The 288,358-nt window shown below is 44.9% G+C and overlaps 4 protein-coding genes, 2 non-coding genes and 1 pseudogene across 13 annotated transcripts; 3 read left to right on the top strand and 4 right to left on the bottom strand.

Annotated features, from left to right (window-relative positions):
- Positions 1 to 35,531: 35,531 nt before the first annotated feature.
- Positions 35,532 to 35,627, bottom strand: LOC147913126 (U6 spliceosomal RNA; annotated as a pseudogene).
- Positions 35,628 to 43,061: 7,434 nt separating this feature from the next.
- On the top strand, positions 43,062 to 52,268 carry GINS3 (GINS complex subunit 3). Its single transcript, XM_004431664.3, has 3 exons — positions 43,062 to 43,397; positions 49,011 to 49,244; positions 50,758 to 52,268. Exons 1-3 carry the CDS (start codon positions 43,212 to 43,214, stop codon positions 50,986 to 50,988), a joined length of 651 nt encoding a protein of 216 aa, XP_004431721.1. The 5' UTR covers positions 43,062 to 43,211; the 3' UTR covers positions 50,989 to 52,268.
- A 53,845-nt stretch (positions 52,269 to 106,113) lies between these two features.
- On the top strand, positions 106,114 to 147,605 carry NDRG4 (NDRG family member 4). Of its 2 annotated transcripts, XM_087420167.1 has the most exons (16): positions 106,114 to 106,149; positions 124,547 to 124,641; positions 129,083 to 129,127; positions 137,899 to 138,004; positions 138,251 to 138,371; positions 138,456 to 138,518; positions 138,703 to 138,763; positions 139,926 to 140,012; positions 140,085 to 140,141; positions 140,534 to 140,637; positions 141,561 to 141,617; positions 141,699 to 141,750; positions 142,736 to 142,783; positions 142,976 to 143,011; positions 143,124 to 143,175; positions 145,448 to 147,605. In XM_087420167.1, exons 2-16 carry the CDS (start codon positions 124,570 to 124,572, stop codon positions 145,600 to 145,602), a joined length of 1,116 nt encoding a protein of 371 aa, XP_087276293.1. In that variant the 5' UTR covers positions 106,114 to 106,149; positions 124,547 to 124,569; the 3' UTR covers positions 145,603 to 147,605. The 2 variants fall into 2 exon arrangements, with proteins under 2 accessions (XP_087276293.1, XP_004431725.1); XM_004431668.3 differs by lacking the exons at positions 106,114 to 106,149; positions 124,547 to 124,641; positions 129,083 to 129,127 and adding an exon at positions 133,209 to 133,329.
- Positions 147,606 to 148,477: 872 nt separating this feature from the next.
- On the top strand, positions 148,478 to 152,035 carry SETD6 (SET domain containing 6, protein lysine methyltransferase). The gene is made up of 9 exons (XM_004431670.3): positions 148,478 to 148,705; positions 148,905 to 149,000; positions 149,073 to 149,217; positions 149,299 to 149,440; positions 149,576 to 149,770; positions 149,887 to 150,007; positions 150,805 to 150,985; positions 151,157 to 151,299; positions 151,488 to 152,035. Exons 1-9 carry the CDS (start codon positions 148,493 to 148,495, stop codon positions 151,791 to 151,793), a joined length of 1,542 nt encoding a protein of 513 aa, XP_004431727.2. The 5' UTR covers positions 148,478 to 148,492; the 3' UTR covers positions 151,794 to 152,035.
- A 1,401-nt stretch (positions 152,036 to 153,436) lies between these two features.
- On the bottom strand, positions 153,437 to 257,025 carry CNOT1 (CCR4-NOT transcription complex subunit 1). 7 transcript variants are annotated; one of them, XM_014788433.2, is made up of 49 exons: positions 256,880 to 257,025; positions 231,956 to 232,231; positions 217,011 to 217,118; positions 216,331 to 216,429; positions 215,895 to 215,963; positions 215,753 to 215,807; positions 215,024 to 215,227; positions 213,917 to 214,085; positions 212,434 to 212,560; positions 212,176 to 212,286; positions 208,843 to 209,013; positions 208,419 to 208,546; positions 205,740 to 205,980; positions 203,595 to 203,714; positions 202,690 to 202,812; positions 202,072 to 202,223; positions 190,020 to 190,170; positions 188,639 to 188,840; positions 187,509 to 187,655; positions 186,256 to 186,380; positions 185,718 to 186,004; positions 184,686 to 184,764; positions 182,629 to 182,859; positions 182,160 to 182,300; positions 181,575 to 181,754; positions 179,278 to 179,394; positions 178,823 to 178,933; positions 178,410 to 178,487; positions 178,053 to 178,230; positions 177,087 to 177,217; positions 174,618 to 174,914; positions 173,589 to 173,729; positions 173,391 to 173,495; positions 172,608 to 172,727; positions 171,230 to 171,421; positions 170,523 to 170,665; positions 169,461 to 169,569; positions 169,191 to 169,360; positions 168,294 to 168,546; positions 165,799 to 166,047; positions 164,640 to 164,803; positions 164,321 to 164,438; positions 163,051 to 163,152; positions 160,468 to 160,641; positions 159,207 to 159,356; positions 158,338 to 158,518; positions 155,509 to 155,641; positions 153,947 to 154,081; positions 153,437 to 153,784 (listed from the first exon to the last, which is right to left on the bottom strand). In XM_014788433.2, the coding sequence occupies exons 2-49, from the start codon at positions 232,055 to 232,057 to the stop codon at positions 153,706 to 153,708; spliced, it is 7,152 nt and encodes a 2,383-aa protein (XP_014643919.1). In that variant the 5' UTR covers positions 232,058 to 232,231; positions 256,880 to 257,025; the 3' UTR covers positions 153,437 to 153,705. The 7 variants fall into 7 exon arrangements, with proteins under 7 accessions (XP_014643919.1, XP_004431728.1, XP_014643921.1 ...); XM_004431671.3 differs by having other exon boundaries at positions 168,315 to 168,546; XM_014788435.2 differs by having other exon boundaries at positions 187,524 to 187,655.
- LOC147913125 (small nucleolar RNA SNORA46) lies at positions 180,520 to 180,657 on the bottom strand. The gene has a single exon (XR_015549195.1). It is a non-coding gene; the product is annotated as a small nucleolar RNA SNORA46 (small nucleolar RNA).
- Positions 189,580 to 189,715, bottom strand: LOC147913124 (small nucleolar RNA SNORA50). The gene has a single exon (XR_015549196.1). It is a non-coding gene; the product is annotated as a small nucleolar RNA SNORA50 (small nucleolar RNA).
- Positions 257,026 to 288,358: the final 31,333 nt, after the last annotated feature.

The raw sequence follows: 288,358 nt of genomic DNA, 5'->3' as shown, positions 1-288,358 counted from the left end.
GCCCAACACACTCCCTCCTCAATATGATTCTGAGGCCTAGTCCTGGTTGAGAACACAGCTGACAGCTTCTTTCCTGCTTGAAGGCAATGTTCCCTGAGTACTGCTCCAGGATCTGCCAAGTGAGGGAGCAGGAAGGCTTCACAGGTTCTGGGCCTTGTCCTCATGTAGCCCTCTCTCTAGGGGAGTCAGACATACAGGAGTGAGACTTGTAAAGGAAAAGACAACATAGGCGACATACGGAAAAGTGTTTATTTGCATAGTAATTGCAAAGCACTTCAAACAGAGATCAAGAAGTCATGCGGGAAAGTGTCAAGGAGGTAGCAAGACCAGACTACACGGAATCAGAGATCAAGAGAGGTGCAGATGACACTGAATGTCTGTGGCATTGCCATCTTCTTCCCCCATCAAAAATTTCAGGTCAGGCAAGCTGGAGGGAACATGATCCCAAGAGCCTTCCTTGAAGAACTGGATCGCTGTGCAGCACAATGAAGGGGACACCCAGGCAGCTGAGGCCAGTCTTGGTTCTAGGCAGGTGGGGGCAGCAGAGAACTAGGTTGCAAGAAGCAGTGGAGGAGGCCTTTCTCTCAGACACCGGCTGAGGCAGGCCCTTCCAGAAGACATCAGAAGCTAGGCTGACAGGCAGGTAGACAGATCATGGGCAAGACAGGACCTGCTGGCCCAGGCACAAATGCCAGGGACTGGCAGGAAGGAACAATCCCCAGGTGCTGCCCCAGGAGGCAGAATGCGTCTCAGGTCCTAGGGTCACTCTGGCAGGCCTTAAAGGGGCACCTACCCTTTAAGGGGGAGACAGCCAGATCCACGGAGATGCACAATTAAAATTCTCACTCTAGTCCTATCCCTCAGGCTGACAGTACCGTCTCTGGAAGGTTCCTTTGCAAGTGCTGACAGAATCCTCTGATGTTTGGTGATTTAAGCAATGTCAGCTGGTTTGATCCAATTCTCTGTTTAGCAGAACTTCCTTTTGGTGTATTTTATCCAAGTAGCTCTAAGCACTTTCTTCAGTATTTCTGTTCATTTCATGTGTGTGTTCCGGACCAGGAAGGAAACTGGTAGTCAAAAGCACCAGCCCCTTGCAAGAGTCACACTGAGGGGAAAAGGTAGTTAGAGTCTGTCCTCTGGCCAGGATCTAGCATGAAACTCCTCTGGACCCAACTCTCGTAGATCCTAGTCACACCATATGTCTCTGTGGTGTGAAAGTCTGTAGGGGAAAAGGATCTGAGACTGGCCCATATCTGAGCAGATAACAGCACATCACCCACAGGCAGGTTCTCTCACCAGATCCACTGGCTGACTCAGGAAAAGTAGACCCTTAGCTGCCCTGCTTGTTGCAGAGGGGGTAGGGAGGAGGATGAGAGAGCATAGGTTTGCGAATCAGTGAGAAGTGAGTTCAAGACCAGGCCCTGCCAATTGTTAGCAATGGCCCAAGGGCAGTGTGCAGAGGGGGATGCCCTGGGAAGCTTGGGGGGCCCAAGGAATCTTGGGCAGGGGTGAGAGACAGGATATTACTGAGTTGGAGTCTAAAACTGAAGTTCTCAATCAGGGAGGGTACACCAGAGTTACCTAGGAAGCTTTTTCAAGACTGCTAACCCCTCCCTGCCCTTATCTGCTCCAAGAGTATACAGAATTCTCAACAGATAGCAACTCTTTTTTTTTTTTATTGTGGTAAAATATATATAACACAAAATTTTCCATTTTAACCATTTTTAAGTATATAATTCAGTAGCATTAATTACATTCACAATGTTGTGCAACCATTACCACTATCTACCTCCCAAATTTTTCATCACCCCAAACAGACATCCTTATTTTGAAAAATTCTGCAGGTGGTCCTGAGATGCTCCCAGAGATAACCATGGGCCTAAAACACCGAGCCTGGAAGAAACCACAAAGCTCTCAACCAGGTCACCCAGTTTGCCAGCAAAGTTTGAACCTGAATCTAACCCAGCCCACTCTTCCTGGATCCACTCTGGCTTTGTTGTGGAAGCCACAATCTCCCCTCTGTAAGGCAAACTGCATCTACTAGTCCGACCTGGCCCATCTGACCACCCCACCAAACAGAGAAGGAACAGCATGAACTGAGCTTCTGAGGTGCAGTGTACCTCTGCTGCCTCACATGTGAAATGTGAAATGTGCCTCATCCAAAGAGGCGCAGTGGAGAGGACAGAGCCAATAGCAGGGGCGGGAGAAGCCAGGAGGCTGGAGGAGAACAAAAATGCCTGTGTGCATATGTTGTGAAGCACACCACCCCCTACCACGGCCCCCGCCCCTAAGCGTGGTGATGAATTTGACATGCACAGCTGTCCACATCCACTCCATCCTGCACAGAAGTGTCTGACTGGAGGTTCCTAAGTTCACGTGTCCACTGACCTGTGGCCAGACACTTATAAACTATACCCAGGCACCTTTAACCTGAGATGCCATCGAGAGGCGGCCCTGACATTGGGGTAGGGGTCACAAGACCACAGCTCTAGACTCAGCTCCACCTGCTACCTATTGGCTCCAAGATCTTGAGCAAACCATTTTTATCTCTCTGTGCTTTGGTTTTATTATTCTTGATCAAATGGAGATTAAAAAATGCCTGCCCGTCTACTTCAAGGGGTTTGGGGAACAAATGGAATTAGTGCTAGAATATACTTTGCAAAGGAAATTACCCTACAAATGGTAAGGCTAGATTACAGGCACACTATAGATACACTACCTGTACCTATCTGCATATGGGAAAAATGAGAAGGCACCTAGCCCATCAACACACTGGTTTTCCTATGTCCCAGAGACAGTGGGCTGAAGGAATACACAGGGGTGAGCTGCTGACACAGCAGCCAGCACACATAATGGCGGCTCTTATTGATGGTGCCTTATCCCAAGTCGCTCTAGCCTGTGGGAGGCACTAGGGGGCTTAAAACTCAGACAGGGAAGTGAAGATGGAGAATGAAAAGGACTCAAAGGAGCTAAGAGGAGCAAGAAGGAGAGGCTGGTGGACTGAGAGAGGGAAGTAAAAGGTGTACATGGTGTGGAAGAAAATGTCACCCCCACACGCCCTGGCAGCTCACAACACTGGGTGGCAAATGCCAGCCTGTCCCCAGGGCCTCATAAACCTGGCCTACAGAATCACCAAGGGAAGGGGACCAGAGGAGATAACTTCAGCTTGCCTCTTGAGACCGTGGCCTGGCCAGCTCTCAAAGGCTGGTGGTGAACTCTATTCGTACGCAGGAGACACACTGCTGCTCTCATCAAGGCCCCTGGGAGAGGCCAATCACCCCTCTCACCCCACCCACCCCACGGCCTCTTAGCTTGTCCACAACCAACAGGTAGCCTGGCCTACGCTCTCACGATCGTCTCAGAATGGAGAGAGGAGTACACAGGAGGCTCTAAAGGAGTCCTCAGGCCTCCTGGCTCTCATGTCCCTAGCCTTGGGCTTTTAAGGAACTCTAAGGCTGCTGTAGGCTGCCTCAGGGGTTCCCAAACCTGGCTGCATGTCAGAATCACTGGGAAGCCTTTTAAACATTTTCCAGACTCCAAATGGAGCGACTGCTTCACTAAATCGGCGGGGCGGGGCCGGGGGCGGGGAAGGAAGGGCTTTCCAGGCAACTCTAGTTCATTGGCACGTTTAAGGACCTCTGGTTTCACTCATGCAGGACTTACTTTCTCAGTCTTGTCAGGGTCTGATAGCAGAGCGGCTCCCACTCCTCCCTAAGGAAAAGCATAGAGAGAGTCTTCCTACAGTGGGGGAGGGTGGCCCCTCCCGGTGGTATGGCAGCATGGCGTGGCAACCTGGCACCACCCCAGCACTCGCTGCCAAGGGACCAAATCAGCACTTCTCCTAAGCAAGGAGAAAAGCAGCAGCATCTGTGCCCACAATATCAGGTATCAGAGTTTGATGAATTCTAAAAGTCATCCCTCTAATCCCCATAGCAAAACCCATGGATCTATCTAGAAGCGGGTTCTACAAAAATCATTTTTCAGGACTGCCCATTTCCCGCCCAGGGTCTTAGTGTTTTAATAAACTCAACCCTACCATCTGCCAAACCCATAAAAAAACAATGCATCATTCTTCCTTTGAAATGAGATCAAATGCACTTTCTTCCTGTCCTACTATCACTTGCTTTGATACCACCACTGCTGGCAAAGCCACTCAGAAGCACACAATCTGCAAATCTTGTCCAGGCCTTTCTCCCCTGCCAGCAACAACGGCCCAGTCCTGAGCACCCAGACCAATGTCAAACTCTGACAAAAGGCCCAGCTAATGGAAACTGACAACCTGTGAAGCCACTAAAATCTCAACGTTAACATCAGCGGTTGTCTCTTGATGGTGGGATCACTGGTGAATTTCCTGCTCTTTTTTGTACTTTTCTATATTTATCCAAGTTCTGAACAATGGTATAAATTACTTCAATAATTGTGGGGGGTGGTGGTTAAAAATCTGAACCTATTAAGAGTGAAGTGAAGGAGAGAAAAACAAATCCAATAAATATATGCTGTCAGTATACAGACTGCATACTAACGAATGTTCACCAGAATGCTCAGAAGGTTTAAATTCAGTTATTACAGTTTAACTTCATGTTTAAGGAGGACAGACTAGAATCAGGGAGAACACGGAACCACGACAGACTCGGCCAGCCTGAGCCTGCATTTAGGAGGACAGTGGGAAGGGCAGAGGGGCTACTAGCCCCGGCCCACCTTGGCCACAGATACAAACCTTAGAGGCCTTTAAGAAGCCTTGGCCACTCACCCCGGCTCTGTCTGTCCACCTTCCCTGTAGAATCACAGGATCTAAAATCCAGTCTCACTGCCCCTTCCACAACAATGGCTTTCTCAATTGGTATTTCCTTCCTTCCTTCCTTCCTTCCTTTCTTCCTTTCTATTTACCTTATTTGCTTTTTTGAAGAGGTAACACATCAAAAATTTTAAAGGTTCAAAAGGGTAAAAAGTAAGAACTCTCCCTCCCAGAGGAATAGAAAACTTTTCAATTTATATTTGTCATACAGCTTCACTTTTTGAACAATAAGAAGAGAGTGGATGTTCAGGTGGTATGTATGTATGGCACACTGAGAGGTATCTATCTGTTCTGAGTGGTCGGTGCCCGTGCTATGCCAGTTGTGAATTATTTCAAGTAGCATCCTGCAACAGCAATTTATTCCCTATGCAAAACCAAAGAAAAACTTAGTTTCTTTCCCCAGGAGAAACCAGTGTTACTAGTTTCTTGAGTCTTTCCAAATATGTTCTATGAAGAGAAAAGTAAATATATGTAAATATTCATTCCCCAACCTCCATATACGAATGGTGGTGTACCGTATAGAATTTTGCTCCTTGCTTTTTTCACTCCACAATCTCAGGGAGGTTATTCCATTAATTTCAACTCTGCTCCTTACATGACTCAGGAGCACCAAGGAGGAATTAGAAGACTGCAAAACAGAGTCCGATGAGTTTTCAACTCATCATAGACAGTTTCAAATCTCCATAATTCCTTGAAGCAGCTGTGCACAAGTCCCTCTGGTTTTAGAGCATTTTGAGGGCCTTACCCTCAGGCAGTCTTCAGCCTCCTGGCCTAAAGCAAAGGTCTCCAGGCTGCATACTCCTGACAGCAGAGTGGCTGACGCTGGGCAGTAGGCCCAGGAGGACATCTGCTATGTCTACACTGAAGACCGTGACTGCACTCCCTGCGATAAGGTTCCCAGGGGCAGCCCTGCAGGAGTCCCTCTGTGCCTCACACTCAGCCAACCCCAAGCTGTACTTGTCATCTGCTCCAAACCTGCTTTTCCTCTAGCAGTCCTGATGGTGTTGAAGATCAACCATTCTCCTGGTTACCAGTCTTTCCTCTGTCCACCCCCACCACTCACCCCACCTCCCCACACCCAGTCTAATCATTCGCTGCCAAATCCTGTCAAATTCTGCTCCAGTTTGGCTTCTCCTCTCTCCCGCCCTGGTCTCTCCTGTGGACCCAGGACACTCATCTCTTCTATCTGTGTCCCCACCTCTAGCCTCTTTCCACTGGAATCTACCAGACACATGGCTTCCAGATGAGTATTTCTAAGTATTTCTCTTCATAGAATATATTTGGATAACAAACTGGTAACACTGGTTTCCCCTGAGGAAGGAAACTAAGTTTCTGATCACACACCTTCTCTGTTCAGAAAAGGTCGGAAGGGCCAGCCTGGTGGCGCAAGCGGTTAAGTGCGCCTGCTCCGCTGCGGCGGCCCGGGGTTCACCGGTTCTGATCCCAGGCGCACACTGACGCACTGTCAGGCCATGCTGTGGCAGCATCCCATATAAAGTGGAGGAAGATGGGCATGGATGTTAGCCCAGGGCCAGTCTCCCTCAGCAAAAAGAGGACGATTGGCAGATGTTAGCTCAGGGCCAATCTTCCTCACAAAAAAGAAAAAAGAAAGAAAAGGTCGGAAATATCTAAAGTCCAAGTCCAGCTAATCTGGTCCCAACCAAGATTTTCAACCCTGTGCTCTTCTGCTTCCTCTTTGTCTCCCACTCCCCAACCCTCTGGTCAAATCGAGGTTCCCTGCCTCTACTTCATGTGGGCCTCCAAGCCCCTGCTTGTGCCACTCCCTCTGCCTGCAGGGTCCCAGACCTCCTCATCAAGGACCACACTTCCTACAGGATCCTGAGTTTAAGGGCTGCCTTTCTGCTCCTTTCTCTCTGCTACCACAGCACTCTGGTCTGATCTCTTCCGACATGACAATGGGGACACATGTATTACATCCTCTTTTTCCTTTTTTAATGTATGTCTTGGTTTTATTCATGAAAAGACAAAGCCCTGTTCACATTATTTCTTCTTTTAACATTTACACAATTTGTTTTATTACTTGGGCACAAATGCTCTGTGTGTGTGTATGTGTGTATTTATTCATGTGTGTGTGTATGTATATATGTATATGTGTGTGTGCATATAAAATTTTTCCCGAACCATTTGAGGGTAAGTAACATATACCATAGCCCTTGACCCCTAAATATTTCAGTCTGGTTTTTTTTTCCCCAGTGAAATTGAGTAATACCCACTCTGTAATACTTATAGTGAAGTGTTTAAAGAACTTCTTATAAAGAGTGTTCTAACAAGCTACTTGCCGGATGTGTTCTTCAGTGTGTATTTTCCGAGATAGGAATATTCTTACACAACCACAGAAGAGTTATCAACTTCATAAACTTACATTGATAAAATATTTTTAGCTAATCCACCATGGTCTATATTCCAATTTTGCCAGTTGATCTAATAACATCCTTTTGAGCATTTTCCTCATCTAGTACAGAATCTAGTCAAGTCAGGTACTATACTTAGTTGCCACGTCTCATTAGTCTCCTTTAATCTGCACCCTATATTTGTGAAGAGTATAAAAAATCAGTTTCCCTTGGTGGAATACTCTTTTGGACAGCCCATGTTGATGTCAATACCAGCCACATCATTTTCTCTGGAGAAACATGAAGGAGAAAAGGTAATAAATATTCAACTCGAGGGTAGAACATAGAGACAAAGGAATGGGTCTGTGCTCATGAACCCCAGCCCTGTGAAACACACCAACCCTCAGTGACAGAAAGTGAAAACTCTCTCTAAAATGTGCCGCTCCTCCGCTGAGCAGAGCTCAAGAGGAAGAACATGATGCACTCACACACGCATAAAGGGCTAGTTGTAGAGGACTGTGCTAGTTTGGAGTTATATTGGATAACTCAAATAGCAGGTGACAGCCATGCTGAACTCCATCCCAGAGCTCCAGTTCTGACTGGGGTACTGAAAGCCATTGGTCATTGCAGAAAAGGGACATGAGCATGAGAGCTCTTTCCCAGAGCACTGGTTCTGATGGAAGTTACAGGACTGCCTTTGTTTGCTGGGCTGCCTGGTGGCTTACTCCAAGCAATTCTCAGATACAGAAAGGACGCTTACCTTACCTTCTGGAATGTACACAGTTAACAGTCTGTGATAAGCAGCAACTACTGCCTGAGTTCCTTCTCACTCTCACTGTAATTAATAACCACAGCTAACACTTACTAAACACTCACTCCGTGCCACATACTGCAAAGACATTTACATGCATTGTTTAGTTTACCCTTCCGTATAATGCCAGAAGGAGGTAGTACTATGTGTCTCATTTTATAGATGAGGAAACTAGGTTCTCAGTCAGGTTAAGTAATTTACCTAAAGTCACACAGTTAGCAAGTAGCAAAGCCAGAATTCCAACCCAGGTCTGTCTAATCTATAGCCCATCTCCTTAACCTCAGTACTCTCCTGCCCTCATTAATTTAGGAAGCAATAAATCTTACTTACACTTTCTGAGATTTACAGCCTCAGGGTTCATAGTCAGGAGAGTCCCTAGACAGGGAACTTCATGAATAAACACTAAAAAAAAAGGCTCCCACACACAGGTTATCTGGGATCTGAGCACAGTGGATACACGTGAGTCCCAGGCCAGCCCTCAGACGCCACAAATAGAGAAGGAAACCAGACACTCTTAACCTGGGAAGTGAAGGTAGTGAACTAGGAGGCAGAGAGTGGTCACCTCTAAGGTCTCCAGGCCTCACGGCCCACAGCAGAGGCGAAGGCAGTCCCAAAGAGGGAAGAACTTTCACAAGCCTGGCCACAGCAAGGGCTCGCTCTGCGTCTGAAGTCCCCTGGGAACACAAGAGGCTGCATCAACCACTGCCCTGACACAGGTACACATGCACAGACAAACACACCTTTACACGCTATGCACACACACATGTCAGCAAGTGGGGTCTGGCTGGTGTTCTCTTAAACAGCGAGCCCACTGGACTAGCTCACTGTCAGAGGCAGAAAGCAGAACTAGTGGGCCTAGAAAATGTCATCAATGCTGAGATTCCTTTCAAACATACAAAAAAGTGGAAAAAATTTTACAGTGAACATTTATATACCCACCACTTAGATTCTACAATTAATGTTTTTCTATATTTGCTCTATCATATGTCTATCCATTGTTATCAATTTTTTAAAAACCTAAACATCATTCAGAAACTATTTGTGAAAAAGCAGCAAGAAATGCCCAAAGTGAGAGAAGAGAGCTACAGAGTCATTACAACCATAACATAAAGCTGAACCACTTTTGAGGAAACCTAATTTCTTTCCATGGGAAATACACACAGACTACACAAAAACAAAGACCGTGATCTGAATAACCAATGCTAGGGATCAAAATTATATAAGTCGGGCCAGCCCCAGTGGCCTAGTAGTTAAGCTCAGTGCACTCCGCTTTGGCAGCCCAGGTTCGGTCCCTGGGCACAGATCTACATTACTCGTCAGTGGCCGTGCTGTAGTGGCAACTCACATACGAAATACAGGAAGACTGGCAACAGTTGTTAGCTCAGGGTGAATCTTCCTCAGCAAAAAAAAATGTCTACATATGTGTATATATATATATATACGTGTGTGTATATATATGTCATGCCAAACAGATAATTCCTAAAATTACGGAAATTCAATTTGAGCCTGGTGGCATGTAACAGATTGCTGTAGCTTGATTTCCATAAACTGTCTCCAACAGTGTAATCTCTCATGAGCAGATCTTTGGAAAATATTAAAGCAGAGTCTTCAGGAAGCCACCACTGTGCAGTGGAGCCCAGGCCATTTAACACTGGCCTGGCACAGGGCATGAGATTGGAAATCCAGGGAATGGGTGCGCCTTGGGAGGGCACTCAGCCCTGGGATCTCGTACCATCTGGAAGATAACCCTGCTCTGTTCTCTTTCACAGGTGCAGAAGACCACTTGGTTGTCAGGGGCGACGAAGTCCACTGAGCTGAGCACCTCTGCAAGAAAACACAAACACACGGGGCCACCCAATGAAGAAGCAAGGTCAACCGAGCCTAATGGCTACAAGAAAACACAGCAAAAGTACCACCTTGAAGGGAAAAAGGGGACGCTTGAGGTATACCACTCTTAAGAGAAATCAAGGGGCAGGTCCCATGGCATGTGATTAAGTTCGGCACGCTCTATTTCGATGGCCCAGGTTTGGTTCCCGGGCGCAGACCTACACCACTCAGTGGTGGCCACGCTGTGGTAGTGACCCAAATACAAAATAGAGGAAGATTGGCACAGATATTAGCTCAGGGTGAATCTTCCTCAAGCAAAAAAAGGAAGATTGGCAACGGATGTTAGCTCAGGGCCAATCTTCCTCAGCGACAAAAAAAAAAGAGAGCGAGAGAAATCAGTGTGCACGTAGGAGGCTTCTGAGGTGCTGATGATGGTCTGTTTCCTGACCGAGGTGATGGTTGATTACACGGTTGTTTGCTTTACAGTTATTTGTTAAACTGCATGCTTGTTTTTTAAGCACTTTCTCTGTATGATGTTTACATGTTGCAATTTTTAAAATGTTGGGGAAAAAACGTACATACAAGGAATCTTGTCTATGTTTCAGATTTTGCCCACATTTTCGCAGAAGATGTCACTCTCAAGTTCAGCAAAGTTGCAGTTTCTTAATTACTTATCATGTGCCAGGTACTGTGAGAGGAGATTTACTACATTACAGTCAATCCTCGTTATTTGCAGCTGTGTATTTGCAAATTTGCCTGCTTGCTAAAATGTATTTGTAACCTCCAAATCAAGACTTGTGGCATTTTCGTGATCATTCACAGACATGCCCAGAACTGCAAAAAATTTCAGTTACTCGATGCACACGTTCCCAGCCGAGGTCAAACAAGGCAACGCTCTGCCTTCTGGTTTCAGCTCTCATGCTGTAAACCGTCATCCTCGTGAGTGTGAAGTGGTCTCTCATTGTGGTTTTGATTTGCATTTCCCTAATGATTAGTGATGTAGGGCATCTTTTCATGTACTAAATAGCCATTTTTATATCTTTTTGGAGAAACGTCTATTCAAGTCCTTTGCCCATTTTTTCAATCGAGTTATTTGTTTTTGTCGTTGTTGAGTTGTAGAAGTTCTTTAAATAATCTGGATATTAACTGCTTATCAGATATATGATTTGCAAATATTTTCTCCCATTTCATGAGTTGCCTTTTCACTCTGTTGATAGTGCCCTCTGACACACAAAAGTTTTAATTTTTATGTAGTCCGATTTATCTATTTTTTTTTGTTGCCTGTGCTTTTGGTGTCAGAGTCAAGAACAACCTAAGAATTTAATAGTGCAATACAGTCCCCCAACATGGTCTCTAGCCCTAAAATATTAGAAATTCTACATAATCTTCAAGCAGGAATGTCACTATTTCATTTTAAAAATCACAGGTGAATTGAATTGGTAGGTGTGGTTTTGATTAGGAATTGTGTTGCCATTATTGGGAATGTTGGAGTATTATCTTCGTGTTGTGCCCTGATGGGTAATAAGATAACCTGAGCCGGCCAGTTATAAGGTTTTCCTGGAAGATGTAAAAGTCTATGTCCTCGCTCTCTCACTCAGCAGGCGTGACCTGCAGGATCAATGCAACATGTTTCATTACTGAGTGAACCTCTGTCCTCAGAATACCTTGCGAGAGGCAGAAGGGTGCAGACATGGTCCTACAGAAACAATTAATGAAGAAAAAACTGTCAGGCAAGGCCATCTCAGAAAAGATTGTTACTCTTGGAATTTTAACAGGCCAAATAGTATTATAAATTTTATCTGAAAGGCATATACATGACAACTATGTAGATTAAAAGTTATACCTCAGAAAACAAAGGCAAATTAAATGAACATGTAATTCTCATACAGGAGACGGAGGAAGGCTTGAAATATGCACTGATGGCAACTTTGTGTTTATCCTGATATCAGAGCTATCAAAAGCTTCAAGTACAGTTTCTAGAACATTTCGCTTAACCCCCAAAATATTTTTGTCACTCATTTATGGTATCCATAACGTTACCTATGTCTACTCCATATGGTTTAAAGAAGTTTCTCTTACATTCTCCCCACATTTGAAAGCAGCTCTTTTCTTTTTTGTGGGCTCACATGAAAATGTCGAGCTCACATGGACAGGAGAACTTAAAATATAGACACATTCTCAAGTCACCAAAAACATTTGAAGTATCAAAAATACATTTCTTATTATATTCCTATTTGGGATTTTCAAACTTTTAAAAGTCGTGAGTCTTTTTCTTAAAATCTAAGTTGACCTTTTTCAAGGTTGTTTTTTGTTTATAGAAGAGAGATTGTAATACAATTGATGTGAATTGTACCTATAAATTCAGATTAATGGAGAGTTCTGAGAAAATAACAATGTCAATAACATTTTAGAGTTAGTACTTACTAGGTTGGAGATGAAGATTATAATAAATTTTTCCTATCTTTTTGATGTTGCAACCTATCCAAGTCCAAGAAAAACAGGTGTAATATATTTTCCACCAATAGGTGGCAATATTTGCACTATCAGCGTCATCTTTATGAAAGGGAGATCGTTAGAAATAATCTTTTAACAAAAATTTTTAAAAGTTTTTTATTTTGGAAAGTTTCAAGCATACACAAAAGTGGAGAGAGTAGTATAATGAACCACCGTGTTCTCACCACCCTCTTCAACAATTACCACAGCCAGTCTTGTACAATTAACCCTTTATCCTCTTCCCCTCCATCTGGATTATTTTGAAGCAAATCTCAGACAGTGCAGAATTAAAACAGAAAAATAAAGTTGTGATACCACCTGTGAAACACCTGCAAAGAATTCTAGTAGCACCCATGGAATCCTAAAAAATAAATAAACAGACAAATAAGAAACAAACAAAAAGCAAACCTCTTGTTACGAAGATGAAAAGCATTGAATGCTGTATCTTGTGAAACATAGTGTGATAAAACTTTCTACCAAATAATATAAGAATGTTTATATTCTATTCAGAATATATGCAGGTGAAATTAAAGGTGATACTTTATGTCTGAAGGAGAGAAGCTTTGTTTTTTTTTTCTGTGAGGAAGATCAGCCCTGAGCTAACATCTGTTGCCAATCTTCCTCTTTTTCCTGAGGAAGATTTCCTGAGCTAACATCTGTGGCCATCTTCTTCTATTTTGTGTATGGGACGCCACCACTGCATGGCTTGATGAGCAGTGTGTAGGTCCACACCGGGGATCCAAACCTTCGAACCCTGGGCTGCCGAAGCAGAGCGTGCAAACTTAACCACTACGCCACCAGGCTGGCCCCAGAAACTTTTAATTTTTTTAAAGCAATGACTAAGTTACAGAAATACAAAATACTAAATGATAGAATACATGACACGCACATCCTTCCTTGAGTTTAAAAAAGCCATAAGACCAAGGAAGAAGTTTTTGCGGAGTGAGTGATTAGATATATAAAGAAAGGACGAGTAAGCGAGGGGAATGGAAAAGTACTGACTTGTTAGAACAAAGCAGTGACAGCTGCTAGCTCTAAAATTAGGAGTAGACGAGAAATTTTCAGAGCACCACCAAACAAATCACAAAGGCTCGATCCACCCGGCACCTTTTGGAGAGATTTTAACCTTAAAAGAATACAAGGCAAACAGCCACTGCCAGAGGATCCCTTGGCAGCTGTTCACTTCCCAAAACCTTGATGCTCACTGAGTCCAGCGCCATTTCTCTACAGAGGGCTGCCTTTGAACGACAGCTCAAATCAAAACCAAGGGCAGAGAGTGTGTGTGTCTTTAAAGACTTTTGTGTTTTCTATGACTTTCTGAGACTTTCATGATTTCATAGACAATCTGCAAGTCCAGCACATATTACTTATGTCTTCATCATGCTCTTTGAGCTCTTCCAGCGAAGACTCTGGAAATAAAACGATTCCCCGAAGCACTCTAGTTGCATCGTGAGGACCATGAACACTTCTAGGCATCTGGATGGTAGATTCTTTCACCCACCTAAAGTGGAAACTTAACCAAGGCTACTAAGATTTTTTTTTAATTAAAAAAAGTCCCACATAATGATCTGTAAACAGAGCACCTCAGGATGAATAGAAAGCAATTTTAGGAGCCCAAGACGTGATTTCTAGTTAGGCCACTGCCCCAGAGTGACTAAGGACATCACACAAGCCATGTGGGGCTTTAGTTTCCTCCCCCAAGAAGAGGGAGGAGCTGTACTTGCTGCCTTGACTAAGTCACGGAAACATCGCTATGGACGACCAAGTAAACTATCATAAACACACTTTGGAAAATTTTAAATCTAAAAAGTTAGCTGGTCCAAGGGTTTCTTTTGCGTTGTGTCATTATTGGTTACGTGGTTTTCTTTGCACTAGTGGTGGGCATTTGCTATTTTGATGGTCCAGCATCAATTTCCTGTTCTGCTGGGGACAGTCAGCAAATTTGCCCCTAGGCCAGCCCCTCCCTACAGTCAGTCCTGTGCTTGGGTGCATTTGACCCCAACCTCCCCACCAGGGATGGCATATGACCCAGTGAGGGGCCCTGTGGCTTTGGAAGGGGTTCTAGGGGGGTGATGAGTGTCCTTTCTTCTCTTTTCTTGCTGGACTTGAACCTGGAAGGATGGGAGGGTGGTGCTGCGGCCACCTTGCCTCCATGTGAAGCCTGAGAAGTTCCTCCCATGGGGGAACAGAGCCAATAGACCAAGAGATGGAGGCCTAAGCGCATGGCTTTAACGTCCGGAATCCAACTCCCCCTGGGACTGCTCAATTATGTCAGTACATTCCCGTTTTGTTTAAACCAGTTGGGGTTGGGTCTTCTGAAACTTACAATAACAAGGATCCTAACTGACAAGGCACTCACTCAGTAACTTAGTATAAGGTACCTAACAGCATTATACTGGGAAGTTAACTACATCACATCTAACTTAAACTTGGATTCATTTAGTCACTGACTAGCCCATAGATTCTGGGGCTAGTCTTGATTACTTTTAAATTAGAACTCTTAAATCATGTCTAAAGTGCCTAGTTTCACTTCCTCTTGTGCTCTCAAGAAATCAGGGAAAATACCATTACTTGGTATTTTGAGGATTTCTATCATAAGATGTTGGCTACCAAGTGGAGAGAATTATCTGGGTCCTATATATTTCAGATTAATTGCTACATGGTAGTACTAATGTGGAAATATTTGCTGCAAGGAAATAAATTTGTGGACTACAAATTGGTGTGAAAGCCAGGAATTTGAAAGGGCTCTTGCTTAGTAACTAAACGGAATCCTGACCATCGTCTCTCCAAAAAGGTGGAATACTGGTACAATTTATAGTTTCCACTCTAAAATGCCAAAAATGTAAAGTAAGATGTAGGAAGAGGTTATAAAAGCACATGTGAGGTCAAGTTTTGGAATCACTAAGCAGGGGAAACTTCTTTTTAACACAACTTACTGTTCAGAAATATTTTTCTTGGTAGTAGACTGAAGCTGTTAGAACCTCCCAAGCCTCCTTTCAGGGAAAGGAGGCGCTTTTCCATTATGTTCCCTATGAGTCCTTGATTGGAAAATTGTCGTCAGTGTGGAGCACTGGGATTTCTCGACTCCAATATTATGGACATTTTGGGCCAGATAACTGCTTGCTGTGGGGGAGCTGTCCTGTGCTTCAGAGGATGGTTAGCAGCATTCATGGACTCTACTCACCAGATACCAGGGGCATTCACCCCCCAGTTGTGACAACCAAAAATGTCTCCAGATATTGCCAAATGTCCCCGGGGGGGCAAATTGTCCCCAGTGAAGGACCACTGGTGTACTGGTTCAGCCACTGAAGCAGAACTATCACCGCGTTGGAACTGAGCTGGTTCCATACACACAAGCCTTGGGATACCATCTGGTATGGTCTTTACGAAGCTTAATGAAGAAGTTGTTTACAGAGGCTCATTTGGGAAGTTCCAAAAAGTAAAATATGGGCTGATAATCCTGCAGTGGTTCAATAACCAGGCTATAATATATTTAGGGTATTTATAAACCATAGGCAATTTCAGTCCAGTAAAGTTCCTTTTCTTTAAATAATTTTAGTATAAACAACAACTACAAAACTATAGTGTTCGTATGATTCCACTTACATGAGGTACGTAGAGTAGTCAAGTTCATAAAGACAGAAAGTAGAAGGGTGGTTGCCAGGGATTGAGGGAAGGGGGATATAGGGAGTTTTTGTTTAATGGGTACAGAGGTTCCATTTTGCAAGATGAGGAGAATTCTGGAGATTGGTTACACAACAATATGTACTTAACACTACCGAATTATACACTTAAAACGGTTAAGACGGTAAATTTTATGTTATGTGTATTTTACCACCATAAAAAAAATTATAGAGTTCACCTCATTTGTAGTGGAGAGAAAGTGAACATTCTCCACACATTTAAACATCCCTCTGAGTTTATCCCTGGTTGATACACCCAGAGAAGGGCTCTGATTGGCCTGGATTTGAAAATGCCCATGTGTGGACCAATCAAAGTGGACACGGTGGGCACGATGGTTATTATTAATCCCTGACTCAGTCACCTCTGGCTAGAGGTGTGTAATCTGTCATGGCAGCTTTCATCCAAACCTCATGGCTGGAGTGGGCAAAGAAGCAAGTTCCAGAAAATGGTGGTGAAGGAGGTTCAGGGCAGACAAAATACCAACTGAATAGTTCAATATCCAACCACCATAATTATGATCTAGTGTTTTCTTTCCTAGTTCTCTCCCTGTTGTCACCGTCACCAGGTTGAAACTGAGCTGGTTACATACACACAGGGCTTGGGATACCACCTGGTACAGTCATTATGAAGATTAATGAAGAGTTGCAGGGCCGGCCCCATGGCTTAGTGGTTAAGTGCGTGCGCTCCGCTACTGGCGGCCCGGGTTCGGATCCCGGGCGCGCACAGACACACCGCTTCTCAGGCCATGCTGAGGCCGCGTCCCACATACAGCAACTAGAAGGATGTGCGACTATGACATACAACTATCTACTGGGGGGCTTTGGGGGAAAAAAAGGAGGAGGATTAGGCAGTGGATGTTAGCTCAGAGCTGGTCTTCCTCAGCAAAAAAGAGGAGGATTAGCACGGATGTTAGCTCAGGGCTGATCTTCCTCAAAAAAAAAAAAAAAAAGAGTTGCAGGCTTCTGCAAAGGTAAACATATGATTTATAAAAATTAAGCCTATGTTGAATAAAAGCCTGCACTGCATCGCCTGGCAAGAGACAGGAGTTGACACAGTTAGCTTTATTCATTGCCTTATCAATTAAGGCATTAGATGTTAGAATGCGCTGGACAGGACCGCACCTCCATGGGCTTTGGAGTCGATGAACCTGAGTTCACAGCCCAGCTCCACCACTCTGGGGGGTGGGAGGCGCTTCGTCTCTGGGAGCCTCCATGTTCTTGTGAAAGTTAACTCAGGCAGCAATGTAGAGCATCCATATCAGGCAAGCTTTGGAAGAACAAAGATGCAGGCAAGTAACTGGGGCATATAATGAAGGCATCAGCAGCAGGGAAGATCGGACTCTCACCCAGGCACTGCCCTGCTGCAGGACCTCACAGAAACAGCCACCAGCAGGCCTGAGAGACCAATGTAGCTTGTGGTAGGAAGACTGCGGCCGGCTCCGAGGACCAGATTATTTTGCCACCCTCTGCTATGTGTGTCCCTTCATCCTCAGCATCACTCGCTCCTCCCTCTCAGTGCCCTAGCTCAAGTCACCCCACTGCTCCCAGCCAACCACCCCGCCCTCCACTCTGCACTTCTCTACCTGATTGCTTTTCTTTATTCCTGACAATCAGAGCCTGATGGTCACTTGCCACACATCTTTTCAGCTTCTGCCTTTGCTACTAACTGAGTCTTCTGCTGTATTTTTCTGCTGAAATTCCCAGGAGAGAATCTGATGGACACAGCTAATTGCCATCACCCTGATTGGGTGGAGGTTTTTCAGTTGGGTCCTTCACAGGCTGTTGATCCTCTATGGGTGGGCTATTCTGAGCCAGCTCCTCATTTCTGGTTTGGGCACCTGTCGTCCAGGAGTGAGGTTTCATTGTATAGAAAGTGGCCACCTATGACTGCTCCCTCTGCACAGAACCAGGACAGAGCTGTTTTTCAGGAGAGGAGGACTGAGATTATGACAGGTACCACCTTGACCTAGTTCAAAACCCACATATAGAGTAGGCACTCAACACGTGTTAGCTGTTATCCTCAGAACATCCATGTACTGTGTTCCAGCCACTGTGTTGGGCACTGAGGAGATGCAGATTGGAAAGATGAAATCCCTGAGCTCACCATTGAGTGAGGGAGGCACGTAAGTTAAGTTCCATATGGGTGATACAGAAGGTGGGAGGAGATTCTCTGGGAGCCTGCCAGAATGGCAGCATGGTCTAAAGAAAAGTTAAATGGAGAGAGGCAAGCTCAAGGAGGGCCTTGAACGTCATGTCTGTTTTCCTGTGGCCACTGGAGGGCTTTAAAGCAGGGAGCAATATTTTGGTATAACCAGGACAATGTTAATGTAGGAATGTTCCCAGCTCTTTTTCCATTCCCTCACCCCATTCCTGGACTGATGCTCCAGATCAGAGTATTAGAGTGGTGAGATTTACAGACGTGTAATTTACTTATAAAGGCCAAAAGAATAGAGGTAGAAGAAGGAGGAGACGGAGGAAGAGCTCCTACCAGTGGGATTCAGGGAGGAATTTTTGGTGGAGAACAATACAAATGGTACACAGGGAATTTTTTAATTTGTTTTTTTAAAACAGTTTTAGGTTCACAGCAAAACTGAATGGAAGGTACACACATTTGCCATATCATCTTCCCCCCATATGCACAGCTTCCCCCACTATCAAATTCCTGCACCAGGTGGTATGTTTGTTACAACTGATGAAACTACACTGACACATCATAATCGCCCAAAGTCCATAGTTTACATCAGGCTTCTTTCTTGGTGTTGTACATTTAAAGGGTTTGGACAAATGTATCCACTATTATAGAATCATATAAAGTAGTTTCACTGCCCTAAAAATCCTCTGTGCTTTGCCTGTTCATCCTTCCCTCCCTTGAACCCCTGGCAACCACTGATCCTTTTACTGTCTCCATGGTTTTGCCTTTTCCAGAATGTCAGTAACTGGAATCATACAGTATGTGGCCTCTTCAGATGGGCCTTTTTCACTTAGTAACATGCACTTAAGTTTCCTCTACAGCTTCACAGCTCATTTCTTTTTAGCACTGAATAATATTCCATTGTCTGGATCCACTATCGCCTTGCCCTGACGTCACCACCTATTAATAGTTTTGTGCATTTCATGCTGAACTTTCCTATATATACTTACATATTTTTGAAAAACACAAAAGGAATTGTGGTATACCTCTTTGTCTGCAACTTGTGTTTTTTTACTTAGGAGTATACTAATCATTTTAGCTTTCCAGGCCAGTGCATATATATTTACCTTATTCTTTAAATGACTGCATAATAGGGAAAGAGGATTTGGGGAAGCCGTGGCTAGGATTAAGAATAGGACCTCTTTTGATGTTCTTTAAGATGTAGAAGTGAGCATAGGAAGTATTTTTAATTATCTTTGGTCACTGGAGTGTGCTTCTTTGAATGTCACACCAAGCTGAGATGGGCACTGAGGACCCCAAGATTTATTCAAGTTACATTAGAGAGATCCCCAAGGCAGTGGGGTGGAGGACAGACTCACAGAAGATGGTGTTTAGACTACAAAGGGAAAGGGGAATAAGGACAGAATATCTCCATGGAAAGAGAGGGAGATAAAATTGCAGCCAGCAAGAGAGACTAAAAATTAGTGCCGAAAAGCAAGAGAAGTACCAGGGGAAAACGCTATCCTGAAATGCAAGAGGAGAGAAAATATCAGGAAGGATGGAGTGGCCAACAGTGCGCTGCAGAGAAGCCAAGCCAGGTAAGATCTGAAAAGGGTCCATCGGATCTAGGAGACTGTGGGTAAGTTCAGTGACGTGGAGGGAGCGGAAGCCAGAGTGCCAGGCTGCAGCGGGTGAAGCAAGGATGGAGCAAATGTGGGCACAGCAAGGGCAGGCTACACTTTTGAGAAGTTTCACTCAAGATGAAAGGAGAGCAGTTAAGCAATGACTAAAACAATGTCACGTGAGGCTATAGGGATCATTTTGAACTCATATCATTGCTATATAGAGAGATTTAAAGAAATCAAAGTTCAGAGAGTCCTCTTCCATTTTATAAAATCAAACTCTGTCAGGTTAATGGAGCTTACACTATGAGTCAGACCCCATTAGCGCATATGTCACTTGGCTGTTATAGGTACCTGGCCGTGACTCAGAAATGCTGACACAGTGCCACGTGGCGCCATATATTAATAAGCATTGCCTATGCATTGTCAAACAGTGATGTAAAAGCCTGCATTGTGATATACAGCTGGCAGACCAGCCCAGAACTATGGAAGTTACATCTCCTTTTGTGGAACCTTTGGGAACCTGTATTTGATTAGAAAATGCCTTGCGATTATGAAAGCCAATCGGGAGATACAGAAAAGTTGCAGCTTTCTTCATATCTAAGGCTCTGTAGGAAAAAATGACTCAGAAATGTGTTGAATACAATTCTGGCTCAAGTAATCAATCTTTCTAAAAAAATAGATGTCAGTGTTGTATAGTGGTTAAGAACACAGGCAATGGAACCAAACTGACTTGAGTTTGAATCCAAGGTCAACCTCTCCTGAGCTGTGAGACTTTGCACAAATTCCTAACTTGTGAAATGTGAAGAATAATAGTACCTAACACAGAGGGTGTTATGCAGGTCAGATGAGGCCATGCATGTGCAGTGCTTGGCACAGTGTATGGCACCTAGTAGATGCTCAGTAAGCACGAGCCAACACTTGGTTCACTGGCCTGGCAGGTAGACACTGGTGTGAAGGGAGCTGCAGGCACTAAGGGCTGAAGGCAATAATGATGGCGACTCAGCCAGGAGAGGAGAGGAGGTGGGGAGGAAATGAACAGGGACAACAGTAGGTAGGTGGGGGCAAGATGTAAGGGTCTTCTGTTGAGAAAAACAATAAAGCAGACTCTAAATAGTATCAATAATATATATATTATGTATATGCATATATACATGTACATATACACTACGTGCTTTGCTAAACCTATGACAGAGATATTATCTGAGCTACTCTCTGTTTCAGTTTTAAGTGACAGAAACCCAACTTTAAGTGACTTAAGTCAAAATTGGAATGTACCAGCTCATGTCACTGAAAACTCATGACGGGTGGCTCTGGCATGGCTAGATCCAATGCCTTAAAGAGGACCCAGCCTCACTCATCCCACCTCTCAGCTCACTTGTTTCTGTGGGCTCCCAGGTTAGGCAGGTGCTCCCCTCCAGGTGGCCAGCAGTTCAGTGCTACCTTCACAGCACCCGCTCTGGAAGAGCACGCTCCAGGTGCCAGGATTGGTCTGGGTTGGTCACATACCCGTCTCTTTACCCTGATCGCTACTGAGGATGATGGGGGTGTTGATATTCTGATTCGCCAGCCTGAGTCTTGTGACCACCCAGGTCAACCTCGCAGAAACCACATGGAGTGAGAGTGGGGAAGGTGGTTCCCTAAGGACAAATCAACAGTGAACAGATCCTGAACAAGCAAAAATAACTCATCCTCCATCACCTCTGCTTCAGAGACTTTTAAATGTTTTCAATTTAGGAAATAAAGTGTCTCAATAAATTCTCTTGCATATTTTTAAAAGGCTCCAATCATCTACAGGAGAGTTTTTCAAACTCGTCACTACTGATATTTTGACGCAGATAATTCCTTGTTGTGGAGACTGTCCTGTGCATTGTAGGATCTTGAGCAGCATCCCTGGCCTCTCCCCACTGGAAGCCAGTGCACCTACCTACCGTCTCCCTCCTGTTCTGACAACCAGAAATGTCTCAAGGTCAGCAAATACCCCTTGGGAAGCAAAATCACCCCCTGCTGAGAACCACTGCTCTAGGCAATGTGGTTTCCCTGGGTTTATTTTTATTATAATTATGCAGATAAAATCCAATTTTATCTAGTGATTCTAACCACAGAAGCTTTCTCAGTGAACTGGCTTTGGGGGAGTTGAGGGGAGAAATCCTGTCCAAGTAGTTCAAGTGAAAGGAAGGTATCACGAGAAAAGAGTCTTCATGCAATCCAAAGAAGGCTGAATCGGCAAGCCTCAAGGGAGGGTCCCTCTCAGCCCCTTCTCCACCTCGCTGATTCTCTCTTTCTCCACTCCAGCGCCCAGTGTCCACGGCAGCTGCCCTTCCTGTCAGTTAGTGCGAATAGTCAAGGGAGGAATCTGATTGGTCTCATCCTTTCAAGCCACGCCCATGGGTAGTGCTCTGCTTGAATCAGGGGTCCGCCCATCCAACCAGCTGATTCCAGGGCTGGAGGGAAAGTGGAATCCGGTGCCTCAGAACCCGGCCTTTCCAGCGACAGGAGCTGAGAATAGGGAATCCTCCCCATTCTGGGCCTTGGTTTAAGCGAGCAAGCAAATCAAAATACATCTGCTAGATGTTGGAGGGATGGGGGAGAGAGGCACAAAGATATAAGATATGGTTTGCCTGGCACTAACGGTTTTATTTTTAAATTAAAAAAAATTTATAGTAGTGAAATGTACATAACAAAATTTACCATTTTAACCAATTTAAGTGTACAGTGGTATTAAGTACATTCTGTATACAGTACTACATTAAATACGTACTGTGTAAAGTATCACGTTAAGTACATACTGTGGCATTAAGTACATTCACATTGTTGTGCAACCATCTCCAGCATCCATCCGTCTCCAGAACGTTTTCATGTTGCCCAGGTGAAACTCTGTACCCATTAAACAACTCCCCAGGCCCCCAGCCCCTGGCGATCACCATTCTACTTTCTGTCTCTATAAATCTGACTACTCTAGGTACTGCATATAAATGGATTGTACAGCACTTGTCCTTTTGTGACTGGGTTTATTTCACTCGGCATAATGTCCTCGAGACTCATCCATGTTGTGGCATGTGTCAGAATTTCCTTCCTTCTGAAGGCTGAATAATATTCCATTGTACAGATATACCACATTTTGTTTATCCATTTATTTGCCAGTGGAAACTTGGGTTGCTTCCACCTTTTAGCTTTTGTGAATGGGACTCACTCAGTCATATTGTTAATTATAGGCACTATGTCATACAGTAGATTTCTAGAACTTATTCATCTTGTATAACTGTAACTTTCTTTATACCCATTGAACAACTCCTTATATACCCCCTGGCAACCACCATTCTATTTTCTGCTTCTGTAAGTTTGAGTATTTTAGATACCTCATGTAAGTGGAATCATGCAGTATTTGTCCTTCTGTGACTGACTTATTTCACTTAGCATTATGTCTCCCAGGTCCATCCATATTGTCACAAATGGTAGGATTTCCCTCTTTTTTTAAGGCTGAATAATATTCCATTGTTTGTATATACCATATTTTCTTTGTCCATTCATCTGTCCATGGACATTTGAGTTGTTTCCAAATCTTGGCTCTTGTGAATAACGCTGCAATGAACATGAGGGTGCAGATCATCTCTTCAAGATCCTGATTTCAATTCTTTTGGATATATACCCAGGAATGGGATTGCTGGATCACCTGGTAGTTCTATTTTTAATTTTTTGAGGAACCTCCATGATGTTGCTTCCATAGTGGCTGCACCATTTTGCTTTCCCTACCAACAGTGTACACGGGTTCCAATTTCTCCACATCCTTGCCAATACTTGTTATCTTTTGATTTTTTGATAATAGCCATCCTAACAGGTGTGAGGTGATATCTCATTGATTTGCATTTCCTTGATAATTAGTGATGTTACGCACTTTTTCGTGTGCTTTTGGCCATTTGTATGTCTTCATTGGAGAAATGTCTATTCAAGTCCTTTGCCCATTTTTTAATCAAGTTATTAGTTCTTTTGCTATTTAGTTGTATGAGTTCCTTATATATTTTGGAAATTAACCCCTTATCAGATATATGGTTTGCAAATATTTTCTCTTATTCCAGAGGTTACCATCTCATTCTGTTGATTGTTTACTTTGCTGTGCAGAAGCTTTTCAGTTTACTGTAGTCCCACTTGTCTACTTTTGCTTTTGTTGCCTGAGTTTTTGGTGTCATATCCATGAAATCATTGCCAAGCCCTATGTCATGAAGCTTTTCTTCTAGGAGTTTTATGGTTTCAGGTCTTACATTTAAGTCTTTAATCTGGGACTGACTCAGTTTTAACACTAAAAGTCCTATGTCACACGAAACCCCTCAGTCCCCCACAAAGAGACAGTTGATCACCCCAGATGTGAACCCAGCTAACTCACCAGAAGCCAGGACACCAGCACAAGCAGGCAAGGGCATCACCACCAGTGGAGCTCTGCCTGCTCAGACCATGATTTTGGTGTTCCAGGGAAGGCAACCCTTCCCACCCAGCCTCTGAGGACTGAGCAGGCTAAAGAGAGGTGGCTCTCAGAGGTCCCCAATGGAGTGCCCAATTAAGTGACAGAAGCCATGCCCAAAGGGGACACTGAAGAGAACTCTCTCACACACACTTCACAGGATTTGGTTTTGCCTAAGCCTGGCCTTTTGTAAATACCAAAACGCATACAAGATCTAACTCCTACAAGGCCAAGAGGGTTTTCCATTAACAAGAAACTTTATAAAAATCATGCATTTTCTGTGGTATATATGTACAATGGAATACTACTCAGCCATAAAAAAAAGACAAAATCGTCCCATTTGCAACAACATGGATGGGCCTGGAGTGTATTATGTTAAGTGAAATAAGCCAGAAAGAGAAAGACAAACACTGTATGATCTCACTCATATGTGGAATATAAACCAAGACATGGACAGAGAAAACTGTACTGTGGTTACCAGGAGCAGTGGGGGTGGGAGGTGGGGGGTGGGCACACGGGGTGAAGGGAGTCATATATATGGTGATGGGCAAACAAAAATGTACAACCCAAAATTTCACAATGTTAAAAACCATTAAATCATCAATAAAAAAAATCATGCATTTTCAGTAAATCTGAGATCTATTTCTTTCTTTGTGTTTTTGTGCATTATTTCTTGAACGTGCTAGCTGCCAAAGGTGTCCCTTTTCTGTATATTTTTTTCACACTGCATTGCTTGCAAGAAAACTGCTCAGTTTCTGGCATTAAACACATTTTCTGGTATTAATATCCATATAACCGACAAGGTTTGTTTTTCACGGTCTGTAACATGGCTTGTTGTGGGGTAAGAACAGGAACAGTAGGTTTTGGGGAGGTGTAATGTTCTATTCCCACTGGTTTCCCAACTGCTAATTGCTGACAGATTTGAGCATCTTTCAGGTCTAAAATATTCTAGATCTTTGGTTGGAGATGGGGGGAGGGAAAGAGAATTTTTAAAAAAAAAATAAGTACTTCATCTGTTTATCATGGAATCAAGCCATTCTTTTTGTAGTTTAAATCTCACATTTTAAATTTCAGCTGTGTGATGCTGTCTTTTGTCTACTGATAGTGTGGGATGCAGGATTTTTTTAAAGTGTATTTTTATAGATGCTTCAGTTAATTTGTCTATTTTTGTTAAATAAAAATCTTTCTCTCCTAAAAAGAGGTTTCGCCAAGAAATATTAGGTGAACATGGTCAACTGTAAGAAAGTTAGATGAACTTGGTAATGATGAAATGATACCGGTCTTGTTAAACTGAGTAAACAGCCGACTGGGTCCATTTCTAACGATCCAGCAGCCACAACAGCCTCACTCCCGGGATCAGAACCGCCGAGGGCTGTTCCTGGATCTGCGGGAAGCGTGGGCCTCCTTACCTTCAGCACACCCTCCAACTCAACATGTTAATACATAAGAACACCCACGTGGCTGGGACTGATGATTGATTTTAAATTTTAAATTGTGTGTAATGATATTTCAGATGATAAAATCATCCCCTGGGGCTTGAGCCATGTGGCTTGAAGTAGAGTCACGGGGCTGTCTACACAGCCAGCAGCAGAATGTTGGCAAATGGTGCCTTTGTCAGTCCGTGGGGTGCCGTGACACCCTTCCCCACCCAGCACTTATAAATTAGGAGACACCAGTGGCCTTCTAAGGGGGTGCATGCTGCTGGCACTTGCCCAGGATCGATCTCCTCCCAGTAAAAGTCCTGATTTCCCCCATTAAAAGGGGCATAGGATCTTTACAGTACATAAAGTGATGGTTTAGAAGGGCTTATCTTTACTTTCACTACAAAAATATGTATTTATTTAAATTTCACATTTGCTTTATTTTTAAATTTATTGGAGTTTTTAATGTAAAAGTAATACATGCAAGGGTTTAAAAGGTCAAACCGTGCAAAAGATTAGACAGTGAAAAATAAGTCTCCCTCCTCCCCTTGACCCTCGATCTCCTAGTTCTCCTTCCTAGAGGAAAACAGTTACCATTTTTGTTAATATCTTTCTAAAAATATTCTGTGCAAAGACAAGCATGTCTATAAATAGATAGCCCCCATGTTTACAAAAATGGTAGCATGCTATGTACATTGTTCTGCATCTTGCTTTTTTTTAATTAAAGTTTTTTAGATAATTATAGGTTCACATGCAATTATAAGAAGTGATGCAGGGCCGGCCTCGTGGCTTAGCGGTTAAGTGCGCGTGCTCCGCTGTTGGCGGCCCGGGTTCGGATCCCGGGCGCGCACCGACACACCGCTTCTCCGGCCATGCTGAGGCCGCGTCCCACATACAGCAACTAGAATGGATGTGCAACTACGACATACAACTATCTGCTGGGGCTTTGGGGGAAAAATAAATAAATAAAATCTTTAAAAAAAAAAAAGAAGTGATGCAGAGAGATCCATGTATCCAGTACCCAGTTTCCCAACCCCCCCATGGCAGAAACTGTTACACAATATCACAACTAGGATATTGACATTGATAAATTCATCCACCTTATTCAGATTTCTCCACTTTTACTTGTACTCCTTTATGTGATATAACTTCATACAATTTTACCACGTGTAGGTTTATGTATCCAACACCATGGTCAAGATACAGAACAGCTCCATCACCGCAAGGATCTCTCATGTTGCCCTTTTATAATCATACCCAACTCCCTTCTATCCCCTCTCCAATCCTGAACCCCTGGCAAGCACCAATCTATTCTTCATGTCCAGAATTTTGTCTTTTCAAAAGTGTTATATAAATGCAAACATATAGTAAGTGACCTTTTGGTATTGGCTTTTTTCTCTGAGCATAATTTCCTGGAGACTCATCCAAGTTGCTACATGTATCAGATAGTTCATTCCTTTTTTATTGCTGAGCAGTATTCCATCGTATGGATGCACCACAGTTTGTTTAGCCCTTCACCGTTGGAGGACACCTGGGTTGTTTCCAGGTTGGGGCTATTATTAATAAAGCTGCTATGAACATTCGTGTACAAGTTTTTGTGTCAATGTAAGTTTTCATTTCTCTTGGATAAAAGCCCAAGAGTACAATTGCTGGGTCATATGATAACGGTACGTTTAATTTTATAAGAAACTGCCAAAGATTTTTTTTTAATTACCATTTTACATTCCCACCAGCAATCCAGTTTCTCTGCATCTTCACCAGCATTTGGTGTTTTTTCAGCAAATAGGGAGAGTTTTACTTCTTCCTTTCCAAGCTGTATGTCTTTTATATCTTTTTCTTGCCTTATTGGAGTGGATTTTTTTCCCTTAAGACTATAACTTTCTGATCATGAGATTTTTAGTTGAAGATCTTCTTTTTCCTTGTTATTTTTTGAACGGTGGAAAAGTTTGGTGTCAAAATCAAGAGAGTCTGCAATTTGTTTAGCATCAGTGACAGATGTTTAAGAATCATAATCATTGGTTTTCTTCAAAGAATTTAATTCCTTTGATTCTGTCAAGAGCATTATGCACATTGAATTTGATTCCTGTATCATTTGGCTTGCATCACTAATTTTACTTTATCACCTAAAATTAGTACTGAATAAATAAAATTTAAAGTTGATATTTTCAGAAGTGTACCTTTGGCTTGCAGTCTTTATCAATTATCATTATATTTATTAATAAAATCATCAACAGTTTTAAAGAAGAAAAAATATAACTTGAATATCATATCAGATCAGTAATATGGATCCACCTCATTCTTTTTAATGGCTTTGTAGTGTTTCAAAGTAAAATTGCCTTAATTTATTCTACCAGTGTCCTATTGATAGGTCTTTAGTTGATTCTAATCTTTTGTTATTAGGAACAATGTTTCAACAAATGTCCTTGTACATATCTTTTCACACACGTGCAGGATACTGTAGAAAAAATTCTAGAAATAGAATTACTGCAACAAAAAATATGTTCACTCTATATTTTGATAATAGCTGAATTGCCCTCCAAAGAGATTGAACCAATTTACAGTCTTATCCAACGTAGTGTCTTCTCAAATTTGTTAAATATTTGTCAATCTGATAGGTGAAAAAAGGATATCTTTTTGTTATAGTTGCTGAATTTTAAGATGAAGAGTTTAAACTCTTCTTAAAATGAAATCAAATTTATGAAACTAAAAGTGACTTTCTGAAAATAGAAGAGTACTACATTATCTTTTCATATATCAAAGTAGATAATGTTACTATTTTTTATTTAATCCGATTCTCCAGACTGTATTTTTAAAACAATGTAGGGCTTGTTACACATTTCTTTCTTATATATCGGGGCAGCTTTAGTTCAGGCTTTAGCAAACAGTCACCAAATACCGGTATAAGCCAATAGACAAAGCTACTGTCTTCAAGGAGCTTGTGATCCCTTGGGGAGTCTAAATAATTTCATTGTAATAGTAAGTATTAGTATAACCGTCTCGAGTGGATGTTATCACTATAGTACAGACAAAAAGGAAACTTAAGGGGACAGCTTGGTGGCATAGTGGTTAAGTTTGCATACTTCAGCAGCCTGGGATTCATGGGTTCAGATCTGGCTGCGGACTTACACACCGCTCATCAAGCCATGCTGTGGCAGCATCCCACATACAAAATAGAGGAAGATCGGCATGGATGTTAGCTCAGGGACAATCTTCCTCACCAAAAAAAAAAAAAAAAAAAAGGAACTTAGTTGAATCCGGAGGTTAGGGAAGGCTTTGTGGAGGAGAGAGAGAACATCTGAGCTGAGAAGTAGGGGCTAGCCAGGTGAAGAGAGGAGGAAAAGGCAATCCAAGCAGAGGGAACAGCATGGAAAAAGACATTAAGGCCTGAGCGAACTTCAGGAATGAGAATACCAGAAATTCAGCATTTCCAGAGGGACAGGCAGAGGATGAGGCCAAAGCTGCAAGCAGGAGCCCAGAAAGAAGCAAAGATTTGGGCTCTCTCCTGCAAGCTATAGGAACCGCTGATGGTTTTAAGGAGAAAATGATCAGATTTGCATGTTAATTGCTTACTCTTTCCGTGTTGTGCAGGCCTGGATATATAAGTAATCAGATAATTGTGCCTTTTTGGTGTGCCTGAAATAGTTCATAGTAATAAAAACTGAATGTGGTTATACATTAAAATTTTTTCTAATCATGTCATTGCTATTTGTATTCATTTCCTATTACTGCTGTAACAAATTACCACCAAATTAGTAGCTTACAACTACATAAATTTATTATCTAACAGTTCTGGAGGCCAGAAGCCTGAAATGGGTCTCACTGGGCTAAAATCAAGATGTCAGCAAGTCCTCGTTACTTCTGAAGGCTCTAGGGGAGAATCCATTTCCTTGCCTTTTCCAGCTTCTGCATTCTTTGACTCATCACCCCTTCCTCCATCTTCAAAGCCATCAGTGCAGCATCTTCAAATCTCTCTCTGACTCCATCTTTTGGCTCCCTCTTTCCCTTGTAAAGACTCATGTGATTACATTGGGCTAACCCAAATAATCCAGCATAATCTCCCCCTCTCAAGGTCAGCTGATTAGCAAACTTAATTCCATCTGCAACCTTAATTCTCCCTTTCCATGTAACATAACATATTTCCAGGTTCAAGGAATTAAGGTTTGGACATCTTTGTGGGGCAATTATTCTGGTTACCATGCTATTCATCCAACATTAAAATTTTTTTTTTCAAATTGTAGTAAACGATATATAACATAAAATTTACCATTTTAACCTGTGTGTGTGTGTGTGTGTGTGTGTGTGAGGAAGATTGTCCCTGAGCTAACATCTATGCCAATCTTCCTCTACTTTGTATATGGGATGCTGCCACAGCATGGCTTGATGAGTGGTGTGTAGGTCCACGCCTGAGATCCAAACCTGCAAACCCTGGGCCACCAAAGTGGAGCATGTGAACTTAACCACTATGCCACAGGGCCGGCCCCCCATTTATCCATTTTTAAGAGTACAGTTTAGTGGCATTAAGTACATTCACATTGTTGTGCAACCATTACCACCATCCATCTCCAGAACTTTTGCATCTTCTCAAACTGAAACTCTGCACCCGTTAAATAATAAATCCCCATTCTTCCCCTCCCCCTAGCCTTTGGGAATCATGATTTTATTTTCTGTCTCTATGATTTGACTACTCTAAGTATTTCAGCCAACATTTATTGAACATTTACTAATTATCCTGTCATGAACTGGGGAATCAAAGATGAAAAAAGACATGGTTCCTAGTCAAAAAATTCTATCAAGGCTGGAAAAAATAGGTAGACTTAAAAACGTAGTGTCTCCGCTTTGCCTACAGATCTCAGCCCCAGCTCCTTGCATACCAGCACAGTCCTGCACAGTCCGGACTTGAGACCATCTCTCCAGCTGTTGTGGGCTTATTGTGTGTGTCAAGTACTGTTTTGGGTCTTAGAATAGAAAGGTGAATAACTCATAGTTTTGGCTTCATTATTTGTACCCTGGATCTTCCTCTTTCTTAGATTCATTTTATTTATTTATTTATCTTTTGAGGAAGATCAGCCCTGAGCTAACATCCGTGCCAATCCTCCTCTTTTGTTGCTGAGGAAGACTGGCCCTGGGCTAACATCTGTGCCCATCTTCCTCCACTTTATATGGGATGCCACCACAGCATGGCCTGACAAGCGGTGCATCGGTGTGCGCCCGGGGTCTGAACCCAGGCCACCAGCAGCAGAGGGCACGCACTTAACCACTACACCATGGGGCCGGCCCCTCTTGGGTTCATTTTAATTATGCTTTTTGATAAAGTACATCCTTAGGCAATTATTCGTAGAGAGTCAATGGGTAGCAAAATCTGTGAGTCCTGGACTATCTGAATATATCTGTATTTTGGCCTCACATTTGAGTGCTATTTTGACCAGGTATAGTATTCTAAATTCAGAATAATTTTCCCTCAGAACTTTGAACATAGTGCTCTATCTTCTAACATCCAGTTCCTGGTGAAAAGTCGGATATCAGTCCAATTCTAAAGAGTTCCTTTGTCAGTAACCTATTTGTCCTCTCTGGAAATGTTTAGGGTTTTCTTTTTATCCTCAGGTTTATAAACTGTCAGCTCACAATCTGGGTGTTGATAATCTTATCGTTTATCCTGCTTAGAGCTGAGTGATACCTTTTAATCTAAGGGTTCAATTCTTCAGTCAAGGGAAATTTTCTTTTATTACTTATTTTCTTACTTCTCCATTCTCTCTGATCTCTTTCTAGAATTCCTATTAGTTGGGTGTTGATACTTCTAGATCTAGCCTACATGTCTCAGCTTTTCTTTCATAGGTTCCATCTTCTATACCTTGACGCAGCACTCTGGAAGAATCTCTCAATTTTTCTTCCAGCTCATTAACACCTGAGTCTATTCTGCTATACAGCCTACCTATTAAATTTTGTGTGTGTGTGGTAATAATATTTTTAATTTCCAAAAACTGAGTGTTTTTTTCCTTAGCAGCTGCTTCTCTCTGGGAATATTTATTATAATTATTTTAAAGTCTTCTGATTGCTTCATTAATTCCGTTTCTTTGGGTATTCATTTTTCTGTTTGTTGAGTTGGGTGCTTTTTTTTTTATCATTTTTTTCTAACTCTTGGTGATTCTTAGCTATCTGTCCATACTTATAATTAGGAGCCAGGATTGAATCTCTCTCTCTCTCTCTCTCTCTCTCTCTCTCTCTCTCTCTATCATCTACCTATCTATCTACCTATCTATCTATCTATCTATCTATCTGTCTGCCTACCTACCTACCTACCTATCTATCTACCTACCTACCTATCTACTACCTACCTACCTACCTATCTTCCAACCTACCTACCTATCTATCTATATCTACCTATCTATCTATCTGTCTGTCTGTCTATCTATCTATCTATCTGTCTATCTATCCATCCATCCATCTATTTTTGCAGCTCAGAAGTAAATCTTGGGGCTCCTAATCACACAGACCATCATGTGGGGAAAGGCGAGGGTGATAGGCAGCAGCTTGTCTTCTGAGTGAGAGGGGTAGTCAGGGTCGTAACTTCCTTGGAACACTTCGCACCTTCCTTAGTCTCAGTTTCAGAAGTCTTACTTCAGAGAGCTCTAGTCAAGGCTTTATCCTGGGGACAAATGACATAGCGGCTAAGTGTTCAATATTTGTGGGATAAGAGGGATGGCTGGCCTGGCTCTTTTTTCTTTTTCTTCCTTCCTTCCTTCCTCCCTTTCTTCCTTCCTTTCTCCCTCCCTCCCTCCCTGCCTTTCTTTCTCTCTCTCTTTCTCTCTCTCTCTTTCCCTCTCTCTCCCCCTCCCTCCATCCCTTCCTTCCTTCCTTCCATTAAAATGGAAAATATATCTAGAAAATTGCTCAAATTTAACAATCTTTGTAACCAGCACCCAGATCAAGAAAGAGAACATTACCAACACCTAGGAGTCTTGGGTGCCCTTCTGGTCACTACACCTCCAAGGGTATTGCTATCCTGACTTCTATCATTTTAGATTTCTGTTATCTTTATTAAAGTCTTATATCAATGGAATCATACAACACATACTTTTTTGTGTCTGCCTTCTTTCACTTAGCAAGTTAGCGAGATTCATCCACATTGCCCTTTGTGGTTGTGGTTTGTTCATTCTTGTTGATGTATAACACTCCATCTGATGAATATATATTTATTTATTCATTCTCCTGTTGATCTATATTTGGGCAGTTTTCAGTTTGAGGCTATGATCAATAGTGCATGTACATATCTTTTGGTGAACAGGTGTATAGATTTCTTTTGAATTGCTAAGTCATGGGGTAGACATATGTTGGCTTTAGTAGATACTACCAATGGTTTTCCAAAGTGGTTGTACCATGTTCCTCTTCCACCAGTGGTCTGTTAGGGAGTTCCACTTGCTTCACAGCCTTGCCAACACTTTTCTGTTCTTTTCATTTTAGCCATTCTGGTGGGTGGTATTGCATTTTGGTTTCAATTTGCATTTCCTTGATGACTAATAAAGTTGGGAATGTTTTCATAAGCTAATTTTCTCTGATCTTTTTTTTCTCAGCTTTTTGTTACAAAATTTTCACATATAGAAAAGTTAAAAAAATTGTATAATGAACAGCCATATACATAGTACCTAGATTCAAACAACTGTTAATTTTTTGCTATTTGCTTCGTGTGTGTGCACGAAGCATGTGTGTGTATGATTGTTTTGCTGATCCATTGTATAATAAGTTGCAATCATGACACTTGATCCATAATTACTCTAGCACATATTTCCTAGAAATACATTTTCTATATAACCACAATACCATGATCATATCTAACAAAATTAACAATAATTTCCTAAAAACGTTAGAAAATTAGTCTGTGTTTAAGTCTCCCCAGTTGTCCCCAAAGTATTTGTAATCTAGTTTTTTGAACGAGAAGTCAATCAAGGCTGACTCTTTGCATTTGGTTGCTATAGCCCTTTCAACAGACCCACCATCTTTTCCCCTCCCTATGACATTGACTTTTTGAAGAGCCAAATTCTGTTCTGGTTGTCTATATGAAGAAATTTTAAAATACTCCAAAACATTAATAGCTTAAAACAACTTTTATTATATCTCACAATTTTGTAGATCACAAATTCAGGCAGGGCTCAGTCAAGTGATCATTCTGTTTCACATGACATTGACAAAAGTCACTTGGTGGTATTCAGTTGGCAAATGGACCGGTCTGGAGGGTTCAAGATGGCATCACTCTCATGTCTGGCACTTTGGTTGGAATAGCTGGAAGGCTGGGCACAGCTGGGACTGCCCACCAGAGCATGTCCACGCAGCTTCTCCAGCACGGGGTCCTCAGAGTAGTCGGTTTGTAAGTGAACAGAAGTGAGCCCATATTGTTACACTAAATGGCCCCAGCCCCTCCTCTGTGTGACTACTCACCGCTCTGCACCTACTCCAAAAAAATTCACATGCTCTCCTGATTTATGGCCTCTGCTTACACATGTACTCCCCTATAGCATGATAAATTAAAACTTTGTTCCATGAGTTTCTCTCCAGGAACAGGCTGACCACAGGCGGGAAACACACCTACAGGATATTCATCATCACTGACAGAAGAAAAGAATAATGAAAGACCCTGCAGTCCATCATGCCTGAAGGCCGACATTTCTAAGCCCCCTCCTTACTGCCCACTTGCCCTATATAACTACCTCAAGATTCTGTAATTCTTGAAGATGGTTTTTTTGAGACATTAGTCTGCTGTCTTCCAAATTATGCCAGCTAATCAAATTAAAGCTTCCTTTTCCGATCCCTAATTCGTTGTGATTAATTGGCTCAGATCATAGTGAGCAGAGTGAGCTCATTGCTCGGTATCAAGTTTTCTTATATAATTGCTGATGGATCCGACTACGAACGTTTTGGTGAATAGGACAGAAGCTGCCCTACATTTTGTGACCTAGCTTCAGAAGTCACATAGCTTCACTTCTATCATGCTCTACTGTTTGAAGTAGTCACAAAGCCCACCAGATTCAAAGAATTTGAAGCTATGTTTTAAAAACTGCCATGGTCCGCCCTCTGGCCACAAATTATTTGCCTTTCTCTCACATGCAAAATACACACACCCTTTTCCAAGACTCCTCCAAAGTCTCATCCCATTATGACATCAGGATCAGACTCTTGGAGATACGCCTTTCTTAATCTTGTGTTCCCTGTGAAACTGCTGTTGGACCACATCCTTAAGAACATTAGAAGCACTACTCTCTAGCTGAGAGGAGCTATGAGGCATGCCCTTAAGATTCTTAGAGACCTTTTTGTATACCTGAGAGGGTTATGAAGCACCATCTTAAGTTTTTCTGGGGTCATAAACATATATCTTAGAGTCATGCACCGGATTCCCTGAGACAATATTTTACCAGCTCTGCCCTTGTAGAATGTTCCACATTCTTATTTATTGATTTATTTATTTTGAGGAAGATCTGCCCTGAGCTAACACCTGTCCCAATCTTCCTCTATTTTGTATGTGGGTCACTGCCACAGCACTGGCTGACAAGTGGTGTAGGTCCGTGCCCGGGATCCAAACCCAGGCTGCCAAAGCAGAGCATGTGAAACTTAACCACTAGGCCATGGGGCCAGCCATTCCACATACTGATTTTGTCCACTTGTTTCCTCCTGGTGTCATTCAACTTTTTCTCAAACCTCCCTCCCTCACTCCCATATTTCCTGTAAAGTTAAGTCTAGAGGCTTGATTGGATTTACATATTTTGAAGAACACTTCATAGGTGATTCAGCACACATATACTGTACGATATCTACAGGCACATAATACCAGCTTGTCCCACCATTAGTGTGTTAGGTTTGATCACTTCTGTAGGGTAGTGACCACCATGTCTCTCCATTGCAAAAGTACGTTTTCTTTTTTGTGATTAGCATGTAATCTGTGGGGTGATACTATGAAAAATATGGAACGCTTCACAAATTCACTTCATTCTTGTGCAGGGGCCATGCTGATCTTTCTGACATGCTCTCACTTTTCTCTGTGCTATGGAAGCGATCCCTGACCTGGTTCTCACGAATCTCTTACATCTCTTGCCCCAGCACCTCCTCCTGCTCCAGGTATCTGTTGACTGAGCTTAGACCATCCCTGAACTGCTCGACTTTCCTTAGTAGTAGTTTTTTCCGTTCTGTGTTTAAACTGTTTTTCTTGGCTCCAGTTTTTCTATGAATCTGATCCTATCTGCTTTCTATCTGACAGGAATTCCTGTGTACTTCTCGTCTTGGGTGGCACTCTTCGTTGTTTTCCTGTGTTTTTATGAGTTTCATGTATACATATGAAATACCCACAAAGAGACAGAATGGGTAGTTTCAGGAGATTTGAGGCAGGAAGTGGGAAGGTGAGTGTGTGTGGTTGTGTTCTGTCAGACATCTTTAGCCAATCTTTGATCTTGGGAAACTATTATAGGGTAACAATGTGTAAGTGTCAGAGGATGAAGATGGAAACCAGGTTATTATGGACTGGATTGTGTCCCCCCCAAATTCATATGTTGAAACCCTAACCCCCAATGTGACTGTATCTGGAAATAGGGCCTTTCAAAATGTAATTAAGGTTAAAAGAGTTCATAAGGGTGGGCCCTAATCCAATACAACTGGTGTCCTTGCACAAAGAGAGAGAAACACCAGGGATGTGCATGCACAGAGGGACGGCCATGTGAGGACACAGCAAGAAGGTGGCCATCTGGAAGCCAAAGAGAGAGACTTCAGGAGAAACCAACCCTGCCAACACCTTAATCCTAGCCTTTCAGCCTCCAGAACTGTGAGAAAATTTCTGTTGTTCAAGGCACCCGGTCTGTGGCATTTTGTTATGGTGGCCCCAGAAAACTAATACACAAAACTTGGGAGACACGTATGACTTACCAAGGAGTTCGGAATTTATTCTGTAACTAATGGGGAGCCATTTGGGTTGTAAGCAGGGGAGTAACAGGATCAGGTCTTTTGGGAGGATCACTACGAGAGAAGCACAAAGGAAATTCGGAGCAAGGAGAGAGTAGAGGCAGAGAAAACCAGTCAGAAGGCATTTTAAGAGTATGGAGAGAAATGATGAGGGTTTGAACAAAGATAATTGGACAGATAAAAGAATGATTAGAAGGTAGAATCAGCAGAATTTATTGACCAGTTGGATATGGGGAGGTGAGAGAGGAAGCAATACTGAAGTCTTCCCAGGTTCCTGCATTGGGTAGTGGTTGTAGTGGACATTTATTTGTTTTCTACCCAGCTTCCCACTTCCTAAAAGCATCTAGATGGTTGCTCAAGAATTGACCCCTCATCTTCCCTGTTGTGCAGCTCATGCACTTTGGGGAAGCTGACCCCTACCCCAGCTTAAAAGGTAGGTCTTGACTAACTTACACTAATTAGCACATTCCATTGCTCTGGCTATAGTTTTTGGTTCACGAGTGAGTATGTGATCTAAACCCGCCAACGAGGGTGAATGCCAGAACTCTAGATTGGAATGCTGGGCCTGAATGCTCTCCCGCACTGGACAAGACCAAGGAAGCTCGTCGACTTGACTTAATTGGCAAACATCTTGTGATCCCAGGGGAAGGAACCATAGACTGGTGCTGACCGTGTGCAGAGCAAAGCAAAGATAGATCCCCAGTTACATCCTTGGGCTGCTGGGTCAACTGACCATGAAGTCCTGAACTCTCCAGCTATGGAGTCCAGAAATCCTCTTGTCACTTAAGCGGTTTGAATTGGATTTTCCTGTTACTTGCCATATAAAGATACAGGTAATCAGGTGGATGGTGAGCCATTAGCCTGCATATGCAAGGCAAAAGGAGGGGCTAGTTTGAAATGTTTCATCCCGAACTGTCACAGTGCCACATCTTTACTTGAAGTTGATCCTTGGGTCTGGAATGATGCCTCCTCACCTTTGCGGGCCTGCTGAAAAAGTCCACCTCACACTCAAAGGGCCCATTCTGATGCCTTGTCCTCTGTAAAGCCTTTGCAAACACCTCTTCCATCCAGGTCAGAATTCACCACTCCTTCTGAGTTTCCCTCACATTTTGGACTTGGCTTTATCGTATCTCATGTTACTCTTTCCTCCACTGGGCGCCAACCACCTGAACAGTCCAGACAAGTCATCTTCTTCGAGTCCGTGTCTGCAGCCCCAGGGCATCTAATAGGCATCTGAACATCTTGATGAGTAAATGACAGCTATTCTTTCCCCATATTCTCTCAAACTCATGAATTTATTTGTTACTCCTCCCCCTTTGGACTGAGAGAAACTCTGGTTGTCAGATGATGGATTTAATTATATTATAAAGTACCAGAAAAAGATGAAAATATAGAATGAGTGGAAAGGGTCTTTTTATGGATCTGGGAACACAAAAAAAGAAAAGTCGGATTATACATTATCCATTATAATGATGCGATAGCTGCTCCTTTGCCAAGTTCTGAGGGTGACACACACACATACAAAATCTCTCTGAATATATAAGATGGGTTTACAATTTCTGTTCATACTGCTGAAGACTGTGGGAAGAATCTAAAATCAGCACTGCCCACACAGAAGGTCGCATCATGCCCATCAATTTATTTTGATCTCATTGAAGGCGTTGGGAGCAGTGCTCAAGAAATAGCTCAACCAAAAGAACATTTAAATTATGTAAAAATGAACTCCAGTGATTTGAATCCATTAACCTTACATAATAAGATTTCAAACACTGTACTGTCATTTCAAAATACAAAAAAAAAAATACCTTTAATAATTTGAATCATAGGAGATAAATTCTATCTGAACTTTCGCAGGAAAAAGTTGAATTGAGGAATAATAACTCATTACCTTCAAGTACAGTTAGGAAATCGAATCGTGGGGAAGGCAAGTGTAGCCAAGCCTGGACCAGTGATGATGGTAATGAATGATGAGAGTTATGTAACAAATGTTCATTGAGCGCTTGCTATGTGCGAGGTTTTGTTTGAGGTGCTGAGAATACAGCAGTGAACAAACACACGTGAACAATGATGATAAGAAGGACATCTATTGAGCCCTACTGTGGGCGAGGCCCTGAGCTAAGTATCCTACGTATATTGACTCGTTCATTCCACTCTCACCACAACTCTTCAGCTGCTATCATATTCTCCCCATTTTACAGATGCAGAAACTAACTTTCCAAGAGGTAACTCACCCAAGATCGCAAAGCCAATTAAAGTGGTAGATGTTGGATTCTACCCAGGCCTTTTGGATTCCAGAAGTAACACAGAAACAGAGTATAAATGGCTGCTGGAAACATTTCATGGGTAGGGGACTAAGCCATTTTCAATCCTGTTCACTCTTTTTGCTTAAGCATTCCATTTTTACAGTTGGTGTAAAGGTAAAATTCAGTATAGTTCTACCAAAACTTCGGCAAATCTAAATTAGCGGAGCATAATCAATGAGCTTTCATCACGGCATTATTAGTGACTTAAGCTCATGGATCTAGAAAATTATGTGTGACCTAATCTGTACCTTGGAAAACTATTTTTAACCACTTAAATTCAATGTTTTCAACATTTCAACTGCTACCTTTTGTGACTGTTGTAATATCTGCACATCACTTGTACTATGTACTCAAAACTGACTCATTGTTTTTACTTAATGTTTTAAAGGAAAATAATTTCACTACTATAAATAAAGAGCCACCAATTCATTCAACAAATGTTTATGAAGGCCTAACGAGCACTAGGCAGTGAGGATACAGCAGTGAAAAATACACCAAAAAGAATCCCCACCCTCCTGGAACTAATGTTCTAGGAGGGGTGACAGACAATAAACAAGACAAATAAGTCAAATACATAGTACATTGGAGAGAGTGGTCAGTGCCGAGGGAAAAAAGAGGAGAGGGATATCATGCGTCAGTGGGAGAGGGTTAAAATTTTAGATAAGGTGGCTAGGGAAGGCCTCATTGAGAAGGTGACTTTTGAGTAAAGACCTGAAAGGGACGAGCCATGCGGAAATCCAAGAGAGAGGCGATGGGAACAGTTAGTGGGACAGACAGTGAGAAGCCCTCAGGAACGAGTGTGCCTGGGTGTTGGAGGAACAATGAAGAGGTCATGGGCAGAAGCAAGACTAGACAGCAAGCTACTACAAAAATCCAAGCAAGAGACAATGGTGGCCTGGACCACAGCGATGAGAGATGGCCAGATTCTGGAACTATGATAAAGGCAGAGCCAACACTTGCTGATGGACCAGTTATAGGGTGTAAGGGCAGAGGTATCAAGGAAAATTCTAAAACTTTTGGCTAATCAAGTAACTGGAAGGATAGGGTCCAATACATTTCTTTTTATTCTTTCTTTCTCCCCCGTAGGTCCACCTCCTCCCCTCGGATTTGGATTTCTGTCACTTGCGTCACAGCCGCCCCACTCGATGAAGAAATTTAGAAAGCACTGGTCTTCAAAAGAACAGATTTAAAGCTGCTTGTGGTTTTGCTTATCTGAAGTCTGTGTCTGTGCTGCACAGTTCTATGATTCTGCAATCTTGAAATGATTATGGTGGGAAAATTACTCTATTTTTCAGGGAGCCAGCAGACACTTTTCAGAATACTGAAATTCTGTACATTGTAAATATATTGAATGTACTCTGAATATCATAAATATAGTGAAATTCTGTTTAGTGTAATTCTGGTACATAGATTGATTGGCTGGGTACTAAGGGACACATGCTTTTTCAGAGAAAAGCAGCATTTCTGGCTCTTAAAAATTAGGCTATAAACAGATCTATACTTGATAAACTACGTGCCACTTTTGTCAAGTGAATTAATGCAATTGTTTAGCCTGATAAGCTCAAACTTTAATTAGACTTTTTCTGGCTTATTCATCTATTAGTTCAAGGAGAGGACAGATTAAATAGAGTAAAAATATACAAGCAGTGAATAATAGTTTCATGGCAAGCCAAGACATTAAATAAGAAAAACAAGGTAATCTGATTTTATCTTAAACACTGACCTGTTACTTTAGTATTAAAATAACTGTGGTATTTGAGATGAGAGCCAATATTCTGATCTCTGTTAAAAAATAATGCCTTTCTTTGGCACTGATAAGTCATTAAGCATTCATCTTAATTGTTTCAACATAAAAAACAGCTTACTATGCTTGTCAGTAGATAAACTGCATTGCCTTCAATTAGACAAATTAACTTATATTTCTATTGCAAACTATATCCACTACCCTACATTCATTTCATCAGAGAAATTATAAATTTTGGCTATGAATTATGCTTACTTTTGTACGGATAGTATAGCAAACTGAACATTTACAATATGATAAAGGAGGGGCTGGCCCGGTGGTGTAGCAGTTAAGTTCATGCACTCCGCTTCAGGGGCCCGGGATTCACAGGTTTGGATCCCAGGAGCGGACCTACACACTGCTCATCAAGCCATGCTGTGGCAGCGTCCCACATACAAAGTAGAGGAAGATGGGCATGGATGTTAGCTCAAGGACAATCATCCTCAAGCAAAAAGAGGAAGACTGGCAACAGATGTTAGCTCAAGGACAATCTTCCTCGAAAAAAAAAGATAAAGGAGAAGACTCTCGTGTAACTACAGAGGCCTAAGTAAAGGTTCAAAGTTGGTGTCTCCACTGGGCGGCAGATTGGCCTTTCTAGTGGCTCTTGGATTCCATAGGCGCCAAACCAAACTCACCTTTTGCTTCAAATTTCCCATATTCCTGTGCTCTGTACATCTGCTAGTGACATCTCCATCCTCCTGGTCAACCAGGTTAAAAACTTAAATCATCTCTATTCCTCACTTCCTATGTCTAGTTAGTTGCCAGGTACTGCCCACTGCACAGCTTCCTAACTGGCTTCCCTGCATCTCATCTCTCTCTTCTCCACCCCACTGCCAGAATTCTCTTCTTAACACTCAGATTTGTTATTAGTTGTTCAAAAACCTTACACTTTTTCTCCCATTTCCTATGGAATAGCCTAAACTCCTTAGACTAGCACCCAAGGCTTTCCACAATTTGGCCCCGATTCCCCCACTGCCTCTTGTTTTGATTATACCCACGATTTAATTTATATAGGTGACTGAGTGATGACACACAGTGGTCAGTGCCATTGGAAGAAGTTTTATTGCTCACAGTTCCCAAGAGATAGAGGCACATCATGGCATGCAGGGCCACATGGGGAAGTACCAGGGTCAGCAGGAGTGGGAGGAGAACATGTCCCAGAGCCTTTACTGTGGTTTCTGTGGGAAGGAAGGGGCAAGGCAGAGTAAACAAGTTTGACCAAGCTTAGGATTGGATAGTTTGAATAATGCTGGTGGGCTCTGGGCTATAAGAGTGGTCTCTAATTGTCCAATACTTGGCCCTGGAGTGATTCAGGGCAGAACCATTGGCTTGGTGTGTGAGAGTTACATAAAGGAAGTGGTTGGGAATATGGGCTTTGGATTGGTTGATTTGTATATGGAAAGCGTGTTCGCAGGCAAGCTGTTCATTATCTCCAGCAATTAGCTCTCCTGGGAGGGACAGTTCCTCCCTGGGGCTCCTAGGCCCCAAGATGTCAAAGTATCATAAAACACAGCAAATAAAAAACATGACTAATGTACATCTCCCTTCCCATGAACCCTTTGCTCACAGCTCTAGTAGCCACCGATAATGCCCTTTTATATGGAAAAAAAGTTCTGTAGTGCATCTCTCAACACTCTGCCACCACCCATAGCCCTGACTGAGTAGCACCCCCAAGTCTGGTACCATGTAACCAGGATCACTTCTTTCTCCCCCTCCCTGCCAGACCACTGATGGCATCTGACACAGGCACCCAATCTATAGGGTGGCTGGCAACCTACGACCCTTGTGGCCTGCCTCAAAAGATGAACTGGACCAATCAGATTTCCTCTTCTAAGGATTTAAATTAAGAGCCACAAAAGGAGACTGCCAGTTGATGGTAAAGTGAACTGGGAGTTCCCGAATTAGACTCAGGACTTTTGCAAGCCCTGTGTAGTCTAACGCTCCACGCTTTGTCCCATTCCAACCCATACCTCCTCCGAAATCCTACAAACAGTTCATAATAACTATCTGCGGCTAGTGCTGGAGTAGTTTTTGGTTTGTTTCTTTTGTTTTTATGTTTCCTTCAAGTACCAAGATTAACAGAGATGCACAGTGACAAAACTGTAGTAAATAGGTCTGACTTGATCAGGCCTGGGATGGAGGGCACGAAGATGCCTTTTCTTAAGCCCCCAAACGTGTTGCAAAGTTTTTAATTTCACATGAACATTTAAAGGACCACATAAACACAATCTAGTGCAAATGCACCCTGCAGCTTCAATGGGCATTCCTAGCCTCTTTTTAAGGTTCCCACACTGGGTTACACTCTTCGGGAGGAAAACTTCCCGCGGACACATCTACTGCTCCCCCGCCCCAGACTGCGCCTGACCCAGTCCGCAGACTTTATCGATTGCTTCTGCCTGGGCAGACCCGCCTGGATCGACTGCTCCTGTCTGGCCCGTCCCCCGGCGCGGGAAAAGCGTTTCAATCCAGCCGCGCGGCCGCAGCGACTCCAACAACCCTCACAATCCTGACCAGCCTCCGCCGCCGCCTCCTTTTATTTCCCTGACTCCTGAGGTTCCCCCGATTACAAGAGTGGATGCGGAGAAGCTCAAGCCGCCGCTATGTCCGAGGCTTATTTCCGAGTGGAGTCGGGTGCGCTGGGGCCTGAGGAGAACTTCCTTTCCTTGGACGACATCCTGATGTCCCACGAGAAGCTCCCCGTGCGCACCGAGACCCCCATACCTCGCCTCGGCACTTTCTTCCTGGAGCGGAGCGGAGGGGCCGAGACTGACAACGCGATCCCTCAGGTGAGCCTTTTGGCGCGGATTCCCGCCGGAAAGACTACAACTCCCGGTGGGCCCCGCGGCCCTGGAGCGCCGCGTCACCGGCGTCACCGGGCGCGCTGTCCTCTGCGATTGGTCGTTTTCGGGGAGGCGGGGCCGTGTGCGCTGATGAGTTCTACCCGCGGGTCTCAGCGCGCGGAAGTGGTCTCCCCGCCCAGCCTTCGCCACCTGTACGGAAGCTAAATTTGTTCTGGGTCCTCAGGGTCCTGATCACGTTTACCATCAAACAGAACAACAGCTTTTGTTCTGTAAGAGCATGTGATAAGCCTGGGAACTGCAGATTGCTAGATTCACTCCTGCCTAATGAAACGGTATCAGCAACCATTTACTGAGGGTTTAGTGCCAGCAGGGATGGGGTGGGGGGAGTAAACATTTCCATCGATTACCCCTTTTATCCTTCAACAACCGGATAGTTAGGTGTTGTGACATTCAAGGGCACTGAAGCCCAGAAAGGTTGTGTAACTTGACATGTCCCACTATAAGTGGTGCCCCGGGATTCGAACCTAGGACGGTATGGCTTCAAATACAAGTTTGTCGCAGGAACATGGCTTGTAACGGTTATTTTTTATTTCCTATTTAGCCTGAATTTTATTTGGAAGGATGTTTTTGTTTGGTCTAACTTAATTTTTATCAAAGTAATACGTATACAGAGTTTTAAACGTCAAATAGTACCAAAAAGATTTATGACAAAAATAGCAGGCCTGTCTTGCCCTTCGCCACGTCCCTTTCCAGCTCCACAGGGGCTGTCTACCTTTTTAGTAGTTTCTTCAAGATTCACCTCCATTATTTCTAAATAATAGTCTTAAACTTTTCTTGATCTTTTACAAATTTAGACATTATTTATTAACTTTCCGTTATAGTGGATAAGGATTTAGTTCTCTTACACACTGGTAAACAGAGACCTGTTGCCCATACTTTAAATTAATTTCTTTCCTTTTTTTCTAATATCCTTTTTCTGTTTCAGGATCCCATCGAAAATACCATATTGCATTTAGCTGTCATGTCTCCCTAGGCTTCTCTTGCCTGTGACGGTTTCTCAGATTTTCCTTGCTTTTAATGACTGTGACGGTATTGTGGAGTGCTGCTCCGATGTTTTGTAGAATGTTCCTCAATGGGGGTCTGTCTGATGTTTTTCTCGTGATTAGACTGCAGCTGTGAGTTTGGGGGGAGGAAGGCCACAGAGGGAAAGTGTCTTTTTCATCACGGCATATCCAGGGTACTTAGTATCAACACAACTTATTGCTTTGACATGAACCTTGATCTCCTGGCTGAGGTAGTGTTTGTCAGGATTCTTCCTTATAAGGTTACTCATTTTTCCACCCTTCCACACTGTACTCTTTGGAAGAAAGTCATCATACACAGCCACACTTAAGGAGCGCAGAGTTATACTCCAGGTCTTTGAGGGCAGAGCTTCTACCTGAATTATTTGGAATTCTTCTGCATGGGAGATTTGTGTAGGAAGGTTTTTAGTGACATATTTAATTTCATTCATAGATATAGGACTTTTCAGATTTTCTGTTTCTTCTTGTGTTACACATGGTAGATTGGTTTTCTTCCCCTAGGAATTTGACTATTTCATCTAAATTTTCAAATGTAGTGGTATAATGTTCAAAATATCCTTTTACTGTCTTTTTAACATCTGTGGGATTATAGCAGTGTCCTGATTTTTATTCTTTTTTTTTTTGTGAGGAAGATCAGCCCTGAGCTAACATCCATGCAAATCCTCCTCTTTTTGCTGAGGAAGACCGGCTCTGAGCTAACATCTATTGCCAATCCTCCTCCTTTTTTTTCCCCAAAGCCCCAGTAGATAGTTGTATGTCATAGTTGCACATCCTTCTAGTTGCTGTTTGTGGGACACGGCCTCAGCATGGCCAGAGAAGCGGTGCGTTGGTGCACCCCCGGGATCCAAACCCCGGGCCACCACTATCGGAGCGCGTGCACTCAACCGCCAAGCCACAGGGCCAGCCCCTGATTTTTATTCTTGATATTAAGAAATTATGCTCTCTTTTTTTAATTAGTCCTGCTAGGAATTTATCAATCTTATTAATCTTTTAAAAGAACTAACTTGTGGCTCTGTCAATTTTCTCTTTTGTGCCTTTGTTTTCTAGGTCACTTAAGTTCTTAATTAGTTCTTTCCTTCTACTTTCTTGGGACTTAATTTTCTCTTGTTCTTTCTTCTCTTCCATTTTGAGATGGGTACCTAGGTCATTGATTTTTCAACCTTCCTTTATGCATTTTTACCTGTACATTTCCTCTAAGCTTTAATTGCATTTCACAAGTTTTCATTATCAATGGGTTTAAAATATTTTCTAATTTCCATTGTGATTTCTTCTTGACTTATGGATTATTTAGAAGATTAGTGCTTAAGTCCAACCATTTTGGGATTTTGCTATTTATCTTTTTTTGTTTTTGATTTCTAGCTTAATTCCACTGTGGCCAAAGAACATAGTCTGAATGATTTCAGTCTTCCCAAGTTAACACTTGCTTTAAGCCCCAGCATAAGATCAATTTAACCATTTATTATGCACCTGAAATGATGTGGATTGTGAAGTCATGGTGTGCAGTAAATAATCTGTATCTGTAAATTAGGTCAAGTTTGTTATTTGTTTTGTTGAGATCTTCTGTATTCTTACTGATTTTTTTGTTTGCTACCTCTCATTTATCTAAAGAGATATGTTACAGTCTCCCACCATGCTTATAGATGTCTGTTTCTCCTTTTACTTCGGTCAATTTAGACAGATATTTATATTTTTCTGGTGGATATAATGACTTTTATTATTGTCAAATGTCCCTCTTTATCTCTAGTAATGCTTCTTTCTTTTGATTACTGTTTACATAACATTTTTCCATCCTTCTATTTTCAACCTTTCTATATCTTTATATTTAAGGTATGTCTCTTTTAAGCAGCATATGGTTGGGTTTTATTTTTATTCAGTTTGACAATTTTTTAATTGTTATATTTTAATCCGTTTACATTTAATGTAATTATTGATATATTTATATTTGTTTTTGCCTTCCTAAATTTTCTTTGTATACCATCTGCTTTAGGTTCTGTTTGTTTTCTTGACTTCCTTTGGATTAATCGAATTTTTTGTTGTCCATTTACCTTTTCATTAGCTTATTTAGTTATTTATTCTTCTGTTATTTTAGTGGCTACCTTAAATATTACACAATCATTTTTGATTGTTATATTAATGTTATATGAGTTACTTTCTCCACTTCACAGAGAGTAGAATCTTAGAACACTTTAACTCCATTTTCTCCCTCCTTTCTTTTGTGTCATTGTTGTTATGTATTCTAATTTGACCCACTGTAAACCCTCTGAAACATTATTGTTATTATTACTATTTATTATTACGTTATTGTTAATGTTATATTTACTCACTTATTTACTCTTTCCATTACTCTTTTTTTTCTTCCTGCATTTCCATATTTCTTTCTGGGATCATTTTCATTCTCCCCTCAAGATTTCTTTACTCTGGGTCTTTTGGTGATAAATTCTCCGTTTCCGTCTCTGTAAGGGGTCCCCAAGACCAACCCCAGGTTTGAGGATTCACTAAGAGGACTCCCAGGACTTGGCATTTAGTCATATTTATAGTTAAGATTTATTACAATGAAAGGGTACAGAGCACAATCAGCAAAGGGAAAGAGTGCGTGAGACGAAGTTTGGAGGAAACCAGACACAAGCGTCCAAGAGTCCTCTCCCAGCGGAGTCACACAGGATGCACTTAATTTCTCCAATTTTGAATTGTGACAACATGTGTGAAATGTTGTCTATCAGGAAGCTCATTAGAGACTCAGTGCCCAAGGTTTTATTGGGGGCTGGTTACATAGGCCCTCTCTACCTAGCACATACCAAAATTCCAGACTCCCAGAAGGGAAGCTGGTGTTCCGCATAAACCACATTGTTTGTATAAACGGTGTAGAAACAGTGAGGCACTCTGATCAGTTCTGAGAGTGGCAAGAACCCTCCTGAAATCCAAGTTCCCAGACACCAACCAAGGGTCTACCTTGCAAGCAGGCCTTTCTAAAGATACGCTGTGTTAACTCTTTTCTGTACGTTTTCTGTATGGAAATGCCTTTATTTCACCTTTGCTTTTAAAGCATATTTTCACTGGGTATAGAGTATTAGATTAGCAATTATTTTCTTTTGGCACTTTTTAAAAAATGTCATTCCATTTCCATTGTCTCCTGGTTTCCATCGTTTCTGTTGAGAAGTTGGCTTTAACTCTTATTGTTTCTTCCTTAAAGGCAGTGTGTTCCTCTCCCCCACCAATACCTGCTTTCTCTATGTCTTTGTTTATCAGCAATTTGAATAAGATGTGCCTAGTGGTGGTTTTATTAATATTTATCCTACTTAGTGTTCGTAATGTTCCTTGCATAGATGATTTGATACCTCTTTTTAATTTTGGAAAATTCATGGTCATTATCTCTTCAGATATTTCTTTTTCCTCAGTCTATCCCTCCTCCCCTTCTGGGATTTAAATTACATCCGTGTTAGACCTTTCTTTTCTTTTTAACCATATTCCATATGTCTCTTAGGCTCTTTTCTGAGTTTCTCTCCATGCTTTAGTCTGGGTATTTTCTACTGACCTTTTTTCCAATTCATGATCCTCTCTTCATCTATGTCAAATCTGGTAAACCTGTTAAATTTGACTTAATCTATTGAGTTCTTAAGTTTGATTATTGTATTTTTCAATTCTGGAATTTCCATTTGATTTTTTTTTTTTTATTTTAGAGTTGGTCCCTAATTACTATTGCTATTTGGTGCCAAATATTGGACTGACTTCTCTCTTCTTTCTCAGATCTTGGTCCCTCATGTCCTGGCTGTTTTGGCAGCTTTGAAATCAACTTTCATCTCCCCAGTCCTGTGACTTTTCCCAAAAGCTCTGCTCACACACACCCCAAAGCCATTCCCACCCTTTGTAGCAGTTCTCCCCTGTGAGAGTTTTATGCTTTTGTTCTCTCCTTCAACCCAGTTATGTTGACCTTTTATTTTTTTGTGTACTTCTCTGAATTTCTGGTCGGTCTGTCATGACCATGTCATCTTATTTTCCAATTCTGAAAATACAGAGAGACATTTCTCTTTTCTGTCATCTTTGAAGCTGTGAAGGGGGATGGGGAGGGGCTGCAGCCTGGGCACAGGCTGATCCTACTTTGCTTTGTATCCCCCCAGCACCCAGGGTGGTGCTTAGCATGTAGTAGGCACTCAGTAAGTGTATACGTGGAATAGATATTGAATAGTCAAAGAAAGTAGAAATGTTTATTATACCTCTGAAGTATCTGCAATTTGGACAATTTTTATTTATATTACTTAGAAAACTTTCCCTTTATACTACATTTTTGTTCCCTGCTATGTTTTTGTTGTACAAATCTGTTTTCTCTCTTCACTCCATCATGACATAAACGTTTGGCCCACGCTATTCATTTCTTCAAGTCGCAACCAGATCTTCTGCATTTGACAGTCAGTCTCCCAAAGAGAACAGGCAGTATTGCTCAGGCGATGTGTATTTCCTTTTTGGTACACATGTTTACTACGTTATTTGTGTTTAAAATATACATTCTTGTCCGATGCAGGGCTCCAAGCTTGAACTCCCCTTGTGGCTGGCAAAAGGACTCTTTGACAACAAGCGGCGGATCCTTTCTGTGGAACTTCCCAAGATCTACCAGGAGGGTTGGCGGACCGTGTTCAGTGCAGACGCCAATGTGGTGGACCTCCACAAAATGGGGCCACATTTCTACGGCTTTGGCTCCCAACTCCTACATTTTGACAGCCCGGAGAATGCAGACATTTCCCAGTCTCTCCTGCAGGCAAGTAACTGATGTGAAAACCTGTGGCACTGCACGTGTCTAAGGTTCCAGCTATGGCAGCCACCAGGGTCATTCTTACCCAGGGAAGTGTGTAATTTTTACAATTAGTTTATGATTATTCGAGGTCAGTCTACAGTTAGACTATATTTTCCAATTATGTATGTACTTAAATATGACTTGTCTTCTGCTCTTCATATTTTTTTGCTAAGAGTTGGGACCAGCAGGAAGGTTTGAAAATAAGAAAGGGGGGATGGTTGATTATAGGTGACGGGTACTTAAACACACAGGCCCATCCCTGCCCGAGGAATGGTCTGAGGGTTCCTGTTGGAAATACGTGTGTTGTTTGTTCCCTTCCCTTGCTCCAGGGTTGAGACCTGGCTCTGCCATGTAGACCCTGTGTGACTTGCTCAAGCTGCTTGACCTCGCTAGGCGTCAGTTCTTCACCTGTAAAATGGAGATAATAATAGTGCCAAAATTATAGAGTTGTCATGAGATTATGTAGTGCCATTTAATAAATGGTAACTATTACTGTTATTTTCCATGGACAAAACAGTGTTATACATTTTTACCATCCTTTACAGTTTACCTTTATTTTAACTTTTCGTAATTATTTTTTATTCTGTTAATATTAGAAGAAACCATCCTTTCTACCTCTTGTTTTACGTCCTCATTTTTAGCTTTTTAAGAACTGTTGGCTCAAGACCCATTTGCTCCCTGGACCTTGCAGTCACCCTCCATCAGGCTCCAGGGTTGTTTGAACTAACATGTGCTCCTGCTGTTTTTAATGTAGACAGTAAAGGAAAACTTCGTTGTGTCCATTCAGGAAAAGAAGTCAGTACATAGACTGCAGGCGGTTTGAGCTTATGAAACTCTTTTTGAGCAGAAAGCTGGAAACGAGGAAAATCCATTTGTCTTATAATATTGCCAGGACATGTTCTTGAATTGGAATACTGCCCTTTTTTATTGAGTAATATGTTTCCTTTTTTCATTACTGTTTTGAAGTGCTGTAGACTGAGGTTGCTTTATGTATAAGGTGATGTTGCCATGAGACAGTTAAAGGACTGAAGCAGGGGCTTGTGGCTCGGGCTCAGAGCCCTGTGCTAAAATAGCCCTGGATCCTATGTGCCACCATCCTTCTCTCAGACTGAAAAAAATAGAGACTGCATTCAATTCAGTCAGGAGTCTTCTGGTTGAAACCTGTCTGCATGTGACCTCGGTACATTATTATGGCCTTTGTTACTAGCAACAATAATGCGTAATGCTTTTCGAGGAGCTTACTGTTGCCAGCCATTTGCTAGGTGATCTACACATATTACTTCCTCAGATTTTCACAACAGTCCATTTCACGGACAAGGAAATCGAGGCTTGGCAGTGTGAAATAACTTATTCGAGTGGTAGAGGAGACTCAAATCTCCTTCTGCCTGAGTCCTGAGACCAAATTCTTTGTTTTCGTGCCATTTAAATGTTCAGGAATAAGAATCGATCTGATTTCTCTCACTCACTTCTTCTTCAGACGTTTATTGGACGTTTTCGCCGCATCATGGACTCCTCCCAGAATGCTTACAATGAAGACACTTCGGCACTGGTGGCCAGGCTAGACGAGATGGAGAGGGGCTTGTTTCAAACAGGGCAGAAAGGACTGAATGACTTTCAGTGCTGGGAGAAGGGGCAGGCTTCTCAGATCACAGCTTCCAACCTCATTCAGAACTACAAGAAGAGAAAATTTACCAACATGGAAGACTGAAGGCCAGAAGAACACAGAATTGCTCCTCGTAGACCTGTCCCTGTGTGTCCTTGATGAGAGCCTGGTTGACCTCATAAAGGGCCAGAATCATGTCCCATCTCAAGGCTTCTTTCCTGCAGCAGCCTCAGGCGTCGTACCATCTGGTGGGAAAGAACGTGCTGGAAGATGTCCCTGGCCCTGTAAGTCTTCTAGGACTGACCCACAGCCCAGGCCTACTTAACCCAAGAAGACATAGCAGAGGATAAATCAGAGTCCCTCCTAGATAAGGATCATTAATCCATATGTCACAATAGAGTGGGACCGGAATGCCTTGTGCCTGGGAGTTTGGACAGCCAAACTGTCCACTAGCTCCAAAGGGACAAATTGGGCCATCTGAGCGTGTTCACAGAATGTTCTCTCGAGCTTAACTGCCTCATCTTCCTTGTGGCTGCACAAAGGACAGCCAGCACTGCCAGGATGCTGGTCTTGTTTGTAAAGATCTCCTGCCACCTGCCTGTGGGGAGTTACCCCAGTTTCCAGAAACAACCCAAGAATGAGGAAGGAACAGGGAAAGGCAGATGAATGTGGCTTTTACTAAAGAGAAGACGTTGCTTTCCTCGTCTGTAATCCTGGGCTTTGTGAACTGGAATTCATGTAACTCTACAGTTAACCTAGACGGGAGGTGGTTCAACTCAGCTTGTTATTGTCTCCAAGATCCTCAGCGCACCTGCACAGTTATTCCATTCCCTCCCTAGAAAAGCTGTCAGGGAGTCGTTTGGAATTGCAAAGTAGTTATTAAAGAGCGTGAACCAGCCCCTACTACATCTGGAAATCAGGGCTTCGGGTTGCTGGTTATGAAGAGGCCTGTTTGAGAAGCTTAACATGACAAATATAAGTGGGCAAGAGACCTTGATTATGTTTTCTTTCTCTTCAGTAAATTTTGCAACATTATTACGTAGAGGATGCCTGACCGTGTACTGAGAATCTGTTGAGGCAAGCACAAATCTCTTCCCCTGGAGATAAGGCGGAAGCCTCAGGCTGAGGAGGAAACCCCCCCCCCCAACCCACTGGACTGTGTGAAGGGCAGTTGTCTCCACACCCTCTGCTCTCCTTCTACCTTCCCACAACAGGGAAAATTGCCTTTGTTGTTGGAAATTATAGAGGGATTTGGGTATCCAGATTGTACAGATGTCTTGATGCAAACTCAGAATGTCAGAAACGCTTTTAAAATGCCTAAGATGGAATTGATGTTTTTATAATTTGATTTTGGTGCTAAATAAATGGTCCACTTTGCACATGAATGCATTCTGTACAAGTACTGTTTCTGTAACTCGAGTACTACAGATGATCAGGCAGAGCTATCAGAGAATTTTGTCTTTGACCAAATTTGACAATAATGCCCAAATCCATGTTTTAGCAACTGCTCTTTTGTTTGCACAATACTCATAAAGATGGGGTACATTCTCTGTGGGAATGTGCGGTGTCCCAGAAAGGTGAGACTTCCATTGCTACCCCAGCATTTACATATGGCCCCGGGCCCCCGGAGACAATTCATAGAGTGAGAAAAGCATATCATTTAATTTTTGGAGTCATTGTTTTCACAGATAGCTTTGTATGTAAAGTCAATTCTAAGGCTGCTGCCATTTTTTTCTCTTATTAAAAAAAAAAAATTTGCTCAGGGGCCACATGCCCAGGATATGGAAGTAGGCGCATGCAAAATTTATTCCCTGTTTTAAATTTTGAACAGATTGTATTACAAGTAGCTTTTGAAACCCATTCCAATTACAAATTTGCCTTCAAACCTGTCAGTTACTACCCCTCTCCCCCACAGCCCTCCCCCAAATCAGTCTTTTGGATTATTTGGTCCCTTCAAAGAGGTGAATTTTTTAAAATGAGTCAACAAATTGACCCAAATACCAAATTCCTCTTAAAATCAGGGAGGGAAATGTGTGCCTTTCCCCTTAAAGGCTCTGTTACCAGGTAACTCTGGCCTTAATCACATACAAAAGACCTCACTGTATTCAGGTTGTTCCCTGGGACTCTCTGGGCTGCCGAAGGAGTGGGGCAAGGCATGGTCTCCTGGGCTGGTTCCCCCTACTCTCCCCAACCTCTGAACTTTGGACGGCTCCAGGCTCAGTCCTTGGATCTCTTCTAGGCATTCTCACTCCCTGGGGGATCTTGACCAGTCTTAAGCATTAAATACCATCTATATACTGATGACTCTCAAACTCCATCTCTAGCTCAGACCTCTAGCTCCAACGCCAGGCTTGTATCCAACCGCCTGCTTGACATTTCCACTTCGACCTCTACCCTTCCATGCCTAAAATTGAGCTCCTAATCTCCCCCTCACAGTCTGCTCCTCCTACAGTCTTTTCAGTTTTTGACAACTCCATCCTTACCTATTGCTCAGGACAAAAACCTGGTGTCCTCTTTGGCCCTCCTTCTCTTACTCTCCATATCTTTGGTGTCTACCTTTAAATCATTTGCAGAATCTGGCCACCTCTATCCCACCTCCACTTTTGTCCTGGATGGTTGTGGTCATCTCCCAGCTGCCCCCCTGCATTCACCCTCCACCCCCGCTGCAGACTCACCATAGCATCCAGAGTGGTCTTGTTCAAAAATAAATCAGGTCTTGTTAATTCTCTGCTCAAAAGCCTCCCATGTCAGAAAAAGGCTACTGCATCATAACAACACCAGTTGTTAACAAGTCCATCTTTACCCCAGTGGTTTGGTGTGGAATTTTCTTACTGCTTCTATAGAAGAAGTAATTTGTTTCTTATTTTAAATAAAAATTTCACCTTCTGCCTAAGAGATTTCTGAGCATCTTACAGAGGTTCTCATTAATCTCTCAGCACCACTGGACGTAAGAAGTTTTTGGAATACTGTGTCTGAAGTAAAACAGGAATGCAGAAGTATTGAGTGGCTCACTCAAGTCATATGGAAGTCAATCTTGCTCTGAGTCTGTCTGTCCTCTTGTTCCTCCATCCTTCAAGAAATCCCAGGAAAGCTTTTCATCTTTATGCTTGGGACAATTGTTTTTAAGTGAAAATATATTATTTTCCACAAACCTTAGCAAAAGAAGATAACTGCAGAGGCTGTATGTGTGTTTCTGAAAGTAGATATCTTTGTGTTCAAGAGAAAAATCTATACTTGAAGCAACTTGTTGAACAAAATCTAGAATAGATGAGAATTACTCCAAGAACCTTAATTTCAACAATCCCTATCTAGTATAGGTAAACTGAAAATTTTAGTATTGAATACACATAGAAACAATCTTTTTTTTACCCCCCCACACCAAATTCCTGGTACATAGTTGTATATTTTAGTTGTAAGTCCTTCTAGTTCTTCTATGTGAGCCGCCGCCACAGCATGGCTACTGACAAGACAAGTGGTGTGGTTCTGTGCCCAGGAACCAAACCCAGGCCGCTGAAGTGGAGAGCCCTGAACTTTAACCACTAGGCCATCTGGGCTGGTTCCACATAGAAACAATTTTTAAAAGACAATTAAATGCCCTGAACCTAAAAAGTGTCAAATTTGGAATTCTGTCACTAACTCTTGATATTGCCATTTTGAATGAGGGATAAATCTCCATCCATAATGAATGAATAAAATGTTTAGTGAATCAAGGTCCAGCCTGAGAAAATGTATAGTCACCTTGTTACTGAGAGCAAATGAGTCACACAGGTGACAGGCCTGAACTCATTTTGTTGATTTTTCCAGGCATCTGCATTTCTGCCTAGCTAGTCAAAGGAGACATGGTGCAACCAGGCACAGCTCACTTGCCAAGCAACGTCCCTCTAGGACACAAGCGTGCTCTCCTTCCTGGGTGCACCTGCGTTGTGGTCTAAAGGAAGGCACAAATGAGGCCGCCCCCGGAAACCAGAGGTCTCCCTTCTGTGTCTGCTTCTCAGAGATCAGAGTCAAGTCAACTAAAGGGGTATCATTTCATTAAACTTCTTATTTGGAAATAATTTTAGACTTCTAGAACAATTGTAAGGATAGTACAGAGAGTTCCCATGTAGCCATCACCCGGCTTTCCCCGACACTTTACATCATCATGGTACCTTTATCAGACACTATTTACCAAGCCACAGGCTTTATTCAGATTTCACCAGATTTTCCACTACTGTCCTTTTCCTGTTCCAGAATCCAATCCAATCCTACGTTGCATTTAGGGGGCAATCATTTTTTAAAGCAAAACAGAGCATCAGATTCTTTCCTACATTAATTTCAGAAGTTAAGCTTACTGGAATGACTTGATTGCATTGAGGTGGGTAACTGGGGCCAACTAGGGGCCTCTCCGGCCTTGCCCAGAAGCAGGCTGCTGGTAGCTCATCAAGGAGGGAGAGTATTTGCTTTTCACCTGAAAATTAAACTTTTTCCCCAGCACTGGCATCTGATGTAAAAAGGCCTCTGATTTTCCTTAAAACTTGCAGCATCTGTAATCACAGTAACTTGATTTTTCCCCTTGCCCTTTTGGCACATACTAGCTAATTTTCTTTGTGTCTAAACGACTTTTAAATGAGCACAGCTTTACCCACCGACGTTATTAAGTGTCAGCACAGCTCTGAAAATAGTGCCTGGGAACTGCTCGTGCTTCAGAATCCGTAAGGGGAGCGCACAGAACCAGCTAATCCTTGTAAACATCTCTCACCTATGGCCAATTCAAAAAAGAAAAAGCCCAGAGTTTTAAATCTTGAAGACATTTTCTGCTCCTGTATCACCCTTGAGAGAGAAGTTTCTTTGATTCCTACATGATTTGCACGGCTCCCTTTGGGCAACTAAAATTCTTCCCTGAGGACAGTGTCTTTTCTTTGGATGCAGAAAAGCAAATGAATAGCTAAGGTGTAGATTCAAGTAACAAATGAGACAAGGGAGAGAAGAATGGTGTGATTTATTGAAGGAAAAATGCGGTGAGAATGCATTTTGGTGCTTGAAGAAAGACTGAAGACAGAAACCAGTATTAAAAGCCAGCATTGCCAGAGTCATCAGATGGAGAGGTGATAACAGTTGTTCCCAGAATGTGGCCTTCTCTTAATGGAAACAAGAGGGCTTGGCACCTGGCTATCTCTTAGGTTCAGGAGCAAAACATTTAAAAAACTTTTTCAAAAGACAGTGTCATTTTCTAATTTAGCATTTCATGTTCACTCGTTTATCTAAGATTCCAGATAAATATTAAGTAATGTGCTTCTTTTCAAGTAATTGGGCAGTCCAGGAAGTATTTTCCCAGGTTTTGAGCCAGCTCAGACCTTGATCAATGTTTCAGAGGGTTCTACTGGCTGAATTTCTAGATCATTTCCAAGATTTTTAGGGGAAGCTCCCATATAACATGATATATCATGTTCATGTATGGCCAGCAGCGAAAATCAAGGTCTCCAATTTTTAAGGCATTTTTAAAAGAAATCAATAAAAATTGAAAACCTCATTCCATTTTGAAAGACTGTTATTTCCGTAGACCATTGTGATTTTATAAGGCTTTTCTGTCACTGCAAATAAAACAAAGAAACTATAGGAAAAAAATGTCTCAGGTTACTGTATATGGATCTGTCCTGAGAACAGTGTTTGCTGAGTTAAACGGAGATGAATGTGTTCCCTTGTTTAATTACAGTCAGGCATACCCGCCTCCCTCGATGTCATCCACGTGATGTGGCAAGGTCTTTCAGGGACCCACATTGCAGAATAAATCTCTCAGGAAAGAGGTTATGTCTTCGGGCCCCCAAGATGGTCATTAACTCTGGGAAGTCAAAGCAAGTGACTTCTTGATAGTCTTCTCTGTGAGACTCCTTTGTTTAGTGATACCACTTCTGAACCCCTCTAGAAATCTAATGGATGGTCAATGTCTGCCTGACCAGTCATTCTCTGCCTGACTTGGGCCATAGTGCAGGAAGGGGCAGGCCACACCGTTTTCCCAGTCCTGGGAGCTGGGTCAGCCACAGGTCACCCATCCGAGTTCTCTCCTCCTGTCCACTAGATGTTTCCTTGTGCCTCCTCCCACCGACCTCCAGCCTCTACTCTGGGTTATGTGCCCAGAATTTCTTTTGCAGGCCTCAAAGGCAGTGGCATGTCTGCTCCTTCCAAATTCTTCCCCAAATAAGCAGACGATGAGTAATGGAGAGCTTCTTACAAGTTTCCATAAACTGGTAGCTGCTACCTAATAGCTTAGAGCTGAAGGGGCCCAAAAGGATTAACTAGTACAGTCTGTTAAAAAAACGTTGTTTTTTTTTGAGGAAGATTAGCCCTGAGCTAACATCTATTGCCAATCCTCCTCTTTTTTGTTGAGGATGATTGGCCCTGGGCTAACATCCGTGCCCATCTTCCTCTACTTTGTATGGGATGCTGCCACGGCATGGCCTGATGAGTGGTGTGTAGGTCCATGCCCAGGATCCGAACCTGCAAACCCTGGGCCACCGAAGTGGAGCACTTGAACTTAACCGCTATACCACAGGGCCGGCCTCAAAAAAACTTTTTATCATGTTACATTTAATACACGTAAAAGAATATATGTGACGTATCTTTAGATTATGAAGTGTTATAATAACATGAATGCCCATGAACTTCCACTCAAGTTCTAGAACATAATCAATGCTTCTGTGTTGCTTCTCCATAGTTCCCCTGCTGCCCCCACCCCCGGAGTAACCACTATCCTGGATTTTATGTTAATTATCCCCTTGTTTTATATATCTAGTGAGTATATTATTTTGATTTGGTTTTGAACTTTGTAAAAATAATACCATGCTGCACGCAGTCAGCTGCACCACGCTTCTTTCCCTCAATTTTGTGTTTTAACCTTTAACCATATTATTGCAGTTCATTTTTACTGCTGAGTGAGTCTACTGTGGGCACATGCCACAATTTCTATCAGTATTCTCTTATCACTGGACGTTTGGTTTGTTTCTAGTCTTTTTTTCTATTATAGACACTGTCACTGTGCACGTTCTTACACACATCTGAACCATTTATTGAAGAGTTTCTCTGGGGTGAATTTCACTCAAGAGTGAAATTACTGGCTTGCAGGGTCTGTGAGCGCTCAACTGCACAAGACAGTGCCGACATGTACCAATTTACTCTCCCATCAGCTATGTATAAGAGTCCTTGTTATTAGATTTCTTAATTGTTGCCCGTTTAATGGGTATAAAATGATACCTCATGGAAATGCTGATTTGCATTTTCCTGAGCACTAATGAGATTATTTTTTTATATGTTCATTGGCCATTCATGCTTCCTGTTCTGTTAAATGCCTGTTTATGTGTCTTGCCCATTTTTCTACTAGGTCATTTGTCTTTTTCTTACTGATCTATAGGAGTATTCGGGATACTAATCTTTTGTCAGTTATCTGTGTTGCAAAAAAATCTCCCAGGGGCTGGCCCAGTAGTGTAGTGGTTAAGTTCAGGGTGCTCCACTTCAGCGGCCCGGGTTCGTGGGTTCGGATCCTGGGCATGGACCTACACCACTCTTGGAGCCATGCTGTCGCAGCATACCACATATAAAACAGAGGAAGACGGGTACAGATCTTAGCTCAGGGCCACTCTTCCTCACCAAAAAAACAAAAAAAAAAAAACAAAAAGAACTCCCAGTTTGTGGCTTGTCTCTTAATTATCTTTGTAGTATCTTTTGATGAATAGAAAAGTTCTTACCCTACTTTTTTTTAAAAAAGAAGAGAAAATAGGCACAAAGAGGTAATAGAAATTCCTCAATATAAAAGTGTTACTACAGGGGCTGGCCGGGTGGCATAGCGGTTAAGTTCGTGTGCTCTGCTGTGGGGGCCTGGGGTTCATGGGTTTGGATCCCAGGCACCAACCGATGCACCACTTGTCAAGCCATGCTATGGCGGCATCCCATATAAAGTAGAGGAAGATGGGCACGGATGTTAGCCCAGGGCCAATCTTCCTCGGCAAAAAACGGAGGATTGGCAACAGATGTTAGCTCAGGGCTAATCTTCTTCCCCCTGCCCCCAAAAAACTGTTACTACAAAAGAATGAAGTTGGTCCCTTACCCAACACCATATACAAAGATTAACTCAAAATGGATTACAAATCTAAATGTAAGACCTAAAACTGTAAACCTCCTAGAAAAAAACATAAGGGAAAAGCTTCGTGACTTTGGATTTGGTAATGATTTCTTGGATATGACACCAAAAGCACAGGCAACAAAAGCAAAAATAGACAAATGGGAGTATATCAAATGTAAAAACTTCTGTGCATGAAAGGAAAGAATCAACAGAGTAAAAAGGCAAAGTACAGGATGGGAGAAAATATTTGCAAATCATTTATTTGATATTGGGTTAATATTCAGAATATATAAAGAACTCCTAAAACTCAACAACAAAAAAAACAAATAACCCAATTAAAAAATGGGCAAAAGACTACACAGATATTTCTCCAAAGATGACATACAAATGGCCAAGAAACACATGAAAAGATGCTCAACATAACTAATCATTAGGGGAAATGCAGATCAAAACCACAATTAGATATTACCTCACACCCATTAGGATGGTCACTATCAAAAAAAGAAAATAACAGATGTTGGCAAGGATGTGGAGAAATTGGAAACCTGTGGACTGTTGGTGGGAATATAAAGTGGTACAGCTGCTACAGAAAACAGTATGAAGGCTCCTCAAAAAATTAAAAATAGAATTATCATATGGATCCAGCAATTTTGCTTCTGGGTATACATCCAAAAGAATTGAAAGCAGGATTTCAAAGAGATATTTGCATATCCATGTTCATTGCAGCATTATTCACAATAGCCAAGAGATGGAAGCAACCCAAGTGTCCATCAATGGGTGAGTGGATAATGGATGAGTGGATGAGTGGTATATACATACAATGGAATATTATTCAGCCTCAAAAAAGAAGGAAATTCTGACACATGCTACAACATGGATGAACCTGGAGGACATTATGGTAAGTGAAATAAGTCAGCCACAAAAAGACAAATACTTTATGATTCCACTTATATGAGGTATACAAAGTAGTCCAACTCTTAGAAACAGAGAGCAGAATGGTGGTTGCCAGAGGCTGCGGGGAGGAGGAATGGGGAATTGTTGTTCAAAGTTGTTCCACAGAGGGCCGGCCCCGTGGCTTCGCGGTTAAGTGCGCGCGCTCCGCTTCTGGTGGCCCGGGCTCGGATCCCGGCGTGCACCGACGCACCGCTTCTCCGGCCATGCTGAGGCCGCGTCCCACATACAGCAACTAGAAGGATGTGCAGCTATGACATACAACTATCTACTGGGGCTTTGGGGGGAAAGTAAATAAATAAAAATTACAAAGTTGTTCCACAGAGTTTCAGTTTTGCAAGATGAAAAAGGTCTAGAGATCTGTTGCCCAACTACTGAACTGTACCCTTAAAAGTGGCTAAGACGGTAAATTTTATGTTCTATGTTTTTTACCACAACTAAAAGAATTTTTTTTTAATTTTTAAGTGTGATAGCTAATAATAGCTATCGTTTATGAGCGAACCAGGGCTGGAACCCAGGTCCGGCTGATTCTGAAGGTCAAGCTCTTCACAGCTCTGCTGTCCTGTCCAGGCGCCCCACGCAGCCCTCTTCCCCCCACGCTACCGGGCGTCTCTCGCTTCACTTTTGGCCCTTCCTGCACAGCTTCTACGGGCGTCCCCATACCATCACTCCTCAGCGAATCCTCTGGGAAAACTGGCCGCAGCTCTGCCTGTGTCACATACCCGTCATCTGCAGTATAAATAGGACTCCTCTTGCCGCTTCAAAACGCTGCTCATGTCATTGACCATTCATGGTCCCTCCTGAGATTGCAAGTTGCTATTTTGGAAAAGATGCTTCGCATGGCATCTTGCCCCAGGGCCCTTGGCCTGCTCCTCCCGGGTATCTCAGTTGACAGAACACAGTGCAGCCCTCTGGATTTGATTATATGTGTCCGATCTGCAACTCTGGCTCTTCCAAAAACTCCCCTGCCTCCCTCCATCCCCACTCCACCTCCTTGCTCAAAACAAAGTGCCGGATGCTGGGCGGCTGATGGCTGGCCTGATGGAAGGGAGGTTTGCCGAAATAAGAGCCTGGCTGGTTTCTGGCTTCCTCCACTGTGGATGTCACTGAGAACAGGAACAAATCCCATCCATTCACTCCTCAGATGAGGGTCTACTCTGTGCCAGTGCTGGGCGTGGGGTCTATGGTGGGGAGCGGAATGGTCATCCCTTCCTGCCCTTGTGGAGCTTACATTCTAAGGGGGGATTATATCTGACCGTGACAAGATCTGTGACTTGAATTAAAGGGCTTGGGAAGGGGAACAGCTGGGGGGACCTTCTTTAATAGCATGTTCAGGAAAGACCTCTCTGAATTAGGATGTAGAGCTGGCTGGATGAAAAGCCCAGGGAAGAATGTTCCAGGCAGTGAGGGTAGCAAGTGCCAAGGCCCTGGGGCAGGAAAGGGCGAGGTCTGTGGCTTGGCCTGTGCTGAGGAAGGAAAGCAGGCCTGGGTGGCAGGAGAGCACAGGGCAGGGATGAGAGTGACAGAAGATGAGGTGGGGGGAAGGAAGCAGGGGCCAGATCCTTTGAGGGGTGAATAATATAGACCTCGGCCCTGTGTATGGAGCTGATGGTGGAGGCACATTATTAAATCACCATAGGCAAGATCCCAGGAGGGGCCATACAGATTGCCTGAGAGCCTACGGCTGGAGCACCTTCCCAAGTCAGGGTGAGTGTGTGTCTGTCGGGGAAGGCCTCCGGGGGGGTGATATTTAAGCAAAATCCTACAGCAGTGGTTCTCAAAGTGTGTTTCCCAGACCAGCAGCAGCAGCAGCACCTGTGAATTTGTTAGAAATGCAAATCCCCAGGCCCCACCCCAGACTTCCTGAATCCCCAGAGCACAAAGCATGGAGCCTCGTACCCAGGAGATGCTCTGCTATTGAATGGTTGAATTGCAAACTGTCCAGTTCCAGAATGTGCCCCAGCATTAAGATGCAGAGTCCTGTGGTGGGGGCACACCACAGCCAGCAGATGGCGCCCACCCTGGTGTGGTATGATGACAGGGCCCAGCTCACGTGGGTTTGGCTGATTTCAAGGTGCCAAGGTGGAGACAGAAATGCATCTCTACAGCTCTGCCAAGTGAAACTTCACACCTGGCCTCCGTGCGCCCTGGGGCGGTGCTTAAACTTTTGCAAGGCGTGAAAGGAATTAACATTTGCTGCAGCAGGTGGGAAGCCTTTAAGCTGGTTTCAAGTTACAAAAATCAGGCAAAAAAAAAAAGTAGAAGGGAAATTATGTTATCTTCAACCTCAGTTAACTCAAGACCAGCTGCAGAGGATGCTGACATATCATCTGCTAAGAAAACCCACCTTGGGGCTGAGAACAAGCCTGAGACTTCAACCCCCGGGGTCCTTTTGAAAAGAAAATTCTCTGCCGGTGAACAGCCGCTCACTTGAGAAGAGCATCTCCTCCACAGCCCTGCAGAGCTTCAGGCCTCGACACTTTAATTGCTCTGATAGAAACAAGTTAATGGGGTTTTAATAAAAATAGAACCCAAATAGGCGTTCAGTCCCCTAGTTTTTGCAACCAGAGGCACTGCCAGAGTTTCAATTCCACAAGTGTTAGGGTTGGTCCCCTTATGCAGCAGACCCTGTTAAGAATTACATAAGGGAAATGAGCTCATGGATCCACTATTTCGCAAGTCAACAAAAAGCAGAACTCTATCAGTTAGGCCTGTTCTATGACAGATGCAGGAAAAAACAGATCGAATCACATCCCCAAGTTGCCACCGAGAGTAAAAGCTTGGGGGTGGGGGTGTCCTATGGGTTCGGTCTGCTGTCCAGCATCCATGTGACCAACAAAGTCCACTGGCTGCTCCTCGAGCCGATTCAAATCTTCCGAAAGTCAATAAGGCAAGGGTTTTCATCTCATTAGTGGTTTGGGGCAGGATCCTTTAGTACGGAAGGGTCCAGGCTCTGGGCTGAGGCCACCTGCATTCGAACCCCAGTGTTGCCACTTTAGAGTTGCCTGACTTGGGGACAAGTTGCTCACCTCTGTGCCTCACTTTCCTCATCTGTAAAATGGGGGTCACAATCGTACTTATCTTGTAGGGTTTGGGGGATCACTGAATGGGTTGTACGTAAAGTGTTTCGAGTAGCACCCAGCACATGGTAAGCCCTCAAATAATGCTGGCCAGTGGGGGAGACTGGGAATAAATGAGTAGAAATGAAGCATAGAACCGTGAAGAAGGTCAACAGGCTGATGTGATAGACTGCGGGGGAGAGGGGTGGGGGCGCTTCCGGTGGGCCCTGGTGAGTCGAGGGAGCAGCCAGGCACAGGGGGGGACTGTGGGGGACAGGGGATGGAGTGCAGAGTCCCTGGGTGGGAAACAGAACAGAAACAGAAACAGGTGTGGGTGGAACACAGTAAGGGACCAAGAGAAGGAAGCTAGAAGCGGTTGTAGAGATGGGCTAGGGCCGGATCATTCATGGCTTGGGGATCTGGGCAAGGGAATTCTTATCAAAGAAACGGGGAAACAGGGAAGTGACACCATCTGAGTGACCTTTTTAAGAGGGGGCTACTGGATAGTGGAGGTGGGAGACGCAGGTCCCTGGGACCAGGGGAGCAGCAGTGGGGACAAAGAGAAGTGAAGAGAGCCAAGAGGAGGTGGTCACACTGAATTCGGGGAGTGCGAGCCCAGAAGACATGCGGGTCTGTGGCTCCAGAACTGCGATGAGCAAGTCCCAAGGAGAAACACGTTTGGTCAAGATAATATAATCCCACCTGGCTGTGGCCCTGCCCCCTTTTCCCTGGGCAGCGCCGTTCCCCCCCGGTTGTAAACCCAGCAGCGCACGTGCAGTTTCCCACTTGACTTTTGTCACTCAATTTCCTCACTGCCCCAACATCCTCCCGACGATGGTTCTTGCTCAGGGCATAAGGGTGTGATGTAGGGCTGCACCAGTCTGTACATCACCATTCACCCCTTGTGGGACGGAGCCTGTTTCTAATCCTGACAGTAACTGAGATCCCTGGCCCTTCCCGAGACTGCCTGTCAGCTTGGACACGGAGCCCTGAGCAGCCCAAGCGGGGAAGAGGGGTGGGTGGCATAGGGTGGGAGGAAAACATTTTGGAGTTTGGAGGCTTTTTTCCTTTTAAAACTCTTTCATATTTTTACTGTGTACTTTTAAATTGATTACATAAATAATACTGTGTTCACGCATATACAGCTTGTAAAACATTCAAATAATCCAGAACCAAACATCAAGTCCCACCCCATCACTTCCCAGGCCGCCCGCCCAGCTCCCAGTGCCTTCCCTGGAGGTAACGCCATCAACACCCGTGGCCTCCCTCCAGTCCTCTTCCAGTGTCTGTACAATCCTACTGGAGGCCTTTCTGTACAGTGGACCTTATTATTCATTCTGTTCTGTAACTTTCCTTTTTTATCTAACAATATATCTTCTCAGAGATCTGCCTACCTTGGTTTTTTTTCTTTTTAATAGCCACATATTTTTTATAAAATGGAGATATATTTAATGACTCACCTTCTCTGAAGGGTTTGGGCTGTTTACAGGTTTTCGCAGTGCTAGGTGAACGTCCCTGGGTTTACATTCTGGCTCACACGCAAGGATTTCTGTAGAACACGTTCCTGGAAATGGAACTGATGGATCAAAGGATACGTTCCCTTAAAATTTTGACGACTGCTACCAAATTGTCTTCCCAAAGCTACCTTTTTCTTTAAGAAAAACTTTCTTTAATTACAAAAGTAATTCATGTTCTTGCAAAAAAAGTAAAGAATACAAACAAGACCAGAAAAGAAATTTTAAAACGCTCGTAATTCCATTACTTGGAAATGACAACTGTTAACATAATCTGAGTCCTCTTACCGTGCATATGTGTACATATGAATTTTTTATGAAAATGTGCCCATAATGTATATATTTTTTAGAAACCTGCTTTTTGCTGTTAACTATATGTCGCGAAGATCTTGCCAAGTCGTTAAAGATTCTTCCATGGTGACATTCTAGGTTGTTAACATGGTTTGGGGGGAAGAAGAGGGAAGCTTAGGTGGAAGGTGGGAAGCTAAAAAGAATTTTTGTAGAAGTCTGTGCTGAAAACAACATTGACAACCCACGTGTAGGATACATTCACACGAATTTATTTATGTGGAAGAAATATTCTACCCTGGTTCCTGAATGTCTCTGAGCATCTGATAAAATGTCTTCTTCCCCGCAGTGTTTACGAACACACAATTTGTGTATAATTTCAGGGCTCCATATCCCCCATCTCCCCACCAAAAAAATCCCTTGTCTACACCATCATTTTAAATGGTTGCATTGAATGTCTCAATATGGTCGGAGCATAGATTATTTGACCCATAGAGTAGTTAAGAATATGGGCTCTTGGGCCGGCCCTGTGGCTTAGCGGTTAAGTGCGTGCACTCCGCTGCTGGCGGCCCGGGTTCGGATCCCGGGCGCGCACCAACGCACCGCTTCTCCGGCCATGCTGAGGCTGCGTCCCACGTACAGCAACTAGAAGGATGTGCAGCTATGACATACAACTGTCTACTGGGGCTTTGGGGGGAACATAAATAAATAAATAAAATCTTTAAAAAAAAAAAAAAGAATATGGGCTCTTGAGCCAGACACACCAAGTCGCATCCCGGCTATGTTACGTACTCTTCAGTCCCTCTGCCTGTTTCCTTGGTGGTAAAATCCAGACAATAACAGGTGGGTTATAGAGGTGTTATGAGGTTTAAAGCGTTCATATGCGTAAAATGTTCAGAAGAGGGTCTGGCACACGGGAGGTGCTAATTAAATGTCAGCTCTTATTATTTCCAGTGTTTTGCTTTTGTAACATTTCTAACTGTCTTTGCACACATCTGTGATTACTTCCCAGGGACAAATTCCTAGATGTGGAATAGCTGGGTGGAATCATTAGCATATTCATGAGATTTTGGATTCATAATACAAAACTCCTCTATAAAGTTTCAGATTCAATATTTATTCTAGGACTGGGTTTACAACGTTAAAAAATGGACAAAAATCCCTGCCCTTGTGGGGTTTACATTAAAAAAGAGGTAGACAGGGGCCGGCCCCAGGGCTGAGTGGTTCAAGTTCCGTGCACTCCGCTTTGGTGGCCCAGGTTGGCGGGTTCAGATCCCGGGCACAGACCCGCTCCACTCATCAGCCATGCAGTGGAGGCATCCCACATACAAAGTGGAGGAACACTGGTGCAGACGTTAGCTCAGGGCTAGTCTTACTCAAGAGAAGAAAGAAAAGAGGAAGATTGCCAGCAAATGTTAGCTCAAGACGAATCTTCCTCACCAAAAAAAAAAAAAAAAGGAGTAGACAGTAAACAAAATAAAGAAATGATCTATTTGAAAGTGACGTGGTATGGAGAAAAATAAAATGGGGATGGGGGTTGGGAGGGCTGGGACAGGGTAGGGGTTGCAATTCTAAAGAAGGTGGTCAGGGAAGCTCCCTGAGAAGGTGACACTGGAGCAGAGACCTGAAGGAGGGAGGGAAACCTGAGGACACCATGGGGAGGAGTGTTCCGGGCAGAGGGAGTAGCAGGTACAAAGGGCCTGGGGCAGACACATGCCAGAGTGTGTGTGAGGGGGACCTCACGGGAGAGGAGGACAGAGCGGTAATGGGCAGGGAGAGGTCACAGGCCTGGCAGGCTTATCAGGGAGCAGTTTTCATTTTGTCCAACTATAGGTCTAGGAAGGATGAAGTAGGTGTTCAAAGAGACCATTAGCACAACCAGAAATTATGTTTTCCTTGTTTCAATCTATGCTTGAGAGTGACAACTCTCACTGTTCCCCAAGAAAATCAGAGGTTCCTTGTTTTCTGAGTAAAACGTTTCAGATACACCAGTCTAGTCTTTTTTTCCTAGAACAGTAAGAACCAAGAGTAAAATGAAAAGATACAAGCTTGTTCTGTTTGTTCCTGGGCTGTGTTCCCGGACAGCCTGTTTGCCAGGTGTGTGATTTTGAGACAGTATTTATCAGGGGAATTTAGGTCTACAAGTCTCAGATGACATTGTGTGGGCTTGAGGGTCCCCAGGCCTCACCCCCTGTGCACCCCACCACCCTAAAACATCCTCAGAGACACACGCAGAGGGCAGAAAGTCCAGCTCGGAGGTTGCAATTCAGGGCAAAGAAGCAGCGAACCACACATTCATCTCGGGGGCCACCATGGCTGAAATAAGTGACTTGGAATTTCCACCCACTTCCTCCACCTGCAGAACCCATGCTTCAAATAAACTGGGAAGTTCCAGGGGCTTGGGAAGGACCAGACTGTGAGCTGCAATGGTTAAAATGAGGGGAGACGAATCTTGGTGTAGAATTGAGGCTCGTGGGTGTGCCTGTTGCCATATGACATCAGAGATGACCCCTGGCCCAATGCTGCTTCTGTTTAGGCAGCGTCTACACCTTTCCCAGCGCTCCCGTCTGTGGCTTGGCTTGTTGACAATATATCGCTGATCACCTCCCATGGATGGGCACGGGGCCGGGTGCCAGAGGAGAGGATATAGAGAATTGTATCTGGAGGAGCTGCCAGTTCCCGCCGCGGGCGGGAGGGACACTTTGCTCCACGACAGGCTTGGCTAAGCGCCCCACGAGCCTTGCCTCCTCCGAGTTAACACGAATCAGCTGTTCTTTCTTTTTCTCTTGCTTTCCTACCCTTCTTCCTTTTTTCCCATTCTCTCTCCTTCCTTCCTTCCCTCTTTTCTTCCTTCCTTCTTTCTGTTTTGCAAATGGTATGGTTTTATCATTATGAAATGGGATTAGACATAACAGATAATTTGTCCTGATAACTGTAACTTGGTTCATTTTAATTTTTTAACAGAAATAGTAAACGCTTCTTGAAAAAGATAAAGCAATGTGAAAACATCCAAAGGGTGAATCTTCACCACTTTCCCTCTCTGCTCGTCCTCTCCCGAGGTACTCACTGTTAACATATTTGTGTTTACTTTCCAGATAAGACATTTTTTTCCGTGCACACACGTATTTCTGTATATAGTTTTTATACAGAAAGGGAATATAAACTCCTATTTAATTCGCTGCTGTGTTCCCAGCTCCTGGGACATGGTAGACACTGAAAATATTTGTTGAATATGTGAATTATGAATTTCTGAAATTTGTCTCTCATTCAGAAATACACCATGACATCCATCCATGTCATCTAGCTCATTCTTTTTATGACTGGGTGGTATTCTATAGAATGTCTACATTGTTGTTTAACTCTAACCCTATCGTCAGACGTTAGGCTGTCTCCTTGTTTTCAACATTTGAAGTGCTTGCACCCACATCCTTGCACACTCATGTGAGTATTTCTGTACACAACTGTGGTAGACAGGATAATGGCTTTCCAAAGATGCTCACATCCTAATCCTCAGAAGCTGTGAATCTGTTTCCTTACATGGCAGAAGGACTTGCAGGTGTGATTAAATTAAGGCTCTTGAGATGGAGAGTCTTCTGGATTATCAGGTGGGCCCAATATTGTCATAAGGCTCCTTATAAGAGGGAGGCAGGAGGCTCACACTCAGTGCAGGCAATGTGGAGAGGAAGCGGAGGGGAGGAAGGAGATGCACTGACAGCGGGGCAGAGGTTGGCGTGATGCCGTCACTAGAAGGGGACCACAAGCCGAAGAATGCTGACACCCTCTGAAGCTGGAAAAAGCAAGGAAGTGGATTCTTCCCTGGAGCCTCCAGAAGGAATGCGGCCTTGCTTGCCTATTTTGGAATTCTGACCTCCAGATCTGTAAGGTAATCAATTTGTGGATTTTGAAAAAGATTGAAAAAAATTTTTATTGTGGTAAAATACACATAAAATTTATCTTAACCATTTTTAAGTATACTGTTTAGTAACATTAAATACAGTAATCATGTTGTGCAATCATCAACACCATCTATCTCCATAATTCTTCATCTTGTAAAACTGAAACTCTATGCCTGTTAAACAATAACTCCCTATTCCCTGCTCCCCTAGCCCCTGGCAACCAACATTCTACTTTCTGTCTCTATGATTTTGAGTATTCTAAGTATCTCATGTAGTGGAATCACACAATATTTGTCTTTGTATGGCTGGCTTATTTCACCTAGTATAATGTCCTTAAGGTTCATCCATGTTGTAGTATATGTCAGAATATCCTTCTTTTTTAAGGCTGAATAATATTCCATTGTATGGTGGTGGATTTCCGGGTGGAACTGAGACCAGCGTTCTCAGCTGAGGATACCAAGAGGTTGTTAAAGCAGTATTGGAACATGGAGGGAGCTGATTCTAAGTGGAAAAACCAGCTGACAATGTAGCTATGTATTTGAATCAGCTGACAATGGAATAAAGCTATTATCTATGGGGGAGGGAATCTCAGTGACAGTTTTATATAACTTGTGATGTTTAAATTTAACAAAAGGGTTTATGTAACAGATTTCAGAAGGAAATCAAGTCTGGTTTTAGTTGTTCTATTTTTTGAAAATATAAATGGGCTAAATCAAAGCTGATTTGATTAGATGTAGAATACTAAAAAAGTGTGTAAATATATGTCAAGGGCTATACTAGCCATTGGAGATACAAATGTGCAGGAGAAATTCTGTGCTCTTGGTTCAAAAACGAGTGTGTAAAATCCTGTAGAAGCTGTAATTAAGAATCCTTTCCACAAAAGTTTTCAGACTTTGGTAGTTGTAGATTCTTTTCATTGCTGCGCTGTAAAAATAAAAATAACTAATTTTAATACTGAATTTTGCTATCCATTCATCTGTCAATGGACACTTGTGTTTCTTCTGTGTTTTAGCTCTTGTGAATAATGCTGCTATGAACACTGGTGTACAAATATTTCTTTGAGATCCTGGTTTCAATTCTTTTGGGTATATATCCAGAAGTAGAATTGCTGGATCATATGGTAATTCTATTTTAAACTTTTTGAGGAACCTTCATACGGTTTTCAAAAGCAGCTATACAATCTTACATTCTCACCAACAGTGCTCATGGTTTCAATTTCTCCGCATCCTCGCCAACACGTTTTCTGTTTTTGTGATAGTAGCCATCCTAATGAATGTGAGGTGGTAGCTCATTGTAGTTTTGAATAGCATTTTCCTAATGATTAGTGATGCTGAGCATCTCTCATGTGCTTCTTGGCTATATGTATATCATCTTGAAAGAAATGTCTATTCAAGTCCTTCGCCCATTTTTTAAATCAGGTTGTTTGTTTTTTTTGTTGAGTTTTAGAAGTTATCTACATATTCTGGATATTAAACCCTTATCAGATAGATGACTTGCAAACATTTTCTCCCATTCTGTGGGTTGCCTTTTTACTCTGTTGACATTGTGTGATGCACAAAACTTTTAAAGTTTCATGAAGTCCAATTTATTTTTTTCTTTTGTTGCCTATCCTTTTGGTGTCATATCCAAGAAATCATTGCCAAATCCAATGTCATGAAGCTTTTGTCTTATGTTTTCTTCTTGAGTTTTATAGTCTTAGGTCTTACATTTAGATGCTTGCTCCATTTTGAGTTTTTGTGTATGGTGTTAGTAAGAATCCAATTTCATTCTTTTCATGTGGATATCCAGTTTTCCCAGCACCATTTGTTGAAAAGGCTGTGGTTTCCTCATTGAATGGTCTTGGCACACTTGTCAAAAATCATTTGTATATATACATTTTATTTCTGGGCTTCCTATTCTGTTTCATTGGTCTATATGTTTGTCTTTATGCCAGTACTGCACTGTTTTAATTACTGTAGCTTTGTAGTAAGTTTTGAAATCAGAAAGTGTGAGCCCTCTAGCTTTGTTGTTCTTTTTCAAGATTGTTTTGGCTGTTTGGGGTCCCTTGAGATTCCATATGAATTTTAGGGTGGGATTTTCTATTTCTATTAAAAAAAAAAATTCCAATGTTTTTTGATAGAGATTGCAGGGAATCTGCAGATCATGTCGGGTAGTATTGACTGACATCTTAACAATATTAAGTCTTCTAAACCATGAACGTGGGGTGTGTTTCCATTTATTTATGCCTCCTTTAATTTCTTTCAGCAGTGTTTTGTAGTTTTCATCATGCAAGTCTTTCACCTCCTTGGTTAATTCCTAAGTATTATATTCTTTTTGATGCTATGGTAAATGGAATTTTCAAAGTTTCCTTTTCAGATTGTTCATTGTTAGTGTATAAAAATGCAACTGATTTTTGTGTGTTGACTTTGTATCCTGCTGCTATGCTAAATTTATTAACTCGAACGGTTTTATTTATGTGTGTATTTTGTGGAATCTTTAGGGTTTTCTACATATAAGATCATATCATCTGGAACAGAGGTAATTTTACTTCTTTTCCAATTTGGATGCCCTTTATCTCTTTTTCTTGCCTAATAACGCTGGCTAGAACTTCAGTACTATGTTGAATAGAAGTAGTGGAAGTGGGCATCCTTGTCTTGTTCCTAACCTTAGAGGAAAAGCTTTCAGTCTTCTGCCATTGAGTATGATATTTGCTGTGGGTTTTGCATGTATGGCTTTTATTATGTTGAGGTAGTTTGCTTCTATTCCTGGTCTGTTGAGTGTTTTTATCATGAAAAAAAATGCTGTATTTTGTCAATGCTGCTTCAGCAGCAACTGCAGATGATCATGTGTTGGGTTTTTTTTTTCCTCTTTACTTTGTTAATGTGGTGTATTACATTGATTAATGTTCATATGTTGAACCATCCTTGCATTCCAGGAATAAATCCCACTTGTTCATGGTGTATAATGCTTTTAATATGCTGCTGAATACAGTTTGCTAGTATTTTGTAAAGGATTTTTCTGCCAATGTTCATAAGGGAAATTGGTAGTTTTTGTTTTTTGGCTTCTTTTTTTTTTTTGGTTGGGGGGGTTGCTTGTAGTGTCTTTGGCTTTGGTATCATGGTAATGCTGGCCTCATAGAATGACCTGGGAAGTGTTCCCTCCCACTCAATTTTTTGGAAAAGTTTGAGGAGAGGAAGACTGATATTAGTTCTTTAAACGTTGGGTAGAATTCAACAGTGAAGCCATCAGATCTAGGTGATGGCTTTTATTTGTTGGGAGATTTTCATTACTGATTCAGTCTCCTTATTAGTTATAGGTCAATTCATATTTTCTACTTTGATTTAGTCATGGTAGGTTTTGTGTTTCTCAGAATTTGTTCATTTCATCTACGTTATCCAATTTGGTGTACAATTGTTCATAGTACTCTCTTATAATCCTTTATTTTTGGAGAATCAGTAGTATTGTCCCTACTTTCATTTCTGATTTTAGTAAATTGATTCTTCTCTCTTTTTTTCTTAGTCCATCTAGTTAAAAGTTTGTCAATTTTGTTAGTCTTTTCAGAAAACCAACTTTTGGTTTCATTGATTTTTTTTTTTTTTTTCCTTCTATTCTCTATTTCATTTATCTCTGCTCTAATCTGTGTTATTTCCTTCCTTCTGCTAGCTTTGGATTTAGCTTGTTCTTTTTCTAGTTCTTCAAGTCATAAAGTTAAGTTCTTGATTTGAGATCTTTCTTGTTTTTTACAGTATTTATAGCTATAAATTTCCCTTTTAAGACTGCTTCCTCTGCATTATAGTTTTGGTATGTTGTGTGTTTGTTTTCATTCATATCTAAGTATTTTCTGATTTCCCATGTGATTTCTTCTTTGATCCATTGGTTGTTTGAGTGTGTTGTTTTAATTTTTATATATCTCTGAATTTTCAAGTTTTCCTTCTGTTATCGGTTTCTTTTTTTTTTATAATTTTTGTTTGTTTTTCCCCCAAAGCCCCAGTAGATAGCTGCATGTCACAGTTGCACATCCCTCCAGTTACTGTATGTGGGACGCGGCCTCAGCATGGCTGGAGAAGCAGTGCGTCAGTGTGCACCTGTGATCCGAACCCAGGCCGCCAGCAGCGGAGGGCACGCACTTAACCACTAAGCCACAGGGCCGGCCCCTGTTATCGGTTTCTAACTTCGACCCATTGTGGTGAGAGAAAATACTTTATATGATATCTCTTTTAATCTAATGAGACTTAATTTGTGGCCTAACATATGGTCTATCCTGGAAAATGTCTCATGTGCACTTAAGAATGTGTATGCTGTTGGTGGTAGGTAGAGTGTTCTGTCTATGTTAGACCTAGTTGGTTTATTATATCTATTTCCTTCCTTATCTTCTGTCTGGTTGCCCTATCCATTATTGAGATTGGGCTATTGAAGTCTCCAACTATTATTGTAAAATTGTCTTTCTCTCCAATTCTGTCAGTTTTTTCTTCATATATTTTGGTTGTCTGTCATTAGATATGTAAATGTTTATAAATTGTCATATCTTATTGCTGTATTGAACTTTTTGTGTTTTTTTTTTGTTTGTTTGTTTTTGTTTTTTTTTTTTTGCTGAGGAAGATTCGCCCTGAACTAACGTCTGTGCCAGTCTTCCTCTATTTTGTATGTAGGTCACCACCATAGCATGGCTGATGAATGGTGTAGGTCCGCACTCAGGATCTGAACCCATGAACCCGGGCCACTGAAGTGGAGCACGTGAACTTAACCACTAGGCCGTGGGGCTGGCCCCTGAACTTTCTATTAATGTCCTTCTTTGCCTCTTGTAATCTTTTTTAAGATTTTTTTTGTGTGTAAGGAAGATTAGCCCTGAGCTAACATCTGTGCCCGTCTTCCTCTATTTTATGTAGGATGCCTGCCACAGCATAGCTTGATAAGTGGCACGTTGGTCTGTGCCCGGGATCTGAACCTGTGAACCCCAGGCTGCTGAAGCGAAGTGTGTGAACTTAACCACTATGCCACTGGGCTGGCCTTCTTGTGATCTTTTTTGGTTTAAAGCCATTTTGTCTGATATTAGTATAGCCATCCCTGCTCTCTTTTGGTTACTATTTGCATGGAATATCTTTTTCCATTCTTTCAATCTAAAGTGCATCTTTGGATCTAAAGTGAATATCTTGTAGACAGCACATAATTGAATTGTATTTTTATCCATTTTGCCAATCTCTGTCTTTTGATTGAAGAGTTTAATCCACTTACATTTAAAAGTAATTACTGGTAAGGAGGGATTTACTTCTGTCATTTTGCTATTTTGTATACACCTTATACCTTTGTTTTTGTCCCTCATTTCCTTTATTACTCTGTCATTATGTTGATTTTTGTTTTTGTAGCACAATGTTTAAATTGCTTTCTCATTTCTTTTTGTGTATATTCTATAGCTATTTTCTTTGTTGCTACCATGGGGATTACATTTAACATCTTAAAGTTATAATACTCTAATTTGATTTTATACCACTTTAACTTCAATAACATACCAAAATTCTGCTCCTTTACAGCTCCATCCCCACCTCTTTCAGTTGATGTCACAGTTACATCTTTATACATTGTGTGCCCAAAAATGTAAACTATAATTCTTTGTAATACATCAGTCTATTAAATCATGTAGAAAACAAAAAGTAGAGTTATAAGCCATTGTTACAATAATTTAGCTTTTTTTTTTTTTTTTTTTGCTGAGGAAGATTGGCCCTGGGCTAACATTTATGCCTGTCTTCCTCCACTTTATATGGAACGCTGCCACAGCATGGCTTGACAAGTGATGCATCAGTCTGCGCCCAGGATCTGAACCTGAGAACCCTGGGCCACCGAAGTGGAGCATGCAAAGTTAACCACTACACCATCGGGCCACCTCCACAATAATTTAGCTTTTATAGTTACCCATGTATTTACTGAGATCTTCGTTTCTTCATATGGCTTCAAGTTACTGTCTAGTGTCATTTCATTTCACTGTGTAGGACTGCCTTGAGCATTTCTCACAGGGCAGGTCTAGTGGTAATGAACTCCCTCTACTTTTGTTTATTGGGAATGTCTTACTTTCTCCCTTACTTTTTTTTTTTTTTTTTTTTTTTTTTTGTGAGGAAGATTCGCCCTGAGCTAATGTCTGTTAACCGATCTTCCTCTTTTCACTTGAGGAAGATTGTCCCTGAGCTGACATCCATGACAATCTTCCTCTATTTTTAATGTGGGATGCTGCCACAGCATGGCTTGATGGGCGGTGTGTAGGTCCATGCCTGGGATCCAAACCCATGAACCCAGGCCGCCGGAGCAGAGTGTGCGAACTTAACCACTATGCCACCAGGACAGCCCCTCTCCCTTACCTTTGAAGGATAGTTTTGCTGGATGTAGGATGCTTGGTTGACAAGTTTTTTTTTTTTTCCTTTTAGCACCTTGAATATATCAGTCCACTGCCTTGTGGTCTCCAAAGTTTCTGATGAGAAATCTGCTAGTAATCTTATTGAGGATCCCTTGTATGTGACAGGTAGCTTCTCTCTTGCTGCTTTCAAGATTCTCTTTGTCACTGGCTTTTGATGTTTTGATTATTTGTCTTGGTGTGGGTCTCTTTGAGTTCATTTTACTTGGAGTTCATTGAGCTTCTTGGATGTTGATATTCATGTCTTACATTTAAATTCGGGAATTTTCGTCCCTTATTTCTGCCCTTGCCCCCACCCTCATTTTTCTTTCTCTCTCTTCCTTCTGGGACTTCCACAATGTGTATTTTGATCCACTTGATGGTATCCCACAGGTCCCTTAAGCTCCATTTGCTTTGCTTCAGTCTTTTTTCTTTTCTTCAGATTTGATAATTTCCATTGTCCTATTTTCAAGTTCACTGATTCTTCTGCCTATTCAAATCTGCCTTTGAATCCCTCTAGTGAAATTTTCATTTCAATTATTGTACTTTCAGCTCCAGAATTTTTTTAATTTCCTTTTAGCTTTTCTATCTCTTTATTGATGTTTCAATTTTCTTCACATGTCATTTTCCTAACTTTCTCTGTATCTTTCTTTTGTTGTTTGAGCATCTTTAAGGTAGTTCTTTTAAAGTGTTCTAAGACAGTTGTTTTGCCTAGTATATCTGCCATCAGGTCTTTTTCAGGGACAGTTTCTGTTGATTTATTTTTTTCCTTTGAACAGGCCATACTTTTTTATTTCATTGAAGGCCTTGTAACTTTTTTAGTTTGGACATTTGAATTTAATAACTTGGTAACTGTAGAGATTCTTCCCCAGGGTTTGCTGGGATTGTTTTTGTTACTGTTTTATTTATAGTTTTTTTTTTACTGTTATAGGCTATTCCTGTGCCAAGGATCAGTTGGAGCTATAAATTTAAGGTCCTGAGTCTTTTCTGAGCCTTTCCCTGGGCATGTGCGGTCACTTTCTAATTTTTCCCATATATGCAGTTGTTTTTGAATGTCTATGATAATTAATTTTATGTGTCAGCTTGACTAAGGGATGCCCAGATAGCTGGTAAAACATGATTTCTGAGTGTGTGTGTGAGAGTGTTTCTAGAAGAGATTAGCAAAGAGGTTAGAAGAGAATCACTAGACTGAGTAAAGAAGATCTGCCTTCAGCCATGAGGGTGGACATCATTCAGTCCATTGAGGGTCTGAATAGAACAAAAAGGCAGAGGAAGGGCAAATTCTCTCTTTTTGAGCTTGGACATCCATCTTTTCCTGCCCTCAGATGTCAGAGCTCCTAGTATTTGGGCCTTCAGACTCTAGGACTTAGACCAGTTGCCCACCCCACAACCCCTCGTTCTCAGATCTTTAACCTCAGACCAATTTATACCAGTGGCTTTCCTGATTCTCCAACTTGCAGACAGCAGATCATGGGACTTCTGGTCTCCCTAACATGAGCCAATTCCTATAATAAATCTCAGAGCACATGCATGTGAGATCATATTGCTTCTTTCTCTGGAGAGCCCTGACTAATACAACGTCCTAGTCTTTAATGTCTGACTCCCAAAAAGGGGAAAAAGAAGAAAAATGAAGGGGGGAAGAAAGGGTGCCAGCCCTTTAAATCCTCTGGAAATGACTTCAGCTGGAGGGGGAGGGGCTTCCAACAACAGGGGAGGTGCAGCAGCAGTGGCTGCCTGCCTCTTTGTCTGTACCTGTGCGATCAAAAGCAGTAATCAGCGATAAGAGCACAGATCTCTGATATTTGGAGGACAGGGTCCTTTTATGCCCACGCTGGCTCCCGCGAACTGTGTGTAAGCTGTTCTCGAAATACATACACAGCTGCCCACCATGGGAATGGGGGATGGGTAACTGCTATGCTCAGAGCTGAAATTGACCAAAATTAACCCAATTTACTATCCAAGCCTTCCCCTGGAAGTTGCAAGCCTTCAACGGACTCTAGAGTTCTAAAGTTGTATCAGACAGACTCTGCCAGTGCAAGTGTGGTCTAGGTGGGGAGACAGATTCCTCATGCTTCCTACTCTTCCATTTTCCCAGAATCCTCTCAGTTTGTGGTGTTTTAAGCCACCCAGTTTATAGTAATTTGTTAGAGCAGCAATAGGAATTAGTAGGCAACAAGAGACCTAGAAATGAAATTGCTGATTCAAATGTAAATTCATTTTCTCAGTTCATTTATTGTCTCTCATATACACGTGGTTTCTATCCTGGTCACTGCCCTCCAGAGAGTTTCTAAGGTACCTGTGTCCCTCTCAAATGTCAATCCCGGAATGACTCACCTCACTAGACCCTGCTGACTCGTGCAGCGTAAGTGTTTTCTTAGACTTGATCAGTATGTTTGGGAATCTTACATTAAGCTATGCTCATTAAGCTAGAAATGAATGGAACACCTAAATCTTCTAGCAAATCTCTTCTGTCCTGTTCTTGTGACATTGGTGTGTTTTTGACCTTGGGAAGCACTTGACTTTTCTCCCTCCTAAACTTCATGTTGTCTAAACAAACAGTGAAATAATAGAATCTCCACCATCAAGCTACTGACTTTGTTGTCATTTCAATTCCACGTGATTTCAGAAAATGGAAAGAGAAGATAGATTTGGCCCCTTAAATCTCAGAGAGAGAAAGGCAGCTAATAGAGGCAACATCATAAATAATAGAGGAGGCAAAAGCTTCATATCAGAATGGCTCAACGTCAGGGCTTTTAATGCCTAAGATGTGATTCATATGGGAAAACTTCGCAGGAGACTCCAGCTCAGAGCAGGGATTGGATTTATGTTGGGAATTTATTATGTCATTAGTGCCAGAATGGCCAGGCCATCCAAATGTCAGCCTGGGAGGCTGCAGGCCTCATCCAATGCTGGCAGAGAGGAGGTGCCCCTGGGAGCCCACAGGCCGCACACCATGGGACAAACACCTCCGGTCAGTCCCCTGGGACTGTGCCCAGTATGTAGCCAAGCAAGGTCTCAAGGATTGACAATTCCTTGACTTTTATTTTCTGACTGGGGGTGGGGGTGATTTTACAAATCCGAGGCAAGTTCGAGTTTAAAGAGAGCCAATTTCATCCTGGCCCCTCTTTTAAACAGGTAGAGAACCAAGGCTAGTTTGTATAGACCTCAGAGTTCTTTTAAGTTCTGCTTTGTGGAATTTCCTCATGGAAAGGCTCTGAGGGCATTTTCTACTCCAGCCGACGGCAGATGTGCTGGGCCAGACAGGGAAAAACGCTTCCAGACAAGGTTGGCACGCACTCGTATCAGCAGCACTACGTTAGCGTCCCATGACTGCCATGACAAAGGGCCACAAACTGGGTGGCTTAACACAATAGAAATTGATTGCCTCACAGTTCTGGAGGCTACAGGTCTGAAATCAAAGTGTCGACAGGGCCACGTTCTCTCTACAGGCTCTAGGGAAGATCCTTCCTTGCCCCTTGCAGCATCTGGTGGCTGCTGGCAATCCTTGGCATTCCTTAGCTTGTAGATACATCACTCCAATCTCTGCCTCCATCATCGCATGGCATTCTCACTGTGTGTCTCTGCGTCGTCTTCCCTCTGCATGTGTCTATATGTCCATATTTCCCCTCTTATAAGGACACCAGTCCTATTGGATTAGGGCCCACGCTAATGACCTCTTCTTACCTTGATTACCTCTGCAAAGACCCTGTTTCCAAATAGTCACATTCACAGGTACCGAGGGTGAGGACTTCAACATATCTTTCAGGGACACAATTCACCCATAACACTAACCTCTACCAGGAGACAGAATGAAGCTGGTGACAAGGGCCCAGGGACGCTGGTTTCTTTAGCCAGGTCCTCACCGAGATGTGAGGGCCCCTGGACAGGCAGCCCTCAAACCTAATACCCCTGGCTGAGCCTGAGTGGGAGATTGCAGAAGGAAGACCTGGTACAGGGCCCTGTCTCTCCTCTGCTATCCTGAGAGCCCTACTCAAGCCCAAACTTGCCTCCCCCTGCTCGGCAGGACAGAAGCCCAGGAGTTCTGCAGTCACTCGCCCCAGGGCCCGGTTAGCGATTGTTACCACTTATGCCACCCTCGCCTCGAGGCCTCCCAGAGCGCTCCTTCCTACCCCACACACGGCTTCCCCTGAGAAGAGCTCTGGTTAATTAATACGGTTTTGCTCCCTCTCGCTGCGTTTCTGACGTGTCATGGTGCCCTGCACAAACTGGCATCTGGGCAGCTGCCTGGCACTCCAGCCCTTCCGCCTCGCGCTCCTCGCAGCTCTCGGCCGTGGAGAGTGAGGCTGCACCGTGTCCAGGGCCTCCCTGCCCAGGGGAGCCGTTACGCCTGGGAGTTTTCTGGTTTCAAAACGTTGCTACTGATCTGCTTGTTCTGGGCCTTGATAAGACTTCTCAGTTCAGCAAGGTTTGTAGACACATCCAAACCCATCGCCTGGAAAACACCAAGAACCCCCCCGTCCTGTCCGTGTGGGGTTGCTCAGGCTAACAGATTCCACAGGGGCAGTGAGGGACCAGACTACTTCCTTCCAGGTTCTCTCATCCTTGATGAGGAGAGTTTTCCAGGCCTACTGTTAGGAATGGAATGGAATGGAAAGTTGCTGCAGAGCCCTTCTATTAGGCAGTTCTAGAAATGCCACCTTACAGCACTGTGGACTTGCCTGTGCCGAGTGCGTTACCCGCGTGACAGCACCACGTGATGGGTATTAAAGCGGGAGTGTGCCCAGCTGTCCCAGGCCTGCTAGTGAGGGCCCTGCATTACCCACTGTCTCCTTCCATACCCTCCTTGGAGGGCGCTGCCATTGCTGGACAAGTTCTGGGAGATCGAGAAGAGCCATCCGAGGGAACCAAGGTCAAAGGCAGCACATCGGTAGCAGGCAGCACCAGGGCTGCCTACCGACTCATCCTGTAAATACACTGTGAGCGGTGCCTTCTGGCTTTGGGCTCTGGCCGCAGTGCAGAGGCCTGGCAGGGGTAGGGCAGACATGTGAGGATGAAGGAGAGGTTTTCTAGAAAGGAGAATGAGCATCTCCTGGGAGCTGTATGGTGTTATAGAGGATGGTGACTTGACAGTGCCTGTGACATTTGTCCCTGGACCTCCTGTGTATTCCTCAAGAGACATGAGCACTTGTTGGAATTTCAGTGGACTGTGTTTCTTGGAGACCCTGCCCCAAGACTGGACCACGTGGGTCTCAGCTTCAGTGAGGTTCCATGTGCTTTGTCCTCTGTCATCCTCACAATAACCCTGAGATGTTGGTTGTTATTATTATCCCCATTTTATAGATGAGAAAGCCAAGGACCAAGCAGGCCAAGTGACCGGACGAGGATCTCCCACAGCTGGTATGTGCAGAGCTGGGATTTAGAACCCCAGCCTAGATGCCTTATTGCTTCCTGCCTCCCTAGTGCTGCGTGGCCCAGAATCAGAATGGCCTAGCTTGGACTTGGGCACCAAATGTTCCAGGGCCTGGAATTGGCCAGAGCTCTGAGCTATAAATAGCCTCCATCTCCAGTGGAATGTGCTGTGTGGAGACCATCAAGTCTCTGCAGCCCAAGAAAAGCATCAGCAATGCCTGCAGGGAGAGTCTTCAAGGGCCGCCCTGTGGGAGAGCATGGAGCCGGCTCGAGTCCTGCCTGGGAGGGAAAGCCAGCCTACCATGCTCCTGTGCCTTGCTCCAATTAGCCTAAGAACAGAGGACACCCTCATCCCCGCCCCCAGGACTTCACAGGCCCCAAGGACCACAATGACCAGGAGGAGGTGAGTCTGAGTGGGACTTTCCCAGTGGGCAGTCAGTGTGGGATTACAAATAAGTGACAGTTGCCATAATTACTGTGCTGCCCCGAGGTGCCTGGCCATGTCTACTCTGAAGCAAGGGTGGATGAGGGTCAGGGCTCTAGACTCAGGTCCTGGTTCTTCTGTGATATTGGCCTCATGACCCCAAGCAAGTGAGCCAGGCTGGCAAGACTCCAGCCTGGGACTCGGCTCCCCCTCACTGCTGCTTGTACTCCAGAGCAGCACCCACCCCCACCAGCACCCACCCCCACCAGCACCCACCCCCACCAGCACCCACCCCCACCAGCACCCACCCCAACCAGCACCCACCCCAACCAGCACCCACCCCACCAGCACCCACCCCACCCACCAGCACCACACACGCACCCACAACCAGCACCCACCCCACCAGCACCAGCACCCACCCCACCAGCACCCACCCCAGCACCCACGCACCACCCACACCAGCACCCACCCCACCCAGCACCCACCCCACACCAGCACCCACCCCTACCAGCACCCACCCCAGCACCCACCACCCACCAGCACCCACCAGCACCCACCCCACCAGCACCCACCCCAACCAGCACCCACCCCACCAGCACCCACCCCACCAGCACCCACCCACCAGCACCCACCCCACCAGCACCCACCCCACCAGCACCCACCCCACCCACCACCAGCACCCACCCCCACCAGCACCCACCCCCACCAGCACCCACCCCACCAGCACCCACCCCACCAGCACCCACCCCCACCAGCACCCACCCCACCAGCACCCACCCCAACCAGCACCCACCCCCACCAGCACCCACCCCCACCAGCACCCACCCCCACCAGCACCCACCCCACCAGCACCCACCCCACCAGCACCCACCCCAACCAGCACCCACCCCAACCAGCACCCACCCCACACCAGCACCCACCCCACCAGCACCCACCCCCACCCCACCAGCACCCACCCCACCCACCCCCACCAGCACCCACCCCACCAGCACCCACCCCACCAGCACCCACACCAGCACCCACCCCAACCAGCACCCACCCCACCAGCACCCACCCCCACCAGCACCCACCCCCACCAGCACCCACCCCCACCAGCACCCACCCCCACCAGCACCCACCCCCACCAGCACCCACCCCACCAGCACCCACCCCACCAGCACCCACCCCAACCAGCACCCACCCCACCAGCACCCACCCCAACCAGCACCCACCCCAACCAGCACCCACCCCAACCAGCACCCACCCCAACCAGCACCCACCCCCAACCAGCACCCACCCCCAACCAGCACCCACCCCAACCAGCACCCACCCCCAACCAGCACACAAGTGGTGTGACCTAGACTCGCTAGCACCTCCCGTGAAGACATGCCCAGAGAGAGGGGCTCAAGCAGCTCACAGGGAGCAGGAAATCCTCCAGGTCAAGGGAACTCAGAGCCTCGGCCCCTGGTCCTTGACCAGAGTGGCTGGAGAAAGGACTACACCAACCCATGGAGCTCTCTCTTCACCATTTCAGTGATTTCCTGCTCTGCCAAAGGTACATAGTTCCCTATCCATTGAACATTCATCCATCACCTGTTAATAGGGAGCCAGGGGGCATGCAGCAGGCTCTGTTCTGGGCCACGGCAGCAGACACGACAGGCACACCTTCAGGGCTGCTTCTCCTCTGACTGCCGGCTGCGCCCTTGACCCTGCAGCCGACCTGGCCAGGATGAGCAAGTCCCTTATCCTCAAGCTCAGCTCCTCTTTGGTCAATAGGAGTCACAACAGTCCCCATCTCCTGTGTGGTTGTCAAGGTCCATAGGAGATGAGAGGGAGGACTAGTACCTGGAACTAGACAAGAGTCCAGTAAATGGTAACTATATTGGCATTGCTGCTGTATAATAATTACATTCTACTAGAATATGGTCTTCTTCAGGGCAGGCCTGACCTCAGGCTTTTTCATTCCTTTCCCTTCTAGAATGTGAGAAGGTGGAAGGATGCTGAATTAGGAGTCAGGAGACCCAGGTTCAAGTTCTGACTTTGCCACGTATCTACTTGATCATCCAATGACTGTGGATTGGGTTCCTACTCTGAGGTCTGTGTTAGGTGCTGGAGACACAGTGAGGAACACAGCAGACAAGGTCCCTGGCCTCATGAAACTCACAGTCCAAGGGGAGAGACAGGTCCTCAAGAAGTAAATTCCTAAGTTAATTTCAGCCAGTGATCAGTGCAGGGAAGAGAGTAAGATGACAGCACAGGCAATGCCCAGCGGGGTTGTACTTCGCATGGGGTATCAGTTGGTGTACCCAGAGGTGGCATACTCCAAGGAGTGATGAAGGGAATTTATTTATGAAGGGACGGGCCGGCTCCGTGGCTTAGCGGTTAAGTGCGCGCGCTCTGATGCTGGCGGCCCGGGTTCGGATCCCGGGCGCGCCCCAAGGCACCACTTCTCCGTCCACCCTGAGGCCGAGTCCCACGTACAGCAACTAGAAGGATGTGAACCTATGACATACAACTATCTACTGGGGCTTTGGGGGGAAAAAATGAATAAATATTTATGAAGGGACTGTAGAGGTGTGGGCACAGGTTAGGGAAATATTGGGGTACAGCAATGCACCCAGGACCAGCCCCAGTGGGAAGTCAATACTTCTCCTGGCTGAAAGGTCAAGGAGAGAGAGCCATGATCAGAACCAGCAAGCCCTGTAAGAGAGGGTCTCCAGAGGCCCTCGAGAGGAACCAGCACTGCCCAAGCAAGGCCTGGAAGGGAGGCATGGGGGAGCACTCCCACCTCACTCCCCTTCCTCCCTGCAATCTCCTGCCAGTCTTCCCATTGGCTGAAACCCACCATAACCGCAAGGCAAGGGAACCTGGGTGAGGGAGGACCCATGAGTCAGCCATCCAGGGCACCAAGCAGGCTGACGAAGGGAGGATGGCAGCAAATGGAGAATAGTCAAGTCTGGGGACAGAGTTGGGTAGCAGCATTGGAAGCAGATGGAGTGACCCACCGGAAGGCTGACAAGTGACTGGAACACAGCCCTTCCCTTTCCAGGCCTCAGTTTCCTCATCTGTAAAATGATTGGAACCTGGAGCGCACAAGCTCCCCTCTCGTGCTTACATCCCAGAACTCCACTGGTCCCGGGGCTCTGCTCTCTGCACCCTGCTGCACCCCCCAGAGAAGCCAATCAGCACGAGCTTTCAGAACGGGAGGATGACGCGCTGCACGTGGCACTGTATAAGATGTACTGAATTAAAAGACGATCGCTGCAGATGACAACTCGATCTCAAGCACAGAGCATTATAGTGTAATTATACCTATGTTAAAATTATAAAGGATAAGAATAAATCGAAGCATAAAAAAAGACTGGAAGGAAAGACAACCGCAAATTTTAGCAGCCCTGATCTGTGGGTGTGTTTTGCTTTTTATAGTTTTCTGTGTTTGCAATTTTTCTAAGTTGAGTGTGTGTGTGGGAAATGCAAGGAAAAATGTGAAAGAAAACTCTTTGGACCTCAAGCATGAATTAGAGTTTAAGAAAATTTGGCTCTAGCCAAGAAGCGTTAAAGGATTTGTAACCAAATATGGTCCAAGTCCTTGTCCCCCCTTCTCTCCCGCCGCCTCCTCCCCCTTGCTCACCAAGCTCTGAGCATGTGCTGTGCCAGGGAGAGACACGAGAGATGCAATGGCAGAGGGCAGGAAGTAACTGTCCCCTGTTTTCCTGTCTCAAACAGATCGGCTGACCTAACTTCACCTGGCAATATGCTGGTGGTGGTTTTCCCTAATCTGTTGCTTACCTGCTGTGGCTCTGGCTTTCAGAAGCCTGTGCAGGTTTCTGGCCCTTGGAGGATTGCAGAGCCCAACAATTCAATGTGTGGGCTTTGGAGCCAGGCGAACCTGAGTTCAAATCTTGGCTCTGCCAGCATAGGCTTGGAGCCCTGGGCCAGTCCCTCTACACTTCAGGCTTTAGTGTCCTCATCTGTAAAATGGCACAGGGTGCTGGCAGGTGGGTCCTGACCATGGACCAAAGGGACTTAGCATATGCCGTGGACAGAAAGTGTCCACCAAGTTCACACATTGAAGCCCTAACCCCCAGTGTGATGGTATTTGAAGGTGGGGTCTGGGGAGGTAATTAGGTTTTGAGGAGGCTGTGAGGGTGGGGCCCTCATGGTGAGATTAGTGCCCTAATGAGAAGAGACACCGGAGAGCTCGTCCCTCTCGCTGCCTCTCCCCACCCCTCACTTCTCTGTGCACATGCAAAGAAGAGGTCATGTGAGCACCCAGCAAGATGGCAGCCACCTATAAGCCAAGAGAAGAAGCCTCAGAATGAAACCAACCTGGCCAGCACTTTGATCTTGGACTTCCCAGCCTCCAGAACTGTGAGGATATAAATCTCTGTTTAAGCCACCTAGTCTATGATGTTTTGTTCTGGCAGCCTGAGCTGACTGAGACAGTGCAGCTCCGGGCATGCAAACGAAGCCTCTGGTTCCTTTCCATCAGTAGGTCCAGGGCCAGGCACCAGTCAGCCAGGGAGCTGCAGCCCCCACTGTCAGCATTTCCGCGGGGCCAGTGACTGACACTGTATTGCCCGTCTGCTCCCTCAGAACCAAGTGCCCAGCTCGTATACCACTTGGTAGCAGACTCCCTGTGCACAGCCCTGAGCTGGCAGCTGTCTATGCCAGGTCACCATTCCCACATGCCCTGCTGTGGGGGACACACATTGCCTGGCTCCCAGGCCCCAGGGATCTGACAGAGCCCCCAGCCCCTCCCCTGCCCAAGTCAAAGGGATGTGTCAGGAGCCCACAGGCTGTGTGTGTGTGTGTCTAGAACACAATAGGCTGGGTTCTTTCCTGATGTTTCACTTCCAGGTTTGCTCCAAAAGAAGAGGGGAGACTGGGAGGGGCTCACCCACAAGGATAGGACCTAATTTCTGGAGGGTGAGAGGCCAGGCAATGGGTGGCTGTCCAGAGAAACAGGGTCTCCCTCCAGGCAGGTGAGCAGAGCACAGCAATAGGAAATTCACTCAATGCAGTTATTAAGTGCCTACTGTTTGCCAGGCACTGTTGGGGGCTCGGGGATACAGACAGGTCCCAGACCGTGGTCCAAACCTAGCCCTTCCACTTAGCATCTATGTGAAGCCAAGAACATCTGTTGTTCTTTTCTGCCAGCATCCATTCTCTATCCCCCTGGTCCTCTACCCCTCTTGTCCTCTGGGAAACCACCCCTTTGGTTCACATGATCCCGGAGACGCTGACTTCAAGCCCAGTTCCAGGGCAAGAGCAGAGGATCCCCCTTGCCCCAAGCCGATCAATGCCCCCCACTCCCCTAGCCACGACGGGGAGCAGGCAGGTGACCGAGTCAGAGCCCTGGACACACCCCTAGCATCCATGAATTCCTGCTGGACCTGAAACCAGAGAGGAGGTACCAGAACTCCTGTCTCCATCTGGCCACTAAACAAAGCCCAAAACTGAGCAGACACAGCAGAAGCAAGAGCCAGATTTGGGGAGAGACTGGGGCCTGATAGCATTTGAGTCCCTGGGTTAGCCGTGCCTGGAATAGCTGCATCCCCAGACCTCACAGTTCAATGAGTAAATTAATGACCTCTTTTAGATTATTTTTTTTATAAGCCAGTGTAGGTTAGGTTTCTGTCACATACAACTGTTCTAATACACATACATGCCCAACCCAATTGCAGCTTTCTAGAATGGGATATGAAGCAAAGACAACAGTGTCTCTGGGTTGCACTTGGCTACTCATGGTTGGTGAGGGATTTTTGATAAGGGGAAGATTTGTAAATAGCATTGGAGAAGATCTCATGGAGGCAGAAGAGCCTCTCATCTAAGTGGCTTTGTGGATACCAGATACAGTCTGACCTTTTCCCCTTCTTTGTTGGTGCCACACAGGCTAGTTACCCCAAAGGGTGAGGTCCTCACCCGCCACTCTAGGGACCCTGAGGTTGGAGGCCTTCAACTTCCCACCCTGAAAGCCTGGGATGGCCATAGCTCCAGACAGGCTCACTGAACCCAGGATTAGCACATTCACCTCATCTAGGAGTGGGCTTCTTAGATCGAGAGGGGCAAGGAAAGGCACGTTTCTGGAGAGAAGACCAGCAGAGCGGCAGAAGGAATTCCATGTCCAGATGGGGAGTGGCAGGAAGCTGCTAGATCTCTGTTAGTCAACTAACGGGGCCTGGCATCCATAGGTGCTCGATAAACTTGCTCTTCCGTAGATAGGAATGAATGAATGAATGAATGAGCAGACCTTGCAGAAGAGCAGAGTACATAGATGGTGTTATATGGGGAATTTCCCCAAGGTGAAAAGACCTTGGGATGTCACTTGGCATAGTGTGCCTCAAATTTGTCATTCAGATTTTTGCCACATTTGCATACCACTTATTAATAGTTTTATTTAAAGTAACCCACTTTAAAAAACTTAAATAAATATACTATGGCAAATACATACACAATGCAGATGCAATGATTCTAAGCCTGAGGCTGGTCTCCCCTTGTTAAAAAGGATTACCAAGATCTAGAGAGAGATTAAAGATGCCTAGCACCAAACAGACTTTCTCTATGTATAATCACTGAAGGAATAAGTTACCATGAGATTTACTGCTGTTTGTCATCTTGTATCTCTTCTATACACAAGAGGTACATGTCCTGGGCTGCCAGGACACAGCAATTCAGTGGCCTGCAGTCTCAAGGCGGTGACCTCCTGGCTGGTCTAGTGAACCATCCTGCCGCCCCTCTGGGCTACCCTCCTGGGACCATCGCTTCCCACCTCCTTTAGGTTGAGGTCCTGGGGTTCTCCTTGATTCAAAGGAGGTCAGCTGATGCTTGGAGTCCAGATTGGGTTTCCCAGAGCCCTTGTGTGGATCTCCCAATCTTGCTACAGGCTTATTAACTACCATAATCTCAAAGACGTGATGAACGAAAACAAAATTTCAAATTGTCTGCAACAGCTGTAGTGTGATATGAAAATATCTGAAGTCAGGTGGAGCAGAGACATTGGTACTTCAGAGACTATCGCATCTGTTGCCTACAATGATAATTGAAGGAAACACGAAGTTGCAGTTAGAGGTTAGTGAAAAGAAAGATGTAATCTTTTTTGTCATTGTTTTAAAATGTAGATTTTATTACTATCCAGGTATGGTAAGGCCAGCAGATCAAGAGACGATTGCCATTGAAAAGATAGTTTGTTACTCACAAATCCCAAGAGGAGGGCAGGTCACACTGCGCCAGACCATGCAGGGCCACATGGGGAAGCACCAGGGCCAGTCAGGAGGCAGAGGGAGCAGGAGGGAAGTGTGGGGAAGAGCCCTTGCTGTGGTTTCTGTGGGAAGGAACCAGTGAAGCAGGAAAGCAGGCTTAGGATGGGCTAGTTTGAGTCATTTCAGTAGGCTGGGGTGTAGGGGCTGTTTCTAGCTGTCTGGTACCTGGCCCTGGGGAGATGAAGGTGGGGGGCAGTGGCCCAGAGTCTAAGAGCCCAATCAAGGAGGTGGCTGGGGTGTGGGCTTCGGATTGGTTGGTTTGCATATGAAAGATACACTCACAGGCTAGCGATTGACTGTCTCTAGGCATTGGCTAGCCGGGGGGGGGGGGGAGGGGGGGTCGGCAAGGCCCCAGCTGTTAAAACATCAGGAGCACATGGTTAATACACTCACCCCAATTCACAGGCCCCTTGACTTTTACCCATGGCTGCCAGATTCAGAACCCTGTCTGAGAAAGCCCCCACCTCTGAAAGGCAGAGTCCCCTGAGAGTCAGAGGTCCCAAACCCAGTGCCTTCAAGGGTCAGGCAGGTGACATCAGTGAGTGAAGAGAGCCAGGTGTGGAGGACAGCAGGGTGGGGACTGTGGCACTGGGGTGCTCATGCCCCACAGAGGCCAGCTGCTTTCAGTCCCAACCAGTGGCTACCTGGTGTGGCCAGATCTTCTGAGCCTTCAGGAGAAACCTGATTCCTAGAGTAGGGGTGTATGTGTGTGTGTGTGTGTGTGTGAAAATTCCTGATTTTTACCTGTTTGCAGTTTTCTAAAAAATAAACATTGCATAAATAAGTACATCTCTGGCTTGCAACAGGCCTGGGGCCACCAGCCTTGGTTTGTCCCTGTCCCAGCCTGTCCACTCCCCCAGGGGGCCCTTCTCATCCCCAGAGCATCTCTCCTCTTGCTGCAGAGAACAGTGTCTCCTCTGATTCTGGGCTTGGTTTCTTTCGCCTGTGGCATTAAACCTCAAATATTCTTCCAGGCTTAATTTCCCGGGACTGTGGTATTCTGAGGAGCGAGGAGAGGACATGGGATGATACAGCACAGCTTTTTTCAAGGATTTTCCCCCCAAAACTTTCTGAACTTTGAAGTTCCATCCCAGCTTTGCCACTTTTTAGCCTCAGGACCTTGGGTAAGTCCCTCAAGTTCCCGGCTGTGGGTTTCCTTGCTTGTACAATGGGGCTGACGATAGTACCACCCCCTAGGGCTGTGGTATCTATTCAAGGAGAGGCTGCAGGCGGCAAACCAGCCAACAGCTGTTGAGTGCTGGGACCCAGGGCTACACAGCCTTATCTCATTTAGCCTCACAGCCACCTTCCAGTTGGCAGTATCGTTAACCCCACTTCACTGATGGGGATGAAGCGGGAAGATGGAGGCGCTTACCTGAGACCATCCTGAGACAAAGTCACCCGTGCAGCTCCCAGGCTCCGGGATGGGGGATGGACGCCACCTAAATGCCCCACCAGGAAGCCCGTCTGCCCCTGGATCTGGCTCGAACCGAGAGAGATGCAGAAAGTGGAATTGATGGGTCAAAGCCTTAATCATAAAATAAAAAGGATCATTATTCAGCTGTAGACTTGTTCAAGGGGGGAATCTTGATTTTGTCGGCAAGGTCAAGAGAGTGCCAGGATGGACAATGGTGGTGGAGGAAGCTAGCTGCTCTGCAGCGAGGCTGTATTAGTCTGCTCGGGCTGCTGTGACAAAGTACTGCAGACCGAGTGGCTTCAACCACAAACATTTATTTTCTCACAAATCTAGAGGCTGGAAGTCCAAGATCAAGGTGTCAGCGGGGTTGGTTTCTTCCGAGGCCTCTCTCCTTGGCTTGTAGATCCAGCATCTCCCTGTGTCGTCATATCATCTTCCCTCTGTGTCCAAATTGCCTCTTCTTATAAAGACCAGTCATACTGGTGTTTATAAGGTCTAATGACCTCATTTTAACTTAACCATGTCTTTAAAGACTCTGTCTCTAAAGAGGCTCACATTCTGAGCTACTGGGTGTTAGGACTTTAACACATGAATTTTGGGAGGACAAAATTAATTTTGGGGAAGACACAATGAAGGGCACAAGGGACAGCTTGCTGCTGTGTGGGGGGGTGGGGTGCCATGGGAAAGGGAGTCATAGGCGGAGCAGAACAAGCCTCCCCTGGCCCAGGATGTACTGGGCTTCAACAGGATGCTGTGGCTCCCTGGACACCACCAGCTCAGCCCCAGCCCTCAACTTGGTCCCAGGCCACCTCACCATGGCCCCTTCCTTCGGGCAGGCCAGAATGGTGCGACAACCCAATAACAGAAAGACCATCCAACATGAAATAGGCAAAAGATTTGAACAGAGCCTTCACAAGAGAAGATATACAAATGGCCGATATGTGCAAGTGCTCAACATTATTATGAATCAGAGAAATGCACAGTTAAATCACAATGAAAAGTTAACCTTCACCAGAAAGGCTGAAATTTAAAAGACTGAGAGACTGAATATTGACAAGGATGTGGAGCTACTGGAACACTCACAACTTGTTTGTGGGAAGGTAAGATGGTTCAGCCACTTAGGAAGAGGGATGAGTGGTATCTTATAAACCTAATTACACACCTACCCTATGACCCAGCAATTCTTCTTAGCTATTTAGCCAAGAGAAATTAAAACATGTGCTCACCAAAAAATTGTACCTGAATGTTCATAGCAGCTTTATTCATAATAACCCCACACTGGAAATGGCCCACGTGTCCATCAACAGGAGAATGGATAAACAGACTGTGGTATAGCGGCACAGTGGAATATTACTTAGCAATGAAAAAGGGAACAGCCAACAATACACAAAATAACATGGATGAATCTCGTAAACATTATGTTATGTGGAAGAAGCCAAACAAAAGAGTATATTCCATTTATATGAAGTTCTAGGATAGGCTAAATAATGTGTGGGACAGTCTCCAACAACAAGGAATTATTTGGACCAAAATGTCAATGGTTCTGAGGTTGAGAAACTTCGACTAAACTAATTTATGGTGGAAAAAAATCAAAACAGTGGTTGTCTCGGGGGGATGGAGGCAGGGATTGCCTCAGGATGGGCATGAGGGAATTTTCTAGGGTGATGGTAAACGTCTCATATTTTAATAGCAATTTGGGTTACACAAATATATGCATCTGTCAAAATTCAGCAAACATATGCTTAGGATTTTTGCATTTCATTGTACGTAAAGTTTACGTTAAAAGAAAAAGCTGAAAAAAATTGGACTTTAAAGAATGACATGCATACGGAAGGATTTAGGAGATTGCACGAGTGCCTGCAATTTACTTTGAAATTCATTAAAAAATAAGATGGATAGATGGATAGATATACCTAGTTAATTCTTTACATTAAGTTCTCTCTGTTCAAATAATTGATGTGGTTTCTGTCTCCCATGTAAACCTTCCACTTATATCCATTGAGCAGCCAATCTCAAAAGCAAATATGATTGTGCCACTTCCCTGCTTAAAACCTTCTAACAGCTCCCCATCTCCAACCAGATAAACATCTCCATCATTCAGGGCTCTTCACCATCCAGCCAGTGCATACAAACACACACTATGTACCCTAAATTGTAGTCACAGCCAGCAACTTGCTATTTCATGAACGCAATTCTAGCTTTTCCTACTACCACTCCCTGCCGCCAGGGGACATTGCACATCCTCTTCCCTTTGCCTGGAATGTCTTCACCTTTTCCCCTATGTGTCAGTCACCTCCTCTGTGAAGCCTTCCTTGATTTTCTCAGGCAGAGGAAAGGACAGCCTCTTCTGGGCATTTATCCAACCGTGTGAGTGTTGGCATGATTGTTTGCCCCCAGACTAGCAGCTGCTCAAGGCTGGGGACCCATGCCCACTCCTTCCTGAATCCCACGAGGCTAGAGCACTGCCTGGCACTGCACAAAACTCAATCCATGTTTGTTGAATGAAAAACACATAGAAACAGATCCACCCTGCAGTCGACTCGCAAATGGAAGTCAAGTCATGCCCAAGGGTAAAGAAAAGTGGTATCTGGGGCCCGCCTGGTGGCGTAGTAGATAGGTTCACGCATTCTGCTGCAGCGGCCCGGGGTTCACCGGTTCGGATCCTGGGCACGGACATACCACTCATCAAGCCATGCTGAGGCGTCATCCCGTATAAAAGAGCTACAACTCTACAACTATGATACACAACTATGTACCGGGACTTTGGGGAGAAAAAAGAGGAAAATTGGCAACAGATGTTAGCACAGGGCCACTCTTCCTCAAAAAAGAAAAAAAAAAGCAGAAAATAAAAAAGTGGTATCTAAGATTTAACCAACAATAAAGTTAACATTTAAAAACTGAAGTTCTATTCCATTTTTTTTAATATAAAAATCATTTTATGAACATAATTGTTACCCTGGGTCTTGTTTTGTCTTTTTGCACAGAGTTCTGCTCATTTTCAGAGGGGTTTCTTTCTGAGTGGCTTTAACAAGTTTATGAAAGTTCATTTAACAAATTCATAAAAGCTCGACTTGCCTTGACACTTTGCCAGAAGGATCAATTTCCTCTTATTGAATGCATATTTTAATGACTAACTTTATTCTTATTATTAAAATTATACATGCTTTTGTAAATTAAAAACAATGGGAAGTAAAACAGATAAGAGACACATAAAGGAGAAACTAAAAACTCTCTTAAAATCCACCACCCAGAAATAACCATTCTCAGCACTTGGTGAACCCAATGCACCCTGTTTAAAAATGATCTGATACTTTAGATTTTTCATGATTCCAGCCTGTCCTTCTGCCTGGTTGCTGAGCCTGGGCACACAGCCAGCCCAGGCCTTCCCCTTGGGGAGCAGACACCCCGATCACACAACACCGGCCCCCGCTCTGAAATCCACATGGCTTGTATGAGCGTGGGCTCCAAGAGAAAAACAACGATGGGAAAATATTTGGAAGGTAGTGAAATGACAAACAGTCCAGTGAACAAGTTTAATAAGCACACTCATTTTTGAAAAACAGAGTTATTAAATTAGTAAAAGGGAACACATTAGACCCAGCAGAGCTGAGTTTCCAAATGTCTTTTGGAAATAATTAACTCCAGGCAGCAGGACTGAGTCCATTCACTGCAAGTGGGAAGTGGCTGTAGGACCAGAACCTGGAAGGCGGCCCTGGAGAAGGGGTGAGTGTGAGGAGGCTTGGGGAGGGCGCTGTCCTAGGAAACTAGGCGTTCCTACCAATAGGAGGGGGCTCTTGGGAAGAGTGGTTTAGAGCACAGACTTGGAGCTCCAGGCTAGAGTCTTTGCTCCACCACTTACCAGTGGTAAGACTGCCAGCAAGTTTCTTAATTTCCCCAAGCCTTGGTCTTCTCATCTATAAAATGGGAATGATCTAAATTCCTACTTCATAGGATTGTGGTGACAAATACACAGAATATTTCAGATGGATCAGCAGTCCAAGGTCAGCCTTCAAGGCTGGCAGGTGATTATTGTGGTTGCTCCCGTGATGAATGAGACGGAAGAAGGGCAGGCATGTGTCCAGGAGGCTCACAGCTGATTCCGGATTCAGAGGGGACTGAGCACTGCCAAGATCACCGAAATGACTTGGAACCTTAGAACCAGACTCTTGCTGATTCACTCTAGGCAAGGAATCGCACAATGAGATTTAAAGCAGGCAAAGGCTAGCCTCAAGAGCCTCTGAAAAAACAGATTGATCCTGATGCACTAGTCAGCTCTTGCTGCAGTAATGCTGCGTAACGACCATCCCCCAATGTCAGGGGCTTACGACCACAAGTGTTTATTTTTCTTACTCGGGATCTGCAGGCTGCCTGGGGCCGCTCTGCTCCAGTCCAAGGGGCCTTGTCAGGCCTGCTCCCTGCATCTCAGTCTGTGGCTTAGGCTCTATAGACAGCAGCTACCCAGTATGTGTCCTTCTCAAGTCAACTGGCAGGAGAGCAAGAGCCAATCCAAGCTCAAAAGCACGTGTGCAGACCCTGCTGACATTGCAGTGGCCAGAGCAAGGCACAAGGCCAAGCCTGAATCAGCTGGGACAGGAAGGAACACTCACCTTGAGGGGGAGGGGAGGGCAGTGAATACTTAGTGAACAATACTGCAGTCGCTCACGCCTGGAATAAGCAGAGCTGTGGGACCAGGAGGTTTCTAGGTGCCTAGAGCCACCCCCACCCCCAGCATTGACCAAGCACCCACTGGCTAGACCAGGTGCTGGATGTAGTGACGAGGATGCCAGCACCCAGGGCTCACTGGACACTGATCGCACAGACACCTCAGTTGTCTCATCGCCGGCAGGGCAGGCTCTTCAAGCTGTGCTCCCAGGTCTGGGGAAGACTTTGCTGCAGATCTGGCTTTGCTCACACCCCTGCGCCTCCAAGGAGGGGCATCTGCAGAACAAATGTCCATTGTCCTGAGTCTGGAAACAGTTATGGTGATTAGAAATTGATCAGGATACAGAAACCAATGATGCTAAATTGGAGGAAGTGAGAGGTGGTGAGGTTTGGGGAAGCCCATTCTTTCCATTTTCAGGATCTTAGGGGTGGAGGAAAAGGAGGCTGGGGTCCGGGACTCTGGAAGTCTAGGACTCATTCCAGGGGCATCTGGAACAATCTCCGGCAGAGTGCTTGGTTTCTAATTTCTCACAGTCAGCCACCTGGTTTGGAATCGCTGAGGAAGCTTATTAAAGACTGATTCTCGGGTGCCCCCAGCCCCTCCTAACCAGGGTCCTAGGTTCAGGGGCTGTGTGGGTCACAGCATCTCCAGATGGTTCTGAGAATCTTTAATAGTCACTCAGGACCTGGGAGTTTTGAGCTTAAAATGGGGAGGAGAAACAGAGACGCCTGCCCTCTGGTTTTATTTGCCAACGCGTGCCAGATGCCTTAAATTCTGAGGAAAAGGGGGAGAGTTCAGTCCAAGAGGCGATATCTGTAATTACTTGGAGTTTTCACTTTTGTTTTGCAGAATTCCATGGTGCTAGCTATGATGTTAAGTAACTGCTAAATTCGGCTATTGCCCATCTTATAGACATGGAAACTGAGACGAAGGTGATCCAGTTGCTGCCCAGATGCCAACCAGTTTGGCCTGTCGAGCCCTTGGCTTCTCCTCTCCTGGCACCCTTCCTCCCAAGAGTCTGTGATCCAAACTCGTCCTTCCTTGCCTAGAGGGAGGCAGGCAACGGTGCATCATGTATCGTCAAATGATGTTTATCAGCGTGTACTGCCCCTCAGGCCCGGTGCTGACTGCTTCACGTGTATTGTCTCATTTAATCCTGGTAAGGACTCAGTGATGTAGAGGAGGAAAACGATGCACAGAGAGGTTAAGCAATGTGCTCAATGTCACACAGCTTCAAAGCTGTGGGCCCCAGGGGCTCTGGGGGGTCCTGTTCTCACCTTGAACTCTAGACCTAAGTGCCTCTTCCCTGTCCTCACAATGAGAAGGAAGAAGAAAATGATCCTTACTCATTACGCTTTCAACTACAAGACCCAGAAGAGGCAACTCAAATGTGTTTGACTCGGAGTGCTTAAATTCCCCTCCCCATGTATAACATACAGACATGCCCTCCTCTCATGACACATGCACACACACACACACACACAGGAACATGTACACACAACATCCACCCACACACACACACTGGCTACTCCAGCCAGGGCCGTGCTGAGGGGACAGTGAGTTTGGACTCTGCTGCGGCCGCTGCTCTGGCCGGGAAGCTGGGAGCTTGCTGACTGTGTCGGCTGGCTTGGCAGAGAGGAAACTACTCACAAGGTGGTTCTCGTGGGTGGAAGAGGGGACCGGCTGTGCCACACGCCAAGAGCCTGAGAGGCTGCGAGGGGGAGGGGAGAGAAGACAGCGAGGGTGAGAGGGAAGGAGCTGCCCTTGGTCGTCTCCAGGGGACACAGCGAGGTCACAGCTCTGGCAGGCAGCATCTGGGCGCCTGCAGGAGGCGAGTAATGGGCCATAAATAATGCATCAGGGTAAGGCAGGGGGCAGCTGGTGGAAGAGAGAGATGCTGGACCTGGAGCCAGGAGAACCGGGAAGAATCCCACCCTTGCCTTGAATGTCTGGGCACCTCCCTCTCATGAACTCTGTTTCCCAAAATGCACGCCAGGGGCACTCATCATAATGACCAGCCACTGTGAGGACGACAAGAGGAGACAGGATGAGAACGTGTGTGAACAGAAAGGTCTTATCCGAATGTGAGGTGGTGGTATTGCTGTTATAATCATTGTACCATCTAGAGAGGCAGCAGAGCACAGTGGGTAAGAACAGAGACCCTGGAGCCCCACTGCCTTTTCAGTCCTAATTCCCGCTGTGTGAGTGGGCAAGTGACTTCACCTTTCTAGGCCTCAGTTTCCTATTCTGTAAAATGGGCATATGATCGCACCTGTCACATGAAGCTGTTATGAAGACCGAATGGATTAAGGATGCTTAGCACTTGGAACAGTGCCCAGCACAGCGGGGAAGGACACAGGAGCTGGCTCTTCCCTCCTCTGGCAGATTGGCATCATCCTGGTACTTGACACGTTGGGGATTTACGGACTGAATGTTCGTGTCCCCCCAAAGCTCATGTGTTGAAATCCTAAGCCCCACTGTGATGGGATTAGGAGGTGGGGCCTTTGGGGTGATTAGATCATGAGGATGGAGCCCTCATGAATGGGATTAGTGCCCTTATAAAAGGGAGCTGAGAGCGCCTTCTCTGTTCACCACCACGTGAGGATGCAATGCGAAAACAGCTGCCTGCCACCCGGAAGAGGGCCCTCACCAGGCCCTCACCACGCCGGCACCCTGATCTCAGACTTCCAGCCTCCAGAACTGTTTATAAGCCACTCAGTTTGTGGTATTTCATTATAGCAGCCCGAGCTGGCTAAGAGCTGTAGGGCTGATTTTGTGGGGGGCTTAGGACCCTGCCCAGCAGAGGCAGAGACTCAGTGCATGGCGTCCCCCACCCAGAGAGGGCCCCCTCAGGCCTGAGGCCGTGGATGGTCCAGGATGCTGACTCCACCTGTCCAGCATCGTTGCTCACTCAGCACCCTGTGGCTCCCCTCCCCTGGAAGACCCCTATGTGGCCCTTCCCGGCCCAGCCTGCAGAGCCAATGGTTTGGTCTCAGGACCGAACTCTAACCCTTCTTGAGACTTGAGACCTCCCAGTCAGGCCTCTGATGTAATAAACCCAAAATACACAAAAAGCACTTTTTTCTTATGTGTCTTTCCTGATAGTAGGTGGGGTGCTTACAGTAATAATTCAACTCAACAATCATTTAAGTGCCCACTAAGTGTGATCCTTGTCATCAGAGACGAGGCACTGTATTAGCTTCTTATTGCTGCTGTGAAAAATTACTGCGTTAGTGGCTTAAAACCACGCAAATTAATTTTCTTATAGATCTAGAGGTCCGAAGTCTGAAACAGGTCTCACTGGGCTAAAATCAAGACGGTGGCAGAGGTGCTTTCCTTCTGGAGGCTCTAGGGGAGAATCTATTTCCTTGCTTTTCCCAGCTTCTAGAGACTGTCTGCTTTCCTTGGCTCACGGCCCTTTCCTCCAGCTCCAAAGCGAGCAATGCTGTCAAGCCAAGTCCTTTTCATGCTGCCATCTCTCTGGTTCTCTGCTGCTTTGTTCTTCCACTTTGAAGACCCCTGTGAGTACGCTGGGCCCACTCAGATAATCCAGGGTAATCTCCCTATTTTAAAGTCAGCTGATTAACAACCTTCATTCCCCTCTGCCAAGTAATGCACCATATTCACAGGGTCTTGGGATTAGGGCGTGGACATATTTGGAGGGGGGCATTATTCTGCCTACCACAGGTACTAGTATTTTTCGATTGTCCACAGTGAGCCAAGCACTGCATTGGTACTTTACAAGCATTCATTCATTCACCCACTCATTCATTTCTTCAACAAATATTGGTGGAGGGATCTCATCCACTGAGCCCATCCTAAGTACCAGGCCCAGTGCTGGATGCTGAGGCCCCACAGGCAACAGGACAATCCCTGCCCTCAGGAAGCTCCTAGTCCAGGGCAGAGATGGAACAGCACACAGATAACCACTGCACAGGGCTAAGGGGGAGGAGTTAAAGCCATTTTCTTCACTTCTCTGAACCCGTTTCTTCATCTGTAAAATCAGAAAAATAAAGCTACAGGTAGCTCTCCAAATGTTGGGAGAATCAAATGAGATAACATACGTAGGTGATGCCCTTAGCACCATGCCTGGCACATGGCAAGGGCTTAATAAACGGGAGGCTATTACTATTATTGGTATTATTGTTATTAAGCATGTGGTATGATGGGAGCACAGAGGAGGGAAGTCAGGTGGGGTCGAAATTGACACCCAAGGGATGAGCAGGATTAGCCAGGCGAAGCGTAGGAAGTGGAAGGAAGGGGTCCCCAGGCAGAGAGAATTCACATGCAAAGGCCCTGTGGCAAACAGGCCTCTCAATCCTCATGATACCCTAATACCCCTCTGGTCTCTTTCTGCTTTGTGCATGAGTTGTGCTCCTTCCACCGAGGTCCAGAAGCCAGAGGGGCCCCCTGGCTTCTCAGCACCCAGCTTCAAGGTGGCTGTGGATGTGTTACTGTACCCACAGCGCTCATCACAAGGATCCTCCCTGCCCCCACACTTTGTGCCTGGAACCACAAAATTCATCATCCTAGTCGATGGGCCCTGACTGGGCACCAGGCCCTGGGCTGATGGCTCTTCAGGTATCAATGCACTAACTCCTCACAGCTTTATCATTAGACTCGTTTGAGAGGTGGGAACTCTTCAAGGTTAGGAAACCTGCTCAAGGTCACCCAGGTAGTAGACAGTGGATCACAGGCTGTCTGACTCCAGGTCATGAGGCCCGCACAGGTCAGCAGCCCAGGCCTTTGACGGCTCAGCTCCGTGCATGGAGGCTGGACGGTGAGGAAAATGGGATGAGATAGGACCTTAGAAGAATAGCTGGTCTATCCTAGTGTCGACTTAGCGAGGCAGGGAGCCAGGGGTAAGGGCCAGGGCAGGGGCCAGGACATTTGTTAAAAAGAACAGACTCCTCTCTCTCCCAGGATAAGTTGCAACAGCAGCAAGACCCAAGAATAGAAAGGACCAACTGGCTTGGACACTTCAGGGAGCGTCCCAGACTGAGCCCTCCCACCCTCAGCAGGGCCTGGTCCTTCCCAACATCAGGGGCCGCTGATCCAGAGCTAGCGCAGGAGACAGAGGGAGCCTCTCAGCTCATCTATTCCTTGACTGGGGACAAAGCTGTGTGGACAAACATGAAAAACCCACATGTCAGGTTCCTGGTATACACTGGTGGCTCCTGGCCCCTTTCCCCACCTTCAGTGCTAGCAATGTCCCATAAACTGTGTTCTCTTGGGGGAGCACTGACCCATATCACGTCATGATGTCTGGCCTACCCTCCTGGAGTTAAATTTCCTTTCTTTTATGGAATCATGGTGATCATTGATGACAGTTTATGTGTGCATATGGCAAAATAAATTATTGCCATCTGTGCAGTAAGAGGTTAACTCAGCAGGCTTAGGTTGTTCAAATCCCGCACAATCCAAAGAAAAGACAGGCCCTTGACGCTCCTGGATGATAACCTCTGAGCCTTTGGACTGTCCTGCCTGACAAGAGTGTGTGTGTGTCTGAGGCCCTGGGCCACGCTGTGTCAGTTTGACCTCTGGGGGCCTTAGGTCAGTCACGTGGGTGCTGGATGCCTATATGGCCAGCTCCCAAGGAAAACCCTGGCCCCCGAGGCTCTGGTGAGCATCCCTGGTTGGTGCTTTGCACGTGTTGTGGCACATTGGTGCTGGGAGAATTCACTGTGTCCCTGCGCGACTCCACTGGGAGGGGGCGCCTGGAAGCCCGTGCCTGGTGTCTCCTGGAGTCCACTCGTGCACTTTTCTCTTGACTGAACCCATCTGGGTCCTTTTACTGCAAGAAATGGTAACCATGAGGGTAACGGCTTTTCTGAGTTCTGGGAGTCCCTCTAGCAAATCGTGGAGCTGGAGGGTCTTCTTGGGGGCCCTCTACACAGCATCCTATGTCAGTTCCTCGGTTTCTATGATCTGGAAACTTGGTTGGAACCTCTGACTCAACCCAACCCTGTCATTGTGGTGCTGAGGACTCTGCGGGGACACTGCAGCCCCCGAGAGGGGAGGGTGGCCCCTGAGCAGCCCAGCATAGGGCTGAGTCCACCCCAGGTCTGGGGAGTGGCACTCCAACTCCGTGGGCGGCTTTAGCTCAGGCCTGGGTGGGGCTGGAGCAGTGACACTTCAGAATGGGAGCCGGTTCTCCCGAGAACGTCGGGACAGAGGCTTCTCCAGACACGCGTGTCCTCTTTGGGAAGGAGATGGCTTAGCTCTCCTCCAAAGAGTGCATCTCAGCTTTTCATCCACTTTCTGCGAGATTCCTGTCTCCCTAGGAGCTCCCCGGAGCCCACAGGGGAAGCTGTGCCTCCTACTGCCCCCACCTCGGGTCTCCTTCCCCCTCTAGAGCAGGGTCGTCAGCCCCTCAAGCACACGCTCGGGCCAGCAGGAGCATTAGGATGGAAGAAAGCCTGGAGGACCACCTACCACCTACCAGGAGGGCTGCCTTTTTCTAAAACAAGTCCCACTCTTCAGGGGAAACTGAGGCAAGACCTTAGCTCTGGTCCTTGTGACAAAGTATAGACCTAAAAAATTAGTTCCTGAGACTGGGATCAAATAGTTCACCCCTAAGGGGCTGGCCCTGTGGCACAGCAGTTAAGTGCACGCACTCCTCTTTGGCGGCCCAGGGTTCGCAGTTTCGGATCCCGGGCATGCACCGACGCACCACTTGTCAAGCCATGCTGTGGCGGCATCCCATATAAAGTCGAGGAAGATGGGCACGGATGCTAGCCCAGGACCAATTTTCCTCAGCAAAAAAGAGGAGGATTGGCATTGGATGTTAGCTCAGGGCTAATCTTCCTCACCAAAAAAAAAAAAAAAAACCAGGCCTGCCTCAGATTTGTTTTTTTTTTTTAATTTTTCTTTGAAATGATTATAGATTTACAGGAGGTTGCAAAAAAGTATGGAGAGGTCCTGTGTACCCTTCACTCAGTTTCCCCCAAGGGTGACAACTTACAAGTACAAGATCAAAACCTCAGGCTTTAAAACAAAATCAGCACCCTGGGGAAGGTGGGGCTGGTAGCCACTCACCCCTTCCCCAGGATTACCCCGAGAACCTGTGTAGGTGTGGTGACAATCGGGCTTTCAAGCGTGCACTGGTCTCCTTCCGAGGATGGGTGGGCTGGACTTGGCGGAGGTCAGAGACCAAGGGCCAGGCACAGGGAGGTTGCAGAGTGGCCTTAGGAGGACATCCAAGAGATGTGGGCCAAGCAGCATCTTTGGGCAGGTCACTTGCGACATTGTTTCCAATAATGAAAAATTGGAAACATCCTAAATGCCTAGCAATGTGGGATTGGCTAAGAAAATAATGGAGCACTCACACAAAAAATATAGTGCAGCACAATAATTACATTGTAGAAGCATAATTTTTATCAGGGTAAGTGTTTCTGATATACTAGCAAGTGAAAAAAGAGCAGGAAAAATACGCGCGCGCACACACACACACACACACACACACACACACACAAAGTCCTGAAGGATGTTAACATGTTAACACTGGTTATCTTTGGCAATGGAATTATGAGTGGTTTTTATTTTTTCTTCTGCATATAAGTTTTCTGCATTGAGTATATATGACTATTGGAATTTTAAAAAAATATTATCAGGTTCACCCCTTGCCTTGACTCAACACAGACTGGGGCTTCATGTGTCTGGTGCAGCTTCCAGCGGAGGTAGAGGGGCATTTTCAAAGGGAACTGGAGGGGGTCTGCTGTCTTCTGGGATGGGAGAGCAGACAGTGGGTGTCTCGAGTTACCTGGAGAGCAAAGGGCTGGCCTCGAGGGAGGAGGGTCTTGACACGTTGTGGGAGAAAAGGGGTGGCAACATAGTCAGTGAGTGGTCCAGGTGGCCCAGGAGCAGGGAGCAGACAATCTGGTGGCTGGTGAAATTCCAGAGCCAGGCTGGGGCCAGGCACTCACCCCTGCCCACTTGCTGGTCCCAGCTTCCTCACCATCTGCTCACATATGCCCAGCATTCTCCACCTCAATCCCCGAGCTCCTGTCGGGGGCAGGGCTTCAGCGTGCTGAGCTCTGTGCCTCCCCGAGCTTAGGTCATGGCTTGGCTGACCCAACGTATGATGGATGGATGGACGGACAGACGGACGGATGGATGCTGCTATCCCCCAATCACTCTCTTTCCCATCTCTATCTGCTGAAGTTCCACCTCTCTGCAGGCTCAGATGCCTCTTCCTTCGGGAAGCCCTCGCTGATCCCTCCAGGCCCCCCACTGTACTGCATGGTAATCTCAATTGCACATCTTAGCAGAGTGTGCCCAGTACCTAGATTATGGGACTCTGAGCTGGTTTCCTCCATCAGTGCATAAACCTTAAAGGTCACTGGTCAGCTCTGGTTCTCCAATGCATGCCACAGCACAGGGCTGGGCACGAAAAAGGCACTCACCCAATCCTAGAAAGAAGAGAAAGGATCCGCTCGTCTCTCCCTGAGGTCATCTGACTCGTGATTAGTGAGTGAGGGGTGTTAATGGGGGGGATGAGGGGGGACAGTTCCTGCTCACCCTCCTTCTGCTAAGAGAGGAAGCTTCCATGGCCCCAGGCTCCTGTGCGCCCCCAACTCCACCTGCTAGTTCTTTTCACTTACTCCCAGTCATGGTCACAAGGGGACTGGAGCAGGATGGTGACTCAGCCCAATTCATCACCACAATGGAAAAACCCAGTCACCTGTCCTCCTGGCAACGGGACCGGAGCTGCCTCTGCATCTGGAAGGGCAGCAAGCCATACTGTTTTCAAGGTCCTTTTGTCTTTCACCTGCTAAAAAATCAAAGACTGAAGTATGTAGGGGCACCATCGGTTGACACTGTAGATTTGCGGTGTGCTATGAATCTCAGCGACCAGGGATCGTGTGTTCCCTCCATGCCAGGCTCTGAGTTAAGTGCCCATGAGCATCATCTCACAGCAGTTCCACAACAAGTCCATTGTTATCTGAAGTGGGCACTTGTCACTCTTTTGGCCACCAGCATCTGACACGCCCTTCATATGAGGCAGAGCCCACCTCCCACTAGAGGAACTGAAAACACCTTTTCCTTGCCTCCCTTGAAGCTTTGGCAGAGGACCTGATGTGTGCGCCTCCAATCGGACATGCCCATTCTTGACTGTGAATTAGAAACTGGTGACACGAGGAAGCCAAAAGCACACAGGATGCATTCTGTCGAGGATGCGGCAGCGGCAGCAGTGCCACCTCTGGCTTCAGAGGCAGCCATGGTCCTGATGGCCGTGTCCAGTATCCTTGCCCAGGGGCGCTGGCCTCAGCATCTAACCCCGGGGGTGGCAGTAGTGGTTTTGACACCAGACTAACGCTGCAGTGTTGGGCCTGCCTCCTGAGATCTCGAGAGCAGCCCACCCTCCCTTTAACAAAGGACTTTTCTGCTTACACTAGCCAGAGTAGGGGTCTGTTTCCTGCAACTACCAGACTGATTTATTAACCCGAGTTTCCAGAAGGGGAAATGCAGGCTCAGAGAGATCTTCAGAAAGGCTGTGTCTCACCTCCCGCCAAGGTGGAGGCCAGCCTTCTCCTGCCCGTGGTACAAATGGGAAAAGGGGAGTCCAGAGAAGGGAACGACTTTTGCAACATCTTTCAGGTAATAAGGAGCAGGGCTGGGGGGACACATCTTAGAGGTTCTTGTCTCAGCCAACAGCTTGGCCCTCTGCTGTGTTCTGCTTTCCTCTGTTAAAAACCCTGCCATCCAGCCTCCCTCGCAGGGATAAAGAGAACCTGGGAGCAGAAGGGACTGAGAGCTTGCCCTTCTGCTGACTCAGCAGGGACTCCTCTTTGCCCCCATGAGCCACTCTTCCAGAAGGGCCAGGGCCCCTCTACCTGGCTATTCCCTAAGCACCTGTGCTTGATGTAATAGCCCCTATGGGAAGGGGTTGTTCTTAACACCACATTTCTTCTTCATCTATTAAGTCTCAACTTATAGGGGTTCAAATCCTCAACCCGACCCACCTGAATGCTTACTTGGGGTTTATAAATTATCTGAGCCAAGTGGATCATCCACATTAGTTCAAGACCATGGCAGATGGCATTCCACACAGAATGTCATTCCATGACATTCCACATGCCATAGTGTCAAAGCTCTTGTTAGGCAGGCCTTTACATCCTCCCGGGCCTCTGGTCCTCCAAGGAATTTGGAACAGGTTGGACCTCGTGAATTAGGTTACTAGAACATCAACAATGAGTTTTGTTCAATGACTAGGTCTGAAATTACTGAAAAAGGGTAGAACTCAGGAAAGCCTGAAAGAATTTCTAATGCAATAATAACAATTCCATCATCAACAATCATAGCAACTATTTGTTGAATATTTCCACCATGTGTCTGGCACTATACTAAGCACTTTCTTTACGTTCCATCATTTAATTCTTATGGAGCTCTCTGCGGTCAGTATCATCCCAATTGCACAGAATATGACACGGAGGCTCAGAGAGGATGAGTAACTTGCTGGACATCACACAGCCGAGAAATTGTGGAACCAGCCTGTGCTCTTAAGGACTGGCTCCAGGCTCGTATATATAGAACCACAGTCTCCTGGATGTTTTGGACATAGAGGCTTACTCTGTCACCACTGACCTCCCCCCATCCCCTTTACAAACGAGGAAACTGAGAGCCAGGGATTTCCGCAAGGTGAGCCCCACAGCGGTAAGGAGAACCCAAGCTTGCTGCCTCCTATGCAGTTTATATACTGCACCCCAGCAGGAACATGCACACCATATGGGGCCACCAAATCTTATCAGCTTCCTCATCCCCTGAGTCAGTTAATTCAACACCAAAGTAGCTTCCACAGAAGCCTGGAGCTGAGGGAAAGCTGGGACCTGACCACAACCCAGCTCAGATAAGAGAAGATGGAGGGCAGGTGAGGGGTGGGGGCGGCGGGGGGCCTGCAGGATCCTCTTGACCTCCTATGCCACTGCCATCCTGGACATCCCAGGTGACCCGCTCCAACACATCCACTCTGCACCGAGAAGGCCGGAATCAGGGAGCGGCAGAGCCCCGCCCAAAGTGACCGGCAGAGGCTGAATAGAACCCGGGTCTCCAGGAATCCTCCTCTTGAGCCGTCCTGCCCAGGTAAATTTTTTCAGGTCATCAGATTTCCGTTCTCCCTACAGTAGGACTCCATCCAGGGGCTCCGGCGCTCCCTCTTTTGGGGTGACAGGTGAGAGCAACATTACTGGGCCAGACCAGAGTAAGCCTGAGGAAGACAGGGGTCTCCCAGTTCCCTTTCCCGCTCAGATAATGGAGGAGCAATTGAGGGGAGCAGGGATCTCGCCAAATTTTGGGGGATGGGGTGCCGACCCTGCGGACCCAGAACATCTCTGCCTGGAGACAGTCACTCCCGCTTGAGTTCTCCAAGGAAACCCTCGGGCTCTGAAAACTGGGGACGATGTCCCAAGGGCCTCTGAGCACCTGGTCCTTCCCGACCCCCCAGGGCTCTTCCCCGGCGGTTCCCAGGCGGGGGCAGGGGCGGGGGAGGGGGTGCTGTCTCCACTGCGCTGGGGTTCCCCTCGGGAATCCAAACAAAGCCGGAGGCAGAGGCCGCCCCCTCCCCCGGACACCCGACGCCGCGCGCCAACAAGGGGACTGGAGGGGCGGGCGGAGCCTCCCACCGCACCCGGCGGAGCCCGGGCGGCGGGGACCCTTCCTCCGGGCCTGCGGGAGGTGAGAAGCGTGCGGATCGACCCGTGTCTCCGCTGGGCTCGGCGTCGCAGCGTCCCGCTCGCCCACCCAGCCGGCGCTCCCGCCGCGGCAGGAGACCGATGAGCGCCCGGGACGGCCCCCCGGGTCCAGGCCGCGCCCAGCCCCGCGGGCAGCGCCCACGGCCGCCACACCCCGCGGGCACGCCCCCCGCGCCGTCCCCCGCCCCCGGCAGCGTTGGCACCGCCAGGGCCCCCGGCTGCCGCACCTGCACCCGCGTTGGCGGCGGCGGCGCCGAGGCCCGGCTCCCCGCCTGCGCGTCTGTCTCGCTCGCATCGCCCTCGGTGAGTCCGCGGCCCCGCGGTCCGTCTCCCCGCTCCTCCTGCCGTGATGACCGCGACCAGCCCCCCGCCCGGCGCAGCCTCCCCCTGCGACCCCAGACCCGCGAGCCGGGCGCCTGGTCGCCGGGGCCACATTTCGCCTACGCGCGGGCGGCAACCCTGCCCCCCACCCCCGGGCTCTCCCTCCTCGCCTCCCCCGCCGGGCGCGGGGACCCCCAGGGCCACGGCCCCGCTGCGGCCCGCGCCTCCCCCACCGCGCCGCCCGGGGGCGCCGGGGCCTCTTTGTTCGCGCGCCGGGCGCAGGGCCCCTCCCGCCGCCTCCCCGAGTGTCGCCCGCACCCACCCCGCGCGCTCCCTCCGCCTCCCGGAGTTCACCCCGACCAGGTGGCAGCGGGCGCCTTTTAGGGGTGCGCGGTCGTGCAATTGGTGGATTTTTTTTTAACCGTTTTGGAAGGGGGGCGGCGAGATCGCGGCTGCCTCCCGGCTGCTCCTCCTGCTGCGCTCCTCGCCTCCCGCGCTCCTCTCCCCGGCTCGGCCGAGCGCGCTCCCCCGACGCCGCAGCCCCGAGCCGGGCAGCGCCGGGCGCCGTGATGAAGGTGCTGGGACACAGGATCGAACTGCTGACAGGTACCGCCCGCCCTGCCCGCGGCCGCCCCTCGGCGCGGCCCTCGCCGCCAGCCCCTTTCGGAGTTGGAGCGGGAGCCAGGCGCGGTGGCCGGGGTTTGGGGCGGCTCGGGTTCGAGCAGGAGGAGGGGGTGCGGATGCCAGCGAATTCCTAGCCTGTGCGCTGCCTGTTCCTGTGCGGAGCCCGCCCCGGGAGAGGACTTGGGGCCGCGACTCGCCCGGCTCCGCTCTCTGAGTCCCGGGTGCCCGGCGTCCCGGCGGGTAGAGCGCGTGCGGCCGGAGCTCGGGTCAGGGGAACGGCCCCCCTGGACCCTCCGGCTAGCCGAGTTCCAGAGGGGGGAGGGGAGCTGAGAGCCCCCGCCCTCCAATCAGTGTCGCTCGGTCCCCCAAGAAAGGAGCGCTCTGGGCTCCTGGCAGGACCCCTGCCGTGGGCCTCATTTCCTGCTCGCTGTGACAATCTGAGCGCCTCTCCCGAGGAGAAGTTTCTTGCTGGGAGTAGAGGCCAAGTGGCCTGGGAAGTGGGAAGCCAGATTGGACCTTGATGACGGGGGACTCTCAGCCCTGGGGCTGCTCTGGAGAAGTGGCCAGACACCTAGCTGGAAACCACATCCAGGGTGCTGGGGCTGGAGATCAACAGAGGACACTGAGCTGTGCTGGGAAGAGGAGGCAGAGAGACAACAGGGACAGGGGGCCGAGGGATCAGAAGGGGGTGGGAGACGCTCTTCCAGGCATGAAGGGCAAATCACACAGGCGGCTTCTGTGGTCTTCCCAGGGCGGAGGTTGTGGAGAGACCCGGACGGGAGGAAGGGGGCTGGGAAAGGGCAACAGTCAGGACCCCGCCAGGGCCTGGGCGTGGAGCCCCTCAATCAGTGTGTACTGGATGGACACGTGGGTCCCGGTAAATGTCCCCTGGCACCTGGGAGGGTTTGGACCCTGACTTCCAGGACCTTACCGTCTGCTGCAAAAGAACAGAGCACAGGAGCCCTGTTACAAGACAGGGAAGGGGCAGCAGTGTGGGGTGCACGCGCGAGACAGGTTGGAGTCTGAGTCGGGATGTGAGGGGAGCAGAGAGGTTTGAGCACGTGGCGGCACGCTTGAACTGGACCCTAGAAGACAGAATTTCTATTACTAGAGAGGGGGGCGGCATTACAGATTGAAGGATAGAGGGACTGGCATATGCAGAGGCCCTGAGGTGTGTGGGAGGCTTGAACCAGGAGTGATGTGGAGGCTGGAGGGCCTGGAAGGGGCCGGGGAAGAGGTGGGCAGGGAATGAGGTCTAGTGAGGTTTCAGGCTGTGAGTCCGTGTTAAATCAACAATGGCTGCTGCTCCTCAGCTCCTGGCAGGCTCAGAGAGAAGGGAAGGTGGGGGCTGTTCCTGGAGCCCCGGACACTCTGGCCAGGTGCTCAGAAGTGCCGGTTCTGGGCCCAGTTAGCCACTGGGCTGGCGCTCCTCCAATCCCTTTTCCAGCTTTCCCTTGTGGAGCTCTCTTGAGGCAGGCGGGCTGCCTGACTGTGAGGGGAACTGCACAGGCGGTTGAGCTTGTTAATTACTCCCCCGAGGAAAGTTTGTACAGCCCCACGGGTGTTTAGAGCCCTGCATGCAGGACAGAACTCCTGGATCCTTCCCCTTCTCCTCTTCCAGCACCAGAAGAGCCTGGAGGAGGAATGCTCCCAGGAGGCGTGTATGGGGAACTCCACTGAGGTCCAGGCTTTGGGGTTCCGAAACAGTGTGCCCTCATCTTCTGGGTACAAGGGTCAGAGCCCCTCCTCCCTCATCAGACAGGCTCAGCTGGTTCTGGCAGACTCTCTAAGCCCCTGGCCAGGCTGACACAGGACTCCCTCAGTCACTGTCATCAGTCACAGGGTCCCCTTGCACCTCTCACGAGGCCCTGGGAGATCATGCATCCCTCTGTCGCCGTCTCGTGGTCTTTACAGCCTTCGCTCTCTCCAACTCCCTTCCTGATCTCTTCCTTGTCCCACGGATCTGGGTTCAAATCCCAGCCCCACTGCCAGCCAGCTGTGTGATTTCAGACTGGTCGCCTAACCTCTCTGACCTCAGTTTTCTCGTCTTAGAGATGGAACTGTTGACCCTTCCCTCTGAGAGTTGGCGTGAGGCTCACTGAGAGAGCACAGGTGCTGGGGCCTTGCCCTGGTGGGCACCTCGCTGGCTTTGTCTCCGCTCTGGTTCCTGGACCATGGCTGTCCCTGTAACGGAGCTCTCCATCTGCCCTGGCTGGTTGGCCACTGGGAAGTTTGGGTCTGTCCGCAGCCCACTTTATCCCTGCTCCCATGCAGCTGTGAGGTTTTGACCCATCTTCCCCGTCAGATGATGAGCAGGTCACAGGGTGGTGGCTGGTTCATTGTGGTGGCATACAGCAAGTGCTCAATAATTGTTGACTGAGTCCAGGCTCACAGAGCCCACCAATCAGCTGTGTCTCCAGGATAATTTCTTAGAGGTCTCCAACTCTCTGCCCCCACATCAGCATTAGGAAAGTGTTTCACTGAACCTTTCTGTTAAACTTGTATTTATTTAGCTGTTTATAATCTTCATATTCTCGCATTTTATCATCATGCCCATTTTACCGTTAGGTCAGTCGCTTGCTCACGTCATACAAACTCCAAATACAGTTTGGAGCTGGGCTTCAAACCTGAGTCCTGAGCGCTGAGCCGTCCCACGGTGTTCTAACTGCCTGGCTCGGGCCAGGCTCCCAGCTGCTCCACACTTCACTTTCTCATCTGTGAAATGGGGTCGTCGTGGTACCCGCCTGGTTGGGTTCTTCGGCAATGAGATGCGAGTGAGTGTAAATGTTGAGTGCAGGATCTGGCAGGCGGTCAGCAAGTGGCAGTTGTAGGGCCATTGTCCCCGAGCTGCCTTCTCAATGTCTTGGGGTGTCCCCAAGGGTGCCCCCCTTTGCTCCAGTCCCTGTTGCCCTTCCTCCGAGATGTTCCAGTTCCTTCTCTGCGTTCTCTGCACAATCCAGGCCTCCCTGAGGTAGGAGACCTTGCTTAGGCCTCATGTTCCCGTCATATGGGACAAGGTGGGCACGCCATCTGGGGTTGGGCCCTGCTGGACGACATCCACAGCTCTGACCCCAGGTGGGGAAAGCCAGGTGCCCCTGACATGTGGGGCTGGAAGGATGCCCAGGAGTTGTCATGCCCAGCCTGAGCATGTCTTTTTGTTCTGGAGAAGAAGGGAGTGGTAGGGACCATTCCGGGAGCCTTCATGAGTGACTGATGTCTATGATGGCTGGCATTTTCCAGACTCTCAGTGTCTTGCAGGCGCATGGAGGGAGGGATTTGGGAATCAGAGGATGTGACTTCCAGAGTCTCCTCTGTTCTTCTCAGCTCCTGAGCAAATTCTTAACTTCTCTGAGGCTCAGTCTCCATGTCAGTAACATGGGAATAATGGCCCTACCCCATTAGCATTGTGAGAGGAGCCCGGTCCACTGTCACACCGCACACAAGCTCGCTGCCATCCTCAGAGGACAGACTCCTGCTGCCTTTTCTAGCTGGATGCTTTTTTATTTTTTAGTGTGATGTGGGAAAGTGGGACATTAGTCTGTTCACAAGTAGGAAGGTGATGGTTTTTGTGCGTTTGTACTCAGACAATATGTTTCCAAGATGGATCAGAGTCAGAGAAAGCTCTAAAATGGCAGATTTGGGGCTTGGAGATGGTCCCTTGGGAGCCTCGGTATTGAATTGGGAAATTTTTAAAAACATACTTGATGTGTGATTAAAAACCAGCATTTTTGCCCGTTCTGTCTGGAATTTTGGTGTCCTTTTTTAATGCATGGAATCTGTGGCCCCACACAATTTCATAGACTACATTTAAATAGTGTTTGGTTGTTGACAGGTGTGTTGACCCACATTTTATATGTGGGGGAAACTGAGGCATTGATTTACCCCCAGGAAACCGAAAATAGGATCCTGAATCCTCATTTCCAGTTCATCTATTTCAGTAAACTTCACTGCTTCACTGGGGTGCAGGGGTGGGGACACATCGATGAGTAAGGAGGCGTGGTCTGCTGACAGAGGGCAGAGATGTGCAAATTATTGAGTGTGCCCAGGGCCACCAGTGAGGGCGAGGCGTGGGGAGATGGGCATGCTGTTCCACTGCGCATAGGAGGGTCAACTGGGCAACTTTTATGAAGGGCAAGTTGGCAATGATGTATCAAAAGCTTAAAAATACGTATGATCTGTGACTCAGCAGTTGAATTTTTAGTAACAAATAAAGATGAGCGCAGAGGTGTTAGTTCAAGGATGTTTATCCCGTAGTTGTTTATGGAAGGAAAAAAAACTGGAAACAACCTAAATGGCTAACAGTAGAGGAGGTTAAGGAGTGCGTTCATCCCAGGGAACCCCAAGCAGCTGCAAATTATGCTGCCAAAGGTTGTTTATCTAGCTGAACAGATGTCCCTTACGTACGTAATAATAGTGGTGATGACAGCTCACACTGGTACGGCGTTTGCCATGTGCCCGGGCACAGTCCCAAGTGCTTTCTATACATTAACTCATCATCATAGCAGCCCTATGAGGTCTGTGCTATTATTTCCTCCTTTGTACAGATAAAGAAACTGAGGCACAGAGAGGTTAAGTGACTTGCCAGAGGTCACACAGATGATAAGTGTCTGGCTGGAATTTGAACCAGGATATCTGGCTCCAGAGTCCAAAAGATGTTTAAAAACAGTGTTTTTTGTTTTTAAAAAAATTCTTTTTCAGCATATAGATTAGCATTGGAAAAAGAATGAAAGAATATAAGGGAAAATGTTAACAGTGGCTTCCTCTGGTTAATAGGATTATATGTGATTCTGACTTCTTTTGCTCTTTTGTTTTTCTGATTTTTCTCGGTGGATGTGTATTACATGAAATTCAGGTTCTATTTTTAAAAACTAAAAATTAACAAATGCGTAGGGGGAAGTGCTAAGTGCTGGGGTTCTGATGAAACCAGTCCCGTGGGCATCCTGAAGAAGAGCTGAAGTCCAGGCTGGGGAGAGGACGTGTTCTTGAAGACTCGAGGGAGAAGGAGTCATTCAAGGTGGAGGTTGAAGTCGGCTTTCCATAAGTAAAGGGAGCAGGACGTCGCTGTGGGCAAAGTGAGCAATTCTGGCAAAGTTAAAGCTGCAAGAACATGGGTATGTGCGTGTGTGTGCGTGCATGTGAGCTAGGCTGAATAACGGCCCCCAAAAGATATTCAGATCCTACCCTAGAACCTGTGAATGTTACCTTACGTGACAAAAGAGACTTTGCGGATGTGATTAAGGATCTTGAGATGGGGAGATGATCCTGGAGTATCAGATGAGCCCCAAATGCATCCTTATAAGAGGGAGGCCCAGGGAGATTCGCACAGACCACAGAAGAAGGAAGGGATGTGATGGCTGCAGCACTTGCTTCTCACTGCTGGCCTTGAAGATGGAGGAAGGGGCCTTGAGTCAAGGAATGTGAGGAACACAGCTCTAGAAGCTGGAAAAGGCCCGAGACCAGATTCTCTCCTCGAACCACCAGAGGGAGAGTGGTCCTGCCAACACCTTGATTTCTGCCCAGTGCAACTGATTTTGGATTTCTGACTTCCAGAACTGTGATACAGTAAATGTGTCTTGTTTTAGGCCACCAAGGTTGTGGTGATTTGTTACAGCAGCCCCAGGAAACCAGTGTGGGGTATGTGCACGTCAGACTCGGTGCTTTAGTCTCTGCCGAGGGTGGTCACACCGGATGGTGGACCGGCCACCGGGTTGGGGTCTGGAAACCTGGCTCTCATCAGCCCTGGCTGTGTGACCTTGGCTGAGCTGGGCTGAGCCCACAAGGTGGTCCTGAGTAAGGATCAGCTGGGAGAGAGAGCGTCGCGCAAGCATTGACAGGACCTGAGCTTCCGCCGGCCTCACCCCCACCTGGTCTTTGCGTCAGAACAGGAAAGCTCTCATTGCGCACACCTGCCCTTTCTCAATCCTCAAGTGCTTTGAACTGCAAACCACAGATGAAATGCATACTCCAACCAGAATGACCACACATCTTAAGCCCCATAACAAATACCTTTGAGGACCTGGATGCTTTTTCAGTTCACCTGTTGGGAGGGGGCAGCGGGCAGGTGCACTCCTGGTAAGATAGAGAGGGGACCCCAACCTCCTTGGAGGGGACAGAGGGAATATTGCTGGGATGTCTTCTTCCCAGACTGGGGGGTTCCAGAGCCGAGTCCAAGGTTTGCAGCCCCCAGGATCATATTCTGAGCATTGGAAACCGTCCTGACAGCCTGCTCTAGGGGCCAGACTTGCGGATGCCAGAAGTGGCTTCAACGATATTTCCCACGTTGGTGTTCGGGAGGAGAGATGTTCTGTTGGGTCCTGGGCATGGGGCAGGGAAGCAGGTTGGCTCTCCTTCAGGTTGCCTGGAGAACCCTGTCCTGTCCCACCCCGAGCCCTTGCACACGCCTTGTCCTCATCCATACAGTGAGAGCTCCGAGCCCGCTGCTCCCGAAGCCCTGCTAGATCCAGAGTATTCGCTGCGAACTCAGCATACTGGGATGGGGTGGAGAGGGGTAGTGGTCAGGGGTGGCCCGGAGGTCCCTTGTAATCCGAGGTGGTCCTCCAGAAGGCCTGTAGCCCCAAGATGTTTTGGGGGTGCTTTGTACCATCACAGCTTTGGATTCATCTGACAGAAGTGCCTGGGTTGGAAAAAACCTGAACTGCTTGAGTGGACTGTGGGGTTGCCATTCGAGTGTGGTGGGGAAGTCCTGCCTCCAAGCCCATGAGCCCTCTGACCCCACACCTGGGCCTGCCTGCCCGTGTGTGATGGCCAGACAGATGGCGGGATGCTGGGCAACACTCGGCCTCTCTGGACCACGCAGGAGAAGAGACCTTAGACGTTATGTTAGGTCTCTTGGTTGCCAGTGACAGAAACTGAACTTAGACTGATGCAAAGAGGGGAATGTGGGGTGTCTATGCACCACAGTGAACCTACAAAGTGCCACACGGGGCCATCGGGCTCTGTCTCTCTCTCCCCCACTCCTGTCAGTTCAGTTCTTTGCGTTGGTTTGGTTTTAACTCTGGCCCTTCCTCACGATGGCAAGGTGGCTGTTGGCTCCCAGACTATCCTCCTGATAACCCCACAAAGAGCTTCTCTTCCCCAAGGATTCCGGCAAAGGCCTGGTCCTGATGGGAGCCTGTGTCCGTCCCTGGACCATCTCTGACACCGGGCCATGTGCTGTGTGCGCTTGGTTTCGCACCTTCTCCCCCACCCTGCTGGCCGTTGCTTCTCGCTCCACTTTGCTGCCCTCTCCTCATCTCCTTTCTCTAGGGCTCAGTCCTGGGACGTCTTCTCTGTCCTCACTCACTCCCTAGCTGGCCTCACCTAGCCTCATGAGTTCAGACTCCATCTCTGTGGCGATGTCTCCAGCCCCAGCCTCTCCCCTGGAGCGCAGACTCTTACATCCACCTGCCCTTTGCAGCTGCACCTGGCTCAGGTCTCAGATCAACCCACTGGACTTTCCCCCAACCTCTTCTTCCCAAGGTCTTCCCACCTCGTAAATGGCAAATCCACCCCTCCAGTGGCTCAGAACAAAACCTGGGTCACCCTTGACTCCCCTCTCTCTCATCCCCCACATCTGATCGCCTGCAGCTCTGGTTGGCTCTACCTTCAGAACGTGCTCAGGACCCGAGGACTCACCACCTCCCCCACAGCCACCGTGCGGCCAGCCATCAGCATCCCTCTTCTGAATTGTTGAGACCACTGGTCTCCCTGTTTCCGCCCTCACCCCCTAAGTCTATGCTACACAGGGCAGGAGGAGGGAGCCTTTAAAATGGAGATCTTATCACACCCCCCTCTGCTCAAAACCCTCCACGGCACTTCACTCAGAGAAAATCCAGAATTTTCTAACCACGTTGACGGTGAAACATGACCTGGTGCCTCCTGCTCTCACCTCTTTGTCCTCACCCCTCCTTCTCCACCCACTCACTCTGCTGCAGCCACGCTGGCTCCCTCGAGTTTGCCGGAACACACCAGGCAGATGCCTGCCTCACAGCCTTTGCACTGCTGTTCCCTCTGCCCTGAGTGTGTTCCAGACACCCACAAGGCCCTCCTGCTCACTTCCTTCACGTCTTTGCTCTCGGCGCCATCTCAGTGAGGCCTGCTCTTACACCCTGGGTCAGATCGCGGCCCCTAGCCCACTCTCTGTCCCCTGCCTCGGCCATTGCTTCCTCTGCACTTAGCACGTCTGACACACCACGTGTTTACTTAGATCTGTTGATTGCCTCCCTCTAGAAAGTTCTACAGAGGTAGGACTATTTGTCTGTAATTGTCAGTATTTTATCTCCAGTGCCTAGAACAGTGCCTGGCATGTGGTAGATGTTCAATCAGTGTATGGTGAATGCATGAATGAACGAATGAATGGAGTGAATGAATGACTTACGCCTGGGCCGCTTGGCCACCCCGGGGGGTGTGGTCATTCCTGCCTGAACCACTTGGACTGAGAATGGGGCAGGGGTGACATTAAAGGGAAACCAGGTGCTGTTATGAGAAGAGGGGCCTGGGTGTTGAGCGGCCCTGACACAGGGCCCCTTCTGCAGACGTTGTCATCAGAGCAGGAAGACTCTGGGAGTTGCTTAGAGTGGGCACTTCTCTGCCAGGTTGATGTTGTTCCTCAAAACAGGAACACATTAGGCCATTCAGAGGAGTGGGGGCTTCCCGTGAGAAAAGTACCCAGTAAGAAAGCTGCCCCCCGGGCTCTCTCTGCTGCAGACGGGCCTGCGGACTGCCGGGCCTGAGCTCGAGGAGGCTGGTTGCCTGCGCCTACCTCTTTGAAGCCTGCACAAAGATCCAAGACAAGTGCAGCTTTGTTTCTGGCAAATTTGCCAAATTAGGCAAAGACACACAGCCGAATTGAGGCACCTGTGTTAAAGAAACTTGAGAATTTGTGGCAAAAGGTGTCAACGTGAGCTTTTTAACTTTGGAATGTAGGTCATGGTGCCCCGTGTTGATACAGTTGCTGTGAGCTGGTGTGGGGTTTGGAAGGGGCTGGCTTGCTTGTTGAAGAGAGGATGGAGAGAATGGCTTCATGGCTCGTGCTGCCCACTGGAGAGAAGAAGCCGTGGGTTCCGGATCAGCTCTAGCATCGCCCTTGGGCGAGCCCCAGCCTTTCCCTTGTCCTTGAGTTCCTTTAGCGTAGTAGGGTAGGTCTCCAAGAAAAATGCCCCAAATTCAGATTAGCTTCAACTGTATGTGACAGAAACCCAGGATATTAAACAAAATAAAAGTATATTTCCCTCTTACATAAACAGAGTCTGGGGATAGGCCATCCAGAATCATGGCTTCATGATTCTCGGGTACCTAGACGACTCCTCTGTTGCACTTTGCCGCTTTTAGTGTCCTGCTTCTGGGTCCAAAATGGCTGCTTAAGCTCCCACCATCACATCTGAATTCCAGCCAGCAGGAAGGAGGAAGCGTTGAAGAACAGCATGTCTCCTCCCTTTAAGAACACGTGGTCTCATGCTTCCATTTACATCTTACTGGCAGAATGTTGTCACCTAGTCATACATAGGCTTTATTCCCGTTGTCCACCCGCCCATCTAAAATTTGGGGATCTATTATTAAGGAAGAAGGGAGAACAGATATTGGGGGACAATTAACAATCCCTGCCACAGTCGGACTTTGTGATAGGTAAAACTGGCTCCGTACAGAAGCTGCCCACATGGAATGTGTTATTGGGACTCTAGTTCCACGTGCCCTTGCCCTTGGTCTGGGCATTGGAGGTTTATTATGTCTGTGTTCATACCTGGAACCATGTTGTGTACAGAAACAGAGTCCACACGTTGGTGCTGTGCCTCAATAGAAGAAAATTCTACAACAAAGCTATGTTATGTCAACTCTAAGATGCACATTTTTTTCACACTTTAATATCTCAAGTACAGTCTCTGTCAGCAAGGTAGGCATCAGGCCTGTTGTCATTGCTGTCACATGTGCATCAGAATTTGCAGCGTGGAGGGAAATCCTGGAGACAGTGGGGGAGCATCCTTGGGAAATGCTGCCCCACCCACATTCTTGATGTTGGAGGAGCCGGGACTGGGCAGCAACAATAACAGGCATGGAACCCTGAATATGCAGAAGTTTTGGGAAGACCTGAAACAATTTATTTCACTTACATTTTCCTTTTTAAGAATTCACAAGAGTGATAGATGCTTTTAAACGTCTGGGCCTAAGATTAAAAGTGTAAAGTATCAAAAAAGGTAAAGTAAGTACAAAAACGTTCTCAATATTAGAACTCATGTGAGTAGCAGTTCAGAAATTACTTTGTGTATAATGATCAAATAAGCAAAAATATTATGGGTAATGAGAATCAGGTTTTTCATCATGCAGAAAAAATTACAAATAAAGGGGGAAAATTAGACTAAACTGTGTGGTGTTCAATTGGAATTAAAGGTATCAGTATAAATTCCAGATTTTTGATATATATACCGATGGATAGATATAGAAGTAAGTGTGTTTGTGTGTGTGAATGTGTGTGTGTGTTAGTACACTTATGTACATTTCCTAGCTCTGCCTGCTGAGATGGCCTAGAACAATGACACCCCAGTAGCAATGAGCACACTCGGTGGCCAGATCTTGGTTTCTGTACAGCTTTCTCCAATAAAAGGAACCAGGGTTCTTTGGAAAAGTGGTTGATTCCAGGGCTGAGGCAGAGAAAATACAAGATGAGTTTAGAACATCATATGTGACTAGAAAATAAGCAACTACTCCAAAAATGATGGATGCCTGGTAAAAGGACCCAAGAGCCAACTTGAAGGAACCCCCAGTGGCCAAATGTGGCACAATTTGAACAATGAAATAAATAATGATAGCAGTGGATTATAACCCATAGAATAAAACAGATATCGGTGAGTCCATACTGTTGTAAATAAATAATTGAATAAATAAGTAAATGGAGAAGAAAGGACAGGTTTTTCTTACAAGAAAATTCCAATTAGTAAATGTCGAAGGGATGATGGGAAAAAAAAAGTATCATTAAGCAAACACCACAGTAATAATTGTAGGCAAGAATCATCAATGGTTGCTAAAATTAGTGGTACGAAAGTATGATGAGAAACAGATGTTTGCATAGTCTCCAAGTATATTCCCACAAGATACTTATTAGTTACAAAGGGAAAAATAGTAACTCGACACTGGGGAAACCTGCAGACACCACCTTAATCAAGTGATCAAGGTTAACATCCAAGTTAACATCCAGATTGACATCGTGTACCCCCTGGTATGATGCGGTTCTCACCACATCTGTTGTATTCTTGCCCCAAATGTATAACAGTGGTCTAATCATAAGAAAACAACAGAAAAACCCAAATTGAGGACATCCTACAGATTTAACTGATCAATGTTCTTCAAAAGTGTCAATGTCATGAAAGACAAGGGCAGCCTGAGGAGCTGTCCCCCACTGGAGGACACCACACAACAACTAAATGCAATGTGGCATCCTGGATGGGGCGTTATTGGGAAAACTGGTGAAATTCACATGGGGTCTGTAGATTACTTAACATTCTTGTATCAGTGTTTTATTTCCTAGTTTCTCTAATCGTATAATGGTTCTGTAGCCTGATCACATTAGGGGAAGCTGGGTGAAGGGTATGTAGGAAATTTCTGTGCATTGTTTTTTCTTCAATTTTTCGATTAGTCTAAAATTATTTCAAAATGAAAAGTTAAAAGGTAGAAGGAAGTATTATGTCTTAATTTAGTTGGCATTTTTTTTCCTCTTCTATTGGTACGTAAAATGTTAGTGTGAGTTATAATCAGTGGTATCTTAGATTTGATAAAATCTGCTATGTAGAATAAAAATCTCCTTTTATACTCTTCCAAACTAATATCCTTTTTAGAGATAAACATTGTTACAGTTACCCTGAATCATTAAGTCCTTTTTTTTTCCAATTTGCACATATATGTGCCTGTTCAGTGCATGTATATTTTACATAAATGGGCTTACTTATACATATTATTCTGTGACATGCCTTTTTCTCTTAACTGCATGTTTTAGAAGGCTTTCCCTATCTGTCTGGGTGGAGCTACCTCAATTTTTAAATAGCTGCATGATGCTCCAGCGTGTAGATGTTCCATAGTTTATTTAACCACTCTGACGTTCATTTGGGTTGTTTCCACTTTTTTTTGCTATTCCAAAGAGTGCTGCAGCGAGCGCCTTGCCCACTGCCTCTTAGTACACACGTGGGCGTTTCTCTTCAAGGGAAATACCTAAAGATAGAATCGCAGAGTTGATAGATATTTGCATTTTTACAAACTACCAACTTGCCCTCCAAATAAAGTTGAACCCACTGCAATCCAATTAACAGTCTCTGAGAATATGTGCTGTTTCCCCACAGCCTCCCCAACACTGAATGTTATCAGTCGTTTAGTAGTTTGCAGTCTGAGTGAAGAATCATTCATTCATTCATTTCATCTCATTCAACAAAAACATATCAAATGTCAGCAGAAAATACTAATGATTGTTTGGTTATTATTATTATTGTAGGGATATGATGGGGAAAGGCATCCCAGGCAGAGGGAACAGCACGAACAAAGGCACATGCTTCCTGTGGGTAGAACGTGCTGCTGAGTCAGCGGGAGTCTTTAGCTATGAGTGTCAGAGTCCAGATGTGGCTGGACTGGCAATTAGTCTTTGGGTGGTGAACATGATGTAGTCTAACCAGAAATCGAAATATAATGATGTACACCTGAAATTTATATAATGTTATAAACCAATGTGACCTCAATAAATAAATTTTAAAAACATATATACATACATATATATATATATGGCTGCCCTATGCCACAGTGGGAATGTGCTGGAAGGACAAATGTGTGTGTGTGTGTTGGCAGGGTGGCAGTGGTTGTGGGTGGGGTAGGAATTCAGAGGCTCAAATTGAGGAAAGAGCAGGAGAATTGGTCTACCTCAGGTTGGGCATAAATCGGGGGCCGTAACTGGAGAGAAGAAATGGAAGCTGGGCCGGAAAAAATCATGTCCCTGCGTCCTTGTGTCATGCCCTCTACCTGGGGAGGCAGAATCCATGGAGAGTGGGGTTTCGAGTATAGGCTCCGGGTTCCTTTCTTGGATCTGCCAAAGGGGGACTTGCACCAGTCACTCTCGCCTGTGCCTTTTTTTTCTCATCTGTAAAATGGGGACACTGAGGGAAGGTTTAGTCCCCATCCCAGCCCCAGCCCCAGTGCTGTCCCCACCCTCTGAGGTCAGGATAGGGACAGGGAGGGTGACGCGAGGAGCCAGCTGCCTGGACGGCTCCAATCCCCCTCATACTGCAGTGGGAAGTCCAGTTCCCGGTTTCTGGGGTCCCTGGTTTCTGGGGCTTCCTTTCAAACCACGGTGCTGGCGAGGTGTGGGTGGAAGGGTGTTTGGGTGCACAGGCTTGGACACGCATCACGTGCTCGCCCTGCGCCATGTCATTCTTTATCTGTGGCACAGACGCCTCCCCAGGGGGAAGCTGGCTGGCCAGGCCCAGTTTGACGCTGTTCCTTGTAGCTTATTGCATTTGCCTGTGGCTTTTCTCGTAATAATGGGACCTGCAGGGTTGCAGCATTCCCAGGGCACCTCGGACCACAACCTTGAGCATGACCTGCCAGAGGCCCCCTCACTCTCGTGGTTGAAAGAATACAGGCCGCCCCACAGTCCCGCCTCTTTTCTCTTGTGGGGTTTCTCCCTGCCCCGCAAGGTCTGTTCCTCTGTATGGTTTCTCCTGCACAGACTGACCTGCTCCGTTTATGTCTTGCCTTTCTTCTCCTTCAGTTCTTGCAGTGGGGCAGCTACGGGGGTTTGAGGTGGGGAGTTTTTCTTCACTGTGCCGCATTGTCCTGGCATTATACACCCCTTCTCTCCTGTGCCTCTGGGCACTAAACGCTGGTGGGAGCCCCAGTGGTTGAGACAACCCCAAAATCCCCACAGTCTGTTTCCAAACGTCCCCTGTCACTGTCTGACCAGTGCTTCCCGGGCCACAACTGCTTTATTCCACAGCATACGTAACTACTGCTGATCAATGTGATAGAAGCACTTATTGAACAGTTTCAGGAATGACCGTAGTAATTACTTATTTATTTATTGTTTTGCTGAGGAAGACTGGCCCTGGGCTAACATCTGTGCCCATCTTTCTCCACTTTATATGGGACGCTGCCACAGCATGGCTTGATAAGCCGTGCATCAGTGCGCACCTGGGATCCGAACCTGCGAACCCTGGATCGCCAAAGCAGAGCGCACGAACTTAACCACTACGCCTCTGGGCTGGCCCCCATCACTTATATTTTTAATCCTAATAAATCTGAGGGTTCATGTGGCCCAGGTCTCAGTATAGAATCTCACTTAAAGAGGCACAAATCATCAACCAGAAGTAATTGAAAAGAAATGCAATTCCTCTTAAAGAATCCGCCCACATTCACAGGCGGCCGCTCACGTGTCTCTGTCACCCAGACCAGGAGGCCGTGTTTCCCATCCTTCTCTTGCGAACATCAGCATGGTCTCCCTGCCCGCAGGTATGAGCCCTTCCTCGAACAGCAGACAGGAGGAAGAGAACTCCAGAGTTGCTTAAGTAGTCAGAGGAAGGTAAGGAAGACCCATCAGATTATTTTTGTCGGGTGCAAAAGGCTTCCATTTAATAAAGGCATTTTTCTATTCCTTGTCTCTGTTGCACTTCAGTGCTATCTGAGGTGGACTGAGGAAGGCTAACACTCCCATTTTGCAGATAAGCAATCCTTTTGGTGATTTGCCCAAAATAACGCTAGGCAGTGAGTGATACAGAAGAAACATTGGCCATGGTTCCAATGACTCCAGCCCAACCACTGAGAAGCGGAGGGCTGGAATTCATCCCAGCCCCATTCGGTTCTAACGACCTATGTTGCCTTTAGGGAATCAGGCATCGGAGGGAAATAAAAAGAGTGACTGAAAAGCGCCTTCACTCACTGTTGCGTCACAGACCCCTGAGGTCGCCCACCCCACCGTGCTCTGTGCCACCTCCATCCTTGCAGACCTGACCCAGGCTGCCTTGCAGGAGGTTGATAGGAATCTCATTTTCTTTCTTTTTTTTCCCCAGCTTTATTGAGATATAATTGACATATAACATTGGGTAAGCTTAAGGTGTCCAATATGTTGTTTTGATAAGGAATCTCATTTTCTTACAACTTATGATCTAGCTGCTTTTTTTTAAATCATAACTTCCTTAGGAGGAAACTTCCCTGCCACCGCTCTGTGGGAATGTCCATTCTGGCCTCTGTTCTGGAGCCCCACATATCTAGAGCCCCACATCACCACCTGCTGGGCCCTGGCTAGCTCTGTTTTCCATGGGCTGAGACATTCCCAGTTCCCCGGATTATAAGGTTTCTCTCCAGCCCCCTTCCCCACCACCCCCTCCATCACAGGCCATCTGTCCCTGCACTGCCCACTCTCAGCCCTTTTAATAGCACCGTCCTTGGGGAGGCTGGTCTCCAGGCTGGTTTCATAACAGGCCTGGGTGAAGGCGGGGACACCCCAGTGCTGCCAAGGCGTTTAATCGAGTTGGGTGTTCAGGGGGGCTGGTGACTAAAAAAGTCCTAGAAGGGAAGAGTTCTCCAAGGTGGGGGCCCTTCGTTCAGCCCCCACCGGGATGGAAGGCTGAGTGTGCACACATTAGAAAGGAGGGAAGAGAAAGCAGGGCCCGGGGAGAATCTGCCCTTCTAAAAATACGGCCCATCTGCATTGTGTTAGCTGGTTTCCCCGGAAACCACTGGGAGCAGAGAGCTCAGAGTGGCACGGAGGTGCGGGGCCCTGGGGACCTGGGTGGGCAGGGACCTCCCTGCCTGGCCTCTTCCTGCTGGGATGAGGCTCTCCTGGGGGCTCCGTGGCTCTCCGTTAGCCTTCCATGAGGCCTGCGTGGCCAGGAGCTCCCAGCCCAGCCTCAGCACATCTGAACCCCAAACTAGACTCGGGTGGGGACCCCCATGCAGTCGTGAGGCACCATCTCCGTAACACCCTGGAGGGCTGATGCTTCCTGCTCCTGACCGGAGGGAAGGAAGCCCAGGGAAAGTCTGGAGCTGCAACCTGGTCTTATGACAGCCTGACACAGAAATGAGTTCCATGGGATGCCCCGTGCCCTGGGGTCCCAGGCAGCCACTACGCCAACTCCCCAGTCACTGGGCCTTCCACAGCGAGAAGCCAAAGGAGCAGGGGTGGGATGAGGTGGGGGGGGGGGGCGTCTTCTGATCGCCTGGCTAGTGGGATTGTCTGCCTCTCGGGGAAGAAAGGAAAGTCTGACGGCTTCACCCTCAAGAGAGACTAAAAATAGAATTGGGAAGGAAGATGGGGGAGGAGGAGGGAGAATGGGAGGGAGGGAAGATGGGAGGATGAGAGGAATCCATCTTTCCAGGTCAGGAGGTGTTATAGGGGTTATAGAATTTTTCATAGTTCCCATAATTTAGATAATAGTGTATGTTTTATAACTGCTTTTTCCATTTATTATGACACAAGCATTTTACCATGTTATTAAATAATCTTTCACAAGTTATTGACCCGTAGTTTATTTGTCCAGTGCCCTATTCATGGACATTTAGCATTTTCCAGTTTTTTTTTTTTTTCCTATTATAAATGGCTCTGCGGTGAGCATTCTTACAGATAAACCATTAGGCGCCCTCTCTGGTTTCCTCTGGAGATTTCTCCCAGGGAGAGAATTGCTGAGTCCAAGAATATGAAGCTTTTCAATTATTTTAATTCATTCTGCAAAACTGCCCTCCAGAAAGATGTATGAATTTATACGCCCACAAGCAGTATAGGAAAGTGCCAGTCTCGGTGCATCTTTGCCAGCACTGAAAACTTAGCGAGTTCCATTGGCCAAAAAAAAACCACACCTTGTTTCCATTTGAATTTCTTTGACTTGTAGTGAGCTTTGATATTTTCCCATGTATTTATTGAGCAACTTTAATTCTTTTATGAATTTCCAGTTCATGTCTTTGGCTAGCTTTTCTCTTGGTGCATTCTGATCTGCACCATTCAGAAATCCAAGTGAGGGATGGGGGTGCCAGGCTAGAGGGATTGTGGGGTCCTGGGACCCTCTCTGACCCTCCCCACCACTGGCTCTTCCAAACACACAGGCATGCATGTCCACACACATGTACACATATGACCCTTTTCTCCCCTAAACATCAGAGGCCCAGGGTCTCCCAGGAACACCCAGTCTGGTGGCTGTGGGTTGAGTGGTCACCGTGTACCGTCCCTCCCTGTTGGTGGTACGTCATGCCTGGCACCCCCTCCTTCAACATCACTCTGCCTGCCACGCTGCCCGCACCCCCCTCCTCCCCTCTCAGGGCCATCTTCACCTGGCATGTCCCTCCAGGCCCTCAGGACAGCCCTCAGCTCTTCCTCTATATGTTCTATGGACCCTACTGTCCATTTCCCACCACAAGGGGCTTCTGTCTGCTTCTGACCCAGCGTTTGGCCTCCCCACACTCACCCCTCTGCTTCTCAATAAATGCAGAAGTTTACTTGAAATTATTTTAGGGATCGCCCTGTGTTTTTCTTTTTTGGAAACGTCTTTTAACTTTTAAGGGCAAATAATATAATGACATCCCTGAGCCAAGCAGGCGAGCCCTGCAGGCGGAGCCTTGCTGCCCCGGTGAAGCGCTGCGACGGGGCTGCGCTGGGGCCTCGGGGGTGGCGCGGCGGTGGGGGGCGCTGTGCCCCTGCCCCAGCCCGGGCATGCGCTGTCCTCCTCGGCCCGGGAGAGAGAGCAGGGCCCGGGCGTCCCCGCCGCAGCCCCCGACCCTCGTCCTCGCCCTCCCTCCCTAGGGCTCCTGCTCCACGACGTGACCATGGCCGGGCTGCAGCAGCTGCGATTCCCGGAGGAGAAGCCGCTGCTCCGGGGCCAGGAGGCCGCCGAGCTGGTGAGTCGCCCCTTCGCGGTCCTGGGGCGGAGGGCGCCACCTTGTGGTCAAGAAGGAAACCGCGCGCCTGCCCTCTAGCCTTGCGGATTGCAACGAGCTGACCCTCCCCCCCCAGAGGCCACGCGCCGAATCCTCACCCCACCCAGAGAAGCCTTGTCCCCGCCTTAGGAGCGTTCCCGGGCCCGACTGCGCACGCCACTAAGACCCAGCCTACCTCGCTGTGGCTTTGGCTGTCTTTGAAGCTCTGTAGGAGGGCCATTCCCATTTTAATGATGAGAAAACTGAGGCACGGAGAGGTTAACTCACTCGGCGAAGGCCACACAGCTATCAAGGAATGAGGCCGTGCTCAACTCCTGGGTCTGGGAGACCCTTGAGCCCCAAGAGGGTACCCGCTGGGCAGTGCTGCCTCCAGCAGGGGCACGGTGCTTCCCCATCTGCCGGGGCTTCCCTGGTCTGCAGCTTCTCTGTCTCTTCCTCACAAGCTCTGAAGACGAGGCAAGCATCACCATCACCACCAGTGCTGCCAGGAGCAGTGGACGGAGGCACTCTAGGTTGTTATTTAGTCCCGAAGGGCCCTCACGGGGGCACTTGGCATTGGATTCCAGTTATTTCTACCCTACGCTTTTTTTTTCTTGTTGTGGTGAAGCCAGGCACACCTTCCCTTTCCCTCCCTGCAAGGAAAAGCTGTGGGTCCACTGCTGTAGAATTCTGGGGCGTCAGGGCTGGGGGGCTTATGCCATCCTGGCCCCCCTCACTTTATAGATGGGGAAGCCAGTCCCTGAATCTTCAGCACCCCAGTCGCTGCCCTGCCCCAGCCTCCCCCAGCCTCCTGCCTGGGGGAGGTGTGCCCCAGAGCCACTGAGCGCCACGTGTTGGGACAGAGTGGCCGTCGAGGGCTCCAGGGGCCCAACCACGTGAGGCCAGCGTTCTGGCCCCTGAGAAGGGTACAACGGTCTTACCTTTAAGACAGAACCTGGATTTAACTTATCAGTCCTGATTATCTGAGGGCAGGCCCCCAAGAGTGGTCGGGGGGCAGCTGGGGAGCCGCACACTTCACAGGCCCCGTGTTCTAGTTCTGCTCTCTCCCTGGTCAAGTCCCCATCAGCTCTTGTCTAGATGCTTGCAGCAGCCTCCCCATTGGTCTCCTGACTCTCTACGACCCTCTTAGAATACGTCATATCCCTCTTCTGCTTGAAGCGGGTCAGAGTTCCAGCCACAGTCCTTCCGGGGGCCCGGGATGGGATCTGCCCCCCAGCCCCCACACTCTCCCCTACTCACTCTCTCCTGCCTCCCAGGCTCGCTGCTCCTCCTAGATGTAGCTCAGAAGAAAGAAGTTTCTCAGAACTTTCTGAAAAGTCCCTCCTCCCCACACCAGCCAGTCTTGCGAGGCACGCAAGCAGAGACCAGCCTTCTTTGAGGGCTTGGTGGGGTGGATGGTGACCCTCAGGGACCCCTGCACCCCATCACAAGAACTGAGATGTGGGGGTTACAGGGCAGCCACACAGAGGTGCTGCCTGCTGGAATGGGGTGTGCGTCTGTGGGCGGCGCAGAGAGCTGAGGGCACCCTGGCCTTACATGTCCTGTGCTTGTCTCTTCTACCCTTCACCTCAGCGGCGTGCCCCGAGAGATGCCCCCACACCCCTTCCCTGCCAGCCTGGCCCCGCCCTTGCTGCCCCTCCCTCCCTGACTGGACAAGCACGGCCCCCCTTTGACCAGCAGCCTGGCTCTGCCTTCTTCCTGCTGCATTTGGTGTCTCTCCCTCATCCCACCTGCACCTGGACCAGAGTTGGCCATGGTGACGTCCCCACCCTGCGTGAGGGTCCGTGGAGGCCTGGAATCGCCAGCTCAGTTTCTCTCCTCTCTCGAGTCAGCACAAGCCCTGTGCCCCGTGTGGACCTGGTCACATCTGCTTTTTCCAAAGGTGCATGGACGGCCCATCCCCAACCCCCAAAAACCCTCCTGGGTGCTCCCCGCGTGGCTTTGCAGATTTCCGTGACAGCTGTGCCGTCCTGCCCCGCTCTCTGCCTCCCTGAGCCATTCGGCACTCTCTTTCCCAGGGGGCTACACTCACAGACACGTTCCCCTTTTCCAGCCGCGCTGTGTGAAGGTGTCTGTCCTTTTCACTTTTTGAATCTCCCGCAACCTGCTAGGTGCAAACTCTTCGAGTCTAGTGAAGAGTGAAGACTTCCACATGGTTACTGCCACCCCCCCGCCCCCCCCGCTATTTCAGACTTGCCTGCCTGTGAAGACTGCTGGTGTGTGCAGGGCTCCGTGGAAGAACGGTTGCTCCTTCTCCCTGCCCTGTGTCCCCCACCTTGGTCTCTCACAGGCCGCTCTTGGGCCCCTCCGCCTCCTCTCGCTGGGCCCTCTCTCTCACTGTATTCCTCGGAATGTTCGCGCACTTCCTCCCGGACCTCTGCAGTCTCTGGAGTGGCTTGTATTATTCCTGCTGTTTCTTGGTTTTGGGGTCCTGCCCTCCCTAGCTTCCCATCCTGGCCCCCCACCCCAGCACCCTGAGAGCACGCAGCGCACCCTGCCATGACCTGCCTCATCCTTTGTGTCGATTTTGTCTTTAACAAAACTGCCCCCTCCCTCCTTCTCTGAGTCTCAAGTATGAAAATCTCCCGCGTCTCTTTCCCTGGCCCCCTGGTGCCAGGTCTTCTGGTGAGAGGATTCATCAATAACCAGCCTTGTCCCTTTCTCCCAGACCCCTGGCCCCTTCCTTGGAGGCTCCAGGAGTGGCCTGGCCGCCTCCATGCTTTCTGCCCCGACCCCATGCCGAGCCCCCGGCACTGGGTTGAACCTCTCCTTGTTTTCAGAGTAAAACATCAGAATCGCTGGTTTTCATTCTTTTTCTTCCAACTCCCGTGACTTGGGGTCCCTTTCCTCCTTGTTGCACGTTAGTGGCCCCTGCTTCTTGTGCTGGCCTCCCATAACATCCTGCTTCTAATCCGATTGTCTCCTTTATCCACATATTTACTCAGTAGAGGCTTATGGAGCATCTGTAGCCCACGAAGTCCAGCGCAGGGGGACCAAGGTCGGTACAACAGCTAACACTCTGCTTCTCTTTTTTTTTTTTTTTTGAGGAAGATCAGCCCTGAGCTAACATCCATGCCAATCCTCCTCTTTTTGCTGAGGAAGACTGGCCCTGAGCTAACATCTATTGCCAATCCTCCTCCTTTTTTTCCCCTTTTTCTCTCCAAAGCCCCAGTAGATAGTTGTATGTCATAGCTGCACATCCTTCTGGTTGCTGTATGTGGGACGCGGCCTCAGCATGGCCGGAGAAGCGGTGCGTTGGTGCGCCCCCGGATCCGAACCCGGGTCGCCAGTAGTGGAGCGCGCGCACTTAGCTGCTAAGCCATGGGGCCGCCCCCCCACCCCCCGCTTCTCTTTTAATCCTCACGGGTGTGAGGCTCGGAGGCTAAGTGGTCTGCCCGGTTGCTCAGAGCCAAGGAGTGGGGCGCAGAGAGTTTTCTAGACAGACACAGTAGAAGGGAAGGCAGGGTCTGGGATCTCTGCTTTTCCTGGACACGTGCTGGTCCCCCTGTGAAGTCTCCTTACCTGGACAGAGACCCAGAGAGGGTGCAGAGTGTCTGAGGGCCCCCGGGAGGCGTCAGGGAGCACCTAGCAACTCAGACACATGAGGTTCAAGCCCCCACCCCTCTGCTCCTCATCTCTGCCGCGTGTAAACAGTGGGTACGTCTAAGCCGTGTTCCCCTCATCCGTGAAGTCAGACTTGTTCGTGCAGATCTGCTTGTGTTTGGGGAGCCCATTCCATGCCAGGCTGTATGCTGAGAGCAGAGCCAGACGGGTCCCTGCCTCTGCGGTGCCTGCAGCCCAGCGGGAGGGACGGACACCAGCCAGAGCCTCACACCGTCAGTGTCAGGGAGCCCGAAAGCAGGGCCCTGGGCGCTCAGAGAGCAAGAAGCAGGCAGGTGTGGAGGTGGGAGCAGCCGCCACTGCAGGCCCAGGCAGCGCCTCTGCAGGTCAGGAAAGCCCCCGCCCCTCCTCCATGCGTGGGCCTGGGCCTCCCCATCCCTAACGTGGTGTGATAGCCGTGCCCACCTCTGTCCTTGTGCCCTGATGGTCAGACCTTGAAAACTGTCTATGGGGGCAGCAGGGCAGAGTGATGAACAGCAAGGATTTGGGGTCAGAGATTCCACCACTTTCTGGCCTGTGATTCAGCCTCTCTGAGCCTCACCTTTCTCACCTGTAAAGTGGAAATCTTCACATTTTAAATTGATACGTAAAATCGAGGTGTGTAGCCGCTCATAGGCTCGTCTGTCAAGTACTTAATAGCCCGATGCCTGGGTTGCTTTTGTTAACCTTAAGACAGACTAAGGAACAGCAAGCAAGTCTGCTCAAGGCAATTGGGGACCCCCTCCCCACCCGGGCCAGCACAGGGCCTAACAAGCCATCCCCTCTGTTTGCCTTCCCTTAGGAGAACTCGGACACCTTCCTCTTGGCTGTGGACGCAGACTGGAAGGTAGGTCTGGCTCAACCTCCCGAGATGGGGGACCAACAGCTGGCTGGCCCCTCGCCCCAGCCAGCCTGTTCCCAGCCCCTCTGTGTGCCCCCAGCCTGTAGCTGCAGGGGCTGGGCATCTGGCAGCCTCCGGGACCACCCCCACTACTCACAGCAGCTCTGCCTGCCCCCTGGACAGCACCATGGAGGGAGTGGAGGCCTGAGGGAGTGAGGATGCTGTCAACTGAATCAGCATCTTCCTCCAATGAAAGCCAGGTTGACTTTCTGAAATAGCTCCTGTTTCCATGGCAGCTGTTGCCGGGACAACCACGTCCTCTTTAATTTGATGCCAGATTCCCTGTGAAAACTGAAATCCTGCTTTGTTTTTATTCCTCCGCACGACGATTTCGATTTTGCTCCCTCTGCCAGCCATTTCTTGCCGAGCCCCATAGCGGCCGTTCAGTTCTGGGGCTCAGAAGATGTCTGAGAGCAGACACAACGGGAGCTGTGTTCTGGGGCCCCGCTGGCCCTCAAAACCTGCTGAACAAAGTCAGACCCTTCTGAGACCCTCCTCCTGGCTAGATGGAGCCAGCCCCCAGGCCACTGCCCTGGCCTGGGCCTGACTTCGATTTGGGTCAGTCTCCAAGCCCCAAGACAGCCCCAGCCTCGTGGTCTGGACGCAGGGGTGACGCGGGAGGTGGGGCGGCCCGCCGGCTCCTCCCCCAGGCGCCAGCTCTGCGGCGAGGATGGAGGATCTGGATCCGGGCCTGCGTCGTTGGCCCTGGGTCACGAGCCCCTTCAAGGACGCCAGCGGAGGCTTCCGAGCAGCCAGCATGTGGCACGTGCTCTGGTCCCCTGGGAACACCAGCTCCCAACACACAGGGCTTTGGAGCTGAGGAGGACAGGACGGGGTCTGTGGGAGTGCGGAACAAACGGGAGCCCAGGAGGAGGGAAGGGAGGGATGTGTCCGTGAGGTGGCCAGGCCCAGCCCGGGATCAGCGCAGGCACGCCAAGGGGTCCTCTTTGTCCTTCCTGCTCCACGTGAGGGCAGGGACGTGTGGACAGCAGCCCCTCCTCCCCAGAAGGGGGCTGGTGAAATAAAACCCAGAGCAGCCAGCTGCCTGACATCGAGTGGGACCTCCGAGGCCAGCAGGGCTGACTGCCAGCCCCCAAAAGTATGAGAGGGAAGGAGGGAGTCCTGGGGTCCTTCACGCCCCTATGCCAAGCCCAGCCTGGGGTGGCCGCCCCCGTGTGTGGGACCCTGGTTCTCAAGACCCTTTGCTTTGTGAAGGGCAGCATATGTCAAAAGGCCCCTCACCCTGTGCTCTGGCTACACCACATGCAGAGGCTGCCTTTTTTTTTTGCCTTTCCCTAAAGCAGCTGTGAGATTGGCCCTTGTCTGGGCCAAGGCCTGGCAGAGATTTTATCCCATTTCGTCCCTTGCCTCCGTGGGCCCAGCCACTGGGGGAGGCAGAAGGACAAACTAGAGCCAGACAGACCTGGGTCAGGTCCTGGCCCTGCCACTTACGAGCCACGTGACCCCCATGTCACTACCTCATTGATGCCGTCAGACAGGCAGCTCAGACCCCCCGGGTGTTTGTAGGGTCAGGGCTAGGGCCCTCAGGCCGGGCACTCAGACCCTGGGCTGACCGTGACGAGTGGCCACCAGAGTGTGAAGTCGGAGCCAGGCTGCCTGAGTGCCGTTCCTGGCTCTCTGCTCACTGGCTGTGTGATGTGGGCAGGTTACAGAACCTCTCTGTGCTTCCTTTTCCTTTTCTGTAAAGTGGATGTTAAGAGGATAAAATGAGGTAACGTGTAAAGCATTTGGATAGAGCCTGGCACGTGGGAGACATGCTAATAAGCATTTGCTACGCTTAATAACGTGACCTCAGGCCCAGAGTGCTAAGGTGCTGGTGAGCACCACTGCTTACTAGCTGATGGGAAAATTAACATCTCTGTGCTTCTGTTTCCTCATCCTTTCTCATAGGTTTGTGAGGATTATGTGTTTTCCTTGCAGCTAGCTGTGTAGTAGGCACTGCTGTTCTCCTATTTACAGATGTGAAGGCTCAGAGAGGTTGACTGACTTGCACAAGGTCACACAGCACAGAAGTGGCAGAGCTATGACTGGTGCCTAGGTTTGGCTAACAAGACCCGAGCCTGCCTTGTTCGGCCACAACAACTGTAGAACCTCCAGGGAAGGGGCCAACAGCTTGGAGAGGCACACAGATGTTCCCATTTCTCTGTCACCAGGGCCTGGGTGGGCGTGGGGTCAGGTCTGGAGTGACTGATGCAGGTTTTTCTCATCCTCATGGCAACTCTGTGAGGAAGGCACAACTCCTGTGTCACAGTTGAGGAGGCTGAGGCACAGAGGAGCTAAAACACCTCACCCAAGGTCACCCCGCTAGTGGGAGGGGGAGCCAGGACTTAAACTCAGGTCTGTGGATATAAGCCAGTGAGCTGAGCAGAAACGGGGGCCATGGCTTGGGATGGTCAGCTCTCACCAAGGATGAGAGGCCAAGGGTGGGAGAGGCCACTCGGAGGTCAGAGATCGGGGTGGCATAAGGTTGGATGGGCCCACGGAGGAGCAGGGGTTTGCTGGCAGGAAGGGTGGGAGGCATCTGGGAGGATTTTGTGGGCAGGTCAAGGGGCAGGACTCTGCCTTTGCAGGCTGCCTCAGTTGTTGGAGTCTCTTTCTGTGCCAAAGTGCCTGCAGGGGACAGGGAGCATGGCCAGGACGTGAGGGGCCGGGGGACATCCCGTTCCACAGCCTGGCTGCCCTGGCAGAGCATGGGGCCCAGCGCTCTGCTCTAGGCCCCCGGAGCAGAGGTGGCAGATGGGGCAGGAAGGTTGCTGATGGCTCCAGGCGGAGGACATGGCCTGGAATAGCGTACATGGCAGATGTTGACCAGGTCACCAGGCTCCCAGAGACGGGGAGTGACCGCCTTCCCCCAGGGCAGCCCACACAACCCTGCCAGTGTGCAGGGCTGTCGCGCAGGCTGGGGCCAGTGGCGCGTTTCTTCACCAAAGAGACAGAACGGGGGCATGGGCGCCCCGCACCCCTCCCTTCTCTGTCGCTCTCGCCTCTCTCTCCTCCTCTGCTCCCCTCCCCGGCCTATTTCCTCTCCTCCTCTGTGTCCTCCTCCTCCTCCTGTTTACTCTACCCCCCTGTCTCTAGCCAGCTCTTCACCCAAATCCTTGCTGCTCAGGAGGACGGGGCATAGAGCCTGAGGTGGCTCCTGCGTCCTGCTCCCCAGAGACCCAGGAGCCAAGCCCCACGCTGGTCGGTCCGGGGAAGGAGAGCTCGGTGGTTCAGCGGGAGGTGGGCATGTCCACTTCGTCAGGCTGCCTCCTGCCCCTCCTCCTCTCCCTGGGGGCCTCCAGCCCCTTGCTGCAGGATGGGGATGGGGAGGGCAGAGCTGGTGTGTGCCCAGCACACCCCTGGTCCTGCAATCTACCCAGGCCCCCTGCCCCAGAACCCCCCTTTCAGCAGTGTGGGCAGGCATGCCCGTGGGCAGAGTGGGGGCTGCCCTAGGGGAGACCCTGGGGGTGGAGAGGAGCAGTCCTTGGAGCAGGGTCATGACCCAGGTTGCCCCAGACGGAGGTGACTCCCCATGAGCCCTCAAGGTTAGGTGATCCAGGCCTGCCTGATGTGGAGGCTGGGCTTGGGGCTCCCCTAGGCCCTGCCTGCTCCCTGGGGCATGGGTCGAGGGCTGTGCAGTCTAGGGCATGCCTGTGTGTCCCTCCCTGCTCTGCATTGGTGTGAGTGTCTGAGGGGCTCCTGTGTGCACAGGGCGCACCTGGACGTGTGGCCTCACCTCCCATCCTCCCAGGACCCCTTGTACAGCTGCAGCTGTGGGTGTGTGTCTGTGTGCTGGGGGCGGGCGGGATGCGGGAGCTGGGGACCATCAAGGATGGTGTGTTGCTGGGGGCGGAGGGACTGGGTGAGTGAGGACCGCGGAAGCCAATTGGAGCCAGGTTTGTCTCCCGACAACCAATCCGGGAGCGAGTGGCTGCTCAGAAACCCGGCTAGGAGGCGGGGCCGGCCCAGGCCCGGCAGGCTCCGCATATAAGTGGCCCCGGGAGGAGCGGGGCCCCATCGCAGAGTCGCTGGTCTCTTGCTGGAGCTGCCTCCTCCTCCTGGACCCAGTGACTCAGGCCTTTGTTGGCCCTTCCTGGTCGAGGCGGGTCGCCTCCCTCGGCAAGATGCCGGAGTGCTGGGATGGGGTGAGTGGGGGCTCGGGGACGGCGAGGCGGTCAGGGAGGAAGGGCATCCCTCTGCCCGTGTCAGGAGGCGCGTCTGCCTTCAGTCGCCTCACCTCGGGGATCACCGAGGCAAGGCCAGCAGGTCCTAGTCTCCCTGATGACCCTGGTCTGCAGTGACCGGGAGTAGCTGCTAGTCGGGGCCTGCGGAGGAGGGCGGGGAGGGCTGACATCTGCAGAAAACGGCGTGGGCTGTGACTTGTCTGCAAGCCTGTGTGGACCGGCGTGCCAGCGTGTGTACATCTCGCGGACTGTGTGCCCTCCGCCTGGCACGTGCCCGGCTGGCTTCTGCCTTGCGCCTGTGACCATCTCAGCCCTGGGGGAGGCTGTGCGCCCTGCGTGTGTCTGGGGTACCTGTGCGTGCAGGGGTCTGCTCTTCTGACCCTGCGGGGGTTGTGTTGGTTGTTTGGGTGTCTGCACTGGAGTGCCAACGGGACAGACAGCCTCTTTCTTCCTTAGGAGTTGCTTGCAGCTCCTCCTGGTCCCCAGGGCACCGCGGTGCCAGTCCGGCAGAGGCGGGGAGGTCTGGGGCCAGGTGCTAACTAGGCCTTCAGGCCGGGGTCCCTGTGGAGGAGGGGACGAGGGGGGGTTGCAGTGCCTTTTTGTGGGTGGGGGAAGGCAACCCTGGCGCCATGGGGCAGGGCTAGGGGCCCCAGGTGGATGCCAGGGCGCCTCCTCCCTCCCAGGGCAGCAGTGCCCAGGGGTGCAGGAGGGAGAATCAGGGGTGCACCTACTCCTGCACCCCCAACCCCGGCCTGCCCTGCCGGGTCCGCAGACCACGGGGTCGCCCCGCACCCAGGCAGCGACGTCAGCGTCTGCCCGCGGGCGCAGCCCTGGTCCCGGAATGCTGGGTGCGGAGGACGGAAGAGTCGTGCTAGCCTCCCCTCCCCGGGCGCGCGCTGCAGCCCAGCTCAGAGGGCACGCAGCCCTCAAGGTCACAGGCGAGGGGAGATGGACAGGCCGAGAGGGGACGTCCCAGCCCCCTCCCTTGCTGCCGCAGTGCCGCCCGCCGGCGTCCACCTGCAGGCGGGGGCCGGGCTCTGACGTCACCGGGAGCCAATGGGAGCGCTCGCCCCGGGTGGTGGGCTCCGAGTGCGTCGCGCTGCGGCCCTTGGGGCGCCCCTTGTGCGGCACCCAGAGGGACAGGGACTCTCGGCGTCTGTGAGGCTGAGCTGGGTCTGAGCCCCGGCGTTGAAGGAGGCTCTGGGAGGTCGGCGGGAGGTTCAGACAAGGTCACGGGGCCGCGCGGGGCGGGCAACCGGGCCGACGCCCCCGAGGGCCTGCCCAGGCCCACCCTTCCCGTCCCCAGGGAGATGAGCCTTACTGGGGCGAGCACTGCGGCTCAGTCCCGCCGCCCGGGGCATGGGGACCTGGGCGGCCACACCGGGCTGGGAGGAGAGAGAACCCCGTCACACACACCCACGGGCGGTGGAGGTTTGGGTGTGGAAGACCGTCGTCCTGGGCCTGACTTGTGCCCCTCGGGGCTGGAGCTGCCCCTGTGCCGCGGACTGCACTTTATGCTGCAGGAAGCGCATTGCAGCGCTCGTGCACTGTGCACCCCTCCTGCCCCCAACCCCGCCCTCCATAGCACTGTGCCCGCCTCCTGCACCCCATCCTCCCCTCCATAGCACTGTGCACCCCTCCCGCCCCCAGCCCTGCCCTCCATAGCACTGTGCCCGCCTCCTGCCCCCCGCCCTCCCCTCCATAGCACTGTGCACCCCTCCCGCCCCCAGCCCTGCCCTCCATAGCACTCTGCACCCCTCCTGCCCCCGCCCTCCCTCCATAGCACTGTGCACCCCTGCTGGTCCCAGCCCTCCCTCCATAGCACTGTGCACCCCTCCTGCACCCCATCCTCCCCTCCATAGCACTGTGCACCCCTCCCGCCCCCAGCCCTGCCCTCCATAGCACTGTGCCCGCCTCCTGCCCCCGCCCTCCCTCCATAGCACTGTGCACCCCTCCCGCCCCCAGCCCTGCCCTCCATAGCACTCTGCACCCCTCCTGCCCCCGCCCTCCCCTCCATAGCACTGTGCACCCCTGCTGGTCCCAGCCCTCCCTCCATAGCACTGTGCACCCCTCCTGCCCCCAACCCCTGCCCTCCATAGCACTGTGCACCCCTCCTGCCCCCAACCCCTGCCCTCCATAGCACTGTGCACCCCTCCTGCCCCCAACCCCTGCCCTCCATAGCACTGTGCACCCCTCCTGCCCCCAACCCCTGCCCTCCATAGCACTCTGCACCCCTCCTGCCCCCAACCCCTGCCCTCCATAGCACTGTGCACGCCTCCTGCCCCCAACCCCACCCTCCAGAGCACTGTGCACCCCTCCAGTCCCCAACCCCTGCCCTCCATAGCACTGTGCACCCCTCCTGCCCCCAACCCCTGCCCTCCATACCACTGTGCACCCCTCCTGCCCCCAGCCCTGCCCTCCATAGCACTGTGCACCCCTCCTGCCCCCAACCCCTGCCCTCCATAGCACTCTGCACCCCTCCTGCCCCCAACCCCTGCCCTCCATAGCACTGTGCACCCCTCCTGCCCCCAGCCCTGCCCTCCATACCACTGTGCACCCCTCCTGCCCCCAACCCCTGCCCTCCATACCACTGTGCACCCCTCCTGCCCCCAGCCCTGCCCTCCATACCACTGTGCACCCCTCCTGCCCCCAACCCCTGCCCTCCATAGCACTGTGCACCCCTCCTGCCCCCAACCCCTGCCCTCCATAGCACTGTGCACCCCTCCTGCCCCCAGCCCTGCCCTCCATAGCACTGTGCACGCCTCCTGCCCCCCACCCCACCCTCCAGAGCACTGTGCACACCTCCTGCCCCCCACCCCTGCCCTCCATAGCACTGTGCACCCCTCCTGCCCCCAGCCCTGCCCTCCATAGCACTGTGCACCCCTCCTGTCCCCAACCCCTGCCCTCCATACCACTGTGCACCCCTGACCCCACCCTCCAGAGCCAAGAGAGCGAGGGGGTGGGGATGCAGGGGGGTGGGGATGGCAGTGGAGAGAGTGCCTGCTCAGAAGTCTCTTGGGTGGAGCTTGATGTCCTCAGCAAATGCAGCCTTCAGTGCATACCCCTGCCCCTGACAAGGCCTGCCCTGCCCTCTCTGGGCTCGACCTTGGGTGAGTCATTTCTCCTTTCCCAGCCTCAGATTCTTCCCCCGTGGTTTGGGTTCCCGTGAGGAGTAAATGAGAAGACACATAAAAAATGTCCGCTCAGTAGTCAAGGAGCAGAAGTGTTCCTTGTTCGGATGGCCTTGAGGGAGGACACGCCTGGGACGTGGGGAGGCTGTGGGGGACCCGGGCCCCCTGAGGGACAGTGGAGTTTATTTAACAGGGCCTCACAGCAGAAGTGTGGCTCCAAGGGTGTGGCTTTTGGCCACGGGGTTGGCACCGCTTTGTCATTCCTGCTGGAGACACGGGCCTGGACAGTGGTCCTCTGAGCCCAGACCCAAGAAGGCCAGTCCCCAAGAAGCCCTCTCTGTGTCCCCCATCTGCAAAATGGGGGAAGAGCTCCTTCTCTCTTGCATAACACGCAGGACACCCGGCACATAGCAGGTCCTCGGTCACCTGCTGCTTCCTTCCTGTCCTTAGCCCTAGCCCCACCTCCAGCTCACCAGCCACCCTCTGTGGTTCTCAGGGCTCCCCGGGGTGCAGGGCAGGGCTGTTTATTCAGCTCTTGGAGTCTCCCGGTTGAGTAGCCAAGAGTGAGCAGTCTGCAGAGGGCCAGCCAGCAGGGCACCTCCCCAGGGCTCAGGGATGCACAAGGCCAGCCTCTCCAAATGCTGGATGCTCCGCACACATCGCTGGTTTAGTTCTCACAGAGTCCCTGTGAAAAGGCTCAGGAAGAGGTGGCTGAGGCACAGAGAAGTGGTGTCCCCCACTCAGAGTCACACATCCAGCTCCTGCTTCCTGAAGGGCTAACAGCATCCCAGAGCGGCCACTGCAGACGGGGAGGGGGCGGGTGTCTAACCGGCCCTGCCTGAAGGGGAGGGGCATTCAAGGTGGAAGGAAGGCCTGAGCAAGAGCCTGGAGGTGGGAACCAGGGGCCGGTGTGGGGGTCAGAGGCTGGGCTTGGCCGGCACGGGGTTGCTTCCTGCAGATTCTAGGCAGGGCTGTTGAGGCCGTTCGCCTTCAGGAGCAGCAGCCCTTCAAGGACTCTGAGTGGGGAGGAATATGGTGAGGGCGAGACTCAGGCTGGGATGGCAGGGCTGTCCCGGGGGGGCTGCCGTGAGACGGAGAATCTGGCCTCACTGGACCCTGGAGGGCTGCACGCGGCTCAGCTCACCCACTGGCTGGTTTGCAGAGGGGATCAGAACTTTCCATGCAGACCAGTCATATCCCTGTGCCGAAGGCCCCTGGGAAGGGGTGCTCCATCTGGTCTGTCCTCTCTGGGGGCTGCTTGGGGTGATGAGAATGGGACGCTCCAGGTGGAGGCCCCACCACAGGCCCAACAGCCCCCAGGCTGCCCCACAGCCTCGTTCCCCAGAAGAGCCAGGAGTGGGGGCTGCCCAGAGTGCCCAGCCCTGCCTCTCCCCCGCAGGAACACGACATCGAGACGCCTTATGGCCTTCTGCACGTGGTGATCCGGGGCTCCCCCAAGGGGAACCGCCCGGCCATCCTTACCTACCATGACGTGGGCCTCAACCGTAAGTGCACCTCAGCATCCTCTGGCCTTCCTCTGCCTGGAATCTGCCAGAGCAATGAGGCTCCCTTCCCTCCCCGTAGGACCCCGTAGATCCCCACTCACACTTAGCTCTGTGCCCTTAGCCATTTGGGCCTCAGTTTGCCCGCTGGACCGTGAGGCTGATCACCTCTGCCTCGCCCTGCCTCTCTGGCCCGCAGGCCTCCCTCCCTGCTCTGCTCAGCCAGAGCTGAGAGGTGTGTCTTTGCAGACAAGCTGTGCTTCAACACCTTCTTCAACTTCGAGGACATGCAGGAGATCACCAAGCACTTTGTGGTGTGCCACGTGGATGCGCCCGGTCAGCAGGTGGGGGCGTCACAGTTTCCTCAGGGGTAGGTGCCCGGAGCACCCCTCCAGGTCCCCCTGGCTCTGCGCCCCGGACTGCACCCGGGCCTGACTCCCTGCTCTGTCTGCAGGTACCAGTTCCCCTCCATGGAGCAGCTGGCCGCCATGCTCCCCAGCGTGGTGCAGCACTTTGGGTGAGTCCCCCCACAGCCCCTGCCCTGCCCTGCCCCTGTGCTGGGGGCCGGGGGGTGCCCACCACCACCGCAGAGCCGCCAGGCTCCAGCTGAGGGTGGAGGGCTGCGGGTGGGGCCTGCTCCGGTGACAGTCATGGGAGATGGCACCCCCCTCCCTAGAGTGAGCATCCATGCTCTCCACCAGGTTCAAGTACGTGATTGGCATCGGAGTGGGAGCCGGAGCCTATGTGCTGGCCAAGTTTGCCGTGAGTCCCCCCAACACCCTCCTCTACCCCAATCCCTGCCACCATCCCAGAGCAAGTCTCTCCCGGGGGCAGCCTTTCAGCCACAGGGAACTTTCTCTGCTGTTTCTTCCTTCTCCTCTCTCTACTTCCTCTTCACTTAGAAAAGCCCTTTTTTCTTTTTTTCCTCCAAGGAAATTAACTTGAAAAAAAAAATAGGTTACTTTGTCCATACATTTCCTCAAGACTATAAACTATAACTTGCTTGACCATGATCCAAAGCCAAAACCTCTATTAACAACTAGACCACTGATTGCTCCAGCCACTAAATAAGGATTATCCTAATCACTCACTCACTAATTAGGGTAATATGTAAACATGAATCGTTTTTTAACCCAAAAGTACACTTATGTTAAGTTTGCGAGGTTTAAAGAAACTCACATTTCAGAAACATCCTGTCAGGGAGGAGCCTCCAAGTTTCTCATCTCTAAAAACAAAACTTAATTTTCAGGATTCTAAATATTTCTTTCTTCAAAACAAATGACCCCAATTTTTCAACTCCAGTTTCGATCTCAGCACTTAACCACTCTATTCCCCGTAGACCATTCCCTGCGCCCCCAGACAAACCGGACACGGGTGTATTATATGTATATTGCCATTTTCCCCTAAACGTAGGCAGTTGAACAGAACATGCGAATCTCTTTTACAATATCTAACACAAAACAGGTCAATTTCTTACTTCATTTCAATTTGGAAATGTCAATTTCTTATTTAACATCACTAAGCCTTCTTTTTCTATTAGAGCAAAGAAACAAAATGGTTTATTACAGATGTTTAATCCTCAGTTTTACAATAGCAGCATCTTCAAAGATATATTAAAAGAGGTGGAAAACAGTGATGTAGGCATCGATTTGAAATAAATCAAAGAATTTTGGAAGCTTCCAGGTGGGGAGGAGGCCGAGTAGGGGCAGCCGGCAGTGAAGCCCAGGCAGGTTCCCAGCTGTGGCCAGCTGGGTCATCAGTGGCATCTTGAAGCCCTTACAAGGCGTGTCCTTCTCCTCGGACCCTCCCACCCACCTGTGAAGGAGGGAGGGCCAGAATTTTATAGCCCGTTTTCTAGGTGGGAAGATTGGGGCTCCCTGCACCCCATCCCGCCCCCCCAAGCTCTGTCTCCCTCTCACGGCAGCTCATCTTCCCCGACCTGGTGGAGGGGCTGGTGCTGATGAACATCGACCCCAACGGCAAAGGCTGGATTGACTGGGCCGCCACCAAGGTGAGCATGGTCTACCTGGACGGGGCGGGGGGCGGGGGGCAGCACTCACACGGCCTCTGCCTCTGCCCGCAGCTCTCCGGCCTGACCAGCACTTTACCCGACACGGTGCTATCTCACCTCTTCAGCCAGGTAAGGGGATGGGGGCCATCCTCACGTAGGAGCCCAGGGGTGGCCAGGCTGGGGGTCTTAAGGAGCCTCAGGCAGCTTCTGAAGGGCCTGGTTCTGCCCCCTTCCAGCCGGGCGGGAGGAGGGGAGGGGAGTGGGTTGTGTGGCATCTGACCTGTCTCACCCTGTCCCCGGCTGTTGGCCACGGTGCTGCGGCATCTGAAGGACAGATGGGGGGCCCTCCTCCCCCAGCTCTGTGGACCCTCCCCTCCCCTCCTGAGGCCCACTCCCCTCCCCCCACCAGCTGGGAGCTGGCAGGGGCTGCTCTGGTGGTGACACCTGCACATCCCCTCTGAGCCCACGTCCCTGTCTGTCTGCCCCGCTCCGTGCGTCCCCATCCATCCCCCTGGGCCCAGGAGGAGCTGGTGAACAGCACAGAGTTGGTGCAGAGCTACCGGCAGCAGATCGGGAACGTGGTGAACCAGGCCAACCTGCAGCTCTTCTGGAACATATACAACAGGTGCGGACCGCGTGGGGCTCAGCAGCACTGGGATGCAGAGCCCCCAGTCTACTGGGGGCCCCCTCGCTACCACCGCCCATGGGAGGAGGGAGGCAGGCTGGCAACACACTGCCCCCCGTTTGTAGATGAGCAGATGACTGAGCTTGCCGAGGGTCACACCCCTTGAGGGGCACGGGGGGAGCAGGGCTTCAGACTCTGGTCCTTGGGCTCTTGCACTCCTCCTTCCTTGGGGCATTGCCCGCTGGGAGCAGTGGGGGATGTGGGCGACATCCCTGACCCCAGGGACCCTGAGCCTCAGTGCCGACCGACGTCTATAAAATGCAGAGGAGGCTGGATGAAGTCTGTGGTTTGCAAGCTCTGCTCCCTGGAGCCCCTTTGGGGGTTGCCCTGCAGGGGACTAGCCAGGCACCTCCACCCCCCACCTGCCCTCCCTTTTCTTTCTCCTGAAAATATTTACTAAACACCTGCTGTGTGCATGACGCTGGAGAAACCTTGCAGAACAAGAGAGGCCCAGGCCCTGCCTCCCACCGTGGCCCAGGAATCCCAGCAGAGGGGCTGGTGCACGTTCATGAGTGCCCCGAGGCGGAGGGAGTGCCAAACGCAAGGGCCCACCTGGCATGATTTGGGGGTCCAGGAAGAAGTCATGCATGAGGGGAACCCTGAACCCCTATTTATGCAGAGCAGGCCCCTGTCTCCCCGTTTCACCAGTTGGGATCTATGGGGCTGTGTTCCACTGTTGGAACTGGATGCCTGGATGAGCTTGAGCCCCACCTCTGGGACCAGCCAGGGGCCTCTAGCAATGCTGGACCATAATTGCCATTAGTGGGGTGGGGTATGGCTGAAATACAGCAGTTCCGGGCTTAGGGTCACTGCCCCCCTAATGGATCCAGTCCTGGGATGCCCATCTCGGCCTCTCCCTGCAGCCGCAGAGACTTGGACATTAACCGGCCTGGAACGGTGCCCAACGCCAAGACGCTCCGGTGAGTGCCCCCTCGCCCTCCAGCCTGCCCCGCCTGTGCCCCCTGCCCAGGCCAGACAGCCCTTTTCCTCTGTGTCTGCAGCTGCCCCGTGATGCTGGTGGTCGGGGATAATGCGCCTGCTGAGGATGGGGTGGTGAGTGAGGGACTGAGCCCTGCTGGGGTGGGAGGCAGGAGTAAGGGGGTCACTGGCCCCTGGGCAGCAGGGCCAATTCTTGACCCAGCCCAGGGAAGCCTCAGGGACAGGCTGGAGGGTGGGCTTCTCATCCCGCTTCCCCACCAGCTTGCCATGTATCACCGCCTGGCACAGCCCCCATCCTTCAGGTGAGGGAGGCCTGGAGATGGGAGGGAGCTGGGGCCGGGGTACCTGATGGCACCTGATGGCTCCCTTCTCCCTGCCCCCAGCAGCAGCCCCACCTCAGTCTCAACCCACTTCAGGCCCAGAGACTGATCTCTCTTCTAAGATTTGATTCACTCATTATGAAATAAGGAATTCATGAGCACAGCAGTGGTTTCCCTTTGACCTCATCACATTTGGGGATTGTGTGTCACCTCTCCTGTTGGAACTCTGGGAGCAGGCAGCCTGGGGGCCTCATGTCCCCCTCGGCACAGAGGGTCAGGGGTCCAGGAGTGCTCAGGGCAGCCCCCAGCGTGCACAGAAACAAGCATGCCCTCCCTGCGCCTGAGGGTTTGGGGAGCAGGGGTGTGGGCTGTGCCGGTCTAGACCCAGGCAGAGGCCTGAGTCTCCTGCTGAGCTGTGGCCCTCCCTCCCCTCACCGCTGACTCCTGTCATCCTTGGTGCTTTCCCAGCCACTCCCGCCAAGGTGACCCTGGCTCTCCGTAAGGACACTGCCCAGCCCCTGCCCCATTCCCGCCCCACCAGCAGTTGTGAGTAGAGTCCTAGGGTCCTGATCTCCAGGGGTCTGGCCTTTCGGAAGGCAGCCTGGGGAGGGGCAGCCTCAGCAGGGGCCTGTGTCTGCCCCCTGCACTCCTTCCCTCACTGACAGAGCCTCCTGGCTCTGGGGAGAGAACCTACTTTAGCAATGGGGCAGGGGGCTCCCCTGATGCCCTCATGGGGGCAGGGGCCCCTTGCTCTGCTAAAGCTGGCTCCTTGTCCCCAGGTCGAGTGCAACTCCAAACTGGATCCAACCACCACGACCTTCCTGAAGGTGAGGCCTTCCTCCCCAGCCCTGGGCCGGCTCCCCACCATGGGCCCAGCCTCAGAGAGGGGCCTGCCTGGGGTCCCAGCCGGGTCGGGAGCAGAACCGTGCGTCTGGTCAGGGAAGCCTGTCCAGGTGTGCAAGGCCCACGCGAGGTGCGGGGTGGCCCCTGCTCAGCTCACCCCACTCTTTCCCCTGCAGATGGCAGATTCCGGGGGGCTCCCCCAGGTCACACAGGTGAGACTCTTGGTCCTCCCTCCCTTACCTAGCCCGGGGTGGGGGAAGCCTCCCCCCGCCCCCCAATCCCAGGCAGCCAATCAAAGCCTGTGCCTGTCTCGCCCTCTTGCAGCCTGGGAAGTTGACTGAAGCCTTCAAATACTTCCTGCAAGGCATGGGCTACAGTAAGTACACCTCCCGCACCCGCCCTGGAGACTGGGGGCAGGCAGCGAGGTGGGGCTGAGCTGCCTGTGGGCATGCGAGCTCTGTTCCTGGGGGCCCCGATGCTGGGCCACTCGGGCCACATCCTCCCCACCATAGCTGGGGCCCCACTAGGGCATCTCCACCCAAATTGTAAGTCAGTCAATCATCCCGGGCTGTGCCCAGCTCTCCTGTGCCCTTGGGGGTGCTTTAGGGCACTGCTCTCATGGCTGGGCCTGTCGGGATGGGGGACTCTCATCCCAGTCCTGGGGGACCAGGGACCAGGGCTGGGTCCTGCCAAAGAAGCCCACCTGAAGGTGAGTCAGATACACCACCCACCTGGACCGGGCCTACAGCACCTGAGAAGGGCGTTTGTCACAGGTGGTGGATGGCACCAGGGGCATCAGAGGAGTGGGCTTGGAGTCTGGGGAGTGGGGAAGGCACTTGGGGCCATCTGGGTGTTAGGAGAGCTGAGGCAGCGAGCCTGAGGGTGGCATAGCTGAAGACCCTGAGCTAACAGGGGTCCTGCCTGCCCCCTCCCTGCCTGCCCCCCTCCCTTCTCCAAACTTCCCCTTGTGCAGAGACGAGACTCCCAGACTGTGCTCATCAGCCCAACACACACATGCACGCACGCCCCTCTGCTGGCACACGTGCGTCTCCTCGACCCAGCCCTCTCCCCCATACACCTGGCTCTCCTGCAGGAAGCAAACCTCCTCTCCCTGAATTTGTTTTCTCTCCCAGACTTCAGGCTCTGGAGCTAGTGCCTCCTTGGGATGACAGGCCTGTGGGGGACGGGAGGGGACACATCCAGGAATAGATCTCCCCCGCCCCCAGGGGCCTGCCAGCCTCTCTGTGGAGAAGTAGGGCAAAGAGAGGCCAAGGCCAACAGCGAGACACAGCGAGAGCTCCGAGGCTGGGCCCCGAGCACCGGGGCACCCGGTGAACGTCTGTGGGGCGAGTGGATGAGGAGCACTTGTCAGGGGCTGGGACGTGTTCTCGGGGCCCCAGGAGAAACACCACCAGGCACCTAAGAGCTGGGGGGGGTTTGGAGGTTGTGCAGGCCTCTCATTCTGTATGTGGGGGGACTGAGGCGAGGGCACTGGGACTAGGATATGGCCGTAAAGGCCTTGTCCACATGAGCCCCTCAGTGCTGCAGCCCAGGCTGGAGAAGCGGGGGTCAGATGAGTGCCCCACCCTGCTGTCGGGGCTCCAGGGGCCAGACTGAGACCAGCCCGCGCCGCGGTTCCTCCTGGGGCCGCTGCCGTGGTGGGTGGGCCGGGGGAGCATCCGGAGGCTCTGGCCCTGCCCCAGCCCTCTCTGTGCCTGGACCTGCATCTCATCTCTGGCCCATCTCAACACCCTGCCTCACCGGACCACGCTCTTCACCCGTGTTCTGTCTCCCCACCCCCGCCCCCTCCGGCTCTGTCTTCTCTCTTAGTTGCCTACTTGAAGGACCGAAGGCTGAGTGGAGGAGCAGGTACCCCGTGACCCCTCCCCTGATGCATGGGTCCCCTCGTCCCCAGTCTCCCCCGCTCCTTCCTCTGTGCAGTGCTGCAGCCAGGCCGCATCTTGCTGTGGTTTGGAACCGTCTTGTGTCCTGCCCTTCCACAGGTCCTGGGCCACGTGGGCTCTGTCCACTGGAGGGCTCTAGATTGGCTGGGGTTCAGAGCAGTCTTGCCTCTAGGTTGCCGTGGGCAGCGTGACTTCCAGAGCTCAGGAACCAGAAGCTCTTAGAGGGAGAGCCCAGGCCCGGCCTTGGGGACATGGGTGGCTGGTTAAGTTCAGGAGGGTAGAGTTTGCCCCTGCGAGTCTGTGAAACTCTGAATAAGAGCAGAAACTGGATTTAGGGCAATTTGAGGCCACCACACCTTGTCCTCCTCTACAGAAGTCCTACTGCCCCTGCTCCATCATGCTCTTGAGGGAGGCAGAGTTGGAAACACGTCCCATCCCTGCACTAGCTCAAGGATGCTTGGTCAACTCCCACCCGTCTGGCCATTGCTCTGGCCAGCTGCCGTGAGAAGGGTCCTGCTGGCCTCTGCGGGGCCCCTGGCCCCCGCCCTTTGGCTCACCCACTGTTGCTGGCATTGCATGCCTCCGGCTTGACAGAGCAGATGCAGAGCCCTGGCTTGAGATGGGCCTCTGTGCTGTTGGAAGAACGGGTCTCGCTGGCCGCTTTGCTTGCGTGAATCCTTGCCCCGCCTGCTGGCGCCCGGCCCGCCTGCTGGCCCTCACGCGGGCTCCCGTCTCTGTCCACAGTGCCCTCAGCCAGCATGACCCGCCTCGCCCGCTCTCGCACCGCGTCCCTCACCAGCGCCAGCTCGGTGGACGGCAGCCGCGCGCAGGCCTGCACCCACTCGGAGAGCAGTGAGGGGCTGGGCCAGGTCAACCACACCATGGAGGTGTCCTGTTGAAGCCCTCGGTCCCGTGAAGACGCCCACCTGCCCCCATCCTCCTCGACGTCCCACTGCCATCCTCGCGCCAGCTCCTTTTCCCTTTAGTTTATTTTTGTGAGGGCAAAGGGGAGCAAATGGGGTTACTTCTCTTTTGTTTAAAAAGATGAAGGGAGCCATCTTAGATGCTGCAGCAGAATGGTCTCCAGATGGTTTGAGGGGCTCACTCCTCCCCCACTCACCTTGTTAACTTGCTTGGCTGACTTAGACCCCTCTCTTCCAACTCTCCATGGCCCGGGCACAGTCAGGGCAGGGGTCCTGGGAGAAAGGAGATTAGCTAAGGAAAGAGATGAGTCTTTCTCTGGCCACGCTCCAGGATAGTATCCTGGATTAAAGAGTGAGCATGGACGACCCCCCCGGGCAGGCAGGTTTGAAGATGGGACGGGGTTTTGGGTGGTGGGATAGCAGGAGCACGAGGTCCAGCTCGGGCACTGGCATGAGAGCCAGGTGTCTCCTGGCTGTCTGCAGTGGGGAGCCCTGGGAGGCAGGGAGCCCTGGAGCTCTGCAGGCCCCTTTCCCCTCACCCCTCCATCAAACACCTCTGTTTCTGTCTTGTAGCACACATGACAATCATCTGAACAGTGGCCACAAGGGGGTGCTCTGCAGGGCTAGTGCTGTAGGGCCAGGCAGGCAGAAGCTGAAGAGAGTTTTCCTGCCCAAGGAAGATAGAACAGGGAGGACCCTGAGGGCAGGAACCCCACAGACTGTTCCTTCCAGCCTATGCTCTCCACCACCTCCTGGCCTTGTCCCATTTCTAGCCAGGACCCTGAAGCAGAAAGTCGCCTGGTCCTCCATCTCCACAGGGACCAGACTTGGGGGCCGAGGTTAAAGGCTGGGATAGCCTGTGAGTGTTGGGTGCACCCCTGAGAACTTGGTGGTGACTGCCTTTGGGAGCCAGCAGGAGCGGTGGCTGAGAGTTCCTGTAGACCCCTTTTTGCCCCCAGGTTCCATGGAGGACAACCCAATCAGCAGCAGTGTAGCCAAGGCCACCAGAAACGTGTATTTCTAGGGAAAGTTCTGGTCAAGCTGTGCCAGTGTGTCATGTAAGCATCACTAAGAAAGAAGAGAAAGTTTATTTGGAGAGAACTGGTCCAGGGTAGCCAGACTTCGCAGCCCCACATCACCATCTCAGCCTGTTGGAGCGGGCTGGGCCTGGGGCTCGCTGGGTCCTGGGGTGGGAGGTGAAGGTTCCTGCAGAGAACAAGGGCCAGGCAGAGGAGAAAGGCTCCCCACACACCCCAGCCCCCTCCTGCCGCCCGAAGCCCAGGACTGAACAAATACTCCCATCCACCCACCTTATCAGGTAGAATCTCCTGGCCCGGAAACCAGAAGCCATTTGTCTCAGCCTAAATCAGTTGCCACAAACCCCCAAACCAGTAAAGATAGGGGGTGGGGGGGAGAACAATGAAAAATGCAGGGCTGTGGAGGGGGTGTGTATGGGGTGCTCTGAGGCTGGGAGGACACCTGCATCCCCATTTCCTCTACACACACCACCCCCTTCTATAATCTTAAGCCATTACTAGACTCCTCTAGAGCCCGGTGGAGTGTTAGTCTGCCCCCAGTTCTATTCACTCATGTGCTTCCTTCGAGTATTGAATGTGACTGTTTGAAGAGCTGGTAGGATTAATCCCTGTTACTGTAGATAGCGCTGCGAATCTTGGATTTTCTTTTTTGCCGTGTTCTTTCAGATGAGATACCTATAAATATCTATACATTATATATATATGTATATTGGGTCCTCCTGCGTGTGGATTTCCATTGGAGGTTGTCTCTTCTTTGGTCAAAGTGAACTTTTAACGGAGTTTATTATTTTCCTCTCTGTACAAAGTGAAGAGCCTAATTTTGTGTATTCTGGTGGCTGATGTCATGAGACTTTGAGATGACAAAATGTAAAACAAATAAAAACCCTTGTCAATGTAGAAAGAGTTAACTGTGCTGAAAAACTAATAAAGAAACTAAGAAGATTTCGAGTATGGTGACGCCATGTCCATCGTGGGAAGATTTTGAGCAGACATGTTTAGGCTGGTGAGGCTGGTGCGTCTTGGGTTTAGGTCGGGTTGGGGGTGTCAGGTGAGGATAGGCGTTTCCATCCATCTCTATGTTTCCAGTTCTGGTCACATTATCTTACCAATCCTTACATTAACTCTACCGGGTAGATATTATCTTAGTTTCAAGGCTGAGGAAACTGAGCGTAAGGATAAAGGATTTGCCCTAATTGGAGGCCAAGCCGGCAGCTGGCTTTGGCATCGTTTCACTTCAAAACCCATGCTTCTAACCTCTATATTCCCGGCCTCCTTTTCTTACAGTTAACAGCATGCTACTTCCCCATGTTTAACCACCGTTTCTGATTCATTCACTCATCCATTTACCCAATAAATAAATATTGAGTTCCTGCTGTGTGTCAGCTAATAAGGAAGTAAATAAAAATAAAACTCATCATGTGCTTGCAGAAAATGAAAACGAGGGCTATAGTAGCAAGTGCGGACAGAGGAGGTCTATTCTAGATCTAGGAGCCCTCCCCACGCCACTCCGACATACACAAACACACAAACTGCTCTAATTGAGCAAATAAAAACGGTTAGATGACGAGGGGTCGAGATCAGGAAGGCAGGCCGGCCGCCCACCTGGGTGCGCTCACAGCCGGCCAGCCGCGAGGCCATGGGCTTCGCATCCAGAAACCAGATTTTGTTCTTCACCCGGACCTCTACGCCCAGAGGTCGCAGCTGTCGGAGACCAAAGGGGAGGGTTGTGCCCGGCTCAGAACCAGGCTCGAGGCGGCACGGGGACACGTCTTCCTGCACCCGACCGCACATTTTCTAAACCCAATTGGGGACGCCCGGACTCAAGAAGGATGTTCTCAGGTGGAAAGACTTCACCAGGCGCAAATCCGCACTGGTCTTCCGCGTGGACGCTGCAACCAGCGTCACGTGGCCCTGGCGCCGGGGCGGGGACAGAGGCCCCGCCCCGAGGTGTGGCTGGGGACAGCGGAAGCGTCCGCGCGGGTGTAGTGACCGGCGGGGCCCGGCGCCCTCGGGCCATGGCGACCCAGGCGAAGCGCCGGCGGGTAAGTCGCGGTTGGCCGGCGCGGGCCCACCGCTGCCCACCGCGCCGCGCGCCTCTCCCGCGCCCCGCTCCCTCCCGCGCATGCCCCGCCGCTCCCGCCTCCCCTCCCCCACCCGAGCCCTCGCCCCACGCGCCGCGGCCTCCTCCCGCCCCCGCGAGCTCTCCGGGCGGGGCCTCGCCACTGCGCTCGTTTGTCTCAGGTGGCGGGGCCTGCGGGTGCCGGCGACCCGGACCCGGACCCGGTGGCCGGCTTCCTGAGCTGGTGCCGGCGGGTGGGGCTGGAGCTGAGTCCCAAGGTGAGTGCGGGGGCGGGCGGCGGGGCGGAGGCGGGCGCGGGCCAGCTCTGACCGGCCGCTCCCCCTGCTCAGGTGGCGGTGAGCCGGCAGGGCACGGTGGCCGGCTACGGCATGGTGGCCCAGGAGAGCGTGCAGCCCGGGGAGCTGCTGTTCGCGGTGCCGCGGGCCGCGCTCCTGTCGCAGCACACCTGCTCCATCAGCGGCCTGCTGGAGCGAGGTGGGCACGCCGGCGAGGGAGGGGACATCGAGGCGGGCCCGCGGGGCCACGCCGGGGCTCTCACCTCTGTGTCTCCGGCAGAGCGAGGCGCGCTGCAGAGCCAGTCGGGCTGGGTACCGCTGCTGCTGGCGCTGCTGCACGAGCTGCAGGCCCCGGCCTCGCCCTGGAGCCCCTACTTTGCCCTCTGGCCCGAGCTGGGCCGCTTGGAGCACCCGATGTTCTGGTGAGAGCCGTAGGAGCGGGTGGGGAGCGCCAGCACTTTAGCCTGGCTCCAACTGCCCTGCCCCGGGGATAGGGCTTTCAAGCACTAGTCCTGGTAGTGTGTGTGAAGGGAACGTGAGTGGGGGTGTCACTGCAGGCCAGAGGAGCAGCGCCGGCAATTGCTGCAGGGCACAGGCGTACCTGAGGCCGTGGAGAAGGATTTGGCCAACATCCGCAGCGAGTACTATTCCATCGTGCTGCCCTTCATGGAAGCCCACCCTGATCTTTTCAGCCCCAGGGTTCGCTCCCTGGAACTCTACCACCAGCTGGTAGCTCTTGTGATGGCCTACAGGTCAGTGAGCAGAGCCTTAAGAACCCTTTTCTTTTAGAATTCTGTTGAGGGACAGAGAACCCCACCCCCAGTTTCTCATCCTACACTGGGCTTTAGCCAAGTTCTCTCTGTGGCAGCTTTCAGGAACCACTGGAGGAAGAGGAGGATGAAAAGGAGCCAAACTCTCCTTTGATGGTGCCTGCTGCAGACATACTAAACCACTTAGCCAATCACAATGCCAATCTAGAATACTCTCCAGTGAGTGGATCCCTCCCAGTTCTTGTTCTTATGTGCATTGATGACTGGGCATTTGATTCAAACGTGCCTGTCATTTATGCTGGCCTGGCAGTTGGGCTAAATGGGCTCCATTCTCCTCGTGCTGAAAATGAAGTGAAGTTAGCTCCTCCTGTGTGTACTTTGTTTGCATATTCCAGTGAAATAGTTTGAACACAAAACATCTCAAAGCCCTCAAAAGAAAGTTGCAGTTAATCCTCTGATATACTTTTATTTGGTGCTAGAGCTTGGCTACTCTGCAGTGCCAGTGAACCAAGACTGTGCTGGGGCCCTGTGGACAGCAGCCTGGAACAGCTGTAGTGTCAATACTTTTGGGGAGGAAGGGGGAGGGGAGGGGATGTTCATAGGTCAGAGGTCTACGATGATACCAGGGCTGTGTTTATATATCAGTTCTGTTTGCTATATGGAAGGTTGCAAGAAAAGATCCAAGTTTATAGAATTAAAAATTAGGGAATGGCTATTTTTTTAATCCTTACCTCCATTTGTGATTGCTACTTTGATCTGCCCTTAATTGTTCATTTTTAAAATGTAACAACTTTTTAAGTGCTGAAGATGACATAGCAGAGAGTCACCTAATAAAAGATTGAGGCTGATTTCAACCTTTGTAAGCCTCACCTCTTTCAGGAACTAAGGGCAGAATGTTGGTAGGTATCAGTCCCATTGCTGAACTATACCTGCCGGAGGCTCTTCCCAAGAGGGAAGTAATCTTCATGGGCCTGGCCATGTAAGGGCCTGGCCCCAGCTTCTCCCTTCCACCCCAGAATTGTCTTCGGATGGTGGCCACTCAGCCCATTCCTAAAGGCCATGAGATTTTCAACACTTATGGGCAAATGGCTAATTGGCAACTAATTCATATGTACGGTTTTGTTGAACCATATCCTGACAACACGGATGACACAGCTGACATTCAGATGGTGACAGTTCGTGAAGCAGCATTACAGGGTAAGTATCTAATTAACACAACCTTGGACACGGGCGGATATGTCTCTATCCCCACCCCAGGTACTCTGCTAAATAGCAGTTGCCCCTGTTTTGTGGACAAGGTGGTAGACTAAGGAAAAATGAGCTCTTTGGTATACTGAGACTTCCACGCTATTACTTTTCTATCTACAGGAACAAAAGTTGAAGCTGAAAAGCTCCTACTGTATGAACGCTGGGAGTTCTTATGCAAGCTGGAGATGGTAGGGGAAGAGGGAGCCTTTGTGATTGGGCGGAAGGAAGTGCTGACTGAAGAGGAACTGACTGCCACACTCAAGGTAAAGAGCTGAAAATGACCATTTAATGCTGAAAATGGCTTAAGTATTTAGAGCTAGGTGAAAGAGGAAAGGTGGGATGGAGGGAGAGGACACTTGAATGCTGCCAATATAGGTTGGCTTCTCTAAATCAATTTCAGCAATATACAAGTAGTACATCCTAATTAAATGGGCCCTATGGTTGCTTCTAGGTACTGTGCATGCCTGCTGAGGAGTTCAGGGAGTTTAAAGACCAGGATGGATGGGCAGATGATAAAAAGGAAGAGGACAGCCTGACAATCACAAATATCCCCAAGCTCAAAGCATCCTGGAGACAGCTTCTGCGCAACAGTGTTTTGTTGACCCTGCAAACCTATGCGACAGACCTAAAAGCGGATCAAGATTTACTCAGTAATAAGGAGGTCTACGCCAAACTCAGCTGGAGGGAACAGCAGGCCTTACAGGTTCGTTATGGGCAGAAGATGATCTTACACCAGTTGTTGGAATTAACAAATTAGCAGGTTTCCTATTAGCTGAAGAACCTCCATGAGAAGACATATTTTTATTCTGATAGTCATCGATGCTTGAAAAGAAGGAAAATTTGGACCTTTTGCTTTGCTTTTCTTATAAATAACAAAAGGAAAAGTAGTAAAGGTGTGGTGCTAGGATTAACTCGGAGGTAAGGGTGACATATTTAAGGATTGGGAATCACTGCTAATTGTTTCTAAGACCAATAAATTTTATAGCTGTTTTGTTCTCAGTTTGAACCAAAGTTCAAAATGTGATGGTGATAGGTCTTGAAATGTGATGGTAATAGGTCTTGCTGTAGTCTAGCATTTAATGACATGGACTTTGAAAGTAGACCTGGTTCAACTCTGGGTTTATTTTGAGCAAGTCACTAAAGACCCTTCCTGTTAAAGAATTTAGTAAGCTATGTTGCTGGCGCTCAGAGCAATTGTTTTAATTCCTCAGCAGTGTGAAGTTTGTTCTAGATGGCACAACTCACCCTTATTCAGGGAAGAAACCCTAAGACACCAATGACATTCAAGCCCCACTCATGTAAGAAAGAAAGTTTTCTACCATTTAATCTTGAACCTTTTTGTCCTCTCTGGCCATAAAACTTGACAGTCATTAAAGGTAAGGTATTAAGTGGAATGAGTTTTAAATAGATACTTATTTTCTTTTAAAAATTATATCAAAACACCCTGAGGGTAAAGGATATTTAAAAATGGGGGGGGGGGATTTTGTGATTCAGTTTAACCATAGACGCCTGCTCCAGCAATATTCCACTGTTGAAAAGAACAGGTAGAAACTCTATAGTGCCAGGTGGTTAGTACCAGTGGGAAAGATCTACCAGTCAAGTTGCTGGTGTTTCCCAGTGGCCCTGGGCTCTGCAAGGCTGGGCTGTCCACGTTCCTCCTCACCACCAGCACTGGTTGCTGCTACTGAGAAAGGCACAGTGGACTCGCATGTGTGTCATGACTTTAATGTTTAACTACAGTATGCAAACACATACAGGAAGTAGGGGAGCTAAAGCCCAGGAACTAGAAAGGCTACAAGATACAACACAGGGACCAATACATTTACAAAACATTCAAAATCCTTACAAAAGGGGTTGTATTGGTCCTTTTGACTTTGTTGTTCCACTTAGCCTGTATGGCCATTCACTGGAATAACAGGGGAGGGCAATTCATACTATTTGGTTCCCTTTCCTTTTCCCACAATTTACAATTATCAGGAGAGAGATGGGGGAGCTTTAGGCCTGGTATGGTTTCCCTTTATAAAAAAGAGCTGACTGCATCTCACAGGGCCCAAGGTGGTAGGTTCTCCAGCAGTCAACTCTAAATTTGAGGAAGAGACAAAACAAAAACCCATGGGATCGCAGCTGCCAGCTCTTCCCATGTTCCCTGGCATACCAAATTCTAGCACATCCACATTTTTAACAACTTAATGATTTTCAAGGTCCTCTGTCCACGTTAAAAAAATAAGTTACGTAATATTTAAACTGACTTTTTGCTGTTCTTTGGGACACCAGGAATGTCAGAAGACATGGAGCTATGCCCCAGACAAGGGCATGGCATCAGCAGCCTCATCAATTACAAGCTGGGCAGGTACCAGTTTCTCTACTTGCCTTGGACACATTTTGCACAAACCCAAGAAGTTCCAGACAAAGGTTTTCTCTTTCATATATTTACACAAGTTCAAAATGATATTCACAGCATCTTCTAAATTTTGGCCAAGAGTCAAAAAATGCATTTAAACTTTGGAACGTGCCCACATAGACAGGAAGCTGACCCAAACAGTAATTGGGGCAGATACCCGAGAACCAAAGGGCTGGGAAAGTCAGGAAGAGCTGAAAGGATTCTTCAGCCAGTTTATGAACGGTAGGATCTCCAGGCTGACACATTTACAAGAGAGATGCAGTTCCATCTAACTGGCACCTGTCCCTTCCATTACTTGCTGAGCCTGTTTCTGTCCCATGCAGCACTGTGCGACGGATTGGAATAACCTAAAGAATGGAGACAGAAGTTTATTTGTGAGAAAAGCCTGATAACACCTTGCATCTCATTAGCTTTGGCTACTATTGCCTTCTTAAATCACCCACCCAAGGTGGAGCCATCAAATGATTCTCGTTCACCTGTCAGACAATTAAAAAGTCCTTTTAACTCACTTTTCAATTTCTGGGGCACAATGTACAAACTCGTGGTTCCAGAACTTAAACGCTGGATTTTTAATCAGCTCAATGAAGGTAATAAGAAGACCCCAAGGATGTGGCCTATTTACAATCAACCGTTCCAAGAGAACCCTGGAGAAGGAGAAAAAGTTAGTCAATCCATAGAGAAACATACAAATTCATGACTACTACTCCACTACCTTGCTTTCTAACTCTTCTCCCTGATTACTAAACTATATGCAGAAGTTGTTAGCTTTACTAAACACAAGTAGATCAATCTCTATACTCTATAGCATGGTTAATGCAAGCGGATTCTGGGATTAGAACACCTGGGTTTGAATCCTGCCTCTTCCAATTACTGAGCCTAGAAGACTAAGTTAAAGGAAGGGTAATATCAGATTACACGGCGCACAGAAAGTAATCACTTAAAGAATGCACACTCACTGACTACTAGTACATGTGTAAATTGGTGTAATTTTTCTTTTTTTTTTTTTGTGAGGAAGATCAGCCCTGAGCTAACATCCATGCCAACCCTCCTCTTTTTTGCTAAGGAAGACTGGCCCTAGGCTAACATCTGTGCTATCTTCCTCCACTTTTATATGGGATGCCGCCACAGCATGGCCTGACAAGCGATGTGTCAGTGTGCACCCAGGATCCGAACCCGGCTGGCCAGCAGTGGAGCCCAGTGGAGCGCGCACTTAACCGCTACGCCACGGGGCCGACCCCGGTGTAATTTTTCTGAATGGCAGTATTGGCTTAAATATTCATATCCTTTGGCCTAATCAATTGTACTTCTAAATTTACCCTAAGGAAATAAGCATAAGAACAAAGATAAGTACAAGGAAGTTCATTACAGCTTTATATATAATCACAAAATAGGACATTATCATCTAACATCCAATAAAATACCAATTTGTGGTATATAAATCTAAGGAATACCATATCTAATACCCAGAAACAATATTTGGTGAAGGGGCAAGTTTAAAAAGTCTTGTCCAGTTTTTCATTTTAAAGTATGTACTATCTCTGTCACTAGAATCTACCCACTTCCCAGTCTCTAATGCTGTATACAGTCTTAAGCAATCTGCAAGAGATTCCTAACTATTGTTAGGAAAACACAAGTATGATGATCCTGTTATTTCTCCTGCTTAAAACCTTTCAAACCCAGAGGTAATGAAAAGTCCAAGCTCTTTAATAGGTCTGTGTGATTCAGGATTCTAATTAAAACTGCCACCACCACCTGAGAGAAACTCCTGACTGTCAAACAAAATGTTGGTGCCTTTTGTTGTAAACTAGTTTTTATTTCAGCAATGATTATGATTTGTGATTCTCTACTTTTGAGTTTTTGTGTCCATCAGATTAATTTTTAGGAGGGCAAGAACCATGACCATTTTGTTCACAACTATATCCCACATTTAACACATGTAAAAGATGTTTTAAATAGACATGTAAAAGATGCTCAATGAACCCTGAACGCATAGAAAAAACACTCACAGTATTCAAAATAAAGGGAAAGAGGCATCATTCAGAAACGTCTGAAAAACAAAATTCTTTCTTACCTTGTGATCTGTTCTTGGATAGCTTCAGTGTTGGCCTCTGCAAAAAGGTACAGCATGGTGCAGCTGAAGTAGTGAGTGTGGCTATTTGGGTACCGCAGCTGATTTGCAATTGCATTCAAGAAGAGATACCGACCTAGAAATCAAGAAAACTCAGCTTGGTGAGGAGTTGGCTCTGAATGGTCAACATGAGAAGACAAATCATTCTGACTGGCTAGGGTTTGGAGTTCTGATATAAGCTTTCAAATTATTCTTTGGTTTCAACCAGTGGTTTTCAGGTCCCCAGAGAGTTTTCATTACTGTGGGGTTTTTTTTTAATAATTTTATTTATTTTTCCCCCAAAGCCCCAGTAGATAGTTCTATGTCACAGCTGCACATCCTTCTAGTTGCTGTATGTGGGATGCGGCCTCAGCATGGCCGGAGAAGTGGTGCGTCAGTGTGCGCCCGAGATCCGAACCCGGGCCGCCAGTAGCAGAGCGCACACTTAACCGCTAAGCCACAGGGCCGGCCCTCTGTGGGTTTTATTTCAGTATTTTAAAAAGGATTTTAAAATATTAATTTAAAAATAAAAGACCTACTGCATATTAATAGAACATTATTAAGTGTTTTCCAAAAAGACTTCGTGGAGTTTGTTACTGTTTTTTACATTTCACAGATCTCTTTAGTGTTGCTTAATAGAAGACAGCTGGATTCTCATTTTTGCCTCTGTGTTCAGTCTGTTTCAATATTATATTTCATGTAGCCTCTGGAAAACTCCACTGTACACTTGTGACAAATGAGTGTGAAAAAAAGCAAATGTCTTATTATGAAAATAGTTTTGACCTCACACAGTGCTTCTTTTGTGTTTTTTTTTTTTTTTTTTTTTTTTTTGGTGAGGGAGATCAGCCCTGAGCTAACATCCGTGCTAATCCTCTTTTTGCTGAGGAAGACGGGCTCTGAGCTAACATCTATTGCCAATCCTCCTCCTTTTTTCTTCCCCAAAGCCCCAGTAGATAGTTGTATGTCATAGTCGCACATCCTTCTAGTTGCCGTATGTGGGACGCAGCCTCAGCATGGCCGGAGAAGCGGTGCGTCGGTGTGTGCCCGGGATCTGATACAGTGCTTCTAAAAGGGTGTTAGGGACACCCCCAAGGGTTCCCAGACCACATTTTGAGATCTGCTAGTTTAAACTACATTGGAAAAAATATCTATTATCTTAACTGGGTTTGGTTGTCTGCCTTTGCTTGATATTACTCATGTTTGTAAGGCTATCACAATGAGCTTTAACACTTCCCCTAAAGGCTGCCCTTCTTTTTTTGCTGGGCTCTGGACATAATGGTATTCAATTATGTTAAATCTTGATTTTGGGCCGGCCCGGTGGCTTAGCAGTTAAGTGCATGCGCTCCGCTACTGGCGGCCCGGGTTTGGATCCCGGGTGTGCACCGACGCACTGCTTCTCTGGCCATCCTGAGGCCGCGTCCCACATACAGCACCTAGAAAGATGTGCGACTGTGACATACAACTATCTACTGGGGCTTTGGGGAAGAAAAAAAGGAGGAAGATTGGCAATAGATGTTAGCTCAGAGCCAGTCTTGCTCAGCAAAAAGAGGAGGATTAGCATGGATGTTAGCTCAGGGCTGATCTCCCTCACAAAAAAAAAAAAACAAATCTTGATTTTAAGCTGTCTCAAATCCCATCCACAAACAGGCATGCAGTGTGTGTGTGTGTGTCTATATATGGCACAGACACACACACGCTCAAGTCTCTCAAGGATCCATAGCAAAGTTAAAACTAGGCAACCTCCGGGCCGGCCCTGTGGCTTGGTGGTTAACTGCGCGTGCTGCAATGCTGGTGGCCCGGGTTCGGATCCCGGGTGCGCATGGAGGCACCACTTCTCCGTCCATCCTGAGGCCGAGTCCCACATACAGCAACTAGAAGGATGTGCAGCTATGACATACAACTATCTACTGGGGCTTTGGGGGGAAAAAATAAAATAAATAAAAAATCTTAGGGCCGGCCCCGTGGCTTGGTGGTTAAGTGAGCGCGCTCCACTGCTGGCGACCCGGGTTCGGATCCTGGGCTCCCACCGACGCGCTGCTTCTCCGGCCATGCTGAGGCCGCGTCCCACATACAGCAACTAGAAGGATGTGCAACTATGACACACAACTATCTACTGGGGCTTTGGGGGGAAAAATAAATAAATAAAATTAAAAAAAAAAAAAAAAAAAATCTTAAAAAAAAAAAACAACAAAAAAAAAAACTAGGCAACCTCCTAAACTGTATGTGTGCTAAAATGAGCAGGACTGTATAGCTGGTTAGCACCGACTGCAGTCTCTATTATATAAGAATGAATACAGAAAACCAAAAGAAATGTAGTTCAGCCAGGCAAGATGCAACTTACAATAGGAATTATACTATAAACTTTTTGCAGAGCAGGTAAGGAAAATCCTATTCATTTCTCTTTATACACCTGATGCTTAACACGTTGCCTCACAAATAGGCACCAATAAATGCTGGAGGAAAAGGCAGGCTAATGAAACAATGTAACATGAGCCTGTTTTTAAAGAGAGACTAGCAAAAGGGAACATGTTTATTTTCACACTAAAAAATACTGCAGTCATACACACTGAAACATTAACTGATGAGGTAAGGATTCTGGATGATTCTGTCCTTTATGCTTTTCTATGTTTTCTGCATGGAGCACATACTATCCAATTAAAGATAAAATAACCAGCTAGACCATAAAGATATTGACAGAACATTCTTCCTCTACTGTGGCTTAGAGTATTTTTATGACCAGACTAGCAAAAAGTGCAGAGAACTTGACTGTGAGAACTGGCTAGCTTCACTCACCTTCAGTGTCCAAGTCCACAGCCAGGTTCTGGAATATGTCCATGTGAGCCGAGTGGGTGATCGTGCTCATTGAAGGCGTGCTGCCCTTGTTGTGGATGTGTGCAATGGCCTGAGTCCCTACATAGAGCACCAGTGCGTTGATGAGCTGGAGGTTGTAGCGATTACCAGGCTCATTGGATACCTAAATGAGCAGAACAGAAAGCTCCTGACTTACTCTCACACAGGACTAATCTAAGCACCAATATTTCTAAACCCTTTTTCTGCCTTCATAGAAAAGCTGAACTGCTCAACATTCTTTACAATGTACATTTTAGAAATTTGCTTGAGTTTTGTGAGGTTATTTAACACCTACACAGCTGCCCAAGGGTACCTGTATCAACAACAGAAACATGACCTCCCTGGGGAAGGCAAAGCTTTAACAAGTACCAGCACAAAAATAAAGTTTATAAAGTCAAAACATGCACTGTCTCAATTATAAAAAAGATTTGAAAAGGGGGAAAGTTGTGGTTCCTTGGTTTGGAAAGATAATACAACTTCAAGTCATTTTCTATACAGCAAATCAAACCAGAATCCATTTATTTAGAAAAATCTTGGAGTACTGAAGGGAACCACCAGGAGTCTATTCTTACAGAAAATCAGTCCACTCACTGGTCAGCTCTTCCAAGGCTATAGCTTTGTGTCACTGACAAGATGAACCAGTAAACGTATAATCCAGTTAATCTCATCTAAGCATTAGGAATCACAACATGTTTTAAAATCTTTAAATCAGGTTGAAAAGACTAACTCCCAAACAGGCTATGCACAGAACTATGCATCGAAAGTGCGTTCTATGAAAGACACAGCTGCGAGTTTGAGCCAAACCAATTAACCTGTAGGTTGCTGCGCAGATCAGAGAGAAAAGTGACCGGTGATCGAGTTTTAAGATAGGAATCCAAATCCTTTTTGAACTGAGGTGGCATCACTCCAGTAAAATTGGTGAGAATCCGGGGTGCGATGTTAATTTCACTCAACATATCCACCTGCCAAAGAAATACAAGAATCACAACCAGAAGCATCTGTAGGAGTTAATAGCAAATGATATCTATGCTAGGATTGCTTTTCTAAAATTGAAGAGTGGAGCTGCCACTTTTGGGTTTTTTTTGTGAGAAGACTAGCCCTGAGCTAACATCCGTTGCCAATTCTCCTCTCTTTGCTGAGGAAGACTGGCCCTGGGCTAACATTCGTGCCCATCTTCTTCTACTTTATATGGGATGCCGCCACAGCATGGCTTGACAAGCGGCGCCTCGGTCCCTGCCCAGGATCCAAACTTGGGAACCCCTGGCCGCTGAAGCAAAGTGCGTGAACTTAACCACTACGCCACTGGGCTGGCCCCTAGAGCTCCCACTTTTTATTAATCTTTAATTAGAAGAATTTATATACAAAATGATAGAAATCTCTCATTCTATACTATATTATCTTTCTAGAATAAGGCAGGATAGGTAACTTTCGTGGAGAGGTCTAGTTTGCACCACTGTTTTTTTTTTCCTGGACTTAGATTTCAAAGTAAGAGTACACAATGAGATTCTTCACTCACCAAGAGCCCTAGTATTTGAAAATACACCCCAGCAGAACAAGACAACATCATGCTTGCTACTTAAAAAAAAATGCAAGTGAAAGAAAAAAAAGAGTAGAAAATACATCAAAATCACAGTAACCATGATTTTAAGTGGTCCCTTCTCTCCTTTACTTCAACAATTTAAACAAAACACAAGTGCACACATAGACAACACCCGTGAAATATGGACATTACGAAGGTCTGTCTCTTCTGCAATTCTGTGCAACATGGGAGCTACCTGGCAAATGACTGCCCCAACACCTAGGTTGAGGATCTGTAAATAAATATAGCTAAATTTAATATCAAAATTAACTGAAAACAGCAATTAGACAAATAACTGTGAACCAATATTCCACAGTTATATCACACCCTATCAGGCTTAATAACATGACTGCTTCCCCCCAAAGAGCACCCTTACCTAAAATAATTTTGTGTGTGCATGTTGGGGAAATGGTGGTTAAACAGCCCACTTACCAGATAAAGGACTGAAATATTAAGACATAACTTTCTTTTCCTTGAACTGTTTGGAACTTTACCTTCAGATTAGGAGTGAATGGGTCCGGGAGCCTCATGTTTCTTGGGAAGGCACTCAGGATCAGATTTCTTAGCTGGATACAATTAGGTGGGATCACATCACAGAATCCATAATGGTAATCACAAAGGAACTCAGGGAAATCATGCAAAAGAACCAGCAGCACTCGTAAAGTGCCCTATTTTTTTTAAAAAAAAAAAAAAAGAAAAACATTGGCCGTTTCCACACTAAGTAAGAAAACGGGAGTAACATTTTTATTATTATGAATTTAACTCCAGTAAAAAAAGGCAAAAGTATACTTTAATAACATAAAGCTATAGACTTTAACACTAACAATAATATCACAAGTGATTTACCAAAATATTTACATCTTGCAATCATGAAAAACTAAGTATCAGGAATTTATAGCCTTAAACACATATGCTAGAACAGGCTGGACACAAACAAAAAATAAAAACAAAGACATAAACTTCTATCTTCTGAAGTTGGAAAAAGAACAGCTAATAAAAGCCAAGGAAGTAGAAGAAAGAGCTGAAATCAATTACATTTTTTTAAAAAGTCCTGAAGGGGAGTGGAGGATCAAAGCGAGAGGTTGGTTCTTTGAAAAGATTAATCAAATTGATAAACCCTACACCAAGACTCATGGAAAAAACACAAATTACCAATATCAGGAATGAAAAAGTATCATCACTACAGATCCCACAGACATGAAAACTAGTTTAAGAGAATATTAAACAATTTTATGCTAATAAATTTCACAATTCAGATAAAGTACACAAATTACTTGAAAAATACAAGTTACCAAAACCCAAACAAAAAAAAAAATCTGAATAGTCTTTTACAATAAAGAAGTTAAATATGTTGTTAAAACGCTTCCCAAAAAGAAACTCCATGCCTAGATGGCTTTACTGGCAAATTCTTACAAATACTTAAGGAAAAATTAACACTATTTTCACAATCTTAAGAAAACAGAAAAAGAGTACATTTTCCAACTCTTTCACAGCATACAACTAGCACAACTTTGATACCAAAACCTGACATGAAAATTATAAAAATCTCTCATGAACACAAATACAAAAATCCTAAATATTAGAAACAGAAATAGTGATTGTCACGGTCAAACAGTCCAGGAATGCAATGGTGACAAGCGTCTGAACATCAATGGAATTACAACATTAACAGGTGAAAAAAATCACATTATCTTCAATGCAAAAGAAAGCATTCAATAAAATTCAATACCCATTTAATGATTTTAAAACTTTCAGCAAAGTATGAATAGAAGGGCATTTCCTTAATCAGATAATGGTATTGGCAAAACAAAACTACAGATTTACAAAAACATCATACTTAATGGTGAATTATTAAAAGCTTTCTCTAGATCATTAATGAGATGAGCATGCCATTACCACTATCTTTTATTCAACACTGTCCTGGAGTTAAGTTACTGGTCAGTGCAATAAGGCAAGAAAAAGAAAAACAAAACAAAAACCTGCTGCTATATGAGATGAAATGATTGTGTATAAAGAATACACTCCTGCCCCGAAATACACAGATGAACTTTCAGAAAAAGTAAATTTAGCAAGGTGGTTGCATACAAGGCCAATATACAAAAGTCAATTTTATTTCTATATATCACCAACAAATGGGAAATGAGAATTTTAAAAAGATATCTTTTACAATTTCACAAGAAACATCAACTATCTAGGAATAAGTCTAAGGAAAGATGTTCAAAATCTCTATGCTTAAAACTACAAAACACTGCAGAGTAAAATTAAAGACTAACTAAATGGAAATATACAAGTTCAGGGATTGAAAGGCTCAATATTAAGATGTCTATTCTCTCTAAACTGATCTATAAGAGTCAGTGCAATCTCAATCTAAATCCTAGCAAGCTTTTAGAAATGAAAGTGATTGCAAAGTTTTTATGGGGGGGTGAGGGGTGGGGGTTTTGAGGAAGGAGGAGAAAATGAACCTCATCATACACAAAAATTAATTTGAGATAGATCAGACCTAAACGTAAAAGCCAGAATTATACAGATTCTTGGCAGGGGGTGGGGTGCACGCAAAACAGAATGCAACCTGAGATTGGCAAAGGTTTCTTACACAAGACACAAAAAACATTTAATGAAAGTAAACAACTGATAATTTCGACTACATTAAAAACTCCCATTCCTCAAAAAAACACCTTACTTTAAGAGAGCAAAAAGGCAAGCCACAAGAGAGATGTTTAAATATATATATCAACAAAGGGCTTACATCCAGAATATAGGAAGAATTTCTATAAAAAATGAGAAAAATGTAGATAATCCAATAGAAACACGAGCATAAGACTGGAAGAGGAACATGAGAAAAGGAGATATCCAAATGGCTAACCTACAAATGAAAACTAAACTTGTAGTATCTACTCAAGTTGAATATACGAATACCCTATGTGCGGGGGCTGGTTATGCAAGTATGTTTGATTTTTGCACTTTCCTGAATATATGTTATACTTCAAAAATTAGGCTGCATTTTCCCAGTTAAAAGTGTTTGAGTATTTTAAGTGTTAAGTTGTAATTGTTTTAACTCATAACTCTGAATTAATTACCTTGTAGAGGATTTGCATAGGTTTGGTGAGTTCCACATTTCTAAGGAAAGGCGCTAAATATTTGAATAAATCAATCAGTAGCTGCGCATACATAGGCCATCCCTGAAAGAAAGAAACGTACATGAGTCATAATTATACTCAGCTGCTGTTCTGCCACCAAAAAAGTTACCCAAGCAGCTACACTGTGACTTGATTACTGTCTTCTTCCTATTAATGTAACTAGAGAATACTGATTCTCTTAAACACTGACTAGCATTAAAAAGGAGTAAGTATAATTATGGAGATAATGGGAAATGATATTTGAAACAAACAGGCTGCAGAAATTGCAGGATGTACAAGTCCTTATGCTTGTGGCAAAATTTAAAGAGGAGGAGGAGAGAACCTTGAGACAGAACGCAAAACACTTAGCCAACTGAGGAACTGACAACTAGGTCTGTTTTCTCAATCCTCTCTTTTAATTAAGTCCTGGGTCTCACCATCTCTTTTCCCACTCCCAACTCAACTTGTGGCAAGTAACCTCATCCAGTTTACAACATGAATCTTCTATTTTTAGCCAAACTTGGCTTGCTCACCATTCCCCAATTATATCAATTATGTTCATTCTTGGGTAATTTTATTCAATATATTTTGTTCCCTCCTCCTAGAATGCACTTCTCCACCAAACAAAACTAACTCCATTTAAGGATTATTTCAGTTTTTTTTGTCAAGCACATAGTAGTCACATTTTCCTCTGAGCTGAAGAGCCAATCAAGGGTATTTCCTATAGTATTTGTCATTTAATTGCAAAATGGAAGAGAAACTCGTCATGTTAACTATGTTTATTTGCAATTCTTTACTAGAATTTGCTCCTAATCTCTTCAAATACAGTAGACCAAAAGGTCTTCAACCTGGAGTGTGACAGTCTTTAATGTACAGTGAGAACCTGTGAAACTGGCAGGTTCCAGAGCTCCATTACCCAGAGTTTTATATAGATGTCTACAGATAGAGGTGCTCCAAGGTTTCAACTTAAAAAAAAAAAAAAATCCCTTAAGAGATTGACATAGGTAGCCCACAACAGCCTTGGAGAAGCAATACCCTAATCACTGAGAAATGGCTTTCAGGCGGAGGCAGTCAAGTACTTGTTAAGCCTCTCTCCATGACATGACTCTACATTAAAAAGAATTCCCAAACTTAGCTCAGAAGAAGTACAATTACTACTAAATGACTAAGAGTGCTAATAAGCCCCAGGTAGTTACAGTCTTCCTCTGTAGGAGATAAACTGCAGCCACACCTTCTGCTGTGGTGTATGTGCCAGCATTCTTGCAATAAATATCCGATGGGAGATCAGTTCAAGCCAGGCATACACAAATCCAGGAGCTTTGGTAGGCCTCAAGATGTGAAATGTATTGCTGAAAAAAGGAAACCTTAGTCAGAAGCACAGTCCCACTTAAATATAGTGACCAACACATGAATATAAGCAAGCAGACAACACGCAAGCTATGTCACAAATCAACATGCCTCAAATCCACAAGAGTTTTACTACTCGCATTTTACTACACTAAAACAGCAATCCTTAACAGGAAATCTCTATTTAATTCAACAATACTCACCAGAAAGCTGTAAGTGTCTGGAAATTAATGGTTTCCAATACATGCTCAGGTGCATTGAGTTCCAAGAGCAGCATAATAAAAATTCGATGGTAGGGAAGCTGCTGAAACTCACTCTGCCGAACATCATGATCCTGCAGGAGAACTCCCACTACTATACCAAGGACCTATAAAGCACACAGATTAGAGCTTGTAAATCGTGAAGAAAATTCACTTACCACTCTCCAGTCATGCTTTCTTTACCTTGCATTCTTAAACACCACATTAAAGGAAACGATATATACCATTTGAATACAAAATTATATGCTGGAGCCAGAAAGGTCATACATAAACCAATGTATGTTTGGTTTGCACTTTTCTGTGTTTTCTTTGAATTTCAATATTCTTGGACCAGACATGTATACTCCCCACAAATGCCCACTGGTTTTTCAAAAGCTCTAGAAATCAACATGGCACATCATATTTTATCATGGTAAACACAATCTAACAATCTAATTTTTTTGGTTGACATGAAGTTGACAAGAGGCAAATGGTTTATACTTCCCTTGGTATTTAGTAGATGGGGGCCAGGGAAGCTGTTATGCTGCACAAATGTCTCATACAAAGAACTGTGCTGCACTCCACCTGATTTTTCCACTGAACAGTGAGGGATGTGATAACCCATCTCTAATTACCCAAGACCAAACTCGTAAGTTAATTTTTGCACTATTTTAATATTCAAATTTCCAGGAATTCCACTGTATAAATCTAAAGAAAACTACTTTGTTTCTTGTCAGAAAATCATGACAACTACAATGTCACTCATGGTATTTGACTTACCAATCTGTTTTCAGTGGACATGTCTAGTCATCCTATTCACAGTGATTCTGTGTATAGGGGCAAATCTCATACCACCTAAATATCTTCTGGTGTAGCCATTAGCAAACACTCACATACTGAAATACATTATGATTTTTTTTTTAATTTGCTCTGTCAGTTAAGGCAGCATACTCTTCTTCTAAACTTCAGTGATTATGTTTACATATTATCTATGAATTTAATTTCAGGACAGAAAGGGGGATGTTACAAAATGTTCTGGGGAAGGGGTTGGGCCCTGTAGGGTTGAGAACCACTGATGCAGACTTCAAGTGTACCAAGACTAAGACAAGCAAGGATTTCAGACCTTGTTCAGCAGATTAATCTTTGTGACAGTGTTGGTAGCCTCCCCTGAGTGCTTCACTAGCAGTGCAATGAGTCGGACAAAGGCATCCAGGTTGTGATAGCATTTGGCTCGAATCATGGTGGGATTAGCAGCAGGATTGTGCTGCTGCTCTGCCTGAGCACGGTAACTGATTTCAACACACATTTCAGTACACAGGCGAAAGAACCTTGTTATGAGGTCATCAGTCTTCAGGATTCCTTGCTGGTGCATCTACCAAGGGAACAAAAATATTAAAAAGACACAATGAGATAATACACATGAATATACTTTTAATTTTCATGTTTAAGAAGCATTCTCTCATTTATTCCTATTGTCACATTTCTAATTCTTACTTTGTAAAAAAAAAAAAAAAAAAAGAAAAAAAAAGGTGTCATGAAAATGACTTGTCCATTAAGTACCCATGATAGAATTCCTCCAGTTTTATGGAGAACAGAGAAGATGGAAATTGAGAAAGAGATAATAACATGGCAATTTTGAACAGCAACCCACAGCCAAGTAATTTAGAAAATTGACTACGCTAATTAAACCAACTTTTAGTAACCCACTAAGTCATATTAAGACATTCTGGCCAATGCATGTTTTCCCCAAAGAGGAAAATAAATTACATATGTTTTACTTTCTCACAGAATTTAAGATAATTTCTTCCAACTGACTTTACCAATAACAAAGTTTTTGAAACTCCAACTAGCTGCACCAGAAAAATCAAATAATTTGTACAATAAGTAGGTACCAAAAGAAAATACCCACAGATCATACCCAGCTATTTTAATGTAAATTAAGTCATCTTAAAGTAAATTAAAGTGGAAAGGGCAAGTTTATTTAAAAGAAAGAATCAAGGACAAATTTTATGACATATGATCTGGAAGTGAAGCAGAGCAGAAAAGTTACTTGGCTAGAACAAAAGAAGACAGTATCACAAGCGTTAAGGCTGCAGAGGGAGAAGGAGGTCAGTGCTCACTAAACAAAGAAACCAAGCTCAGAGTGAAGACTTGACTGTTATGTTGGAAGTTTTAAAACAATTTAACTGTCTTTTGATAAGCAACAAAACAGCTAAATTGACAATAATATACCCTAGCCAAGACAGGCGGCCAGCAAAGGGACTTCTGTACATTGAAATCTGAAAAACTAACGGGGTAAGGAAGCAAGGACAGACTGCTATGATCAAGAGGAAACACAACAGGGAAAAAAGAATTCTCAAAAGGATACAAAGGGGAATAGATAAGTATAATTCATTATCTTTTTCAAATGGAAAGAAATGAGAGCAAATAAGCCAGCGGGAAGAGCTGAGACAGGTGCCACATCCATACCCATGAAATATCGATGATCACAGAAACCAAATGATTCCAAATTCTTCCATCCAAATCAGAAATCAAACTATAAACAGGCAGTAACAGCTTTTCAATAGGGTATTTTTATAATTCTCTGGATTCTTTTAGGGGAGAACTTAGTATGATCTACTAAGTAACATTCATCTTGAAAAGTAGATCCAATTTGTAACAACTTCTAAAATTCCAATCAGCTCATCTACATTCAATTGTGATTTATTTGCTAAGAGATCTAATTTGTAATCCTTTGGTGGCACACCTAAGCTTTGGTCTCAGTTTGAAGAAATATAACGGTTAATCTGCAGAAATAAGCAGATACCTCTCCCTGAACAAACAAAAGTTCTACTAAAGGAATTCTAAGGCCACTTCAGGAAAAGTACCACTCTTGTCAGCCGAGTAATATTAGGACACACTGACTACTGGGTCTCAATCCCTCACAGTGGCTGAAGGCATCACATCAAGGCAGTGATGATCAAAAACAGAATGCTAAATGGTACCATGGCTCTCTTACTACATTTTCTTCTGTTCATCCTGTTCACAAACATTCCTGCCAAACCTAGCTTTTAGCTACAGACTTGTTTCCTAACACTTTAATTCAAAGTCCAATTTAGATCAAATTGAATGAAAATAAATACTGGAAACTATTTCCCAAAAGAACATGTTTTATCAGTTTTAGGCAGATAAGCTACTTAATTTAGAAAATACAATAAAAAGCTCTACCATTTAAATAATTAAGTTTTTTATTTTGTTGTGTTTTCTTATTTTATTTAAACATAGGCCATTATAAGAATTTTACTTATTTATTAGCCCATAATCCCATCACTGTTGATTATCAAGCTGGTAAAATTACTATATACCTCTGGCAACTTCATTATTCATTATCCGACCCACCATACTTTGCAGCTGTGACAACTAAAATGCATAAGTAGAACTAAAGGGGACAGGGAATGGTGACTTTACTGCTTAGTGACCAATGATGAGGAAAGAAGTAAACTTTATCAATTTAACAGAGTAATGATGATGACATTTTTGATTTACATGAGTATGGAGGTAACTGTCTGACCACAGGTACATAATACTGAGCTTTAATATTGGAGGCATCACACCCTACTTATGTTGAATAAAAAGCACCTTTCTTTCCAAAAGCTCTACCTGTCCAACAAACGCAGAGAAAGCTTTGGTACTGTCACGGCCAGCTGCTGCTGAATGGTAGAGATTCACCCATTCCCTCAGAAGATACTCTGCCTTCTCCCTCAGGCCTGGAGGATCATCATACTCTGAGGCTTGAGAGATCCCAGAATGCATCATAAAGTTAGGGCCTCCATGAGCACGATCAATCATTGCTTCATAGTTGGATCGCACTACTTCCATCAGCTGAGGCAATCTAGTACAATAAATCCAGAATGAAAATCAGTCTATTCATGCTTGTGATTTCACAGACATACAGTTGGACAATTTGCTTATTTAACAGAAACCACAAGAGTGATGATTCACTTAACCATTTCCATATTTAAACAAAACTATCCTTGGTCTCTTCATATGTGTTTCCTTATGAGCACAAAGTATGCAAATGGCTGACCTCGGTTAAGCCACATCTTGACCCAAAAAATGGTGCCCACTGAAATGGAGCTGATGTTCATAGTCAACAGATATTTACTACGTGCCTTGCTTTCTTATTTACATTAATTCTCAACAGTTCTTTGAGATATTATTTCCATTTTACAAGAAACACGCTTAGGGAGGGTAAACCAACTTGCCTAAAATCAGAGATTTTAAGCGGCAGAGCCAGGGTTAACATAGGACCCTGACACTAAGTCTAGTACTGTACGTACTGCTCTACATAAAGAAGGGCTGGCGGTTAGTTAAGCTTTCATACTTCAACGGACAGCATTAGGCCTCACTAAAGCTTCCCATATGTTGTAGGTAAAGCAGTTAGAACAGGTAATGTTAGTAAGTCTGCACATTCATTTCTAAAGCTCTTTCTTAGACTGCTGAATACAAAGGGATCTCAAAGCATTTCATCCTCACCCTTCCGGAGCATTCCCTCTGGAATGAGCATTAATCCTCATGAGAGTTTCAATGGTGTGGAACAGATCTGCTTCAGTAACATGGGCAACACTCCTTTCATCCACCAGCAGGATTTTTACCAATTGCATAGCAAATGCCACGGCCATGTAGTTTAAACCATTCTCCATTGACTGGCAACACAGAAACCATGTGTTAAGAAAAAACAACACTCACGGCAAACACACTTCCCAATTACCAGAGTTCATTTTTCCTGTTCAATTTCTTCCATACCTGAGCTAGGTGAAGATCATACTGCTGCATATTAACCAAATGATTGCGAATTAGCAACTCCACCGCCTCCACATTATATTTATATTCATCCCGACATTCAATTAGGCACCTAGAAAAAAAATCAGTATTTCTTTATTCATACAGGCTTAACAATACTGTTATCAGGTAAAATACAGATCCCTTTTTATTCAATGGTAATTTGTTCCAAATTAAGGATGCCTTGAACAGGGAAGCAACCCAAGTGCCCATCAACTGACGAATGGATAAAGAAGAAGTGGAATATATATACAAGGGAATACTACTCAGCCATAAAAAAAAGACAAAATTGGACCATGTGCACAACATGGATGGACCTTGAGGTTATTATGTTAAGCAAAGTAAGCCAGACAGACAAAGACAAACACCATATGATTTCACTCATATGCGGAAAATAAACAAACACATGGATAAAGAGAGCAGATTAGCGGTTACCAGAGGAGAAGGAGGGAGGTACAAAACGGGTAAAAGGGGCACATATGTATGGTGATGGATCAAAACTAGACTATTGGTGGTGAGCACAATGCAATCTAGAAAGAAACTGACATATAACAATTTTACCTGAAATTACATAATGTTATAAACCAATATGACCTCAATAAAATAAAATAAAAAAAGGATGCCTTGAGAACCAACTGCAAATCATTACCAAGATTCAAAATAGCCAATAATAAAGTAGAACAGACAGCCCAGTGTTAAAACAAGCTTTGCTCTCAAAGCCTAGAAAACAAAGCATTCCATTTAAGACATTAAAATACTTACATATGAACACCACTGCAATGAAATCATTGAAACCTTTTAAAACCAATGACCTATAATTTATTCCCCAAAGGAAAGTATTGGTTTTCTGAATCCATCATGAGCACCAGATGGAGAAAGGACAACCATTCAACAATTCTCACTACTTAGAATTAGGAATTCCAAATGTCCCATTTACCTTCCAAAGGGAAGCCTCTGGACATAAACAGGGCCATGCATGTCAGAAGGCAGTCCAGTAAATATTACTCTTCTAAGATGGCTACTGACCTTGTGATCTGTTTGTTACACCATGGAGAACCATATGCCCGGCCATCCTGAAGAGCTTTTAGGACCAAGAGATGGCACTCCCTATAGCGCAGCAGTAGGTCAGCATCAGCACCACTTGTGGCATCTAGTAAGCCCTCTACTGCCTATGGAAGAAAAAAGTATTCAGAACCATGGAAAATATAGTACTCAGCCCAACTATCAAAGCCAGAAACCAATCCTTAATGCAAACTGCAAGATACCTTCTAAAGCCTTGAGTTAATCTCTCCACTCAACAAAATCCTTTTCACTTACCTAACACACACACATATGCTAACTTCCATCTAGTTTGCACTCGCTCTGTGTTCTTCACTGTCATAAAAGGCTCCACTGTCCCTACACAGCCAAAATCCAAGGCTCCCCACCCAGCCCACCCCATTACTCAAGTACTTGGATCAATCTGTCTCTCAAAATCTAAAGGGCTTTTAGTTTCTTAAATAATCACATTTCTAGAAAGTCTTATCTTAATGGCAAAAGAAAAGATTTCCCACTTTACCATTTGTAACTGCCACGACTACATTCTACTCTAGAGAATATTCTGCTTATTAAGAACAGCAACTTGCCTTACATTAATTTTTAAAATCTTAAGCATAACTTAGGAAGATGATGGTGCAGGTCACTGGATATTTACAAACTTAGTTTCTTCTAAAAGTAACAGTTTAAGAACTAACCTTTTGGAGCAATCCAAGAGCAGCTATAGCATCCCGAGAGTTTCGAGATAATACTACAACCTCCAAAAGACTTCTAAGAGCCTGAGCTTGAGGGTTCATGGCCAAAGTCGGTGGAATGGCATGTAGGTGCTGCTCCAGTTCTGTAATGCACTTATCATAAATCTGAGCTACATCATCCGTTGCCCAAGCTTGCTATTTTAGAGAATGAAACAACCAAAAAAGAGATAAGCAAAATTTTTAAAGCTTTTTCATTAGCACATAAAGCAACTGAAAAGTCTATTAGTATGTTTTCTCCCCTTATTATTTTTTTCTTCTTTCATCAAAACATGAAGAGGCTCTTCCATTCCCCTTCCTGAACTATTAAGTCTTAATGCTATTAGATGGGGTGGGGCAGGGCAGGCGGGGGGGAGGGGTATTTCACTTGACAGTGGAAAGCCCGGCTGACATCAACACAATCAAGTCATCAATGAGAGCATGATAAATAATGGGATAGGCTGAGGGCAGCACACTTGTGACATCTAATAATCTCTCTACAGCCTATGGAAGTAAGTAATCCACACCATGGAAAATACCGTACTCAGTCCAAGTGTCAAAGCCTGATAGCATAGAATAAGAACACAGCATCATTTCTGTGATATTCCTATCAAAGATGCACTACTTGAATCTATTCATGAGAACATATCAGACAAACCTAAATCAGGCCATTCTAGAAAATAACTGGTTTATAATCTGCAAAAGTATCAAGGTCATGAAACATGAACTAAGGAGCTGTACCAGAATGACCTGAGGGAAATTTAAAAAGTATGACAACTAAATGAAATGTGTGGTTCTGAAAATAGGTCTTTTTACTATAAAAAGACAATACTGGGACACTTATAAAACTTGAATGAGGTCTAAGGATTAGATGGTATTAACATATCAGTGTTAACTTCCTGATTGCAATGGTTGTACTATGGTCATATAGGAGAATGTCTTTGTAGGAAACACAGACCAAAGGTTCCAGAAGTGATGGGGACACATCAAGGTCAGCACCTTACGTTCAAAGGGTTCAGGGGGAAAATGTTTCCCTCCACATTTTCAACCTTTCTATAAATAATTTCCAATTTTTAGAAAATCTTTTTACAAAAAACAGAGGAAGCCAAGAGGTTACCATGTATATTCCTCTAATCAGGCCAAACGTGAAAGTTTAATCAACCTCATGGATTAAAAAAAAAAATTCCCCTGTATGCCATGCTGATCTGATACAAGGAGAATACTACCTATACTCAACAACTGTGGGTATCTTTTCCCCTGTAAGCTTCCAGGCAGCAAGTGATAGATTAACCGATGAAAACATTAAACAGTAAAACACTCGATTGAATCCAAGGCAAGTATTTACCTTCATGGGCTGAGCTAAAAATCCTGTGGGCTGACTTAAATCATTTGTAGGCAAGAAGCCAGGCACATTGCGCGCAAACTCTTCATAAACAGCCAGCTGCTTTGGGTCCACGCCACCAACCTTGGAAAAAGAAAACCTATTTTGACAGGATCCTCTTCACAATCAAAGGGAAGTTTTGAAAGTGGAAAGTTTGCATGGGAGTAAGCACAGGGGTTCTGAGAAGGAACACGGGAGTCATTACAGCATATAACAGTATGATTGAGTATGCATGCATGGTACGCGCACACACATACACACAGTTCAGAGGGTTTCCCATTCCCCTGAATACTGTCGGAGTTACTCTCATTTATAAATTCATTAAGAGTTTTTCCACTGGAAAATGCCTCAAATAGGACCATGTCAGTGCAATTCTCCAATGGAGCTGATAAAAGTGATCAGATTTCTCATCATCTTTCTCATCATCTTTTCACCAATAAGCAACTAGCAATAAAACACAATTACCAGAAGGGAAGACCAAGTTGGGAAACATAAAAACTAACAGATACATGAATTCTTCACAGTAGCACTTCAACAAATGGGTGAGGGGAGAGAGGAGTGGGAGCCCCACTTCTAAGCCACTTCTATGCCTTCTCCACAAGAGGCGTTTAAGTGAAATGCTGCTCAAGTGGGATGCTTTCTCAGAAACAAAATTGAACCCCACTGTCCTAGTCCTGGTGAGGAGTCTAAGCAACAAGAACAGAAAGAAAAGAAAGCTGGGGCAGGGAGAAAGCCCCCAATTCTCACTTTCAGCCTGATTTGCTCTGGCATCCGCTCAGCTTGGTATGTTAACACAACAGGATCACAGTACCTGCGTCCTTCTTGCCTAGCATGTTTTCTCAGCTCAAATTCCTGCAAACAAAAAAAGTCACTGAGGTTCTTGTTATGAGGCACTTTCTTAAACAGAAAAAAAAAATACTTAAAGGGCAAATGCTAAACACTTACAGTTGCTAATCTCTTGTCCATTTCAGGGCCTGCTTTTTCTACTGCAGTCTTCTGAATAAAACAGCAAGCTAATTCACAATTGTCCTGAGCTAACTGAGCAGCTGCCTGATCCATCATTTCCCTTTGTTGTGGAGATGCAGTCTATTGGGAGGGAGAGAGAGACAAGAGAAAGAAAAAGATTTAAAGTTTTCTGTGGACAGACAAGACAACATAGATATGATAATAGGAAACGCAGTGCTTAGACAAATGAATTTTACAAGTTCTGACTCTAAGACTCATTAGCTGTGACCATGAAACAGTCTAACAATCATCTTCATCTATAAAATGAAAATACCCCTCACCCAAAACTCCTTACCAGGTTGTGAAGATGGTGAGAACAGTATGAAAATAGTCAAGCAATAAACAAAGGCATTATTAACCATGACATCTGAGACCCAAAATTAATAACTGAGTTACCCGAAGAGAGAGTGTGTGCTTGTATGTTCGTATATACAAAGTCCCTTTAAACTGTTTTGCCCTGTCCTACTCCAAGTGCTTTAATCTAAATGCTTCATGGTAAACAGAATCAAGATTGTTAAGTTATGCATTTTTAACAAAATCACTCACATCTTCCTTTTTTTTTTTTTTTTTTGGTGAGGAAGATCAGCCCTGAGCTAACATCTGCCAATCCTCCTCTTTCTGCTGAGGAAGACTGGCCCTGGGCTAACATCCGTGCCCATCTTCCTCTACTTTATATGGGCCGCCAGAGCAGAAGCGCATGCACTTAACTGCTATGCCACTGGGCCTGGCCCAAAATCACTCATTTCTTTAAACCAATAAATATTTGGGTATCTACTATCTGCCAAACCTGGTGTTGAGTATACAATAGTAAGCAAAAACAGACATGATGCTTCACGTCACAAAATTTACAATCTAAGCAGAAAGAACCTATCAAACAAATATAGCAGCTAAGTGGAAATGCAAAGGAAAATACTCTTTCAGACAAGCAGTAATGAGTTTTACAGTACGCCAAGGAAATAGTCAACTTACACGAAGGGCTGAAGCAAAACTGTTTTTCAGGTTGGTAGATATGCTCATGAGCAAAGGTTCCCTACAAGTAATCATAGCCATTCCAGCTGTCAAGTTGCGCATCATGTGATGAGCTGCTATTCGCATTCGAGATTCCTCAGAATCCAGAGCAAAATCCTTCCTGACTATCTGCTCACAAGTAGTCATGGCAATCTTAATTGATCGATCTACTACAGGATGGACCAACTCCTGGACAGCCCGTTCAATTGCCTGGCGTACACACTGCTTCAGCTGTGGATGGGCCTGAAATAAGGGAATCTAGGTGGGGAAAAACAAGTTAGGTCAACAACTTGTTTAAATAAAACAACTCAATTTCTATCGGTAATCACACCCATGATTTTGGAATTACTTCAAGGTTAACCATTTACCACCAATTTCTCCTTTAAATTAACCAATGAAATGCTGAGGAAACAGAAGTTCACTACAGAGAGGGAGTAGTATTTAGTATACATTGGGATACATGAAAACAGATGTGTCTCTGATTTTTAAAAACTTCTAAGTTTAATGGGCTAGTTCATTACAAGATGCGTTATCTGCTTAATTAAAGAAAGGCTACCTGCTTAGTTAAAATTTGCAGCTCACGTATTCTTAAAGAAACTTCTTTAGTAGCTTGGAGAAATGCAAGAATATTCAAGTTCACAGAGAAAAGGCTTTCAAAAAAAACTAGTATTGCCACAAAGAATCCCTCAGAATAGCGAGCATTTTACATTACTGTATACTGAAGCCTTCTGCTTCACTTGAAAGACTGTTTCCGGTCTTTTTTCTCTGGTACAAACAATGCCATAACACTTACTTGGTCTCTTCAACTTACTGAATTTGCAAGAAATTTTTTATTTTTATTTACTTTTTTGAGAAAGACTGGCCCCGCACTAACATCTGTTGCCAATCTTCCTCTTTTTCTTTTTTCTCCTCAAAGCCCCAGTACATAGTTTTATATCATAGTTGTAGAGCTGCAGCTCTTCTATGTGGCACGCCGCCTCAGCATGGCTTAATGAGCGGTGAGTAGGTCCACGCCCAAGATCCGAACCAGCGAACCCTGGGCCACCGAAGGGGAACGTGTGGAGTTAACCGCTACGCCACCAGGCCAGCCCCGTAAGAAATTTTTTAAATATTCATGATGAACATATAAAAGTATTCAGATTACTGGGAATATTAATAAAGGGGAATCACAACTTCTAGATCTAGGTTTTGGTTTGGCCCCCCACCAAAACTAAGTGCCATATCTACAGAAAAAAAAAAAGACCAGGTTAAAATGATTTCTTTAAAATCCTTTCAAGTCCTTTAAATACAAAAGTTCGATGTATTCACGTTACTTTTGTATTTGTGAACATTTTCAGTTTCTAAAAAGACAATGGAAACTCCAACTATCTGATTCTGAACTAAAGTGTTAAGCAGAATAAAAGACTGAACATAAACAATCAATTATCACCTGGAATATACAGAATAAAATACTACCTCTAAATAAATATAGGAAAAAAGATTGATGGGAAGTTATTTTATACGACCATAGACCAGACTGCTTCCCAGAACCAGGTCACAGAAACATAACTGCAAGTACTAAGTCTCACTTCGAGACCTTGGCCCTGAAGTTTATATACAGTAGTCCCCCCCTTATTAGTGGTTTCCCTTTCCATGGTTTCAGTGTACCCTCCGTCAACCACTGTCCAAAAGCAGATGATCCTCCTTTGGACACAATGTCAGAAGGTCAACAATAATCTAACACTACATCACAATGCCTAGGTCATTCATCTGACTTCATCATCACGTAGGTATTTTATCATCTCACTTCATCACGAGTACAGTACAATAAGATATTGTGAGAGACCACATTCACATAACTTTTATTACAGTATCATAAATTGTTCTATTTTATTATTAGTTGTTAATCTGTGCCCAATTTATACATTAAACTTTATCATAGGTGTGTATGTATAGGAAAAAAACACAGTATATATAGGGTTTGGTATGATCCGCAGTTTCAGGCATCCACTGGAGGGCTTAGAACGTATGCCCTGGGGATTAAGAGGGGACTACTGCACACACACATGAATCACCTCAGTTCCAGCTACCTGCCAAAAGAAATGGCTTGATGCAAGCCTAAGGTGACACGTCAAGGTTACGGTATACACTAAGGATCTTCTAACCTGTATAAGAAATTCTTGGAGACTGTGGATCACATTGTCAGCTGAATTTATTTTAGTATCATGGATTTGGATATGAGAAACCAATATAAATGATGTCTAGTCACAACGACTATTTTTAGACTAGAAAAAAAAATCCCAGCTGTACTACATAGCAGTTCTCAATCCCTGCTCTATGCAACAAAAGCCTAAAACCTCGGAATCCAGAAAGAAGGAGAAAAGGGAAGAGAAGGTAACCAGTTTACCTTGTCACAAGTAGAAATTAGGGGATGGGGTGGTGTTTACTTACTGTTGGGTTTAGAGTAATGTGTGGTGCCAGGCCTGCAAGGGAATAGACATTGATGTCATGGTAGCTATACTGTGGCTGTGGTGGAACCGTGGCTGTACAGGTGGTACTGGTAGCTGGTGTTGTAGAAGTTGCTAAATGTAAAGAGACAAAATAAGAGCTAATAAAAAGAGCACATTCCTTGACTTTAGTATAAAATTAGCAGGGTATCAAGTGGTCTTTATCTAATTAAACTAACTGGATTGGGGGGGAGGCAACACAGCTGTCTAGCACAGATCACATCTTTCCCACCTTGAATTATCACAAGAGTAATTCTGTTATTTTAATAGAGATTTGAACAAAGCATGTAAACTATGTCAGTAGCAATGCCCCAAAGCAGAGAAATCAATTGAGGAGTCATGCCACATTAGCAGACCCAAGTCTTGTTGGATTATTCTATATTGTAGATGCCTATTTTCCACCTAAGTGGTTCCCTGGTTTCACCTGGGGATTCTTAGCTACCAAGCGCTGAGCAAGAAAAGCTGGTTTATTCAAACCACACCTCCCAATTGTTCAACACCCACACAGCATCCCCCTTCTTCCAGTCTTGTTGATCCAGGTAAAATAATCTACTTCACTGGCAGGTCTAGCTAGTCTGGCCATCCCCAGAATTGGGGAATAACACAGGCCTCATGCTATGCAATTCTCTGAGACCTCAAAGTAAAAGATAACCCAGCTTTGTTGGGATATGAGGAACAACTGACTAATGGTATTTAGTTAGAGTACCGTATGAATTACCTGGATGGATTCTAATAGGTAAGACAATGCCTAGACATTACTAACTTTTCCTTAATAATTAGGAAGGCTCACCAAAAAGTATATAAAGTTTCAGCACCATTTTATATGGAACAATTATAACTTGCTATATGCATGGAGATGTACCATTTAAGAGAACATTCTGGTAAGCAGAGGGCTAATTATCACACTTACTTGTGGTTGTGATGGGAGGGAGTTCTTCTGGCTGCTTGACATCTTTCTTTGGAGCAGAGAGTTGCTCATCTAAGTTCTTTAGGCGATCTTTATCCTTTAGGAGGTTTCCAGGTTTTAGCTCATTGATGTCTAATGCAAGGTTCTTGCAGAGGACCTCAATCTCAAACTTCAAGTTTAACTGCATAATTCCAATATTTGATTAGAATTTTTAAAATAAAAATTTAGCTTTATTCATAATACACACTATTTTCACCCAACTGGTATATAGTGTTTCACCAAAATACTCTACCTTTCCTGTAAACTTTACTAATGTGAAGGCAGAGAAAATTCCCAAAAATAAAGAAGCAACAAATTTACCTTTAAGTCATGCTCCTGATGTAGCTCGGCTAATACATTCATAATTGCCATTGTCCAGGGGTTGGGTGGCCTAAAAACCTAAAGAAAAGCTATTATGTTCAGCTGGCACCAAAATCACTCTTATTTGTATTTTCTAAAACAGTTAAGCACTTATATCCATGTGGCCATAGCAAAACCCCTAGCCTTCCCATCTACATCTTATTTCAGAAAAACACCAAAACCCAAAGCCACCCATTAGAATCCATCCTATAATTCTACTTGACCTCTCAAAGTGGAAATCTGAGTTTCCCTGAGGAAATCAGACGGAACTAGCTCAATGTTCACCAGAACTAAGGGTATAATCTTTCGACCTTGTGCTGAAAGAAACTAACTCTTAGAAATTAGCCATCAATAAAATATTAAAATCCACTCACCACACTACGAATGCTAGACTCTAAGACTTTGGCAACAAAGGGCACCACATAGAGCAACTCTTGCTGTCCTTTAACATAAGCCTCTAGCAGCAAAGATTTTACATCCAAGTCCTAGAATAAGAAAAATATTTTTAAAAGCTGGGAATATACTTCAAAACCTCTCACAAAGTACCCAAAAAAAAGGCATCTTGCTAAATTCATCTCCAAAATAGGGATCAGTATAATATCTGACCCTTGCTTTACGAAAAGGAAGGGGTCAACCACAACTTACTAGCTTTTGTTTATTCTGCTAAACCATGTGGGACCATGATAAGCAATATGAGATTAAAACATGAGCCAAACACTTACCAACACCCAATAATCATTAAAACAGCCCCAAATAAAGTCAAGACTTTTAGACATAATATACTGTATGAACATTCACAAGTTTTACATAAACCTTAGCTGGAACTCACAGTGTGCAAGATGGGTTTATTTTTAGCTAGTGTAATCATTCCTAGCCAGTGTCCCAAGTTCTTCAGCAAAGAACGATCTGAGAAATTGGCTGCAGCTTTATCAGAAGTCAGGAGCACCTGAAACAGTGTTGGATTAAGAAAGGTATGAAAAGGAGCTTATCGAAAAAATTCTCAACTAAATGTTTGAGAATTCCATTATCTTACTTTAAAAACAAGCTGTCAATTCTGAGAACATGTCCCCAAAGTAGATCTACTCCATAGATCAGAGCAATATTTTCCTGTGTTCAGTGACATTTTTACCTTTTATTGTCTTTATATTTAATTTTTTAAAATAGATAATACAAAATACATCATACAAAATACAAAGTACAGAAAGTTAAAAGCATCATGTATGGTCCCACAGAAAAGTATTTTAAGTCTGAAAATTTGAGCTAGGTTTAAAGCAAAAACACAACAAATCTATCTTGAAGAGCTAAATTCAATTCAAATAAAGACTATAGCTGGGGCCGGTCCGGTGGCTTAGCGGTTAAGTGCGCGCGCTCCACTACTGGTGGCCCAGGTTTGGATCCCAGGCGCGCACTGACGCACTGCTTCTCTGGCCATGCTGAGGCCGCGTCCCACATACAGCAACTAGAAGGATGTGCAACTATGACATACAACTATCTACTGGGGCTTTGGGGAAAAAAAAAAAGGAGGAGGATTGGCAATAGATGTTAGCTCAGAGCCAGTCTTCCACAGCAAAAAGAGGAGGATTGGCATGGATGTTAGCTCAGGGCTGATCTTCCTCACAAAAAAAAAAAAAAAAAAGACTATAGCTATGCTTCTAAGTCCTTCAAGACGGCCAGCATATAGAGGAACATAATCAAGATCTCACTATCTATTGCAATCTTTAGCATCATCCAGGTCACTATACATCTCTGGAGATAGCTAAGATGACTTTCTGAAATACAGTATAATATTGCTTATACACTTCTTTTCAAATCTCTAGAAAATCTAATCCATTTCATCAATTCTCTAGTTCTTAATTTCCTAAGAGGGACAGAACCACCACATGAGAGTGTTTTGGGCACACACACACATCTACCTACTCTATGGTACCTCTTAATTTATGGCTATAAATTTAAATTTGTAATTTAAATTTTTGTCTAAAACAAAGGATCTTGAAATTTTGTTCCAGAGTATGTGGAAACTTTTGTCATATCCCAATCATCCTTTGTATCAGATAATAAAGGCTGAATATAATTATGTTCCTTAACTCCATACAGCAACAGCAGAATGGCACAAAGTCAGCTGTGCATCAGAAAGAGCCAGGAATTCTTTTGCACTACAGCGTAACCAAGAATGGGGAAAATTCCCATCCACAGGTTTAAATATAGTGCTGGTTCCTAAGCCAATGTCCCAAGTTATTCAGCAAATGACAATCACAGCTGTATGCTAGTTCACACTGTTTTCTCAAAAAGTTATTTTTCCTAAGAAACAAAATACTTGAATTTCAAGGAACAGGCATTAGCTCATTAGGAAGAGTATGACCTTAAAATAAACTGTAAGAATCCTAAACAGCTATTCCACAAATAGGTCTAGAGGTATCTGGCACTTAAGAAGACATAAACAAAAAAATTCACTGCAGCATCGTTTTTATAATACTGAAAGTTATTAACCTAAATATCCATTAGCAATATACATCCATACAATGGATTTTTATAAGACTATTTAAAACAGAGACTAAAGCTAAGAGCATATTGCAAATTAATATGTGAAGGGGAAAAAAGCAAGTTTATTTTTATTTTTTAAAGATTTTATTTATTTATTTATTTATTTCTCCCCCAAAGCCCCAGTAGATAGTTGTATGTCATAGCTGCACATCCTTCTAGTTGCTGTATGTGGGACGCGGCCGCAGCACGGCCGGAGAAGCGGTGAGTCAGTGCACGCCCGGGATCTGAACCCGGGCGGCCAGAAGCAGAGCGCGCACACTTAACCGCTAAGCCATGGGGCTGGCCCAGCAAGTTTAAAACATGCTCAGAGGGTAAAGATTTAAAACCATGTACGGAATGATGAAAACAAATTCAAAACAGTACTTACTTTCAACATAAACAGTACATAGAGTATGTCTATAAGACTAAATTCTTCATGAAATTTAGTTCTATATTTGAAACAAACCCTAGAACAACTTTCATAGCAACCTAATACAGACAACATACGGGGAAAAACAGCAACCCCTCCCCCAATTCTGCCTGTACAATCAAATTATTTCCAAACTCAAAACAGTAAAGAAAAGAAACACAAGAACTAACTCTTACTTTGATGTTTCTGTAAGTCTCATTCAGAACCATCTTATTAAATTCAGGATTCTTCAGCGTGTCAAGGAAGTTCGAATACAGGCTGTGAAAGTTTGGCTCAATGCTGACTCTCTTCATGACCAGGTATTGTGAAACCCAAGGCATAAATTCTTCCTTCACAGTTTCCTTTAGTTCTTCAACCTACCCAACCAATATGACACAGGAAGTATACATCATTCCTTCCACTTTTCACAAGGTCTACCCACTTCAGTAATTAGGAACCTAATAATGCTCCAAATGGTCTCTGGGAGGACATGAGTTGTGACTACATGTACAAATGAAAGCTTCCATCATCATGAGATCATGAAGTTTATTTCAAAGAGCCTGTAACTCACTGCAAAACAATACATTTAAAACTAGTGCCATTTAACATCTACAAAAACCACAACCACGAACTGTATATCCACATTTCCTTCGTTTTGACTCTATTACCTTTAAAGTAAAGTGAGTATTAAAAAGGGTGCAGAATATATAAATCTCCAAACCCATTAGGGAAAAGAACAGAGGGCATTTGTAATGATATGTAAACTACTACATCATGCTCACCTTTTGTGTCATATTTGACTGTGAGAGATTGTTGAAGATAAAAGCAATTTTCTCTTGGATATTTTCTGGGGGCTCTACAATTCTCTCAGTTTGATCCGTGGCCACAAGCAATGTATCTATATTTGTAGTATTAATAGAGGGCTAAAGGAATAAAGCACGTAAAATAAACAAATTGAAAGCTTGCTTGACAAATCCCAGGAAATAAATATATACAGATTCCTTTAGTGTAAAAAATACACATGGTGTGTATGACTGTGCACTGGAAGTATTGACAAGAACATGTATTGAACTATTAATAGTGGCTGCCTGTGGGAAATTTGGGGAGGGGAGATACAAAGAAAGAAATGCTGGTCTTCACACCTTTTTTAGTAGGTATGTGTTATTTACAATAAAATTAAAATATATGCTCACTATTAGATATATTACAACATAAAAACAAATCCTAGAAAAAGAAAAAAGACCTACTTACTGGCACATCTTTCTTAAAGCTGACTCCGGTTGGCCTGGTGACTGTAACCGTTTTAGCAACAGTGGTGGTTGTTGAGGTGGTTACCATAGTGCTAACCTGACCAGCAAGGGGAGCTTTTGCTGGAACCTGGGCCTGAGCCTGGGCCTGAGCCAGTGCAATGCTTCCAGGGGTTGTGATAGAGCCCTGCATTTTCACAGGAGGATCTCTAGACTGCTGTCCATACTCGATATACTATAGGGGTAGGGAGAGGAAAATACATTAAGAGTTCTTAACAGAAATTGAAAATTTTGAGTTACACTCCCCTCACTTCTGAGAGGGTAGAAATTACTTCAGAGTACTCTTTTGGTTCATTTATCTCCCTGATTCCTTGCCCCATCCTGATCCATAATCCCATATGTATAATACATAAGTGGATACCACAGACTCCTTAGGAAGTAAAATATTAGTATGTCTTAAAAATAAATGAGAGAACTAGTCTAGAAAAACAACTTCCAAAAAAACAGCCACAAATACCTGCATATACATTTCTTTAAATCCCCTAATGCACATAAACTTTAAAACTTTAAAATTTATATAGTAAACTGATCTCTTTATTATTAGATGCTGATGAGAAACCTAAGGCCTAAAAACACACTGCAATGTGAGTTCTCTCTCAGTAAAGATATTACTACAAAACAAAAACAAAAGTACACTGTATACAGCCAAGCCAGCCATGATACTGGATGCTGTGGGGCAAGTTTTGTTTTTCATTTCACAGATCAATAAACCTCCTTCCCATATACAAATTAAAGAACTGACATCGAGTTCCTGATATTATTTCCAACAGTCTGTACCTGGCAAAACAAAAACTACTCTCTACATATATGATAACTTTATTCAAAAAACGACATTTTCAAGTAGGAAGGACAATCTCTGAAGAAAGTATAGCCCTTTAAACTGACTAAGTCTAGAAATATAAACAATGACCTCTCTCTCTCCCCCTCTCTAGCTATCTTATTGCAGTGGGTGCTGGGGACCACTGTTTTGTATGTTCACTTCCATGCTCTCTCTCTTGCGCTCCAGTCTTCCCAGGTCCCTATCCCAGTTCTGAATTCCAAACTTCCAGTGGTAAGCCTCTGCTTTTCTATACAGTTTTCAGTAGTATAGTTTTGCCATATCCCTCCAAACCCCTCACGTGAATGAATACACTCCTGCCTCCCACTCGGTGGTCTCCTAGTGTTAAGCCATCACAATAACACTGCCCTGCTACAAGCAAACCCAGCAGGATGAGGTAGAAAGTACTGGACTAAAGTATGATACAGAATTAAAAGTAGGCTCAAATTCTGGTCTTTCTGATTCCTTAAAATATAATCTTTACCTTAAAATATGATAAAGCCATTTATTTTTGTATTAAAAAAGGCAAAATAAAGATTAATCAATTTTCTCGTTCTCTATAAGCTGACTTTGATGAAAAGCAAGACAAAGGTATGACTAATGTTTACCAATCAACTTAAAATCAATCACTAAAACAGTGGTTTATAAATTTTAAGAACAATCACTAAAGATGGCTTAAAAGGTATATTCTCTAGGTCATTCCCTCAGGGACTGCCTCCTTTTTAACAAGTAGCTCAAAGGAATGTAAGCAGGCGGTAAGAATGCTGTATTTTTAAGAAACACTGGTCTAAGTCTTATATGAAACAGCTTTGAATCATATTAACATTTAAATCAGAGGAACAATTTTACTTATTTTTATCCAAGATTCCCACTCCAAATCCTTTTTAGAATCAGGCACGAATTCTCTTAATAATAAAAGATGTCTATTCCTCAACAGCATTAACAGACTAAAAGATAAAAGCCTTTTGTTTAATCAATAAAAATCTCTGCTTAGAAAACATAATCCAAGAATGACATTTTTTTCATAATCTGTTAAGTTGCAAAATGAGCAACAAATAATATATATACCTATATCATGCCAATCATTAAGAAATCTTAACGCCATCGCCAGCAAATCCAAAATCAAATTAAAATAGATAAAACTTCCAACTACTAGACAGATTTTAGGTACTGAAGACACTTACCTCCTGTAAATGATGTGGAAATTGCATAAAGTGACTGATAGAAGCCAAGTGCTGACAATACTGGGGGTAGTCCTTCAATCTGCCAACAAAAACATTCATTCGTTCATCATTTCATGTGAAAACAGAGGAAACACAATTTACAAAAATTTTCTTCCAAATGCTAGTCTAGGCCATTTCCCCCATTCTACTTAGGAAACACCTTATCTGAAGAGAATGCCAAAGGAAAGAACACAGAAGGGGCGGGGGTGAATATTTATGAACTTCACTCCTTTTACATCAGAAAACAGTATCTTTGTTTTTAAAAGTTATATTTTACTTAAAATTAGATTACGATGAGCCACAAAAACTGCTATCTGGAAACAACTCCAAATATTCATTAACAGGTGAACAGAAAAACAATTTGTAGTTAATCTATACTACTACAATGGAATACTCCTCAGCAATAAAAAGAAACTAGTGAAATGAAATAACATGGATGAATCTCAACAGCATCATCCTAAGTGCAAGAAGTCAGACTCATACACATTATGTATGATTCCATTTAAATAACGTTCTGGAAAAACTAGAGTCAAATTAGATCAGTGGTTGCCAGGGGTTAGAAGTGGGGGAAAGTGAACTACAAAGGGGGAACAAGACATCATCTTGGGCATGATGGAAATATTCAGTATCTTGATTACGGTTGTGGTGGTTACACAACTGTATAAATTTGTCAAAATTCAAAGGACTGTACACCTAAAATGATGACTTTCACTGTATATAAAGTATACCTCAATAAACAAACAAAAAACCCTCCTGTTATTTCATTTTATACTTTTCCCCTACCACTTATTTGATAATTGTAATGAATTAAATTGTTTTTACTTCTTCCTCTTCTACTTCATACAGTCACTAAGATTAGTTAATATGCATTTAAATGATGGGGCATGGCATGAATTAGCTGACAAATGATAGTTATTATTTATAAATAAATAACTATATAATTAACTTATTATATAAAAAAAGAGAAGCTTCATAGGAAACCTACCCACTCACCTATTTTTAAATCTATCAAGTGCAGCAATTCCAAAATAATACATTTTGGATCCAAAAGGCTTGCGTAAGGCTTCAAGAACATATCGCAGGGCCAGACCTAGCGCCATGTAAGTGACTAGTCCTTTTTCGATTATCCCACCAAACAGGCAGGCTGTTATATGTAACTCTTTATCAGGGTACTGGGGGAAAAACCGATATTCTTCAAATAAGTTTCTTAGCATACAGTTAAATACTTCTCGTTCTCTCTTTATGGTAGAGTCTTTAAACCTCTGTAGCATTTCTAATACCTGGAAAAAGCAAGACAAAGAAAAATACACATATAAAGGAAACTATTATTCAGAGCCTTCCTCAAATATTCGTAATAGAATTGCTAAGCAGACTATTTAACAACAAACTGAGCTTGAGACAGATGTTAAGGTTTCAAAAGATGCATAGACATATTAAAACACTTTGAGCTGGATTTCTAACAACTTTGAAAAGGGAATTTTTTTAAAGATTTACCTAAACCATAAAGAATTAGATCATCCTAGACACTCACCTCATCAACAGACATGGTTGGATGTGGTGGATGATTATATATTCTCTGGAAATAGCTGTTTGCTTCATCATCTATCTCTTTACTAAAGTGCTGATTTGCCTCTGGCCACACCTGAGACAAGTCCGCTGTCAGAAACAAAAAAGCAACCAATAGACCTTTAAGCTCCTTCACCACTCCCATAAAACACAGAAAGAGCCAGGGAGAACAACAGAGTTTTAATTTTAAGGGGAAAAATAAAGAAACTGAAGAAAGTATTAAGCGGTCAAGTTTCAATATTCAAGTGTTCTAGGTACACATGCAAGAATTTAACAAAATTGCCTTACGACTATAATTCTACCTTAATATTGTCTTCATCAGGACTTATTACACCATGAAAGCTCATTAGATTTAAATTCCTAACACACTTACCCTTAGTACAACCTCACTGGAGGTTAACAAGTGTTTACTATTTTATAATAAAAATCACATTTAACATATAAGAATTATCAATGAATGTGCATGACACACTGATATAAACACAAAGCATGCTACAAAACATAACATTCAGACAGGCCTTTCACGCTAACATTTTCAAGTCAGTTTAGTAAACTTTCAAGTCTAATATAATGAATATTTACTCACAACGACAAGAAGGATATTTATAAGTCATTGATACTTATGTGTTTACAAAGAGCTATCTTTGAGATAACTTACTAAGGAGGTGAAACTTTAAAAATTGGTTTTTCAGTTATATCATATATATTATATGGTAATATTTATTATAAGGCTACACATACCAAGGCTAAAACCTTAAAATAAATTAAAATATAGTTATTTACTTTATAAACTGCCCAGGCAAAACAGAAATCTGAAATTCTCCTGGTTGCTCCTGATTTGTTAAAAAACAATACCAAAAAAAGTTTAAGATTTAGATACATATATTTAAACCGCTGAAAGTCTTTTCTCTTTACTATACTTCTTACTTTTAGGATAACAGACCCCCAAGGATGCTACCTCTTATTAACCATCACTTTGTTCTGGCAATCCACATCAACGGTAGAGTGATACCTTAAATTTTAATTTTTATAATTCAAATTCGTGAATTTACTCCCACTGATCTAAGGCACATCAATATATGGCCCTACCAACAATATATTAAGATAAGTCAGTGTTTTGTCCATATAACTCTAGGGACAACAGATCGGACACATAAGCAAAACAGTTTTAATGTGTATCAGTCACACTTCACAATCACAGACAACACTACCACTTACAAGGTTTCATCTTACTCTGCTGGAATGTAGGCTGGTTCAGTCCAGAGGTGCCCAATTTCCTCTGTACAAAAGGATCATTATTCACTGCAGGGAGTCCAAGAGCCCCAGTTCCTATACCAGTCAGGCTGCCTGTGCCAAGACCACCTACTAGAAAGAACGAAGGCAGCCAGAAGTCTTATCATTACTCATATTCTTGACTTTATTCATATTAAAGATATAAGTTCCTATTTAAAAAGTCAGGGTCTTTGTTAACTCTCTTATAATGTCTATTTAATTTTATAGAGAATCTAATAAGAAGAGTAGATGAAAATAAAATGGACAGTGCCAAAATTTCTTCAGCATTTAGAATTATTATTTATATTCTTGATAAGATATTAATATGCAAATTTTAAACTGTACATTCTCAGATGTGACATGAGATATAAGGCAGTCAAAATAAGAGGAACGGGTTTGCTTTTCTAAATGATTAAAACTGAAGAACTTCATGGTACTAACTTCTAAGTTACCATGAGCCAGGATTTATTTATTTCTCTCAACTGTAGCATATTGATTCTTACAATAGTTAGGACTTGACTAAGACAGCCTTACTAAGTAAGTATAGTAACTTTGGTTTAAATGAATGACCAATCAGGGCTAGAACCATATAGCAGCAGTGTCAACTAGGTTACAGAATCATTACAACATTTTAGTCCAAGTACTCTTTTGAAAACGTTTTAGGAATTGACTATCATTTTCAAGGTAGGTAAAGTGCTGAGGCAGAACATACGCTTGAATGTGACGTGTGATATATTTCTACCTTTATTATACCAAGCTTGAGTAATTCATAAAGCTTGAGTTCTTGATCTAAGCCTAAGTCCTTTGGAATAGGTGAGTAACACATCTGTTACTTGTTTATGCTACCGTCTGATAATACAGAATCCTTACTGAATAATTCAACTAACTTTACAATTACAAATATCTGAATTGCAATTCAACTAATAATAGTATGTATTTCTCTTTCCAACGCTGGATGTTGAAGCAACTTTCAGTTTAGTTTTAAGCAGCTTTCTTTATCACACTGACTCCAAACACTAAGTCCCAAGTGTTGTAAGTGTGAGACTTACAAATTATCTGTGCCCCACCCCTCTTACCTGGAAGCTGTGATGAAAGTCCTCCGATACCACTGAATGCAGTTGTCTGATTTGGGGTTGAAAGGGGTGGAAATGCTTTTGCTGGTGACTGAGGGGTACTGAATGCAGAACCCAAATTTGGAGGAAAACCCTGCATACTCTGAGTGTGAGGGGCAGCTGAACCACCTATACTAAGAGATGCCATTCCAGCAAGAGGGTCAATCTAGAGAAAAACATTATAAAAATGTATTAAATATACTTCAAGCAAAGGCAGACATATGACAAAGGTAAAGTAATCTTTAGCAACAGCTCTTCATATGCTTAATAAGTAACTGTAAATCCCCACACAATCATGACAATACTTAAATTCCAAATTCAAGTCAAGTGTGCTAGTCATTTTTCTTACTATATCACAGATGGAGAAAGTTTAAAGAGTTAGCCCCTGCCAAAGTACCAGAGCCATAATATAAGGGCTATAAAACTTTGAGATAGTGACATGGGACAGTTATTACATTAGGTCCTTACAATTTCCAATAAGCCCCTTTAAAACAAAAGGAATCTCTCAATGTAAGTTATTTAACTTTCAACACAATAAAAGCATTAAGAAGTTAAAAATAAGTCTTTCAGTCAAAAAAAAATCTAGTCAAAACTTGAGAATCTTGGGGGTTGGAGATCAGCTCTAGTTTAAAACAAACAAAAACAAAAAACAAGGTATGGTATTCACCAAAGATTCTTAAAAATATCTAACTGTACTTCCCAGCTTCTTAGGTTGTGGCATTATTTCAGATCTTCATGACTACAGTAAATGATATGCAAAATGCCTTTTGTAAAGTGGCTACTGAAGAATCACTAAATGCTCTTTCTTTTCTTAAACCCCAATCTGCCATTCAATGCAGCTGAAACTAGAATCGGAATATGTTGCTCCCAGAAAGAAGGGGGTGGTTGGTGTCAGGGAGTAACTTAAATGTACCTTGTTTTTAAAAGAGCAGTTCAGTTGAGAGCTGAAGAGCCCCAGTTATAACAAGTCCTTATGCTCTAGCACTGCCGCTTGGCCCGTGAAGCTACAAACAAGACACATCAGGTTCAAAGGCAGTGCTTATTTCTCAAGTCTAAGTTACTCTTAGTTTAAAAAGAAGCCCTTACCATTTACCTAAATAAGCTGTTTTGTATCTTTCCCCTCAGAGTCATGTTCTATTTAATGATGAAAGTCTATTGTCAACTACAATGCCTATTTATGGATCTCCTTTAAAATGTAGTAGTGAATGCTAGACATGCAGTTATCTAAAATATAATGAGTTCAGACAAATTTTTCTTTGAGTAGATTATTAATGATGACGTAGAAGTTTACTCTACTCCAAGTCTATGAACAAATGCAGATGTACCAATTGTAGTATTCATTTACCTGAACAGGAGAAATGGCATCTAAGCTGCTAGCACTAGGAGGGCGTCCTTTTGGCATAACTCCAGGTGGCGGTTGTCTGGCCTTGTTCATAACATTACTACAATTGGCTACCATGGTGAGGATGGTTTCTGACAACTCCTGAGAAACACTCCTAAAGAGAGAAGTAAAAAATATCACTTCTTATTCCCCAAAACACCTAAATAAACAAACTCGATTCTCTAATATAGAACACTTGTTGGAATATATAGCTAAATCTCCACCATATCCCATGTCTTTGCATCTGTCATTAATCACTAGGATTTTCTGAACACTGGCTTTCTCTTAATAGCATCTAATTTATATCTCTGAAACTAAACTTTGTGTGTAGTACAACCAATATATTTTTAAATACTCCAAGAACCATTCCATATCCTCAACCACTTTGTCAAAAATTATGCCCAAACCTGGAGATATCAAAGCAAACAGACACTAGTTTCTCATAGTCAAAGACAAGACATTTATTTAAATATAGACCAAAAATATCATACATAGGCCAGCCCCGTGGCTTGGCAGTTGAGTGCACGTGCTCCGCTACTGGCAGCCCGGGTTCGGATAGCGGGCGCACACCTGTGCACCGCTTCTCCAGCCATGCTGAGGCCGCGGCCCACATACAGCAACTAGAAGGATGTGCAACTATGACATACAACTATCTACTGGGGCTCTGGGGGGGGGGGGGGGAGGATTGGCAATAGATGTTGGCTTAGGGCCAGTCTTCCTCAGCAAAAAGAGGAGGATTGGCATGGATGTTGGCTCAGGGCTGATCTTCCACACACACAAAAAAATATCATACATAGTCAGTAACTACATTTGGCAAGTACATAAAGAATCAAAGGACTTCTAAAATGTTAAGTAGGATAAATGTTTGACAGGAAAACCAACCTTCCTATCTTAGGGTGTTACTGACTCATAAAACTGTGGAACCCCTTGTACTCAAAAACTCTACACAAACTTGTACTGTCTTAAACCTTTCCTCCTAAATTCAGAAATCACACTACTGGCATTAAGAAGTAAAAGCAGTCACTCGCATAAGAAAGTCGTTTCACATTCAGAAAAAGACAGACTAGGGTGCCGAAAGTACCAAATAAAACTCTACATTAAATCTCTACACCAAAATGTACAAAATTTTTACTTGTGCCAACATGAAAAAAACAATGGTTCAAACGTGGACTACAAATGTAAATGAACAATGAGTGGTTTCTTCATCCACTGAAGCAAGGAAGACATATACTAACAAACCATGGAAAAGAAAAGGGAGATGTCAACTCCTAAAGGTGTGGATCCACTTACTGACCTTAGTGATAAGTAGTAAAATCATTTATATCCAAAAGATGCTCAAAAACATTTAAAGGTATTTTAAATATAAGGACACAAGTAGCTCTCTCTAGCCTCTATGTATGTAGGTTCAAAATACCCACTGCCCTGCAATTAAAATTTCACAGAGATATTATATTTCATCTTTCAGATTATCATATCCTTCATTAGCAAGGCTGTGGGGAAACAGACACACTGCTGGTGGTTATACAAAATGGAAAACTTCCTATACAGAGGAAACTTTGCAATATCTAACAAAATTACACACACATTTCCCTTTTTTTTTTTTTGAGGAAGATTAGCCCTGAGCTAACATCCATGCCAATCCTCCTCTTTTTGCTGAGGAAGACTGGTTCTAAGCTAACATCTATTGCCAATCCTCCTCCTTTTTCTCCCCAAAGCCCCAGTAGATAGTTGTATGTCATAGTTGCACATCCTTCTAGTTGCTGTGTGTGGGACGCGGCCTCAGCATGGCTGGAGAAGCGGTGCGTCAGTGCACGCCAGGGATCCCAACCCGGGCCGCCAGTAGCAGAGCGTACGCACTTAACCGCTAAGCCACAAGGCCGGCCCCCACACGCATTTCCCTTTAATCCAACAATTCTACTTCTACTTCCACATATACACTGGCAAAGATGATGGATGCAAAACACTGTTCATTACAGTACTGTTTGTGATACAGAATGAAAACAATCAGAATGTCCACCAACAAGAGACTGGTTTACTAAGGCCCAAAATATCTGTTCACTGGAGTACTAAGTAGCATTTAAAAGAAATAAGGGGGCCGGCCCCGTGGCTTAGTGGTTAAGTGCACGCGCTAGGCTGCTGGTGGCCCGGGTTCGGGTCCCGGGTGCGCACCGATGCACCGCTTCTCCGGCCATGCTGAGGCCGAGTCCCACATACAGCAATAGAAGGATGTGTAACTATGACATACAACTATCTACTGGGGCTTTGGGGGAAAAATAAATAAATAAATAAAATTATAAAAGAAATAAGGAAGCTCTCTAATTACATGGAGTGATCTCCAGGATACATGATCAAATGAAAGAAGCTTGGTGCAATAGAATATATACTACATTTTCTACCGGGAAGGGGGAAATACACAAATATCTATGTATTTTTTTAAATGCAAAGATAATCCAAAAATATAAATGAAAATGGTTACCAACATAGAAGAGAACAAGGCGGAGGTAACAGAGTTCCAAGGAAGATTTCTCTGAACATACCTTGTTATAGTTTTTGACTTTGAAACTACATCTATGTTTTACCAATCATTAAAACACCCTTAAAGTAAAAAAAAAAACAAACGAAGAAAACAACCTCTCCAAAGACACCTATGCTATGGGTTAATGGCTACCAGTAGTAGATAACAATTGTTATCACATTGCAGTGAATACAAAATGTCTTCAGTTGTAAGCCACACCACCATTTTATGTACTACACAAAAAGAAAATAACTGGTCTGTTAACTGTAAGAGGTCGGCAATGAGATGTATCAACTCAGAGATGTTAAAATAGAAAAAAGTGGATGTCTTAAAACTGATAAAATATGGTTAATTAAAATATTATTCCTTACTATTTCAGAAGAACCACTTATATTTAACACAATTTCAAACTTAAAAGAGGCTAGGATATTACAAGGAACATCCATAAATGCTTCACTCACCAATTAGTTACATTCTGCCCTGTGTTTAACTATTCTTTCTGTACTGACCCCCTACCTCCCCCCTAACTTTCTGTACTTTCCCCCTACCCAAACATTTATGGTTAGATACACCATGTATCTTTTATCTCTCAATACTTCACTATGTATTTCCTAAGAACAAGATCATTTTCCTACATAATCATGTAAAATAATAAAAGATCAAATTTAACATGGATAAAATAAGATAGGCCATATTCAAATTACATCAATTATTCCCATGTCATCCTTCACTGCTATTTTTCCCTTGGATCAGGATGCAATCCACTGCACTGAGTTGTCATATCTCTTTAACTTCTTTAAACTGGAAGGATTTATCAGTTTTTGTCTTTCTTTTTTTTTTTTTTTTTATAATTTTATTTATTTACTTCTTTTCCCCCAAAGCCCCAGTAGATAGTTGTATGTCACAGCTGCACATCCTTCTAGTTGCTGTATGTAGGACTCGGCCTCAGCATGGCCGGCGAAGTGGTGCGTCAGTGCACGCCCAGGACCCGAACCGGGGCCGCCAGCAGCAGAGCGTGCGCACTTAACCGCTAAGCCACGGGGCCGGCCCAGTTTTTGTCTTTCTTGAACTTGATTTTTTTTTTCAGTACAAGTTAATTATTTTACAGAACGTCCCCTGATTTGAGTTTGTCTGATATTTTAGATTTTAGATGTATTTATGGCAGGACTGCCATATAAACTACACTGTATTCTTCTCAGTACATTTTATCATGAGGCACATGATGTAGAACTGAGCTGGTGATCACTTTGATTAACAAATTAATGAGGCATATGCCAGGTTTCTCCACTGAAAAATTACTACTTTTCCCCTTTGTGATTAAGTGATTTGCAGGGAGATGCTTTGAAATTATGTAATTATCCTGTTCCTCAAATTTCACTCACTACTTTTTGCATCCAGTGAAGTTTATAACTCCATCATAACTACTTCTTATTTATTTGTTGGAAGAACTTTCGTTCTTTGGCATTTATTTACTTTTATCAGTATAGATTAAATACTTTACATGCATTATTTCACTCAATTCTTCAAGAAGACAGGTACTTCTAATACATGAAGAAAAGAAACTGAAGCCCAGAGTTGGATAAACTACCTCCTTACACATATACAAAAAATTTAATCCAATTTTAATATGCACTTAAATTTCCAAGAGAATATTCAATTTCTGATGGATTAAAATATATAAATGTGAGAAGCAAAACTTTAAAACTTAAAATTTTGGAACATTTAGAACTTACTGAGCAGTTTTACTCTATAGAAGAACTCTATAGAAGTTCTACTTCTGAACTGCTGCGCTATTACTACCGTGGACTGGATAATTCTTTGTTGTGGGAGGCTCTCCTGTGCACTGTAAGATGTTTAACTGCATCCCCAGCCTTTATTCACTAGATACCAGTAGCACACTTCTCTCTAATTATGACAATTAAAAACAATGTCAAAGAGAAAAAACAAATACTGTATGATTTCACTCATATGTGGAAGATAAACACATGGATAAAGAGAACAGATTAGTGGTTACCAGAGGGGAAAGGTGTGGGGGGGCACAAGGGGTAAAGGAGCACGTATGTATCGCAACGGATAAAAACTAGACTATTTAGTGGTGAGCACAATACAGTCTATACAGAAACTGATATATAATAATGTACATCTGAAATTACACAATGTTATAAACCAATATGACCTCAATAAAATAAAAAGAAAATACATATATATTAACGAAAATCTGAAAAAAAAATAAAATAAAAACAATGTGAAATGACTTCAAAGGAGCAAAATCATCTCTGGTTGAGAACCACTGGTTTAGAGATATGTGTGAGTAAATTTTTTTAAAAGCAAGGAAAGGCAAAATAAAATTCAAGATCTATGTGGGAGAAGTAAGAAAACAGGATTGGAGAGGAAGATAAAGGTAGCTTCAAAATAATTGGTCATGGCCTCTATGGAAAATGGTATGAAGACTCCTCAAAAAATTAAAAATAGAAATACCCTATGATCCAGCTATCCCACTACTGGGAATCTATCCAACGAACCTGAAATCAACAATCCAAAGAGGCTTATGCACCCCTATATTCATTGCAGCATTATTCACTATAGCCAAGAAGTGGAAGCAACCCAAGTGTCCCTCGACTGATGATTGGATCAAGAAGATGTGGTATATATACACAATGGAATACTACTCAGCCATAAAAAAAGACCAAAATCGTCCCACTTGCAACAACATGGATGGATGTAGAGGGTATTATGTTAACTGAAATAAGCCAGAAAGAGAAAAATACTGTATGATCTCACTCATATGTGGAATATAAACCAACACATGGACAGAGAAATCTGTATTGTGGTTACCAGGGGTAATGGGGGTAGGGGGTGGGCACAAAGGGTGAAGGGAGACATGTATATGGTGATTGACAAAAATGTACAACCAAAATTTCACAATGTTATAAACTATTAAGACATCAATAAAAAATAAAAAAAATAATTGGTCATGTTGCACAACAGAATAACAGGTGTTCATTTTATTATGCTTCAGAATTTTAAAAAAATACATAGGACATAAGCAAAAATGGTGGAGTAAAGACTTTCAAATACTCTTTCCTCCATAAAAGCAAGTAGAAAACTGACAAAAATCGTCAGAATCAACTTTTCCACAACTCTGGAAATTAACCAAAGCCTTACAACAATCCAGGGAATTTTTATTCCAGAAAGATCATTCAATCTTGGTAACAACAGCTAGCTTTCTGGCATCTTAATTTGCCCTATTTCCATGCTCCCTCTCCAGCGGCACAGCAGCCTTGAAAACTAATAGCCCACAATCATAGTGAAAAGCAGCAGCCTGACAGCCACTGGAAAGGGCTCAGAACTGGGTTAAAACATCTTCAAAGCCTCATTCTCACATAACTGTCATTATTTCACCTATCTGAGGATTTCCTGTGAGACCACAATGGCAAAGTTGTCTTTATTCGACCTAAGAGCTGGCCCATCACAAACAGATTTTCCCATGAGGTATCTGCAGAAAACCTTTAAAGGTAATTGTTTTAACTTTCTGGTTGCCTGAAGTAGAAGATAAGCGTTTGAGCATATATGCTAACCAAAAAGCTTAAAGGGAAAACTTCGAGAATGAGATTCCCATGGTGGGGCTTTGAAAAACTGGCACATTTTCCCAGGGATTGGGCTGTGCATTACCTAAAGCTGTGCCTTTCCCATGAAGGGACATGGGAAGGCTCAAGCCCTCACCTCAAGCTGAGGCTCTGCCTAAGAAGGAAGTGAAAGCTCAAGTGGAGTTGTCAAGTGACTGGCTCAGTGTGGAAGATGTGCCTCCACATGCACAGAAAACCACAGGGTGAAGAACAGCTTATTGAATCTGGGGTTTAAGAATCTTAAACCCCAATCTAAAATCTTAATCTTAAATCTCCAATCTTAGCTGACCACAAGGCTACCCAAACAGAGACTTCAGTGGCCAAACATGGCAAAGAATACAGACATTACAAAATTAGTTCAGAAAAGTCTCTAAACACAAAAAGAGCAAAACAACAAAACAAAAACCCTGGTGAGGGGGTAGAATCTGATTTCAGGAATTGTCACATTATTTAAACTTTCCAGTTTTCAACCACAAACTACAAAAACATGCAAAAAACACAGGAAAACACAGCCCATACACAGGAATAAAACGCTGTCAACAGAAACTGTCCCTCAGGAGGCACAGGTATTGGACTTACTAGACAAAGACTTTAAATCAGCTATTTTAAATACCTTCAAAGACCTAAAGGAAAACATGTCAAAAGAACTACAGCAAAACTTTCAGAAAGATGTCTCATAAAATAAAGCATGTCAATATAAATTATTGTTTTAAAAGTATAACTAAAATGAAAACTTCACTACAAGTTCCCAACAGCAGATTCAAGCAGGCAAAAGAATCCATGAATTTGAAGATAACTCAATTAAGATTATCCAGCCTGCAAAAGTGAAAGGAAAAAAATAAACACAGACTCAAAGACATGTGCAACACCATCAAATGTACCAACACACACATAATGTGAGTCCCAGAAGGAGAGATGAGATAGAAAAGGGCAGAAAGAGTATTTACTGAAATAGCTGAAAACTTCCCAAATTTGATGCAAACCATTAATCTGCACATCCAAGAAGCTCAACAAATTCCAATATAAACTCAAAGAAATCCGTATCTAGAAACAACATAATCAAGCTCTTGAAAGAAAAAAGACAATGAGGATATCTTAACAGCAGCAAGAGAGGCAACTTATCAAATAAAAGGAAGCCTCAAAAAAATTAACAGCTGAGGTCTCATTAGAAACTATGGAAGCCCTGGGGCCGGCCCCGTGGCTTAGCGGTTAAGTGCGTGCGCTCTGCTACCGGCGGCCTGGGTTCCAATTCCAGGCGCGCACCGACGCACCACTTCTCCGGCCATGCTGAGGCCGCGTCCCGCATACAGCAACTAGAAGGATGTGCAACTATGAGGTACAACTATCTACTGGGGCTTTGGGGGGGGGGGGGGAGACACACTTTAGGGGCTAGCCCCACAGCGTAGCTGTTAAGTGCACATGCTCCGCTGCTGGCGGCCCAGGTTCAGATCCCGGGTGTGCACCGAAGCACTGCTTGTCGGGCCATGCTGTGGCGGTGCCCCATATAAAGTGGAGGAAGATGGGCACAGATGTTAGCTCAGGGCCAGTATTCCTCAGCAAAAAAAGAGGAGGATTGGCATGGATGTTAGCTCAGGGCTGATCTTCCTTACAAAAAAAAAAAAAAGAGAGAGAGACACACTTTAGATTAAAAGACACATAAAACTTGAAAGTAAAAGATGGAAAAAGATATTCTATGTAAACATTACCCAAGAGAACTACAATAGCTATACTAATACCAGACAAAATAGCCTTTAAGAAAAAAATTAACAAAGACATTTTACAATAAAAAGGCCAATCCAACAGGAAGACATAACAATTATAACTATACATACACTTGAAAGCAGAGCTCCAAAACACGCGAACAGAAAACTGAAGGAAGAAATAAACAATTCAAAAACAATAGCTAGAGGCTTCTACACCCCACTTTCAATAATGGACAGAGTCAACAGTACTGTATTATAAACATCAAAGTTGCTAAGAGACTACATCTTAACTGTTCTCACCACAAAAAAGAAATGATAATTATGCGATGTGATAGAGGTGTTAGCTAACATTGCGATAACCATATTGCAATATAAAAATGTATCAACACTTTGAATACCTTAAATTTACACCATGTTCTATGTCAATTACATCTCAATTAAAAAAACAATGGATAGAACTACACAGAAGATAAACCAAGAATAGAAGACTTTGACAACACTAGAAATCAACTAGATCTAACAGACATATACAGAATGCTCTACCCCAGAGCAGACTACACATCCTTCTCAAGTACACATGAAAAACTCTCCGGGATAAACTATACGTTGGGCCATAAGACAAGTCTCAATGAATTTAAAGACTAAAATCCTACAAAGTATATTCTCTGACTACAATGGAATGAAACTAAACATTAGTAACGTGGGGGATCAGAACTGTCTCCCACCCCAAAATGTGCCTCTTTGGCTTGATTATTTTTAAAGACAAAAGACTCGGAAAGAAACTTTGACCTTCCCCCTAAACGCCTAAAAGAATTTAAGATAGAAGGTCTGTTCAAGGAAGGCGCTAAAACCTTAAAATAACCACAGTGTAATGTAAAATAGATGTAATAGACAGAAAGGCACATGCAAGCCCATATTTACCAAAGTTCTGTTTCTGGGGTCACACTGTCTATAGATGGCCCAGTAAATACTTATCAAACGTTTGCATTTTCATCTCCATGTAAATTGCCTTCTAGCCCTTTGAAGCCCCCAACCTCTACACCCCCAATATCCTCTATCTTTAGCTGAAGATGGTATTAAAGGTGGCGGCTTTGGCCATTCTGGCGAGTTACTCAGTTTTCCTGGGTTTTTCCCATGTATACGTGTTACTAAACCTTGTTTTATTTTCTCCTGTTACTCTGTCTCATGTCAATTTAATTCTTAGACCAGCAAGAAGGACCTAGGGGATAGAGGAATTGTCTTCCTCCCCCTACAGTAACAAAAGGAAAACTAGAAAATTCACAAATAATGTGGAAATTAAACAACATACTCTTATAACCAAAGGAAATTACAAAATACTGTCAGATGAAAACAAAAATACGTAATAACAAAGCATTTCATACGTGAAAATTCAAAGCCATAAATACCTCAAACAAGAAGAAAATCTCAGAAAACCTAACTTTCCATCTTAATAAATTAAGAAGTTCAAACTAAACCCAAAATAGGGAAAATAATAAAGTTTAGAGCCAAAACAAATGAAATGGAGAAGAGAAAACCAAAACCAAAACCAAGATGGTTCTTTGAAAAGGTCAACATGTAACTACAACACAAACCAAAGAGAGAGAGAAAAGGCTCAAATTACTAAAACCAGGAATTGAAAGAAAGGATATTACTACCAGCCTTACAAAAATGAGAAAGATTATAAGGGTATAGTATAAAACAATTATATGCCAACAAACTAGAGAACCTATATGAAATGGGCAAATTTCTAGAAAGACATAAACTACTGAAATTGACTCAAGAAACAGAAAATCTGATAGACCTATAACAAGCAGAGATATTGAATTCGTAATCAAAAACTACCCACAAGAAAAAGTCCAGGACCACACGGCTTCGCTGCTGAATTCTATGGAACATTTAAAGAATTAACACTAATCTTTCTCACAAAAATTATAAGAAGAGGGGCCGGCCCAGTGGTGCAGCGGTTAAGTTTATGCGTTCTGCTTCAGCGGCCCAGGGTTCACTGGTTCGGATCTTGGGTGTGGACCAACCCACCATTTATCAAGCCATGCTGAGGCGGCATCCCACAAAGAACCACTAGAAGGACCTACAACTAGGATATACAACTATGTACTGGGGGCTTTGGGGAGAAAAAAGAAGAAAAAAGAGGAAGACTGGCAACAGATGTTAGCTCAGGGCCAATCTTACTCAAAAAAAAAAGGAAGCTATAACACAGTTTAAAAAACAATGAGAAGAGGAGAGAACACTTATCAACTCATTGTATGAGGCCAATACTATACTGATATCAAAACCAGACAAAGACAACACAAGGAAACTACAAAACTATATCCCCTAGGAATACAGACACAAAAATGCTCACACATACTAGCAAACTGAATTCAGCAGCATATAAAAAGAAGTGTGTGAGATTTATCCCATGAATGCAAGATTTTTTTAACATCCAAAAACCAATTAACATAACATACCACATCTAAAGAAAAAAAAAAAAAACACATGATTATCTCAATAGATGCAAATAGAAGCATGTGACAAAATGCTTTCATGATAAAACATCCAACTAACTAGAACTAGAAGATAAGGAAACCTCCTCAATCTGAAGGGAATCTATGAAAAACCCACAGCTAACAACCATACTTAATGGTGAAAGGATACTTTCCTCCTAAAATAAGAACAGGCCAAGATATCTGCTCTTACCACTTCTATTTGACATTAGACTAGAGGTGCACGCTAGAGAAATTAGGCAAGAAAAAGAAAAGGCATCCAGACAGGAAAGGAAGAAATAAAACTCTTTCTATTTGCAGATAATATGACTTGTACAAAATACTTAAATGTAACAAAAGAAGTGCAAGACTACACACTGAAAATAATAGATCATCACTGAAAAAAATCAAAGACTTAAAGGGAAAAACATCCCAGATTCATGAATTGAAGACTTAATATTGTTAAGATGACATATTCCTCAAAACAATCTAAAGATTCAAAATAATCCTTATCAAACTCCCAGTGGGCTTCTTCGCAAAAACTGACAAGCTGATCCTAAAAATTCATATGGAAATTCAAGGAACCCAGAGTAGCCAAAATAATCTTAAAAAAGAAGAACAAGGGCCAGCCCCGGGGCCTAGCGGTTAAGTTCGGCACACTCCACTTCAGTGGCCCAGGTTCAGTTCCTGGGCACAGACCTACACCACTTGTCTGTCAGTGGCCATGCTGTGGTGGTGGCTCACATACAAAATAGAGGAAGACTGGCAACAGATGTTAGCTCAGGGCAAATCTTCCTCAGCAAAAAAGAGGAAGACTGGCAACAGATGTTAGCTCAGGGCAAATCTTCCTCAGCAAAAAAGAGGAAGACTGGCAACAGATGTTAGCTCAGGGCAAATCTTCCTCAACAACAACAAAAAAATAACAACAAAGTTGGAGGACTCACGTTTCTCAATTTCAAAACGTAGTAAAGAGCTACAGTACAGGCATACCTCACTTCATTGGGCTTCACCTTGCTGCACTTCACAGATATTACATTTTTTACAAGAACTCACACCAGCAAAAAGATTACCACTCCCTGAAGGCTCAGAGGATGACTAACATTTTTTAGCAATAAAATATTTTTAAATTAAGGTATATACATTATTTTTTTTAGACATAACGGCATTTCATACTCAACAGACTATAGTACAATGTAAACATAACTTTTACATGCAATGGAAAATCAAAAAATTTGTATGACTAGCTTTATTGTGGTGGTCTGGAATCAAACCTACATATCTCCAAGGTACGCCTATAATCAAGACAGTGTGGTACTGACATAAGGATAGACATACAGAACAACGGAACAGAACTAAGAGCCCAGAAATAAACCCATACATTACAGGCAACCGATTTTTTAGAAGACAATTCAAAAGAGAAAGACCAGTCTTTTCAACAAATGGTGTCAGGACAACTGAATATCCACGTGCAAAACAATAAATTTGGAACCGTATCTCACACCATATACAAAAAATTAACTCAAATAGATCTAATATGTATTTTAAGTAGTTCAATACTTTGGACTTAAAAACCATTGGATGATCTAAGCTGCTGTTGCTTTTAATCACTGAACCTCTCTTCCCCAAATCAACACGTATCTAAATAACCTAATTCCAATATCAAATAGTCATTTTCAAGCATGCTCTTCTTACCCTGCACAAGCTTGTAAACAGGCCAACATTGTCGCCAGAGTTTCTGGAGGAAGTTGTGCACTTTTGGGCTGATCTTTCTCTGGGGCAAGTCCACCCAAAATAGAAGGGCACCGTCTCTTTAAAAAAGTCATACATGCCTGGATAAAAGGCTCCTGAAAAAGAGAAAATCTCTCAGTTTATTTGAAATTGATCTTAATCACTTTCAGATTAAAGACTAAGCACTCTGACTAAAATCCAGAATGTAATAACATCTTTACTGCCATTTAAAAAGGTTATTTCGGGGGCCGGCCCAGTGGCATAAGCAGTTAGGTGCACGCGCTCTGCTGCAGTGGCCCGGGGTGCACCGGTTTGGATCCCGGGCGTGCACCGATGCACCACCGCTCGTCAAGCTATGCTGTGGCAGCGTCCCATATAAAGTAGAGGAAGATGGGCACGGATGTTAGCCCAGGGCCAGTCTTCCTCAGCCAAGGAAAAAAAAAAAAAGAGAAGGATTGCCAGATGTTAGCTCAGGGCCGATCTTCCTCACAAAAATAAATAAATAAAATAAAAAGGTTATTTCTTTAGCTATTTCAGCCATCAAAATTTAAAAACAGTAATAAATGGACAAATCCTGCTTACTCCATGCTCTCGAATTTTATCTGTGAGCCACTTGTCAAGTTTGAGGTATTCGCGACGTGAAGCAAGTGCAGCAAGGTCAATAACAAAGGCAAATGGAGTACCATTTAGCAGCATTGACAAGGCCTAAAGAAAGAGAGTATCAGAAACTACAAGTCAAGCAATTAAGTAACCTTCTATCTCCCTGTCCTCTTTTCTGTTTCTTGTTTTTATTTTCACAAACAAGTCTAACTAAAACACACTGCTAATATTTTCTTGGTCATAATTTTTTAAACAGCTTAGGACAATTCAATGGTAACACTAGTCCTTACTTAAAATAAGATCACATTTCAAAGGTGAACACATGACTTTACCTTCAAAATAAACTTTACCCTGTGCTTTTTCAAAGAACTAAACCTAAAGCAGAGCAAGACACAAAGCATGAAAAGTAAATTATCCTTATCCATTTTTTAAAATCTCTACTCAGGCTTATTCCAACCTTGGCACAACTATGACACCAATACTATGCACCTAGTGATCCAAGACATAAGAAGTCAGACTACTTGTCAAAAGATCACGTTAACGCTAATGAAATCTGCAAAAGGGTTGAAACTCAACTAGTTTTTCCAAAAATTATATCTCACAGATTATATCTGAGAAGAGGTCAATTATCACTTGCTTTAAAATAGCCTTGCAAATATCACAGAAAAACCAAACAAAATTCAATCAAATGTAAATGAAAACATCTTTGCATCTAAAACCACTCTCTTTCCAATCACCTTCTACTTACAAGGCAAAAATCTAAATCTCAACTCCTTGTAGCTAAGAGCTAGTTACATGTGAATCACTCCTAAGGCATCTATGTCACACAAAAATGTTATCTTTTATCATTAATAAATAAAAGTGTTAATCTGTCCCTCCAAGCTCACCTTCAAGTCTTGGGCCACATCAAGTATTCGAGACAATTTGGCCTGGTCATACTGCTCCCCTCGCATGTACCATTCTGCCATCGCATGCATGATAAGTTGGCGGATTGAGGGAGACTGACCCTAAGAAAAGAAAAGAAGAGTTAAACAGCAATGCTAAGCATTTTGATAGGCACTATTGCAAATGCCTAGCTAATTTTACTTGTTATTTTTATGTAAAACTGAGGCCTATCAGCGAAGACAAGCCTCAAGCGGTGATTCCAGTAACATTCTTTGTAGGAAAGGCTTCCACATCTTCCAAATGAAGCCTGGCCCTAAACCTCGGGTCATATAAAAGTCTGTCTACACATTTTCAAACACGAAATTAGAATCGAATATGATGTGAACATGAGGGTACATCAAGTTTATATAAATTTCTTAAAATTAAATTACAAATTACTGGTCTATATATAAAACCAAACTAGTGTAAGATAATCACCTCTCATGTTGCACAGTGTAGCGCTGTATCAGTATTACGGGAGTGGTGTTTGCACATATTAAATCTAGCTATTTTCACAAATGAGAATGCTCATCTTTTGTAATTATTCCATTTCTTTTTACCAGAAAACAGCCTGGCTTTGAGGACTGATCTAAAGGCTTGCAGTTGAATGATACAAATGAATAGCTGGAATTTAGTGAACATTTCTCATAGAAGTAATGGCAAGGCAATTACTATTGCTGTATCCAAATCATTTTAATGTAACTATCTAGAGTGATAGAGATCCAAGCGAAAGACGTATTCAACCAGAAGCGAGGAGATGCAGCTCCTTTCAGCCTGCCCTTTCTACCTCACAGCTGTGGTGAGCAGACGTCTGGGCTTCAAACTTTGTGGTTACATGTTTGTTAAATATTCTGTAAACTGTAAGTCTACCATGAGATTTGAGTCTCCAAAAATGGAGGAAGGCTGACTGAATGAATGGCATGAAACTAAGGCTAACGTTTTTCATTAATAAATGGTCTTATCTGACTTTTTAAGCACTTTTATATAATGTAAACTACTATAAGAATGATGAAAGAAAAAACAAGTAGTCAAAAAAGGTGCTTGATGTAAAGGGGAAGATGATGGATTTTCCTTTTATTTGCTGGGAAAGATTTGCCCTGAGCTAACACCTATTGCCAATCTTCCTCTCTCTTTTTTTTTTTCCCCTCCCCAAAGCCCCAGTACACAGTTGTACATTCTAGTTGTAAGTCCTTCTAGTTCTTCTATGTGAGCTGCTGCCACAGTGTGGCTACAGACAGACGACTGGTATGGTTCCACACCCGGGAACCAAACCCGAGCTGCTGAGGCAGAGCACACCAACTTTTAACCACTAGGCCATCAACTGATTTTTCTTAAACCTCCTGCATTTATTATTAAAAATGTAGGCTAGGGGCCGGCCCTGTGGCGTAGCAGTTAAGTGTGCGGGCTCCGCTGCTGGTAGCCCGGGTTCAGATCCCAGGTGCGCACTGATGCACTGCTTGTCAGGCCATGCTGTGGTGGCATCCCATGTAAAGTGGAGGAAGATGGGCATGCATGTTAGCCCAGGGCCAGTCTTCCTCAGCAAAAAGAGGAGGATTGGCATGGATGTTAGCTCAGGGCTGATCTTCCTCAAAAAAAAAAAAAAAAAGTAGGCTATACGGGAAGAAAAAAAAAATCAACGGACAAAAGAATCTTTACTTGTCAAACACATTTTAAAAAAACTGGGGGGGAATGCACAAGGGCTTGAACGTATTTCAGCAGAAACAAAAATAAAGTTTAAATGCTGGATTTGGATAAAACAGGAAATAATACCAATTAAATTACCTGTGATCTTGTCTGATTTACTGTTAGAAAGTGACATGAGTACCTTCTGGTCCCATGATAAATGATTAAGCTCCTTACTGCTTTCAAAAGGATACTGGTGCCCTAGCAATATGGAGCTTTCATACTACCGAATTTTTTAAAAAATTGTCTTGCCTCCTTTCTCTTTAAGTTTACATTTTAATACCCACATGATACTAAACGATAAAATAAGCTTTATGGAAGTGTGACTTTTCCAGAGCGTCATAATTCCAAGATTGACAATTTCTCTAGTTGAGCATCCTCCAAAGAATGTTGATTATTAAGATGAAGAAATAGTCATGTCTTACCTGCCCATGCCATGCATAGTGCAAAATAATAGCAGAGTTAGGATGGTTTCCGAGGAAAATTGGCATCAAAGTGGAGATGAGTTCATGGCGCAAGGTGTGCCAGGAGGTGTTGATCTGTAGCAAGGCCAATACCAGCATGTCTGGACAGTGTTTGATGGGGAAGCTGAAGAGCTGTTTGACCTGCTCATATTGCCCCACCTCTGCGAGCCTCAGCAGAGATTCAATCAAATCCAAGCTCTTCCTAACAAAAATGGAAGAAAGATACTTTATGAAAGAAAATCTAAGTATACAAAAGTCATTTTCCAAATAACTGATACCAGCTATCAGAACAAAACCAAGTTGTTGTCATCTTTCAATATTTGAAAAATATTTAAATTGGTGCTGTTCATTTCAAAAATACATGCTGCTGCTAAGCTTTCAGACTAATTTGAAAGGCAGTCCAAATTAACAAGAGAATAGAAGTGATGAACAGAGGAACTCTACTAACCATTTGCATAATCATGGATCCTCCTTACCAAAAAAGACATCATCAAAGATTTTTGATCAGTGTGAAAAACAGAAACGTGAGTTTAGGAATAGTCAAAAATTCAAAATATAAACACAGACATAATTTACACAATAAAAATTCTACACAAAAATACATCCTAAACACTTTAGTAATGCAAAGTTTTAAACTTAGGTGCCTCCTGATGTCATACAAGTTCAGAAGTCCACAGCACCCCCTATGAATTATTCTTGCCCCAAGAAGCTGAATGTGGTTGACTTTTTTTTGTGTGTGAGGAAGATCAGCCCCGTGATAACATCTGCCAATCCTCCTCTTTTTCTGCTGAGGAAGACTGGCCCTGGGCTAACATTCGTGCTCATCTTCCTCCTGAATGTGGCTGACTTGAAGCAAGCCAAAAGATCTTACTTTACCCTTAGAACATGAAAACTATGGAGATAAAGATCAAATTAAACTCCATGAGGAAAGAAATATGAGTACCCATAGCACATGGCAGACTAGAGGATAAATTACCCTTTTTCTCCACCAAATGAATGGCAAAAATTATACTAAAAAAAAAAAAAAAAAAAAAAAAGAGGGAGAAGGAAGACATACAGAATAAAAGACTATGTGAGCCTTGTCCAGACTCTCAATCATACAAACTGTTAAAAGACATTTGTGAGACAACTAGGGAAACTTGAAACTATAGCTATATTAAGGAATTGTTAAATGTGATATAGTTAAGTTTTATAAAATGGAAAGAGGCCTTTATCTATTAAAATAAAAAAAAGAAGAAATACTGCTATCACATTAGACTTAACAAGACCAAAAAAAAAAAAAAAGTTAACCAAGCCTGCAGATCCAATGTTGGCTAGCACCCAATAAAAGGACACACTTTAGAACAAACCACTGCTTGCTTGGGTCAGTCTTTCAGAATAGGGATTAGCAAACTACACCCACAGGCCAAATACCACCCACTGCCTGTTTTTGTAAATAATGTTTTGTTGGAACAGAGCCACACCCATATTTATTATACTGTGCTACAATAAGACAGTTAAGTAAATGCTACATGTAGAGAGACCATCTGGCTGCAAAGCTAAATGTTAACTAACACTTTAAAGTTTACCATCTCGGGGCAGCCCAGTGGCTTAGCAGTTAAGTGCGAGCGCTCCGCTACTGGTGGCCCGGGTTCAGATCCCGGGCGCGCACAGATGCACTGCTTCTCCGGCCATGCTGAGGCCGCGTCCCACACACAGCAACTAGAAAGATGTGCAACTATGACATACAACTATCTACTGGGGCTTTGGGGAAAAAAAGGAGGAGGATTGGCAATAGATGTTAGCTCAGAGCCGGTCTTCCTCAGCAGAAAGAGGAGGATCAGCATGGATGTTAGCTCAGGGCTGATCTTCCTCACAAAAAATTAAATAAAATAAAATAAAGTTTACCATCTCTTGTTTTAGAAAATCTGGCAATACCTAGAGGGCTTTAAACTCCCCTAAAACTACCACCCACAGCCAAAAAAATAAAGACAATAATCTGTTTCACATCAGAAAAGTGTCCCAGGAGTGTAGGGCTGGGGGAAAAAATGGAGAAAACATTATAAAGTAGATGCCTTTGGGGACAGATCCAACCCATGCCCCCCCTAACACAATATACACTGTTCTGTGTATTTCAACAGTGATGAAAGTACTTTCACCAACCTTATCTCACACCCCCCGAGACAAGTGACTTGAGTTCCAGGAGAAACCTACTGGGCAAGAGTCAGATTCTCCTTCAGCAATTTGGAATTGGAACTCACAGAAACTAGACAATCTAGCTGAAAGTATTAGATTTGGTGGGTTGGCTATCTTGAGCTACTTACAAAGGAAAGAAAGTAAGCAAATCTACAGGGAGAAGAAAGGGATCTAACACTAAGGGAGACCAATATTGGATAGTTTCAGAAAATATCTAACAGCAGAACTTGGGCGAGGTGTAACTACCTAGTGATAAGAGGACTAAAACTAGATTTTTATCCACCAACACCCCTCTAAAAAAATTTAAGGTAAGTAGGCTACCTAAAAATACTGTTTCATTTAAACCTTTGAACTATGTAGTTGCTCATTATTAATTTTATATTTCAAAAAAGTAGAAGTGATCTTTTCAAGAAAAGCTAGATAATGCTATTTAATAGTATGTTTACATGGTAAGAGAGTGCTTACCATGTGGCAATTTCTCGATTGTCATCCTCTGGTGGTGCTTTCAGAATGTCAGTGGCAACAGTATGACAGGGATAGTCAGCAAAACAGAAGATTTCTGGATTTATAAGGGAATGCTGAATGAAGGAGAGCTGAAACGAGAGAAAAAGGTCTTTAACACCATAAATGACTGAATGCTATAAAAATTTAGAACATTTTCATTAGGCTAATCTCAACTTTAAGGTTATTAGAATGACAATTTCCCTTTAAAACCTTAATTATTTGCTCTTTCAAAACCACAGACAATTCAGACAGATGACAGGTACATGATGAGATGGTCTTGGAGACAAATATCATTAAATTATTGGGAAAACAGTTTGATTGCTATACTTCAACTCAGTCTGACTGGTATTAAACTATGATAATGTTCATTCAAAATTTATTTTACCTGGCCTTCTGCATGTTTCCAAGGTCTATATATGAGGTCTACCGGGAACACTTCCATACCCAGACCCCTCTGAATGCCATAAACCACATTATGAAGTCCTTTACTGTCACGAATTTGAAATCCAGGATGGTCCAGTTCATAAGTTACTTCCTTGAAGTTCAAACTCGGGTTCTAAAAAAGAAAAGCATATCAAAATTTAATGAACAAAAGTGTACATATTCTGATGCTTTATCCAAAGAGCAAAATTAAATATGAAGTTCAATCAAGATATTCTAATTGTAAACTCAAAATCATCTGAATCTTTCTGGCATCTCCAAAGAGACTTAGAAAGGTAAATTCTTAATATTCAAAATAAACTGGCTCTACTAGCCAGGTACTCCACTCTTTCATGACATATGTCCGAATGTTTGAGTATGTAAAGGGGAACTGTCTCCTCCCCTCCTTTGTTCAAGGAACACTCCCATCTCAATATGGCAACTAAATAACTCCTCACCCAGTGGCTCTTGTCTTTACACCAAGATTCTACTAGCTAGAAACAAAGTGGCAAAAATAAATCAATTATCCCAAACATCATTCTTAATTAACTAAAGATCTCCCCTAAAAGCACCCCAATGTATGCACCAGGAAAAGTAGTCTAGATTCTTTATATTAAAATGACTGAGGGGCTGGGCCCGTGGCTTAGCAGTTAAGTGCACGCACTCCGCTACTGGCGACCCGGGTTCGGATCCTGGGCGCCCACCGACGCACCACTTCTCCAGCCATGCTGAGTCCGAGTCCCACACACAGCAACTAGAAGGACGTGCAACTATGACATACAAGTATCTACTGGGGCTTTGGGGAAAAATAAAAAAACAAAAAAAATTTTAAAAATAAATAAATAAATAAAATGACTGAAAATTCTGTTCAAAAAAATTTCTATGAAACGGTATTCAAAAAAGCAGTATGAGACTCCTTAAAGAAACACAAAGCAAAGGAAACAAGCCGATAGAAGCAAACACTGCATAAAGTAATAAGTACATTATATGCTTGAAAGGAAAACAGCTGTGCACACTTTGTATTTAAATCTACAACCAAAGCATCATGGCCAGTTTAGTTTTGCTCCAAGGTGACTCCTTTCAAGCCATGAAGACTTTAATGCTTGCTTTGTATATGGTACAAAGAACAAATTTAAATGGGGTTTTCACTCTAAGGTAACAACAGCATTCAGAAAATAAGATTTTTTCTTTCTAAAATTCATTTCAATGACTGACTGTAACAGAAAAGAACCATAAAGGTACTATTAAATAGCATTATCCTAGAAAGAGACAAGTTTGGTAAATCCAAAGGCATGCCTCTGTCCTTTCCTCCTCTCATTCTTGGTGAGCAATGGAAAAAACAAACTAGTGACCCAATGTGAATCTGAAATTGTCCTTTGCTCCCTGCCTACAAAAATGTACACGGGCCGGCCCAGTGGCGTAGCGGTTAAGTTCGCGCGTTCCGCTTCAGTGGCCCAGGGTTCGCCAATTCGGACCCTGAGCGCGGATCTACTCACTGCTCATCAAGCCACCCTGAGGCAGCGTACTGCGTAGAGCAACTAGAAGGATGTACAACTATGACATACAACTATCTACTGGGGCTTTGGGTAGAGAAAAAGGAAAAAAGGAGGAAGACTGGCACCAGATGTTAGCTCAGGGCCAATCTTCCTCAAAAAAAAAAAAAAAACAACAACAAAGTACAAAAAACTCTAATATATGAGGAGAAAAAAAGGAAGAAAAGAGGTTACTGATTCAATTGTTCAATCCCACAGTGCAGACACTCAATTTATAGCCTTTCATACTCTCTGAAATCAGAATAAAATAGGTTCAGACAACATGGAATACCATCCTTGTCTGCAATTTTAAAAAGAGTATTTTCAAAGGGGGATAAAATACAAAGATATGGAGCCGGCCCTGTGGCGTAGCGGTTAAGTGCACGTGCTGTGCTGCTGGCGGCCCGGGTTCGGATCCGGGGCACACACCGACGCACCGCTTGTCAGGCCATGCTGTGGCAGCATCCCATATAAAGTGGAGGAGGATGGGCATGGATGTTAGCTCAGGGCTGATCTTCCCCACAAAAACAAAAAAACAAAGATGAAACTATTGAGTGAAAAGGGCATGTTTTCACTTTTGCAAGACAACCACAACTATTTTGCAATACAAAATATTAACTGGTTATCTGTAAATGACAAAACTGTGGTTTTATTTGGCTTTTCTTTCTTTTCACTTTCCAAGTTTTCTGCCATGATTATGTATTATTTTTTCCCCTCCATTACTAAAGGAGAAGGGAAAGTGAGAAGGGGGAAGAGGGGTACATGTGTGCAGTGATGGATGGTATTTAGTCTCTGGGTGGTGAACATGCTATACTCTACACAGAAATCAAAATATGATGTACATCTGAAACTTATATAATGTTATAAACCAAGGCAACCTCAATACAAAGAGAGTGAATAAATAAACTTTTTTGAAAAAGAATAGGTTGCAACATCATAAATCCATCTACTTACTAAGAAAAATAAAGAAATCCCATTGATGTTGTTAGTAGCAAGGTCATATAGAGAATAGCATGATTCTCCGAAACTCAATTTTACCTATAAGTTACAAATGTGGAAAACTAAAAATGAGAAAGAGGATAGATATATGACCTGACATCTTATAAAGAATGTTGTTAAGTATGTATATGTAGTCTTTAATGTTGTATTTTGTTCCTTGACACTTTATGAACAAGACTGAAAATATTACATCTTGACTCAACTGTTCTCCCACTAAATTTCATCACTCCCTTTTAATATCTAGAAGTCTCATTATGTTTTATGTAAGCATTTCAATATTTTAGGAGAGGTACTTTGTTTATTTGGGGGTCAATTATTTACTTTGTGGATATTCCAGAAGTGGAAACAGTAAGGATTTTTATCATCCTTATCCACTCATAAACAATGTTGGCAGGATTTTTGCTGCACCTTCCAGAAAACATTCAAAAGGCCTCCTTTCTCCTCAATAATTCCTCTAACAATCATTTATTTTCAAGAAATTTGTCCTTTCAAAAAAACCACACACCAACAACTGAACAAATCACCTCCGCAGTCCCACTGAGAACTGCAGAGCAACAACTCCTAACGAATACAACTGGAATTTGATTAGGTACTATTTCCAATACTTAATTATCTCGGACACTTCATTACTTTTGAGCCAATGAAGTCGAGAATCACAAAACATTGCTGCTCTCATTCAGCTGGGCATTTTATTCATTAAAATTTACTTTCTTTGAGCTACATCATACTAACATCATGAATGTAAAAACGTGATTACGTGTACTCACCAGTTCTTTGAGAACATCAATCAAGACTTCCACATTCCATGTGTGTGCCTGTGCTCCATCACTTTTATCTTTTCCATCACTCCAGATACCACTGCCAGGAGCTGAAATACTCTGTAGAAGTAAAATTTGAATTAAATCCAACTACTTAATGTGTTCAGCTCCAGCTGGTGGACCAATCAATCATATCATAATTTAATAAATAAAATAAGAAGGCAGGACATTAATTCACACTGTAAAGTAGCTGATTTCTACACTTACCTGTAATGGAATTCCATCTGTTAATCCTGAATGAGTTCGTGCCATCATTCCCAAAACCCTTGCAACCTGGGCAGCTGTGACCTCCCGAACACCAAACTGCATGATTATATTGCGACATTCTTCGATACTGAAACAGAAATTTAACTTCAGAAAAATGCTACCACCCTCAATACCACAGTTAAGAAATACTAATGTAAAATGAGCCCTTGAGTGAAATCCCTAGAGTTTTACTAACATAGGCAGAGTAATAAGCTTCACTTCGTTACTTTTATATAGCTAGGAATGTAAAAACCACCTGCTTAACTAAGAAAATGGAAAATGTTTAAAAGATCAATGGAAGAAAATATGAGCCAAGAGTAATGATATCTCTCACAAAGACATAAAATTATCCTCCTCAATCTTTAGTATGATCAAATTACTCCTTAAAATACTGACATTCAAGGTGAGTTTGACTATTCTGATACGTACAAAGACTTGAAAATGCATCCTAACTTTTTCACTCTGCATCCTGAATTTTAATTAAACAAAAGTTTTATGCCAGGCACATATATACACACAAAAATACACTTTCAAATGTAAGTGGAAATGTGGCTTATATGAGTTTTAAAAACATTACAAGGGCCGGCCCTGTGGCTTAGCGGTTAAGTGCGTGCGCTCCGCTACTGGCTGCCCGGGTTCGGATCCCGGGCGCGCCCCAACACACCGCTTATCTGGCCATGCTGAGGCCACATCCCACATAGAGCAACTAGAAGGATGTGCAACTATGACATACAACTATCTACTGGGGCCTGGGGGGCGGGGGGGAGGATTGGCAATAGATGTTAGCTCAGAGCCGGTATTCCTCAGCAAAAAGAGGAGGATTAGCATAGATGTTAGCTCAGGGCTGATCTTCCTCACACACACACACACAAAAAACATTACAAGTTACATTTAAATTCAAAGCAAAGGTACATTAATGCCCTTAATAACTTACTCTCAGAAAAATATTAAGAACCCACTTTATCGTCATAAATGCTACTAACATAGCGTGAAACAATTTCCTTTGGTGCCCCTGGTGGGTGAGAAAAATATGCAAGAGGCAGGGTATAAAAAAGGCAGAAAACAAAGGTTGTAGAAGATGAAAGTCAAGTGAGGAAATTGAGGGTGGGGCAGGGAGGAGAAAAATTAGACACATCAGGTGGGAAATGATCAAGTTCTCAGTGCTCTCTCTCCTCCAAAAGCTAAGAACACCTATCCTGGCAACTAGGCCAGGAACCCCTGATTCCTAAATCTGAGAAACCAGGGGGGACCGAGAGAGAGAAATTTAGCCACCAGGATATTTACAGCTACCACCAAAACTAGTGTGTGGAAGATTAAACTTAGAAGCAAAATTCTTGAGAGGCAAAGATGATAACACATTAAGGAATCTTAGGAACTTGCTTTAAAGAATCACACTGTGCTTGGCACAAGAGTAACCAGAAGTTTAATACGTCTTGCTACCAACCTTGCACAAAAGCCATAGCCTACTTCTTGCATGAAATCAGCCAAAGAGCTCTCCATCATGGTTTTAGCTACCCCTCCGGAATCAGGCAGGATCCTGTCCATTAGAATGTCCCGTTTTTCAGGGTATAAAAGTGGTGCAAGCACCACGGGACAGCGTTCCTGAGGAAAATCTGAAGGAGGAAAAAAGAAGATTACAACTGATTAAAAACAAACTATCCTCTTTTATTCTCTTTAAAAGCCCCTCAAACTTGACTCTTCCACAAGTTCACGTTCAAAACAAAGTTTATTCAGTTTTTTCCAATCCAGCTAGCCCAAGTTATGACTTTAACACCAATTCCAAAATCTGAATGTTTTTATATCATAAAAAAATGCTTGTGAGTGTATTTTTAACTTTTTATATTAGAATCCCAGTATCTATCGACCAATTCACACTCTACATATTATTTTAAGTTTTCACAATAGGGCTAATTATCAATCCCCATACAAGAAAGGCATCAAAAACAAACAATTAGAGTATCAGTCTACTTATTTCACTGACAAGTGAATAACTTCCTATCACTGAGAAAATTAATGTAGTTTAAAACTGAACATAAACATTAGGAAATAAACAAAAATAACAGTGAAAATGAATAGTGGTTAGTCTGCTACCAAAGATTTGTTTTCAAAAAGCCTCCTTATGTCTCCAAAAGATGGATCAGAGGAAGGAAGAATGGCAACAGTAGAACCTGAAGTTATCTTAGGAACAACGCCAATAGCCAAGGAGGTAAAGTGGGCATATCAACAGTGATCAATTTTTTTAACTAAAAAGAGCATATCACAATAATGTCATCTCTGATTCCCTAAGTGAAAAAAAAAAAAGGACCACATGAAAAATCTTAACTGAGATTGTACTTATATTACAAGATTACTGGTGAAGTTATGTTCATTTTATGCCTTTTCTATAATGAAGCTTTTATTACTTTCATATTTTAAATTATAAACTACTCTTTCTTTAAAGATTACCAACTTAAGAACAGAAAGGTAAATCACTGTCCTCACTTGTATTCTAACATCCTCATTATGTGTTTTGTGTTTATCCAAAGAAATCAACTTTTGTAGACTCCTTTACCTCTGCGCAGCGTCTTAAGAAAAGCGTCTATCTGTTCCTGTCCAACTCCAAAGGCTCCCTTCTGCCCAAAAAGGAGATGGGAGAGGAGAAGGTGTAGGACCTCTATTGCTATATCTTGGAAGCCACCTTCTTGATTTCCACTGACGTCTGCGTCAATGTAAGAACGCAGAAGATCTGGAAGCTTCTGTTTGATAAACTGGGCAGCTAGAAGTCAGGTAAACCAAAAACCACAAGTTATTTTTGCACCACAATGGGTAAAAAGTCACATACCATCAAAATATAGGTGACCATCATTCTCAGTCACCAACTCACCTTTCACCCTCTAATCTTAGCTCTAGTTGGTAGGTATAAAATAACAGACCATTTGCCCGGGGGGCGGGGGGCGGGGGGGAATGGAGAGTTGATCAATGGGTATAGTTTTTCAGTTTTGCAAGATGAAGAAGTTCCAAACATCTGTTACACAACAATATAGTTAACACTATATTATATATAGTGTTATATAATATATATATATCTTAATATAGTTAACACTACTCAACTATACCTTCAAAAAAGGTTATAAAGGTAAAGTTTGTATTATGTGCTTTTATCATACATAAGAGAGACCAAAAGAAGATAATCTTAGAATCTTACTCTCTAAATCTAAACTACAGAGCCTCAAGATTCAAAAATCCCTGGATTTAAAGAATCTAATCTCACTATAGAATCTTTAGGGGAAAAGGAACTTACCAAAACCTCTGAGATCTGAGCTGGAAGAATTCAAGAGGGCAAGGCCAAAAATTACCTGAAACAAGGAGGATTAGATTCACGAAAGAGTCAAACAGCTGTTTTTAATTGTAATTTTGCCTACATCTCTTCTTAAACCACTTACCTCTTGTACTTTGCTTAACTTGAGAACTTTACTCAGCTGGGCAAATAAGTGGGGTGCAGGCTTTAAACTCTGAAACAAAACAAACTTTATTTTAAAACATGAAGAACTTACAATTTTCAAGAAGTTTATAAAAACATCTGTTCATCCAATTATGGTGCTACATAGGAGTGATGTAATTTTGTAGTGCTGCTAGAAACAATACACCATGTCCCAGAACTGTGGACTGACAAGCTTAAGCTTCGCATGATCTGGTTTTAGTAAGATTCTACTTATCACCAAATTGTCTTGATTTTATTAGAAACTACAAAAATCCCAAAGTATCTATGAAATTTTAAAATTAACACATGATATTATGAGATCAAGGTTTAAGACCTTATTAGAAAGCCTAATAAGAGATCACATTTTTAGCACTACTAAAGATAAAAGCAATACCAACCTTCTGATAGTGCAATGGATTATCAATGGCATAGGACAGCGTCGAGATAAAGTTTGGCTTTGTAATCAGTGACGCACACTCCTGAATCAGAAACTGAGTCTTTAAAAACAAAAAATGAATTTTCATTAGCACTAATAGTCATCTTCTTGCACAAAGCAGAGGCAGAGGTGTTCATAACATTAAAGTGTGATCCAACTTTGTATACTGTCTCTACGTGATCAAAATCAGCTCTTTAAAAATCTCATTTAAACTACTTAAAATCTACTTGCAACAAGTGTTAAACTAAAACCTCTACAGAACAGAGTTCATTGACAACTATAAGGAATAACAATATGACAAACTGCTACCAGATTGAGAATCAAGCCAAATGAAACTCAATCTAGGACAAGAGATTCCCTTCTCTGCCTTAGTTGTCAAGCAGGACTTCCCCACATTCCTGCTTCCTTCAGGCACTTCTGATCCCCAGCTCTCTAAGCCTGAACTAGGTAGCTGTAATGGTCTGCAGCCAGGCAGGAAAAGGGAAGGACAAGAAAAGGAAAAGTCCCAATACCTTTCAGCCACTCAGCTAAGATTATTTCCGGATGCTCTTTGTATGTGTCGTTTGCTACATACTATGACCAAAATGTAATTCATTGAACAATTAGATCTAAGTGAACATAAACTTTGTAATCCCCAAATACCTGATGAAAATCTTTGCCACTGCTTTTACCATCGCCACTGAAATCCACATGCGAAAATAGGCAGCGTAATAAATGCCTGTCTGCCTCAGGACCGTGCCGATTCACAATCTAAGAAGACCAAAAATATGAGTTTTGTAGTCAATATTAAGGGGGATTAAAAAAAAAAAAAATCAATCTCTAGGGCAAAATCCCCAGTTATGTTAATTGTTCATTCTGGATTAAGAGTTATAGGAAATTATTGAGATGGAGGTACCAATATTTTATAATTAAATATTTTTAAAATGTTTCCTACAGTCACTGGCAGGAAGGACGTAAGAAGAAAAACTAATAGTAATTAGCCCATATATGAGCTTTGGTCAACATCTACACAAAAAAACAGTAAGCAGCATAACAACATGTAGTAAGAATACTAAGTGCTTTTTTTCTTTTAAGTTGTAAGGCAACAATTTTATAACAAACTGGACTCACGAAAGCATCACCTTTTCTATGCATTATTTTTACTTTAAAAATGTAACCTGAAATCTAACATTCTGTGACTCTTTATAATAGCCTGCCTACAAAGCAAGGCCCTGAAGGAACCAGTCTGATTTCAGTACTAAAGATGCTACCCCTGAGCTCCATTAGTTTCTTGGTGTTTCTCAAAATTACCTGTTTGTCCTTGCTATACCCTGAATTAGAAAATCTCCAAATATCTACACATGGTTTGTTCTCACTTCCTTTAGGTTTCTGCTCTCAAGTCACCTCATCAGTGAAGCCTTTCATAACTACCCTCCCTAAAACAGCAACATTACTTGCCCCACCACCACCCTGCTTTACTTTTCTCCATAGCACTTACCATCACGTGATAATTTATTTTCTACGTCCCTCACTAGACTTTAGGTTGCATAAGAATAGGGAATTTGTGTACTTGTGTTGACTTCTTCACATCTAGTCTAGAAGAGCTTAGCACACTGTATGTGCAGAGTAATCATTTGCTTATTAAACGCTACATTATAAACAATAAATATTTACCTACCTACGTTGGACTAGATATGGTACTGAGCTTCCTTGGTTTAATGTTCAACAACTCTGCCAAAAATTACTCCCATTTTGTAGATGAGGAGGTGGACACTTAAAACAGATTCTACGAGCCTAAAATCCACTAGTCTATGACTTGTTGGGCCGGCCCCGTGGCTTAGCAGTTAAGTGCGCGTGCTCTGCTACTGGCGGCCGGGGTTCGGATCCCGGGCGCGCACCGACGCTCCGCTTCTCCGGCCATGCTGAGGCCGCATCCCATATACAGCAACTAGAAGGATGTGCAACTATGACATACAACTATCTACTGGGGCTTTGGGGAAAAAAAAGGAGGAAGATTGGCAATAGATGTTAGTAGATGTTAGCTCAGAGCCGGTCTTCCTCAGCAAAAAGAGGAGGATTAGCATGGATGTTAGCTCAGGGCTGATCTTCCTCACAAAAATAATTAATTAATTAATTAATTAATAAAACTGTTTTAAAAAAAAGAAATATTTGTTAAGTACATACTAGATACAACTCAAGGTACAGCAAATGCAGCAGAAGACCACTGGGTTCCATAGCTCTCATGAAGTATGTTTCCATGGGGGGAGAAAAGTACAAGTAAAGAATTTCTAATAATATTAACTGTCATGTGAAGAAAACAGGGTTATGTGATATTGACGGGAGGGGGGTGCTGAGAAAGACCTTCCCTAAAGATGTAAAATGTAAGCTGAGACTTAAAATATTGAGGTAACAACCAGACAGAGCTGGAGGAAGAGCATCTGAGGCAGAAAGTAAACAGTACACAAAGGATTTTAATAACAGAAAAAGGCCAGAGGGAGTCAGGGGACCAGATCACAGTTAACAAACATACTGACTTATCTGGTGCTGTTACACCAACCTAAAAAATGGAAGAGACTTTCCATTAGACTATCAATGGCCAAAAAACAAAATAAGAAAATTTTAAAGTTTTTGTTTTAACTAGGATCAGCAAAACTTTATGAATATCCCTTCTTATCCTTTATATTTATTTCTATAATATTTTTATAATGTTTTCTGTGTGTGTGAGGAAGATCAGCCCTAACATACCATGCCAATCCTCCTTTTTTTGCTGAGGGAGACTGGCCCTGGGCTAACATCCGTGCCCATCTTCCTCTACTGTATATGGGACGCTGCCACAGCATGGCTTGACAAGCCGTGTGTCCGTCTGCACCCAGGATCCGAACCTGTGAAGCTCAGACTGCTGAAGAGGAGCGTGTGCACTTAACTGCTACGCCACCGGGCCGGCCCCTGTTTTTATAATTTCAGAATTGCTTTTACAGCCACTTGATCTTCACAACAACCCTAAGAAGTATATATAGACAAACAATACCATGTTATTGCAGATGAGATTTTTTTAAAAAAATAAAGGTTGCAAGGAGTCAAGACAAATGTTACACATAATTTGCTGGCTGCTGGTAGAATTAGATGGTGTGCTTTATGGTTGCTGGGTGAATGCAATACTGTGATACCATCCTGCCCCTCAGTAGCAGCAACTATTTTTTCTTCTAAAACTAAAGTGGTATTTTAAAAACATGATCTTGGGTTGCAAAGATGTTGAAACAAGATTTAATTGATACTACAAGATTAGGTCCTATATATTTTTACTTAGAATTCAAACCACTCCACCCATTGGGCAGGGGCGACTAGTAAAATAATTCATAGTTTTAGTTAACTACCTACCTTACAATCTGATAGCAAAACTTTTAGGCTATATTAAAAAATAAAGTAACTATATCAAAGGCATTCTATAATACTTCTATAATGATCTGATTTTTGGCTAGAGTAACACATTCTCATCTAAAAGTCACACATTATGAGGGACGTTAACAAACAGTGCATCTATGGTGGTAGAGATTCAGAAAATCATGTGGAATGGCTGGGAAAATGGGGTACTATTTAGCCTAGAGAATGCACATGAGGGAAGATTAAAGACAATTATGTGAAGGGTACTTACATGAAATATTCAATCTTATTCAGAAAAAGAGCTACAAACATTTTATTTTAGTTCATTATAAAGAAATCCCTAATAAGGCTGTCCAAAAATGGTAATGAGTACTCTTATGAGGTAGTCAACTAACTTACATAGTTACAAACAAAAATCCCTATCTCTAATAAAACTTTTAAAATTCTTCGAGTGGAATATAAGCAGCAATTATCCGAAGAATTTGCCTTCAACCCCAGCTCCTAAAAACAGATTAAAAAAAAAAAAAAAAAAAGACACACGTATGGGGATTCCCATACAAGCTCAAAAAGATTTCTATAAAGAAAAATACAAAATCTAGCCTAACAGATGATCTCAAACGTCCCAAAAAATGCCCAAGATTCTATACAATTCTGAAGTACCAGATTTTTAAAACTTAAATTAAAGACAGTAACTCTCTATATTACAATGATTATAGTTACAATAATTGGAATAATTAGACTATATCCAAATATACATATGCTCCATATAAACAATATATCTGTATCAGCCTCTTCATATTTCTTAAACTTGTTCAACATATTCTAACTTAAAAATATTCATTCCAAGAGCCAGCCTGGTGGTGTAGTGGTTAAGTTCGTGCATTCCACTTCGGCAGCCCGGGGTTCGCAGCTCTGGATCACAGGCACAGACCTATGCACCACTTATCAAGCCATGCTGTGGCAGGTGTCCTACACATAGAGTAGAGAAAGATGGGCACGGATGTTAGCCCAGGGCTAATCCTCCTCACCAAAAAAAAAAAAAAAAAAAAAAAATCATTCCAGGTTCTTATGGTATTATCTGTATCAATATCTTGTGTTACTTTATAAAAAATAGTGCATCTATTCAAAACAGTTTAATATATTGAAAAGAACCTGAAAAATTTTTGCAAATATAAAGGGTTACTTCTAACACAAAATGCACTAATTTAAGGACAAAAATTTTGAATTCCTAAGTACAAAGATGGTGGAACTAAGATCACTTTTTCCTAGTCTAGCTTCTCAAATAAAATTTTTTAAAATTTCATTTCCAACAACACATTCTCTTTTAAGAAGTGGTCCAGAGAGATATGGCAAATAGCTCATTATTACTACCTCAAATGACAGGCCAAATGCAAATTTCTATTTGGGTTTGATAAATCCAAAAATAAAAATGTCCAGAACTGATAAATGTCCCAAAACATGTATAATTATTCTCTATTCAAGTGATGAATCTGGGGCACAAAGAAGCCACGAAACAAAACAGACTGTCCGTTTAGAGACCCAGATCAACATACAGAAACTGCAGAATGGCAAAGGAGGGAGATCTAAAGGAACAAGCAAGCTCAAGATGCCACTTTTAATGTCTGTGAGCAAACCATCTAGCCAAAGGAGAATGCTGGAGACGGAGAACGAGGAAGAGGAGGCAGCAACCACTACCAAATCTGAAAACAGAAATGGCAGACTACCCCAACACACTTTCCTGCCCTCAAGCATCCCCAGGATTGTTTATATGTGAGGAAATAATTGGATTGATTCAAAGATGAGCAAAAAACCCAAAGACACAGCATGGAACCTATTTAAAGAACCTGTAAAATAAACAGAGCAAAGAAACAAGAGGTGAAGAAGACACATTTCAAAGGACTTACCCAGATAAACAAACAAAAGAAGAATTCAGACAAACAGTATTCCATACCTTCAAAGAAATGATAGGAACTTTTTTGTTTTTTAAGGGAAAAATCTTCAAAAAGGTAACACACTAGTTCAAAGACAAGATAACAGAAGGAAACGAAAGCTTGCAGGGCTCAGGAAGGAAACATAAGACCAAAATCTTACAGAAAAGATAACCCCCTAATAAAATCAATAAGCCTCAATCCATAAGAGAAGAAAAGGAAAACCATTCAAAGAACACAAGAAAAATATTCCTGAAATAAAGATTTGAATTGAAGATTGAAAGGTATACCATATTAAGTTCACGCGCTCTGCTTCGGCAGCCCAGGGTTCGTGGGTTCGGATCCCGGGCACGGACCTAGACCGCTCATCAAGCCATGCTGTGGTGGCATCCCACACAGAAAATAGAGGAAGATAGGCAAAGGTGTTAGCACTCAAGGCCAATCTTCCTCACAAAAAAAAAAAGAAAGAAAGGTATACCTTAGCACGAGAAAGGCTGACACAGAATAACCAAAACTTACAGCATACACATGAAGTTAATAAACTCTAATTACAAGAAAATTCATAGGGATATTGAGGTTAGGAGTAGATGTAGGCAAGAAAAGTTAGTTACCTAAAATGCATGAGGGAGGAGAGCGACAAAGGAAGACAGCCAGGCAGCTTTTGGCATGCAATGTTGCTGAATAATGGGGAGCAATATTTAGAAAACTAGGGGGAAATAAACTTGAATCAAGAATTTCATATCTAGTGATCATTGGACTCCAAACAAAAATGATAAAGGTATTCTCAAGCATGAAAGAGCTGAGGTAATGGCATCGTAGTTCTCAATTAAACAAATCTGACAATGATCTACAGCCAAAAAAGAAACAAATGAAAATAAAGTTTTTCGGGAATACAGAAACCTTAGTAAAAGGACAGACAGTAAGCAATGAATCCATTTCAATATATAATACATTTTTAAGAAGACTAAACTATTCTTTGAATAAAAGTTGTTTTATAGATTTGACCCTGGAAACAAATATTTTACATAATTATCAAGCAAAATCAAATTATTAAAAAAGTATTCCCTAAATATTGAAAGTAATATGAAAACAATGAACCCAACTCTATATCCAGTTGGAGGTACAACTATGCCAAGAACTATTCTAAATGACTTTAAAACATTAATTTGATTGTACATCCCTAGTGAGATAGGCCCTAAGGGCTCCCTTCACCCCCCTAAAACAAACAAAGTATTTTCCATAATCATAGTGCTCTTCGCAATGTCAGAATTGTTAGTCTGAGATTCTTGACTGTGTAGTATGGTATAAAGCAAATGAGTGTTTTTATCACTGAAAAGTGGAATTTTCTCCATGGGAAGAAAGGAGAGACAGATTTTAAATCATAAAGTAAAAATCTCTCGGTCCTGAAATTAAATTAGAAGTATCAGCATGAAGTCACGGTGTTATTTTTCTCTTTGGCTCTTCCACTGAAAGGCCTAATAATGGCCAAGTGTCAGTAAGCAATACAAGTGTTGAAATAACTTTCTAGGCCCAAAATGAAGCTGCTCCTGCCCAGAGTACCATGTCAGCAACCAAAACTTAGATAACTTCTGAGTCCCTGTAAATGCTCCACTTGACCTGAAACACAATACATTCAGTCAGCCAATCCCTAAACACCAACCCAATTCTGAGCCTTCTCACCCTAAACAAGGTTGACTATGTGGTCCCAGCCAATCAGTTATTTTCTATTTGTCTCTTCCTTTGTTCTTTATCCTATAAAAGCTTCCTACTTCCTGCCCCATTTTGCAGTTCTCCAAAAGGAAGCTATCTGTTTCATGAAAATTAGTTCGTATCATCTAAACTGTCTTCTTTAATCTTTTTTTTTTTTTTTTTTTGGTGAGGAAGATAAGCCCTGTGCTAACATCTGCCAATCCTCCTCTTTTTTGTTGCTGAGGAAGACTGGCCCTGGGCTAACACCTGTGCCCATCTTCCTCCACTTTATATGGGACACTGCCACAGCATGGCTTGCCAAGTGGTGCGTCGGTGCGTGCCCGGGATCCGACTCAGCCAACCCTGGGCCACCACAGCGGAGTGCGCGCACCTAACTGCTTGTGCCACCTCCTTTAATCATTTTTTAACACAAGAGATGATGATCTCTAAATACCATTTCCCTCTAAAGTAAAACCAAGGCGTCTTAGAGAAACTGCTCATTCCAGGTCTGAAGCAAGAAATACACAAGATGAATCTGGAATATTTTAGTTTCCATGGTTTCTGGAATGACCTCCAAGACTACAAATAAGTATAGTGTCAAAAGGACTCCGAAGCCAACATGAATAAGCCTTCACTGGCCAGAGGAGAAAGAATGAATAAGCAACACTTTCAATGATTTCAAACACATCAAATACGTTAACAATACATGAGTTCCTAAGAACACTAAAAAATTCATTCACTGGTCATGTTTGGAGGTGTGGAGGATCAGAATTGGCCACCCCAAAATGCGTCTCTTTGCCTTGGCTTGATTATTTTTAAGAACAAAAGACTGTGAAAGAAACTTTGGCCTTCCCTCTAACTGCCTAAAAGAATTTAAGATAAAAGTCCTGTCCCCAGGACAGGCCAACACCACAGATAACTCTGGGGTACGTAGACTGTGAGGGCCCTGCTAAGCCCATCCTTATCAAAGTTCTCTTTACCAAACATTTGCTTTTCCATCTCCATGTGAATTGCCTTCCTCGCCTTTGAAGTCTCAAACCACTACCCTCAATATCCTCCTTTGTCTTTAGCTTAAAATGCTATTGAAGATGACAACCTCCTCCAGAATGCTGAGTTACCCAGTTTTCCCGGGTTTCTCCCAGGTATACATGTTATAAAGCTTTGTTTGATTTTCTCCTGTTATTCTGTGATATGTCAATTTAACTTGTAGCACGGCCAGAAAGGACCCAGAGTGGGTAGAGGAAATCTCTTCCTCCCCTACAGAGGGTGCTAAAAAACAAATCACTTTGAAAACTGACAAATAAGAAGAGAGAATCAAGCACTTATCTTGCTCTTTCTGTATAAACTGCACCTCAGGTAACCATACAGTTGGTAAAGGCAAGTTTTCCTTTACAGAGAACTATTTCAACTAATAAAGAATGCATAACAATTAGAATATTACCATTTTGCAATCCCTAACAAATTAATCTAGTCAATGAACAAAGCCTGCAAAAAAAAAAGACAATCACAAAAATAGAGACAACCAGACATTATGAATCTCCTGCAAGTACACAGCATCACCTATAAAATTGTCCTAAGGAGAAAAAAACCTTAATCTGATTAAGCTTCTAAATTTAACTACTAATTTACAGGAAATACAAGAGAGAGAGGAACATGTTAAACACCACCCTAGGGATACAACCAGCAAAATTCAGACTGTAGGTAACCACAGGACAAACAATCTAATTTCTTTAACAAAATAACTACAAGAAAAAAAGAGGGAGGGGAAACTATAGACTTTAAAATAGAGTTAACAAGGGCCAATGCAACAAACTGATTTATTTTATTTGAATCCTGATTCAAACCAACCGTTTTAAAATTTTTTTATAAGAGGCAAACAGGAAATGTAAATGTTAACTGGATATTTGATATTTAGGGATTGTGCATTTTTTTAAAAAATGTGGCAATGGTATTGAAGTTAGGTTTATATTAACATAAATAGATGAAATTATGTCTGGGATATGCTTTAAAACAACTGAGGGGAATGGTTAGATGAAACAAGATTGGTCATAACAAAATGAAGCTAGATGATAGATTCATGAGAGTTACATTACTCTACTCTTGTGTGCTTGAGATTATCTTTAATAAAACTTTTCTTTTTTTGGTGAGGAAGATCAGCCCTGAGCTAACATCCGATGCTGATCCTCCTCTTTTTTTGCCAAGGAAGACTGGCCCTGAGCTAACATCCGTGCCTGTCTTCCTCTACTTTATATGGGACACCGCCACAGCATGGCGTGACAAGCGGTGCCTCGGTGCGCACCAGGGATCCGAACCCATGAGCCCTGGGCCACCGAAGTGGAGCGCACAAACTTAACCGCTTACGCCACTGGGCTGGCCCCGATCTTTAATAAAACTTTTAGAGGCCGGCCTGGTGGCACAGTCGTTAAGTTCGCGTCCTTCACTTCAGTGGCCCAGGGTTCACAGGTTCGGATCCCGGGCACAGACCTATGCACTGCTTATCAAGCCACGCAGTGCCAGGCGTCCCACACACAGTAGAGGAAGATGGGCACGGATGTTAGCCCAGGGCCAATCTTCCTCACAAAAAAAAAGGGGGTGGGGGCCAGACCAGTGGCATAGTGGTTAAGTTCGCACACTCCGCTCTGGCAGCTGGGGGTTCACAGGTTCGGATCCCAGGCACAGACCGACGCATCACTTGTCAAGCCATGCTGTGTGGCGTCCCATACAAAGTAGAGGAAGATGGGCACAGATGTTAGCTGAGGGCCAATCTTCCTCACCAAAAAGGAGGAGCACTGGCAACAGATGTTAGCTGAGGGCTAATCTTCCTCACAAAAAAAAAAAAAAAAAGTGTTACTTATTTAATAAATTTAAAATTTTTATTTTATATTTCATTTTATAAATTTTAAAATTTATAAATTTTTAAATTTTTAAAAATTTTATTTAGAGACTATATTATTTAAAGAACAGGATATAAAATGGTTTTACAGAACAATTATTTTGTGTGTGTGTGTGTGTGTGTGTGTGTGTGTCTGTGAGGAAGATTGGCCCTGAGCTAAAATCTGTGCCCATCTTTCTCTATTTTGTATGTGGGACACGGCCTCTGCAGGGCTTGATGAGCGGTGTGTAGATCCGCGCGCGGGATCCAAACTGCGAACCCTGGGCCGCCAAAGCAGAGCATGGGAATTTAACGACTATGCCACCAGGCTGGACCCCTAGAACAACTATTTTTAATGCAAAAACAAAGAATACTCAAAAATGTTAAGAAACTGAGTAGAAAAACTAGTGTTGATTTTATTTTTCTGTATTTTACTTATATAATTTCTTTCATGATGAGTATTTTTAAAAGAACTAAAGGGGTTAATGTTTACGGATCATAAAATCCTGACTAACGGGGCAAATTCTAACCATTTTTTCAGTTATATAATTGTAATACTAGCTAGCTCCCATGTTTAGTTATATATATCTAATAAATTCAATAAATACTCCTTCCCACTTGTCATTAGGATAAATAACAAAGGGAACACAATCCCAGCCAAGCTATTCAGTCTGTTCAGACTAAGCCACAACAAAGCATGGCACTAAAATATACTAAGCATCCAAGAATTGCAATACGCCCTTACCTAACACCAAAGGAAATCAAGACAGAGCCAAGAACTAGAACCTTGCTCCAAACCCCAGTTCTAAATTCCTAATCATTCTAGAAGTAACAGAAGAGAGGGGCCTGTCTGCAAAGGTACTATTGAAGACACAAAATTTACTTGTCTAAAGAAAATCTGTAGAACTGTGAAACCTCAGCCATTAGGTGAAACCATGCATTCTAACATTTAGCTTCAAAATTAATTACTAAATAGTTTATTCCTTCTTTCATTCCAAGAAGGAATGCATTTGAACACTAAATGTTAGGTATAAGAGACATAAACTAAAGGATGGTACCATACCTCAAGGTCGTCTTGGGAGTAGGGAAGATGATCAAACCAATTATAATATAGTATTAAGTTGACCAGATCATGCAGAGCCTTGCTGGGGTGAAGTCAGATAGTGCCACCATATTCCCCACTTCAAGCAAGTTCTAGTTGCCCCAGTAGTCAGCTCCTTCAGAGTCTGTCTCAGCTGGAGTCACATTATCCAAGGGCACACAAGCTCCTGATGTAGCCCTCTACAATCCTGAGGGACATAAAGGCCTGACCATTTGGGCCCACTGTGGGACAACTCTGATATCCGTTCCAGAATTCCCCATGGAGTTAGCCAAGGGTTTGTTGTGTTTCCATCACAGTTCTCCCTCTGCCAAATTCTGTTTTCAACCTGTCCCCCTCCCACTACAGGTGTTGAAACCTTATAAATAACCTGCATTCCCAACTGTCTCATATCTGTTTCCAGAGAACAGCAACATAGGCACAGTTAGGAGTCTGAGCTTTAAATTGACTGGGACAGAGATTTTAAAACCTCAAAGAGACTATTAGCTATACATTTTACAGGTCACTCTGAGAACACAGTGGAAGATGTTTTAGAGTAGAAGCTGTCAGGGGCAGCCAAACTTGGGACTAGAAGACCTTAGAATCCAGAGTCTCTAATTTCTTCTACTTCTTTGTGTTCCAGGAACAACACAAAGAGATTCAACATAGGAATGCTGTGTATTCAAATCTCACATCTGCCATTTTCAGGCAGAGAACCAGTGGGCAAAATACTTAAGGTCTTTGAACCTCAGTGTAAAATGCAACAATACTACCCACTCTGCACCACTGCGGTGAGAATGTGAGGAAGTGACATAAAATCACATTAGAAATAAGGCCTGGAACATTGTAAATGCTTCAATAATTGCTATGAAGATCAGAGAAGTGACTGTTCACATAGAATGACTGGACTGGGCCGGCTCCGTGGCTTGGCGGTTGGGTGCGCGCGCTCTGATGCTGGCGGCCCGGGTTCGGATCCCGGGCGCCCCAAGGCACCACTTCTCCGTCCAACCCGAGGCCGAGTCCTGCGTACAGCAACTAGAGGGATGTGAACCTACGGCATGCAGCTATCTACTGGGGCTTTGGGGGGAAAAAAATGAATAAATAAAATCTTTAAAAAAAAAAAAGAGGGCCGGCCCTGTGGCTTGGTGGTTAAGTGCGCCCGCTGCGATGCTGGTGGCCCGGGTTCGGATCCCGGGTGCGCATCGAGGCACCACTTCTCCGTTCATCCTGAGGCCGAGTCCCGCATACAGCAACTAGAAGGATGTGCAGCTACGACATACAACTATCCACTGGGGCTTTGGGGGGAAAAATAAAATAAATAAAATCTTTAAAAAAAAAAAAAAAAAAAAAAAAAAAGAATGACTGGACTGACAGAATGCTCCGCATTTTTCACTCAACACTGTAAGATCAATGCATGTTGTTCCACGTAATAGTCTCAGTGCCACACAGTATACCTCGCTGATGGACACTTGAGTTGTTTCCAGCTTGGGGCTACTGCGATACATTTTTTTTGATGAACGTGTACACACGTTATGTTTCTGTTTGGTATACACGCAGAAGTGAAACTGCTGGGTCCCTAAATGATATGCTCAGTAACTAAACGAGGAGCTTCTGAGATGCTGGTATTGTTTTTCTTAACCTGCATGGTTATAACAGGTATACGTTCATTCTATGAAAATTCATCTGCACACTTAAAATCTGTGAACTGTTTTGTGCATACATTTTACTTGAACAAAAGTTGACTGAAAAAAATAATGTGTGGTACACAGCAGAAGCTTAAATAGTAGCTGCATGAAACTGTTAGGTCACATTCTGACCAACACGGCTTTCAGAATTTATCCTAAGGAATTAATCCAAATAAAAGAAAAAAGGGGTAAGCCTTTACTGGCCAGGTGGTATTGGATTTGGTTCTTGAAAGACGAGAATTCCGGGAACAGCATTTGGAACTGAACTTCAAGGGCCCTGAAACTTAGATTGAGGAGGCTGGATTCTGTTCTGTAGTAAGAAGACCACTGAAGGTATTAGAACAATGAACTTAAGCACTATAATTCATCAAAGTAGCATCAAATGCAATAAACTCCATAAGCATACACACCTGCTGATATTTCAATGCACCAAAGAAACAGTACCATGTGAAAAGAAAAAAATGGGAGACTAGATAATTCCAAGAATTGAGCTTTTCCATTAGAAAGCAGAGCAGAAGAGTTGCCCAAGCTTGAATTCCTAAGAATCTATCCTACAAATATACCAACACAAACATGCAGGAAATGACCTACAACAGCACTGTCAACAGCGTGCGTGCGCACACACACACACAAAAACTCGTATATAACCTAAATGTCCATCAATAGTGAAGTAAATTATGATTCATCCACACAATGGTTTACTATGCAGCCTTAAAAGAATGAAGAAGCTTTTCATGTATGGATAAGGAAGTATTTCCAAGGGGCCGGCCCAGTGGCGCAGTGGTTAAGTTTGGCGTGCTCCGCTTTGGCAGCCCAGGTTCCTGGGTTCATATCCCAGGAATGGACCTATACCACATATCAAGCCATGCTGTGGCGGCAACCCACATACAAAATAAAGGAAGACTGGCACAGATGTTAGCTCAGGGCCAATCTTCCTCAAGCAAAAAGAGGAAGACTGGCAATGGATGTTAGCTCACGACCAATCTTCCTCTCTAAAACAAGGAATGATTTCCAAAACATACTGGTAAATTTAAAAAAAAAACAAGATGATGTACAACAGTATATGTTATACGCCACCATATGAAAAGGGATGGGAAATATTATTTTAAAAATAAAATTAGGGGCTGGCCCCATGGAGTAGTAGTTAAGTTCGGCACGCTCTGCTTCAGCGGTGCAGGTTCACAAGTTCCGATCCCAGGTGCAGACCTACATCACTCATCAGCCATGCTGAGGTGGCAACCTACATACAAAATAGAGGAAGACTGAAACAGATGTTACCTAAGTGCTAATCTTCCTCAAACAAAAAAAAAAAAAAAAGGAAAACTGGCAACAGATGTTAGCTCAGAGCTAATCTTCCTAACCAAAAAAAAAAAAAAAAAAAAATTTTTAAACCAAAACCACAGCTCCTACATGAACACATTACACACACCTCAAAGACAAGAAGAAATAGTTCCCATACAAACCCTCTCAAGGCTTAGATTTAGCTCAAATAATTAGGCACCTATTTCATTTACAAGTTTGTACTTGTGTACTAGCTACCTTACATAATAACTATAATTAATACTGTAGAGGGAGAATTAGCATTTTTTTTAATGTTGTGACAGGAACTGTGTTAGGTGCTCTATTTAACTTCGTTTAATCCTAACAAGGATGTCAGGAATATTTTATTGTTTTTACCCTTATTTTGCAGATGAAGAAAATAAGGTTCAGAGAGGTTACCCAGGGACATACAGCTAATAAGTTATAAAATGTGTACAATCCTAAGTATGATACTCCATTTGATTTATAAATGGGAAGGGGGTACAATCACTAAAACTAAGGTACAGCATACTATTTAACTTTCATAAAGATTGAATGAAATGCTCTACAAGTTAAACCTACACATGAGAACAATAATTTTAAAAGATTGTGGGCCAAAGGATTTGAACTGACATTTCGCCAAAAATATACAAATAAGCACACGAAAAGATGCTCATCATCATTACCTGTAAATCATAGCTACAGTGAGATACTAGTTCACACCCACTAGCACAGCTAAAAGCAAAAAAGACATGTAACAATGAGTGTTAGTGAGGACGAGGAAAAATTGGAACCCTCATACACTGCTCGTAGAAATGAAAAGTGATGCAGTGCACTGGAAAACAGTCTGGCACTTCTTTCGAAAGGTAAAAAAGAGTAACCATATGATCCAGCAATTCCATTTTCTGGTGTATATCCCAAAAATTGAAAACAAACATCCACCCAGAAACATTGTAAACAAATGTTGATAGCCACAATATTCATAATAGCCAAAAAGTGGAAACAAACCTAAACATCCAACTGATGGATAAGCCAAATGTGGAATATATCCATAAAAAGGAATGAAGTAATGATACATGCTCCAACATGGATGAACCTTGAAAACATTATGCTAAGTGAAAGAAGGCAGACACAAAAGGCCACATATGGTATGATTTCATTTATACGAAAAGTCCAGAAAGGCAGATGCATAGAAGCAGAAAGTAGATTAGGGGTTGCCAGGGGCTGGAGGGAGGGGGAAATGGAGAGCAACTGCTAATGGATTCAGGTATTTCTTTTTGGGGTTATGAAAATATTCTGGAGTTTGATGGTAATGACTGAACAATTTTTCAATCTACTAGAAATTACAGAATTTTACATTTTTAAAGGGTGAGTTTTATAGTTTGTGAAGTTTATCTCAATTTTTTTAAAAAGTAGAAAAGAAAAAATTAGGACTAGATCAAAACAAATCAGATCATATCTCATAATTTTTGTAGAAAAATAAAAATTTTTAAACCCCCCAAAAAAAGGATTGGCCTAAGATCTCTTTTATATATTAAGCTGAAGAGAAATTACTTGAAATGAGGAGCAAAAGTTAGATACTTTTCATGCAACACACCCACATAAATTTCCAACTTTCTTTCCACTGCGTACTCATTCCTTTAATGGTACTTAGATTTTCTGACCAGTTTACTTACATGCTGTATTTCCTGCTGGCTGGCTCGGTAGTTTTTCTTGGTTAAATTGTCCACCAGGTAGCTGATTTGAGACAAGGCCAGCGAGAGCGAGTCAAGATTCATTGCTGGTTGGGGCGGAAGCAGGCGGCCGAGCCCGGCGCAAAATCACCATTATTCCCCTTTAGTCACCTCAGAGGCAGGTTAATGCTTTCTTTGTAATTAGCCTATATGTGGTATCTGTACAGTGTCTTCAGTTCTTCTTTACCAGGGGTCTTAGTCTGTTCTGAAACATGGCACCTGTTGAGGAAGAGAAAAAAAAAAAAAATCAGATTTTTTGATTAGTTAACTTTTTATTAGGGAAAAAAAGGTTAAATAACCTTCCTCTCTCCATCTTAGTACCCGAAATACCACTAAGGACTTTAAAAAAAAAAATTCAGATATCTCAATTGCTACTGATAAAAGATGCCAAGTTTTGGGGCCAGCCCAGTGGTGTAGCGGTTAAGTGCACTCGCTCCGCTTCGGCGGCCCGGGATTTGCAGGTTCGGATCCCAGGCATGCACCAATGCACTGCTTGTAAAGCCATGCTGTGGCAGCGTCCCATATAAAGCAGAGGAAGATGGGGACGGATGTTAGCCCAAGGCCAATCTTCCTCAGCAGAAAGAGGAGGATTGGCATCGGATGTTAGCTCAGGGCTGATCTTCCTCACCAAAAAAAAAAAAAAAAAAAAAAAAAAAAGATGCCAAGTTTTAAAATTAGGTAGGGCCAGTATTAAAAAAAATATACCACTCCCCAAAAGAGTTTTATTTTAGCAAGACAACCTATAATATTTGAGATTTCTATTTTATCAATTTCAAAATGATAATTTATACTATACCCTTTAGAAGCAGCAGGAAAGTACTTAATTAAAATTAGAGTTTGTGGAAAGAAACCCTCATCTGACATTTTCAGTGCCTCTTCCCACACGATATACAACCTATTTACGAGATCTCGTTTATTCACTTTACTCCTTATGTACTGCTTCAGAATCACAGGGCTTAGTCTTCAAGTTGTACCTTAAAACCTACGTTTTAGCTATCTGAATGGCTAATTTAAAAGCAAATAAGGGATCCAGAACCCAAATTCCTTCCTTCATTGTTGTAACTTTTTACTAGGAGTATTTAGAAAGGAAAGCCCAAAGCAGCAATATAGCTAAAATGACAGGATGCTTATCAGTTTATTTCCAACCACTTGCTGAGTCAGAGGAACTATTCTGTATTACCAAAAAAAAAACCCACAAGTTTTTTTCCTAAGAATTCACCAAGTACTGCTGCTGAAACACAAAAATCTTTGAATGCAAGGAACAAAGCTTATCCATAGCTTCCTGTTCTGAAATCTACTCATAATTTCACTACAATCACAACTCACCATGTAAGGTATAGAAAATTCACGAACATTAAAAGCCCCTTGGTAAGGGCATTTAAACCTTTATCTTTACCAATTTTTAACAATGTAGAGAGACTACACTGTTTTGTTCCGTTTTCTTTATACAAAGCAAAGGTTCTACCTATGCTATCCTTCCACATTCTCCTAAAAAGGGTAAGAGAGGCTTGGGAATGTGCCAAGATATTTTTTGAGAAGTTAAATTGTGCTTATATCTATCCATTATATGTAACTAAACTTGCCTGCTATAAATTCTTAGACCAAATTATTTCCTTTGTGTTACAGTGATAGCATATTTTCTGTTATCAGACAAGCAAAAATCAAAATTTGAGGACACATCGGGCCAGCCTGGCGGCCTAGCGATTAAGTGCGTGCGCTCCGCTACTGGTGGCCCGGGTTCGGATCCTGGGCACGCACCGAGGCACCGCTTCTCTGGCCATGCTGAGGCCACGTCCCACATACAGCAACTAGAAGGATGTGACTATGATATACAACTATCTACTGGGGCTTTGGAGAAAAAAAAAAGGAGGAGGATTGGCAATAGATGTTAGCTCAGAGCCTGTCTTCCTCAGCAAAAAAAAAGAGGAGGATTAGCATGGATGTTAGTTCAGGGCTGATCTTCCTCACACACACACACACAAAAATTGAGGACACAGCGTAATGAGGATACAGGCAAATAGGACTTACCAGACTGTTAACGACAGTGTTAACTGGTACAACGTTTTCTGAAACTCAAATTGGCAATATTGTAAAACGTGTTTATTGCCCTACCCTTGAACCTGTAACTCCACTATTGACGGTATCCCTCCAGATATACTGTCTCAAGAACTCAAAGGAAACAGAGAGTTTCACTGAAGTATTGCTTATCATAGCAAAAAGAAAAAGAATAAAACAGCAAAAAGTAACTGTTTAAATAAATCGTGGTATACCCAAACAAGGTAGCTGTTAAAAAGAATCAAGTAAAATTGTGCTGTAAAGAGGCTCATTAAGAAAAAAAGACATAAGATTTTTGGATTGAATAAATAAAAACTTAATAATAGATACCTCTGAGTAGGAAAGTGAAGTGTGGAAGCTTTCCCTTTTCACCTTCTTTAGCTTTTTTTTATTTTAATTTTTTTTGAGGAAGATTGGCCCCGCTCTAACATCTGTTGCCAATCTTCCTCTTTTTTTTTCTTTTTTCTCCCAAAAGCCCCAGTACACAGTTGTGTGTCATAGTTGTGGAGTTGCAGCTCTTCTATGTGGGACGCCGCCTCAGCATGGCTTGATGAGCAATGCGTAGGTCTACGCCCAGACTCCGAACCCATGAACCCCAGGCCACTGAAGTGGAGCATGCAAACTTAACCATTACACCACCAGGCTGGCCCCGAAAACGTCACCTTCTCAGTGAGAATCACCCTGACCTCAAAACTGCAGTGCCCACCCCCACCCCATTCTTTTTTCCATATCACATCACCTAAGATGTATTACATACTTATATTTGCCTGTCTCTTCATATGTAAGTTCTATCACGGAAGTGACCATAATTGTCTATTGTTCACCAATTTATTACAAGCATTACATGGCCCATAGTAGGAGCTCACTAAATATTTATTCAACGAATAAGAGCTATAAATTGAAGCTTAGGATTTTGTAACCTATATTTTCAATCTACAAAATGGCATGAAACACCACTGAAATTTTCCTAGTCAGATACAACAATCACATGAGAGTTAATAATAGATGATTTTTTGTGTGTGTGTGAGGAAAATTAGCCCTGAGCTAACACCTGTCGCCAATCCTCCTCTTTTTGCTGAGGAAGACTGGCCCTGGGCTAACATCCGTGCCCATCTTCCTCCACTTTATATGGGACGCCGCCACAGCATGGCTTGACAAGCATTGCGTTGGTGCACACCCAAGATCTGAACCCCAGGCCGCCACAGCTAAGTGCACGCACTTAATCACTAAGCTACACCATCGGGCCAGCCCTGAGATGATTTCTAATTTAACTGTCTCAGCATGCACGACCAAGTGGTTAAGACCCTTCCAATTAACCTTTTGCCTCTAATGTGTATATAAATTGGGTCACAGTGTCTTTACTTCTAGGCCATGTTTATTAAAATATATAAGTACAAACGTATAAAGTGACTATTCAACAGCTCTCCACTAAAATGTTTAGATGTTAAATTAGTTTAAGATCATGAAATTTGATATTCCTTAACCATAAGGAATTTGTAGGCCAGGATCATTCTACCTGTATAGGCAGTGTCTAGTATTAGTCTCCATATATACCAGGGACTCAGATTTCTAATTATTAACTTCATATCAAGGCAAAGTCTTAAAGAATAATCAAAAAACAGCTACCACTTCAAGAGGCCTCCCTATCTTCATTATTAAAAACTTACAGGGGCCAGCCCCGTGGCATACAGTTAAGTTCGGCATGCTCTGCTTCAGCGGCCTGGGTTTGGTTCCCAGGCAGGGACCTATACCACTCGTCAGCAGCCATGTTGTGGCAGCGTCCCACATACAAAATAAAGGAAGACTGTCACAGATGTTAGCTCAGGGCAAACCTTCCTCAAGCAAAAAGGGGAAGACTGGCAACAGATGTTAGCTCAGGGTGAATATTCCTCAGCAAAAAAACTCAATTAAATAAATAAAAATAAAAACATACAAACGCACCCTTCTTCCAAAACCCACGAGGATGTGTAACATCACGCCACTGAGATTTCAACAATGAAAACAATATACTAAATCCTTCGAAGCAGTTACTCTAGTAGTTTTTTTGCCTCAGCATTCTTTAACAATGGTGTACAATGTAAATGAAAGGGCACTGACATTTGACAGTAATACACTACAAGACAACTGTCACCTGATAAAAAATTTACCAAAGATATGGCTGTAATAATAAAAAGGAAAATAGCAATTGTAGGTGACAAAGACTGTACAAGGTGTTCTCAGTATTTTTCCTATTATTAAAATATTAGGTACAACCTAAATACCCATCAGTGCAAGGATTTTCTACATACACCCAATGGAATCCCACCCAACATGTAAAATAGCCTTTAAAAAGGTAGTTTTGCCATAACATCCACTACATACTGCAGAATGAAGAAAAGCTGCTAAAATGGCATGTAAAGGTCCAACTTATGTAAAATTATTTCACACTTTTACTGGAGAACACTACACAATATTAGAAATTGCTTCTTGTACATCCAATCTAAGGAATGCTAAGCAACTGTGGTTTACAGTTAAGCTGCTAAGTACTAACAAAGAATACCCATGACGCTGAGTAAAAAGCTGCAGAACTCGGAATAGCATGCTCTCATCCCATAAACACAACCATGTTAATATGGACAGAGCCAAGGTCTCAATTAACAGTGGTTACAGAGAGAATTTCACTTAAAATTCTATTAAAAGAGAGTCCTTTCACATTTATATGGTGACTGACAGACAATAATGTACAACCAAAATTTCACAATGTTATAAACTATTATGCTATCAATTAAAAAAAAGTCTTTCTAGAAATCTACACACCTTCCCATGTATAACCTAACATGTGCACAGTATTATTCACGGTAGCAAATATTTGTCACAGCAATGAATGACCGTGAGCAGGTAACTGGTGAATAAACATCTTGGACAACGTATACAGTAGTCTACCCTGTGTTTAAGCTTTTAAATCTATGTATGTTACCTTTTGTTGTTGTATATAAGCACACATACAGTCGCTTTTTTGCAAAAAATACACAGGCAAGATAAGCCACAAACTAACGAAAATGGTTATTTATAAGGGAGCACTTGCGAAGGGGGTAGAAAGCATAGAAATCAGAACGAAAATTCACATTATATCTTTTATATGGCTTTGACTTTCGAATCATGTAAATATCTTCCATTTGAAATTTAATTAAATAAAAAAACTAAAATCAAACACAAACAGAAATAAATGAACTTGAGTATCTAACAGATAACATAAAACACAGTGAAAACAAGTATTTCAGTAACTTCTGAACACAGAATCCTGTACATCCTTGATGTACACTGGGATATATTTTTAAGGACAAAAAGAACTCAAAGAAATTTGACTCAGTAGGCTTACTATTAGCAATAATATTTGATTCTAATTTTTAAACTATTTTTATATATTATTGGATAAAGCAAATAAACAGGAATCCAGATTCAGTGCAGACAAATGTGGCAAACATAAAACTGTAAAACCCTTAAATATTATATTTGAAATGGAAATATCAACAGGAACTCATTTTTTTCAAAATTATTTCCTATTTGAATCTAACAAAATGTCCTAGATTATACAATAAAAACTAGAGGATTTTGTTGAAAGAAATCAAAGATGACACAAACAAATGGAAGGACATCCCATGTTCACAGATTCAAAGAGTTAATATTGTTAAAATGTCCATGCCACCCAAAGCCATCTATACGTACACTTAATGCAATCCCTATCAAAATGGAATGGCATTTTTCACAGAAGTAGAAAAAATAATCCTAAAATTTGTATAAAACCACAAAAGACCTTGAATAGCCAAAGCAATCATTAGAAAGAACAAAGAGGCATCACACTTCTTGATTTCAAATTATACTATAAAGCTACAGTAATTAAAACAGTATAGTGCTGGCATAAAAATAGACACACAGACCAATGGAACAAAATAGAGCCCACAATTAGACCCCTACATTTACAGCCAACTAACATTTGATAAGGGAGCCAAGAACATCCAATGGGGAAAGGATAGTCTTCCACAAATGGTGTTGAGAAAACTGGATAACCACATGCAGAAAAATGAAACTGGGCCCCTATCTTACACCACTCATAAGAATTAACTCAAAATAGATCAAAGACTTAAACTTAAGGGGCCGGCCCGGTGGTGCAAGTGGTTAAGTGCACGCGCTCTGCTGCGGCGGCCCGGGATTCGCCGGTTCGGATCCGGGGCGCACACCAATGTGTCACTTGTGAAGCCGTGCTGTGGCGGTGTTCCATAAAAAGTGGAGGAAGATGGGCATGGATGTTAGCCCAGGGCCAGTCTTCCTCAGCAAAAAGAGGAGGATTGGCATATGTTAGCTCAGGGCCGATCTTACTCACAAAGAAAAAAAAAAAAAAAGACAAGCTTAAGACCTAATACGATAAAACTACTAGAAGAAAGTATAGGGAAGAAGCTCCTCGACATTGGTCTTGGCAATGATTTTTTTGGATATGACACCAAAAGCATAAACAAAAGAAAAAAATCAACAAGCAGGATTACCTCAAACTTAAAAGCTTCTGCACAACAAAAGAAGCAATTAACAAAATGAAAAGGCAACCTACAGAACAGGACAGAATATTTGCAAACCATGTATGGAATAAGGGGTTAATATCCAAAATTTTTAAAGAACTCATACAACTCTATAACAATAACAAGAAAAAAAAAATCCAATTAAAAAATGGGCAGAGGGGCTGGCCCAGTGGCGCAAGCGGTTAAGTGCGCGCACGGCAGCCCTGGATTCGCGGGTTTGGATCCCGGGCGCGCACTGACGCAGTGCTTGGCACGCCGTGCCACGGTGGCGTCCCATATAAAGTGGAGGAAGATGGGCACGGATCTTAGCCCAGGGCCAGTCTTCCTCAGCAAAAAGAAAAGAGAGAGGAGGATTGACAGATGTTAGCACAGGGCTGATCTCCTCACAAAAAAAAAAAAAAAAAAAAAAAAGGCTTAGCGGTTAAGTGCAGCAGTCCACTACTGGAGGCCCAGGTTCGGATCTGGGCGCGCACTGATGCACTCCTTGTCCTGCCATGCTGAGGCAGCGTCCCACTTACAGCAACTAGCAGGATGTGCAACTATGACATACAACTATCTACTGGGGCTTTAGGGAGAAAAAGGGGAAAAAAAGAAAGAGGATTGGCAATAGACGTTAGCTCAGGGCCAGTCTTCCTCAGCAAAAAGAGGACTGGCATGGATGTTAGCTCAGGGCTGATCTTCCTCACAAAAAAGAAAAAAAAAAGGGGCAGAGGAACTAAATAAACATTTTTCCAAAGGAGACATCCCAATGGCCAACAGGTACATGAAAAGGTGCCTAACATCACTAATCATCAGGGAAATGCAAATCCAAACCAGGATGAGCTATCACCTCACACCTGTAAGAATGGCTAAGAATCATGCATGATGTTGTACACCTGAAACTAATATATGTCGATTATATCTCAACAAAAAATAAATAAAAATTTTAAAAACCAAACTTGAAATAACAGATAGTGCAATGGTGGTTACCAGGGGTGGAGGAATGAGTGTTTAAGGGTACATACTTGCAACTAGTAGACAAGTAAGTCATGGAGATCTGATACACAGTACAGTGATTACAGACAACAAAACTGTATTATAAACAATAAGCTAGCTAAGAAACTACATCTTAACTGTTCCCACCAGGAGAAGAAATAATTATATGATGTGATAGAGGTGTTAACTAATGCTACAATCGCAATCATATTGCAATATAAATGTATCAAATCAATATGATGTACACTTTAAACTTTCAAAATGTTATATGTCACTTATATTTCAATCTAAAAGAAAAGAAAGAAATGCCCTAGAAACAATAATACCCCAAAAGCATTGAGCCCATCTAACTCCCGAATATTCATTTCTAAATACTAAAAAGAACAAAAGGTTCCTTGGAGAAATGACTAATTCCAAGAGTTTGGAACAAGAAAAGTACAAGGTGAGTTTGGGTCATCCTGTGACAAAAAGGAAGGAAGCATTCAAAAATCTCAGGAGGATATGTCAGAAAGACACGAAAGCAAACTAAAGGGATTCTCACTAATTTTGGATCAATCTGAGCATCAAAAAGGGTCTTATGACCAATGATTCTATAATTTGCCCCAAATGCAACAGCAGTTGGAAATGCTGGAGGATGGAGCAAAACGTAGAAATCTGACTACTGTCAACTCGTATACGTACTCTAAATTCTTAATTTATCACAAACATTTTTTAATGCACGCTGGTGATCAAGTTTACTATTGTAGTCACAGATTTCTTTTGACACATTCTAAGTTCTTCATATACATGATGAAAAAAAAATTCCAAACAGTTAAACATTCTGACATAAATAGAAGATTAAACGATATGTATTGTTTAACCTGCAATTTCAGTAAAATACTATGGGTAAAAGTCCTTTCTAATAAATCATAGCATTAAAAAAATTGACTATGACTATAATACAGGGAATAAGAATCCCTGAATTCACAATTACACTTAAAGAGGAAGGACAAGATGTACCTTTTACAGAAAGGTGCCAGCTAATAAATTTAGCAAGTATGAAAGAAAAATAAAATTACCATTTTGTTAACACCCCTAACCTGTATAAAAATTGATTCAGGCAAGAATCACCAATGCCTAAAAAACCTCAGGTGAAACATTGCTTTATTTGCCCAGTACTACCCAACAGATTACCTACTAAGCACAAAGGGAAAAAAGATCCCTTTACAATACAGATAGGGCACTCACTACCTTAACCAAATGATCAAACTTATTACCAGTGATGAAACTACCCAACATATGTGTCTACTTCTGTGTTGCAATGTGAAGTATCAGTTTGGAGTATTCTTGCCAAAAATGGTTAACATAAACCTAACAATACCTCTACTCCTACCAATTCACAGGAAATAAAAGGTTTAAAGGAACAAGCTGACCTACACATGACAACCTATCAGACAAATCCAAATGCTGGATCATTCTACCAGACCACTGGCCTCAGCTCGTCAAAAGGTCAGCAGGGGGGCTGGCCCCCGCAGCATAAGGGTTAAGTGCCCACCCTCCGCTGCTGGCGGCCCAGGGTTCAGATCCCGGGCGCACACTGATGCACCACTTGTCAGGCCATGCTATGGCGGCGTCCCATATAAAGTGGAAGAAGATAGGCACAGACGTTAGCCCAGGGCCAGTCTTCCTCAGCAAAAAGAGGAGGATTGGCATCAGATGTTAGCTCAGGGCTGGTCTTCCTCACCAAAGAAAAAAAAAAAAAAAACCTTTACCTTTAAACATTTCAATTTTAAATTTCTGAATGGCTTGGGCCGACCCCCTGGCTTAGCAGCTAATTTTATTTAAAATGTTGATTCCTAAGCACCACCCTACACCAAAAGAGTCAAATCCTTGGGGAAACAGTATAGGACACTGTATGTTAAACATACTCCGCAGGTGATTCTTATGCATTTTAAAATTTGAGAACCAATGACCTTACTAATAGCTCTGGGAAATGTCTACGAGAAGTATACTGAACCTTGATGCAATATCTTCCTACTAAGAAAACAAGGAAAGCGCCTCACACCTATTCATTTTTCTCCCCTAACTCCTTCCAGCTGGACCAACTTCTAGAGCTGGTAAAGGCAGTTCTATAAAGGCAATTTGGGGGCCGGCCCCGTGGCTTAGCGGTTAAGTGCGCACGCTCCGCTGCTGGCGGCCCGGGTTTGGATCCGGGCGTGCACCGACACACCGCTTCTCTGGCCATGATGAGGCCACGTCCCACATACAGCAACTAGAAGGATGTGCAACTATGGCATACAACTATCTACTGGGGCTTTGGGGGGAAAAAAAGGAGGAGGATTGGCAATAGATGTTAGCTCAGAGCCTGTCTTCCTCAGCAAAAAAAAAGAGGAGGATTAGCATGGATGTTAGCTCAGGGCTGATCTTCCTCACAAAAAAAAAAAAAAAAGGCCATTTGGTTTCCCATAGCACTGATGCCAGCAACCTATATCACCTATCTTACTCACTCTAGGTTTAAATATCAATAGATACTTTAAGAAGCCAAATAGGCCAGAGGCAAGGCTATCAGTTTATTGAACCCCCAATTTCCAATATTAAAAAAATGTAGAACACAAAAAACAACAAGTGTTGGAGAGGACGTGGAAAAACAGGAACCCTCATACACAGCTGGTGGGAATGCACATTGGTGCAGCCTCTATGGAAAACGGTATGGAGATTCCTCAAAGACTTAAAAATAGAGATGCCCTATGACCCAGCCATCCCATTGGGAATCTATCCAACGAACCTGAAATCAACAATCCAAAGAGGCTTATGCACCCCTATGTTCATTGCAGCATTATTCACCATAGCCAAGAAGTGGAAGCAACGTAAGTGTCCCTCGACTGACGACTGGATTAAGAAAATGTGGTATATATACACAATGGAATACTACTCAGCCACAAAAAAAGACAAAATCGTCCCATTTGCAACAACATGGATGGGCCTGGAGGGTATTATGTTAAGTGAAATAAGCCAGAAAGAGAAAGACAAACACTGTATGATCTCACTCATATGTGGAATATAAACCAACACATGGACAGAGAAAACTGTACTGTGGTTACCAGGGGTAGTGGGGGTGGAGGGTGGGCACAAGGGGTGAAGGGAGTCATATATATGGTGAGGGACAAACAAAAATGCACAACCCAAAATTTCACAATGTTAAAAACCATTAAAACATCAACAACAAAAAAAATGTAGAATACTTAAGACTACTAATACCAAAGTTTGACCTTGAATTCTTCTCTTTCCAAGTGTTAAAAGTAATATTCCAACCTAGAAGAGGTGAAGCTGAGCCTTCTCTTTCCTCGTTCATTTTCTCCAATTGTGGAAATGTTCTACATCTGCACTGTCCAATGTGGGAGCTACTAACCACATGTGGCTACTCGAAATGTAGCTAGGGTGACCAAGGGACTAAATTCTTTTAATTTTACTTAATTTTAACTAATCTAAGTATGAATCTAAATAGCCACATGTGGGCAGTGACTACCATACTGGACAAAGTTGTAAACTTCTAACAGCCCATATAAATCAGAGAAAGTATCTTACTCCAGCATTCAGAAACAACCAATACCAATCTTCCCAGATGCCCCACTTTTCCTGTTGGTTCCCTTAAAAGAAGAGAGCTCACTATTTTCTATGGGATTTTACGAACAACTAAGCACCAACTTAAAATACTCATCTTGATATTTATTTATTTAATTTTTTTTTGGTGGGGAAGATCAGCCCTGAGCTAACATCCATGCTAATCCTCCTCTTTTTTTTTGCTGAGGAAGACAGGCTCTGAGCTAACATCTATTGCCAATCCTCCTCCTTTTTTTCCCCAAAGCCCCAGTAGATAGTTGTACGTCATAGTTGCACATCCTTCTAGTTGCTGTATGTGGGACGTGGCCTCAGCATGGCCGGAGAAGCGGTGCATCGGTGCGCGCCCGCAATCCGAACCCGGGCTGCCAGTAGCAGAGCGCAAACTTAACCGCTAAGCCACGGGGCCGGCCCCTCATCTTGATATTTAATATTCCTCCAAGAGGCAAGGATTCTAGATTTATAATGCATAGTTCCAATCCATTCATCTAAATGTTGGTTCACTTATTAAAATCTTAATTATAATTACTGTGTACATTAAGAGGATAACTTATGCAAGTGTAATCACACCAAATACTTAAATAGAATTGTTCTGAACATTTTACATATATTAGTTTATTTAAACCGGATGATAACGCTTTGAGGAAGATATTATCTGAACTTTATAGATGAGCAATAGTTTCACTTGCAGTTACTAAGTAGCAGAATTTTGAGGGGCTGGCCTGGTGGCGTAGCTGTTAAGTGCGCACGCTCCGCTACGGTGGCCCGGGGTTCAGATCCCTGGCGCGCACCGACGCATCGCTTGTCAAGCCATGCTGTGGCAGCATCCCATATAAAGTGAAGGGAGATGGGCACGGATGTTAGCTCAGGGCCAGTGTCCCTCAGCAAAAAGAGGAGGATTGGCGACAGATTTTAGCTCAGGGCTGATCTTCCTCACACACACATAAAAAAATAAGTAGCAGAATTTTGAGAACATGATAGTAATTGTGCAGTAGAGGCAAGATGATTTAAAAAAACAAATCTTGTATTGTAGCTTCAAAATTAATTTTTTAAAGAGTCTAAATTAAATTGTTTTAATAACAACTCCTTACAGAAAATGATGAATAGTAAGAGTTCTAGAACCCTAAACCTCCTATGTCTGCACTCAATACTCAGGAGTCATCTTTAATTCATTCTGTTTTCATCCGGGATATGACCAACTCGTTAAAAACGTATCAACTGAAAACAGCCTCAATAGCCATCAAAAGGGCACTTGTTGGGGCTGGCCTGGTGGCGCAGTGGTTAAGTTCTCGACCTCCACTTTGGCAGCCCAGGATTCACAGGTTCGGATCCCAGTCGCGGACAGCTCATCAAGCCATGCTGTGGTGGCGTCCCACATATAAAGCAGAGGAAGATGGGCACGGATATTAGCCCAGGGCCAATCTTCCCCAGCAAAAAGAGGAGGATTGGCAGCAGATGTTAGCTCAGGGCTAATCTTCCACACACAAAAGGCGGGGGGGGGGGGGGGCCACTGGTTGAGTAAATCATAAAATGGATTATTATATAATCACTAAAAAAGGAGTTTGAAAGATTGGAAATCACCTCTTAGAGGAAAAAGCAAGTTACAGGACAGCATTCTGTGTATACGTGTTCTTATATGCAGAGCATCTAGAAGGATACAAACAGTTAACTACCTGAAAAGTTAGATGAAAACAGCTGAGAAGGGAACTGAATTTTCTTTCCTAATGAAATAAACAAAAGATTAAGTCAATTCCAAAAACAAAATATGAGGTCAATAAAGTTTTGCTTATTCCAAGATTCTCTACACAAAATCCCAATCTGTGGAGGCTATTCACCTCACTGACTGTGCAGAAAAGAGTTAATATATAGAAGGCCTGAGACTGCTATCCTTAGACAGGCTTGCCACACTGGCCCTTGGCTGGTGTCAGAACTTGGATTTTTGGGAGAATAAGAGTGGCTCACTGTGCCTGAACTGTACCAAAAAATGTGCTGTATGCTAAACACCTGCTTTCCCTCTGGGACCGTGGAATTTTGGTATGTGGTAGGCAGAGGGTGCCTATATAACCAGTCCCCAGTAACAACCCTAGCCACCGAGTCTCTAATGAGCTTCCCTGTCGGGCAACATTTCAAACACATGTGTTGTCACAGTTCCTTGCAGAAGGAACTAAGTGTGTGACTCTACTGGGAGAGGCTCATGTTTGGGAGCATGAGCCTAGTTTCCTGCGGACTTCACCCCATGTGCCTTTTCCCTTTGCCGATTTTGCTTTGTATCCTTTTACTGTAATAAATCATAGCCCTGAGTACAACTATATGCTGGGTCCTGTGAGTCCTTCTAGTGAATTACTGAACCTGGAGGTGGCAGTCTTGGAGACCCCAACACACTAACCTGGCTAGTGGCCAAGATGAAATGTCTCCTGGAGGTAAGTGGGATCCAATTTGTGGATTTCTTCTCTAGTACGTGCAGAATCCATTTCAGAATTTTGGATTTTATCATAAAGACAATCCCGGAAGCTGTCTGTATTGTTGTGGGTATGTTTTAGAGAATAAGGGAGTGGCAGAGACTGGCTAAATGCTCACCAAATCTATTTCCTCTTCCTAGCTTAACAGCCAGACTACATTTCTCAGCCTCATTCGCATAGGTGTGGCCAAGAGACCCAGTTCTTGCCAATGAAATATAGGCCAAAAATGATACCAGTCCCTTCCAGACCTGCTCCATAAAACCTCCTATTCATGACTCTCTGGTTCTTGCACCATCTGCCAGCTGCATAAAGAGGACTCCCAAGACCTCAAGGAAGGCGGCGCCACAAGATGAAGAGCCTGGGTTCCTGAATTACCGCACAGAAGGCAACCTAATGAACACTCTCAATGAAAGTTATCTCAGGAGAGTTACCTGAGTATAAATATCTACTCTGTTAAACCACAGATATCTTAGGGTTGTTTGTTACAACACTAGTCTGCTTCGCCTACTAACAGAGGACACGATCAGGTGAAAAATTTTTAGAAGCTACTCTTGACAATGTGAAAAACTGAGCCAGAAAAGAGTAGGTCACAGGGAAATTAAGAATATCAGAGGGGGGGCCGGCCCCGTGGCTTGGTGGTTAAGTGCACGCGCTCCGATGCTGGTGGCCCGGGTTCGGATCCCGGGCGCGCACCGAGGCACCACTTCTCTGTCCATCCTGAGGCTGAGTCCCACATACAGCAACTAGAAGGATGTGCAGCTATGACATACGACTATCTACTGGGGCTTTGGGGGAAAAAATAAATAAATAAAATCTTTAAAAAAAAAAAAAAGAATATCAGAGGGAAAAAGAAGTGAATGCATTCAAGAGAGAACTGCAAGGACTCTGAAACTGTGTGAAGAATAAGGAAGTGAAAGAGAAGGAGGGGTCAAATAGTCACAATTCCAGACTAAGCACTTGGGTTACAGTTACAACTGACATGAAACAACTGAGGAAGTGAAAGGTTAAAGGAGAAGAAAGGAAATGAGGAATTCAATTTGGGACATGTCTGGAGTGAGGCATACAGATGAAATCCACCAAGCAGTGGGATTTACAGTGCTGAGCATAGCACGTCTGGCCTACAAACAACAGATATGAGAGTCATCAACATATAAATGAGACAGCATGGGAGAACTGCAGAGTGACATGAAGAGAGGGTCTAGAGAGAATCCTAAGGAAGCGTAGCATTTGAGGGTGAGTAGAAAAAGAAGAACTCAAAAAGGGAAATGAAGAATGGCCAGAGTGGGCCAGCCCCGTGGCTTAGCGGTTGGGTGCGTGTGCTCCGCTACTGGCGGCCCGGGTTCGGATCCTGGACGTGCACCGACGCATTGCTTCTCCGGCCATGCTGAGGCCACGTCCCACATACAGCAACTAGAAGGATGTGCAGCTATGACCTACAACTAGCTACTGAGGCTTTGGGGGGGGGGGGGAGAATGGCCAGAGAGGTGGAAGAAACTTAGAATGCATAATATCAGAAATCAAGGCGAGTTCTCCACTTAGCGGTAATAAGTAAAACCTAGGAAGGGATAGCATCCCTAAGAGAGCTCCAAGGATGAATCTTTGGGAAATGTCCATTGTGGGAGACAGCCTCTAAAATAACTCTAGTGATCCTGACCTAATATTTACACCTTTATGTAATTCCTTCCCCTAATGTGTAGGCTGGACCTTAAGTGTGCCTTCAAAATATAATAGAAAGTCCTTTCCAAGATTAAGTTATAAAAAGACTGAATTCTGTCTGGTTTACCTCTCTCTGAGCCCGTGCTCTGAGACAAGTAAGCTGCCATGTTGTGAGTAACCCTGTGGAAAGGGCACATGGCAAGGAACTAATGTCTCCCAACCAACAGCCAGCAAGGATCTGAAGCCCGCCAAATGCCACATGAGTGAGCTTCTAAGGTCTCCCCAGCCTCAGCCTTGAGACGACTATAGCCTGTGGATACCTGCTTGCAACTTTGTGAGACCCTGAGTCAGAAACACCTAGCCACGCTATGCCTGTGAGATAAAAAAAGAGCAAGAAACGTTTAAACAGCTAAATTTGGGGGTAATCTGTTATACAGCAATTGATAACTAATACATCCAGTCTATAGAAACCATCTGGGAGAGATTTTAAGATACAATTGGCAGTGTAAAAAGAAAGACAAACAAATTATTATAAATTATCAGAATTAGCAACTAGGAGATCATTGATGACCTTCAAGAGTGAAGTTAGTAGTCACCAGGAGGCCACCACCACCAGGCCAAGACGCCTCCACAAAGGGGATAAAAGCATCAGGTAATAAGACCAGGGCCTAGCTCAAGCCCCAGCCCCTCCAAAACCTCCCAAATCACGTCAGATCCTCTACAGGTTGATCTGCTGATCTACCTTCCCTCTCCTTCAGTATGCATGGTGCTCTATAAAATTGAATCACACTCTTCACTATTGTTTCATGCGTACTACCCTTTTCATCAGTTCCCAGAGAAACACCTCAGGTTTATTCCATATCTCTTCTTCACCACCACTTCCAAGCAAACCAGTTTTGAGGGCACCGAAAACCTTCCAGAACCTTGATTAAGTTCAATACTAATATTCAGTTTCTAGATCCCTAAAATACAATTTGACTCCACTTAACAGCAAACAAAATGTAGTCAAAGTTTGGGAAATTTCTTCCACCTTAATCACCCAGCAGAGATGGAGATAATTTTCCATAATCTCATTTCAGATTGGTTTGTCTTTAATTTTAACAGCATTGCTATTTTATGTATCACTAAAAAAGTTTACTTACTATTTTTTCTATGACATCATACATCCCAATTTCAGACGTTAAAATGTTGAAAATCTGTTTTAGAATCAGTGAAATACGGTATTTCTTTTCCTTAGTCTTTCACATGTGCCATTGTAAAATTAAAATAATCTTGAGGGTCGGCCCCGTGGCTTAGCGGTTGAGTGCACGCACTCCGCTACTGGCGGCCCGGGTTCGGATCCCAGGCACGCACCGCTTCTCCGGCCATGCTGAGGCAGCGTCCCACATAGAGCAACTAGAAGGATGTGCAGCTGTGACATGCAACTGTCTTCTGGGGCTTTGGGGAAAAGAAAGGGAGGAGGATTGGCGGTGGATGTTGGCTCAGAGCTGGTCTTCCTCAGCAGAAGGAGGAGGATTAGCACGGATGTGAGCTCAGGGCTACTCTTTCTCACAAAAATAAATAAATAAATAATCTTGAGATCTTGTGATTTACACCAACAATAACTGGATCTAAAGTAAATAAAATACCCCTGACCACAAATCTGAACCTCAAGAGGTCATTTACTGGAATAAACTAGAGGGCAATATAATCTCCAAAAGCATCTGTAGGAATGGGAGAGCCACTGGCATTCAATGAGAATTAGCAATAAACATCTTGCAAGGGAAGAGGACAGCACCACCAACAAAGAACTATCCTGCCCAAACACCAACAGTGCCCTTGTTGAGAAAATGGCTTTTGCATCCAGTTTCTGTAGGGTGGGCCCTAGAGGTGAACACCTCAAGTTTGGCTTTCCATAAAGTTAACACAAAGCCAAGCACAACTTAAATCCCCCAGATGGTAAGAAATGGTATGGGGCTTACGTGAAGTGGCTACTACAACTTATCAGAGAAACAGCTTATGCACTACTATAATGGGTATTAACCCAGGCAAATATTTGTTGAGTACTTACTATGTGTCATGTATTTGAGATACATCAGTGAACAGACATACATACATCCCTGCATTCCCACTGGGAGAGTGAAATAGTAAACACAAGAAATTATACAGCATGCTAGGAGATGCTAAGTACTACACAGAAAAAGAAAAACAGCAAGGTAAAGGTGAACCAAATGGGCTGGGGGTGGGGCGTGCAATTTAAGTAGGGTGGTCAAGGTGAGCCTTACTGAGAAAGCAGTATTTGAGCAGACTTGATAGAGCTGGGGAGTTTAGTCATGCACACATCTGAGAGGAATGTCGCAGGCAGAGGGATCAGTCAGTCAGTGCAAAGACTCTTCAGAGTCTAAGGAAAAGCAAGAAGGCCAAGTGTAGCTGAAGCAAACTTAGTGAGAGGGGAGAGTAAAGAGAGTAAGTTGGGAGGAAGGGAGAATATGCGAGGAAGTACAAGGCAGGGCTAAATCCTGTAGGTGTTGAAAGGATTTTCTTTGGCTTTTTACTAAAGACAAATAGAGAATCAACGGATGGTTTTGAACAGAATGACATGATATGACTTTTAAAATACAAGAATCATTCTAGATGATGAACTGAGAATAAACTGTAAAGGAGCAAGGGTAGAAGCAGGGTAGATAATAGCACATTAAGAGAGAATTTGTCACTGAAAACCAAATACGGAAAAAGACCGTTACAAAGCTATACACAAATATTCCAAAACTAGGTTCGTGTATTACACTAAGTTATTATTTCAATGTTTTGTGGTTGCCAGAGTCCTTGAGAGCTTACTGATTGGAGATAACTAAAAATTCAAAATGAAATACTTTCAAGTAATTTTTACATTTTAACTTTAGACAGACAACCTCAACTTCTGTATCTTTGGTATATCTGTCTGTTTGAAAAAGGAAGGGGAATATTCTTAAAATATCCATGCCATAACAGTGGGTATATACATGGTACACTTACCTCTCTATTACCCAAACTAAAGAGCAAAAACACAAGTGTGTTTTTATTTATTTATTTTATTATTTTATTATTTATTTATTCACACAAGTGTGAATAATCCAAATCATGGCCATCCCAAAATTACATATTACTGGGCTTAGAAAGGCCTACTGTAAAAGGTTTTTTTAGAACCTAGCTGGCAAAGGATAAGGAAATATTCAAGGGCATAACGGTAGACAGGTAGTAAATCGGTTTGAAATGAAAACTTTGCCAAGAATAAAGACAAATGGATCGAGAGTTGACCTGCTTCATCACTATGTCAATGTCACGTCAAACAAGCAATTTTAGTCAATGCAATAGAATCTTAATACAAACTTTCAATCAACATTTAATAGCCTTGTGTGGATATCTTAAGAATTTTACAAGAATTAATACAATCCATACATCAGCATAGTTCAAAATACTGTTATGTTATTAGTGTTAGCAAATAAATCCTTTATTTATTTATTTAATTTATTGTGAGGAAGATCAGCCCTGAGCTAATATCCATGCCAATCCTCCTCTTTTTTTGCTGAGGAAGACTGGCCCTGAGCTAACATCCATATGGATCTTCCTCCACTTTATGTGGGACGCCGCCAGAGTGCGGCCTGACAAGTGGTGCGTTGGTGCCCGCCCGGGATCCGAACCCGGGCCGCCAGCAGCAGAGCGCATGCACTTCATGGCTAAGCCATGGGGCCGGCCCCTAAATCCTTTACTTTTAAGAACTGAAAAAGTGAAAAGAGTCTGAAAAGCATGCTTACTCCCCAATCAGAAAGGAACCAAGTTCTTGGTCTGGAATCAACTGAATATTCTGAAGCCTCTTTCCAGTAGCATCTGCAAAACTATAAAGCTATGCAGTATATAATACACTTAATGGGCTGGGCCCGTGGCAAAGTGGTTAGGTTCACATGCTCTACTTCAGCAGCCCGGGGTTCGCAGGTTCGGATCTCGGGCAGGGACCTATGCAACGCTCACCAAGCCCTGCTGTTGACTGCACCTCACACACAAAATAGAGAAAGATGGGCACAGATGTTAGGTCAGGGCTAATCTTCCTCAGCAAAAAGAGGAGGATTGGCAATGGACCTTAGCTCAGAGTCTGTCTTCCTCACACACACAAAATATATATATATACTTAAGACTACTAAAAATAAGTAACAGAGTATCCTTGGAGCTACTTTACTTTAAAAATATAACTATACCAAGAAAAAATTTACTAAAATATCTGTCAGAATTCAATTTATAGTGCTGAGAAACATTTTAAAACTTAAGTCCCTCCATCCTTTGAAGTCTGAACAGAAGCGCAAGTTTATTACACTGAGGTTAAGTGATGACCACTCACAATAACTCTAACAGAAAAGACCATTTTCTGTCAGACTAGAGTTTTATATTTCCACACTTTTAGAGATGAAAAATTCAAATCTTCTGTCTTGTCCTCCAAAAAATTGCTGAGAAAAAAAACCTGTATTTGCTTTGGTCATAACTAAGAAAAACTTAACCAAATAAAACATTGCTAGTATTTCACAATATAATGCCAAGTCATTATGCTGTACATCTTAAACTTACACAGTGCTGTAGTATGTCAATTATATCTAAATAAAACTAGGGGGGAAAGACACTTTGAAAGTAAAGAAAAATATCTCCCTAGGTAGGGCCCAGCCAGGTGGCATAGCTGTTAAGTGCGCACGCTCCACTTTGGTGGTGTGGGGTTCGCAGGTTTGAATCCCGGGTGCCGACCGACACACCGCTTGTCAAGCCATGCTGTGGTGGCATCCCACATACAAAATAGAGGAAGATGGGCACAGATGTTAGCTCAGGGACAATCTTCCTCAAGTAAAAAGAGGAGGATTCCCAACACATATTAGCTCATGGCCAGTCTTCCTTAGCAAAAAAAAAAAAAAAAAAAAAACAAAAACTCCCTAGGTAATTCAAAGAATTGCCAACATGAAACAGTTTAATTCTGTAGAATTATTAACAGAGACAGTCATGATCTTCTATAATCCAATCCACTCAATGCACGTGAAATTCTGAACTACAAAATCAACCTCCAGAGATTTGCATAATAACAAACTTTCTGTCTTTCAAAAACAATAGACCACATATGACCACACTGATCACACAGATTATTCTCACTTTTTTGATGAACAATCAAATTCATAGGTCTTTCTTTTCCTTGTATTGAACTCAAGCAGTACGGAAAGACAGAATGAACATTAGATTAGAGTAGGAAAATCTGGTCTGAACTTAAATTAAGGAAGTCACCTACCTCACTTTGCTAGGTTTCAATTTCCTAAAGGATGACACCATAACTCTGTATGAATAGCTTTCAAAGTTTAACCATCTAAATGATGTCAACAGAATTAAAGTATATAGCTCCAAGAAAAAAACCTGTGCCCTCAAAGAACAAAAACCAAAGTGTACCGTTTTCCAAGAATGCCATGGTCTATAAATCTACCCAAGTGTAACAAATGAAGCACTATTCAATTACAATTCAGGGCAACTGTATATGTGTTCGGGGGGGAAGGGGAGACTTCTTACCCACTATAAAATGAGAAAGAGAACTTACAAGGCAACATATGGTACAGGTACATGAAATTGGCCAAGAGGAATGAAATCAACTGTGCTTAGGGAAATCAGGCAAAAGACTTATAGACAATACATTCAAGTTTGAACTGGAATGATGGGTAATGTTTTGGTACATACAAACGATGACATTCCAGATAAAATGGGCAAAGACGTATTTGGGAACCACCCTTCGTTAACAGTCTTGATATAGCATAAGATAATAATATGCTGCCACAGGTAGTCAGGAATCAACACTTAACATAGCTTCAGGCCAAGGTATTTGAAGGACTTTTGAGCAGAGAATAGCTATTTCCAAACCAATGATTTAAGAGGTAATTTGGCAATAATATATAGAATTAACTGTATTCCTGGAATCATTTACAATTAGAATGTATTCACATATTACTTATGCAATAAAGAAATCCAATAAACCAATGATGGGGAAAAGATACTGGAGATTAGTTAGCTATTAAAAAAAAACAAAGGGTCCGAAACAAAGGAGTAACTATTCCTACGATGAGTCTACATAAAATTTAAAAAGTAACATTGCACTTCAAAACTACTAGCTATAAACCCAAAGGGACAAACTTTCAAACTAATTATCTGAAAGGGAAAATGGTGAGCTCTTAATATGTAAGTTTAAAAACAGTAAGATGGGGGCCGGCCCCGCGGCTTAGCGGTTAAGTGCGAGCACTCCGGAGCACTCCGCTGCTGGCGGCCCGGGTTCGGATCCCGGGCGCGCACCGACGCACCACCTCTCCGGCCATGCTACGGCCACATTCCACATACAGCAACTAGAAGGATGTGCAACTATGACATACAACTATCTACTGGGGTTTTGGGGAAAAAAAGGAGGAGGACTGGCAATAGATGTTAGCTCAGAGCCAGTCTTCCTCAGCAAAAAGAGGAGGATTAGCATGGATGTTAGCTCAGGGCTGATCTCCCTCACAAAAAAAAAAAAATCACTAAGATGGTGTCTTTCAAAATATGCTTTCATTTCACTTCAAACTTGGTATAATTAGTCCAACATCATAAAAGAAAAAAACTTCTCCTGCAGACAGTTTAACATCTCATTCAACATTTTAGGAATTTCCTTCTAACACTGTAACAAAATTAACCAAGACATTTTATCCTGGAGGTTTACGCTGAGCCTTCCAGCATTAAAGACAAATGCATTTCTTAAATCTACACGCCACACTCACACAGGCAGCATTTCCTTCAAATCTCAACACAGGGTTTCAGATTAAGTCTACACCTCTAATTACTGAGTTCTCAAACAATGCTGTTCAATGAACAATTTGCTTTATTACTTTGCTACATTCTTACAAATGTGTGAGTGAAAAAGGACACTAAAATAAGCTATTGTGTATATATAGGGTACAAAAGGTTTTGAGTCCATCTTACCTTTGAAACATTCTTAAAAATCGTAAGCAAACAGAAAAGGAACCGCAGGATTTTTCTATGTATAAGGCCTTAAACTAAGACTCAGTGGGATGCCATTTTGAAACTTCCCAGCAGGAAGTTCAGTTTGGTCAGAGGGCGGTTTAGGTGCTTCAACTAATATTTTTAACTGACTTGAAAGTTAGTCCTGTACTTTTATAAAAGAATATACCAAGTCCATAAAATAAAGCATTTCAAAATGGGAGGCTACTATTTCTGTTAATCGAAGAAGCATAAACATCTTACAAAAAATTCGTGTCTTAAAATATCTGAGCATTCAATTAGAATTATTGTGGGGCCGGCCTCGTGGCTTAGCAGTTAAGTGCTCGCGCTCCGCTGCTGGCGGCCCGGGGTTCGGATCCCAGGCGCGCACCAACACACCGCTTCTCCAGCCATGCTGAGGCCACGTCCCACATACAGCAACTAGAAGGATGTGCAGCTGTGACATACAACTATCTACTGGGGCTTTGGGGGAAAAATAAATAAATAAATAAAATTAAAAAAAAAAAAAACTATTGTGGACAAATTCCCTTCCAGGGCATTGAGTGCCAAAGACCTGTTACCTCATAGAATGAAATAAAAGATTCAAGTTCATAAATTTAAGCTGGTTGAAGAGAAAGCTTTTCATAACCAGATCAGAATCTAACCAAAAACACACTTGGAAAAAGCAACGTGCAACGATAACCTGAGATTAGTCTTTAAGCATGTTTTGAAGAGATAGTAAGCATTTCCTCTTCTGTCTTCAGTTTTTTTTTTTTTCAATGACTTAATCCAAAATTAGCAAGACGTCACAGTACTTAGTCTGTCAAGATCCATGTTAAAGAGACCAGGATTTAAACCCCCAGCAGAAATTTAGAGACTAGCAAGAAAGAAACTAAGCCAGGGATCCACTGAGTGAGTTAGAAATCAAGAGCATTTCACCACAGTGCCACAAAACCCTGCCATAAAACTACTAAGACTACAATCTTAGGCAAAAAGGAGAAATACTTTCAGTTACTAATATTCAAGTCTTTGTGCCTTGATTCTAGACTTAAGTTTCCACTGAAAGACTCGGGACTCACACTTGTTGAAAAGGGACCAACTTTCCAAACAAGTTTTATCAACATGCCACCATTTCAGTCAAACAACTAGATACCTAAAACTTCATGTATCATCAGCTCATTTGCTCCTTAGACAAGGTAACAATTTAATGTCCTAAATAAAACACGATTTAAACTGTTACCATATATCTTATTAATAGCTAAAATACTAGTAGCCACGTCAACGTCGGCCACAGATCACTAACACATTAAACTCGAATACCTCTACAAAAAACAAGTTTGTTCTTAACCTGTTTGACCTACTTCCTAATTTTTTACTTGTCCTCCCATTTTTTCATCCATGTATCCCTATTCCTTAACAAACAGATTGTCGTAAGAGAAATGCTCGGCATTTTTTTCCGCAAAAAATAATTATATTCACTCAATCATGACTTAAACCAAATCCCCCCTGGCAATCGAATTGTAGAGAAATACTGAGGGAGGTGAAGTCTACAGCTTTCAGGAAGAAAACAGACTTTTTAATAGAGTCCTAAGAAATGTGATGTTTGAGTGACTTCGTGGGAAAAGTTTACTTCTCAAAGTTTATTTTAAACACCACTTTCAAGCCCGCAGATATCAAGCACCTTCTCTTTTTAGCCCACAAAGCTTACTCCTAGTGGGGGTAACTACTGGTGTGAGCCGGGATGGGGCAATTCTGCAGCAAGGGAGGCAGTGCACAAGAATCTTGGTGTCTGGGAGGAACCCCTAGGAGCCCTGGAGTAAATCTCTCAGCAGCAGCGGGGCCTGCAAGTGCTCAGCGCACGAGGGGGACACTTCCCAGGAGCAGAGCCGCCAGCGGAGCACAGACACCGGCCCAGGGGGTGGGGGCCGAGTCTGGAGAAAGTGCGAGCGCCCGGCGCGCGAGTGGAACAAAACCTGTGGCAAGCAGCAATCAGGAAGTGCTGGCGCCCGCCGCCCCTCCCACCGGCGGACACCTGAAACACCCGGGTTTGACAACGTGCTGGGGGCGGGGGAGGGGGACTGGCGGCTCCAGGTCGGCGGGCGAGACCTGGGAGCCTGCAACTACTCCCCACACGGCCCCTGGCCCCGGGGGCTAGGCCTCGGGAGCCCATGCCCCCTGCACCGACCGGGCAGCCCGGAGAGAAAGGGGCAGTTGAGGGGCTCGTGGGGTCCGAGGAGGGTGCAGCCCGCGCCAAGCAAGGCCCGGCCGCCCGCACTGCCGCCCCCGCCGCCCGCGGAGCCCCCAGGCCCGGGCCGGGACCACCCCGGGGCTCGCCCCGCGCTCTGCCCTCCGCTTCGTGGAGCTGCGGCGCCGGCCTCTTCTCCTCAGAGCCCGAAGTCCCCGCGAGCCCACGGCAGAGAGCCCGCCCTCTCCCGCCTCGCCACTTCCCTGTCCCGACTGCCCCTTACTCCGCGAGGCTCCGGGAAACGCTCCCCATGGCCCCGGGACCACCCGCTTCCTTCCCCACCGGCGCCCGCGTTCCGTGGCTAACTCCGCCAGCAGGCCACACAACACCTCACCTCAGGCGGCTCCGGCGGCGCTGGACACAGGAAACTCCTGGGTCCCCGACTCCGGCTCTCCTCGACCCCCTCTTCGGTTAACTCCGCTTGTTTCTCTACAAAATGGCGCCGGAGGTCGCGCGCTCACGTCGCGGCCTTTCCCCTCCCCGTTCCCATTTCATCATTCGCTGCCCGCCCGAGGAGGGATGGTCCCGGCGCCAGCCAATGACCGTGCAGCGCCCGTGGCGCCCGCCCAATCACCGACAGGTGCCCGCGGATTTAAACCAATCACACACTATCACTTGCAGAAGTCAAGGAAGAAACCAGGCTCCTGCTAGCAACTACCAATCCGGACTCTAGTTCGCGGGCTTTGGCCAATTGCCGCTCACCGTCCCTAGGGACTGGAGTCGGAGCCCTCGCGCCTGCGCTTGAAACGAGGGCCAATGAGGAGACGCAGAGAACTTCGATTTGGGGTTTCACGGACTTCCCACCTGCCTTCGAAGTCTTCGGCCAGTGGGGGCCTGGCATTGCCTCTGAGAAACAATAAGGGAGGGGGCCCATAAACCCTCGCCACCCTGAGTGGGAACTACTTGGACTTGAAATGAAACAGCCTTTCCCTACTCTTCTTCCTCTTTCGAAGTGTCAAGTCCGGTACACTGCCGAACTTCCAAATCTTAAACATTCCCCTCCCCTCTTATCCCTTTGGCGGGGAACGGCAGCTACCAGAAAGCAAGCCAGGCTGTAACTAGAGTGGTGGCGCTTTGCATCCCGGGATATGTAGTTCCCATTCCTGTCGCAAAAGTAATGCGTCTTCTCCGTCGCTGACTGCGCCCTAGGAAGAGCAGTGCATGCTGGGGAATGTAGTCTCCCAAGCTCCCACTTGATTCTAGCTTGTCTCACTTTTAGCGAGAGAACTTTCTCTCCTTGTTCTGCCTTTTGAAGGAAAGACGCTTTACGGAGAGATAGGAAGCTAAGGTTCCCTTTTTGGCTTATTCCCCGTGTGCAGTATCAGAAGGGATATCATGCCCTTCGCTCTCAAGAGAAAAAGCATAGAAACATATATTTTGCTGTGGTTTATTATCTACAGTAGATCGTAAAATTTTATGGTCACCTGTTCCCAGATGAGGTTAGGAGAACAGAGAAAGCAGTGTTACGCGGTTGGCTCTTTTACCTTATGAAAAAATATGCCTTTCTCATCATCCTGAGGCTAGTCTCAGTAGTTTGTCTCCTAACCATCTGTCTCATACTACCTTTTGTGCCCAAAATACTTTTTTTATTGTAGAAAAAACACATAATATAAAATTTTACCATCTTTTTTTGTGTGTGTGAGGAAGATCGGCCCTGAGCTAACATCCATGCCAGTCCTCTTTTTGCTGAGGAAGATTGGCCCTGGGCTAACATCCATGCCCATCTTCCTTCGCTTTATATGGGACGCCACCCCAGCATGGCTTGACAAGGGGTGCATGGGTGCGCGCCAGGGATCCAAACTGGCAAACCCTGGGCCGCCACCACAGTGGAGCACGCACACTTAACTGCTTGCACCACTGGGCCAGCCCCAAATTTTACCATCTTAACCATTTTTAAGTGTACTGTACAGTACTGTTAACTATATGTATATTGTTGTGCAACAGATTTCTAGAACTTTTTCGTCTTGCAAAACTTAAACTCTATACCCATTAACTCCTCATTTCCTCCCTCCAAAACCTGACAACCATCATTCTACTTTCTAAGAGTCTGACTACTTTAGATACATGTTACAGATGGAATCATGCAATATTTGTCTTTTATTGACTGGCTTATTTCACTTAGCATCATGTCCCAAAAATAGGTTTTTTTTTTTAATTTTTTATTTATTTATTTATTTTTCTCCCCAAAGCCCCAGTAGATAGTTGTATGTCATAGCTGCACATCCTTCTAGTTGCTGTACGTGGGACGCGGCCTCAGCATGACCAGAGAAGCAGTGTGTTGGTGTGCGCCCCTGATCCGAACCTGGGCCGCCAGCAGTGGAGCGCATGCTCTTAACTGCTAAGCCACTGGCCGGCCCAACCAAAAATAGTTTTTGACACCTGCCTTTCCTTGATTGGAGGCCAATTCTTTCAGCAAACATTTACTGAATGTCTTGTGTTTTCAAGCAACTGTACAAGACCCAGGGACCCCACGTACAGCAAGAGCAAGGATTGCTTCAGTCTTGTTCATAGTGTATTCCCACCACCTAGCACAGTGCCTGGCACATGGTAGACATGTGAGCAAATAAATGCAGAAAAATCAGGAAACAGAGAAATGGACTTACAACATTATAATGTCAGTGGTTAAAAGCCCCTTAAACAGACCAAGGATGAGGAATAAGGCCCTTCTATACATTGTTGCTGTATAAAATTGGTAAAACCCCTATGGATAGCAGCATTTTGTGTGAGTTTATGAGAACTGAAAATGCACAGACCCACTGACCTAGTAATTCCATGTCTAGGAATTTATTCCACAGGTCAATATTGAAAATATGCACAGAGATGAATGTATAAATTCACTGACACGTTGTTATGGGCCCCAAAAGATTGGAAATAATAGGGAAGGGGTTAAATAAACGTATGGTACTGTCATACAATGGAATACTATAAAGTTTTTAAAAAGATTGAGGTAGGGCCGGCCCTGTGGCTTGGTGGTTAAGTGCGCGCGCTGCGATGCTGGTGGCCCGGGTTCGGATCCCGGGTGCGCATCGAGGCACCACTTCTCCGTTCATCCTGAGGCCGAGTCCCGCATACAGCAACTAGAAGGATGTGCAGCTACGACATACAACTATCCACTGGGGCTTTGGGGGGAAAAATAAAATAAATAAAATCTTTAAAAAAAAATAAAAAAAATAAAAATAAAAAAAAATAAAAAAAAAAAAAGATTGAGGTAAATCTATATGTACTGATGTGGAAAGATTCCAAGATTTATCGTTAAATAAAAAAATTAGGTGCAGAATAGAAAAAATATATATATAGCATAATCAGTATGTTACCATTTGTGTAGGAGAAAATAACTGTATCTATATTTACATATAACGAAATGGGTGAAAAGGTTTGGGAAGATATGCCTCCCGCCAACTGACACCAATGGTTACCCCTGGGAGGGGAATGGGATGAGGAAGGCTAAAGGGAACTTTTACTTTTAATTCTATATAGTACTGTACTACTTGAACTTTTTACAAGGAGGATGTATTTAAGTTTTATTTGTATAATTTAAAATAATTTTTTTAAAAGAGACAGAAAGTGATACCCATAGAGTTCAACTATCCAAGGTCGGCTCTGTAATTCTACGTAGTTCAGACCTCAAACATAGATCTCCTTTTTTTTCTTTTTGTGAGGAAGATGGGCCCTGAGCTAACATCTGCCAATCCTCCTCTTTTTTTTGCTGAGGAAGACTGGCAGTGGGCTAACATCCATGCCCATCTTCCTCTACTTTATATGGGACGCCCGCCACAGCATGGCTTGCCAAGCAGTGCATCGATGCGCCCTGGGATCCCAACGGGCGAACCCCGGGCCGCCGCAGCGGAACACACGCAGTTAACCCCATGTGCCACCAGGCCGGCCCCATAGATCTCCTTAAATAAGATAAGTTAAATAAAGCTGAGTTGCCTTTCCCCACTTCGGCCTGTCTTTGCTAGGAAAATGAATTCCTACTTATACGGAGGATGCTCTGGGAGACCCTTGAGCCCACTACCAGCCCCTCCCTGGGAGCTGCACCAACACCACTCCTAGGATTGACCTTCCATGGGGACTTAGCCAAGTACTTGCAGGATTCACACAATAGCCTGGAGATCAAAGTCCTCCAATGGTGTGTTGTCAGGAATTCTAGGTGGCTTGTATCTTTAATAGAAAGCAGAGACTCGTACAGTGTTTACAAACTGGAAGGGGTAGCAGAGATCACCTGGTGCGCCTTTTTTCTTTTACTCAAAGACATAGTAGGAAATCATGCCCAGACAAACCATTTTACAAGAGACCTTCACAAAGGATTCCCTGAATCACCTTATAACTCAGCAATTATGTGTCCTAGGGTTCAAATGTATTTAGAAACAGGATAGTTCAGCCAGCTGTTAATTACTCACCTGGCCTCATTCCTCAGCCTTCTTCTTCCAGTCCTCCCCCCGCCCCCCCCCCCAATTAATTGTGCATCCCAGCCTCTGGGAGAACTTTACAAACTTTTTCCATTGTTTCCCAAAATAACCTGGAGGGGGAAATGCAAGTGGTAGGAAACAAAATTGGGTTGAATTGGGTTGGGTGGAGGCAAAAATACCTAGAAGACAAAGGACTTGGAGACTTGGAGATCTGTGCAAACTATGTTACAAAATGTTTGGAGGTGCTTTGAAGAAGGGTGAGCTGAAATACAAGGCCTTATTGTTCCTGTTTTTCAGTCCCATTTATCAGATGAGTCAGTAACTTCAATTTGCAGTGGTTTTGACTACCTTACAATTCTTTATCCTATTCAAGGCGCCTCATTGACAGCCCAACTAAATTCAGATCTCCTTCCAGCCCATCATCACTGCCTAGTGTCAAACCTCCTGACTCCCTGGGCATCCAGGTCTTGGTGTGACTTTGGTAGCTCTGACCTGGGGGAAGGATGTCCAGGGAGGCACACTGCAAAAGCCCACTGAGAAATTCAGAAACCCAAGTCCTATACCAGTCTGTGCCCCTAACTTTCTGTGTAGCCTTGGGAAAGTCACTTCCCCACTCTGGACCTCCTTTTCTCCCTTCACTATTCTGAGGATATTGTGATACTGGCTCAACACAAGGTTGACATAAGGGAAGCCATAGTGTACAAAAGAAACCCTGTCGTAACTTTGAAGGACCTCTGATTAACTAGCCCAGACATGCTCTGTAGATTTTATGGCGCCTCCCAGCTGCTATAAGTTGATAACTTTGTTCTCTTGAGTTCCTTAGGAATGTGATGACCCCCGGGGAAGAGAGTCTATGCTGATAGCCATCATCAATGACAACTGAAAGATCAGGGTATAGGGTGTTACTCCGGTCTCTGATGCACATCCAGTAAAACAAAAGACTCTAAGGAACTAAAGACCAGATGTCTGCTCCCACCTGGAGGTCAGATGGGTGCCCCCGCCCAGAGACCAGATGCCTGCTCCACCCGGAGACCAGCCCCCTATATAACTGGCCTGTAGTCTTTGTTCTGTAAGATGGTTTTTTTTGGACATTAGTGGGCCATCTTCCCTCTTGCTAGCAAGCTGTAATAAAAACTCCTTTCTTTCCTACCTCCTTGCCTCTTGACTATTGACATGTATTGCGGTGGGCAGATGAACCCCCTTTTTGGGCAGTAACAATTGGACAAGCATTATGTGGCTCCCAAATTGTGGGCTGTAGACTCCTAGGAAGCCAAGGACTTACTGTGGGGTCCTGGAATTCTTTGGTGCACATAGGTTTTTTTAATCAACCAATATGTTCTGAAAATACAGCTTTACATGCTTTGTCTCATCCATACCTCAGAACCCTGTGAGGGAGGGAGCTGAGTTATTTACCCCATTTTACAGATCATAAAACTGAGGGTTGGAGAGGTTGAGTCACTTGCCCAAGGTCACATACCTAGTCAATGGCAGAGCAAGCGTTGGAACCCAAGCTGTCTGACTTCAGAGCTCACATTCTCAGCCACCTCTAAGCCATAGTTTGGAAACTCCCCTGCCCAGGTGACCTCCCAGCTGTACTGTCTGACGGGGTGTTATAAGTTAGTGAGACAGGTTCTGAAAATACTGCTGTGTGTTTCGTGTTTTCCAGTTGAGTTTACATTTGAATTCTTAGATTCTCTCCTTAACAGGAAATTTTTGTTCCAAGACTGTGTAGGAAGCTTCTGACCTTTTTTTTTTTTTTTTAGGTTGTTTATCCCTCCGCCTCTTTTCATGAGAGAACAAGGAAGAAGCTGAGAGGGAAAAGGAAGGGCCACACAGCATCTCTTCTGATTCTCGTGGTTAGTTTAGAATGATCTGACTAGATGCTTGCAAACAAGTTAAGGCAGGTCTGAGAAATCTGCCTGGGGCCTAGACAGATGAGTGGACTTTTGGACTATTGATGGGATTCTGAGTTGGACAGAGTCTGTGACTTTGCTCTAATTTTCTGTGTCCTCCATGATTACAGACCTGATATTTGAAGTGATTGCCCAAAGCCTGGACCATTAGCCCGAACTCTTCATCCTCTGCCCACCCGGGCCCCTGCCTTGGCAGAGAGTTCTCATTTCATATTAGACTTCTCCGGGCGCTATCTCAGCCCCCAACTTACACTTAACATCTTGTACCTAACGCCCATCTGTACCGTCATCCTAGGGAGCTTAGAGAGGTAAACTTACACCACATCCTGAACTGGAGGTGGAAGAGGGGTAATAAGCTGAAGGATTGTCCTCCAAAGTCCTCTTTACCACTCCACACTTTCCTCTCTAGGTTATAAGTCCACCAGACATTTAGTCTCTTCCAAATACAGTGTAGAGTCTTGAGAGTCTGAGAAAAAGAGGTCTCTGCCTTTAAGATGTTTACAGTCACTCTTTGGAGGAGCACAAGACAGACCAGATAATAATTAGTAAACAGTTCAACCCTGTGTGTTCCCTACAGAACAAATGGGTCAAAAATCTCAATGCTGAAGATGATCCAGGAGAAATACTTTTGCCAGAACTCTTTCGGGATAGGTAGATTAAAATAATACCCTCTCCCTGTACCCGAAAAAGTAGGCTGAACAGCCAGTCCCATTGGCCTGAAAAGGACTTTTCATGACCAGGAATCCCTGAACTCAAGTACACTATTGGGGACCCAGAGACAGTTTTCAGTATTTCGAAAAGCATAATAAAAATCAAACATTTAGGGCCAGCTCCTTGGCATAGCGATTAAGTGCGTGCGCTCCGTTGCTGGTGGTCCAGGGTTCAGATCCTGGGCACGCATCAACGCACTGCTTGTCAGGCCATGCTGTGGCGGCGTCCCATATAAAGTAGAGGAAGATAGGCATGGATGTTAGCCCAGGGCCAGTCTTCCTCAGCAAAAAGAGAAGGATTGGCATGGATGTTAGCTCAGGACTGATCTTCCTCACACACACACACACAAAAATCAAACATTTATCCTTCCCCACTCCACCCCTACAAAAGCTATAGCAGCTATCATTTAATAAGTTCATTATATTTGGTAGGAAAAAATCTTCCAAAATTCAGAACTCATAGGAAAAATAATAATCAAAGATCTTTGCAATAAAATGGTATGGAATCTCTATATTGAGGCCCATTCCAGCTCCAAAATCTGAGTTTACTTGGCCTCATTCACTGACCTGAGGATGGGGATAGGCCCATACTTGTCCTTGTAACCCTGTGGTACTCGTTGTGTTTTAGAATGGTGAAAGAAAGGACAAACTCCAGGTTCAAATAAAAAAGAGAGCATTTTGACAAGTGTCATTTGAGCCTCTGTAACAAAATACCATAGACTGAGTGGCTTATAAACAGCTGAAATTTATTTCTCACAGTTCTGGGGGCTGGGAAGTCCAAGATCAAGGCACCAGCAGATTCAGTGTCTGGTGAGTGTCCTTCCTAGTTCATGTATGTCCTGATAGTAGTTCATATCTTCTTGCTGTACCCTCACATGGTGGAAGGGGAAAGGGAGCTCTCTGGGGTCTCTTTTATAGGGGCACTAATCTCATTCATGAGCTCCATCCTCATGACCTAATCCCCTCCCAAAGGCCCCACCTCCTAATACCATCATGTTGGGAGTCAGGATTTAACGCACGAATTTTGGGGAGACACAAACATTTAGTCTATAGCAACAAGTTTACTTGTATTTCAGAGTGTTTAGTTCTTAGTCATCTGCTCTAGCATGGTAATTGGCTCATTGTAGGTATTCTGTAAATACTGAATAAATGAATAAATGAGTGACTCTTGAAGAGAATCAACTCTAGGGGATCATTTCTTTTTTTTTTTGAGAGAGATCAGCCCTGAGCTAACATCCGTGGTAATCCTCCTCTTTTTGCTGAGGAAGACTGGCTCTGAGCTAACATCTATTGCCAATCCTCCACGTTTTTTTTTTCCTTCCTCAAAGCCCCAGTAGATAGTTGTATGTCATAGTTGCACATCCTTCTAGTTGCTGTATGTGGGATGCGGCCTCAGCATGGCTGGAGAAGCGGTGCGTCGGTGCGTGCCCGGATCCCAACCCTGGCCGCCAGTAGCGGAGCATGTGCACTTAACCGCTAAGCCACCGGGCCGGCCCCAAGGGATCATTTCTTTTTAATAAGCTGTTGATCATATAGAATATGCAATCCTGCTATCTTGATGCAGGCAACAGGCAAATAGAAACATCTGTTTAAAAAAAAGGAGATGGGTGAAGATGTGGGGAAGTGGTTTTCAAAGTTACCTTTATGTGAGAAAGACTCTCAAAGTGCAGCTTGTATTAAGGTTTATTCTTTCCAAATTACTGCCAAGAATTTGATCCCTCCCATCAGCTCTGGGAGGCAGGATAGGAGCCAGAAAAGATTGTCCTATCAGGGGCCGGCCCCATGGCTTAGCGGTTGGGTGCACATGCTCCGCTACTGGTGGACCGGGTTCCGATCCTGGGCGCGTGCCGATGTGCCGCTTGTCCAGCCATGCTGAGGCCATGTCCCACATACAGCAACTGGAAGGATGTGCAGTTACGACATACAACTATCTATTGGGGCTTTGGGGAAAAAAAAAAGGAGGAGGATTGGCAATAGATGTTAGCTCAGAGCTGGTCTTCCAAAACAAAAAGAGGAAGATTGACATGGATGTTAGCTCAGGGCTGATCTTCCTCACAAAAAAAAAGAAAAGAAAAGAAAAAAAAGATTGTCCTGTCATTTTTCAGGTAGGAAAATAAACACTCAGAAGAGCTTAGTGACTCCATCAAGGTCACAATGCAAGTTAGGGGCAGAACCTCACTGGAACCCAGCAGCTTCTGGAGACTTCCAGAAACATGCTACTGTACATCCTCCTCATATAAACTTTTTTTTTCCTTCCCCTTTTCCTCCTCCCAGATTCCACTGTATTGGCGACAGCAGCATAGAGCTTCTGGAGAAGGGAAGTGGGAGTCTCTGGAAGGGGATGCACCCCAAGAGAAGGTTGGGGTGGGGTTGGGACTCCAGCCTTTGGGGAACCCTATTCACAGCTTAGGAAGATCAGAAGAAGAGGGTGTTCTTCAGGAAGATCTTGCACATCTTCAGAGCCTGAGCAGGTCAATATTGGGGCACCATGTCTCCTGAACCCTATGCAGAAGAGAGATAGCGGGGCCAGCCCGGTGGCGCAAGCAGTTAAGTGTGCACGCTCTGCTGTGGCGGCCTGGGGTTCCCCGGTTCGGATCCCGGGAGCACACCGACGCACTTCTTGTCAGGCCATGCTGTGGCGGTGTCCCATATAAAGTGGAGGAGGATGGGTATGGATGTTAGCCCAGGACCAGTCTTCCTCAGCAAAAACAGAGGAGGATTGGCAGATGTTAGCACAGGGCTGATCTCCTCACAAAAAAAAATAAATAAATAAGAAGAGAGATAGGCCAAATAGTACCAGTTTTCTGGGTAGTATATGTTTCTGTAGAGCAATAGTCCTCTAAGTTCAGCACCCAGATCAGCAGCAACACCATCTGGGAACTTGTTAGAAATGCACTTTCTTCTAGACTTCACTGAAGACCTACAGAATCCAAACCCCTGGGGGTGGTGCCCAGCAGTCCACCCTCCTTGTGATTCTGATGTGTTTTAAACTTTGAAAACCGTTGCTCTAGAGTCAACATTTTATCTAAGCATTTTTTTTTTTCATCAGGAAAAGCAGCAACATTTTTTTTTTAATCTACAGAGGCCTGGGTGGAGAGATAGGAAGGTGGCATTTGAGTGGGTCCTGAAAATCCAGGCAGAGCCCTTTATGACCCTAGCCTCGGATTCCCCATTTGTTTTTTCCAAGCTGTCAACCTCTAACTGCATCTACATTCCTCAGTCCCCAAAACCGCAGCTTCCTTCAGACCCAGAATAAGTCCTGGAGTTTCAAGCTGAGACCCTGTTCTTTTTTTTTCGTGAGGAAGATTGGCCCTGAGCTAACATCTATTGCCAATCTTCCTCTTTTTGCTTGAGGAAGATGGTCCCTGGGCTAACATCCATGCCAATCTTCCTCTGCTTTGTATATGGGATGCTGCCATAGCATGGCTTGGTGAGTGGCGTGTAGGTCTGTGCCCAGGATCCTAACAAGCAAACCCTGGGCTACCAAAGCGGAGCGCATGAACTTAGCCACTACGCCACTGGGCCAGCCCCTAAAACCCTGTTCTTTTAGGCTGGGTCCTCTTTAGCACCCTTCGTTCACTGAAGGGTGAAGAGCTTCGCTCCCTACCCCCAGGAGGACCAAGCCCAGACTGAATCAGGATTCAGTCCTGAGTCACCCTCCTGTACCCTCTGGTGAAGCACTTGGTTAAGAGATGAGTGGAACCGCAGCCTACCTTGACTGTGACGAATGAGATCTCCCACTCTTTAAAGAAGCCAGCAGCCTGTTTGTTCCAGCAACAGATCTGGTATGGGCTCGCCATCAAGGGGCCCAAAGAAATGGGTCACTCGGCGACTATGCTCTCCGCAGGCTTGGACCAACTCACCCTTATTTGGGTTTCTGAGGGGACTTAGACCTGGAACATGAGGTACTCATGAGTCAGTAACTCCCCCAGCTCTACAGCCACCACCCCTCCACCACCAGGACAGGACTCTCATTTCTTCAACAAATAATCATTGTTAAACATTCGCTGTGTCCCGGAACATGGCTCGGAACAGAATAGGCACCTTGGGTGCCTGTGCTGCTTGATGTTGCTCACAGACTACCAGAGACGCCAACTGTCAAACAAAGAACTACAAGTGTGATAAATGTTAACAAATGGGGAAGCACGGGGAGCTTTGGGGAGCCTGCAACCCAGTCTAGGGGTTCAAGGACTCTCCAAGGATGTGAAAGGAATAGGAGTTCTCTAGAAGAGTGGCAGAGAGGGTGCATTCCAGCAAAGAGCTAAGCCTTACAGACATGATACTGGCATCTTTGGGTATTTTTGAGGAACTGAAAGACCAAGAAGACTGGAGCCCGGAGAGGTAGCCAGAGGCCAGCTAGAGCCACCTTGATCAGCCCTTTATCCTAAGGGCTCTGGGAAGCCTTTGAAGAGTTGGGTGGAACAGCTGACAAACTAATATTTACATTGTTTTAAGGTCACACTGACTGTGCTGTGGAGAAAGGATTGGTGCCCAGCCAGAGAAGTTGCTGGAAGAATAGCCAGGAAGCTACTGCGGGAGTCCAGGAGAGGTGGTGGCAGTGGGAAAGGAGGGGGAGTGGCGCCACCAGAGATGTGAGAGGTAAAAGTGTCAGGCTTTGGAAACTGATGAGGCATGAAAGGGGAGGCAGATAAAGTGAAGGATTGTCTGCCACTGGGTACCTTCCTCCATGAAACAGGGAGACTGGAGGAGTGGGTTTGGGGGCAGAGATGGTGAGTTCAGTTTTGGGGTTGGGGTGCCCATGATTCACCCAAGTGGAGGTGTCCAGTGGCCCCCATGGGCTACAACTCTGGGAGGCTCTGCAGACTGGAGGTACTGATAGGTGGGTTGCCCTGGGGGAGCCTTCAGAGAGCAGAGGCCCTGGAGCCCTGAGAAGAGCTGTGTTCACTCTCATGGTTCAAGAGGGAAGAGTCTCCAGCACACTGGGGACCAGCCAGCCCAGGAGGCCTGAGGACTCCTGGAGGCTGAGTGAGGTCACAGAAGCCGAGAGGACTGAGGGACTCAGTGTATTTGATCAGTCAAGCAAGGAGGGGACTGACCAGACCTTGGGCTGTGACAGGGCTGTGTAACCTAGGAGAGAGCCACTTCAGTGGAGTGAGGGGGCAGAAGCCAGATTGGAGGGGGCAGCAGAGTCTCTCCTCTGGAGAGCTGTAGCTGGAGGGGAGGGGAGGGTTTTGGGGTATGTTTTTACGATGGAGAGATTGGCACACATTTAAATGCTAATGAAGTTCTTTAGGAAAGAAGTTATCTCCCCTCCCTGTGATCAGGGTGGAGCTCAGTTTTAGACAGCTGGAGGGACAAGGTCTCCTTCTTTGTTTTCTGAAATACTTGGACTTTGATCTTTTCTCCAGCCCCCTCCCCCTCCTGATGGTTCTTGTCCAAGGCAGTATGTGTCCAGCCACAGCTCGCATTTGGAGCCACACTGGAACTGACTCTTGCCCAGGTTGCCGACTTCTCCCCACCCAGGCATCCCCAGAGTCCACCCTTCCCCTGGGGCACCATGTCCTCAGGGCCTGCTTCAGGGCCTCCACAAGCCTCTCCCTGCCCAGGAAGCTGCAAGCCAGGTCATTGTCCTCGTTGTAGACAAGGGCACGGAGGTCATGCTGTAGCAGCTCCCAGTAGAAAGGGGCCGTGTCCACATACTGCCTCTTTTACTGGCAGCTAACCTGGGAGCTGCGGGGAGAAGCCGCTGAGGGTGTCCAGACAGCCTGTGTCTGCTCTGGGACTCAGGGAAACTAAGGACTGGGATTCCCCGGGTCCCTTTTCAGCCCTGCCTCTCAATCAGCAAAAAGTTGCTCCTAGATATGGGCCTACCCACTTTCCCAGGATCACAACTCTTTCCCAAACCCTCTTCCTGGACCCTAGGACCCCCAGCTCTATCCCCTCTGCTTCCAATTGCAATGGGTGCCTCTCCCTCATCCATTTCTTCTTTCAACAAATATTTGAGTGTTTACTATGTTCCAGGCACTGTTACAAGGGCTGGGATCACAACAGCAGGCCCTCGCCTACATTTAGTGACTGCTGTGTCTGCCCTACCTCTCCTCAAGAAGGCCCCTCAATCCTGTGGGGTCACAGCCTAGCTGTCATGCCTCTACCAGTGGTTGCCAGATCTCCTCGGGCTCACCTGCCCGGTTCCCAGGCAGGGAGGGAGTCAGGGATATGGAGGGCCTGCCTCACGTCATCCTGGTTTAGCCACATGTACATGGCGGTGGCACTGATGCATTCAGGCACCCCAGGGATGTGACTATTGGGATGCTGGAGGCAGAGAGGGTAGGAAGGGGTTATGGGGTTGAAAGACTCAGATATTCCTCACCTCTGTTACCAAGCAAGAAGCAATGGGCTCTCTCTGCTCGCCGTGATCTGAGCCAATTCACCACAACGAGTTAGAGATTGGGAAAGGAAGCTTTTATTCGATCAGCCAGCCTAACTGGAAGATGGCAGACTAATGTATCAAAAAACCATCTTAAAGAATTACAGAATCTTGAGGCAGTTATATAGGGAAAAGGGGCAGTAAGGAGGGGGTGTAGAAATGTCGGCCTTCAGGCTTGATGGACTCCAGGGTCACTCATTGTTCTTTTCTTCTGTCAGTGATGATGAATATCCTACAGGTGTTCCTTCTTCTTGGCGGCCTTCTTGTTCCTTGGGAAAATTTGTTAAGATTATTAAGAACAAAGCTATCAGAGCACCTCAGCAGGGGTATGTGAAAATCAGGAAAGCATGTAGTAATTTATAATGATTACATGCTAGAATGGTTTTAACTAGGAAAGAGTCTTTTAGCATGACAAGATGGACTCACTTATGTTCACTTACACCTCCATCCCATTATTCCATGCCAGGCCCCCCCAACTTGGTGAATCCCATAGAGATACTCTTTTGGGATCATACTGTTCCCATGTCTTATACCTCTGATCCATTGCTATAATTCTGTTCATCCCCTTCCTATGCAGACTAAGTCCTTCTGACTCTCTAGACCTTAGAATCCCCTTCTGTAAAAGAAGAGTTGGCCTGGATGATCTCGAAGTCCTTCCCATCTGGAACTGTTCCAACTCCCACAGCAGCCCCTGGTCTACTCTGTACTCCAGATGGGAGTTCTCGGGGAGAGTTACCTGGAGAAGGCAGGATGGAGAGAGGAGGGGCAGCCAGGCCACTCTGCATGCCTTTCTCTCTGACTCACCATCACCATATGACAGTCTCAAGAAGTAAGGACTCCAGGACACCCCTGTCCAGGGCAGAGGACCTTGGGGAAGTGCTGCCTGTCTCCCATTCCCACCATCCTGAGCACCCCACCATCTTGATCCCTTTCAAGCTCAGACCATGCTGCCCCCAGTCCAAGGCTGCCCTGGCACAGAGAGCACCCAGCAGACTCCTTTTGCTCATGTTCCAGCTCTGCTCGAGGTGACCTTGCACTGGGATCCCACCTCCCTAAGCCTCAGTGCCTTCATCCGAGCAATAGGGATAACAACAGGACCTACCCTGGAGGTTCTCCAGAGAGTTACATGAGACGAAGTATGTAAAACACTCAGTGCCTGGCATAGAGGAAGTTCATTTGTCCAGTCATTTATTTAACAAGCAGTTAGGGCCGGCCCAGTGGCGCCAGTGGTTAAGTGCCTGTGCTTCTCTTCAGTGGCCCAGGGTTCATGGGTTCGGATCCCGGGCGCGCACCGGCGCACCGCTTGTCACGCCACGCTGTGGTGGCGACCCATACAAAGTAGAGGAAGATGGGCACGGATGTTAGGGCCAATCTTCCTCGGCAAAAAAGAGGAGGATTGGCATCGGATGTTAGCTCAGGGCTGATCTTCCTCACAAAACAAACAAACGAAAACATATTTAACAAGCAGTTATTAAATGCCTGCTATGTGCCAGGTGTTGGGAATGTAGCAGTGAAAAAGTGAAGTTCCTGCATTCATTGATCTTGCATTTAAAAGGGTGGGGGGGGCAATGACAATAATAAATAAATAAATAAATATTTAGTAAATAAATAAATAATACCAGGCAGTTTGTGCTCTGAAAAGGAATAAAGCAGAACAAGGTGCTAGAATGACAAAGAGATGGGAGGGGTGGGGAGGTGGGCAGCTATTTTTATTTGGGGAGACCTCTCTGATAGAGGATCTGAGCAGAGACCCAAATGAAGTGTGCGAGGAAACCACATGGACATCTGGTGTCAGAGGGCTCCAGCCAGGGGACCAGAAAGGGCAAAGGCCCTGAGGCTGAAGTTTGGTGAGTCTGCAGGTGAGGCTGAGGCAGAGCAGCGGTAGAGGAGGAGGAGAGTGGTAGAAAACGAGGTCAGAGAGGAGCCAGAACGTGGGGAGGACTTTGGCTTTCATCCTAGAAAGAAGAGCAGCCTTAGATGATTTTTAGCTGAGGACGGTATGAGCTGACCTTAGTTTTGAAAGGCTGCTGCAAAGAGAAGAGACTATAGGAAGGCAAGGGTGGCAGCAGGAATCTCCAAATTAGGATGTTGTAATAGTCCAGGCAAGAGATGATGGTGGATGGGACTAGTTGCAAAGGTGGAGAGAAGTGTTACCTCTAATAACTGTTTCCAGACTACAGGGCACAGCCCTCACCATCTCACACCCAACCCGACCAGCCACTCACCAGCATGCCCACATTGAACTGGTATCTTCGAAGAGGCTGCACGCACCTAGAGGCATAAGGCCCTTAGTAGCCATGTGCCTCCCTCCAGGGCGAGCAGAGGTTGCAGATGTTGAGGCCAATGCCCTGAATCATGCCATAAGCTTCCAGAACCTGCAGAGAGGAATCAGTCCAAAGTCTTTCCAGATTTGAGGGCAAAAAACAAAGTTACACTTCCAGCCACGGGTCCAATTATTTTAATACCAATGTGATGAAAATTGCCAGCAAAACATGTGGGTCCTGAGCTTGTGACCTCTGGCCTCTTGGATGGGAGAGCAATCTTGGAGCTGACCCCAGGGGACACATCCATGCCACCACAGGGAGTTGAGGGCACTGCTGGAACCCTTCCCCGGGAGAGAGCTACCAAGTACCAGCCAGCCCCGCCCAGCCAGTGGGCTCTAGTTAAGCTCTAGGGGCCGGGGTTTGCAAATTTTTTTTTTTTAATTTGGTCCATTTAGATAGGGCCAAATGCTCTACGGTCCTCTCATCTCACCCATTCCCACTCCTAGTTGTGTTCCACCTATTTCCATGCGGGCATGCACAGCAGCAACTTTGCAAGGCTGCATGGCAGCCAAGCTTGGCAGAAATCTGAGTTAGAGTGCCCGGTAAACACTCCTAAAATGCTAATTCTTGTTTGAAACCCAAAATTTGGTGACCCATGATAGCTCCTGACAATAACCCTTTGTCTAGGGTCAAATGAAAGTGAGACACTTGCAATTTTTGGATTCTAGCAATGGCTAGTCAGAACCTTGAGGGCCCAGCACCAGCACCGGGAGCAGAGTCAGAAACACTGCTTTGGGGCAGCCATCCACTCTGAGTCTTCGCCATTCCAGGTGGGTGAGACCTCCTGCTGTTTATTTTGTTTAAAAAGTCATAGAATGGGCCGGCCGCGTGGCTTAGCGGTTAAGTGTGCGCGCTCCGCTGCTGGCGGCCGGGTTCGGATCCCGGGCGCGCACCGACGCACCGCTTCTCCGGCCATGCTGAGGCCGTGTCCCGCATACAGCAACTAGAAGGATGTGCAGCTATGACATACAACTATCTACTGGGGCTTTGGGGGAAAAATAAATAAATAAAATAAAATAAAATAAATAAAAAAAATAAAAAAGTCATAGAGTGCTGAAGTTTACATAATCACTTTTGTAAAGAAATCAGAGCCAGTTCAGAGTTACCCTTAGACTAACTCTCAGTGACTTGAATTCAGATATGCACCCCCACTGGGGTGGGAGAGACAGGTGTGGAGGGACAGCAAATACTGCAGGAAGGACTGGGGACAATCCTGTCTCATGCAGAGTGCATGTCATTTCTGATGTGGATGAGGCCTATCTGCCGAGTGCTTTCCCAAAGCCTTGTAGGCTCCTTCTTGATTAGGGCAAGGGAGGGGGGAGGGTTGGGGGCCCTATGGGAAGTCACATAGCCTGGGGACAAACCTCGCCCTTGGACACACACCAAAAAACTGAATTCTAGTCCACACTCTGCCTTTCACTGGCTGGAAGGCCTTGGGGTAGTTTGTTTTCCTCTCTGCAAGATAGAGATAATAATGCCTATTTTGATCAACAATAAAATTAAGTCTGGAGCACACCAAATTTCCATACTGTTTGAATTTTTAATGAGGACAATATAGTGTGTTTGCAATTTAAAAGGCAAAAAGAAATAAGATTATTTTTAAGATTTTTTATTTATTTAAAAAATTTTCTAGTTTTATTGAGATATAATTGACATATAACATCGTATTACTTTTAGGTATACATACACAATGATTATATATACATATATATAGCAAAATAATTACCACAATAAATTTAGTTAACATCCATCACCTCACATAGTTACAATTTTTTTTTCTTGTGATGAGAACTTTTAAGATTTACTCTCTTAGCAACTTTCAAATATACAATACGGTATTGATGACTATAAGCACCACGCTGTACATGACATCCCCAGAACTTACTCATCTTATAACTGGAAGTTTGTCCTTGTGACCACTTCACCCATTTTCCCCACCCTTCAGAAATAAGATATTTTAAAACAACAATGTGGGCCCCACCAATCTGCCCGCCTCACAGGGCTGCTGTAAACTGAATTGGGAGTGTGCATGCGTGTGTGTGTGCATGTGCGTGTGTGTGTGTGTGTGTGCACGCAGCACTGTGCACTGGGGTTCTGAGCTCCTCTTTTCCTTTCCTCTCCAGGCAGCTGAGGAGGAGAGAGGTGCCCTCTTTCCAGTCCTCCCTGAGGAGAAGGGTGACACTGCATGGAAGCAGTTGTCCTCCGCGTTGTTGAAGTTGCAGGCGCCCTCGGAGCAGGAACAGGCGTGGAAGGAAGCCCAGAGGCTGTGGGCAGAGAGCTGTGCAGTCAGGCAGTGAGGGCAGGGGCCACTTGGGCTCACCTCCAATTGCTTTGGCAGTCACCCCACTTCCTGCCATATTAATTACCCCTGATCAATCTCAACTGGCCTGCCTGGTGGTATCACCTGTCTCTGGTTTAAGGATGGCAGAGAGCCACCTGCCTCAGAGGTAAACGTGCCAAGGCCTGGAAGGAGACAAGACTGACTTGTTGCCAATGAGGCCATGGTAGTAACCAAACTCTCAGAGTATCACCCTGCAGTTGGCAGTTGCTCATTCCCTTTCCCACTCCAAAGCCCTGAAACCAGAAGAGTCAAGTAAGTGCTGAGAAGCCCTCCTGACGGAAGCAGTGGGAATGGCTAACCTTGCTAGAGAGCTCACTGTGTGCCAGGCCCTGCTCCAAGTCCCTCATGTTCATTGTCTCTTTTCCTCACCATAACCCTGTGAAGCAGGTACTATTGTGTACATGCTCCTTTCACAGATGAGGAAACTGAGGCACAGAGAGGTTAAAGAGCTTGCTCAAGGCCACACAGCCAGTCAGTGGCAGAGTCAGGATTCAAAACCAGGTTGGTGCCGTGTCCAGGCCTACACTCTTAGCCACTTGGCTATACAGTGACATGTTGCTTAATGACGGGGATACATTCCGAGAAATATGTCGTTAGGTGATGTCATCATTGTGTGAACATCATGGAGTGTGCTTACACAAACCTAGAGGGTATAGCCTGCTACACACCTAGGCTTATGGGACAACTGTCATATATGTGGTCTGTCGTTGACAGGAACGTCGATACACGACGCAAGACTATACTGCCTCCTGCAAGATTAACACAGGACCATACTCAGAATCTCAGAGCAGCTGGCACCTCTCAGATTAGCCTTATTTACAGATGGGGAAACAGGATGGGGGGGTAAGGATCAAGGACAGAGATTTATCCCTATCCTCCAAATATATCCCAAACCTTTCCATTGATTTCCGTCTCCAATGCTCTCATTCTAATCCATGTGTCACCATCATCTCTGCCTGGACCACCACAACAGGCTCTCCTGGTCTCCCTTCTACTCTCCCCCCATCCCCCAAATCCATCCTCCTGCTAAAACCCCTCCGATGGCTTCCTATAGAATCCTTACCATGGCTTACAAGGCCCTCACGGTCCTGCTCATCTCTGCAACTGCTCTCTACCACACCCCTCCTTGCTCTGCCCCGGCCACAGTGGCCTCCTTTCCACCTGAGTTATTCTACCTCGGGCTTGTACTTGTTTTTGTCTCTGCCTGGACCACTTTTCTTGAGACTCTTATCGCGGATCCTTCTCCTCATTCAGGTCATCTATCTCCTTCTCAGGAAGGCTTCCCAACTATGTCTAAAGCGGTCCCTCACAGCCCTTAGCATTCCCTGAAACGACCTTGTATATGTATATGTGTCTATGTTTATTGTCTGTTTTCTCCCCGCCTAGAAGGCAGAGACTGTGTCTTGGTCACCGCCGTGTCCCAGTCTGTGCCAGTCTGGGTGCTCAAAAAATATTTGAAGAATGGAGGAAGCTTTGAAGCAACAGATAAGGATTTCCCGGCACTGCTGGCGTTTGGCTCCTGCTCAGCCAGCCGGGGCCTGAGACTTCCCTTGAAGGTGATGGAAAACGGACCCTTGACAGCTTGTGCGCTCAGGAAGGACACACAGGCGCCCCTGTAGCTTTCTCTGGAGACACAGACGTCATGGCTGGCAAAAGTGGGGGACTTTTCAAAGAAGCTCAGCAGTGCTTGGTAGTTGCCAGCAGCCCCCAGAACGGAAAGGAAGCGGGGTCCCACCGTAATTAATGGCGAGAGAGAATTAAAGACAGCCTCCAGCCAACGGGTGAGAAGAGATCATTTACTCCTCGGCACATTTTGCTGGTCTCCTCCAGCTCCTCTCTTCCCCTCTCTGGTCCGTTCTCCCCTCTGCAGCCAGAGGGAGATCTTTTAACAAGGCAGAGCAGGCTGAGACAGTCCTGGGCTTCACACCCTTCAGAGCTTCCTATCACCCTGAACGCTGATGGGGCTTCTGAGACCTTCCACAGTAGGGCCCTGCACAGCTCACCAGCCCCAGCTCCCGCCCCTCTCCCTCCCAAGCGTGAAGCTTCAGCCTTCATTAGCTCCATGCCTTTGCCCCCTGCTCACACTCTGTGAGTGTGCCCTTTCCTCCACACTCACTGGGCTTCCCTCCCTGATGCCCTGGGTGATGTGCACCTCCCTGCTCTGTGCTCCCACATCCCCTGTAACTCCCCTTTTGCCACACTCCTCACACTGTACTGACTTGTTTGATGTCTGCGTCTGCACTAGACTGTAGGCTCCACGAGGACGGGGACTGGACCACCTCATTCACCACTGTTTCCCTCCTGGGTGGCACTGTACCTGGCCACAGTAAAGTACTAAAAAAAAAGATGGGTGTGTTCAATTTCAGATTAGAAAATGAAGATCCATAGGAAAAAAAAAAAATGAAAGTCCAGAGATCATTTTGTCTGGCTCCTTATCTTCACAGATGGGGAAACTCAGGTTCAGGAAAGGTGAGTGACTTGTCCAAGGTCACACAGGGAGTAGCTGCAGAGCCAGCTGCCTGGTCACCACCCATTTCACAGCTGCCTCAGGCTTCCTCTGGCCCTACTGATAAATATAACAACCCCTTATCTCTGTTCAGCTCCTAAAGGCTCATGGAGTGACTCCTCATACATAGTCTGATCTCTGTGACAGACTCAGAAAAGATAATAATGACAGCTGACACTGAATGCTTTCCATGTTCTAGTCATTTGTGTGTATTGACTTCTTTCTTTATTTTTTTGCTGAGGAAGATTCGCCCTGAGCTAACATGCATTGCCAATCTTCCTCTTTTTTTTTTGCTTGAGGAAGATTAGCCCTGAGCTAATATCCTTGCCAATCTCCTTTATTTTGTATGTGGGTCACTGCCACAGCATGGCTGATGCGTGGTGTAGGTCTGCACCCGGGATTCGAACCCACGGACCCGGGCCACCGAAGTGGAGCGTGCCGAAGTTAACCACTATACCATAGGGCCAGCCCCTATATTTACTTCTTTCATCCTTTGCAACAATCTTATGGAGTAGGTAGAATTATTAGCATCCTGTGTGACAGAGGAGGAAACTGAGGCACAGGAAAGTTAAAGGAACCTGCCCAAGGTCATATAGCTGGGAAGTGGAAGAACTGGGATTTGAACTGGTAGCCTGACTTGACTACTTCTCTCATAAACTTGCCCAGTATGCAAGAGGGAGGCATTATTATCCTTTCTCTATCACCCCCAGGGTGAAATTTGGGGTTCTCTGAGTCTCAAACAGGGACCAGAAACCTAATGCCTACAGGAACCAGGCAGGGAACATGAATGGGTGAAGAAGATGGGTGTAAGACAAAAGGGAATGGTGGGGACAGTGGTGAACTGGAGAGCACATGGCCTTCTACAGCCACCTGCCATCACTGCTCCTCAGCTCCAGAAGCGTGGTGCTGCTTGTAGGAAATGCAGGCTCAGAGCTGATTTCTCAACAGAAGCCACAAATCTGGATTTTTAAGTGAAATCTCTCAATTGCGCAAATGGTGGCAACTAAAATGCAAGTTTTCTTCCCCCTAAACAATAGACAGGCCAAAGAAAGGATGTGCATGGGCTGAAGGGCTGCAGCGCACAGGCTGCTAGTTTGCAGCTTCTGGTCTGAGACATAAGGCCTTTCCTTTCTTCCTCCAGTTCCTGCTCTCTAGTCTTCCCTCTGCCTCCATCTCTCTTTCTCGCTCTTCCTTTCCTTCCCTCCTCCCTGTCCCCACCTTGAGTGGCCCAGCCCCCCACCTGCTGGTCATCGGTCTGGTAGTTCTTGCTGAGAGAGTAGGTATAACTCACACCAGCGGCAGATTCCAGGTACAGGACCTTGGCCGCCTCTGCCAGCTGTGCAGGGTCACGTAGAGGGATCTGTCAGCATTCGTCTGCAGCGGGGAGGGAGATGTGTGGGTGTCCTCCGGGCTGCAGGGGCCAAGGGCACCCATGGGGCTGAACGTAGTGGTTGTGGGGGCTCTTACCAGTGTCTCCTAACCAAATGGCGGTCAGGGAGTAAGTGGCCTAGGGCCTCCCCCAGGTTGGCATGCCACAAGCAAGGCCAGGCAAGCCCTCTTTCTTCCAGCCTCTCCAAACCTTCTCTAGAGAGGATCGGTCGACCGCCTGAGCAACAGAGGTATTCCCATTAAAGGCAAACTTTACGTGGCCGGCCCTGTGGCTTGGCAGTTAAGTGCGCGCGCTCTGCTACTGGCGGCCCGGGTTCGGATCCCGGGCGCGCACCAATGCACCGCTCTCCAGCCATGCTGAGGCCACGGCACACATACAGCAACTAGAAGGATGTGCAGCTGTGACATACAATTATCTACTGGGGGGCTTTGGGGAAAAAAAAAAAAAGGAGGAGGATTGGCAATGGATGTTAGCTCAGAGCCGGTCTTCCTCAGCAAAAAGAGGAGGATTAGCATGGATGTTAGCTCAGGGCTGATCTTCCTCACAAAAATAAATAAATAAATAAAGGCAAACTTTGTAAATGAGTTTCATTCTGAACGCTGTCCCGAAACTGCTCCTGACTGGAGCAGTTTGAAGTAAGTTCTATTATTATTCCCATTTCTCAGATGAGAAAACTGAGGCCCAGACAGGTTTATTTGCCTAAAGTCACACAGCTAGTATACAGCAGAGCCCAATTTTGAACTAATCAGTCTGTTTCCAGTGCACATATTATACTAAACTTCTTCCCCTAAATGACCTCAAACCTCACAACACTAATATTATTATTGCCCATTTCACAGATGAAGAAACTAAGGCCTGCAGAGGTTAAATAACTTGCCCAAGCTCCCACAGCTGGGAGGTTTTGGTGACAGGGCTGGAACCACCTCCATCTCACCCCAGCATGTGGACTGACTGCAGCTTTTAGTCACGTTCAGGATGGTTTGCTTTCCATGGAATTTTACTCACCTGATCCTAAAAGGTCCACAAGGCAATTGATGGGTGAAAATACTGGGACCCAGAGAGCGGCAGTGACCGGCCCAAGGTGCCACTAACTGGAATCCAGGTCTCCTGAATCTAAGTCCAGTGCTCTTTCCACCACATCGAGCTGCTGGCACTTCTGTGGCCCTCCCAGAGTTTCTGGCTCTGACGGCCCGAGTCTAATTGCCCCCAGTCCTCAGCCCCTGGCTCCAGGTTGAGCAGAGACCCTCAGGGATCCCCACCATAGCGCTGGCTTGGATCAACAAGGGAATAAGTAGACCAGATAGGCTTCATCCCTACTGCCCCGCCCCCCAACACTGCCCCCAGGAAGCCCCTGCCTCACCCAGGAGGGCCCGTTCTCAGCCAGAATTCCCTCCACAGATTACAGCCGGGACCACCATTCTGCCGCAGCACCAGATGGTGCAATGAGGGCTTCCCCTGGGACTCCAGAAACCCGCAGGAGCAAGAGGAAGTGATCTCTGGCACCGTGTCCTAGCGTGGCCAGGCAGGCCAGCTTCATGGGCTTGTGACCTGGACAGTCACACGGGGCCCTGTGTTTGGAAGTCCCCACTCCTGGTTTATTGCTCTGTTGTCACTGTCTTGAAATTCTTAATAACTTTTGAACAGGGAGCAACAAATTATGTAGCAGATCCTGTGTCTAGCAAATGGCCCAGCTGCTTGGAAGTGGGCCTCCCTTCCCCCTCCCCTCTTGAAGCTGTGTTGGCAAGAGAAGGTTGGCTTCCCTTTGTTTCCTGGGGTCCTCACTGAGGACTCACGCTGCCCCAGTTCTCAAAGCTGGTTCCTGGCCGGGCTTCAGCCCCCATCAGCCATATGCGATGGGTTGGGGGCTGGGGGAGGGTCTGCAGGACAGTCAGTGGCAAACTCCAGCTGGAGCCACAGCGTTCCCGAGTCAGAAGTACCTCAGCAGGGCCGGCCCCGTGGCTTAGCGGTTAAGTGTGCGCGCTCTGCTGCTGGCGGCCTGGGTTCGGATCCTGGGTGCGCGCCAACGCACTGCTTCTCCGGCCATGCTGAGGCCGCGTCCCACATACAGCAACTAGAGGGATGTGCAGCTGTGACATACAACTATCTACTGGGGCTTTGGGGGGAAAAAATAAATAAAATTATAAAAAAAAAAAAAGAAGTACCTCAGCAATCATCTGCTACAGCCCTCCCGCTATAGAGGGAGGGAACCTGAGGCCCAGAGAGGGAAAGAGATCTGTGTGAGGTTGCACGGCAAGTAGGTGTTTGGACTAACAGAGTGATTCTTTCCTTACTGCCTGTGCCCTACTGGGGGCAGGCAAGCCTGAAGAGAAGGAGTGCTCATTTAGCACAGGGCTGGGCCTTGGAAGACTTCTATCATCTTTTTTTTTTTTTTTTTTGCTGAGGAAGACCAGCCCTAAGCTAACATCTGTTACCAATCTGCCTCTTTTTTTGCTTGAGGAAGATTACCCCGAGCCAACATCTGTGCCAATTTTCCTCCATATGTAGGTCCCCACCATAGCGTGGCTGACGAGTGGTGTAGGTCCGTGCCCGGGATCTGAACCCACAAACCCAGGCCGCCTAAACAGAACACACCAAACTTAACCACTACGCCACAGGCCGGCACCTCTATCGTCTATCTTTTTTTTAATGTCGAGTTTTTTAAAATTTTTATTTATTTATTTATTTTTTCCCCCCAAAGCCCCAGTAGATAGTTGTGTGTCATAGCTGCACATCCTTCTAGTTGCTGTATGTGGGGCGCAGCCTCAGCATGGCCGGAGAGGCAGTGCGTCGGTGCGCGCCCGGGGTCCCAACCCGGGCCGCCAGCAGCGGAGTGCAAGCACTTAACCGCTAAGCCATGGGCCGGCCCTAAGGTTAATCTTTAAACTGTGAGCTAGCTCTCAGTGTCACAGTGTCACAGGTCGAGGTGACTCAACAAAGGGCTGAAACATCCTCAATTTCGAGAGGTCCAGGTTTAGGCCCAAGAGGGCAGGCGTGGCGTACTCTGATGCTGGAGATTCTTGTGGGTGGTGGTGTCACCTGTCACCTGGCTCCGCAGGCGTGGCAGCTCGTGCGGGCCTGGGTGGTGGACTTTGCTTCTTGGGATTCGATGGCAGTCCCTTTCCACTCTTTCCTGATTCCCCAGAGAGTGAAACGATAGGAGCAAGTCCTCGAAACTCTCTTGCTTCTCGTAGCGTAGTTGTCAGCGCCCAGCTTGTCCTGGCTGCAGCTAAAGCAGGGCCGCCACGGCTGTGACATGGAGGCGGCTCAGGCAAAGCACTGGGCCTGGGTGGAGGCTGCACCGGGAATAAGGTCCCTTTAAAATGAAAAAAGAGGGCGGGCTCCGTGGCATAGTGGTTGAGTGCCCGTGCTCTGATGCTGGCCACCCGGGTTCGGATCCTGAGCGTGCACCGACGCACCACTTGTCAGGCCATGCTGTGGTGGCGTCCCATATAAAGTGGAGGAAGATGGGCACGGATGTTAGCCCAGGGCCAGTCTTCCTCAGCAAAAACAGGAGGATTGGCATGGATGTTAGCTCAGGGCTGATCTTCCTCATACACACACATACCCACTAAGTAAATAAATAAAAATGAAAAAAATGAAAAAAAAAAAAAGAAAGGGGACAAGATTAAAAAAAGAAAGGAAAAACCAAACCTAAACCTGACTACCCAGCAGAGCACCTTGTCAGGACGTGATGCCACGTCTGGTAGAGTGGCGTGTCCTGGCTGTCACACCTGCTGTGCACACACCCTGGGCCAGGCCGGTGCTGAGGTCTCTCCAACACTGAGCTCACTTAATCCACCCAACAAACCTGTCAGATGCTATTTTTGTTTCCACTTTGCAGATGTAGAAATTCAGGCTCAGGGAGGTGAGGTGCCTTTCCTGGGATTTCTTAGGCAATGCTTTTAGAGCTCGCTGATCAGATGAGATAACGGACGAGAGGTGTCGAACACACTGCCAAGTGCATAGTAAATATTTAGTAAAGATTAGGGATGGAAGATCTCACCAGCTGGAAACGGTAAAAACCAGGATTTAAACACAGACCTGTCCAATTCCATCCCTGTGCTCTGTTCCTAATATCTGGGCTCTCCTGGTGCCCGAGCCCTGCTCAGTTAAATCTCAGTTGATTTGAACTCAACTAAGAGGAGTTCACAATTAAGTTAATTTGTTTTTTCCTAAGCTTTTGACAAATCCACAGGAAACAAACAAGGAGTCAGCATTTAGTCTATGAAGGCAGTTTCTCAGGACTATTCTGTAGTTAGTACCCACTCCAGCCAACTGCTGGCACCTCTCTGTCCTCAAGCCTAGATGGGGGTGACACCTCATAGGTGACTAAAAACAACTTGTGGAGGAAAGGAAGGAAGGAAGGAAGGAAAGAAGCTCTCTGCCAGATCTTAGGTCAGCAAAGAAAGATTCAGTTATATTTATGAAATATTCGTTGCTAAAGAAGAAAGGATTCCTAACACATTTTAGAATTTTAAATTTTAAACATTGAGGCTGGCCCGATGGCGTAGTAATTAAGTTCGCATACTCTGCTTCCGCGGCCCAGGTTCACAGGTTCGGATCCCAGACGTGGACCTACACCACTCATCAGCCATGCTGTGGCAGCAACCCACGTACAAAATAGAGGAAGACTGGTACAGATGTTAGCTCAGGGACAATCTTCCTCACTAAAAAAAAAAAAAAAAATTTAAACATCAAGGGATATACAGGTTAGGGAATTAACTCATGTTAACCAGGAATTCAGGTAAGCAGAATGGTTGGTCGCTGGTTCTGGTTACTTAAGGCCCAGCTGTAATTGCAGAGCTCCCAGAAGCATCTCTTATGCTAATATGCATGGTGCCCCAGGGGCCTGGTTCAAGAGCAGGCAGAGTCAGCTTCTGCCTGGGCCTTGTTTGCCACGAGTGGCCAGACAAGCAGGGAGGATGTTGGGGTCTGTGAACTGCCAAAGTTCATGGTGCAGCCTGGAGGTTGCATCTGCCTCACCTCGTTTCCTGCACCGCCTTCCCTAGTGTTTCTGGCCAGCCCCATTCCTTCTGCTGGCCTGAGCTTCTGGGCAGAGGCTGGTAGGACAGCTGGCTCGGGTACTCACACCTGCTCACCTATTGGCATTTCAGAGCCCCGGGGCGGATGCTTGGTTGCAGGGGAGCCCAGGGGTGGGCTGAGATTGGCTGATTTGGTTCAAGGTTAATTGCAGGGCTCCAAAACCCAGATGTCCCCAGGGGCCGGGCAGGGAACATACATGAGAGAAGCTGTCAGGTTGGTACTGTAGTGAGCTGGAAAGCAGGGGTCCATCCAGCTCTAGCTGGTGGTTTCCAAGCAGGATTGAGGACCAGTGTTATCAGGTATTCCAATTTCTCAGAGATGCTGGACATCTAGATTTCTATGTAACAGCTCTTAATTTTAAAATTTTTCCTCCCTCTTTCTTTTCTTTTCTTTTTTGTAAGGAAGATCAGCCCTGAGCTAACATCCAAGTCCAATCCTCCCCTTTTTGCTGAGGAAGACTGGTCCTGGGCTAACATCCGTGCCCATCTTCCTCTACTTTATATGGGATGTCGCCACAGCATGGCTTGACAAGCGCTGCGTCAATGTGCCCCTGGGATCTGAACCTGGGAGCCCTCGGGCTGCGGAAGCAGAGCGAGCGCACTTAACTGCTGCGCCACTGGGCCAGCCCCTTCCTCCCTCTTTCTTTTCCTTTCCTTTTCTTCTTTTCTTCCTTCCCTTCTTTCTTCTCCTTCCCCTCCTTCTTTTTTTTTTTTTTTTTTTAGATTTTATTTATTCAGTTTTTTCCCCCCAAAGCCCCAGTAGATAGTTGTATGTCATAGGTTCACATCCTTCTAGTTGCTGTACGTGGGACTCGGCCTCACGTTGGACGGAGAAGTGGTGCCTCGGGGCGCTCCCGGGATCCGAACCCGGGCCACCAGCATCAGAGCGCGCGCACTTAACCGCTAAGCCACGGAGCCGGCCCCCCCTCCTTCTTTTTAAAACATGAGCACACAGGAGCTCCTATTGATAACCCCTGGGATAAGGAACTGGGAAGGAGCAGGCTGAAGATAATATAATCTGCCAGAGCTGGGAGGGACCATAGGATCCATCTCACCGAGAATAAACTAACAAATGGCTAATGGATACACTTCTTCCTTCCCCTATCCTGATGTTTCATGAATATTAAGAACCAAACCCAGGGAATGTCATCCAGTCTTAGCTGGCACCTGGGAATCAAGTCCCTGGTCCAGTCATCGCCGCTCCAGAAGACAGAGCTGCTCACATTTCCGGCCAGAGCCTCTTTCTCCAAGTTGGGCCTTTGGCAGAGACCTCAGTGAGTGTGAGGGGTGCAGTTCTAGCCAGCGGGCTGTCAGTGAAATGACACGTGACCCAGGTCCTCTTTTCCAGGAGAAGTTTACTATTTAGAGGGACTTGAGGTGAACCTTTTATTTATTTTTTGTGTGAGGAAGATCAGCCCTGAGCTAACATCTGTTGCCAATCCTCCTCTTTTTGCTGAGGAAGATCAGCCTGGGCTAACATATGTGCCCATCTTCCTCTATTTCATATATGGGATGCCTACCACAGCATGGCTTGATAAGTGGTGCATATGTCCGTGCCCAGGATCTGAACCCGCGAACCCTGGGCCACCGAAGCAAAGTGTGCAAACTTAACCACTATGCCACTGGGCTGGCCTGAGGTGAACCTTTTAAGTGAAGAATTCCATCCTGACTTGTTTAAAGTAAACTCTGATGCCAAATGTGACCTTTTAAAAGAATAACAACAAGAAAACACTTATTACTTATCCCTTACTATAGACAAGGCCCTTTTTACAAATCCCACATAATTCTGGCAATACCACTTTGAGCCAAATATTTATGTATATTTTCCAGATTATGTGGTAGATAAAGATGGCCACAAATTCTTTGTCACTCCCCTCTTGGAGGGGTGGGGTCTAGCTCCCCCTCCACTTGAGTCTGGTGACTAGCTATACATTGGGATTCCCACCACTCTCACCTCAGGGGTCGATAATTTGCTAGAAAGGCTCACAGAACTCAGGGAAACACTTATGTTTACTGGTTTCATTATAAAGGATATGATAAAGGATACAGATGAAAAGCCAGATGAAAAGGTACACACAGTGAGGTCCAGAAGAGTTCCAAGTGGGAGTTGGGGTGCACCACCCTCCTGGCACGTGGATGTGTTTACCAATCAAGAAACTCTCCAAGCGGCCGGCCCAGTGGCGCAGCAGTTAAGCACGAGCACTCTGCTTCGGAGGCCCAGGGTTCACAGGTTCCGATCCCGGGCACACATCAACGCATCACTTGTGAAGTCGTGCTGTGGTCATGTCCCATATAAAGCAGAGGAAGGACCAGCCCTGTGGCTTAGTGGTTAAGTGCGCGCGCTCTGCTGCTGGTGACCCGGGTTCGGATCCTGGGCGCGCACCGACGCACTGCTTCTCTGGCCATGCTGAGGCCGCATCCCACATACAGCAACTAGAAGGATGTACAGCTATGATATACAACAATCTACTGGGGCTTTGGGGGAAAAAAATAAATAAATAAAATCTTTTAAAAAAATAAATAAATAAAAAAATAAAGTAGAGGAAGATGGGCACGGATGTTAGCCCAGGGCCAATCTTCCTCAGCAAAAAAGAGGAGGATTGGCATCTGATGTTAGCTCAGAGCTGATCTTCCACACACACACACACACACAAAAAAGAAGCTCTCTAAGCCATGCACTTTTAGGATTTTTATGGAGGTTTCATCACCTGAGCATGATTGATCATTAACTCAATCTCCAGCTCCTCTCCACTTTTCTGAGGATGAGGGGCCAGGGCTGAAAATTCCAAGCTTCTAATCATGTCTTGGTCTTGCTGGTAACCAGCCCCCATCCTGAAGCCATCCAGGAGCTCACCAAGAGTTGCTTCATTAGAACAAAAGACACTCTTATCACCCAGGAAATTCCAAGGGGTTTTCCAAGGGAGCTCCGTGTCAGGAAGAATATTAGATATTAGAACAAATATTAGAACAAAAGATGCTCCTAGTGCCATCATTACTTAGGAAATTACTACGGTTTTGGGAGCTCTGTGGCAGAAACTGGGGGCAGAGACCAACATATATATTTTCTATTATTTCACAAGTTCTCTTGTCATCAAAGAACGGGGAAGGGGCCGGGCAGTCTCTGCTACAAATATAATATATGAACAAGGAAATCAAGACCCAGATAGTTTAAGTAACCACCTAAGGACTTATAATATAAGCAGCAGACAGAATTTGAACATAGCTTATAGTAGACGTTCAATTTTTACTTCTCTTATTTAAAAATAATTTTATTTATTTATTTATTTATTTATTTATTTATTTATTTATTTATTTATTTATTTATTTTTGCTGGTTGTAAGGTAGTATTTATTTTTTTTTACATCAATTTGTTTTGGGTAAAGCAAAAGAGTTTCTTTCATTTGTTTATTTTATTTTATTTTTTTAATTTTTTGTTTATTGCAGTAACATTGGTTTATAACATTGTATAAATTTCAGGTGTACATCATTATACTTCTATTTCTGCATAGATTACATCATGTTCACCACTCAAATACTAATTACAACCCATCACCACAGACCTGTGCCAAATTATCCCTTTCGCCCTCCTCTCCCCCCACTTCCCCTCTGGTAACCACCAATCCAAAAAAAATAATTTTAAGGTAAAAAACTCAAACTAGTCATGCATCTAGTTTTAAAAATCCAGTGGGGGCCGGCCCCGTGGCTTAGTGGTTAAGTGCGCACGCTCCGCTACTGGCGGCCAGGATTCAGATCCCAGGCGTGCACCGACACACTGCTTCTCCTGCCATGCTGAGGCCACGTCCCACATACGGCAACTAGAAGGATGGGCAACTATGACATACAACTATCTTTTGGGGCTTCGGGGAAAAAAAGGAGGAGGATTGGCAATAGATGTTAGCTCAGAGCTGGTCTTCCTCAGCAAAAAGAGGAGGATCGGTGTGGATGTTAGCTCAGGGCTGATCTTCCTCACACACACACACACACGCACAAAAACAATAAAAATCCAGTGGTACTAAAAACCTTCTGTCAAATGCCAGCAGTCTCCCTCTGCCCCGCTCTGTCTAGTACTGTTCCCCACATTCATCTCTTTTAAACTGTTTCTTTGACATTCAGCTGTATTCTAACATAATGTCTTTATACTGCTATTTCTTGATTTAAAAATTAAAAGCAATAATTATTGACTAATCATATAATGATTTAGCTTTCTTACACCTGCATCCTGAAGTCCTTTCCTCTCTTTTTAAAATGAGATTATAGGGCCGGCCCCGTGGCTTAGCGGTTAAGTGCGTGCGCTCCGATGCTGGCAGCCCGGGTTTGGATCCCGGGCGCGCACCGACACACCGCTTCTCTGGCCACGCTGAGGCCGCGTCCCACATACAGCAACTAGAAGGATGTGCAACTGTGACATACAACTATCTACTGGGGCTTTGGGGGGAAAAAAAAAAATTAAAAAAAAATAAATAAATAAAAATAAAATGAGATTATGTCACAATACAACCCTTAGGGTTAAATTATCAGTATGCACATTATTATGAGTATGTAAATATTGTTCAATTGCTGTGCTAAATAGTTTACTGTGATTACATTTCTTTTTTTGGTAAAAATTTTGTTTTTCCTGTAGTTAATAATTGCCATATTTTCCCATTTTCTTTGTTATAAATGTACTTATCCAAATGCTCCAACAGATCTGTCAATAACAATTCCAAATGCTTAGACAAATCAGGTAACCTCTTAGTTTTATTTTTCCCCTGGAGAACTTCCTTTTATAGCTCTTCATATTCCTGCTCCAA

This window comes from Ceratotherium simum, chromosome 30 (genome assembly GCF_057802395.1).
Source record: "Ceratotherium simum simum isolate JZ-2026a chromosome 30, ASM5780239v1, whole genome shotgun sequence".
NCBI lineage: Eukaryota > Metazoa > Chordata > Mammalia > Perissodactyla > Rhinocerotidae > Ceratotherium > Ceratotherium simum.
Note: the sequence above shows the minus strand (reverse complement) of the source record. Positions and strands in the feature narration are given on the sequence as shown.

Excerpts from the sequence above, each read along its gene's own strand:
- SETD6 (XM_004431670.3), top strand. The coding sequence starts at position 148,493 with ATGTTCTCAGGTGGAAAGACTTCACCAGGCGCAAATCCGCACTGGTCT. Across the intron at positions 148,706-148,904 it reads CCCAGGCGAAGCGCCGGCGG|GTGGCGGGGCCTGCGGGTGC; the intron begins GTAAGTCGCGGT and ends CGTTTGTCTCAG. Across the intron at positions 150,986-151,156 it reads TCGTGAAGCAGCATTACAGG|GAACAAAAGTTGAAGCTGAA; the intron begins GTAAGTATCTAA and ends TTCTATCTACAG.
- NDRG4 (XM_087420167.1), top strand. The coding sequence starts at position 124,570 with ATGGCCGGGCTGCAGCAGCTGCGATTCCCGGAGGAGAAGCCGCTGCTC. Across the intron at positions 140,142-140,533 it reads TATCTCACCTCTTCAGCCAG|GAGGAGCTGGTGAACAGCAC; the intron begins GTAAGGGGATGG and ends CCCTGGGCCCAG. Across the intron at positions 143,012-143,123 it reads GGCTCCCCCAGGTCACACAG|CCTGGGAAGTTGACTGAAGC; the intron begins GTGAGACTCTTG and ends GCCCTCTTGCAG.
- GINS3 (XM_004431664.3), top strand. The coding sequence starts at position 43,212 with ATGTCCGAGGCTTATTTCCGAGTGGAGTCGGGTGCGCTGGGGCCTGAG. Across the intron at positions 43,398-49,010 it reads CTGACAACGCGATCCCTCAG|GGCTCCAAGCTTGAACTCCC; the intron begins GTGAGCCTTTTG and ends TGTCCGATGCAG. Across the intron at positions 49,245-50,757 it reads TTTCCCAGTCTCTCCTGCAG|ACGTTTATTGGACGTTTTCG; the intron begins GCAAGTAACTGA and ends CTTCTTCTTCAG.
- CNOT1 (XM_014788433.2), bottom strand. The coding sequence starts at position 232,057 with ATGAATCTTGACTCGCTCTCGCTGGCCTTGTCTCAAATCAGCTACCTG. Across the intron at positions 209,014-212,175 it reads TTGATGTTCTCAAAGAACTG|AACCCGAGTTTGAACTTCAA; the intron begins GTGAGTACACGT and ends TTTCTTTTTTAG. Across the intron at positions 171,422-172,607 it reads TTTTAGCTCAGCCCATGAAG|CAAGCTTGGGCAACGGATGA; the intron begins GTAAATACTTGC and ends TCTCTAAAATAG.